This window comes from Ostrinia furnacalis, unplaced genomic scaffold (assembly GCF_004193835.3).
Source record: "Ostrinia furnacalis isolate ACB-3 unplaced genomic scaffold, ASM419383v2 OfSCF1084, whole genome shotgun sequence".
Taxonomy (NCBI): Eukaryota; Metazoa; Arthropoda; class Insecta; order Lepidoptera; family Crambidae; genus Ostrinia; species Ostrinia furnacalis.
Window position 1 is genome coordinate 580,509 of NW_021131323.1, and position 250,038 is coordinate 830,546.

At 38.2% G+C, this 250,038-nt stretch overlaps 10 protein-coding genes across 15 annotated transcripts; 6 read left to right on the forward strand and 4 right to left on the reverse strand.

Moving 5' to 3' along the window:
• Positions 1 to 8,312: 8,312 nt before the first annotated feature.
• Positions 8,313 to 81,381, forward strand: LOC114351106 (MAP7 domain-containing protein 1). 4 transcript variants are annotated; one of them, XM_028302167.1, is made up of 19 exons: positions 8,313 to 8,582; positions 25,396 to 25,580; positions 37,166 to 37,368; positions 38,513 to 38,551; positions 44,311 to 44,405; positions 45,216 to 45,239; positions 47,120 to 47,215; positions 48,496 to 48,567; positions 55,349 to 55,492; positions 56,776 to 56,849; positions 58,082 to 58,183; positions 58,877 to 58,984; positions 59,246 to 59,468; positions 60,803 to 60,917; positions 62,100 to 62,238; positions 62,768 to 62,977; positions 74,007 to 74,120; positions 75,018 to 75,104; positions 76,023 to 81,381. In XM_028302167.1, the coding sequence occupies exons 1-19, from the start codon at positions 8,537 to 8,539 to the stop codon at positions 76,212 to 76,214; spliced, it is 2,268 nt and encodes a 755-aa protein (XP_028157968.1). In that variant the 5' UTR covers positions 8,313 to 8,536; the 3' UTR covers positions 76,215 to 81,381. The 4 variants fall into 4 exon arrangements, with proteins under 4 accessions (XP_028157968.1, XP_028157969.1, XP_028157970.1 ...); XM_028302168.1 differs by lacking the exon at positions 38,513 to 38,551 and having other exon boundaries at positions 8,316 to 8,582; XM_028302169.1 differs by lacking the exons at positions 8,313 to 8,582; positions 25,396 to 25,580 and adding an exon at positions 33,269 to 33,348.
• Positions 81,382 to 85,374: 3,993 nt separating this feature from the next.
• Tk (tachykinin) lies at positions 85,375 to 158,581 on the reverse strand. Its single transcript, XM_028302138.1, has 3 exons — positions 158,464 to 158,581; positions 87,079 to 87,846; positions 85,375 to 86,204 (listed from the first exon to the last, which is right to left on the reverse strand). The coding sequence occupies exons 2-3, from the start codon at positions 87,833 to 87,835 to the stop codon at positions 86,173 to 86,175; spliced, it is 789 nt and encodes a 262-aa protein (XP_028157939.1). The 5' UTR covers positions 87,836 to 87,846; positions 158,464 to 158,581; the 3' UTR covers positions 85,375 to 86,172.
• On the forward strand, positions 149,612 to 203,806 carry COMMD4 (COMM domain containing 4). 2 transcript variants are annotated; one of them, XM_028302139.1, is made up of 7 exons: positions 149,612 to 149,640; positions 159,268 to 159,365; positions 190,299 to 190,320; positions 192,704 to 192,829; positions 201,500 to 201,539; positions 202,068 to 202,271; positions 203,508 to 203,806. In XM_028302139.1, exons 1-7 carry the CDS (start codon positions 149,638 to 149,640, stop codon positions 203,702 to 203,704), a joined length of 690 nt encoding a protein of 229 aa, XP_028157940.1. In that variant the 5' UTR covers positions 149,612 to 149,637; the 3' UTR covers positions 203,705 to 203,806. The 2 variants fall into 2 exon arrangements, with proteins under 2 accessions (XP_028157940.1, XP_028157941.1); XM_028302140.1 differs by lacking the exons at positions 149,612 to 149,640; positions 159,268 to 159,365; positions 190,299 to 190,320 and adding an exon at positions 191,784 to 191,802.
• On the forward strand, positions 167,597 to 171,648 carry LOC114351091 (putative peptidyl-prolyl cis-trans isomerase dodo). Of its 2 annotated transcripts, XM_028302142.1 has the most exons (3): positions 167,597 to 167,739; positions 168,031 to 168,436; positions 170,648 to 171,648. In XM_028302142.1, exons 2-3 carry the CDS (start codon positions 168,032 to 168,034, stop codon positions 170,711 to 170,713), a joined length of 471 nt encoding a protein of 156 aa, XP_028157943.1. In that variant the 5' UTR covers positions 167,597 to 167,739; position 168,031; the 3' UTR covers positions 170,714 to 171,648. The 2 variants fall into 2 exon arrangements, with proteins under 2 accessions (XP_028157943.1, XP_028157942.1); XM_028302141.1 differs by lacking the exon at positions 170,648 to 171,648 and having other exon boundaries at positions 168,031 to 169,511.
• Positions 172,102 to 180,957, reverse strand: Kin (leucokinin). Its single transcript, XM_028302137.1, has 2 exons — positions 180,862 to 180,957; positions 172,102 to 173,417 (listed from the first exon to the last, which is right to left on the reverse strand). The coding sequence occupies exon 2, from the start codon at positions 173,411 to 173,413 to the stop codon at positions 172,373 to 172,375; it is 1,041 nt and encodes a 346-aa protein (XP_028157938.1). The 5' UTR covers positions 173,414 to 173,417; positions 180,862 to 180,957; the 3' UTR covers positions 172,102 to 172,372.
• A 194-nt stretch (positions 203,807 to 204,000) lies between the features above and the next one.
• Positions 204,001 to 209,423, forward strand: LOC114351110 (E3 ubiquitin-protein ligase TRAIP). Its single transcript, XM_028302176.1, has 9 exons — positions 204,001 to 204,184; positions 204,372 to 204,487; positions 204,858 to 205,070; positions 205,503 to 205,661; positions 205,862 to 205,963; positions 206,368 to 206,481; positions 207,106 to 207,280; positions 208,355 to 208,477; positions 208,818 to 209,423. The coding sequence occupies exons 2-9, from the start codon at positions 204,375 to 204,377 to the stop codon at positions 209,154 to 209,156; spliced, it is 1,338 nt and encodes a 445-aa protein (XP_028157977.1). The 5' UTR covers positions 204,001 to 204,184; positions 204,372 to 204,374; the 3' UTR covers positions 209,157 to 209,423.
• Positions 209,424 to 209,853: 430 nt separating this feature from the next.
• On the forward strand, positions 209,854 to 232,253 carry LOC114351096 (uncharacterized). Its single transcript, XM_028302149.1, has 16 exons — positions 209,854 to 210,519; positions 213,650 to 213,806; positions 215,739 to 215,879; positions 216,439 to 216,599; positions 217,584 to 217,695; positions 218,880 to 218,949; positions 221,160 to 224,374; positions 224,962 to 225,108; positions 226,004 to 226,163; positions 227,618 to 227,709; positions 228,571 to 228,694; positions 229,469 to 229,560; positions 230,212 to 230,330; positions 231,137 to 231,262; positions 231,849 to 231,949; positions 232,118 to 232,253. The coding sequence occupies exons 1-16, from the start codon at positions 210,340 to 210,342 to the stop codon at positions 232,251 to 232,253; spliced, it is 5,133 nt and encodes a 1,710-aa protein (XP_028157950.1). The 5' UTR covers positions 209,854 to 210,339.
• A 3,948-nt stretch (positions 232,254 to 236,201) lies between these two features.
• On the forward strand, positions 236,202 to 238,165 carry BI-1 (Bax Inhibitor-1). The gene is made up of 5 exons (XM_028302136.1): positions 236,202 to 236,462; positions 236,946 to 237,172; positions 237,255 to 237,481; positions 237,574 to 237,744; positions 237,988 to 238,165. Exons 1-5 carry the CDS (start codon positions 236,416 to 236,418, stop codon positions 238,018 to 238,020), a joined length of 705 nt encoding a protein of 234 aa, XP_028157937.1. The 5' UTR covers positions 236,202 to 236,415; the 3' UTR covers positions 238,021 to 238,165.
• A 727-nt stretch (positions 238,166 to 238,892) lies between these two features.
• LOC114351086 (probable palmitoyltransferase ZDHHC11B) lies at positions 238,893 to 240,375 on the reverse strand. Its single transcript, XM_028302134.1, has one exon. The coding sequence runs from the start codon at positions 240,213 to 240,215 to the stop codon at positions 239,130 to 239,132; it is 1,086 nt and encodes a 361-aa protein (XP_028157935.1). The 5' UTR covers positions 240,216 to 240,375; the 3' UTR covers positions 238,893 to 239,129.
• A 1,146-nt stretch (positions 240,376 to 241,521) lies between these two features.
• On the reverse strand, positions 241,522 to 244,114 carry Dus1 (Dihydrouridine synthase 1). Its single transcript, XM_028302133.1, has 7 exons — positions 243,744 to 244,114; positions 243,481 to 243,640; positions 243,210 to 243,405; positions 242,811 to 243,059; positions 242,415 to 242,670; positions 242,065 to 242,229; positions 241,522 to 241,786 (listed from the first exon to the last, which is right to left on the reverse strand). Exons 1-7 carry the CDS (start codon positions 243,957 to 243,959, stop codon positions 241,613 to 241,615), a joined length of 1,416 nt encoding a protein of 471 aa, XP_028157934.1. The 5' UTR covers positions 243,960 to 244,114; the 3' UTR covers positions 241,522 to 241,612.
• Positions 244,115 to 250,038: the final 5,924 nt, after the last annotated feature.

Consider the following 250,038-nt stretch of genomic DNA (forward strand, 5'->3'; position numbering starts at 1 on the left):
TCTGTCCGTCTGTCTGTCCATCTGTCTGTCCGTCCGAGGTTTTGCTTGGAAACTAAAAAAAGAAAGAAAAAACTTTTAAGGGTCTATTTTCTACTCATCGACCATAGAGTTTGCATTGCTTCTTCGTGATCTCTATCTACGATAGCGACTAGTTGCTATCAGTCAACTAAAATACCCACAGCGCTTTGGCAGGCTTTGGTAATGATTAACGAAGTTAAGCAACCATTGTATGAATGGTGGATTTTATTAATTTGTTTTGTTTTTAATACTATCTAATGGCTGTAACGGTCGTCATTATGAGTGAGTAATATTGTAGCATGCTAATCCACTTGTTAAGTATTTGATGCTTATTACAATTACATTATTTCACGAACTTGATATTAGGTAATTCATTTTATCGTAACAACAGGTGATTGATTTATTGTTCCCATGAGTATAGTGCCTACACATAATTTAAGCCTGCTATAAAGAACTATTTAACTCTTGCTTTATAGGTACAATACTTACATACTAAAAGTATATTCCAGGTGAAGATCCTGTAGATGTATTGATTAGGTACTCTATCATGCACGTCAAACTTCTAATATCGAAAATGACTAGGTATTGCACATTATTTCAAAACATAGCCTTTCAAACGACAACGTTATAAATGGAGTGCATGATCTGTACAACATAATGAAGCAATTATTACGTACCTAATAAATTAATAAATATCGTAGAGCAAAGATCAAGGAATCATTAATCGACATCACCATTCAATGACATAGGCAGGTACTAATAGAGCTGCTGATTCCCATGTGATTTATAAGTTAGGCAGTCAGCGTCAAAAAAGTACTTAGTTCATGACACCCAAAGTGACCAGCAAAAAATTTATAACACACTAACCTTCTTCCAATGTACCTAACAAAGACGTGTTGCAAACTTTTTGGCTACTTTGGGTGTCATCAACTATAAATTTGATGCTGACTGTACCATCTTCGAAACCTACTTATGTATGATGTCTTATGTATTTACTTACGTGAAAATATTTATAAAATTAATTTTAATATCAAGGATTTAGACAACTAGCTAAATGCTAAATACATAGTACTTGTCTACTTATTTTACTTAGATTAATAAATATGGCTTTCTAATTCATACATAAATCAGCTAGTTATTTATTTGAATGGGCGGAAAATGGCAAGCGAAGAGAAATCTGGACCGGATCGTAGAGCCTTGGCTAGGAACGTCGGTTCTCTTCCCGACAGAGTCTGCATCCGTTCGAATTAAAGACCTACCTACTTAGTATTACCTACGAACGTAATAAAATTAGGTACCTACAAGGTTAGATCAAGGTATTGTTTATGTTTAATAATATTAAGTATTGATTTTAAAAATTCAACGCCCGAAAGTTTGAAACTTTGAATTTTAATCCAGAAAAATAGTAAAAAAGTTACCAAAATTAAGATTGTTATTTTTTTAACAGTTTGATTTGAAACCGTACAGTGGCGGCGTAGCATGGGTTGGCACCCGGGGCGATCACCCCCCCCCGTCACAAGTCCTATGGCACCCCCCCTATGATCTTGGGGTTACCTACCGATTCGAAGATTGAAAGACAGTCGCACCCCCCACCCCCCCGTATCATGACATAGATGACATAGACCGCAGATTTGCCATGCAGATGTGCCAGTGAGTACTAATCTGCGTGACTTGTGTCACCCCCTGATGCTTGGCACCCGGGGCGGACCGCCCCCACCGCCCCCCCCTTACGCCGCTACTGAAACCGTAACGTAAAAGCTTCAAGTAATTAATCCACTAAAAAATTAANTTAATTAACTAATTTATTTGTTGTGTTAACTAATAAAATTAGCTCTAGATAGTTACTAATGTATTATAATCATTAAGTAATTATCTTTTATTCTAAAATAACCTTTCAGTAGAAATACAAGAGAGTTTGATCTAAAAAAGCATTTGAGTGTTGCAAATATTACCTACTTTTTAATTCGTTTAAAATTATCTTTAACTCATTCACTGTTACAATTTACTGGATAGAGACCCTCTTTTACAGGCTTTTTTTCATTGCCATTTATGATAGGGGGCTTGAATAATACCAAATGAGTTTAAGAATTCCAATAAGACCTGTCAATCAAATAATATCCATAACCTGTGACCTTCGTCTGTTATTTATTCTGATGCTTCTATCACTTACCATCAATGTTTCTCAAGACACTTGAGATCGAGGTTGCAATTCTGATTTAGTTGTTAGTGCCGATGTAAATCTGCAGTCCTGATGACCCATTGGATACCAAGCAGTTACTTTCTGTTGTACCGGTATGTAAATTTTTTAAAATTATTTACCTACCAGGCTTATGTATTTTAAGTTTGTTCAGTACCTCTAATATTGGTGGTCATCCATTAATTGCCAATTGATTATTGCTAGCAAACTTCAGCTATTTGATATTTTATACTGTGGCTCTACAAAGTTATTAATTAACACCTTGGTCTAATGACATTGCGTTTATTATGATGCAATAGTCATATCCACTCAATATATCAACGAATAACGTGTGGGCGCCATTGCCGAAGTTTGGATATCTTTGATATTAAAATTCATTATTAATGCTATCACTCCTACACTCTCATTTGAAATGCATCAATGATTTGCTGCTGTATCACCTAGTTTTTCTATTTTTTTACCAAGTTTATCTGCTTGGTATATTTGAATTTTGAAATATGTGGAAAGCTACATTTCAGAGTTTCTTTTACTTTCTTCTTTCTACTTATAAAATGTTCTGACTCAAACTGACGCCTAAAACTGGATCAATTAAGCATTATTGAATAAGTGATTTTAACCAATCACAGGCTTGAACCTATTCTAAAATCATACTATAGTCTGGTCTGCGAGCACGTACAATTTTGTCCAATGACCCCAAGCTACCCATCCTTATCGCTCGCGCGTAATTATGTTGCTTTTGCGCTCGCACACTCACTGTGGGCGCCCATCGCACAGTCGCGACAGCAATATAATTACGCGCGAGCTATAAGGATGGGTAGCTTGGGGTCATTGGACAAAATTCTACGTGCTCACAGACCGGGCTTTAGGTAGTTGTAAATTAGTAAGATAAACATAAGCATAAACGTTTCAAAAGATAAGGCTATTTCAGTCGCCATTCTTGCGGCGGCTTTTATAATAGGAACACGTGTTACTCGTGCGTCCAATTCCAGTTATTGTGAAAGTCAGAAACTTAGTCTCAAACGGACTATCCGATCAATCTGAGCTGATACCTACCCCTATAATAAGGAAGAATTTAAAATAAGTGCATGTGTGCGTAGTTCAATGAATGACCTAAAAAAACTATGAAATCATGATTTTCACTTGAAAAACTTAAATGCTTCACGCACGTGGGACTGAAAAAATCACAAAACCCAGATAAAAATTAAAATCACGTATTTTACCGTACTGATAAAAACCCAAAATTATTAGTATTTAATGTAAATTAACCAATTTACGTCGAAATGCATGTTAATTTCCATGCTGCAGTTTTTAGCGTCTTTGTTATGCATTATTGGGCATGAATTTGATAAAAACACCTAATATTAATGCTTGTTGGGTACCCAAGGAAACTCTTTAATTTACATATAGGGTGAGCAACAATCGGTCAAGGATACTTTGTAGGTACCATTATTATTATTATTGGTTTTTGGGCCTTCATTTGCGCCAGCTAGACCAGGTTTGATCTATTGTGGCAGCCCTTGTCTTTAGAGTTCACTGCTTAGTCCCGTTGAGTCTATAAATTTACAGATTCTTTGGAGCGTGATATCTGCTATCTCATCCGGGTGCATGATGTGTCGCCCGAGATGGATACTTCTTTTGCTTTAAGCGGGAAGCATGAGCAAAGAACATGCATGGCCGTTTCTTCTTCTGTATGGCAGAATCTGCACAGAGTTTCCTCGGTCATGTTCATGTTTGATATGTGTTTAGTTTGCAGTGGCCGGTTAGTATTCTAGTCACTGCACAGGCTTTGTATCTTTTGAACTTTAGCAGTTCCTACTTCCTTAGTTACTTTGTTGCTATATCCCTGAATGAGTGCTTTTGCGTGTTTTTGTCCCGATGTAGACTTCCACCACTCAATAGCCTCTTGTTTGCAGAGGGCGGTTAGTAGCGTGGTGGCTCGTTGTTTGGTGATGCCACAGAACGGTTCTACGCTGATTTGAGCGTTATCGGCTTGTAGGTACCATGTGGTTAGCTATAAAACATTGTATCCTTTTAAAGTTAGTTCTTTTAAATACCTACCAAGATCTCTGATCAAGAATATCGATGGAACAACTCCGAGGTCTTAATCGATTTTCTGTACGATAACGTGTGTGGGCTCATGCGTAATTAAAAGTCGGAAAAAACCAATCCCTTATTAAAATACAAGATAATTCCAAAACAAATTCCACAATGTTTAAAAATATGCGAAAAATTCCAAGACCGGGAACACGAGTCGCTTTTATCATGGTCTGAGAAAAATTCTCACGTAAATTCAAGTGTTCCTCGAAATATCGTTACATTTTTCATCAACAAATATATCGACACATCTGTTGCTATCTGCGATATAAAAGGAAAGCTGCCTTCAAACTCAATCTGACGCCCTTATTCAGTATTCAACACAATATAATAACCCCAAATGACCCCAATCGATCCAATCAGATCAAAGTTTCCTGCTGAATTGGGACCACCTCCGTTGCCACTGTCAGGTAGATATATCTCCTGTAATGCCAAGATATACAGCTTGGCAGATATCTGAAATATCATAATATGCCCTTGACTTGTCCTGAATTCATTATGCTGCACAGCTATGAATTTCTAGACCTTCTCCCATTTTCTGATTGTAAAGAAATGTGCATTTCCAATTTTCATGGTCATAGAATAGTAAAATTGACAGCTGCTGAAGACCCTAAAATTCCGTCACGAACGAAGCACTCGGATGACCGTGACGGCGTCCATTGAAGATGACTATTCAAAGAATTCGACTAATATCAGGTCATTCCCTCTTAGTCTTCTGTCCATTAGCTTTGGGAGACTCATTAAGAAGGGATTAGCAAAAACGATTGTTCTAGTCTCTAGTGTACTATTTTATCACATGTAGAGAAAAAACAGATTAATAATGGATCTGAAAATGAACATCACACATTACCCCAACTACACTCGACGTCAAATAAATCGCACCTCCCGCGACAAGCATTTTCAAACGTATGCATCCCCACTTCCCACCAATATTGGTACCATATAAAAGCCTAGTTCTAACCTTCATTTCATTAAAGGAAAGGTTTTTACCCCAAAAATGTGTCCTTAGAAGAATCCAGAGTCACTTCTTCAAAAAATAGGTAGTTACGCTAGAGCCAACTTTTATGGCTATAAAACTGTTAAGTTGGGTTTAATTGCTATCCATCTGTTAAAGAGGACACGTGAAATCATTATTTGGTTTTATAACCATAAAAATTGGTCTAATTGATCCCATAGGTGGGCCCAAAGTGAGGTATTTTTTCAAGTCACATTTAATTATTAAGAAATTAAATGTGTTTTTCTTTAAGGATATTTATTGGCCTTTTAAATAACACCAATATTGTTGGGGTACCATGATTGTGTTAGAAGAAAATCGTTAAAGTTCGCGTCGCGGAAGGTGCGGTTTATTTGATGTTGAGTATAGGATGAAGTGGGGCACTCATTGGGAAAACCACATCGATCTATCAAAATCATTCTCAGACCACGTGCCATAATGTCAGAGTTCAGGACACCTGCTGCGTACTTAGCTAGGTAATTAATATTCTCGCAGAGAGGAAAACACCGATTTGGAGTTCAATCGCTTATGTTGACAGACGCGCCTACATTCCGATCTTTACCGAATAGTTCAAGAGTGTATTTTTAGCTAGGTTTATGAATGCTATTTGCTCCTAAGCAGAAATAATCTTTGCATCCACTTAAACCCCTTTTTGGAACACGTTACCTTGCTCTCCAAGCTCACAATAAAGATCACTTGTACCTGAAACAATTCTAGAATCAAATTATGTCAAAATATTAAAAGATACTCAAATCAATTATCTCGGGGTAAGAAACTATCGTTCAAAAATTTAATGAATTCCAAAAACGTTGATGAAACATAATTAAGTAGAGCCAAGTCTGCGATCATTTTATTAATGGCATCCTGAGTCATTTTAGCTCCACAAGCAAACATGTCATTTCTTCAAAAGTTAATTCGTAGGTGTCAACTTATGATATCAAAAGCCTCAGCATATGGCTTCATACGGAATTCCGACACCCACTCTTTAACCCTACCCTTATTAATAACATGTTAGAATCTAATATTGCTCATAACTCTGTNAAGAATGATTAAGAATGATTAAATAAGTGTACCTACTTGTCTACTTATTTTAGTTAGATTAATATGGCTTTCTAATTCATACATAAATAAGCTAGTTATTTGAATGGGCGGAAAATGGCAAGCGAAGAGAAATCTGGACCGGATCGTAGAGCCTTGGCTAGGAACGCCGGTTCTCTTCCCGACAGAGTCTGCATCCGTTCGAATTATACTTAGGCTGAGTTGCACCACCTAACTTTAACGGTAACTATGACGATAACCGGTGCTTTTTGTATGGAGTTTGACAGATTTTGCGTTTATTCCCGATGTCCCCCACTATTTGTCCACCACTGGTGGACATCGAGAAAAAAAGTTGCAATGTCCACCAGTGGGGGACAGCGCTACTGAAATCTTCCCGTTGGGCCCTACTGGTAGACACTGAGAAGAAATGAGTTGCTCTGTCCCTCAGTGGTGGACATCGAAACCAAAAAAGTTCCGTTGTCCCCCACTATTTGTTTTGTGTTCATGAATACAAACATTTTAAGTAAATCTTATACTAATAATTATAATACATACATTTTAAAAGTATTTTTATTATAGTTTAAAACAATCCTTAAATTATACTGACGCCCTTAGGAAGTGTGCGTTAATCGGAACGGTTTTGTCGTTTTTAATTTTCCAAGTACCCACAATGTTCATGTTATCAGAAATTATTGTGTCGGTAATGTTACTATTTTGCACTTATTATCTGTAATAATGTCGGAAATTGCAGGATCTAGTTCACGACAAATTGAAAAAGTTTACATAAATAGGAAAGGTGGTTGTTAAAAAACTGAGAATTATATTTGATTCGAATTTAAAAAAAATATTTTTTAGGAATCACGAAAACAAAACAAATAATGGGGGACAACGGAACTTTTTTGGTTTCGATGTCCACCACTGAGGGACAGAGCAATTCTTCTCAGTGTCTACCAGTATGGCCCAACGGGAAGATTTCAGTAGCGCTGTCCCCCACTGGTGGACATTGCAACTTTTTTTCTCGATGTCCACCAGTGGTGGACAAATAGTGGGGGACATCGGGAATAAACGAATTTTTGACGTTTGTCAAAGCTAAAGTAAGATGTGGTAAGATGGTGCAACCCACCCTTAATAGTACATTACCTACGAACGTAATAAAATTAGGTACCTACCTACAAGGTTAGATCATCAAGGTATTATTTAAGTTTATTAATATTTTAAGTATTGCATTTTAAAATACAACGCCCGAAAACTTTGAATGTTAATCCAGAAAAATAATTTATTTTAAAATTAAGTTACCAAAAAATTGAATTTTTTTAAACAGTTTGATTTAAAAACGTAACGTAAAAGCTTCAAGTTATTAATACTAAAAATTTCAATTTCAATTTTCTCAATGTATCTCTCAAACAGTGACATCTATTGATACCTTTGAAACCAAAGTGTAAATAAAGAACCTACTTAGATGGCAGTCTTATCCCTTTTTATAATACTCAGTAGAAGTTATAATAGATGGCGCTGGTAGGCTGAGTTATTCATTACTTTTGTGATTTTTACTCATACAAAGCTGAAACTTATTTTTTCCTAAACAAATACATTTTTTAATCTGAAATTACCTGTATTTTCACATACCGTAACTGAACAAACATTTTGTACAAAAATAAAAAATGTGTGCTGATAATGGCAACTCCAGTTTATAAACTCTGCTACTCAATACTAGATGGCGCTACAAGTCAAAAGTTGCTTTATGACTTTCATTTGTATTGCGTGTTTTCTTTGTACTAAAGTAGTATTATTGGCACAAAGCACTCAATGGATAAGAAAGTTAAGTCAAACTAGCTAATTATTTTTATTTGAACTCGGTGGACGACCCGGTAACAAAGTTATTATGCCTACATTCATTGAAATTTTCCATCTTAACAGGTTTTTGATGCTTTGTTATAAATTTTTTAAAAACTAGCACAAATAATTTCAATTTAAAAATCTAAAACACATTTTTTTGGCTGCTTATTTGGAAGGTGGTTCGCCTACATTTGCCACCGCCATCTCATCGCTCGGCTGCGGTACGTCATTGGCAGTGAACGGAACGAAGTGTTATCGTATAGATCGCTGGCTGGCTGTCTGAAAATAGTGAACCGAGTATGAGTTTTCGAAATATGTTCGAATAAAAAGTGAATAGTGAGTGACTGTCATCCAGCAAGATGGTTGATGACGTGAAAAATATTACCGAAACCGCTGAAAGTAAAGGTATATGTGCAATTACAGTTAAAATGTGTCATTTTGGTGTAAAATGTGATTGAAATTTGTCTAACCCTAAATCGTGTCGTGGCCCCACGTAGTGGTTTTGTTCGGTTCGAGAATGTCCGTGGTGCGATGTGCTCGTCACAATCCAATGTTTTGTTTTTCATCTTTATTTGGACGCCTTTTTCCCGTCGTGGTATGTTCTAAAATTAGCAAAATAGTTGCCAGACAACAGGAATGCGCGGCCGATGATGTTGCGAATGTCATTCTGGTCTCTCTGAATTTGGGTGTTTCGTGCTTAGTTACCGTTATATCTGACTATTTTTTGGCTTTCTACTGCAATTTCACGCTTAATTCTCTCTGAAGAAAGTAGATGAAATCATTAGTTATTCGTATAATGTACGGCTTGAGTCACAAGTTCCGTGATTACCTATGCACTGACGTATTTTATGTACACAACATATTTCTTACATGTAGAATTTGCAGTACACTTTCTAGTCGGCTATCTTATCATGGTTATATCACAATAAATGTAGNCACAATATATGCAGAATTGCACTTTAAAGTCATCAGTCTTGTTGTGGTATGTAGTTAATGAATAGTAATTGTGTAAAAATTGGGATTTACCCTGCCCTAAAACTGTTAAGACACAATATAAAGTAAAAAGATAGGATTAAAAAAGCGTTCAGTAAGTACAGGTCTTAACAGACGATAGGGAGTCCATGGTAGATGTTTTATTGCAGTGTAGACAGTATGAGATACCTAAAAATATTATAAACTTTAGTACCTATTTATCAATAAAAACCATTGGAAATGCATTGCAAGCAATGTCTGCACGGCATGCCAATGCATGGAGTTTATATTCATTTTTAATTGTTAGAAAATAATTTATAACCTATGTAAGCTCCAGTATTATGGATAATATGGGCTACCGATAAGTATTTAATTCCCCATTTGATAAGTTAATTGCATAGAAAGAAACATCATAATCATGATTACAGCAAATACAATCATTATTATACCTACTTGCAGTGTCATAGATTGCTTTTATGACAATACAGATAAAAATTGAAATAAAAATAACAGCAGCATTTTATTTGAATGTGCGTACACTTTCACGAATAATAATTGAATTAATTGGCAATAAGGTTTATATTGCAATTGTATCAACATGCATAGTATTTATTTTTTGTTAATGTTTTCAGCTGTTCTAATGCAATTACTGAAATGCTTGTTTTTCGAGATAAATGTTTCGTAACTGTTTGAGTCACCGTCATCTGATGTCATTTTTAGCTTGGAAAGAGTAAAGTCTGTAATATTGCTACGAGTAATGAAATAGAATACTCTGGTATTCATGAAGTACATATTGCAACGTCAAATTCTTGGATTGCCGAACTGAGGACACTTTAAGAAATCAAAAAGAAATTCAACAAAATTGTTTTTAATTAACCAATTTATTTGTTGTGGTAACTAATAAAATTAGCTCTAGTTACTAATGTATTATAATCATTTAAGTAATTATCTTTTATTCTAAAATAACCTTTCAGTAGAATACAAGAGAGTTTGAAAGATCTAAAAAAGCGTTTTGAGTGTTGCAAATATTACCTACTTTTTAATTCCTTAAAATTATCTTTTACTCATTCACTGTTACAATGTACTGGATAGAGACCCAATTTTACAGGCTTTTTTTCATTGCCATTTATGATAAGGGGGCTTCATATTATTCATGTAATGGTTCAGAATTCCAATAAGACCTGTCAATCAAAATATTCATATTCATATTATTTTTTTGCTCACTAAGTGTAGGTACAGACAACAGCACATCAGGCTATACATTTTCGTTGCAAAGTCGCCCTTATCGCAACTACGTAAGATACCACAGTGTTTACGTTGATGTGCTGTCGACTGTACATAAGGTAACTAATATCCATAACCTGTGACCTTCGTCTGTTATTTATTCTTGATGCTTCTATCACTTACCATCAATGTTTCTCAAGGCACTTGAGATTGAGGTTGCAATTCTGGTTTAGTTGTTAGTGCCTCTGCAATCCTGATGTTCCATTGGATACCAAGCATTTACTTTCTGTTGTACCGGTATGTAAAAAAAATAAAATTATTAACCTACCAGGCTTATGTATTTTAAGTTTTTTCAGTGCCTCCAATATTGGTGGTCATCCATTAATTGCCAATTGTTTATTGCTAGCAAACTTCAGCTATTTGATATTTTATACTGTGGCTCTACAAAGTTATTAATTAACACCTTGGTCTAATGACATTGCGTTTATTATGATGCAATAGTAATATCCACTCAATATATCAACGAATAACGTGTGGGCGCCATTGCCGAAGTTTGGATATCTTTGATATTAAAATTCATTATTAATGCTATCACTCCTACACTCTCATTTGAAATGCATCAATGATTTGCTGCTGTATCAGCTAGTTTTTCTATTTTTTACTAAGTTTATCTACTTGGTATATATTTGAATTTTGAAATATTTTATGTGGAAAGCTACATTTCAGTTTCTTTTACTTTCTTATTTCTAGTGTACAAAATGTTCAAACTATGAAATGACGCCTAAAACTGGATCAATCAAGCATTATTGAATTCTAGAATCATACTAGGTAGGTAGTTGTAAATTTGTAAGATGAGTATAAATATTTAAAAAGATAACGATTTTTAGTCGCCATTTTTGCGGCGGCTTTTATAATAGGAACACGTGTTACTCGTGCGTCCAATCCCAGTTATTGTGAAAGTCAGAAACTTAGTCTAAAAACGGACTATCCGATCAATCTGAGCTGATAACTACCCCTATAATACGGAAGAATTTAAAATAAGTGCGTATGGAGCGTAATTCAATCAATAGCCTTAAAAAACTATGAAATCATGATTTTCACTTGAAAATTTTAAATGCTTCACGCACGTGGGACTGAAAAAATCTCAAAACCCAGATAAAAATTAAAATCACGTATTTTACCGTACTGATAAAACCCAAAATTATTAGTCTTTAATGTAAATTAACCAATTTACGTCGAAATGCATGATTGGTGTTAATTTGCATGCTGCAGTTTTTAGCGTCTTTGTTATGCATTATTGGGTATGAATTTGATAAAAACACCTAATATTAATGCTTGTTGCCCAAGGAAACTCTTTAATTTACATATAGGGTGAGCAACAATCGGTCAAGGATTTTTTGTAGGTACCATGTGGCTAGTTATAAAACATTGTATCTTTTTAAAGTTTTTTATTTTTTTAATATATTTTTTATTAGTTCTGATCACAGGAATATTGATAGAAGAACTTAGAGTTCTGTACAATAATATGCGTAGGCTCATGCTTAATTAAAAGTCCGAAAAAACAATCCCTCAATAAAATAAAATACAATATTATGATTCCAAAACAAATTCCACAATGTTTAAAAATATGCGAAAAATTCTAAGACCGCGAACGCGAATTGTTTTTATCGTGGTCTGAGAAAATTTCTCACGTAAATTCAAGTGTTCCTCGAAAAATCTTTACATTTCTCATCGACAAATATTATCGACACATCTGTTGCTATCTGCGATATAAAAGGAAAGCTACCTTCAAACTCATCTGACGCCCTTATTCAGTATTCAACACAATGTATGTAATAACCCCAATCGATTCAATCGGATCAAAGTCCCCTGCCGGATTGGGACCACCTCCGTTACCACTTTCATGTAAAGCCAAAATATACAGCTTGGCAAATATCTGAAATGCCTATGCCCTTGACTTATCCTGAATTCATTATTCTGCACAGCTATGAATTTCTCGACCTGTCTCCCATTTTCCGGTTGTAAAGAAATGTGCATTTCCATGGTCTTAAATTGCTGAAGACCCTAAAAATTCCGTCACGATCGAAGCACCCAGATAACCGTGACCACGACCATCGAAGATGGCTATTCCAAGAATTAGACTATTATCAAGCCATTCCCTCTTAGTCTTCTGCTTATTAGCATGGGGAGACACTAAGAAGTGGTCAACAGAAATGATGGTCTTATAGCTAATCTACTATAATATCATATCACATGTAGAGTAAAAGCAGATTCATAATGGATGCATCACTCAGTCGAAATCTCAAAATACCCCAACGAGGAAGAAGTTGGGCGATGATTGGGAAAAACACATCGATCTATCAAAATCATTCTCAGACCACGTGCCATAATGTCAGAGTTCTGCTGTCCTGCTGCGTACTTAGCTAGGTAATTAATATTCTCGCAGAGAGGAAAACACCGATTTGGAGTTCAATCGCTTATGTTGACAGACGCGCCTACATTCCGATCTTTACCGAATAGTTCAAGAGTGTATTTTTAGCTAGGTTTATGAATGCTATTTGCTCGTAAGCAGAAATAATCTTTGCATCCACTTAAACCCCTTTTTGGAACACGTTACCTTGCTCTCCAAGCTCACAATAAAGATCACTTGTACCTGATATAATTTCTAGAATCAAATTATGTCGAAATATTAAAAGATACTCAAATCAATTATCTCGGGGTAAGAAACTATCGTTCAAAAATTTAATGAATTCCAAAAACGTTGATGAAACATAATTAAGTAGAGCCAAGTCTGCGATCATTTTATTAATGGCATCCTGAGTCATTTTAGCTCCACAAGCAAACATGTCATTTCTTCAAAAGTTAATTCGTAGGTGTCAACTTATAATATCAAAAGCCTCAGCATATGGCTTCATACGGAATTCCGACACCCACTCTTTAACCCTACCCTTATTAATAACATGTTAGAATCTAATATTGCTCACAACTCTGTTAGATATAACGTCTTTATTGCAAATTGCATTAAGTTCATTTTACACAGACTTGACAAGTTGTACACGGACCGGCAAGGTCGCCTTTCCTAATATACAGTCTTGTTCATATATTATGGTTTTATTGCCAAAGGCATTGTACCGTGAATTGATTTTATTTGATTTAGTCTACCGATTGATATAAAACTTAATCCTAATGCGTTGTTGACATGGCATGTTATGTTGTCATTGATTTTAACGATCTCCATGTAAATTAGTCTTTCTTACATGACTCTTTCACCCTCGCTCTTACCATGCTAGAGTTAGTATCTCCCATTAAAGTTTATCATCATATTACAGAGTCGGATTCATTCAATGTAGCTAAATATACTTTTCGCTTATTAACACTAGCAAGTCATATGTCCGTTTGGAGCATTATCTCGACGTGATTCGTTTTCTATCGTCATCATGAGAGTTTCGAAAAGTTTGAACGATCAAAAGTTGTATAAACTGACGATAGCTCTTGAATTTTCAATAAACATTCCATTTAAAACAATCTAGCTGGAAACGGAATACCAACTTTTGACACATCTGTCTTCGCAGCATAAAAAGAAGTTTTTGCACGTTCCACATTGTCATCCAGCATCTGGCAGATGTCGCTCAACCCTCGCAAGGATGGGTAACCTGTTTCCGAGTCATATTCGTCACGGTACATTGACTATCGAGCTAATAAACAAGACAATGTATTAATAAAACTGTGTCGCTTGGCGACAGAAGGCTTGTTTGTACTTAAGCAGATTTAAAGCTGGATTATTTTCTGGAGCCTCGTTGGAAGACATTAGGTTCATAAATTTTCTTCAGGACTTTTCCAGTTAGTAGTAGTTGATTTATAATAAAGACATTAGCAGATCTTACTACTTCATGGTTAATGGTTTTTATTGTTTTCATTCGAAGTGTTTAATCACCATTAGAAATAATAGTAACGTAAACACATTAACTATTAGATCGTCTACGTAAATAGTTTCTCATAATATCGTCTACGTAAATTGTTACTTTTAATTTAAGTCTGTATGACATTCAACTCGGCAAGATCAGCTTACGTGGAGTTAATGTATCCAACCCACACACTTATTGGAATAGAATTTTGAATCGAGAAAGAAACCCAACCCATGTTCCAAACACTTTCTGTTCAAACTCATTGAATAAACTTCAGTCAGCCTACACTTTGGCAAAGGCTGCTAAGATGGGCGAACTAAGTACTAATTGATTGGTCCTTGTCTTACGCTACAAATATTTACTATACGAGTAGTTCAGTAACTAAATCAGTGAGTAAGTAGGCACAGACGACGGCACGTCAAGCTAATGGCCTCTTATGGACTAAGTAATAGAGGCGATTTTGCAAATAACCCGATGTGCTATCGTCTGTACAGTTGCATTTGCACGTTTACCTGGGTTCGTCATTTGAGTTACGGCTGTAGTTTTAAGAGCGTTTACGCCGTTTGGCGCAAAAACAGTACTTTTTCAACTCGTTACAATCATTAACCAGTAATACTACAAATATGTTATAGGCATAAATAGTTAGGCAATTTCGTCGTCTAAATAGTTAATTGAGAAAATATTGCGATTAGTTTAGCANTGCCGACGTCATTCTATGAATGGAATGTTCCAGCGTTCCGCAAAACAAGCGATTCTATTGTATTTTTGTCATTTGCAGCTGTTGTTTTATCATTTAGGTTATGTTTTTATTGCTTTTGCTTATGTCTGTCAATAGAGGACAAACTTTTGGGGCCTTCATCCATAAAAAGTTTTCAAGATGATAAAAATAACAGTGTTTATAGCTAAACTACTGCTGAGTGATAAGAACTCGTTCACTAGACGTATGTAAACAACGCTGACCCAATAGTAATAGCATTCCATCCATCTCCCTTATCTGATGTATTGGATTGGATTGCGATAGTGTACCTTGGTGTTGATAGTATTTTTTACATCGAATATTCTATTTTATGGGGTAGAACAAACTCTTTGTTTTGTATTGCTTGTCTGGGCCTAGTACAAGTTACATTAAAAGGTCAGGGAAGTAATTAATTCATTCCTAGGTCATTGTATTCCATTCCTACATGACGTAACCTGAATCCGTTACGGGTTTTTCTATTTTATACTGTCCTTTATCATCAGTACCTACGTCACATGTGCATCAGTCCACCGATGTATTAAGTCACTCCTCGTATTTCCCAACAGCTTGTAGCATTTTGTAGGTATATCTTGCTAACCACTCTACGTTTGCCAAGACGCGGTTTTAGTTCAAGTTGTATACAAGTATACAACATGTCGACCCCATCGATTTCGTAGGTTCTACGCCAAATGTGATTAGCTCGTAGCCACTTTAATTTGCTAATACATATTTTTATTTGCAGTTGCAGCCACTTTAGTTCGCTAATCCTTTTATTAGGTCGAGTGCTTTAATATCAATATTTGTATTGTCCAAATTCCAAAAATCGAAGCTATAATATCGCTTTAAGATGCCATCATTATCTCTCAAGTCCTAAACCAATAAATCATAGGTAATATTTCAAAACAACCTGTATTGTGGAAATCATAGTCGGACACACAGGTCGATGCGATAGTGTGTGGGCTTCATCACTGATTGCTATCTATCTAGAGGTATGACAGTCATAGTAATGAGTCAGGTTGGGTAACTCATGACGAGTAGTCGTGTAATGTGTGTACTATGCCATTGCCACCCACATAGAATAAACCAGTCATACGCTATCGATTCAAGAAATTGCCCTTCATATAAAATTGTAGGATAGAGTTACTGTTTTGAAGCGATACACATTTGTTTCTTACAGACAAATATTCCTCCATGACTTTGGTGTCTCAAGTCCTAATGAAGGTCGTTAGCAGTTAACATTATTGTCATCATTGCATCTTATTTAAATGTAAAATTCTTAGAACTTATTACCATACCAGTAGCAGCGGTAATTGCTCGCATTCGATTTGTTAATTTTAATGCCAGTTCTGTTTATGTTTGCTAAATTAGCTGAAAGGATTCATAATATCCAGCAATTCATCGAGATAGACTCGTTAATCATCATGAATAACTGCAGGGTACTAATCATCATTATTGGAAGGTGGGTATACGCGAGACTAACCACAGAAGCGTGGCCAGACCGACACTAGCCGACGATACTTTTTGCTGGCCTGCTATTTTTAGAGAGCCCGCAAAAAGGTATTGTAGGCAGTGCCTATTCAAAGTTAGTGGTGCTAGACAAACTGACTGTAAAGAATATCACATGGGTGTGTACTTAGATCGGATACGAAACTAAGAATGAACAACTTTTATCACGATTCGTTTATTCTTTAGGTGTTAAATTTCTCTTAGATCCTAACAATGTTGCAGGAACAAGTTTTTGTCGAAATTCAACCGATCTCTTTTGCAATTGCTGTGGAACATTTTGCTTCGTCTACCGCCTACCGCATTAGACTTATTGACAGCAGTTTTTGTCTACATTACTATAAAAAGTCCAGTCATTGTAGATCTAGACTTGACTGTAAAAACTCTGCATTATCACCGCTCTCGGGAAAAGTAGATCGAATTGTGGTGAAACTAACCTTGTGCATAGTAGGGGAAGATACAGAAGGTCTTCTTGTATTCATAAATTGCGGCAAAATCATAGTAGTCTGTAGAATTCATACATTTATTATTCGTTCATATTTGGTGGCGTAGCCGAAAATTCACCTTGCAGCATACTGGCTACTGGCTCCAACGTTTTCAGATGTAGATTGCGGGACTTGCTATGCACACTACACTAATTGCTGTATTATTGAGTCCCATTTGAGGAAAGTTAAAGTGTCTGAGTCTGACTAAAGCTAATAGGTTTTTCCTAAATACGTTTGCCAAGTGCATTTAGAAATTTATAGAGGTCTGGCGGCTGTGACATTTCTCCTACCTTGTACTAAACGGGTAAATCATTACTTCTCATGTGTTAAGAATACTGATTCAATCTGTGTTGTGTGTTGTATTTCACATAATTCTGCTTGTTTTAATGCGGGCGCAGATTTGCGTGCCACGCCAGTTTCTGGATCTGATAAAGCTATTGATTTTGTCGATCAGCCACTTGATAATGCGACGGGTTCGTGCGCTTTTTCAGTGGCATTCGATTTCGAGGCATGTTTGTTTGGTTTATGTGTAAATTCGGTCGTTGTAAGACACATGCTGAAAGTCCAGACAACAGATGTGTCAGTAACACATTTTTGCTGGAAAATATCACCTTTTCTAACTTCATAAGATACCATTATTCATAGATAGTCTTTAGCTAGCACAAAAAATTTTTTATTCAATCATAGATTCTAGCCGTGTGGTTGGTGTTGAATATTGAAATTCAACAAATTATATCTTGAGTAATAATTTCAGAATACAAACCTGAATTTGGCATCTTTGGAAGTTTCATTGCAAATAGCTCTGTAACTTTTATACAGATGGTTAAAAATTAGACGCAATAGCATAGTCTATCAATAGAAAATATGATGTATCTACACATGTTGAAGCTATACTTGCCTTATCTTATCATCGAGTGCTGTGTATGATGTTGGATCGATTTTTATAGAGCGCAGCGTCGTGTTTTCGTTTTTTACACTACTAAAGATACAAATGGATTTAAAAATTACGCACTTTCACCTGACGTGTTTCTTTTATCCGATATTAAGATCAAGATACACGTAATCCGAGAATTTGCTGCTAAAGTAGCGACTTTTGTTTATGTTTGCTTCGTTTTTAACGGTAAACATGTTAATGAACCTCATTTCGGAAAAATTTATGATTCTGCACTACATGTGCCACTGTTATAACTTGCATTAAAACAAACTTCCTAAAATATTGCTTCATTTTCTGATAACGTACGTAGACATACTCTGCAGTCAATCATTCATGATCTTTACTTTGTATGATGCATACTTACTATGAAGAGATAAATCTCAGGATAAGTCGGCGTAGACGCATTACGTACTATCTATCTTGAAAACTAAGATGGTTTTAACAATTTTCAGTATCTGTTTCACCTTCAAATATATACGAAAGCTTAGCTAAAAACTTATGAGTGATGATATTATGATGATGAGATACAAAAGACAAGTGACCTTGATTTCACTTGAACGTGCGTTATAAATATCAACGCGCTTTTTCTCATGTACAGACGAGAGCAAGTCATGCTGTACATCTGTGGCATCTTATGCCGATGTAACAAGGGCGATTTTGCAACCAACATGTATCGCCTAATGAGCTGTCGTACATAGACACATAGACAAAGACGCTGCGCATAAGCTGAATGATTTGACACAATCTATGTTTGGATCTAATTATGAACGGACTAGCAATTAGACAACTTTCATAGAACGCATGAACGCAAGCGCAGTGATCAGCTGTCAAAATTACAACTCCATATTAAATGAAAATTGGGAGCTTAACAAAGTTTATGAAGTTCTACTAATTTTGTATTGACCTAACGCGATCACCGAGTACAGAATACAAATCCATCAAGACAATTAGAAAACTTACTTTGTCTTTTGTTTATTCAGGTCAGGTCTTAGAGCCTCAAGTTAGATGGTTACTGTCCATATTTGGGAATTAATTTTACTATTTAAAACCTCCTACACCAGTAGTCTCATTAGTAGTAGTAGTATTTATTATCCTGAACTTTTACGCGGTAGAAACTAATATTATTGTGACCTGCAAGTAAACAAGCTCTTCGAGCCATTAACCAATTCAAAGCTAACCTTCCCAATCGTTGAGGCATTACCAATAAAGGACAAAGACGCTTGCAAAGGAATGGATTTCCTAAGCACCAATCAACTACCACTAGTCGCACTTAACGCCATGTACTTAGTAATAAATCGAACAGGCCATTGGAACTAATCATCGTTTGCCACAGCCATACTACATGCCAATCGATGTTACAAAGGCTTGGCCACGCGTGTCCTATGAGATGTTCCGCATACCTGTGTAACGACAGGGAGCCTAGACAAAGTAAAGCATTTTGTGACGGTTTTAATTTCGAAACCGCTTCACGAAACGAAATAACATGGACGCATAAAAACTCAGGAGCAAAGTGATTTCAAAACTACAGCTGTCACCATTGTTAAGTTTGGACATAGGTATACATACAGAGTGTCCCACGAGTATTGTATCCAGGAGTATGTATCTTCGGACCACATTTCAAATAACTACCCAATTTGTAGTCTACATTTTCTTAGTAGTTTTCGAGGTATCCAATGGATAATATCCATGTTTTGGCTAGAACTTATACAACACATTGATAAAATTTATTATTGTAGTTTTTACGATAGCGTGAAGCATTTGCACACCTCCTGCCATCTGGCTGGTGTCAAAAGTGACGTCTGCTGAACGTCTCCTTCCGCTCTACCTCACATCTAAAAGATGTGTGATGGAAAAAAAGACCGGTGAATGGCAATTAGACATCTCAGAGGCGCAACCTTGTCATTAATCTCCAAACAGCTGCTTAACAATTAACACCATTCTATTGCAAAACAATTTGTCTTCAAGGTTGTCGATCCTATAAAATCCTCCGTCGAGTTACTCGGTTATATTACTATTATGCAACACCTAGTGTAGACCGGACCCACTATGTCGATTGCCGACAAGTGGCCACATTCCTGCGCGATGACGATGACTATTTACTAAACACGCGTCTATTGATCTGAGTCGATTGTGGACATTCATCGATTAATCGATCGGGACCCCTGTCTGTGTTGAACCCACGTGGAGGGTAGGGTTGTCACATCAGCATCAGCTACAAGTTCTGTAGTTTCAGAGACCCAATAGCTTCTTTTGGGGAGACGGTAGTCGCCTTGGGTAAGGACACCGTTATAATTTTTCATTATTAATCTTTGGAAGATATTTTCACTAGAAAGAAGCTAAAATCTCACATTATTATTTATTATCTTTTCTTTCTTTTATCACACTCCACCATTTGTAGCACTAACAGGTCTCGTTTAAATATCCAAACATGAATAGTTAGTTCAACATGAATAGTTAGTTAAACATGAATATTTAAACTTGACAACCCTGCAACGTGTAATGATACGTGTTAAACAATAATTAGGTCAAAGCTTGGCATGTGAAGTAGTTGCGGTGCGCCTTTATTACTGTGTTTATGTTCCGTAATAACCTCATATAAGACTCAATTTCCTGTAAAAGTATTTTGGAAATATCAAAATTTTAAGTACCTGGACGCGCCAAATGGATTAAATTTTAGTGATATTGATCCAACCGACAATATCGATCCTGTCCAAATTTTTATAAATTGAAAAGCTCTGGAATGAATTTTGCCTAACGTTTCTATTTAGATTTTTCTTGAAAATTTTACGTTTAGAATTCCGATTCCATGAAGTCTCATAGAAAAAAGTCATTTTTTTATCTTTTTCGAAAATGAAATAATGCCTAGTGCATTGCAGACACCAAAAATAGCCAAACGATCCGGCTTTCTCAAGTGATGTGCTCGCCAAAAAACAGAGCCTATTTTATATCGTCGTGGAAAATGGTGAACTACCCAACTGATTCAGTGTACAAGCGATTTTTTTTAAGCATAACAAGACAGGTATTTGACCACAATCACACCTGATGTTAAGTGGGATGCAGTCTAGGATTTTACATAATTATCTGCCCTGTAAGTGCCTATTCACTCTCGCCTTGAACAGCCCCGGATTATAGTTTTCGGGAAAGACAGCAGCAGGCAACGAATTCCAGTCCCTAGCTGTTCGCATTATAAAAGAGTCATCGAAACGCTTAGTGCGAGCTGGTGGAATGTGATTAGCCACCATTATCTGGGCCTGAACAATTAAATCTATTTGTCAGAGCTTGGATCGAATCGTAACAACCAAAACTTTCACTCACATGTGTGGCTGCAATGATCCCATGGCTAATGATTCGTCTTTCTGGAAATGGACCGTGGAGAGGCGCTCACGAAACATAAATGTGCAGAGAAAGCTCGTTTCTGAGACACATTTTGGTACCTTTATGGGTGAAGTCACGATATCTGATGTATGACCTCTATCAGCTAGAGGCAGTCGATTTTTTCTTGTTTCAAATCATGTTTGACCTCTCATTGGCAAGATCAATTGGGAAATCAATACTATACTAATACTACATAATTTCATTGTAGCTGTAATGTGTATTTATTGAATACTGAATAATNAGTTAAATTAACCATAAATAGTAAAGATATTAAAATATTTGCAGTGGAACAAAGTGTTGGTGAGAGACATGAGAAAATCATTGGTCTTTGCCAATCATGTACTTTGGGCTTTGTGGCAGGTTGTGGCGAGTTTAAACGCTTTGTTTAAAATATCAATTAAAACTTTTATCTGATTCCGATATTACGATATTGGGTCGCTCAATATCGGAATTGAAATATCGGATCTCGCAGTCCGAGATTCCGATATTACGAGATTCCGAGATTCCGATATTCATGCCCTAATTCATGCCCTAGTTTGGATCTAATTATGAACGTACTAGCAATTAGACAACTTTCATAGAACGCAAGCCCACTGATCAGCTGTCAAAATTACAACTCCGTGTTAAAATAAATACTTTGGAAGCTTAACAAAATTAGTAGGACTTTAAAAATTTCTACTAATTTTGTGACGTCCCTACTCCCTACATGACCACCATGTACTGATCTACATGGTGAGAGATAATTAGAAAACTTACTTGGTCTTTTGCTTATTCTGGTCTAGAGTCCCTAGATGGTTAGTGTCCATATTTGGAAATTGAACGTTACATTTGAAATTAAGACTTCCTAAAGCAATAGTGCGTATTCATTAGCTTGAACTTCTGCGCAATGGAAACATTATTGTGCCCTGCAAGTAAACAAGCTCCCAAGCCATAAAGCAATTCAAAGCTAACCTTCCCAATCCTCGTTGAAGCAATACCGATAAAGGACAAAGACGCTCGCAAAGGAAATGGATTTCCCAAGCACCAATCAACTACCACTAGTCGCACTTAACGCCATGGACTTAGTAATAAATCAAACAGGCCATTGGAACTAATCATCGTTTGCCACAGCCATACTACATGCCAATCGATGTTACAAAGGCTTGGCCACGCGTGTCCTATGAGATGTTCCGCATGCCTGTGTAAAGACAGGGAGCCTAGACAAAGTAAAGCATTTTGTGACGGTTTTAATTTCGAAACCGCTTCACGAAACGAAATAACAAGGACCTAAAACGTATGAGCGAAGAGATTTCGGAATGATCACTGTCACTATTGTTATTTTGTCTAGGGCCTAGGGCTGATATAGGTACAGACGTGGTATCCAAATAGGTAGTATTGAAGTGTGGTCAGGCAGAAGATAGAGCTCCGCTAACTAACAATCGCCGTCAAAAGTTTCTGTAGATAAAATTCTGTTTTGATTGGAACTTAATCGCCACTTTAAACAAAGTTAAGCTTGTATTTTTTAGTTTTTACTAATAGCTGAAGCATTACACACACACCTCTTGCCATCTGGTGTCAAAAGCGACGTCTCCTTTCACTCTATGTACTTCATATGTAAAAGATGTCCAATAGAAAAAAAGAAGCGGTGAATGGCAATTAGACATCTCAGAGGCGCAACCTTGTCATTAATCTCCACACAGCTGCTTAACACTTAACACCATTCTATTGCAAAACAATTTGTTTTCAAGGTTGTCGATCCTATAAAATCCTCCGTCGAGTTTACTCAGTTATATTATTATGCAACACCTAGTGTAGGCCGGACCCACTATGCCGATTGCCGACAAGTGGCCACATTCCTGCGCGATGACGATGACTATTTACTAAACACGCGTCTATTGATCTGAGTCGATTGTGGACATTCATCGATTAATCGATCGGGACCCCTGTCTGTGTTGAACCCACGTGGAGGGTAGGGTTGTCACATCAGCATCAGCTACAAGTTCTGTAGTTTCAGACCCAATAGCTTCTTTTGGGGAGACGTAATCGCCTTGGGTAAAGACATGTAGTTATAATTTTTCCTAATTACCTAATTAATCTTTGGAAAATATTTTCACTAGAAAGAAGTTAAAATCTCACTTTATTACTATCGTTTCTTTCTTTTATCACACTCCACTGTTTGTAGCACTTAACAGGTCTCGTTTAAATATCCAAACATGAATAGTTAGTTCAACATGAATAGTTAGTTAAACATGAATATTTAAACTGACAACCCTGCAACGTGTAATGATACGTGTTAAACAATAATTAGGTCAAAGCTTGGCATGTGAAGTAGTTGCGGTGCGCCTTTATTACTGTGTTTATGTTCCGTAACCTCATATAAGACTCAATTTCCTGTAAAAGTATTTTGGAAATATCAAAATTTAAAGTACCTATAGACGCGCCAAATTGTTTATATTGATCCAACCGAAAATACAGTATCCTTTCAATATTTTAAACTGAGAAGCTCTGTAATGAATTTTCCCCAATCTTTCTAACTTGATTTTTCCTGTCAATTTTACATTAGAATTCCGATTCCATATAGTCCCATAGAAAAAAGACATTTTATCTTTTCCGAATATGAAATAATGCCTAATGCATTGCAAACACCAAAAAATAGCCAAAAGATCCGCCTCTCTCGAGTGATACACTTACAATAATCAGTATTTTAATCATATCGTCGAGGAAAATGATGAACTGCCCAACTGATTCAGTGCACAAGCGATTAGCCACCATTATCTGGGCCTGAACAATTAAATCTATTTGTCAGAGCTTGGATCGAATCGTAACAACCAAAACTTTCACTCACATGTGTGGCTGCAATGATCCCATGGCTAATGATTCGTCTTTCTGGAAATGGACCGTGGAGAGGCGCTCACGAAACACAAATGTGCAGAGAAAGCTCGTTTCTGAGACACATTTTGGTACCTTTATGGATGAAGTCACGATATCTGATGTATGACCTCTATCAACTAGAGGCAGTCGATTTTTTCTTGTTTTAAATCATGTTTGACCTCTCATTGGCAAGATCAATTGGGAAATCAATACTATACTAATACTACATAATTTCATTGTAGCTGTAATGTGTATTTAAATTGAATACTGAATAATAGTTCATTTGTTTCCCTTATAACTAGCTATTTGTCCTGGGAGTTCTCAGTCCTGTTAACATTTTGAAACCACGTTTCTCTAATTAGGATTTACCTACTTGTCAGTTGAGATTTATCAACCGTTGTTGGGTTCAACAAGTTCGGTTTAGGCATTCGTGTTTGTTACTCCGATATTTTCAACGTTCGTTTATTTGTCTTGTTCACGTGTGCAGCCTGTCAATTTAGATATCAATATGGTATATTAATTCATCTTGTACTGAATTTATAGTTCGTTTACTTCAACGCAGAATTTCAAGTGCGTTTCTTCCGTGACGTTGATCATTCATCAGTTGAGCAATGAATAATCGGCAGTATATTGTTTGGTACAAAACATTAAGGCTGAAATACCTAACGCCTGTTATTAGAAGAAAGCTATTGATGTTATGCTGTATACTTTTTTTGACCTTGGAGAGTGCAAACTTGCCTTCTTACATTGGTTGGACCGATCAATGGGTCATAACGTTAGATTTCTGGAACAAATTAGTTTGGGTGCCACGACCGATTATTAAATACACTTTAAATGCTCTTGAAGTTGTCATTTAAAATGTCCTTAGTACATCTGACATTTTTTTTATCAAAACACAAAATCCTGTGATCCTCTTTCATTTTATTTCTCAAAAGAACAGATTAAAGATCTTGCAAATCGCTTAATAATTATCTTATGCCTATTTTCATCATCAATCCCTAATTTTTAATTGACCCCTAGGAAAACAAAATTGCTGTTATTTGTAGGGGTCACTTAAAAATTAGGGATTGATGGTGAAAACGGGCATAGATATTTATGTATGGTCTATCAAACCAATTGTTATTCTGTGGTATGGTAGTGAGAGTGGTACTTTGGAATTTCGTTATTTCTGAAAATGATAATATAATTATGTCATAGTTGCGTGCCTTTTTCCTAACTCTCGCTATCGTTCCAGCGACAGCAGATGCCATAGACCGAGCGAGACTAGCCCGCGAGCGGCGCGAGGCCGAGCAGCGTAAGCGTCTGGACGAACTGCGCGCGCACGCGGCCGCCGCGCAGGCGCAGCGCGAGAAGCGCGACGAGGAGCGCCGCCGCCGCCAGGCCGAGCAGCGCGCTAAGGATGACGATAGGAGAGTCCAGGTAAATGCTACTTTATTGTGGGTCTAGCAGGGTCTATTATTAGTCGCACATTCGCAGGCAGTCTCAGCTGCACTTGCTAAATGATTATCTTGAAGTGCACATAGGGAGTAACTGGAGACATGCCCGCTACTCGACGATCGGACAGTCCAGGTAATGTACCATATTGTGTGCATAAAAGTGTAAAAAATTTGTCGCACATTCGATGTAACAAAGAGATGAAGTAGGCCAATTCTCAGCGTTTACCAAATGTTTGTCTCTAAACGCTGGTAGGAAGTATCAGGAGACTTGCTCGCTGTCACCAGGCGGAGCAGCGAATTTTTTTCTCGAAGCGCTCTGGTAGGTATATGACACTAGCCCGCGAGCGGCGCGAGGCCGAGCAGCGCAAGCGGCTGGACGAGCTGCGCGCGCACGCGGCCGCCGCGCAGGCGCAGCGCGAGAAGCGCGACGAGGAGCGCCGCCGCCGCCAGGCCGAGCAGCGCGCTAAGGATGACGATAGGAGAGTCCAGGTAAATGCTACTTTATTGTGGGTCTAGCAGGGTCTATAATATTAGTCGCACATTCGATGTAACAAAGACATGAAGCAGGAAACTTCTCAGCTTTTGACAAGCTGATAGAGTATTAGGACACTTGTGCGCCGCCGGCGCGCTAAGAATGACGATAGGAGAGTCCAGGTAAATGTAACTTTATTGTGGGTCCAGCAGGGTCTTTAATTAGTTGCACATTCGATGTAACAAAGACATGAAGCAGGAAACTTCTCAGCTTTTGACAAGCTGATAGAGTATTAGGACACTTGTGCGCCGCCGGCGCGCTAAGAATGACGATAGGAGAGTCCAGGTAAATGCAACTTTATTATGATCCTGCAGGTTCTATAATTAGTCGTACATTCGATGTAATAAAGCATCTCAGCTTCAGCTGCACTTGCCAAATGTTTATGTTAAAGTGCAGATAGGGAGTAACAAGAGACATGCGCGATGCTCCACGATAGGACAGTCCAGGTAATGAACTCTATATAGTGTGTGCATGAAAGGGTCAAAAATTAATCGCTCATTCGATGTAACAACGAGATGAAGTAGGCCAATTCTCAGCGTTTACCAAATGTTTGTCTCTAAACGCTGGTAGGAAGTATCAGGAGACTTGCTCGCTGTCACCAGGCGGAGCAGCGAATTTTTGTCTCGAAGCGCTCTGGTAGGTATATGACACTAGCCCGCGAGCGGCGCGAGGCCGAGCAGCGCAAGCGGCTGGACGAGCTGCGCGCGCACGCGGCCGCCGCGCAGGCGCAGCGCGAGAAGCGCGACGAGGAGCGCCGCCGCCGCCAGGCCGAGCAGCGCGCTAAGGATGACGATAGGAGAGTCCAGGTAAATGCAACTGTATTACCATCCAGCAGGGTCTATAATTAGTCGATGTAATAGACATGAAGTAGGAAACTTCTCAGCTTTTGACAATGTTTCTCTCGAAGCGCTGTTAGGGAGTATCTGGACACTTACGCGCTGCCGCTAGTTGAAGCAGCGCGCTAAGGATGACGATAGGAGAGTCCAGGTAAATGCTACTTTATTGTGGGTCTAGCAGGGTCTTTCATTAGTTGCACATTCGATGTAATAAAGCATCTCAGCCTCAGCTCTTGCCAAAATCTTAAGTACTGATAGGGAGTATCAGGAGAATGCGCGCTGCCGCCAGGCTGTGAAGCGCGCTAAGGATGACGATAGGAGAGTCCAGGTAAATGCAACTTTATTATGATCCTGCAGGGTCTATAATTAGTCGTACATTCGATGTAATAGAAGAGATATGATAGCCAGTTCCTCTGTGGTTGAGGATTCTGGGCGAAGCTTGCTTCCACCTTCGGCCTGATCATCACTTACCATTAGGTGAGATACAGGTCAAGAGCTTCCTCGTTGTGGTTAAAAAAAATAGTATCTCAGCATTTCCCATTTGTGTCTCAAAGCGCTGTTAGGGAGTATCTGGACACTTACGCGCTGCCGCTAGTTGAAGCAGCGCGCTAAGGATGACGATAGGAGAGTCCAGGTAATGTACTCTATTGTGTGCAAAACAGGGTCCATAATTAGTCGCACGCCTTTACCAAATGTGTCTCAAAAGTATCGGATGACGATAGGAGAGTCCAGGTAAATGCAACTTTATTGTGGGTCTAGTAGGGTCTTTAATTAGTCGCACATTCGCACACAGCCTCAGCAGCACTTGCCAAATGTTTATCTCAAGATAGGGAGTATCAGGAGACTTGCGCGCTGCCGCCAGGTGGAGCAGCGCGCTAAGGATGACGATAGGAGAGTCCAGGTAAATGAAACTTTATTGTGGGTCTAGCGGGGTCTATAATTAGTTGCACATTCGCTGTAACAAAGCATCTCAGCTTCAGCACTTGCCAAATGTTTGTTCCAAAGCGCTGATAGGGAGTACCAGGAGACTTGCGAGCTGTCTTCAAGCGGAGCAGCGAATTTTCGTCTCGAAGTGCTCTGGTAGGGAGTATAGTACACATGCGCGCTGTCGCCAGGCTGAGCAGCGCGCTAAGGATTACGATAGGAAAGTCCAGGTAAATGCAGCTGTACTGTGTGCCTAACAGGGTCCATAATGTGTAACATCTTAAGTAGAATTCACTAGAGGCAGCCTCGCCTCGGTCTCGCGAAGTGGAGACGCTGCCTCACCTCAACCTTGAGAAGAACCATTTTTTTTAAAAGGCAACACAGCCAGATTTTCGAACCGCAACGTGGCTTCAAGCCGAGCAGCCTCTTCTTGAGGCAGACTGAGGCTGCTAATACGAGGGCTGCACTAAAAGTATCGGGANTAATAGATACCAGACTTTATGTACAGTCGACCGTACTTAAAATAATGCACTGTGCTATCTTATGTAGATGTTATTATGAATGAATGTTTCACTGGATCTCCGTGAATTTAGAAAAAACTAATACCCCGTGATTCATTGCAGTTTGCAATCCTATTCCTGAAGAGAATTACCTTTAATCATAAATAAGTAGTAATTCATATCAAAAGCATACGATTTATGATGGTTTCATTCACCTCACGCTGTCATGAGAAGTCGAATAGACCTGATAATTAGGGACACTTCATTCTTAATCACTCTGTAATTGATTTAGTCATCCAATTTCGCTTCTTTGCTGCAGAGTTATTCAAGAATCTACAAAGGCAAAATGGACCCGCAGGTGACCCAAATAATTTTATTCAACGTACATGTTCTTAAACGTAGAGTTGTTAGTATACTTGTGTAATACGGGCTAATCTTGTAATTTCCCTGTGATGTTATTGTAAGTCACTACTAACTCGATTATAATTGAAGTACGAGTACTAGCTATCTTAGTAGCAACGACACCTAACGCCTAGCTCCATGACTTTCACCTTCCGAGTTAAATAATAGACGTTATGGCGGTGAAAATTAGAAATTACCCAGAGTCCACTGCGAAAACAAATCTACGTGAATGGGAAATAATAACACGTTCCGTTTCGGTATTATGATAAACACCGACTCAAGGTGCTACCTGTTGGGTGTTGGGAGTTGAAGGTTCAATAATAGTTCCGAGTCTGGCAGGTTCGTAATTTTCTATAGGCCAAGCAACAATCGGTGCATTTATTTGTGCAATGAGATAATTCGTAGGAAGCACATAGCTAGCTCTAGTTACTTGACGTAATTGAATATCTTGTGTAACATATTGCTGACTTCCACAATCCTTTGGATGCAATTTAGTGTATTTAGAACAATTAGATTTAAAGATTTGATTTGACTAGAAACGATTTTACAAATATTTGGAGCTAACTGGTTCATTTCGGATAAATACTTAGTCATACTGGAACAGATTGTTCTATTAGAAAAGATATTTTTTACGATCAATCGCGGCAATTAGTAGTAGAAAAATCTTGTTAAAAATATCATTCCCTAAACTCCTTTCTCCGCATCTAGAGGCGTGTTGAAATCGCATGTTGCGCTATCGTCCGAGATTAATTAGAACTTCTCGATTACGCACGTCAATTAGTACGTTATGTGCATCTATCTATAGTAAGTTTTTGCCAGCACTTTAATCTTTGTTTACGTTTTTTACCCCCAATTCAGCAAAATTTCCAAGATTCACCAGATTTGGAATAGCTTGATTTANATTTAATTTTTCTTCCTATTGTTGCTGCAATTTGAATAATTTTAATTGGGAGTCCGTGGTCTGAAGCTGGCAATCACTGACCAATTTGTATCTGGCAATCTGGCTGATTATTCTGACTCAGTCGATATTACAACGATGTTTTAACTTCCACGATAAAGATCTTTTGCTAATTTGTAAAATACTCGAGGTCTTGAAACAATTTGCGTCAACGTTTTTAAGTTCAACAAAATTTTAGCAGCGAACACAGCTAAAACTTTATCGTTTCCAGCAGTCTTAAAGATTCTTGTTTAAAGCGAAAATAAAACTTCGTTTCTCAGTCCAATTGCAAAGTTTCCTTGAAATCTCCAATAGTTTTCCCATACTCAAAAGTATTCGTGATTGCCTCGTAAACGCCATTTCCCTGCGAATTCAATGTGTATGACGTAGGTGACTAGGTGTTACATAACTCGTCCTCGTCGAGATGATGTCACTACCACGCATTGACTATTGTAATGTCGTTTGCTAGCTAGATTACGCCGAAAATTGCTATCGTTAGATATTTTAAATGTTTCTGGAATTCCAAATATCGCACCTTCGGTAGAACAAGGGCACAATTGCACTTTTTGCAATTTTACAGGAGAGCTATTAATTATTAGCTACACATTTTGAAAGTATTTCTGCATACTTAACTCATTTTTGCAATTTTTGACAATTGTGCCCTTGTTCTACCGAAGGTGCGATATATTTACTGTTACAAAGCAATTATAATCATGCATGACTCAAAAAAGTGCCGCAAGTATTTTTAACTTTTGCCCAAATTATTTCCTAGATGCAATTATTTATATTTAGAAAATTAATTTATTTCCTTAAATGTAATCGCTTGGAATCGGTACCTACATTTATAAAAGTACTCATTTACTCAAGTGCATTTCAATGCCGAAAGATAGAGCAGAATTCTTTAGCATACCTACGTAGTCCGAACAACCTTGGCAAGGCCTTTTGCGGTCAACGTCAATACGATTTCAACAAAGAAACAGAGCAATGTATCTGCTGACTTTTCTAAAAGTATCGTTTCAGCCAAATGACGTCCCTGCTGAACAAAGGCCTTCCCCAAGGATTTCCATAATGACCGGTCCTGCGTAACCCGCATCCATACACCTACTTCCCGCGACCTTCACCAGATCATCGGTTTCTAAAAGTAAAGATTATGAATCTGATATTTTATCTAGATCATGAAATTCTTGCCATGAAACAAAATAAGCAGATGTATGATGAATCGTTTACACATAATACCTAACACCATTAGATGCTTGTCGAGCCTCCTTTAAAATTGGTGTTTACTGCTGAGGATTTACGTGATCATTATTGGTTTTAATAGTGCTAAAGTTATTATTGAAATCATTATTCATGTTTCTTATACCAGTTCCGTAGCTTCCAATGTGCGTTTCAACATCACGCGTTCATTCAAGAGTCCAAACCTGTATTTGTATTATTGATTCATTTGCAGGTTTTTATAATGATCTTATTAGTCATCGCTAGAGTGGGCTCGAGGCGTCGTTGGGTCTAGTTTTTTGGAGTAATTGTAATGGGATCGATCTATTGGCTTAGCCACTTACACGTATTGCTAATGAAGCATGTTGTACAGTCATCGTCAAATATTTCGTGACACCCAAAGTAGCCAAAAAGTTGACAACACATTCTTATTACAAAGAGACGTGTTCGGAACTGTTTGATCACTTTGAACGTTACGAACTATTTGACGCTGAATGTATGCGAGTCAAAATCAAGAATGAGAAATAGAGTGCCAGTCTGATTGCTAAAATTGTAATATTGACTGAACACTTGGATGTAGCGTCAACGATCGAGTTTTAAATGTTTACACGTCTCTTTCACGATCTCCGAGTAAAGTTCTAAGTAGTTACTTCCCGATTTCTACTGCGTCAGTTTTGTCAGTGTCATGGTTTCGTTGCTACTCGTCGTGACTAAGCAACGTCTAAAAAGGGACTATTCCCACCTCTCGTTCCCACCACTGCAACTCCTGTGTAGCCAGGATCTACAGCTTGACCGCCACAAAAACCCAACCAATGAAGGTCAAGTTTGTCCCAGGGGAAAGTTAAACTGTCATTGGACCCGCAACGAAATTAATCAGAAGAACATAGGAGGAGTTCGAAATTAAGGTTCGACTTCCCCTCCAACGTTCCTTAAGCAACGTCTGCGCATACTTGACACTTTACTCAGAGCAGAGATGGCCGTAGGAGTATTTAAATAGTTGCGGTAATCCACCATTTGCTGCCCCGGATCCGTATTTATATTCTATTTTTAGGCCAATCAATGTTCAATTTGAACCGAGCGTAGTACACATTGTGCCAGGTGACCCGGTCAGTGTTACATAACGTCTATTGTCAATTATGAGGTCACTCGTTGGAATGAGGAATGTGCGTGCGCAGGATGTTTTTTGTTCTCGTCTAAGTTTATGATTTTCTAAATTGCTGTAATTATTCCAATAACATGTGTTTTTTAATGATTCTTGATTTTTTCTTTCGGCAACGGCCCGGCTTGTGTGCCAATCGTAAATATTTTGACTTCAGTTTTAATTGGATAGTTTTGTTCAATACTGTTTATTATGCAAACATGCATAATCAATACTAATACGAGAACGTTCTCAATTTCCTTAACTAATTTTCCTTCCTTTGATCATGATTTCATATTCATTTTACATTAAAATGTACTCAATTGCTAAAGTATTGCTATTAAAAGTGATCCTATTTACGAAAACTGTAATTAGCGGCAGAACTAATTTTAACTTGCTCTTCTAAAGGCATTTGCCTTAGGTCACTGCTTTTGGTGCCGTCAGTGTATCGCTTATGAGGTTTTTAGGTCAAGGCACTTGTTCCTAACAAAGAGACTGCATTTAGTGCAAGTTAGTCTTTTCAAGATCACCTAAATGTGGCAATACAATACTTCTAAAAGTGCCTACTAAGTCTCGTTTTATAAGTAGGTATATTTGCTCTCATTTTAGTCATAAAATATACTGGTGAAACTGCTATTCCTTATTTTTATTGAAATTTATTTTAACTCTACCTGCTTGATGAGATTTAAATTCACCAGATATACTTTAATATCTCAAACTCTTAACGACTTACAGAGTTTTGCACTTAGTCAATACAAAAGCTTTCACGATCTGAAATTTTTGTTGTGTAAACTTTGGCCACAATCAATACAATAACAAGCTTCGGACTTAAAAGCTTACGATATCACAAGCTTAAATCAAACCCGAAAATTCCGTTCGTGCTCTTTTACCCGCGTCAAAAGATTAAACATCCCGAGCATTTATACGTGCATTGATGACTTAAAGCGCACCACACTCCGTTGTAGTGGATCAAAAATATTTAAAATTAACCCAAGCCGTGCGTTAAGGAGCTGCGACAAAAATAACAGCGACCACTTCCTTCAGGACTATGCATGCCGAACCATGCTGCTTTCCGCTTAACGCTCTGCTGTGCCCCATTGAGTTTGGCTTTGTCTATAGTGAACGGTGGTTTGGTACGGTCTGGCTTAGTGACGGCTGTCGGATTTGTATTTTGTGCATTTGTGAGAACTTGTGCAAGTTTAGTTTGGGTACTGAGTGTTGATAGTCGGGAGATATGAAATTTCGTCCATGTAACGAACAGTCCAATGTAAGTAGTCTTTTTGAACCGCTATTTATAGTTCCAAAACTGACAATTAATCCGGTATAAATTGCTAAAGTCCATTATTATTAATAGAGATCTACCTAGATGAGATAAGATTCAAACAAGATTGTTATTTTCATTCATACTTTAAACCGAGACGCACTGTAATTGTTTTAGAGAACGAAAATGATTATGTCGTATAATTTCTCGTGAAATTAACTTCAAATGCATATTCTACGTGTCTTTCATTTATACTTGAGACCGTTGAGAGATAATTATGACATTGAAAGAAAACAGATGTTAAAATATCATCTAAACATACGCATTAGTTCACGAATTTACTAACGTCCTAAAAGAAGCATTAGCATTATCCAACGTTACAAATATTGTACTCAATGTTACAAACAAGGTGGAAACCGATGTTTAAACCGCTCTTCCTCAATAAAACACAAATATCTAATTGGATGAAACAATTTCTATAAATAGTTGATTTTATCTCCGCTCATTCATCTAAAGTCGAGTATGAATGATGAGTTCAAAAAATACGAGTAATAATGTTGCTTTATGACAGAGAAATTTGCCATTGACACACTTGGCATAGCTCAGCAGTAACGTGTTGGAGTGTCGCGAAAAAGTCCGATTTCCTACGTTTGACATCACCGCGCGATTAATCCGTCTGGCGTGAATCCGACGTCTGCTTCATTTCAAGCGGCTAGTGTTTTTTCCACTATTGTTGTAGTTGTTTCATTTTCTGTCTCATCTTCATGCATTCCGTTTACATTGATGTCATTTCCTCACGCGTTGCTAATACATTGCAAATTATTCATAGAGCAAACACATATTTTCATTTCTAAAATTCTGTCCAAACTTTTGTCGTTGAAATAGTTGAATTTATTGTCAGAGATGAAGTGAGAGATCGTTTGCAAAATATTTTGTATTGTCTTTTAAGATCAAAGTGAGATGGTTATTTTTAGAAATCATACTGTTAAGGAATGTGTCATCGAACATTAATCTACCGCTGGAATGTCTGGACTTGGCCGTATCAAATCTAGACTGACAGTTATCTGTGTACATCTAACCTGAAACATTTAGACAATTTCTAACCTTAGTGTGTTGAATATAAGACGTTTGCTATTTACTCTAGCAATGGTTTGGTTTGGTGGAAAGCATGTTGCAAATGTTTGGCGGAAACCTCTATCGGAATTCGCAGTGAAATCACGTTGGATTTCTAGAGATATTGAAATTGCTTGGATCTGTCAAATGCAGGAATTTTATATTCTTGGCTAATGCGTTTTCCATTGCAGAGGTGCGACTATATAAATTCTCGAAAAAACATGAAAGTGAATCTATTTTAAATTGAGATTTATGTAGAGTCATAAACAATATCGTAAACTGGTATTATGATGAAAAAATATGATTCAATGCCTTCGAGTAATTTTGTTTTAACCAAATCAGATTGACTTAAGATAAAGACAAATTAAAACTTTGTTACGATACTATCAGCACAGCAGTTCACAGCACACGCAGCACAAGGTGACAATTAACTACAAAAAGTAAATCAAATAGTATAACCATGACGTCAGGCCTCCAGCGGTCTAGACGGACGAGGTGAATTACCTCCGATGTAAATGCACTCTCCAATCCAGCATTCGTAAATTACGATCGATACACACATTTCATACGAACAACATCTTTAAAATATTCGTAATTAGCTTATAATTAGTTTATTTACTTACTTAATAATACGTCGTTCGCTTGAAATGCGTCTAGTTTATCGGCATCAACTTTTCCTTTTACATGCATCGCATTCAGTTGTTTTGCAGTCCACACCCTTTCTTGATAATGTCTTTCCTCGCATAGACGTCGCACGACAAGCGGGTCTACGTCAAGTACACGCGACGAGGGCGAGGTCTTATGTGACCGAATACGAGCAATATTCGGCTCGAGGGTGAACATGAATCATCGTCATTTTACTCTTCAATAACTCCGAAACGAGCGGTCACTGTTACTTTCATTAATTAATCGTCTCGATTCACGAATTGCACCAATTTTATTATAGAGCGCTATTATTTCTATCTCCACTTAACCGACAAGGTAACTTAATACTCGGCTCGAAGGATCATTATGTTGAAAGGAGGCGGGAGACAAAAGGCTAATAATGGATATTTCTTTGTGAGCCTAATACTTCTGGCGCCTCCTTATTTCGTGGTAGTCCTTCGTGATGACCTAAGATTTCGCAAACGAAAGAATTAACATTTATTTTTATCATGATGACGATTCTAAGTGCAATTGGTATAGTCAGCTGATAGTTGTGTCGTAGCTCCCATTGCAAAAGTCGACTTTACATTTCAGTAGATACGCAATATTTACTCAGTCTGTTACAATAATTGTAAAGACTATTCGCCTGAAACCACTGGTTAGCTTAACGAATTTTGTGATGTCAAAAAACACATGTTACATTACCTTGAATCATGCATTATTCAGTGTTTCAGCCGCTTTGTTCGATGATAACACGTTAATCATTTCGTGAAATCCCTCAGTTGATACGAAATGGTGATGTGGAGTGATCGTTTTGTTGTTTTTATGTGAATAAAATGAGTAAACATGTTACTTTTGCAGTAAGTGTCTCTTTCTACATCATCTTGGGTTCTTATGTAACTGCTAGTGCTATTGTCTATTCTAATATATTTAGTAAAGAACTGTGTATTGTTGTAACAAGTATGTACGTAGATAAACCTTGTTATCTTCAAGCACGATATCAGGAATTGCTACTAACAGAATAACAATATTTGATAATGTATGCAATTTACGATGTTTGTGTATTCATGTAAGTAATGAAGTATAGTTTCCGTGATAGGTTTCAGTCTGAAAATTCTAGAAATAATTTGTACAGAAACCGGTTGTTTTATCAAAGCGGAAACCTAAATTCTCCATAGTTTTGAAACCAACTTGTAATGAACTGTGCAGCAGTTTTCTTAATGTACTTAGTTTTTCTCTCAAGGAAAAGCGTTTGCTTAAATTTTTCTTATGTTCAAGTAAATAAATTTCGTGCAAATCAGCGACAAAAACGCGCCTGCTACAATCAGATACGTCATATTTTTACTTGGTTTCTAAAAAACATTTTTTTGACGAATTGTATAGAAGTTCAACATAATATGACTTGTGATTTCCCAGGAGTAATTCTAATGTTACAAAAAATATTTTCTTATGATTTCCATCTTCGTATCAGTCTGAATAACTCGTCTTACCCTGAAATAAGTTTTTTAGACCGATCATACGCTATTGTTTTAGCTATCACCTGCCAACATCTGCGAAACAAACAAAATATCTAATTTTTTCAACATATCCAAACCATATTATTATATTTATCTGTATTGGTCAATAACTGAAGTTTCAGCGTCATACGTGCTAACGTTAGCTAGATAATAAAGAGTATGTTTTCAAATACTAGGTGTAATCATAGTCATCTTTAAGAACAGATACATTTTGACCATAGAACTAATCTCAGTAGTTCCATTTACAGTTGATAGTAGTTGTCCCACTGGCAGTAGAAGTTGAAAAGTACGTTAAAGGTCAAAACACACCTATACACCCGGAAAGGGATCAACACCGTATCGCGTTTCGCCGCGCTGTCAACCGCGAGGTGCAGATAAGTGTGCGTTGCAGTACCGAGTTTCATACAAATAATACTGACCTGGATTTGATACGGTTACGATCCGTTTCTGGGTTGATAAGTGTGTTTTGTACTTAAGATGAAAAAATCCAAATTGGGCTAAATACCAAACTGCACAAAATTTTAACCGACATCACCAACTTGTTCCAGGTGGAAGAAAGAAAACGGGCAATATGGGAGGCATCCATATCCAGACGCGAAGCGCTCTTACAGAGAGAGCGCGACCGAACCGAGCGTTTGGAGCGAGCGCGCGCCGCCCGCTCCGCGCCCCGGCCTGCGTTTGCGTTCGGGTCGTCCACCCCCCGCTTGCTCGAGCCGCTAGATTCGGCGGGATTCTTCTGGGCTGCGCGCAGGTGTGTGTCCGCCTTTATCGGTGTTCGGTGGTCATTTCGCGAACGATTCTCTTCCTTTTTTAAATGTGATGCTGAATAGGTGGCTAGATTTGTTTTTTTTTTACAAAGTAGATTTATCTTTTGTTGGCTCGTACAGGTTTTATGATATTTTTTCTAAGCAGATGGTAGAATCATGGAATGTTTTTTGAATCACTTGCTAAACTTTATTCACTTTCGTGCTAGACCACACTGATGAATATTGGAGAGATGCACCATTGAATTTAAGTATCCATCCTTTCAAAAACTATCGCCCTGTGTAAGTACCAAATGTAACCAAAAGATAAATTCAAAAATATACTAATTGAATAATCTCAGTACATATTACTATCGTATTTCAATGACAAGGTAAAGACCAGAGAGCTAATTGATCTCAAGACTTGTTTATCCGTCAATTAAAGTTGTTATCGCGAGTTCAAGGGCATTTGTACTTACTAACGCTACCATATGCTGGGAAGAAAGTTCACAAATACACAGAAATCCTGATTTAAATTAATATTTATCAAGCCCTGCGTGGATATACAATTGATTGACGGTCCAAATAAATAAATAAGGTACTGAATGACATAATGAAGTACCTACATAAACGCTAAAAGGAATTCTCATATTATCTACACTCAAGATGCTGTCTCGTATAGACACATCAAGCTACAATAAGGCACCTTAAGTGACCGTAATAGGATTGATTTTGACATAGAAATATTTATTCTGCTCTGCGGACGATTATACATCTGAGCCAATTCAGTAGGCAAGACCTATTATGATTCATAGAGAGGGCCATTTGACCTAATAATATGTGCCCTATATTGTTGAACTCTAATACCACCAACTCAGGGTTCAATTTGATTTAGCACGCTGAAGAATTGTTGAAAACGAAACTGTTTTAGTCAAAATCAAGGCTATTATGAGATTGACTAAAATGATTTTGTTCTAGCGCTCTTTAAGTAGATGATTTTCCATTTATTTTTAGCTTTGCTTTTATTTTCAGGATTTTTTTGAAGGTGTTGGGTTTTAGTTACACCCCGTTCCCCTTTCCGTAACAGTGTAACTAAGTTATTTTTATTTTCCGATTATTAATTTGTTTTTATTTTGTTTCCCCTTCCACCAGTACCAACCCCATAGATCAGATGAACTTTTTTGAGTCGCTGTAAGCAATTTTTATTTTTTTGGTATCCCAACTAATTTGCATTGAGTTAGTTGTAGCAAGTGAACTAATTATGTAGTTTGACAATTAGCTGAATGTTAATGGTTGTTATCAACGCGCAGAATCTTCAATGTGTGCGTCTATTTTCGGATGTGACGTACCTAGTGTGATGGTAGACTATTGTTTTGCATGCTAATATGATGATGTGCATGGTCTGTGAACTTGTGAACGTCCAAAACTGTGATATTTGTATTTTTATGTTGGCATGCTTATTAAAACCTCTTTTCCAGTATAGGTAAACGAATTGTTGATTTGTTTTGAGTTCGATTTCATAACAACAAAGTGTAAAATATGTCAATTATGTATTTAGAGTTAGTGAAATAAGTAGAGTAATTTAACCAATAAGTTCTCCAATTTTAGTGCCTGTAGACAATGTATAAAATACCGAACCAAACACACCATTCACGTAATTAAAATCACATAACCTTGACACGTAAATTGATTTCACTTCCGAAACACCATAATAATATGTATCACATTGCACATTTTAATTACAAATTAAGCTATGATCTAATAAACCGTCGTTATCCAAATTAATCCACCGCTGCGATAATCGAAAAGTGACTTTCCAACGATTAGATATGATATATCAATGCCATATCGATATAGTATCGCGCCTGATTGTCCGAAAAGAAATATGATTCTGTGCTTTGGTCGGCACGTATGGCTATGTCAGACTTATTAACCTTAGGTGTTTCAAAGGACATGTTATATGTATAGAACTAATGCGTTATTCTCCGAGCATAATATCGCACCCTAGAATAAAAGTGACTCAATTCTAAATTTAGAAAAACCTAGGTTAGTGCAAATATAACTGAAAATACCATATTTTAAACATCCATGAATAAATCTTATAGGCGTTAAAAAAACTTTCAGTATATTTTTTGTGATAAAAAGTACGTTTTATAAAAAATATAAAAGTAACATTGGATATATAAAAAGGTACAATTTTTGTCCGGATATAAGTTTTAAAAACGGTGTATTAGGTCACTTTCGGTTCAGGTTGCGAACATGAATGTGGCATCTTAGTGTTTATTTTTGTACTATCTAGCTCAACTTTGACATTCCGGTAACCAGACTAAAATATTTAGGCCGCTAGCCGCGCGATATGGCTACGTATTATTATGCCGGTAGCGTCAGCATAACAGTTAGTGACGTCACTGACACTACACTGGCCACTAATGAGCTGGCACACATTTTAACGTTAATTAGTCACAAATTATTCATCGGCGATTGATAAGATATTGACTATTAAATGGCTAATTTGAAAACAATTTATAAACAACACACAAACATAAATAAATCAAGTGATTTAGTGCAAGGTATTTCAACCAACGCCTTTGACAATAAGAAAGTTGATTACCAATAATATAATCAACTGTCATACTTATGATCTATGGGTTTTGTCAAAGCTGCACACGTGACATTGGCGAAATCGTTGTGTTCAAAATCAAGTCAATGCCAAAAAAAGTATCGAAATAATTGAAGTCGGTTGGCCAAAATATTGAATGCTTAGCTAAGTTTAGAAAATTAATAAATACCCATAAACGAAGTATAAAGAACTGATGAATGAAGAAAAAGGTTTTCGTGTTAAATTCGTCAGATTTTTTATTAACATCGTAAATTATTCAGTTATGGAATATCACTCCTTGGCATTTAGCTATACTTAGGCCCAGAACACACGGTCAAACGCAACTGCAACGAAACTGCAACTTCTAGTTACTTCTGCCATAGCGTCCGTTGAGTGACCAAACATGACGCGACCAGTTTGAAACCGATTTGAACTGGTCAAACCTGGTCGCGTCATGTGTGGTCTCTCAACGGAATCTATGGCAGAAACTTAGATGCAACTCAAAAGTAACTAGAAGTTTCAGTTTCGTTGCAATTGCGTTTCACCGTGTGTTCTGAGCCTTAGTGGTCAATATTAATGTGACAATATATCACGAGTAGGTAGATATCGCTTAGATATCTGAGCGTAGTTCAATCGGCCGACCTTATCATTCTATAATATGTTGCTCATAGTCATAAACAATATTTCAATAGACAAAACAAACTTATTTTTGGGAGCACGAAATTATCTGAAATATGTATAAAAGCATTTGAATCTGTTGTTAGTTATTGTAAAAAATTTATTTCCGAAAAACGACAAGAGTTTTAGATAAAAAGGAGTTGTACAATTATTTGATTATCACATTTATTCCAATTTGATTCATTCAATCGTTCATTCATCTTATCAATCCTTTTAGTACAGTCAGCTGCATTAAAGCAATATTTGGTATTTATTACTACATTAATGTATTTAAAACTTAAAGCGAAAATTTAAACTAGGGACCTTTACGTAGGTTAGTAACATTTTCACCCAAAAATCGACTTTTCCATTACATTACGTGTCCAATTTCTCTGAAACGCTGTAGCAAAAAAGCATCAAGAGACACATAAATGCTAAATTGCTAATGCATTTAATTTTATGGTGGTATTTTGCAAGACATAAAAAATATGTGGCCGTCATGTGTTTTTTAGTGTCTTTTAATTAATTTATGATCTCTGTTACTTGATTGTTTAATTTATTTATGTCTTTATGTTTTGGAGAGCGATTGCCGATATGTAAATTGTTATAATAACGTTCAGTGATTTATTTACTTTTAAATTGAGGCGCCGAGAAAAATGATGATAAATAGGTACGTCTTACTTACATGACTAAGCAAAAATTTAGTGACATTCTTGATTCGTTCTTAAATCAGACTAAATAATAATACAATTTTTATGGCCGACTGTACACAGAAGAGCCTTGACTTTGCTTGCACGTTGCTTATATTCCGTTATCCGATTTGTATGCGCTGCGCTCATTTTGTCTTCCGTCTTCGGCGGATGACTCATTATCGTTTGTTAATGATGTTATCATCAAACAATCATTAATCAGAACGAAATGTAACTTCAATATTGTATCTTTTAGCAAAATAAGGATTTAAAATAGGCTTTAATCAAATATTTCTACAGGGAAAATACAATGTAAAATCTAAGGAAACTCAAGAAACTAGAGCATTTTTGCGTTATAAAGATCGTTAAATGGAGTGACACGGTAAAGCAGATAGAAAACAAGGTAAACCAACAAAGTCAAGAAATTTCGACGCTACAAAAAGTTATTATCGTTAAATCGAGTAACGTAATAAAGAGCTTACACTGTAGTATGTAGTAGTAGTTTTCTACGCATATTACGTACACAACTTGTTCTCATTTTTCGACGATTGATATCACTGGTGAATGGATGAACGGATTTGAATGAAATAATTTCGAGACATGCGTGTGCGACTGACAATCGGATGTAGACAGGACAGCAGTCTGTAGCTAATTAATGTTTATTATAGGTATTAATTGCTAATTACACGCGTAGATAGTGAGTGATACATACATGACATTATCTAGAAGACATTTAAACATGAAATCGGGTTTATTATTCGTTCCCGAATATTAATTCCAAAATTTCTAGTCGACTGGTCTAGTAAATGTATATTTGAACTCTACATTCGAAGATTTAAAGTTTAAACTTCATCATCATCATCATTTCAGCCATAGGACTTAAACTTGGAAGGCAAAAATTGTCTGCTAATCAAAATTCAAAATCTAATTTGAAAAATCAAAATGATTTTGAATGTAGTCCTATTTTGTACAAAAACCAAGATTTACTTTGCATTACTCCCAATACCACGGTATCAAATTCGCTTAATTTGTTTTATTGGACAGACTCAAACAATGCCAAACTCGACATAAATACCTTGACTAATCCCATCGAGTTTTTATGACGCCATTATCCATAAGCCCCGTACCGACTTCCTCGGTCCAGCGACCGGTGACGTCACCTTCCTTCCTATATGCCGGGCCCATTGTCTCTGAAACAATGGCCTTATTTCAACGGATTTGACGATGGCGAAATTTTTTTTTGACGGTTTTTTTCGGGTTGATAAACTTTTGGCTTGCGTTGCGACATGGAAAGTTGCGAAAAGGACTTGTCACATTGTTGCGTTCTGCGGACAGGTCAAAGTTAATGAAAGAAGGAAGAAAGAAAGAAAAATAGTTTATTTGGTTCAAACAAATAATATACATAATTTATTGAACCAAAATGTTCTACAGAACATGATGCTGGTATTCTGTAGGAACCATCTTGAAAAGATCGTCTCCAGGGACGCAATAATTATTGGAATTTCACACAAACTTATTGTACGCTTACTTTGAGCTGATCGCAGACAGTGTGGTAAATCCTTAATTTTCTAAACGGATTTGGCGTAATTTATATGCAATTTATTAAAATAATTTCAAGCTAAGAGAACCAATTTCCTAATTTCACGTTCGTTTTGACAGATTATTAAAATATGCCATAATAATGGTTTCATGGGGGACTGTTTAATTGAAACAGTTATTGTGACACACAATAAACATCTATTAACTGATTATAGGCATCTAAAAATTAAGATTATTTTTAATTAAATATACTTATTTCATGCATATTTATTCACATTAACAACAACTAAAATATAATTGTGTACTATTGATATAGGTAATTTAGTTTTTAGTGTAGTGTTATTTAGATATCGTGTTTTTTTTAATTAGAATAATTTGTTTTTATCGTCAAGAATGTATGTGCATGTGAAATAATTAACAAACAGCAGAACTTTATTTGCACATAATTGTATTGAACCTTAATTAACAAATGTAACAACATAAACTGCATTTTTTGCGTTATTGTATCTTTTGCTTTCGATTTTAATCTGTTAAACGTAATTACTTGACTACGCACTACACGTGCGCTTAGGCAGCCTTTGGGCTTTAACTTTAACTACTACAAAAAAAATAAGTACAGGTTGTCTGTTGTTTATGCCCAAAGTTTGTCTATGGTCACGTGTAACATCATCGTTAAAATATTATGAAACGTTGTTAAGCAACTGTGATAATTTAATTATGCCAAACGTAACGCTTAGAAAATGGTACTGCAAAATAACTAACTACTACGCTAATTCTACACTACGAGTCTACGAGATGCCAAAAGGACCCAATTCACTTTTTATCAAAATAACTTCAGACTTTTTTTTTACATGTAATAGACACCACAGTCAATTGACGTACTTTTAAAAACTGTAAAAACGAAACTCTCCCATAGATTTTGTATGGCACTACAAGCAAGTGACGTCACTATTTTGTCAACCCAATTAAACTACTTTTTTCAATTCCAATTCGAACAAAAATCGAAATTTACAGGTAATTTAAAATAAATTAGGTTTTTAAGACCAGAATGAAGAGTCTTTTTAAAACAGTTGTGGTTTCGAATTATTGGGGTATGGTATCAAATTGCCTAAGCCTTAGCGCAGACCACCGACTTTTAGTTGGCCGATAGTTGAGTCTGGCTGTTAATCAGTATGGATATGTATAAAAGTGCGCGCACATTGGATCGGCCGATTCTTCATACAAATTAGAATCGGGCCCAACTATCGTCCAATTAAGTCGGTGATCTGCGCCTAGGCTAACTGGTTGACATCTAGAAAGATCATACTATAAATCTAGCAATGATCCAAACGACCAAACTCTTTTCAAGTCTTCCAATGTCTTCCATAGAAGCCTATGACTGTTCCCTTTGGCACTCATCTCGTAGACTAGCTTTAGCCTCACCATAGATGTCATTTTTTTCTAATTTCTCACCTATCTGTTTCCAGGGCGGCATCAACTACAAACGTGATGTTCGCGTCTGCGCCACTAACGAGACGCGCCTCTGCACTTCAACTAGACACGTCAGACACCGACAATAAAGGTAAATATATCATTATTACACTTAAAGTCCGGTCGCCGAGCAGATAGAATTTCGTCCAATGACCCCAAGATACCCATCCTTATCATTCGCACGTAATTATATTGCTGTCGCGACTGTACGACGGGTGGCCGCAGTGAGTGTGCGAACGCGACAGCAATATAATTACACGCGAGCGATAAGGATATTAAGGTAGCTTGGGGTCATTGGACCAAATTCTATCTGCTCGGCGACCGGACTTTAGTAATTATGTCATTCTTTCTCTTAGGCGGACCAGACACTGTCCGGAACATATTGACATCAATATTTCTGTCATTCCTTCCTTCGGCAATGACATTTTAAATCTCACCACATACAAATAACCTTGTCGCACTATAAACGATATTCCTTCATTCAACCAAAATTACATTATTACTGGTAGTGTCTGGTCCGCTTAACACTTGGAAAATGTCTCTTAGAATATAATTTTTCGGTGAGCTAATTCACCCTGTTGTAATTTTTATCGTTCATTTTTAAATGCCCTTTCTCATGGTGTCATATTTTATCATTAACGCAATGATTAACGTATTAATGAATAATGATTTCCTTCATACCATTTCATTTATCTGTGTACCTTTTTATGAATTTAATACTTANAATATTCATATTAATTTAGCATTTTTCAATATCGTCAAGAGTTGTAAAAGATATTTCAAATTCTGTCAAGCATGAATCTGTTCATATTGCATACTTGACTATAAAATAACAATTTTATCATGTACTGTGCTCTTCTATACTAAAACTAACACTATTTCATTTTCAACGCTGCCAAAGGATTCAGAATGTTTGCAAGTTTCTGTAAGTACTCACTCATTTGTATTGCATGACTGTGTGAGATTTGATTTTCTTTTTGTCTTGGCTTTATAAAAAAGTACGATTTATATGACTTACGTAATGTATGAACCTTTAAACGTTATTTTACACAACCTGATACTAAAAACATCTAAATATAAACTACAAAAATGCACTTGCGCGATTTAAAAAACGTACAGCGCCATCTATTGGCAGCAAATGATACTGTGCTGTGCTGTTACTAGCAAATACGGTTATCGTGCTAAATGTTTACACGCGTAGATCATCCGACCTTGTAAGGGATTAGAAAAGATCACATTAATTCGCCTTGTAAGCCATTGCACTGCACATATCCCATACATACCTCATACACTTGATACACTGTTAAGCAAAAATGCATCTAATGCTCGTGGCATAAAGTCTCAATCTGATTATCAAGGTCCATGAAGATGATTAATCTCGCTACAGCGACCTTGCCTTTAATTAAGTTGTTAAACAGAAGATAACTCTTTTGGTTGATTAATTTAAGTGCATTATGTAGTCATCAGTATTTAGCAAAATAATTGTAACATTTTCTATCCAGTAATCATGTTTTACTTGTTAAAAACACTACGTATTTTCTATTCGTTTTGTTTTTTGCTTCTAGAATGTTTCAGAAATCATTCTTTGCAACTGTTTAAATGCATGGTGTGTAAATATCAGAGTTCATACACTCTATGATTTTGTAAACACTGATGGTATGAAATCTATTTTGGGCACAGCCAAACATTGTACATGTGGTGTGACGTCATTACAGAGTTATAAATCAGCTGGGTTGAACGATCTTTTAAAAGCAATTGTTGATGTAAATTGGATAAAAATAGATTTATTAGAGCACCACTTGGTCTCTGCAACAGTAAAAGTCTGTAATTAGTTGCAAATAAAAAAAATGTGGACTCTTTACTTTTCATAATTTCTGATTGCAACAGTTTTATAATGCGAAAAATAAGTGATTATTAAAAAGCATGCTGATCAAACTTTTCTACTCTATTCTATTCATTCGACTATACTTGAAATCTTTACGGGAGGCCTATGTTCAGCAGTGAATGATGAAATGATGATGATAATGAGGGCTATTGATTTAGCGCTCACCAGTTGGCTGTAGAATAAAGTTTTACTGTCTTTCTTTTGCTAGTGGAGAACTGGTGAAGCTAGCGGTAGAAAGACTTGCATTTGCGTCCTTCAGGATGGCGTCACTTCAAAGTAGGGTTATGTCAATCGACAGTGGTGCCAACTGTTAAGTATAAAAACGATAGCTCTCATTTGATCCTTATCATCTTATCATATGGTCGAAAAGCAATGATTTTTTATTACAAGACAATAGTGACTGAGCGCTGCTTCTTCTCAGCAATGGCCTATTGGTAGGTAGGGTTAATATTAGGGACGTGTAAACGTGCTTTTTAAAAGCCTTTTTAAACACAACATGGCAGTTATTTGACCACAATCGCACCTGATGTTAAGTGGGATACAGTTTTAGATTGTACATATCTGCCCTGTGTCTCTCAGTGAAGTGCCTATTCACTCTCGCCTTGAAAAGACCCAGATTATGGTCTTCGGGAAAGACAGCAGCAGGCAGTGAATACCAGTCCCTAGCTGTTCGCATTATAAAAGAGTCTCGAAACGCTTAGTGCGAACTGGTGGAATGTTGACAATATAGGGATAGTACGCTATCCTGCGTCTGGTTCCCCGATGATGGAAGGGGGCAGGTGGAATTAGTTCGTGTAATTCTTTCGCACATTCTCCGAAGTGTAGCCTATAGAAAACCGACAGGGATGCTACCTATTTGCAAAAAAAAAACAAGTTTTTTTTTACAAGCACTAATAATGGGTTAACCATTTAACTTCCAGACGAACCCGACCGCCAACCGGCGCCGGTGATGTGGTCGTCGGTGGCGCGGCGCCGCACCGACCTGGTCCCGACCGCGCCCGCGCCGCGCGTGCCAGGTAGAGCCTACTCCATGACGCGCCTCGACCGCCTGCCGCGAGCGGAGCCCACGCTGCACCTCAGCAGGACCCGTAAGACGACCCTTGAGAAGCTTGGTGCCGCTGGAATGGGAGCTTGGTTTGCGACGGCTTCAAGTGTTCACTCATGCTGCTGGTGTAACAGCCTATTTAAGCCGCCTAGGAGCATTGTTTCGACGCTGTGATCTGTTTATTGATAGTATAAAATGCTCTTATTGAGGACCCGTAAGACGCTCCATTCAGGCTGGGAGTTTGGTTCGCGTTATGCCGCTGGTGTTAACGAGCATCTTTATGGCCTATTTAAGCCGCCTGGGTGCTTCATTGCAAAAGATTCGGTCTGTTAACTGCTGCTAGTTCTGATGCTCCGTTCAAGGCTGGGAGCTTAGCTCCGACGGGTTTTCAATGGTTAAACACATGATGAGTTATTCTGAGCTCGCGCCAAGTAGAGCATACTCCATGACGCACCTCCAAGACTCGTAAGATGACCCATTCAGGCTGGAGCTTGGTGGCGACGGCTTCAAGTGCTTAACATGCTGCTTTGAAGAGCGTCTTAAAGCTTGGTTTGCGACGCTTCGATCTGTTTTCTGGTGCCGCAGGTTTTTGGGCTGTTAACTCACGCCGCTGGTTTTAAAACACTCATTTAAACAGGCTGGAAGCTCGGTGGCGACGGCTTCAAGTGTTCTTATCCTGATCTCTAAAAGCGTCTAGCATTTGAGCCGCCTGGAAGCTTCATTCATTGCGAAAAATTCTGGTTCTGATCTCCTTTTGAGCCTGGCAACTTAGCTGCGACGTATTTTCTACTCATGATGAGTCTCCGCGCCCGCGCCGCGTGTGCCTCAGCAGGACCCGTAAGACGACCCTTGAGAAGCTTGGTGCCGCTGGAATGGGAGCTTGGTTTGCGTTATGCCGCTGGTGTTAACGCGCATCTTTATGGCCTATTTAAGCCGCCTGGGAGCTTTGTTTCGATGCTGCGATCCGTTCACTGATGCCGCTGGTCTTAACGAGTGTCTAATGGTCTTTCTGACCTGTCTGGGAGCGTTTTAATAGCATCTTTACGACCCATTAAGCAGCCTAGAAGTTTGATTGTGACGGCCTCACCTGTTTCCTAACAGCCTAGCATATGTATGCTGTCTGGATACTTTATTGCAAAATATTCGGTCTTGTCAACTGATGTAGCTGGTTCTGATCTCCTTTTGAACCGGCAACGTACCTGCGACGTATTTTCTACTCATGATGAGTCACTCCGCTTGAGCTCGTGCCAGGTAGAGCCTACTCCATGACGCGCCTCGACCGCCTGCCGCGAGCGGAGCCCACGCTGCACCTCAGCAGGACCCGTAAGACGACCCTTGAGAAGCTTGGTGCCGCTGGAATGGGAGCTTGGTTTGCGACGGCTTCAAGTGTTTACTCATGCTGCTGGTGTTAACGATACGAGTCTTTATGGCCTATTTAAGCCACCTAGGAGCATTGTTTCGACGCTGTGATCTGTTTATTGATAGTCTAAAATGCTCCCTTTGAGGACCCGTAAGACCCCATTCTGGGTGGGAGCTTGGTGCCGCTGGAATGGGAGCTTGGTTTGCGACGGCTTCAAGTGTTAACGCGCTTCTTTATGACCTATTTAAGCCGCCTGGGAGCTTTGTTTCGATGCTGCGATCCGTTCACTGATGCCGCTGGTCTTAACGAGTGTCTAATGGTCTTTCTGACCTGTCTGGGAGCGTTTTACTAGCATCTTTACGACCCATTAAGCAGCCTAGAAGCTTGGTTGTGACGGCCTCACCTGTTTCCTAACAGCTCAGCATATTTATGCCGTCTGGATACTTTATTGCAAAATATTCGGTCTGTCAACTGATGCCGCTGGTTTTGATGCTCATTTTGAGCAGCTTGTTTTCCACTTATGACGAGTCACTCACGCCGAGCCCACGCTGTACCTCAGCAGGACCCGTAAGACGCCCCTTGAGCTGGGAGCTTGGTGCCGCTGGAATGGGTGCTTGGTTTGCGACGGCTTCAAGTGTTCACTCATGCTGCTGGTGTTAACGAGTCTTTATGGCCTATTTAAGCCACCTAGGAGCTTTGTTTCGACGCTGTGATCTGTTCACTGATAGTCTAAAATACTCCGTTTGAGGACCCGTAAGATGCCCCATTCAAGCTTTGAGCTTGGTGGCGATGACTTCAAGTGGTTAACTCATGCTGCTTAAGAGCGTCTTAGTGCTGCATTGAACAGCGTGCTTGCCGCAAGTGACCGCATTTGGCGCTTGGTTAAAATTCTCTATTTGAGCCACCTGGCAGCTTGATTCTGAAACTCGCGATTTGTTAACTCACACCGTTTGAGCCATCTGGGGGCTTAATGCTTCGATCTGTTCACTGGTCTTGCGCCTTTTTGGTGTGTTAACTCATGCCGTTTATGTTATAGCATTTTATGCCCCATTTGAGCGTCCTGGGAGCTAGGTTGCGACGACTTCATTTCTTAACTCATGCATCGGTCGAGCATCATAATACTCCATTTTTCTATAAGTAGGTACATAACGTGCGCAATTTTTTTTCACTTGAAAAGATTTTGCCTACGGTTGTCTTTTGTTTCTCTTATCAGTCATAAATTCCCTTTTCCTTTTTTCTCCCGCCTATTTTATGTACTCCTAGATATCTGAATGGCATTTTTTTGAAAAAACATAAGTCCATAAAAGATCCCTTGTAAACCCTTTTCTAAAAAGTACATCACGTACTTCTGACGTCAATGACAGGAGTCTAAGTCTTGTCTAGGTTTATAATGGCGCTTTGCTTTTGGCGATATTTGGTGAAGTTCAGTCAATAACAACAGCACTTATCGAGCCTCTGGTGTTAATACGCACAGTTGTAACTAACCTAATTTTAATTCATATTTATCATCATCAAAATCCATCCCATCTTCTTTGATAAACCTTGGAGGAAAATCTTTGGAATCGATTCCGGTGTAGGGGTTAAAAAGCTTTGCAAGAGCTTTGGCAAGTGTGAGCTTTCAACGAAAAAATATAAATTCATTGGGACAGCTATCCCGGACATTTATGTCTCTAAATTATGTTCGATGCGCTTATATTCTATAAGAAACTGATCATTATAAAAAGGTTCATCGTCATCATCATCATCCATCACCATTTGGACGTGGTTTGAAAAGGTATTGTATTTATAATATGTTTGGGTCTTATTTGGTCTGGTGCTTCCTTGGTTTCTGGTTGCAAGTAAACTACTAATAAAGGTGAGTGTTTTGTGAGTAAAAGATAATATTTTACTATACTTTATATTTTTTGGAAAATTATTATCTTTTACAGTGTGCTTTTTAATTTTTTTGATGCTTTTTCATCCACCATTCACATTAAGTTTTGATACCACGTTTATATCACTTTTTTGTTTTTATTTTGTTTGTAAATAAACATATACCTACTTATTTACTTGTAATTTGATATTTCAATAATTTAAGAAATAACCAATTGTTTTTTCATAATCAATTAATCAATTGAATGGAATCATTTTCTGATCTCTTTTAAAAAGTTATGTAAAATTTTGAGAACGTAACTTTTAATCTTTTATTTTATTACTAAGACACATTTACATCACTTTCTTAATCATTATGTTAATCTTTTAAAACTATGCTGTAATCATATGAGCTTTTCCCTTTACACATTCCTATCCCTCCTTCCTTCCAACCACCGACCCACCGATAACCGACATTTTGGTCGGTGACGTCAGACCGATGGTTCAATGGTTCTTTACCTGGAAAAGGAAAAGCTACTGACAGACCCAATATGCTCAAAGTTGTGTAACATTAATAAACGTTAGTTGTTTTACATTCCATTTGAATGAATTCACGCGATCGTGTTTTGTTGAAATTACTCAAAATTGTGGCAGTGCGATCGACTTTTATTTTTCAATCAGTAAAATGCGGCATTGAAACAAGTGAGCGTCTCCGTGATCGCGAGTGTTTTGTTTTTTCTTCTATCCCATGTCCCAACATCTTTCCTTTGTCGATCTTACTGCCTACGCTGCACATATCGCGTTCCCCACGTAAAATACAAAATTAAAACAAATGAGCGGTCTTTGTTAGCTCTAGCGCGCGCCAGAGCGCGAGTATCTATTGTTTATTCGTCCAAAAAGGCGTTCCATACCCCTTAACCCTTCCTCTATTCATCCTACCGCTTCAAACGCTATACACGCGTCGTAGCTCGGGCACTGTACAGTCCCGTCGGTGTGCAGAGTCCCCTACGCTAAGACACGCTAATGAACGGTATCTCGTTTCCATTCAGGCGATCGTGTTTTGTCAAAATTACTCAGTTGTAGTAGTGCGATCGTCTTTTATCTAACAATCTGTGAAATGCAGCATTTAAACAAGTGAGCGTCGTTTTCGCTTGTTAAGCTACACATCGCGCTCCCCACGCATAATGTGATATTAAAACAAATGAGCGTCTTTGTTATCTCTTGCGCGCGCGAAAGCGCGAGTGTTTTGTTTATTCTTTTCATTACCTTAACCCCTCCTCTGTCGTTCCCATCGCTTGTTACACATACATGTCGCGCCCCACACGCGTCGTAGCTCGGGCACTGTAATAAAGACCCGTCGGTGTGCCGAGTGCAGATTTTTCAATCAGTAAAATGCGGCAATGAAACAAATGAACGTCTCTGTGATCGCGAGTGTTTTGTTTACTCTTCCGTCCCATGCCTCAACATCTTTCCTTTGTCAATCCTATCGCTTGTTACACATACATGTCGCGCCCCCCACGCGTCGTAGCTCGGGCACTGTACAGTCCCGTCGGTGTGCAGAGTGCCGCTCGGGCGAGACGACGCCGGGTTCCCGGCCGGGCAGCGCGCTGTCGGCGGCCGGCGTCATCCGAAACTAAGAGATTTACGAAGAAAAAGATAATAAAAACGTTTTCTAACTTATGACACGCTAATAAACGTTATCTCGTTTCCATTTACGCGATCGTGTTTTGTCAAAGTTACTCAGTCGTAGCTGTGTGATCGTCTTTTATTTTTCAATCGGTGAAATGCTGCATTGAAACAAGTGAGCGTCTCCGCGATCGCGAGTGTTTTGTTTTTTCTTCTATCCTATCTCCCCTCCTCTGCCGTTCCCTTCGCTTGTTACACATACATGTCGCGTCCCCCACGCGTCGTAGCTCGGGCACTGTACAGTCCCGTCGGTGTGCAGAGTGCCGCTCCGGCGAGACGACGCCGGGTTCCCGGCCGGGCAGCGCTCTGTCGGCGGCCGGCGTGCTCCGAAACTAACAGATTTACGAAAGATTTAGAAAAAGAAACGGTTTTTAAGCTAAGAGCCCTCGCCCACGGCGACTTTACTAACTAACGCGCGTTAGTCGCATTTGCAACGCACTACAGAAGTGATGCCAACACGCTACTAACGAGCGACTGCATTTCTACAAAAATTCGCCGTAGGCGAGGGCCCTAAGACACTGTAATGACCGTTATTTTGTGTTACATTCTATTCACGCGATCGTGTTTTGTCGAAATTATTCTTCATCCAGGCGATCGTCTTTTGTTTAATTAGTAAAATGCGGCATTGTAACAAGTGAGCGTCATTTGTTCTCTTGCGTGCGCAAGAACTCGAGTGTCTTTTGTTTATTCGTCCCAAGAAAACGTTCCTTACCTCTTAACCCCTCCTCTATCCATCGCTTCATACGCTACACACGCGTCGTAGCTCGGGCACTGTACAGTCCCGTCGGTGTGCAGAGTGCCGCTCCGGCGAGACGACGCCGGGTTCCCGGCCGGGCAGCGCGCTGTCGGCGGCCGGCGTGGTCCGAAACTAAGAGATTTACGCAGAAAAAGAAAAACAAACGTTTCACACTAATGAACGGTATCTCGTTTCCATTCAGGCGATCGTGTTTTGTCATAATTACTCAGTCGTAGAGTGCGATCGTCTTTTATTTTTAATCAGTAAAATGCGCCCTGGAAACAAATGAGCGTCTTTGTTATCTCTTGCGCGCGCGATAGCGCGAGTCTTTTGTTTATTCGTCCAAAAAGGTGTTCCTTGCCCCTTAACCCGTCCTCTGCCGTTCCTATCGCTTCATACGCTACACACGCGTCGTAGCTCGGGCACTGTACAGTCCCGTCGGTGTGCAGAGTGCCGCTCCGGCGAAACGACGCCGGAAAAGTAGCAAAAACGCAGAAAAAGAAAAGAAAAACGTTGACACGCTAATGAACGGTATCTTGTTTGCGATCGTGTTTTGTCATAATTACTCAGTCGTGGCAGTGCGATCGTCTTTTATTTTACAATCTGTGAAATGCTGCATTGAAACAAGTGAGCGTCTCCGCGATCGCGAGTGTTTTGTTTTTGCTTGTCATCGCGCTCCACACGTAAAATGCGATATTAAAACAAATGAGCGTCTTTGTTAGCTCTTTTGCGCGCGCAAGAGCGCGAGTATCTTTGTTTATTCGTTCAAAAAGGCGTTCCTTACCCTCTACCACCCTCTTTCAATCCTATCGCTTGTTACACATACATGTCGCGTCCCCCACGCGTCGTAGCTCGGGCACTGTACAGTCCCGTCGGTGTGCAGAGTGCCGCTCCGGCGAGACGACGCCGGGTTCCCGGCCGGGCAGCGCGCTGTCGGCGGCCGGCGTGGTCCGGCGGGCCAGCAGCGCGCCGCGAAAGCCACGCCCCGCGTCCATCGCCGGTACCGGGGTTAACACGCCGCGAGGTAAGAACGGGTTAATAGTCCAGTGTACAGATGTGCATTATTATTGTTCGTTTGTGGACGATGAATGTGTTAAGACTTGGATACGAGAAAACTGTACTTTGTGTCCTGCATATTACCACGTGACGCTGTAATTGCCCAGTGTCACGCATAATGCGCGCTTGACGTGGCGTTACCCGTAAACTCGGAGAGCAATCGTAAATGAGACATTTTTTCTCGGATATTCATTGCAGTAGATTTAAAAGTACATGTTGTCCCCTACTGTATCCAAGACTTTCTCTGGTTCCATGTATACAAATATATCTGTATTTGATTATATACTTTCCTTATTTCTTGTTTCAGTTTTTGTAAGATTGTATAAAAAGTAAAAAAAACACTTAGTACAAATCAAGTATTATAGTTCTTTTAATTTTAATCACAAACTTTTTCATGATAGTTTCACTTTATCTTTTAATTAACAAATAACATAACTTTCATTAAACGCAGCTTTCTTTATGTTGCCCTTTTCTGAGCTCTATGTGCAATATTTAAATAACTTAGCTTTGAATATTGTTAACTAATATGTTTAATTGTTTACTAAAATTATATGCTTTTAAATGTTATTATTAAATAACAAATGTTTAAGTTAAGATTCATTATTTAAAATATCAAGATAGAGTTTAATCAAGAAATTATTTTTTGCCATAATTTAATAGCCTATAGTTTCCAAGAGATACTTTGATATGCTTTTGCATATCATTTACATCCACGAGAGATATATTTTCTAATTTTTCTTATTATTTAATATTTTTATGTGATCAAAATACCTACAAAAGTAAAATTGACCATAAGTGCATTTTTCCTATGATGCGGGTTTCGACACGTGTGCGGATTTGGTCCGCGTGCGTATAAAATCACGCTCCTGGTTGCAAGCCAATCTACGGTCCGCGTGCATATAGCCCTCGCAATTAATCATTATTTATATGTCATACATGTTTTATGAGTTTGAATTTGACAAGCAAGCAGTCCGCATGCCCGGATTAAATCCGCACGCGTGAATTCCGCGTTTTTTTCACCCGCGCCCGCTGCGGTTGTGGAATTGCGGTTTTATTTCAAAACTCACGGGAGCGGTTATTTGCGTAGTTATCTTAAGAACTCACGGCGCGATTTTAAATCGCGCTGCGTGCTAAGTCACTGGTACAAAATGGTCGCCCGTCGATCGGGCGGGCGCCGAGCGGGACCCGATTACAACCGAGCCCGCTGCGTAAACCACGTCGTGAGTTTGTGCATTAGTTTTTACATAAGTATCTGCATTCTACAGAAGCTGCGGGCCCGCAAGCGCCGCGGGCGCGACTGAAAATCGCGCCATGAGTTCTTAGACTTACAGGAAAAATGCATCAAATGAGCCATTGTTAGATGAATGAGTCAAAAAATATCATCTGGTCACGGTAAAAACCAGTGATTCGCGCAGGTCCCGCAGGCGACACCTGCGGCGCGAGCGCGGCGACGACGCCGAGCGTGTCGCGCGACGGCAGCGTGGTGAGCGCGCCGCGCCGGCCCGCCTCCACGCCGCGCCGTCCGCGGCCCGCCTCGCTGCACGCGCCCAGCCACGCAGGTCAGAGCTGTGTCCACTGTCCACGCTTGTGACGACAAGCAAAGTCAAAGTCAAAAATTTATTTATTTGTATAAACTACTAACTGTGCCCGCGACTTCGTACGCGTGAAAACCCGTTTTCGCAACATTTTTCATGTTTGCTCTGCACCTATTACTCGTAACGGGATGGTATATGGGATATCTAACACTGAAAGAATTTTTCAAATCGGACCGGTAGTTCCTGAGATTAGCGCGTTAAAATAAACAAACAAACTCTTCAGCTTTATAATATTAGTATAGATTTGTACTTACAACAAGTTTGGCCCATGCGCCCAACCACGCAGGTGATAGCTGAGGCCACGCTTGTCATCCTGCTTACTCTGTTCTTGAGCGAGCAGGACGACAAGTTTAGCTCGCGAGCCCATGCGCCCGGCCACGCAGGTCGGTCGCGGGACACGGGTCTCTGGACTTACATTTATAAAGCCTGGTCTGCGAGCACGTATATTTTGTCCAATGACCCCAAACTCGCACACTCACTCCGGGCGCCCGTCGCACAGTCGCGACAGCAATATAATTACGCGCGAGCGATAAGGATGGATAGCTTGGGGTCATTGGACAAAATTCTACGTGCTCACGGACCAGGCTTTAGAACTTGCAACACTGGCCGCTCCGGCCTACGGCCTCACAAAAATTACACAGGCGGATAACGTTTGTCACTGAAATCTCGTGCTTTTTGATACATTTTTTAATTCTTGATATTAGAGCCATCGCTCGGCCTTCGGCCTCGCCTTTATATTTATCGTTGAGTTTTAGTAATTTTTTGATATATTAAAAATTAATCGACGATGACTTTTAGGATTTTAGTTATCGCTCGGCCTTCGGCCTCGCCTTTTTTACGTTAGCAAAACGTTGACTAGGCCCTCCTGCATACAATTTTGGGGGTACAAGCGAACGTGAGTATTTCTAGTATATGACAGGCGCGAACGAACGTCGCGGTCGCTTAGTAAGCTGTATTCTATTCCAGCACTAGCACCGATTCTAAGTGTTTACATTGAGCCAACTGGCACTACTCGCTTGGTACCTATGCTGTTAAGTCTAGAAACAGTGAACGAAATAGTAAAGGGCCGTTCTCACACGAAATGATCTTATTGTGTAACCAGTATTTAACACCACTTCAACCAATCAAGCCATTTACTTCCATGGTAGTTCTCCCGGCGCAATCAATCACAGTCGCAGTTTAAAAACTGATATTTATTTTCATGCACCTATTTATGTAGTAAATAACAAGTATCTGTTTGCTTACAGCATTATCACTGGCTCCAGGAGAAGGCAAGCCGCCAGTACACAGAAAGCCAAAGCCATCCAAAGAACACGATAAAGTGAGTAATTAATGAATAACTTAAAGTAGATAAAGTAATTTAGATCACACGTTCGTACCTTTTTTCGACTCGACTGCCCTGCTGCCCTGAAAAAGTTGTGTGCCGTGTGGATCCAGCAGAGTAGCATTCCCCTCTTAAATGATGACTAAGGCCCGACATATACACGCACAGCTCGAGCAGTTAGTCAGTGATCAACATACACGGACCACTCTTGTAGTCAAGATTCAACAGCTTGAAGCTGCCAGTGATAACTGCTCAACAAACTGCAAAACAAACAAGCGCGCGCGCCCTGGAATGGAGAAAGTGGGCGGAGGTAACTGCGCGAGAGCTGTCGACAGCTCGAGCAGTCAGTGTATGGCTGGCGACTGCTTGACCGCACGATGAAAATTCACCGTGCTGTCGACCGCCCGAATCAGTTGCAACTGCTCGAGCGGTTCGTGTATGTGCGTCCATAGAACTCTGCAGTTCACTGTGCAGTCGCAGCTTGCAGCTGTCGACCCTGACTGATTCAAGCGGTCCGTGTATTGCCGGCCTAAGGGAAAGATCTCAACTTCGCCAACCCGTCTGGCAAACGTGAGGAGTATTGGCTAAATCATCTCCTGATAATAAGTCAGGGTCGTGTTCCTGCGATGGTGACTAAATATCCTGATGATGATAACGGATGCTTGTGTAAATCAGAGTTCTGTTCCTGCAGTGGAGACTAAAGGCTACGGTTTACTATTAAACTATACGCAGCATACGACGTTCCTATTAACGTCATACGCCGACGTCAACGTTTGAAAACCACAACAGTACATTTCTATATTAATAGTGACTGAGTGTCTTTCGCTGCATCTTTTCAGCACTGTGGTATGGTTAATACTGGGACGTGTAAAAGTGCTTTTTAAAAGCCTATTTGCAAAAGTAAATGAGTTTTATAGTAAGGTTTGTGGCGTCACGCGGCTTACGGCGTTTATAGCTGGCGTTAGGAGACCACAGCCTAAGTGATCTGATGATAATGAGGGCTATCGTTTTAGCGCTCACCAGTTAGCGCCACTGTAGAGTAAGGTCCTGTCACTTGCTAGTAGCGAAGACAGTGGCACCAACTGGTGAGCGCGAAAGTGGTAGGAGGACTATCGCATTTGCACTCATCAAGATGGCGCCACTGTAGAGTAAGGTCCTGTCAATCGCCAGGGGTGCCAACTGTTAAGTATAAAAACGATAGCCCTCATTGTGATGTATGTTTCCGTCAGACGCCGCGCGGCAAGTCTGTGTCGGCGTCGCCGGGGCGGACGCTGTCGCCGTCGCCCGCCGCCTCCAAGGAGCCCAGCGTCGACAAAGAAATCGCCAACAAGGTATCGTATACGTCTATAGTCCGGTCGCCGAGTAGATAGAATTTCGTCCAATGACCCCAAGCTACCCATCCTTATCGCTCGCGCGTAATTATATTGCTGTCGCGACTGTGCGACGGGCGCCCGCAGTGAGTGTGCGAGCGCGACAGCAACATAATAACGCGCGAGCGATAAGGATGGGTAGCTTGGGGTCATTGGACAAAATTCTACGTGCTCACGGACCAGGCTTTATACACATTAGAATTTACCGCTTTTAATTCCTATAGTCTAGATACTCTTCAATGTTGTATCAGAAATCTAATAGCTCTGTTTATGAGGTTGATACAGAAATTGGCGCTGAGATTTCATTGTGATTTTCTCTTCGGCTCCTCCGGTAACTTCTTCTGGGTTGTTTAAAGGAGCATGTATTGTGTTTTCAGTCGTATATGGCAAATCGTTAAGGACGTTTTGGGTTTGTCTAGTACTCAAACGAGGGTTCAGTGACAGAAAAACATCTCTCCGGACGACTATTAAAGATCACTCAAAAAACCTTCAGTACGCGAGTCTCAGATATCTCCTTTTGGCTGAGTGAAAAATGCCGGAGATCTTGCTTGGTGACGTTTAGACGGAGAATTTGATGATGATGATGAGGACTCTACAAGTGACGTGTAAAGGCTCCTTACAGGCAACATTTGAAGTGTTTTTCCTTGTTCATAGAAGGTGGAAGGCTCAGACAAGCCGGTGGACCCGCGGGAGGTGACACAAAAGCTGCAGGCGCTGCAGGTCACCGACGACGCGCCCGCGCCCGCGCCTCTAGCGGATAAGGTACGTGTGACGTCACACCGTGCGCCGGCTGCGCTGTGACGTCACGTTGACAAATCAGGAGTCGCCATTGGAGTCTGTCTTATCTCCATCAGACAGCCAACTTAAGATGCCTTCCTTAGCAATATACTTTCCAAATCGAAAACAAATACGCGAACTTATTTTAAACTATACTTGTATGACGTGTCTGAATTGAGTTCCAATTCCAGAAGAGTTCCTTTTACCACTGAACTAAGCAGAGGTTATAACTGTTTTTTTATCCAGGTAAACGAAAACAAAGAAACCATAGAAGATAAGCAAGAAACGAAGCCCGAACAAATGTTAACAGAAGACAACCCGGCGGAAGCGCCGATCGAAACGCCGAAGCCAGCCGAAGCACAGAAGCAAGCCGAAGCACAGAAGCCCGCGGAAGTGCCGAAGCCCGAGGTGAAGGTGGAAGAGAAAAAAGAAAACGCACAGGAGAAGACTGATGATTCTGAAATGACTGGTGAGTACCAAAAGAGAATATTTCGAATCATTTGACCGGTATTTTATGTACAAAAATTGGTCGTTTTTTAGCGACTCATCATCATCATTTCATCCATAGGACGTCCACTGCTGAACATAGGCCTCCCCCAATGCTTTCCATGTTGATCGATTGGGAGCGGCCTGCATCCAGCGCTTCCCTGCTACCTTTACGATGTCGTCGGTCCACTTTGTAGGTGGACGTCCCACGCTGCGTTTTCCGGTACGCGGGCTCCACTCCAGAACCTTTCTGCCCCATCGGCCGTCACTTCTGCGTACTATGTGCCCTGCCCATTGCCACTTCAGCTTACTAATCCGTCGGGCTATGTCAGTGACTTTGGTTCGTTTTCGGATCTCCTCCTCCGACGGATCTTACGGATCTCCTTTTAGCAACTACTGGAGAAATATTATTATACTCTCCAACCCCCTTGGCTAGCTTCTCCTTTTTCCATTAGTTTAGAAAGGTCCTGCAGTGGAGAATAAGAAGCTTCGCTTTTTGTGTAGTGTACTACAAGCCTCCAGGGAATGTTTTATTTTCACATAATCAACTTGAAATTAACCAATCCCTGCGCAGACCTAGACAATTTTGTGACCGTTGCTTCCACTTTACACCTTACAATGGCTTGGTTTCCTGTGATGGTGTGCCGTATTGGTAAAAAAAAGGGTATACGTTTGTGCAGCCTCTAAACGATCTGTTGATGAAGATGGCACAATGTTCGTTTATTTCGGCCGTTTGGTGTAGAGGTTCTTAAACGGACTACAATGCCGACAGGTCCCGGGTTCGATTCCCGGCCGGGTAGAAATTGAAATGATGAATTTTAATTTCTGACGGGTCTGGTATAATATGTATGTATTTAAAAAGTAAATAATGTAGTATATCCAGGCCTCCGTCNTGCTACTATTATGTATTCTGTGGTATATCCGTTAAGCTAGCACCCATAACACAAGCATATTAATTGCTTACTTTGGGGCTAGAAAGCGCTATATGTGAAATTGACCTAAGATATTTATTTATGTAGTCGGCCGTTTGGTGTAGTGGTTCGAAACGTACTACTATTCCGGAGGTTGCGGGTTCGATTCCCGCACAGTACAAACATTTGTGTGCATGAACATGTTTGTTTGTATTGGACTGGGTGTTTTCTATGTATAATAAGTATGTATTTACAAAAAAAAAGTTTTTAAGTATGTTTATATCCCTTGTCTAGTACCCATAGTACAAGCTTTGCTTAGTTTGGACATTTTACACTGCGCTTCTAGTCCAGAAGCGCAGTGTAAAATGTCCAAGGATATTATTAATTATTTATTTATTTATTTCAGCGTCAATGACCGCGCGACGGATCACGACAGAGGAGGAAGCCAAAGCCGCGCTCGCCGAGCGCCGGCGCCGCGCCAGGGAGGAGCTGGAGCGCCAGGCCGAGCTCGAGAGGCAACGGTATGTCAACTTTATAACTATACAGCATAAGGTTCAAAGTTAATCGTTTAGCGCTGGCGACGTGAGAGGAGTTAAAATGCCAGGCCGAGCTCAAGAGGCAACGGTTTGTGAGGTTTGTGTCTTTCACTTAAGGTTGAAAGTTAATCGTTTAGCGCTGGCGACGTGAGAGGAGTTAAAATGCCAGGCCGAGCTCAAGAGGCAACGGTTTGTGAGGTTTGTGTCTTTAGAATAAGGTTTAAAGTTGAACAACACGTTCTCGCCGAGCGCCAGTGCGGCTTGAGAAGTCGAACTAGAGAGGCAAAGGTATGTGAGCTTACAAGTCAACCTATCGTGACTGAGCGTCAGGCCGAGCTGGAGAGGCAGCGGTATGTGAGCTTTATGTCATTAGCATAAGGTTCACAATTAATTACTACGTTGGCACCTTGCGAGATAGGAGTTGGAACGCCGTACCGAGCTCGAGAGGCAACGGTATGTGAGCTTTATGTCTTTAACATAAGGTGTGAATTTGATCGGGTCAACCTGTTCTGACCACGCCCGAGCGCCGACGCCGCGAAAGATGGGAGTTGGAACGCCAGACCGAACTAGAAAGGCAACGGTATGTGAGAGTTATGGCTTTGGTGCAAGGTTCAAAATTGATCGGATCTTATCTTGACCACGCCGAACGGTCGAACTGGAAAAGCAGTCAACTGTATGTCATTAGTGTAGGGCTAAAAATTGACCGTGTAAACCTATCCTGACCACGCTTTGGCTGCGCGAAAGAAGAACTGGAGTGCCAGGCCGAGCTGGAGAGACAACGGTATGTGAACTTTATGTCTTTGACGTAAAGCTCAAAATTGATCAGCTCAAACTATCCTGACCACACCCTCCAATTAGGGCTATCGTTTTAGCGCTCACTAGTTAGCGCCACTGTAGAGTAAGGTCCTGTCACTTGCTAGTAGCGAAGACAGTGGCACCAACTGGTGAGCGCGAAAGTGGTAGGAGGACTATCGCATTTGCACTCATCAAGATGGCGCCACTGTAGAGTAAGGTCCTGTCAATCGCCAGGGGTCCCAACTGTTAAGTATAAAAACAATAGCCCTCATTATGTAGTTAGAACGTCAGATCGAACTTGAGAGGCAGCAGTCGACAACTTTTAGCATAAGGTTCAAGATTGATTTTTAACTTTCTTCTTCTTCTATCCAGGTTGCAGCGCGAAGCAGAAGAAGAAGCGGAAAGACAGCGGCAAGAGGAAGAAAGACAACGGCGCGAGGAGGAAGAGGCAAGAGAACTCGCCGCGTTGCAGCGCCGCATGGAGGAAGAGAAGCTTAGGAAAGCTATTGAGGTAGGGCCAACACAACATTAAAAAAATATCATAATAGGTACAACGAAACGTTTAAAAAGAAAGATTTTCAAGAATTTCTCATAGTCATAAAACATCTGTAGCTTCTTTTCCTTTCAAAGATATGTTAATGACAGCTTGTTTTTTTTTGCATGTGATGTCACCTTAGATTTAGCCCATTTTTAAGGTCAATTTAGCTAAAAGCCAAGCTTGCGCCTAGGCTTAGCTAAATTGCCTAAAGTCCGGTCGCCGAGCAGATAGAATTTCGTCCAATGACCCCAAGTTACCCATCCTTATCATTCGCGCTTAATTATATTGCTGTCGCGACTATGCGACAGGCAGCCGCAGTGAGTTTGCGAGCGTGAGAGCAATATAATTACACGCGAGCGATAAGGATGCGTAGCTTAGGGTCATTGGACAAAATTCTATCTGCTCGGCGACCGGACTTACCCACATTTTATTTCACACAACTATCGGCCGACTAACAGTCTGCATTCTGCGGGAATTCTAAAACAAATCAATTTATTTACAGGCACAACAGCAACTAGAGCGCGAAGAGTCAGAAAGGCGCGCTAAAGAGGAAGCTGAGAGGAAAGCGCGACTCAAAGAGGACGAAGAGAAGAGAAAAGCGGCGGAAGAAGCCGAAAGACTTCGGCGGGAGGAGGCCGAGCGCGAGGAGAAGGAACGCCTCGCGCGCAAACAGCGCGTTGAAGCCATCATGGCGCGCACCAGGCTCAAGAAGGTAACTATAACAAGTGGGAGAGTGAGATAGCTTCAGAGAGAGAGAGAGAGAGAGACTTCGGCGGGAGGAGGCCGAGCGCGAGGAGAAGGAGCGCCTCGCGCGCAAGCAGCGCGTCGAGGCCATCATGGCGCGCACCAGGCTCAAGAAGGTAACTATAACAAGTTTTTTTTTTTTTATGCTAGCCAAGGCAGGTATTTGACCGCAATCGCACCTGGTGTTAAGTGAGATGCAGTCTAGGATGGTACATATCTGCCCTGTAAGTGCCTATTCACTCTCGCCTTGAAAACGCCCGGATTATAGTGTTCAGGAAATACAGCAGCAGGCAGCGAATTCCAGTCCCTAGCTGTTCGCATTATAAAGGAGTCGTCGAAACGCTTAGTGCGAGCTGGTGGAATGTCGACAATGTAGGGATGGTACGCTAGCCGGCGTCTGGTTCCCCGGTGATGGAAAGGGGCTGGTGGAATTAAGTTATATAATTCCTTCGCACATTCTCCGAAGTGTAGCCTGTAGAAAACCGTTAGAGAAGTGGGAGAGTGAGATAGCTTCAGAGGGAGAAAGGGAAAGAAAACTCAGGTTGAGAAAAAAACCAAAGGCTTACGCGGCCCACAGCAGCCTCAAGAAGGTCAGTAGCACGGCGGACTGGGCAACACAGAAAAGAAGAAGCCATGCCGCTGTGGAGAGGGAAGACTCAGGTACAAAAAAGAACGAAAATTGCTCGTATCAGGTAGAAAATAAGAAAGGCATCATGGCGCGCACCAGGCTCAAGAAGGTAACGGGACTATTCCCACCTCTCGTTCCCACCACTGCAACTCCTGTGTAGCCAGGATCTACAGCTTGCCCGCCACAAAAACCCAACCAATGAAGGTCAAGTTTGTCCCGGGGAAAAGTTAAACTGCCATTGGACCCACAACGAAATTAATCAGAAGAACATAGGAGGAGTTCGAAATTAAGGTTCGACTTCCCTCCATTGCAAAGCGGATGACAGGTGACAAACAAAGGTTTAAAACCTTTAAGGGGGCCTTTCTATGAGCAATTAGCAACTACCTGCCAATAATATTTTTCACAAAATCGGCGGGAGGAGGCAAGCCGAGGAGAAGGAGCATCATGGCGCGCACCAGGCTCAAGAAGGTAACTACACTAAAGCCCGGTCTGTGAGCACGTAGAATTTTGTCCAATGACCCCAAGCTACCCATCCTTGTCGCTCGCGCATAATTATATTGCTGTCGCGCTCGCACACTCACTGCGGGCGCCCGTCGTACAGTCGCGACAGCAATAGAATTACGCGCGAGCGATAAGGATGGGTAGCTTGGGGTCATTGGACGGGATTCTACGTGCTCACGGACCAGGCTTTATACCAACAAGCGGGAGAGTGAGGTAGCTTCAGAGAAAGAGAGAGAGAGACTGCGGCGGGAGGAGGCCGAGCGCGAGGAGAAGGAGCGTCTCGCGCGCAAACAGCGCGTCGAAGCCATCATGGCGCGCACCAGGCTCAAGAAGGTAACGGGACTATTCCCACCTCTCGTTCCCACCACTGCAACTCCTGTGTAGCCAGGATCTACAGCTTGACCGCCACAAAAACCCAACCAATGAAGGTCAAGTTTGTCCCGAGGGAAAGTTAAATTGTCATTGGACCCGCAACGAAATTAATCAGAAGAACATAGGAGGAGTTCGAAATTAAGGTTCGACTTCCCTCCATTGCAAAGCGGATGACAGGTGACAAACAAAGGTTTAAAACCTTTAAGAGGGCCTTTCTATGAGCAATTAGCAACTACCTGCCAATATTTTTCACAATATCGCTTAAAGGCTCAAGAAGGTAACTATAACAAGTGGGAGAGTGAGATAGCTTCAGAGAGAGAGAGAGAGAGACTGCGGCGGGAGGAGGCCGAGCGCGAGGAGAAGGAGCGCCTCGCGCGCAAACAGCGCGTCGAAGCCATCATGGCGCGCACCAGGCTCAAGAAGGTAACTACACTAAAGCCCGGTCTCTGAGCACGCAGAATTTTGTCCAATGACCCCAAGCTACCCATCCTTATTGCCCACACTCACAAACTCACTGCGGCTGCCTGTCGCACAGTCGCGACAGCAATATAATTAAGCGCGAATGATAAGGATGGGTAACTTGGGGTCATTGGACGAAATTCTATCTGCTCGGTGACCATAATTTAGGCAATTTAGCTAAGCCTAGGCGCAAGCTGCAGCGGGAGGAGGAGGCAAGCGTCGAGACCATCATGGCGCGCACCAGGCTCAAGAAGGTAACTACACAACAAGTTAAAGAGTGAGATAGGTTCAGAGGGAGAGATAAAAGGAAAGAAAATTCAGGTTGAGAAAATAACCAAAGGCTTACTCAAAAAGGTACTGGCACAGCGGACTGGGCAGCAAAAAGTGAACAGAAGCCGAGCCGCTGTGAACGGATAAGGCCGAGAGGGAGGACTCAGGTATTAAAAAGGAACGAAAATTGCTCGTAGCAGGCAGAAAATAATAGAGGCTAAAGTCTGGTCGCCGAGCACGTAGAATTTTGTCCAATGACCCCAAGCTACCCATCCTTGTCGCTCGCGCGTAATTATATTGCTGTCGCGCTCGCACACTCACTGCGGGCGCCCGTCGCACAGTCGCGACAGCAATATAATTACGCGCGAGCGATAAGGATGGGTAGCTTGGGGTCATTGGACGGGATTCTTCGTGCTCACGGACCAGGCTTTATACAACAAGCGGGAGAGTGAGATAGCTTCAGAGAGAGAGAGAGAGAGACTTCGGCGGGAGGAGGCCGAGCGCGAGGAGAAGGAGCGCCTCGCGCGCAAGCAGCGCGTCGAGGCCATCATGGCGCGCACCAGGCTCAAGAAGGTAACTATAATATAACAAGTGGGAGAGTGAGATAGCTTCAGAGGGAGAAAGGGAAAGAAAATTCAGGTTGAGAAAATAACCAAAGGCTTACTCAAGACAGCGGACTGGGCAGCAAAAAGTGAACAGAAGCCGAGCCGCTGTGAACAGATAAGGCCGAGAGGGAGGACTCAGGTATTAAAAACTATCAAGTGGGGAGAGTGAGATAGCTTCAAGAGAGAGGCTGCGGCGGGAGAAGACAAGCCGAGGAGAAGCAGCGCGTCGAGGCCATCATGGCGCGCACCAGGCTCAAGAAGGTAACTACACTAAAGCCCGGTCTGTGAGCACGTAGAATTTTGTCCAATGACCCCAAGCTACCCATCCTTGTCACTCGCACGTAATTATGTTGCTTTTGCGCTCGCACACTCACTGCGGGCGCGCGTCGCACAGTCGCGACAGCAATATAATTACGCGCGAGTGATAAGGATGGGTAGCTTGGGGTCATTGGACGGGATTCTACGTGCTCACGGACCAGGCTTTATACAACAAGCGGGAGAGTGAGATAGCTTCAGAGAGAGAGAGAGAGGCTGCGGCGGGAGGAGGCCGAGCGCGAGGAGAAGGAACGCCTCGCGCGCAAACAGCGCGTCGAGGCCATCATGGCGCGCACCAGGCTCAAGAAGGTAACGGGACTATTCCCACCTCTCGTTCCCACCACTGCAACTCCTGTGTAGCCAGGATCTACAGCTTGACCGCCACAAAAACCCAACCAATGAAGGTCAAGTTTGTCCCGGGCGGAAAGTTAAACTGTCATTGGACCCGCAACGAAATTAATCAGAAGAACATAGGAGGAGTTCAAAATTAAGGTTCGACTTCCCTCCATTGCAAAGCGGATGACAGGTGACAAACAAAGGTTTAAAACCTTTAAGGGGGCCTTTCTATGAGCAATTAGCAACTACCTGCCAATAATATTTTTCACAAAATCGCTTAAAAGCACGGAATCGCTTAAAGGCTCAAGAAGGTAACTATACAACAAGTGGGGAGTGAGATAGCTTCAGAGAGAGGCTGCGGCGGGAGGAGGCAAGCCGAACAGAAGGAGCATCATGGCGCGCACCAGGCTCAAGAAGGTAACTATAACAAGTGGGAGAGTGAGATAGCTTCAGAGGGAGAAAGGGAAAGAAAACTCAGGTTGAGAAAAAAACCAAAGGCTTACGCGGCCCACAGCAGCCTCAAGAAGGTCAGTAGCACAGCGGACTGGGCAACACAGAAAAGAAGAAGCCATGCCGCTGTGGAGAGGGAAGACTCAGGTACAAAAAAGAACGGAAATTGCTCGTATCAGGCAGAAAATAAGAAAGGCATCATGGAACGCATCAGGATCAAGAAGGTAACTATAACAAGTGGGAGAGTGAGATAGCTTCAGAGGGAGAGAGAGAGAGAGACTGCGGCGGGAGGAGGCCGAGCGCGAGGAGAAGGAACGCCTCGCGCGCAAACAGCGCGTCGAGGCCATCATGGCGCGCACCAGGCTCAAGAAGGTAACGGGACTATTCCCACCTCTCGTTCCCACCACTGCAACTCCTGTGTAGCCAGGATCTACAGCTTGACCGCCACAAAAACCCAACCAATGAAGGTCAAGTTTGTCCCGGGCGGAAAGTTAAACTGTCATTGGACCCGCAACGAAATTAATCAGAAGAACATAGGAGGAGTTCAAAATTAAGGTTCGACTTCCCTCCATTGCAAAGCGGATGACAGGTGACAAACAAAGGTTTAAAACCTTTAAGGGGGCCTTTCTATGAGCAATTAGCAACTACCTGCCAATAATATTTTTCACAAAATCGCTTAAAAGCACGGAATCGCTTAAAGGCTCAAGAAGGTAACTATACAACAAGTGGGGAGTGAGATAGCTTCAGAGAGAGGCTGCGGCGGGAGGAGGCAAGCCGAACAGAAGGAGCATCATGGCGCGCACCAGGCTCAAGAAGGTAACTATAACAAGTGGGAGAGTGAGATAGCTTCAGAGGGAGAAAGGGAAAGAAAACTCAGGTTGAGAAAAAAACCAAAGGCTTACGCGGCCCACAGCAGCCTCAAGAAGGTCAGTAGCACAGCGGACTGGGCAACACAGAAAAGAAGAAGCCATGCCGCTGTGGAGAGGGAAGACTCAGGTACAAAAAAGAACGGAAATTGCTCGTATCAGGCAGAAAATAAGAAAGGCATCATGGAACGCATCAGGATCAAGAAGGTAACTATAACAAGTGGGAGAGTGAGATAGCTTCAGAGGGAGAGAGAGAGAGAGACTTCGGCGGGAGGAGGCCGAGCGCGAGGAGAAGGAACGCCTCGCGCGCAAGCAGCGCGTCGAGGCCATCATGGCGCGCACCAGGCTCAAGAAGGTAACTATAACAAGTTTTTTTTTTTTTATGCTAGCCAAGGCAGGTATTTGACTGCAATCGCACCTGGTGTTAAGTGAGATGCAGTCTAGGATGGTACATATCTGCCCTGTAAGTGCCTATTCACTCTCGCCTTGAAAACGCCCGGATTATAGTGTTCAGGAAATACAGCAGCAGGCAGCGAATTCCAGTCCCTAGCTGTTCGCATTATAAAGGAGTCGTCGAAACGCTTAGTGCGAGCTGGTGGAATGTCGACAATGTAGGGATGGTACGCTAGCCGGCGTCTGGTTCCCCGGTGATGGAAAGGGGCTGGTGGAATTAAGTTATATAATTCCTTCGCACATTCTCCGAAGTGTAGCCTGTAGAAAACCGTTAGAGAAGTGGGAGAGTGAGATAGCTTCAGAGGGAGAAAGGGAAAGAAAACTCAGGTTGAGAAAGAAACCAAAGGCTTACGCGGCCCACAGCAGCCTCAAGAAGGTCAGTAGCACAGCGGACTGGGCAACACAGAAAAGAAGAAGCCATGCCGCTGTGGAGAGGGAAGACTCAGGTACAAAAAAGAACGGAAATTGCTCGTATCAGGCAGAAAATAAGAAAGGCATCATGGAACGCATCAGGATCAAGAAGGTAACTATAACAAGTGGGAGAGTGAGATAGCTTCAGAGGGAGAGAGAGAGAGAGACTTCGGCGGGAGGAGGCCGAGCGCGAGGAGAAGGAACGCCTCGCGCGCAAGCAGCGCGTCGAGGCCATCATGGCGCGCACCAGGCTCAAGAAGGTAACTATAACAAGTTTTTTTTTTTTTATGCTAGCCAAGGCAGGNTAACTATACAACAAGTGGGGAGTGAGATAGCTTCAGAGAGAGGCTGCGGCGGGAGGAGGCAAGCCGAACAGAAGGAGCATCATGGCGCGCACCAGGCTCAAGAAGGTAACTATAACAAGTGGGAGAGTGAGATAGCTTCAGAGGGAGAAAGGGAAAGAAAACTCAGGTTGAGAAAGAAACCAAAGGCTTACGCGGCCCACAGCAGCCTCAAGAAGGTCAGTAGCACAGCGGACTGGGCAACACAGAAAAGAAGAAGCCATGCCGCTGTGGAGAGGGAAGACTCAGGTACAAAAAAGAACGAAAATTGCTCGTATCAGGCAGAAAATAAGAAAGGCATCATGGCGCGCACCAGGCTCAAGAAGGTAACTACACTAAAGCCCGGTCTGTGAGCACGTAGAATTTCGTCCAATGACCCCAAGCTACCCATCCTTATCGCTCGCGCGTAATTATATTGCTGTCGCGACTGTGCGACGGGCGCCGGCAGTGAGTGTGCGAGCGCGACAGCAATATAAGTAGGCAAGCCGAGCAGAAGGAGCATCATGGCGCGCACCAGGCTCAAGAAGGTAACTATAACAAGTGGGAGAGTGAGATAGCTTCAGAGAGAGAGAGAGAGAGAGACTTCGGCGGGAGGAGGCCGAGCGCGAGGAGAAGGAGCGCCTCGCGCGCAAACAACGCGTCGAGGCCATCATGGCGCGCACCAGGCTCAAGAAGGTAACTACACTAAAGCCCGGTCTGTGAGCACGCAGAATTTCGTCCAATGACCCCAAGCTGCCCAGCCTTGTCGCTCGCGCTTAATTATATTGCTGTCGCGACTGTGCGACGCGTACCCGCAGTGAGTGTGCGATAAGGATAGCTTGGGGTCATTGGACAAAATTCTACGTGCTCGGCGACCAGACATACAACAAGTGGGGAGAGATAGCTTCAGAGAGAGACTGCGGCGGGAGGAGGCAAGCCGAGGAGAAGCCATCATGGCGCTCACCCGCACCAGGCTCAAGAAGGTAACTACACTAAAGCCCGGTCTGTGAGCACGTAGAATTTTGTCCAATGACCCCAACCTACCCATCCTTGTCGCTCGCGCGTAATTATATTCGGGATATAGACGGGATTCTACGTGCTCACGGACCAGGCTTTATACAACAAGCGGGAGAGTGAAATAGCTTCAGAGAGAGAGGGAGAGGCTGCGGCGGGAGGAGGCCGAGCGCGAGGAGAAGGAACGCCTCGCGCGCAAACAGCGCGTCGAGGCCATCATGGCATGCACGAAACTTATTTTGACAATCAAAATTGTCACATTATCGTTTAATTCGAAAGTTTTGTATCGAATTTTGTCGAATACGCAAACGATTCGAAGACGAAAATTGTTCATGCTAGAGGTCCAGGTCCTTGCTGGGCTCTCCGTATCGCATCGCATCTTCTGTCGAGCTTCGTCATAGAGGTTACATTCCCAAAGTGCGTGATCGCGGCTCTCTTCGACTTCCTCGCCGCATGGGCATAGTGCAGACTCGCACAGCGTCATCCTGTGTAGGCGCTGCCTGAAGCAACCGTGCTCAGGTAACATTTGGGAAACCACGTAATCAGATTCAACCCAGCCGAGTGAGAGCCTCACCGCCACGATGGGAAAGAACTGGTACAGCTGACGTCCGTCTCGCTGTGGGATAGTGAGATAGCTTCAGAGGGAGAGGCTGCGGCGGGAGGAGGCCGAGCGCGAGCAGAAGGAGCGCCTCGCGCGCAAACAGCGCGTCGAGGCCATCATGGCGCGCACCAGGCTCAAGAAGGTAACTAAAGCCTGGTCCGTGAGCACGTAGAATCCCGTCCAATGACCCCTAGCTGCCCATCCTTGTCGCTCGCACGTAATTATATTGCTGTCGCGACTGTGCGACGGGCGCCCGCAGTGAATATGCGAGCGCGACAGCAACATAATTATTTTTTTTTTTTTTTTTTTTTTTTTTGTCAGAGCAAGTTTACGTGCCTCTCTCCCGGCATGGTCGGTCACCTGGTATGGAAAGAGCCATTCCTGGTGGTGTGCATTGAAGTCTCCCAAAATGACTAACTGCGCAGAAGGGTATCGGGCTAGTGCCTTATCAGCTGATTGGCTGAGGTAGTCGAACAGCCGGGTTGTCTCAAGGTCTCCGCTGTGCGAACGGTAAACACAGGCATAGAGTAATTTCTCCAGGCCCGTGTCGACTAAAGCCCAAATCACAGAGAATCCGGGAACCTCCAGGCATTTGAGACGTTTAATGCAAATGTCGTCACGAGCATAGACGCAAACTCCCGCCCGGGCTTGAAATTTATGTTCCAATGTGTACCCAGGGTAGAGCAAGTACGCCGCGTCAGCTGGACATTTGATCTGTGTCTCTGTGAGGAACAGCAGCTGCGGTTTTTCAGTCTCAAGGTGGTGGTGGACTGCAGAGAGATTGGAGTGCAGCCCTCGTATGTTGGTGAGGTGCACTTTGAGTGGGAGGACGTGCAACCGCTGTTTAACTTTTTTCCTTGTTCTGTGTACCATTTTATTATTTATTGAGAGTGAATAAGTGGAGGGAGTATGGCAGTTGAGCGAGGCGTTTTCATGTACGCCCGGAGAGGCAGACGGGGTTAACAGACCGTTTAGAGCCTGACCTGGAGACCGCGGGGACGCCCGAACCCCCCCAGAGATGGCCACCTGGTCCTCCCGTCCGGTCGCCAACCGGCAAGGTGGAGCATCCTGGGATTTTTCGCTAGGTGGCGGGGCAGCCTTTCACGTGTGGCTGGCAAGCTACTTGGGCCCCCAACTTCCTGCGGTCAGCCAGCGGTGCACTGTGCTTCGGATCCCGCTAGCCTCCAGAATCAGGCGCCCGATGCGCCTACCATATAATATAATTATGGGGAGAGTGAGATTGCTTCAAGAGAGAGGCTGCGGCGGGAGGAGGCCGAGTGCATAACGCAGTCAATGATTGTATAATTCAAGCATTACTAGAGGTATGGGAACGGCATGGTGAACGTCCATAGAAATTATTTGGTACACCCTATGCGCGTACGCAACGCCCGTAGCCTAGTCAGTCCCAATAACGTCAACCCCGCTCTCTTCCCTCAGTGCCGTGCGTAGTTCTCGCCGGGACACGAAGCGACCGTGCGTCGTCGAGCGCTCGTCAAAACTAGAGGATAATTAAATTCCATCTAAAGTCCGATTTTTAATTCGACGGAATTCTGACAGCTGTCATTTTTTGACAATTCAGATGTAATATGCCTTTTTTGCTTTGAATTATTAATAAATAATATGAAATGAAATTTCATTAAGTACAACTTACAAGAATGAACTATTGTTTGTTTTGTGAATTTAATGTACATTAATTATTATGTACATTTTAGAGATTAAATAGAAAAAAACGTGTTTTTAACACAGTAAAACAACATATTATCATAAATGAAAATATGTATTGATCATCAATCATCATTATCGTCATCATAATCAACTTGGATTATAAAATTGGCATCTCGTTAAATTGGTTATTTTATGAAGCTAAGATTTTATTAACAAATGGATTTTCATAAAAAAGGTTTGTAACCCATGGATTATAGGCCAGGGAGTCCAGTAATAGAAAAATAATTTCCCAATTTTTTTTGTAACTTCAAAAATATGATAATAAAAATTCAAATATCCAATTTGAAATGATCAGTACATTTTTAAGCCTTAGTTTTTCAAGTGAAACCTTAAATTCAAGAAAGGATTATTTTTTAATTTGTGAAAATGCTCTCCATTCTTAGTGGGAACGTTTCAATGTTGGCCACACTTCTGAAATGTCAAAATTCCGTCGAATTAAAAATTAGAGTATAGGTTAAAAGAGTATAAGCAGGCACTTCGTGTTCAAATTTTAAACGCTTCGGGCCCTTTAACTCGGTCTCGAAATCAACGACATCAACTTTCAGAAGTCGGGCGAGACGAATTTGCTCGAAACTGAAGTAAAGTGCGTGTGCACACTATCTTACTTCGAATAAGTTCAGCCAACTTTGCAAGTAGTGTAGGTTAGGTATAAAGATGATACTTAACACTAGAGTACACGCGCGGACTACTATAGTAGACCAGGGTAACATTTTACGCTATAACTTTTTGAAAACTTGCGCCAGAGAGCTGGCATTCCAGGAAAGCCTCGTTTACTAAATTTGTCAGTAAGCCAGTAAAGCTTGGGTCGCTAGAGTCTGCGCACTTTTCTAAAATTGGCCGTCAAAACTGCGGGTCTAGTCAAAAGCTCGAAATCACTCGACAAAAAAATTATGAAAGACTTGTAAGAAATGGATTTACACCGTGTACCAGGCAATAGAAAGTCATGAATACTATGCCAGATAAAAAACTAATCATATTTTTTCAGTCAATTTTTTTTTGTTAACATTGGTCTCAAAGTGCAATTTTGGTCCAAAAAATTTACAACTTTTAAATCTGTTTATAATGTTTAATCCCAAATAGTTATATAAAAAAACTTTAGTTATAAAATAACTATAATAAACACTTTTATCATTTACATAGTAATTCTATTCATAAATTGCTTATAAACTGATTTACAGTGATTTTGAATTGGCTTACCAGAGTAGGCCGCGCGTGTATTCGTGTAAAAAAAGGGGCGCGTGTACTGCAGTGTTAATACATTTTATTTTATTTTATTTTTTTATTTTATTTTATTTTATTAAGGAAAACAAACAGTTGTACAATAAGAATTACAATTAAAACCTTATGTAAACATTTAAGTGATTATACAACCAACACCGTTATCCACAAGAGGACTGTGGGTCTAGAATGCGCGCCGCGAAACGATGTAACCGCGCGATTTTATCGATTTAACGTGATAAGTCCATACATTTACCATCCAAAATAATTGATAAGATTCTATCACGGAGCGCACTATAAACCCACTGTATCTACTAATAAAAGTGAAAAGGCACAGATAGAAAAAACAAAGATATTAAAGCACAAGACGTGCCTGGATCATTTATACTTAATAAATGATCCTACCCTTGCTTTAACTTCCCCATGTGCTAACGATCTTCTTCCGTCTTCCAGCAACAAGAAGAAGAGAAGAAGCAGCAGGAGAGCAAAACCGCGCCCGCGCCCGCGCCGCTCGACAACGGGAACGCGGTCGCCACCGGCGACCTGCTCGGCCTGCCCACTAGTCAGGTGAGATTGATCATCCCTTAAAGATCGTTTCCCGCGCTTTCCTCAACCAAAAAGTGGTGGATGAAACGAACTACATATAGTAGTGGATCCTGTAAGTCTACAAGCCTCTCCCAAATGTACCTAATGCCTTTTAAATTCATAAATAGTGATCACTGAGCTATTTTGGTTCCTTAAACCCTGTTCTGGCAAAAACTTCGAGTTCTGAACAGAATTGAGTATGAAAAAGATTAAGAAATAACAACAATTAACATAACTCGTACACGTGACCGATACTTCAGGGTTCAATCCTTAACTAGCGATACTAGACGTAAAAGGTACGCCAAGTTGCAATCGAATGAACAAATTATATTAGGGACTAGCGGCCGCCCGCGACTTCGTACGCGTGGATCCCGTTTTACCCCCTTAGGGATGGAGTTTCGTAAAATCCTTTCTTAGCGGATGCCTACGTCATAACATCTACCTGCATGCCAAATTTCAGCCCGATCCGTCCAGTGGTTTGGGCTGTGCGTTGATAGATCATTCAGTCAGTCAGTCAGTCACCTTTGAGTTATTGATACAGTCCCACAAGCTATTAATAGTTGGTAAAGCCCGGTCCGTGAGCACGTAGAATTTACGTAGTAGCACGTAAAATTCTACGTGCTCACGGACCAGACTATAGTAAAAGAGCTTTTCATAAGCCTCCTTGCAAAATAAACCAATTTGTAACTGTAACTGGTATAGAACGTGTCCCAAAACTCAAGGATAAGCCGGCGCCGCAGGATGGACATAGTCATGACTACTTTAGGAAAAATAAGAAAAAAATCTGTCTTAATTATTTTTTAAATTAAGGCTTATCATTGAATTTTGGGACACGTTGTATAAACAAGTAAACAAACTGACCACATGTTTTATTCACAGTCCGCGGAGGCTCCGCAGGCGGCGGAGCCGGCGCGCAACAACGGCAACGCGCACGCCGACCCGCTGGGGCTGTCCCGACCACACGACGTGAGTACACAACATACGGCATCATCAGGTCATTCGGTCTCCACTAAGGGGCACGACCCTCCTGTAGTGGCCTACACTATCCACGCTGGCCATGGCTTGGAAAGGCACCACAGTATACTCTCTCTCTCTCTAGTCTCAGAGTCAAAATCAAAAATCAAAATCAAAAACATTTATTCTGTTTAGACCACAAGTGGCACTTATGAACATCAAAATATGTATCGTAAATAATAAAAAAAGAAAAGGTAGCCCTTATAAGTAAATATACTCTCTTTATTCAGTCTCAGACTTGTTTTCTACTAACGTACAAGTAGACAATCTGTGGCCTAATTCACGTACTTTGACAGTCAAGATCTCGCTGACGTTCAGAAGTCGTCCCATTGAAAAACAGTTCTAAATCTGTATTCACAAGGGTCATTTTGATAGAACGATTACTCGATAATAGAATCGCAACTCAGTGTTTTGTTGTCGTTGAAGTTTTGTTACGTGAGTGACTGAATGAAGGCGAGATGTAATTTAAACAACCAATAAATTTTATTTATTTACGCGTCTCCTCACCGCTCAGATAATATGTGCGATGTTTTCTAACAAAACACATGGCATAAAGCGGGACAGAGTAGATGTTAAACGAAACGGAAAAAAAACCTTTAAAAAAAATTCCACAGATCTCCGTTCTACTTCCCTTTTTTGGTAATGTAATAACCTACTCGTTATACCACTTTTGTCCGATTTGGTTGAAAAAATCACCCTCAACCCAACGACTAACAATGACTATGAACTTACTGTGGCCCTGGCAGTTTTGACTGATTCTTAGTAAATGTGACAGATTGATATTCAGTAAATTATTTGGAGAGAAAGTTTCAATTCTCATTAGCATCAAATATTCTTCACACGTCACCAACAACTCGAACTCCATTGCAGACTGAGGACACGAGCCAAGAGGAGTCGGCTAAGCCCGTCCCGGAGGCTAGCAACGGCAACCACCCGGCGCGCGTCTCGGCCGCCTTCATCCAGTCCGAGCTGAGGGGCGAAGCCCTAACCAAGGCCGAGGACTACGCCGCGCACAACGGACACAACGCGGCGCACCCGCTCACGCTTCAGAACGCCATCTAACGGCCAGCGGTGGCACTAGCAAGGATATTGTCGGCCCAAGGCGTAGATATTGGCTGGTTTGTGAAAGGTTAGATTTGCAGCTGGTTTGTTAATGAGGGCCATCGTTTTAGCGGTCACCAGTTTGCGCCACTGTAGAGTAAGGTCCTGTCACTTGCTAGTAGCGAAGACAGTGGCACCAACTGGTGAGCGCTAAAGTGGTAGGACTATCGCATTTGCACTCATCAAGATGGCGCCACTGTAGAGTAAGGTCCTGTCAATCGCCAGGGGTGCCAACTGTTAAGTATAAAAACGATAGCCCTCATAAATAAAGTCTGGCTTGTTCCATTTTTGAGTTGCAGTCAGGTTTTGTTTAGACACTGGCTGGTTTGATATTTTAAAAAATAAAAGTGGCTTGTTCCATTTTTGAGTTGCGGTCAGGTTTTGATCAAAAGCACTGGCTGGTTTGATATCTAATAAAAATAAAAGTCTGGCTTGTTCCATTTTTGAGTTGCGGTCAGGTTTTGTTCAGACACTGGCTGGTTGGATATTTAAAAAAAGTGTGGCTTGTTCCATTTTTGAGTTGCGGTCAGGTTTTGGTCAAAAGCACTGGCTGGTTCGATATTTAAAAATAAAAGTCTGGCTTGTTCCATTTTTGAGTTGCGGTCAGGTTTGTTCAGAAGCACTGGCTGGTTGATTGATGAAGATATTTAAAAACAATAGCGTTAACTTTTTTTTAAATAAGTGACCGAGGCGTAGATGTTGGAAAGACAGAGGTGTTTAAAATTGTCTGATCGTAACCTTTATTTTATTTTCCACGGAGTGAGTTCAAGGCTTAATATTGGACTGGTCAGGTAGCAGCAGTTTTATTTAAAACTTAATTAAATAGTATTCCTATCATATTAAATCACTACTATAGTTGATGATAAATAAATACGTAATAATTTCATATAAGGAATTTACTTGGCATGAACCAGTGAACTTGAATAAACCGAATAATGACTAGCTAACAATTGAGCTAATACTAAATTATGTATGAAATTACACTCGAGTAATTGAAGACTATAATAGGCTTCAAGTTATTCTTGAGTGAATCATGAATCATATTCGAGTGTCGATAATATTGGCCTAAGTTTCTGTCAACGACTGAGCTACCTGACCAGACGAATATCGTAATCTGTGTTCTGATTTTTATCTTATTTTGGTGCTGCACAAGTGTTTTACTTTCAATAAAAAGTGACTTTATAGTTAATGTTAGTTGGGTTAGCGGATTGCCAGTTATAGTTATAGATATTTATACGGTTTGAATAGGATCAAAGAGTAGGTAGTGCGAAAAAAATGGCGACGGTTGCACACGCTCGGATTTAATGGTTTAAAATTAGTACAAAATAATCTGGGGCAATAGTGACTCTTTTTAGAACAAACGTCGCTGTATTGAAATTATTAGAAAAGGATAAAAGAATGTTGGATGAAGAGTTTATGAAGGTGCTAACGAAGTGAAGGAACGATTCAATAAAATATTTAAATCAAAGAAATGATAAAATAAAGAGAAAGGTATGGTATTTTATGCCAGAAGGTTTGAAAACAGCCAATATGTACGCGTTGTTGGTGAATGACGCTCTTATTAAATAGATGAAGCATTGACTGAGCTAAAATGAACGGATTTCATTAAAAAAACTCAGTGGGAAATAATTTCCCACTTGTTACATAAACTGAAGGCTTTTAAAGAAATTCAGTTTTAGCGATGTCAATGCGTATGATATTGAACGGGAAATGTCGGAAGAACTAAATTATAATAATTATTATAATTAATAATGCATTTATATTGCAACTCCTTGATTCAACTAAGATTGAGATGTAGCTTCTTACCTTGCGTATAGGCGAATAACCGAACGTCATCGCTTCCAAGTCATTTACAAATAAATAATATTTTCATACAGTTAACATCGCGTTAGCCGGGAGTGTATCATTAGGATCAGGGGATATAACATTAATGAGTCGTTTCATTAAAAAGTATCATTAATTCGCGTTTGATGTTATCACGATAGGTTGTGTATAATATACCGTGTAGCAGCGGTTTGTATTAAATTCGTGTAAATTATAAGTTTCTATTTATTGTGATGTTTTTTTAATCCATGCCGGTAGAAATCAATTGCTTTCCTCGTCGTACTGTGGGAGGGAGAGGAAGGCGTGTGAGAGCGGGATAGAATATGTAATGAATTGCGTCCGATTTTTCGTGCGTTGGAAAATGCACCTTACGGCTCAGCTTGAATACTGATTCGCTTGGACTATGCTGTAGCAACGAAGACAATTCGAAAGCAAAAGAACGTGTACAATGTATTCTGAAGTTTATAAACGGTTACCAAATCAGTTTGTCGAATTTTAAAGTTTGTTTAATAAGATGTTTCCATCGCAAATGTATTTTCATAACCGTGTATAAACTTGTTTGCGAGATGCCTAATAAATGGGAGCTCTGAATGATTTGTTACATAATGTTGTTTGGAAATAGTCTTTAGATTTACGTCAATTTGAACAGCTTGATCCTGGGTCGGCTGATCTACCTTAAAAAGCAATATTTGCAATATTGATTTACGTTTTCAAAACATATCACTCAGAATGCTTGTTCAAAATATACAGATCAATCTCCCCTCCTACATTTTTTTACAATACCTTAATTTTTTTCTTTACTATAGCTCAATCAACTTGTGAAATATACAGATGCCATGAGCGTAAATAAATATTGTAATGATTACTTGGTCGCTCTCACAAACGCACTACTTGTGATGAAAGTTAATGTATCACCAATATAAAAATATAAGAGCTTTTTGAAACTATCTTCTATTTTATTAAAATCAATAGAACGATTCAAACTTTACAGATGATAATATGAATGTCATATTAGTACAAAAAATCAAACAAACAAATGATGATGATAAACTTCCTAAAAATCTATGAAATAGTTAAAATAACAGATAGTTTGAAAAGGCCAAGTTGTGTTAAGCAAGCCAAGATATCCTAAAATGGAATCCAATAAATAATAATATCAATAAGTTATTTAACAATCACTTTATACGACAATTGTATGATAAGTAGTTAGCGTTACAAAATAATAATTATTAATAACAATTTATTCTTATATTTCCATTAATTCATGCAGTTTTTTGTCATTTAATTTTTGTTTTCCACTAATATTTTTTTGCTAGTTTTAGGTTCTTATTATTATGCGTTGTAATGCTCATTCAATATCGTGGTCAAATAAACTTTTTTGGTAAAATATAATACATAAATAACCTTAATATATTTACTGTTCTGCTGCTTCCAATAAAATACATCACTTAGTTACTCTGCGTTTCAAAAAGTGGTATTACTGAATGATATAATGTGAACAAAAAAGTATATTTGTCCATCAAAGGTCCTCTTATATGTACGACTTTATATTTCAAACTAAAGTTTGCTCTAATACTTATGTAAAATACTATTATTGTGTTTCTGCAATACACAATTTAGAACCTGCTGAATAAAGTCGTTTTCAGTTAAATTTATATTAGAACTTGTTCGGCAACTATAGAACTGAGGCCTTATTCACATATTTTGCCAATAGGAAATAGGTGAATATTTGTAATTGATCTGCGATACGCGTAGGTAGATAAACAATTGTATCAAGCTATTTCATAGCCTTATAAGTCTTTGTTAAATATTTTTACCCGTCGTGGGCTCCGTTTGACTTACCTGAGATATTGTGAGGGCGTGGCCAAAAAAGATAAATTATAAAAAGTACATGAGAAGTCTCTTTTGAAGTGTTTAAATCAATGATGTCTCATGACGTCATAATATTTACAGAATATTTGTCTGTCTGACAGCTCATAGGTTGACTTACTGACCAAATATGACTAACATTCCTATGTGGTATAAATTTGCCTCCTACCCTACACATTTATCTCAGGAATTGTCCCAAACGGCAGTTATTAGCTTTTGCATAATCTGTGGCTGGAACGAGTAATGAATTTATTGTTAATTTTACAAAAACAGACAGTAAAGTGGACAATTTATTTGATATGATATGACTGATCGTTCATTTTTACATGTATAGCTTGTTTTTATTACTTGTTTCAGAATGTACTTGCACAGGCTTAATCTTTTACATTATTAGGTAGAATATCGGAATATTCACTCTCTCTTTGACTAAATGAAAAAGATTAAATTCCTTTTTTTCGCTACAGTTAACGGCGGAAGATATAAAAAATGTTCACCAAAAAATCAAGTTGCAAAGTTTCAGAGATAGTGAAAAATCGATGCCATTATCATTATACATAAATAAACCATATCTTGTACTATGTAGTCCTCAATAAAATAAATCAGCTTTGTTACTTGCACTTTTATGTAAATATTTATTTTAATTTACCTTTTTCGTCATTGGGCATTGCAAATTATTGAGAACAAAATACAGTTCGTAATTTTGTGTATTTCAACTTTCATGTTGAAATTATTCGGAATGCCTAGAAGTAAAGGTGAATGAACAATATAATTTTGTATAGTGTTATAACTGAGATATATTATACCAAGATACTTGGGTCGCTTACTGAGCATTAGTATACTATTTTTCTTTTGCTAAACCATATACTTTCAAACGATATAATCATGTACTTTGATTATTTTTTGCGAATTTTGTATGGTTGATTGTATGAATAATTTGCACGAGTGTGATGGGCCACCTTTATAAACTGTTGTTTTCGTAGAATGACTCCCTATTACATACTATATTAATAAAACTATGATAGCCATAATGTATCAATAAACTGTTAAAATAATCTATTAAAAATATCCATGCTTAATATTTACTCGACAGAGATCATGCTACGAAAATCACAATAATAATTATTATTGGTGTATAATTGTATCGTTAACATAGCTTGTTGCAATATTATTAGCAATTATTATAAAGGCGTTGTAGATACATTTTATAAATTGACACGAATAACGGAACCCCAATATTCAAAATGGCGGCCTGTCACTTCGCGTGTGTGCGTGGGCGCGGACGAAGGTTGTTAGCTGTCACTATAAACATGTATGTAATGTATTTATGTATATCACTTCAAGACATGGCTTCTATGTACGTTCTATCTATTCTATTATTATGTTAGCAATCGATGGATTTATAAGGAAAAAGTTTTAATAAAAAATATGAAATTTACACGACTGGTTTCATTTTTATATATATAAAAGAAAGTCGTGTTAGTTACTTCGCTTATAACTCAAGAACGGCTGAACCGATTTAGCTGAAAATTGTCAGGGAGGTAGTTTAGAGCCAGGAGAAGGACATAGGATACTTTTTATCCCGTTCGAAATTAAAAAAAAAGTTGCTTATTTATTGCCATTAAGGCGGAACAAAGTTCGCCGGGTCAGCTAGTTTGTAATAAAATAGACATTCCAATAGGTCCAGCGCTTAACCACGCTTAACTCAATCAGTGCTTGAGGCATGGGAGCGGCAAGGGGAGTGATTTTGTGACGGTCAAACGTCCGCGTCAGCGAGACGTCAGATTTGTACGACCTGTCACGTCGTAATATGTCAATGTCACCCCTCCCGTGTCACCTCCCATGACCTCAGGCACTGACTGAGAGTTAAGTGCTAGGTAGCTCCTAAATAATATCTGGCCTTTGTAGCACGTTTGTAGTTTACCACATTACTAAGTGCGAAATAAAATTAAACTACAACTTCCGCCAATTTATAATCTGGCTGTATTGAGTACAAATCTGTACAATGCCTTTGCCTCATACATATTCGAATTAAAAAAAACTACAACGTTCTTTTTTCAAAATGTGTTTTTACGTTCCAAATTCAAATGGGAGCCATTTGAACGCATTTGAATTATTATTATCTGTCATCGAGCACGTGGTGTGAAAAAAATAAAAATAAAAGAGGGTAATCTCAAAAGAAATACTGTCATAGATTTCAGTTCGATCTCCGCGATCATGGAATCGTTTTGTGTCTGTGTTTATGTGCAATTAAAATGATTTAAGTGCTGTGTTGAATTATAATATGCGTGTTAAAAGTGTTTTTTGGTGAATTTTGCAATGAAACTAGTGTAACGAACGAACGATCGGTCCTGCGCTGCCCGCATCCAGGTGCTTCCCGAGAAACGAAAGGTATGTAGCAGTTCAATAGTACTTTTAGATAATCGCCGTTCTTTCCTTGTCAAGTCTGTGTTTGTAGACAAAGCAACGTTAATGACTATGTTGTTCTTTTTATTGGTCTCAATAATGCGTATTCGAAGCACACTGGCTTCGCCTTTGTCGAAATTCCACTTGGAACTCGAACCCAGATCTATTCTTGAAAAATTTTATAAAAAAAAATAAAACCGACTCCAAAAAACCTACACTAAAACGTAGAAAAATAATTACTAATTACCTACTTATTTATTAGGACGAATTATTAATATTTATGTAGGTATACCATGATTGATACTTAGCCTGACCAGGAACATAAAAACCCTGGCATAGAGGCGCTTCAATTGCATTTGATAGTGCAACACTGAGTACAGTCGTACCTGTGTTAAATTAATAGGCTAACTTTATGTATCAGGATTCAGGATTACGGGCTAATTTGATATTTTCATAAATTAACGAAAAAATATTATTATAGGTAACCTGATTTAAATAAATTAAATGAAACCATCAATCGAGCTAGTAGATTTATTTTATTATTCATCAATAATCAAATTCAGAACTTGAATATTCAACTGCAATGTCTGCTCATGAACGCTTCAAACTCGGTACTTCTTTCCCAATCCCATAAAATTATACACTTAGAAAGTGACAAAATTTTTAAAATAGGTAGTTGAAACAAACCACAGCTAATTTTCATAGTGGACTGTACTATACGATAAACATGTCAGTCAATTTGACAACCTTTGTCGGAAACATTATTCAATGAAAATATTGTCCGAACCCTTAGTATTTCTCTTCGACAAATACTTTAACACATTGTGAACCACTTTTCTTTCACGACTATAAAAATATTTTAGCAATTTAATTCATAAAACCCATTTAAAATAAAGTTTGTTTACACTTTGACAGCAATAGACTGACATGCAAGGTGACATGTCAATGAAGTTTTCAGTTACTGTTGCCATTAAAAGAAATTAGTACCATTAGTTTTCCGCAACATGGCGAGGGTTTTTATGTTCCTGGTCAGGCTATACCAAGTTTATACTTAGGTAATGGACGAGCACGTTCAAGCTGGAAATCTCACACCCGTATTCACAAACGATGCTTGCTTAAGTGAAGCAGCAAATCGAACGCACAGCGTTGAATAGAGCTCTATGATTGGTTCGTGTGCGACCCTATGCACTGTGAGACCTCGTAGTAATGTTTGTCAATGCGGGCGTCAATTTAGAAAGTTAGTGAGCTTTAGTTATGAAGGTTGCTATAATTTCGTAATACTCACGTACTCGTATGTAAAAGACGTAATGTTATAAAACGCGTTCTATTACGCCAGTTAAAAACAACTCCATCATTGAAGGTATTCCATAGCCGTGGAAGCCGTTCCTTTAATAATGCAAGCAGTTGGTCCCTCGAGCCGCCCTTTCAACTGTAATGACATGCTACTACGAGTACCTACATACTTACGAAACAGGCCTATTACCAAGGTCGACTGTGGAAAAGTTTTGTAGAAAAAATAATGTTTTGATGTCTATGTTACGGCTAAAGATAGGTGTGAACATAAACTTAAGATTAGCCGGCTAAACTTAAGTTCATCTTTGATGAGGTGTTAATGTTAGTTTCTTCTATCTTTAGCCGGCTAAACTTAAGTGTAACCGCAGGCCCTTGGCTAAAAATGTAGAAGGAAATTGAAAAGGAAACAATGTAATAATGTTTACTATTTTGACACGAAAACTTTAATAAAAATAATCACTTTGATTAAACATGCACTTTTATGTACCTATGTAGGTATTCAAAATTACAATTATTACAATAACAAATTATTAATTACTTAAAACAATATCTACCTAATCATTAAAATAAAATAAAAAGGAACCATTTGGTTATTACAGAATCTTCTGTAGGTATTTAAAATTACAAAATAAAAGTGCACGCGCGTTGCCTCCCCACCGCCCCCTCAAGCCCTCCGCCGGCCTGGCACGCCCATCGAACACATTTTTGGCCGTTTCGTTTTGGCTAATGTGCACATTAGCCGGCTAAAGATGGAATATCACGACGCAAACTAACATGTTATCGAACTTTAGCTGCTTCTCGAAGATAAACTTAAGTTTAGCCGGCTAATCTTAAGTTTGTGTTCACAACTATCTTTAGCCGTAACATCTACAATCTATATGCTTTGGTTTCTGGATACCTACTTTTCGAAGAAACGGAGTCTTTCAGTGTCTTGGCCTACTTTTAGCTTAGTCCAAGTCGGATTGGATTAAAAAAATTTTTCTTCCGGCAACCGGGCAAAAAATAAATCTACTCTAGAATGGGCCCAGTTGCCGAAAGAAAAAATATTGAAAAATTCAATCCGGTGACTTGGCCAGTGACCAAGTTAAAAGTTAGCCAAGTCACTGGAAGACTCCGAAAGCGTATACCTACGATGTTCGGAGTTCTTGTCAGGCAAGTTAAAGTTTAGTTAATTGTCACAAGTTCAACCATAATACTAGTTATTCTGTGCCACAATTAATTGTATTTGTTATCACGACGAAATTATCAAAAATGCTAGTCAACATGCTAGTACTACACGACTGTATCAATGACTTTTTTATTTGAAAGACTTCAATTCATGACAAAATTCTGTACTAGCTGTACTAACTTTAAACTTCGTAGAAGCAGTTGATAGTTCGTAGTAAAGCTTCGTAGTAAGCTTCGTTAGCTTCGATGTGTAGTTTCCTTAATACCTTCTGAGTGCGATTAATAAGTTATTACTCATGCAAAAAACCCGAAGACATTTATGTACTTTACTGTAGGTACTAACTAAGCTAAGTATGTGTTACGAGTGGGCTCACCACAATAGTAGAGCGTCGGCGGGGTTCGAACCCGCGTTCCTCGGATGTCGAATCGGTTAGTCCGTCCTCATTCCCGTTCGGCTACCGTGGCTTATGAGAATGGGTAAGTAGTTACTTTTCAAAGTATAATTCGGTGTATTTGTTGACTGCAACATTCTTTAGTAAAACAAGTTAATATTGGCAACTGCGTTTATTATTATTTCCACTTTATGTTACACTGTTACATTTTGCCAGCCTTAACAAAATGCAAAGATTTCCAAGTTAAATACAATAAGATATTATTTATTTATTCTAAAATTAAAAGTAAGACATCGATATTACGTTTAGGTATAGTTAAAGTTTGTTGATTTGCGACTTATTAGATTGATCAAAATTTTAAAAATAAGTTTACTTACAATTGAAAAATTTCGCTCCGAACTATCTACTGATCATTAACATTTACATAATTATATGCTAGCCTTCAACAATGAGAAAAACTTTATTAACACCAATTAGAGATTGTATTTAGAAAAATCTATAAAATATTCTATATTTAAAACAATTTTATATCATTCAATAGAAAATAAATTACTTTACATGGATTAACTATTCGATTATATTTTTAACTAATCGACAATACCACTTAGCGTTTTTCATAACCTCTCATACAATGAACATAAATTACTCGTAACTGAATATTTAAAAATATCTACTTACTTAAGTAATTTTGTAATTTGACTAAAAGCAAAAGATCAAACCGAAAAAAAAAACAAATAAACATAAAGCAACCTTAATTTAAATTAAACATAACATCTACTTAAAAGAAAAGAAAAGCTGAAAAATCTAGAAAAGGTTTGACGAAAAACGCTCCGTGACGTCATCACAACATGGACACTGACTAGAATGTTTCTTCTCCCGAACGCTAGAATAAGCCTTTCTTAGAACGGCGAGGGCTGCTTACATAGGATATGTTATACAATGAAGTCTTGAAGGTGCGTGGCCGAAGACACTTAGTTTGGGATTTCCATTTCGAGACTCGATTCTGAAAAGAGAAATCGATTTAGTACTTGATTCAAAAAAGGTAAACTATGCCTACGAATAGGTAGCCTACTTTTATTCTTTGGAAAACATGTCGATTAATTGCAAAAGGAATAATTTTGTACTATTAACATGATTTTTCCCCGGGACAAACTTGACCTTCACTAGTTGCGTTTTTATTGGCGGTCAAGCTGTAGATACTGGCTACACAGGAGTTGCAGTGGTAGGAAAGAGAGGTGGGAATATCCCTAGGCGTGTAAGTAGGTAATCGTTTACATTAAAACATGCATAAAAATATTTAGTTAGGTACCTAATCAAAAAATAAGTACCTATTAATTAATAACTTCATTAGCCGATCAAACAAAACATCGAAAAAAAACTAGGTCCGGATATTTTTAGCTTTAGTTACAAACTCATGATGTTAAAAAACTGACGTAAAAACGTAAAAAATATGCCCGAATTTCCGATACGAGATACTCAGTGAACCCCAAAGTTTTCAAACGTTACGAAGTTGACTACCCTCCCAAAAAATCCTTTAAAAGATAAAGTTTACTTAAGTAAATGTTTGCACAGGAACGAAAAGTTAATGCGTATAAAAAACACCTGTTTTTGGAGCCGATATCTAATAGATAGTCGAAACAAACTGCTCCCCCAAAAACGACCAAAAAGTTTGTTTTGATTTTGTTACGCAAATTTCGGCGATTCTTTTGCAAAAGTTTGTCAAAGGGTTTACTTTAATGACATCAGTTTGATAAATTATAAAATCAATGTTACAGCTGAAACTATATCTCCTTTTTCTAGAGAATCTGGTTAAGTAATAAACGATATTAACTTAAATATGTCCCTAAAACGTAACGTAATTAAAGCAAATTCCTTACCGTCAGTCCATTTCTTGCCGCGCATGCCGACGAAACCCATTTGGGCCTTTCTCTTCGGCCACGGTCCGTTGGGGCTGAGCAAAAACCTGATCTCCTGGGGGCCACTGTTCTTCAGGTCCTTTTTGCCGCGGACACCGATGAATTTACCCCTGAAGCTCAAATCGTACGGACGCTTATTCTGAATAGACTTCTTTCCACGGACTCCGAAAAACTGGTGAATATTCGCAGCGCGCTTGTCCACTTCGTTTGAAATCCTTTCGTTGGAGAATTCCGCGTTAATGTCCGGGACGTCAGTAGCCGATTCGAGGGAGTTCGAGCGTTCGACTTTCTGTAAATATTCGTTTAAAATCTCGTTCAGAATCGGGAACTCATCTCCACCACTGAAGCTTTTCACGTCCTCGTTCGAAGCGAAGTCGATTTGCCCTATCAGAGAGCCGGCTCCTCTTTTGGGGACATAGTCGTAATTTCCGTAGTACGTTTCGGGGAGGTAGAGTTCTTTCTTGCCTCTCATTCCGACGAAGCCCATGGGTGCTCTCTTCTCTTCTGGTTCTTCAAGGAGGTCGAATATGCTCTTTTTTCCTTTGACTCCGACGAAGAACTGTGGTTTTCGTTTGTAGAACTGTTCTGTGGGCTCGTCATACTTCTTGCCGCGCATGCCCACGAAGCCTTGAGGCACGCGTTTCTCCATCTCTTGGGCGGAGATCACGTAGACCAGCTGGATGGTGATGAACAGGAAACATGTCCTTGGTGTGACCATTTTGATGGGATCTGAAATAGAAGAAAAGTTTTGCTTTAGCAATGGCTCTAATTACAGAAATAGGAAGGGTTAAAAAAACTACTTGTTTTTCTTAACTATGTTCATAAATGAACAATCACCGTTTTAACACTGTGGCTTAACCATCACGAAGTCCGTTATTTCTAATGTTAATTCATAAGTATTTCACTTTAATTTGTCACAATACCATACTACACCTAACTTATAATTAAATTTTGTTCATAACAAGGTCGTAAATAATGTGGAAGGGAATAGAAAACCTAAAATTACCATCGTGCTTATATTTAACAGCTAAATGGAATGCTGACAGATTAATAGCATGTTGTTTATTTAAATGGTCACTAATTATAGACTTACGAGTAAATACGAGTTGACGTTTTATCCTTTTTCTGATTTCCCAATTTTCAAATTTCCTCGGCTGATTTTAATACTTTTTTGACTATGTATAATCTAAATTAGTAAAAGATTCCACCCTAGTCGAATACAATGCTCACACTAGTCGGAAGAACTGAAGATACTAAGCTGTTTGTTTCATCAGACTGTACTAATAATCAATATTTACATCAACACTTATTGTAGTTGTGTCTTGACGATTACCTAATAGCTGGTAACATTTCCTATACGTGACTGCATCATTCATAAGTAAACATTATTTCTCATGAAACGCTTAGAGTGGGAAATGAATCTTCTATTTATTTTGTTCAACTAGCCAGTCCCTGGGTTGTCTAGTAGAGATCGCTTCCTAATGGGCAAGACCGCCTAATATGAGTTGTTTCAATTTTATACTCGTATTTCTTTCATTTGTCAGTTTTGTGTGGTAGTAGAACTCTCCTCAAAAATATACGTACACTTAGGAAAGAGTTAAAAACATCTTGACACTTATTATCTTTCGTCACGGGTGTTGTGTGTGAAGGATGGAAATACTAGCTTATTTTAGGTGAGAAAGAGAAGGCGCATTTGCTAATGAGCTCGTCACAAGAAGTCTGGAGGATGTGGAGGCTTTGCTAATGGCAAGCCTTAGGCATTCAACATGGAAGTTTTGTGTTGCCCTGACAATCGACTGGCGGTTGTGTTAAAATTATGACGCGAGGTTATACCTTTAGAACTTTTTTTTATCGATGTTAAGCAAGATAAGCAACGTGAAAAATTACAATACAGTAGAATCTGTTTAGTACGACGTCGCTTATAATGACCGACCTCTTTTAGCGACGCATATTTTTTTATTTTGTTGGTTGATTTGTTTACTTGAAAATGACTTTTTTAGTACGACGTCATATCATCGGTCCCTTGAGCGTCGTTATAATCGGATTCTACTACAATTACATACAAAATGTAGAGTAGAGCTTGCTGTTTGTACTGTTTTTTTTAGCTTGATTCACAAATATTCCTAAGCAGTAGTAGAGTTAATGCAAAAAGATTTAAGTTACTGAAGCGTGTTCGTTCGTTTGTCCACTGCTGGACAAAGGCCTCCCCCAAGGTTTTCCTGAATCGTGTAAAACTGTTAATTAAATACCATACTTTCGGATTTGAATCCCCCATCGGCTAATTTAGTAACAAGTAAGATAGGCTTCAAAGTAAGTATTGTTTCCCTTAGGAAATAATATCGGGAAGTCTAATAAGACTGTGTGGTTATCGATCTTATTATAACATAATTAGAGAAAAACATTAGTTCCGGAAAACTAGTACGTGCTATTCATCGTAATTCGCATCCAACTTTAATAAGTTTATTATTTTATCCTACAGTATGTTAAGGTCTACGAAGTTCGCAGAAAATATAAATAAGTAGGCTACGTGATTATTAGTTGACCGATAGTTGGGCCCGATTTTAATTTATATGAAGAATTGGCCAAATCAAATCACTGTGCGCACTTCCATACATGCCCATTGCCCATACTGATCAAATGCCTGACTAACATATCGGCCGACGAAAAATCGATAGTCAGGCTTAATCAAAATGTGTAATATCCATCTGTCAAATCCTAATGCTGCCAAGCTGTCAAACAGTCCGCAAACGAGTGGGGTCGCGTTGTAATTACGCGGTTACGGACCGTTTTCGGTGCGACCGCGGGTTTTCAGAATGCATGTAATGGGCCCAAATGAAAGGCTGTCACCTGCTTCATATTCGCCCACGCAGTTACGGCGATTCACGTATTTGCAGTGTGTGCCTCCTACGCATTTAGGAGCTACGAGTATATGTGTGTGCTACACTAGTAGTACATACTAATGTACAAATAAAGACGACAAGGTGGTGGGGTTGACAACACATTAGACTCTACATTCAGAAATTTTCATTCATGAATCTTTATTAATTAAAAGTGAGCTGAATCTAAATGGTAGGAAAATAAATAATAGTCCAATCATTCCAATTTAAGGAAGATGAAATCAGGACTTATATAAAATTTTGAGCCACCACTTATTTACTTTTATACCAATAATCATATTTTGGTTTTAAAACTAAATAGTTTAATTTCGTCGCACACGACTACCCAACGACCCCATAAGTCACGGTAATCCAGCCGAAACTAATCAAACACAGATAAAACTTTTAACAACTGCCGATTGTGGAACACCCTCCGATTGACCGCCGATTAATTATAGTTTCAACTGGTTTTTGCTGACCCCCGCCGGTTATGAGAATCGACATTTCTCAAAATACGATTACCAAAGAGGTAACATACAAATTGAGAAACTTGATGAGGACAAAAAATACCCAATCCTTCAATGCCGAACTCTACTAACGGCTATGTCAAGATTATGAAAATTGTTCTTTATAATATTAATGTGATTAATAAAAAAACCAACTCCAAAAAACCGACTTTGATAATATATGTATGTATCATTATCATTATCAATATCATCGGGTCAGTTAGTTTCTACTGCAGAAGAACGACTCTTTAATTACCTAGAGACCAATGAAGGATTTGGCAACTCTGGTCAGAAGCGTTGAGTAGGCCTGATGTTCAATTAACATTCACATGAGAAGAGTGAGAACGGTCCAGTTTTGTTCTGCTGGAACCACGTGGCCAACTGAAATGCGTTTTAATTTCCCAACCAAGATCTTACCTAGGATAAAGCAATTCTGCTCATCCCGACCACCACGTAATAACCTGTGACAGCAGCACTAATAACCCCCAATTAGGCTGTTATGTCCAGAAGCGGGCGCGAGCGTTTTAGCGGCGTCCATTAGGCGGGCGGCGACTAGGGCGGGCGGCGATATATTGTATTGCGATGCACGTCGGGCATTCGAGTTGTATCGAATTTGCTGTGATAGGTCGTGTATTTTCAGCGAATATGAATTTACGTGTGGTAAAGTTAAAAATCTTCCATTTATCTCTAGATAATTGGACTGGATTTTAAAAATAACTTGATGGTGATGTGTTAAAGTTTAGAACTTTTGAGCGAAAATATCTGAAGTAATTTTATGTTTGTTTTCAGAATATTACCTAAGTAATGTATAGGTAATAGAAGACGATATTATTGTAGTATCAGAAGTTCTAAACACAAACATTTAATTGTAAACAAAACTTTTATTACTTAAAAACAATCTTGTAGAGTTGGAATTTCTCGATTTGTGTCCTTAATGTTGTACTNATTGTACAAATACAAACAATTATTATACATAAAAATATTAAGTATTTAATATTATTTCCACACCACACGATTGATTTACTCACCCACGTAGTGATTCCCCACAATGTTGTTATAAAAGCATTTCTTCACATTGTTATTTTTATCTTTGTGTGATATTTGAACATTCGGAATTATCTTAAGAAACTCTTGAGAGCGATAGCAGTTCTATTATGTTAGACAATGGAATAACATTTGTTGGTTTCTTTACATTCTGGGGGATTCGCTCGTATTTCTTTTCTGAAAATTTTACGCGAAAGTTAAAAAGTGATTTTATAAGGCATTTCATACGTGTTATTTTTTATTTTCTGCGAAAGGTTCTTTTGTATGTAAACAAAAGATATTGTTTTAAAAGTAGGTCAAGCATTAAGACCATGTACCTTAAATGACTATGTACGAATAAATATCTTTGAAGATTTTATACTAGATTGTTTTAACCTCCATTTTTAGAAATGGTCATGCTCCTGTAGTAGAAACTAAATAACCTGATAATAATACAACAACACTTCAAATTAAGCCTTGTACAATTTAATTTTAACTGGGATTAAAACCTTTCATCAACCATGTTAACATTGAACCAAATCTTCTCACTATATCCCTAATGACTGGCATAACAGCTTCATTTGACTAGATACTTACAATAAATATTCACATGTTTTAATCTAATATCAGAGCTCAAGAGCCAAGAGCCTCGACCACCACCCAAAAAACACGTCGACCCGGGACCAAGTTTGTACACGATTCTGTGACTGCCACATAAATTAAACTAACATAGTTATTGTTATTATATTAGGGGACATTCGTACGTTTTTCATTACGAGAGACCGTGTGCTGAATATGTTGTCCCCACAATTGGGGTGTAATCAGTAAACCCACACTAAACGAGTAGCAGACGACGAGAAGAAAATCGGCAAGACTTGGAGCGAGATCAAACTTGAAGCTCAAGACCGAACGCGATGGAGGACTGAGGAGCCCTCTGCCCCATCTAGGGGACATAGGACCTTAAGTCAAGTAAGTCACACTAAACAAATCCATGATCAATGTCAGATCAAAACCATCTATGTGATTACGTTACCAACAATGTACTCCACTATGAATTTGAACCAAGTGCACACCAAGGGTTAGACTATTTCTTAAACTAAAAATAATATGGCATTGTTATCCAGGTTTACGCATGAAAGTCAAATTCTAGCCTATTTGAGCTACCTAACTAGCGGAAACTGACTGAAAATTAAGTTGCAAGATTTGACCAAAAAAATCATAGCACTCCAAGCAAACAAAAGCTTAGAGTAAAATAATAAAACTTAACTGAGAAACTGAAAAATGTCTCTCTCATGCGCACTTTTCTAAACTTTATCGTGCATTCCTCAATAAAGGTTCGGTCAAACCAACGCGATCACATGCGATCAGCCGGCGTGCCGTGCAGCAATGGTCGCTATCGCTGCACGCAGGCTGATCGCGTGTGATCGCGTTGGTTTGGCTGAACCGTAAGTCTTCAAATGAACCTACTACATTTACTTTGAGTGTGTCGACTCTTGGCGAGCACATTTGGTTTATACGAATTCATATGGCGAGGGTTAATTGATAAACTGCCGCAAAAGTTGCCCGTTGGATGGTAACTTATGTCTATACTCGGTAACTCAGTAGATTTGGTGGGTTCATTCCATTTCATATTAACTAACCCTCAGCGAGAAATACCATGTGTGAACTTGTGTGTAACAACTTAAATTAAAATTAAATTACAAGGCAACGCCTCTGGCCTCTTTAAGTACTGTAAGATATTACCGATCCATACACAAATACAATGCACCTTATTAAAAGAGCATTTTTTATGAGTCTTTTAAAACTCGGGTCGACCAACCCTACCTACTGCCCCGGATTATAAATAGCATGCCACCCGAGTTTGTGAAAGAAATCACTGAAAAATATTAAATATAGGTAAGGACTATTTCCTTAAGCTAATGTTACAATATTAAAATAATTTATTAGCTGTATTATGTAATTGTATATGAATGTAATACTGTGAACTCGTTAGTTTTATATATCAGACCCTAGTGGTTTTTAAAGCTATCTAAATGTAACTGTCTTTTTATATGTTTAATAAATTAAAAAAAATATTTGAAGAATTAAAATAATATTAAAGAGAGAATTTACAATATATTAACCGCAAGATACATCTCCAGTAAGTACCTACACTCGTAGGTACCTACCTCTAGAAAATCAAAGGCCTCGGCAAATAACACTGTCATTCTCAGTACTTTTTCTTGTGTAATTTAAAACTCCGATTAAACTGGTCGGGGCAAAATAACGACTTGTATCTTTCCACATGACGATTCCGCGAAAGCAAATAACAATGGATCAATTGTGTAAACAAAATATTTTATAAACCATTCATGTGTCTAACGATATTGACTGATATTGACAGCGTTCGTTATTACGCTTCACACTTCAACATCAAAACAAAGGTACCTAATTTAAAATTTTTCATCTCCAAAAATATCGTTTAAAATGAGGTAATTGGTCCTCAATAGTCCTTTTTATTTATTGAAATTGTTAAAATTGATGAAATTTTCAATGTCTACGAACGAAAACTAAAGTTACCGTCTGTCAAATTATCTGCACGTGGTTCATATTCTTTATCATCAATTGGGATAACAGATTATTTTTACAAAAACATTTAATTTTTTATGTGCTGGATTAGACAATTAAGTTTGGAGTTGGCAGGTATTTAATATGATATATTTAGTAGAGGAAACTGTTAATTCACTTTCACGGAAAAACGGTTTTTCTAATTTTTTTCTACATTGAGTAAACAAAGGCAATAAAAGAACAAAGGGCTACACTAACGAGCATAAAACGCGCGCCCTTCAGGTGTTACGTTGAATGATTACACGATTATTTCTATTGTCTTTTCTTTTTACGACACAAAACATTTATTTTAGGCTAGTACGAATAGCAAGTGACTTACCTGACCACTAACAACTACATTGTAGAACGATTTACAATATAAACATTTTTATATACCTAAACATAATATCGTACCGGAAAACGCAGCGTGAGACGTCCATTCACAAGGTGGACTGACGACTTGATAAAAGTAGCAGGAAGGCGCTGGATGCAGGCTGCTACCAACCGTGGGATGTGGAAGTCATTGGGGGAGGCCTATGTTCAGCAGTGGACGTCCTGTGGCTGAAATGATGATGGTGATGATGAAATATAATATTCATTGAAAAACTGCTTTCTATCATAGCATGGGTGACAGCAGAAGTCACAAATCTACCTAATTGATTTTGATCAATATTTAAATTCATTTTCTGTACACTTGAAAATACTAATTTAGATCTTAAGATTATAGAATACAATTTATTCATTCATCAAGCCAATATTCTTAAAGATTTCCTAAGCATTTTGCTAATTACAAATTAAAAATTATTTTACACTTCGCAGTCTGTAATCTTAATGAAAACTTAATTCCAAATTACCTGGCTCTTTTATTATGTACGGGTCGGCTTATCCCTTCTGTCGTCACGTTTCCGCGCTTTGCCTTGAATTTTAAGTTTAAATTACTAACAACGCTAAAAAAAATTATCACCATCATCAGTTTCAGTACAGTAACACGTATGTCCCTCTCTAATTTACTAGAGTCACCTAGATGTAGGCATCACAGGACCGATCATTGTGGAAATCCTTGGGGGAGGCCTTTGTCCAGCTGTGGATGGCACTAAGTTGAAACGAAATGAAGGATATAGCTATACACATGATATAACGTCTATTTATTTGGTACTATTACGCAATATTTTTAGATATAGATTGGAAACACATTTCGGGAACGGTTTCTATTGTTAAAATGTAGCAATTTTCCCAGTCGGAATAACATTATAGAAGACCCATCTATACATTTACTACAATATTTCTATTAACATTCCTATGCTTCTTTTATTGCCTATTATGCCTATTTTAAGCATAATAGACATATTTTCTGGAAGTATTTATTACGGAATAGGACTTTTTGAGAGAAAATTGATATGATATACTTATTCATTGTGTAAATTCTACACCAGTGCGAAGCCGGAAAGTATAATATATTATTAAGTATGAATACGTAACACAAGAACATCATTTTTGAAATATTTTACCTACACAATGTATTTCGATAATAAACCTAAATAATGTCTACCAGTTACTTGTGAGTCTTGACAATAAACCACAGTTTTTTTGTAACGAAAACTGTATAACGTACCTACTCTCTACAATGTTCATTTCCAATGAAGCACAAATACGTTCCTGTTTGCACGGGCAGCAGCGCTCTCTGAAAAACATCAATCTTTTAAACTGTGATCTCCAACCCGCCTGCCAAGCGTGGGGATTATGGCAAAACCTGGCCAGGAGGCTCATAGTCCAGCAGTGGACTGTAAAGGGCTGTTGATGATAATGATGTTCCTATTTGAGGATCTTAGAAGGCCAGGGTTTACGCACTAGAACCTGACGATGTCTCCTTGAGTCTATTGAGGGAACTACAAGTTAGTTTTCTGTAACGAGACCACGTGCATCCTTGAAACCGTTTACTCTTTTCTGCTCTTAAGTAAGGCCCTTTGCCCACGGCGACTTTTTGTAGCGATGCAGTAGCGATTTTGTCGCACGTTCGCATGGATACAGCAACGCGGTCGCTAGCTGTGTGCCCTCGCCCATATAAACACGATTCAGTCGTGATGCAAACGCGATACTGTCGCACTTCTGTCGCAATAAAAACGCGATTCAGTAACGGTACAAAATACCCGCGATTGCTACAGTTGTCATGCCCCCCTCCCACCGTTCTATCCCCGATGATGTCGTCAGCAAAAACGATCGCGCGTTTGCATCGATTCGCGAGTCGAGTCGCGCTGTACCGCGTTAGAAGCGCGTTGGCATCACTTCTGTAGCGCGTTGTAAATGCGACTAAGGCACGTTATTAGCGGTGCTGAGCGATGATGCGCGTTTCGTAAACGAGCGACAGTATCACTAAAGCCTGGTCCGTGAGCACGTAGAATTTTGTCCAATGACCCCAAGCTACCCATCCTTATCGCTCGCGCGTAATTATGTTGCTGTCGCGCTCACACACTCACTGCGGCCGCCCGTCGCACAGTCGCGACAGCAATATAATTACGCGCGAGCGATAAGGGTGGGTAGCTTGGGGTCATTGGACAAAATTCTACGTGCTCACGGACCAGGATTTACAAAAAGTCACCGTGGGCGAGGGGCCTGAAAGTCTGTTTTATTACTCACAAAACACTCCCAATATTATTGCCGAAGTTCAGTTCATTAATTTTGAACATTGTAAAAACTCGCATCACGCTCTCTTGAGAGGTGCCGAGTATTTGGAGAATTTGTTGGCAAAGTTTCTTTTGTGCATTATCTTGCAAATGGAGCGTGTGGCTACAAGACAGTTAAGACTTGTTAAAATTTTCTTTTTGCCCACGACACGTGTAGTGAAAAGGAGTAGGTAAATGACTTAAGGTCATAATATTAGAAACTCGTTAATTTCATCATGGAACTCGCTGCCTGCTGCTGTCTTTCCTGAACACTATAATCCGGGCCTTTTCAAGGCGAGAGTGAATAGGCACTTACAGTTCAGATATGTACCATCCTAGACTGTATCTCACTTAACATCAGGTGCGAAGGTGCGATTGCGGTCAAATACCTGCCCTGTCTTGCATAAAAAAATCATTATCATCATCATTTCAGCCACAGGACGTCCACTGCTGAACATAGGCCAATGACTTCCACATCGCACGGTTGGTAGCGGCCTGCGTCCAGCGCCTTCCTGCTACCTTTATCAGGTCGTCGGTCCACCTTATGAGTGGACGTCTCACGCTGCGTTTTCTGGTACGTGGCCTCCACTCCAGAACCTTACAGCCCATCGGCTACGTTTCACGTTAGAGCTACTAATTTGTCAAACCCGCGACTTAATGTCCAGGGCACAGGAATAGAAAGGTAAGGTAGATAAGTCTCTATTACCTTATTGTTTTATCATCATCAGTTCATTTAATCACTGCAGGAAACTCAACACCTTGGCTCGCCACGCTTACCAGTCGGCTTACCTTAAAATAATAAAACTATAATACTCGATTTATTTGTGTTTTCCAAACAACAGATAGTCACAGCTAATCTTTAATTATAAAACCAATCCCTATTATACATTTTCATCCAACAAAGTCCCGGATTCCGAAAATATTTCGGCAATGAACCGAGTTTTTACAAAACAAATAGCCGGCCAATCAAACTGGAAAAACAATAAATCTGTGTACAGTAGTACATAAGCCCACATGTATTCTGGCGCTGTTAGCGACACTGAATATTCATTTATTTTTGTGATATGCTAATACTCGACCGATCTATGAATAGCAAATGTAATATTTTTGCAAATGACTAATTTTTTCGGGTAGGTAGCTACTGTGGGTATTACCAATAAGTATGTCCATAAAATTAATCATGTTAAAAATTATCTATAATATAAAATTGAATCGTAAAAAAAAATGTATGTAAGCGCATAACTCAATAACGCCAGGATCAATTTTACCAATTCTTTTTTTAATGTTCATTGAAGTCCAATGATGGTTTATACGGCGAGAAAAGTTCGAATAATTTCCGGGAAACCCCTAAAAAAAACTCGAAACTTCACCCCTAAGGGGGTAAAACGGGGTCCACGCGTACGAAGTCGCGGGCGGCCGCTAGTTATCAATAAAATTCGAAATACGAAATACTTGTAACTGGCCACATTATATGACAAATGCATAACAAAAACTCATAAAACTCATTTATTTTTGCAAATAGGCTTTTAAAAACTTTTACACGTCCCAGTATTAACCCTACCACTGCTTCGGGACAATAAATGGACCAGTGCTGAGAAGAAGCAGCGCAAAGAAACTCAGTCAGCTTAGTCAGTTAAAATAGATCAGATTAACCCATTAANCCTGCCTTGTCTTGCATAAAAAAATCATCATCATTTCAGCCACAGGACGTCCACCAAAAAACAGGACGTCCCCCAATGACTTCAACATCGCACGGTTGGCAGCGGCGTACATCTAGAGCCTTCCTGCTACCTTTATGATGTCGTCAGTCCACCTTGTGGATGGACGTCTCACGCTGCGTTTTCCGGTACGTAGCCTCCACTCCAGAACCTGGCTGCCCTATCGGCCACGTTTCAGGTTAATTTAGAGCCACTAATTTGTCAAAGCTGCGACTTAATGTCCAGGGCACAGGAATAGCAAGGTAAGGTAGATTTATTGTTTCATCATCATCAGTTCATTTAATCACTGCAGAAAACTCAACACCTTGGCTCGCCACGCTTACCAGTCGGCTTACCTTAAAATAATAAAACTATACTACTCGATTTATAAGTGTTTTCCAAAGAACAGATAGTCACAGCTAATCTTTAATTATAAAACCAATCCCTATTATACATTTTCATCCAACAAAGTCCCGGATTCCGAAAATATTTCGGCAATGAACCGAGTTTTTACAAAACAAATAGCCGCCCAATCAAACTGGAAAAACAATAAATCTGTGTACAGTAGTACATAAGCCCACATGTATTCTGCCGTTGTTAGCGACACTGAATATTCATTTATTTTTGTGATATGCTAATACTCAACCGATCTATGAATAGCAAATGTAATATTTTTGCAAATGACTAATTTTGTCGGGTAGGTAGCTACTATCGGTACTATCAATAAGTATGTCCATCAAATCATGTTAAAAATTATCTATAATATAAAAATGAATCGCAAAATGTGTTGGTAAGCGCATAATTTTACCAATTCTTTTTTTTAAATGCTCATTGAAGTTCAATGATGGTTTATACGGCGAGAAAAGTTCGAATAATTTCCGGGAAACCCATAAAAAAACTCGAAACTTCACCCCTAAGGGGCTAAAACGGGGTCCACGCGTACGAAGTCGCGGGCGGCCGCTGGTTATCAATAAAATTCGAAATACAAAATACTTGTAACTGGCCACATTATTGCATGTGGCCATTACAAATGACAAATGGATAAAAAAAAGCTCATAAATTTTAAATACGCTTTTAAAAAGCACTTTTACACGTCCCAGTATAACCCTACCACTGCTTCGGGACAATAAATGGGCCAGTGCTGAGAAGAAGCAGCACAAGAAACTCAGTCAACTTAGTCAGTCAGAATAGCAGATCAAGACAAGTAGCTAATTAAAAGGCGGGAGTGCTACGGTGCTACGATGCTACAGTGCTATGAAGCTACGTGCTACGACGCTACACTGGACCACAAAGAAAAAGATTCGGTTAGAAGTCTTCAATATCTTCTAAAGTACCTGACCTAGCTTTAAGAAATAGAGACTAAATTAATTCAGGCTTTTTATTTTGAATGATTCCATATTTATTTACAGTTATTTACGATTGATTTACAATGAACTAAAAAATTCAAAACTATACAAAAGTAATATTTAAAATTAGTGTCTTTTTATTTAAGTTAATAAACGTTATGGTATTTAATTAGGTACGATTAATGAATTAATTACGTAGTTATTTTTATGTACATTGGTACAAACATGCATCAAGTCCAGGGTTCCCGTGGCAGGCAATACTATTAGTTTTTCTCTCTACTCTGAGCCAATATTTCCTGCGTCAAAGTACCGCTACAGAATGCACATCTGGGTTTATGAAAAATGCTAATTAAAGTCTGCTCCTTCGAGATAATAGCTGTTATTATGCACGTATAAAGTCAATTATGTTTGAATGGACTATCAAACTCTGTTTAAAAGTAGTTTTAAAGACTGATGCTGAGTTGCACCACCTAACTTTGACCGTATCTTTAACCACAGAATAATAATAAGTACTCTTTAACGATAACCGATTTTTTGTATGGAGTTTGACAGATTTTTGACGTTTGTTAAAGCTAAAGTAAGATGGTGCAACCCAGCCTAAGCATGTATTTAATAGAGTTCTTTAACAGTGACTTATCATAGACAAAATAAACGTCTTGCGGAATTCCATTGAAAGTAAACTGTTCTTTGTATGATAGCAAGGCAAAATGTGAAAAAAAATGGTCTGTTAAGAGCCAAAAATGCAACATTTAACTTTTATAAAATATTGACTGACAATATTATTCTAGCTAAAGAAATAAAAAGTAAAAGATGATAAAAGACTCAATGTCTACGAGTATAATATGTAATTTGATTCCTGGACCTTTGTATTCAACAGCCTGCCTGCACTTCGCGACTTCATAAAACATAAAAAAACTTTTAAGTAGGTATTCCTTAATATTGAACTTTAATAAACCCTTCAAACCCTTTCAGCATCACGTGTCATCCAAGCGATGGGCAAATGGCTCCAATCGGCTTACAACAAAACTTGAAAGCTCTCGGCCTGTCTGCCCCCGATAATTTGCCTTGTTTGACTTAATGATTTCGCTTTGTCGACAAATATCTGATTTATTGATAGGTTTTTCATTATAGGCAATAGAAATATTTTTTTCTGTGAAAATAATAGAAGAAATAAAATGTTACGTGTATAGTCCGCCACAATAGAAATGAATATATTATGGAGTGATGGTCAGCTCACATTTTAACAAGCTTTTATTTGGTAGATAGAAGGAATTTTGCAGGGTAGAGCGCATTATAAGAACGACATAAACATATTATTTCCTAAATAAAAGTTAAACTTCCTAATTTATTTATTTATTTATTTATTTATTTTTGGGAAACATACAGTTACAATATAATTTAACTTAGGTGCAGTGAGAAAACACATAAACCAATTAAGTTTCCACAGTTAAATATACACATAAAGTTGGGCAAACCATTAAGACTAAATTTTTGTTGTGAAAAATATAAACTTATATAAAAAAAAGTAAACAAAGTGACAAAAGAAAAATTATCAACTACCTAATTAATAAAGGAGCGAACTGCAAACATCACCCGACGCTCGCAATTTAGTTGCCACAAGACAAATCCAAATAATCAAAAGCTTTTAAGACATGACGATATGTATTACTTAAACCACATTTTTTTTTAAAGTAGAGTTGTTATTTTCTTCTGAACTCATTGATAAAACTGCAAAAATTACACAATAATGGTCTTCATTCATTTCAATAGCACATACGTGGGTAAGTAGGTTATATCTATGTTAAATATCACAAAAATGTCTTGGAAAATTCATCACTGAAGGCTTTAAGTTGTATTGAATGAATGACTGTGAAACATAAGATTTTAAATGTGAATCATTTTGTGTATCACACTAAAGTAAAACCTCACATCAAGATATCTTACATCATTTTGAATTTGGTTTTCATTCTGAATCCATATCTGAATTTCAACTGAAGAAGCTTTCATATTCTGTAACCCACATTCCTGTTAGGCTTTTAGCTGTGACGTCATATACATATTATAAGGTATAATTATGTTTCCAAATTACAGAGCTCTTAATCACAAGCCTGCTATTACTGAGGCGCGGTAATTATTCAATTTCTTGCCACTTCAAAACTTGTTCTAATTTGTATCTTAACATGAAAGAATTCAAGTAAATAATATAAAATATATTAACATCACAAATAACATACAGCGTAAGATACATAACTTGCCTGGTAGGGATGAGATCGTTTCTAGCGATAATATCGACATAAATATTGAGGCAATGGTGTACTTAACTTAGTCTTTCGTAGACCTTCATGAAGTACAGTAGTACCTACAACTAGACGCTTAATTGAGGATACTGACTAGTACTAGCACAAAACTTTGAAAAGTAAAATAAAATTGACGTTATCACTGCAAACTGCAAGTAGCAACTTTATAGCAGCACCTAATTATCGTCACTGAAACTAACTACCTACCTACTAAAAATCTAAAAAATGGTTTAAAAACATTGAGCGCTAATTCTTGAACGAGTGGCCCATAACAAAATAGTTAATTATATTGTCTAGTTTCGCGGTAATCGAGGTTATCTTTGAAATCTCATTCTCAACCCAGTCATTATAAAAGAAGAGAGCGTATCTTCACCTTAAAGGCCAGCAACGCACCTGTAACGCCCCTGAAACTGCGAGTGTCTAGGGGCGACGGTAATCACTTACCATCAGGTGATCTGTCTGCTCGTTTGCCTCCTGTCACATAATGACGAATGCATAAATGGGTCTAGAAAGCTGTACTTATCATTGATCACTTTATTGCTGGTGTCATTATAAAAACAACTAAAATAATACACGAAAATAGCTCAATATTTCTGTGAGTGTCGATACGCGATAAAACTGTTGATTTTAGATAGCAATACATTACGCTGCATTAGCCCGGCCATTGTGAGGATTAACTTTTGGCTGGCCGAATGTAGCTTTCGGATCGTGTTCCATCATCTAAGGGGCACTACACACACACATATTAACTACTAGTTTTTCGACCGCGGCTTCGCCCGCGTGAAATTTTATCTGTCACAGAAAAACGTTATCGCGCGCGTCCCTGTTTCAAAAACCGGGATAAAAACTATCCTATGTCCTTTCCCGGGACTCAAACTATCTCTATGCCAATTTCATCAAAATCAGTTCAGTGGTTTAGGTGTGAAAGCGACACAGACAGACAGAGTTACTTTCGCATTTATAATATTAGTAAGGATTTAAGGATATACGAAACGTAGCCCAAAACTCTTTTCAAACTAAAGCACAGATTGAGGCTTTTAATAAGTTCGATTGCTAGTTTCCTAAAAAAACTGGTCTGTCAATTTTAATATAAAAAAATATTAGACACATTTTTTCAATTGTCAATCAGACAAGTAATAACGAAGTTATGATGCGTTGAAGTTCCGCGTGACGTCACAAAGTGCTACACTTTTAAGCACTCCTTAACGTCACGGGCCTCTTCTTTTGAAGTTTGACGCCCTTCACGGACTAATTCAAACTCTTGATATTTACCCAAGAAACATCCCTATCTATGACTGGGAATCTTTATTATGTTTTCAACATTATAATGTGTAGCTTATGCCCGCGGCTTCACCCGCGTGAAATTTGGTTTGTCACAGATCGTCATAAATTAGCCTATATGTTATTCTGGGCTATAAACAATAATACTGTAAAGTTTCATCAAAATCCGTTCAGTAGTTTATGCGTGAAAGAGTAACAAACATCCAGACATCCACACAAACGTAGTAAGATGGCTATTCCTAAAATCCAGTAGGTACATGCCTATTACCCTCCTGGTCTGTCTCTCATTTATGTTTGATAGAAATATAAATAAGTATCTTACGAGACAATGGCCAATAAATTCAGCCTCCTCCAGCAGTCTGAATGTACTTTAACTTTACTTTTAGTAATCGGTTTAGCAGATCCATTTTTATAATCTACATTATTGTCTGCTATAGCCTCAGATAAGAAGCAAAACCTAACAACGCCATTAATGCATTTACTGCACTCACACAGTATTTCATGACCAAACCTAATTGTGGTCTTTATTTGTTCAGACGTTAAACAGCAAGCGGTAGAGGTGCACTTAGATTTATAGTTGTTTATTGGATTTTATTTTCAGTGTTACTTTATAACGCTTTCATTGATTCTTCAAGGCTGTTTGAATGACCTAACATCGTCAATCGTAGCATACGCATCGTCAATACGTCCAATTGTGTTTTTCATTAGGGAGATTTAGGGAGATTTCATCGAAAAACGCAGCGTGGTACGTCCACCCACAAGGTGGACCGACGGCATCATAAAAGTAGCAGGGAAGCGCTGGACGCAGGCCGCTAACAATCGATCAACATGGAAAACATTGGGGGAGGCCTATGTTTAGCAGTGGACGTCCTATGGCTGAAATGATGATGACGTCCAGTTACCGTTCGTTCGTATCGTTCCAAGTCTCAAATATTTCATAGTCTGAAAACTCGTATCGTTTAAAACTAATCAATGAAGTTTGCGTAACCAAAGATATTATAGGCATCATTAAAATCTTGCAGATTGTAATTCAAACGACTTTAGACTGAAACTCAAGATGGTTCTGAAATACACCACGACTCTCTGGACAGAAGTTTTCAAGGTGCTTCTAAATACGCTGCAGATTAGTGATAAACAAACTTATAACTTTTGAGAAAATTATTGAAGCGATAACAATAATGTAACTTGCAATAAGTAGTAACTAGGTAAGTACCTACTTTGAATCGCAAAAAAATTAAACAAGATACTTTTTCAGTTAAACTATGTAGAGACACAAAATCTGTTATTTTTTAAGTATTATATTTTCCTTATTTAAACTTTAGGCGAAGCTCGTTACATTTTTTAAACATTTCCGTATCATGTAGAGTACCTACTACCAAGGTACAGTAGAGGAACAAAACTAATTAAACTTTTTCATAATACCTTCCCTTAACCATTGAATTTAATATCGTATGACCCCACTTACGAAAAATGGACCTGCATTTATAAACACTACATAACCTTGAGACTCAGGTATTTTGTGCTTTCGTTGAGTGTTGCCAGCAAAGTACAGTCAGTCACCTTAAAAAGCAAACCACACAAATTCTGAATTTAAGGATCAGTTTTTGATGAACTCTTGGCTTACAATTTCAAATGGCGGCCTATAAAGCAAACTGCAGTAGCGACTAGCGAATTTAAATCCCGCAGGGGACCGATTTGTGCAATTTATAGTCTTGTAGGCAAGCTTCTGCCCGATTCGCAATACCGGCACAAATAGTCTATCGCACGACCTGCAAGTAAAAACATTTTATTTCTTATCCATATTTTTTTTCAGAACGGAAAAGCTCATGACCTGTATCTCAACTGAGTGATCCACGCCAAAGGTAGGAAGCTAATATTCATACACAAATAATATGAATTTTATTTCCTAAAAACATGAGCAATGGTTTCCCAACTAGAAACTCATTCCTTCGTCCCTTAATCCATCTTCTTCCAGGTTTTAGCGGTACAGATACCATATAATTTGTAGGATTTGTAGGTACTTTCTAATGTTCTCATGTCAAATCTAATTCTACAAACGTTTAAGAAAATTGGATCATCTGTTTAGACGTGAATCACAAACAACCAGAAGGCCAAATTAGAGTATAGGTAAAATACCATAGTAAGTGGAAGCCGCGTACCGGAAAACGCAGCGTGGGGCGTCCACCCACAAGGTGGACCGACGACATCATAAAGGTAGCAGGAGAGCTCTGGCCGCAGGCCGCCACCAACCGGGTAGCATGGAAAGCATTGGGGGAGGCCTATGTTCAGCAGTGGACGTCCTATGGCTGAGATGATGATGATGAAAATAAATTATTATCTGATTTCTAAAAAACAATAGCCATAAAAAGTGTGCCTGAAATTTGCTGCAGATGTTACCACATAGCAGCCAATAGTCAGTTAAGTGAGAAGTACCAGTGCTCAGAGCAACTGATGTTAACCGGCAAGTTTAACTTAAGTGGCGCTCGGACTTTATTGCACTTAAGACATTAGATCCTTACTTGGGTTTATTTACTAGTCTCGTGTCATCTACACGTGTTTTCTAGTGCAAGTATGTATTTAATTCCATTTTATAAATGCAAAAGTTATTTTACAGTTTTAACCATATGTTAGTAGGTACTTAGGTGGTTATACAGCTCTAGTACTTGAATTTACATATCATATTATCAACTAAATTAAGGGCTCGTAGTATTTTCAAAAGTCATGAATTGAAAACAATATCTTTAAAATTTCGTTAGTAAAAAATACAATGAACACATTTCCAGTATAATTTTCTTTATCGCCAGCGAAGTAAAAATATTGAATAATTTTAAAGAAAGAACAATCAAAATAAGAATCGCAAATTATTCGTCGATTTTCCAAGAAAAACTCATTCACACGTAGAAAAGAATTTGATTTTGATATGTATTTTAACAAAAGATGTAACTCTTGGAGGCTTCTTCAAACTATTATCATCATTATAATTTACGCGTCTGCTTGATTAAACACATTCATAATATTTCAAACGGTTTGCAATTAATTTATAAAAATAGGTTTTCATTTTCACCTCTTTTCAAAATTTATTTTCAATCTGGTATATTCGTATTTTCGTAAAAATTGTTAATAAAAACTAATGGGACATAATTTGCATTGACGAAATCACCTAATTTAGCTTTTCTAAGTAAGAGAATATTAGTAATATCACACAGCAAATTAGTTTCTATCTAGGGGAGCAATAAATATGTTATGTAATTACTTCTGAGAAATCCAGCCAATAATATATGAACTCAAAACCTTTTTCCAAAGGTTGCACGCTTCTCGTGCGCGCTGAATCCTTAAGTTGCATCGCTTCCGGTCCAGCACGCCGCATCGCGTCGGATCGCTGCGCCAATCATATCGCAATCGCATCGCACAACAATTTATGTACTCCTTGTTAACTTCACTTTACAATTTCTTCAAGATGTGGAGGTAGGGTTGTCTACTAACAGTTAAATCGAACATTGTTAAAATTATTATCGGTACCTAAGTATTTGCCTTTAATTCAATTACTAAAGCCGACAAATAAGAATAGGTACATAGTTATTTGTTTTGAACCACAAATAAAAAAAATCCGTTACATTTTTAAATTTTCGGCCAACAGATATTGTATTAAAATTTGACGTAAAAACGCGTTCAATCCGGTCGATAGGGGCATATTGTTGACCCAAATTCAAAAGGAGGTGCCTTCTCTGTGCAGTTTTTTGTGGCAGTACTATAGTGCTCCGACAAAACTCATGTACAGAGAAAACCTACTTCCGTCCGCTGTTGGGTGCCAACAAGGTGACCCTCTCGGCCCCGCCATTTTCAGCCTGGCCATTCATCCCACCATAACTAAATTACAGTCATTACTTAACGTTTGGTACCTAAACGATGGAACTTGGTGACCTCAATACAGTTTTAGAAGATTTGTCTTTTTAATTGATAATTTTCAAGTGTGGTTTGGATGTAAATGCAAAATGTGAACTTTTTATCCAACAAGATTGTGATAAGCATTTAACATATTGAAAACGTGACGTTATTAAAAAATTTAATCTTTTGACACCAAATATCAAAATTGTTAACCAATCTTCACTCCGTCTTCTCGGCTCCCCTTGAAACCTAACCATTGAATCATATTTAAATTTTTTGGCTTTTATTGATATAAAAATTTAAAAATTTAACTCGGTTACTAATAAGTTATTCCAAATTAACAGCCATATTCATCATCCGGTTCTGTCTCTTCGTACCAAAATTTACTTATTTACGCTCATCACCGTTCTGGAATCATCCTATTTTGACTTCAAAATTAGATGCTATCCATCACACAATTTGAAATTCGTACATAACATCTTGTTTGCAATACAAGAGCATTCTTTAATAAATAATAAAATAATACGTAGGTATCTCTATAGACTAAGAGCTAGTGAACGCCAGACCTATTATCCTATATTGGGAGCATACGCTGACAAACTTTCAGCTTTTATAAAATGGCATAGGTCTGGCGTTCACCAGCTCTTTGTCTACTATATTTTCTTAATGAAACTGAGGTTTTGCTGTAAATATGTTTTTTAAATCCAAGATAATAAAATATTTTAAATTGAAATAACTTATTCACCTGAAGAATATGTTTTAATCAAAACTAAAATGTTTCTCGCAGAAATAAGATTCTTTATTCAATCTATTTTTAATGCGGCAACCCTAACAGCTGTTCCAGCTCGGATCAGCAACTCCAGCATTAACTAGTTGGTAGTTTGGAATAAAAATGGAAAATTCCAGAACAGGTTGTGTGCCAAGTGCAGTTAAACTAAGATGGAGCAACGCGAGTTTAAGAGGGCAGTTTGGAATGTTCGTAGGATTTGAGTATGTTAGGTCACACTTTAGGTTTAGAAAGTAGTATTTTAGTATTTTTTTATACATGCTTGCTTGGTGAGGAAAGGCTGGACTTAATACCTACTGGACAATGTCCACTGAAGTTGCAAGTTTAAATCCTGATTTTACATGCGGTTAAGAAAGACCCATATTTTATTAAAGTGAAATGTAAGACTTTCCTGTTCGAAGCGCTGACGACCACATGAAAATAGCACAGCTGGATAAAATAAAAACTGAATCGTAAATTATAATCTTTTTGAGGAAGGCTTACAATCCAGCGGTAACAGTATAGTCTGAAATTGTACATAATTTCAGCGTTAAATAATTTGTGACAAGTCTTTGTTACAATTGAAATAAGATTGTGTTGTCACTTTTGACCACTCTGTGGGTCAAGAGCTATTTGACGCTGCTTGTACTTCTAAGCCCATATTCTGCGTAATATCAAACTGTGAAAAGACACAAAAGTCTAAGAAAGATGAAAGAAATTAATCACACCCACTCAATGAATAAATAACTATTTACTCCCAATAAAAACAACGTAAGGCGCTGGAAAAGTAAGTAATTTTGTATTCTTTTGCAGTTCGTATGATTATTTTTATCTTACTATAACAAGATGGGGTCTGGATCGTATCCATAGTTATTTCTTCTCTAAAACAAAGCCAAAGAATAGTTATTCCAAGCACCGATAAAATACAAAAGCGGGAAAAACTAAAAACTATTGCATCCATTTTCTAAACGAACCAATGTTTTCCGTTTGATTGCACAAAGCGTGGAAAATATGTTTTATAACACAACATAACGCGCGCTCTAAAACCACCCAAATATATTCGAAATAAAACAGGCATGTAATAATTCATTCATATATTCCATTTAGTGAATAAAACATACAATCGACTGGGTTAATGCGAAAGTACAGTCGGATAGGGAAAAATATAACACAAAAGCGAACTGCAGACAACACAATTTTATTCTTTTTCACATTTATATTATTATTTATGTGTTGTGTAAGGAGCAATTATGAAATCGAATGATACATTGTCCTCTCTCCGTCTAAAGTTGTGTGCCTTATTTAGTCAATCGGCCGTTTGGTGTAGTGGTTCAAAACGGACTACTATTCCGGAGGTAGCGGGTTCGATTCCCGCACAGTACAAACATTTGTGTGCATGAACATATTTGTTTGTATTGGACTGGGTGTTTTCTATGTATAATAAGTATGTATTTACAAAAAAAAAGTATTTAAGTATGTTTATATCCGTTGTCTAGTACCCATAGTACAGGCTTTGCTTAGTTTGGGACTAGAAGCGCAGCAGTGTAAAATGTCCAAGGATATTTATTTTATTATTTATTTATTAATTTTAACGAACAATGGCAATAATTTAAAATATGAAGTAGGTAAATTAAACTAAACCAAAGTCAAAAATAGGTTAAATAAAATAAACAATTTCATGTACACCACTGTACTTCGACCATAAACAAAGCTTTTAATTTATGCAAAAATATGACTTAATAGACTTGTAGAGTCATTCTTTCTTTCTTTACACAATTACGAGTAATTACATACTTTTATTATTAGATGAATTGCTGATAAAATCCTTAAATAATAAGAATAATAGTCGGTGTTAAGTTTTTGAAATAATGTAAACACAAAAAAGTGACTTACGAAGTTACGAACTTTCTCTACTCCAGATGCCCAGTTGGGTAGAGCTTAATTCCGTAGAAATCGGAGCCTATTCAATACAAACAAACAATCAAATCTTTTTTCTAATAATATATATTGATGTAAACAAAATTTAGCAAATAGCAATTTTGTTAGGTATTCGAAAACTGGCAAATAAAAGTAAATGAAACCTCCAAATGGACTGCCGGCGATATAGATAATAATTCTAACCGAATATGAATAATAACAAAACAAATTCGTCTGATAACGCGACCTTTGCAAATCAACACCTGTGGGCCCTAATCAATAACGCGGTAAATGGCATTCTCGCTCGCCCGCCATGTGAAAGATCGTATCTGCACTTCCATATTCCATTCAATTTTTAAACTCATTCGTGTAGCCATTTTTCAATGTCGGAATCCGTTGGTACACGTTTATTTAGGCATATCGCAAGTTTAAACGCTGTTGGGAATTGAAATACCTGTGAGGATAGCGCTGGTGGCTAGGCTTTCAGCCTGAAGTGAAGTGAAAATCGGAATCTAGCACTTTAATAGTTAAGCTAGATGCTTGAGTCAGCTTTTGGTCGGTTAAAAGTCTTGGTTGCGTTTACCACATTGGACACATTTTTAGAAAGAGTGACTCCATTTGTACATAGTAGGTACTTACTTACTTCTTTTGATTTTCTTAAGCTTGCTAAATTCTGCTTATTTAAAGCAATAATTTAATGCCACTTGAAAATAATATGTTCTCTACGAGGACTATTCTTTTTAGGAGTTATTCAGGTCTGAAAACACTAATAGAAAGTCTAATAAATGAATGAAATTATAAGTAAGAAACTGGAAGAGTAGGACAAAGTCAATAGAAAACATTACAAAAGTTCCTCCCAATCATTTAGCTCGTCCAAACGACTGCCTTGTGACAGTTGTGATGTCACATTGCTTGTTAATCCCGCGCGCTTTAAAAGCTCCACGCTGAAGCTCAGGGCTGCAAAGCTTACGGGCGGCTGATAGATTTCAAGTTCAGTTTGAACTACATCAACATCTTGCTTTATGTCAGACCACCGTCTAACAAGGATAATGTTTTAACCACAAGATAATACAATACCTACTGTGTTTTAGCTAAAACATTATGGTGTAAAAACACAAGATAATTAACAACTATATTATAATATAGCCTACCTACGTGGTAAGTAATTGCATTACTTATTCTGTGGTAATTGATACGAAATGAAAAAAAATACATTTTACAAACTGTCCTTATTTCCAAGCACCTTTACTGAAATCGTTTCAATTTCTACTTAGATAATTTATTGTGTTTTGTTATTTATATTCCAAGACATTAAAGCCTATAGAAGTTCACACAAAGCTACGTTTGACCAGTCGAAAATTTAAAAGGGCCCCTCTAAATTGAAAGTTGACCAGCCCTGCCTGGGCTAGATGTAAGACCCGCGGCATCCAATCTTGTGCGTAATCAGATTGAGTAGTTGCTTGTGCAGGAGTTATTCGATTGCTTTCTTAACATACGGTATAACGGACAGGCTGGAAAAATCTTAAGCACAAATTAATTTATTTAGGATTTTTGATTTATGACCTTTCATCAAGCTCATGCTCCACTTTAAGGCTTATCGATGTATTAACCTAGTGTTCAAGAAGCGGAAAAACGGTCATAGTTTTATCAGCAGAATTTTTAAAAATTAGTTAAATTATTTTCAGTTTGAATAGAGCAATGAAGATTTAATGCCCATTTTCACCATCAATGCCTTATTTTTAAGTGACCATAGGTAGGTCACTTATAAATTAGAGTCAACCTCTGCCTGAAAAAATATACGATAGTCGAGTTTCGGCGGGCAGACACGAAATGGTTTAAAAAATCTGACCTGGGGTAAAGAAAACCTCATGTTTTGAAGTCCACGAGGTAGAAGAAGATTTTTTTCATTCAACACGATAGGTTTCGTGTTGAATGATTATAAAAAAAACTTTTAGTCCGTCAATTTTTTATCAAAAATACTGGATTTAGGCCAGTAGAATTAAACACAAAAATGATTAAAATCTAATTCTACTGGCCTAATTCGTATATTTTTGTTTGTCAATCAAACAAGTTACGAAGTTATGGCGCGTAGAAGTTCCGTGTGATGTCACAAGGTTCTACACTTAGGCACGCCCTGACGTCACGGGTCTCTTCTTATGAACTTTGGAAACATCCCTATAACGGTTGAAGAAGTCTTTAATATAAGTTTTTTAATTGTTCCTAAACAAAGGTTGTTGGTTTAAATGTGTACTAAAGCACACCTTTTCTTATAAAACGTTTGCTTCTCGCTCGAGTTAATCTTGATACAAACGAGCCGAAAGCTAAAGCAAATATTTGTCTCTGTTTGAAGTGTTTTGTACACGTGTGGGGTGCCTCGACTATTATTATTTGTTCGCCTATTAATGGATTATTTCCGACTAACAAATGAGATAACAAAAAAATTACCTTATTAAAATAATGTGAATTTAGGTAGGTATAATTTATGTCTACTAACTTCCGGACATTTGTTGTTTTAATTTGTTGGTGATTAAAAACAGCTTTTTTTTTCATAACATACATTAAAATGGGTGGGTGGGAATTAATAAACACAACCATAAGTTTTCGTTAATGAGGACTGCGAGTGCAACTGTGAAATAAACGTTATTTCTAAAGAATAACTTTCTATATTATTCTGTATTTACTGTGTAAACTATTGTTACAGCTCTAAAGAATTTCTCACGTCTCTCTTGTTTTCTGAAAGAAATTCTTACAAAATGCGGACAAAGGCTATTCTTGGGGTGATAAAATGAGTCCAGACATTAATTAGCAATGTCAAACGAGTGTTGAGAAAATAAAATGCAATCACAATAGATTCAAGTAATAAAACAAACTAAAGTGTAGACCAAAACATGAGCTTTTGTAGTAATAACAGTGACTGAGTTTCTTGCGCTGCTTCTTCTCAGCACTGGCCCATTTATTGACCCGTAGTAGTGGTAGAGTGAATAATGGGACGTGTAAAAGTGCTTTTTAAAAGCCTACTTGCAAAATTAAAATGAGTTTCAATGAGTTACTTCTTTACAAATGTGTTAAAAATTGTAAGCATGAATAGGTAAGTAAGTCGTAATTGTCCTGAAAAAAGCCTACCTAACTACACACTAAAAAAGAATTTGAATTTGAAATAAAGGATCTGAATCTTCTAGAGATATAACACACTAAATATTATCAAAAAAGAAGTATATTCTGCTTTTCTTTCATAATCTTAGAGTAAATTATCACTTTTCGTTCTATTTAGCTCCTAATATCTCACAAGTCCTTCACATTTAGAGGACACGCGGCCATTATCGAAGAAAGGCAATCTCCACAACGGCCAGTTAAAAACAAAACTCCGATAGCTATTAACTATTAACTAAACCTCATCACTGCAGAGTGTTTTTTACCTTATTCCCGGCTGCAATTTCACTCTAATGATGTTAAGTGTCGCCCGGACCCAGTGCCCGGTTAAGATTCCAAGTTAGAGTAATAAGGTTAAAGTTAAAAGGAGTTAAACGGTGCCTGCTTGTTACTGGATCGTTTATCGACGTGACACGTGAGTAGGTATGGCTTTAGATCTTTTGTAGATAGATAGATACTTGTAACTTCTCATCACATTAAGGTTAACAATTTAATAGATACAAAAGTTGCAGTAGAGAAAGAAGAAGAAAGAAATAGACTTTATTAACACAGTAAGCACAAATTATATACAATAACAACACAAAACGAATATAAAAAATAGTGGGCCACTGTGTCAATAGCCCTCAGCATTTAAACTGTCAGTCAGATTTATCTCTTCCAGTCATTCAAACACTAAAGTTAGAAAAGTGTTTGCAACAGTCATCATTAGCCAAGATTATCCACTTTAGAACTTCTTGAAACCTTGTAAACACTACTTCTATGTTATGTTAACGTATTTATTTACAGCTGACTCCTTTCTCAATTTCATTGTACGAAGTTTTGAAACCTTCCATTCATGAAAACGTGTTTTAAATTCTCCACACAAAAAGGTGTTTTCTGTTTTTCACAACTAATTAACTTTCTGTATTCTTTTGTTTCAACTTTAATTCTTACCCCAAAGTACCCCTCATTTTTACCCCGCATTGAGTGGGCGCTGTTTGAACAAGCAGCATTCATCGAAGTTAAAAAGTAACGCGAATACAAACCCCAAGTTTATTCGTAAACACACAAAAACTTGCCACATTACCCTTTGAGAAGAAACAAAATATTATCCATAAGTTGTTTTCCGTCAATATTTTCATAATTCCAAAAGTTGTGGGCATGAATATCAATTGAAGTATAAATTATTGTGTGCATAAATACCTGTGCGAAGTTTGCTAAGTAAACACGAGTATAATGAGGTTTTTAGCGCAAGCTTACAAAGTTTGTCCGCCATTTTCGTAAGATTTCATCCAATTTTCGGAGGTCCTCGGGCGACAGTCATAGGTAAATTAATTATCAGTGAAGTGAGCGGACTTTATTTTTGGAAATCGATTGTTGGCGACATGTAAGTACCTGTATGGGTNATATGGGAGGATTGGATGGAAGAGCTGGGTTTGTGGCGATTTTAACTTGCACTGGGTTTAATCGAGGCTCATCAAATTTTGCGAATTCTGTGATTTGCGTCTTCGTGATCCCAGAATTGATTAAAATTATTCTAGAGAAGAAAGCTATAACACCTCCTACTTAAAAAAATCTGGTTATACCTCCATTTATAATGAGCTAAAGAATAACTGAATTTACTGCGAATTTAGCCCGAGATTTGAAATAGTTTTGAGAAAAGTTCATTTCGCAAGCACCCTCCGATTCTAATCAGGTAATTAAGGCAGGGATAGACAACCTTAATAGTGAAAGTTGACCAAAAAACCAGCTCGTAGGGAATCTAAATCACAAATTTCGGTGGCAATTAAACACTCAAACAATCGAAGAAGTTATCTAAATGGCTGAAGTTAAGAATAGTTGAGAATTCTAAGAGGATGCTGAGACAGATTAGCGGGGGCCGATAAGCAATAGGGTGGACGTGTTTTTAGTAGTGTGGGCTGCCCATAGATTAAGGTACAGTGTGCTAACTATGAGTTTACTAACGTAAAGGTTAGGTGTGCTCGCTAGAGAGTGCATCAAAAATCGATGAAGATTTTAGTTCTTGAAAGCAGCCGTTAAGGGTACATCTGTCATACATTTAATGTATTTTTTTTATGCAGTCGCCAGCGAGCACTCCTTAAATTCATGGTAAGCACACAGGTAGCATATTGTGAATTACAATGGTGATGTTTTTGTGACAGTTGGATATGGTATCGACTGTACCTAGAATTTTCTTTGTGTTTCATTATAAGTACTAGCTTTTACCTGCGTTTTCACTCTCGATGAACTTTGAACCCCGTTTCATACCCTTTTTAAGTAGACGCCTTATGTTTTTAGCGCAATCCTTTCAGAGGTTTCAGTTATGTATTGACAGATATTACTGGTTGACAATAGTGCCTGAGTTTCTTGCGCTGCTTCTTCTCAGCACTGGCCCATTTATTGTCCCGAAGCAGTGGTAGGGTTAATATTGGGACGTGTAAAGGTGCTTTTTAAAAGCCTAATTGCAAAAATAAAATGAGCTTTATGAGTTTTACATCTAGATCAATCAGTGGCTAAAACGATTGGTGAAAAGGTTTGGAGACTAACGATTCAAGGTTTAAACAAAAACTGGGGGCAAAAGTGTTATTGCGACGTTGCTCATCATACACCCTTTCATGCAAAACAAACGTGGATTGTTATACTTATGCAAATCAGCCCTTTCCCTACGCTCGTGCGTATTTAGGTCTCATTAGATATATCCATCCGGCACTTTGTCGGGAGCTCCGCATTGTGCTCGTTCAACTTGTAAACTACTAGATTTGAATAGAAATGGCGGGAGTTTTAGATGAGATGGATGAGATTTTTGATGACGAAAATTACAAGTTGTAATTTATGTTTTAACTAGGTACTTATGGTGATTTTAACTTTCCGGGCCTTTTCAAGGCGAGAGTGAATAGGCACTTACAGGGCAGATATGTGTCATACTAGGCTGCATCTGATTCTCACATAACATCAGGTGTGATTGCGATCAAATGCCTGCTTTATTCCGAATAAAAAACTATATTTTAAAGCTTCCTGCTATATTTGATTTGACTATTCTGAATTTCTTACCACTGAGCTACGAAAACACTGAAGATTTTTAGTGACTTGGTTACAATAAGCACACAAAAGTCAATGTAAAATTTCAAAAGGTGGTGGAATTTCAGCATGATAATACGTTACTGTAACGAGATTTTCCAACTTTACCCACTCATTGGATACAACAAATAGTAAAAAACAAACAGTAACAAATTAGAACTTTATAGCATTAGTGTTCCATGCACAATCTCTACGCCATCCACTTATCCACGCGGTTGACTTTTTCCTTGTGTAACATAGTATCTTATTTAATTTTATGAATTGTCACGTTCTTTCTGTTTTAAAATTAAAAAGGGCTGGTAGCAGTGGCAATGAAAAAAACTTTATTGATCCCACGCAGAATATGGTTTAAATCGGTTCAATCATACGATGTGTAGGAAGAAATTTACAGAACATGAAACAAATTATACAATTTTAAAGTCAGATACCTCAGACTGATCATATCACGTGAGATACGGGACTATATTGAAATATAAAACAAGGCTGTGCTAGCCAAACTAGCAAAAATACACAACGATATTTTACAATGAATGCGAGAGCATGCAGACGTTCGAAAGACAAAAAAATATTGTGTGCTAGTATTGAATATCATCATCAGGTCAGACTCTACCTACTGCAGAAAACCAACCTCTATAATTTACCAAAGGCAACTAAAGGATTTGGTCTAAGTACACTTCTTCACGCTGGCCAGGTGGGTTGAGGATGAACGTAATTATTTACTACTAGCTTTTGCTCTCACCCGCGTGAAATTTCGTTTGTCACAGATCGTCATAAATTATAGCCTATATGTTATTCTGGGTTATAAACAATAATACTGTAAAGTTTCAGTAGTTTCTGCGTGAAAAAGTAACAGACATCCAGACATCCAAACTTTCACATTTATAAATTAGTAGGATTAGTAGGATAAGAAGAACGACTAAAGAGAAAAGTTGTAAACATAATTACGAGACCACATCCATATGCATTCACTATTATCAACATTTACTCGCATTTAACGCTACATCTTCAGTGAGGGCACAGACCAACAAGAAGGGTGCTCTGAAAACATTAATTAAGCAAAAACAACACATTATGGGACCACCATACAGTCACTAAGTGGCTTCTGAAAGATTGTCAACATTTGGCTAATTCCCTTTGAGAAAAGACCGTCTTTGTACGGCTAGACTGAGCAAACTCGCAAACAGGCGTAAATGACATTCATGTGGTCAACGTCACTTGGATAATACGTGCCCAAGTTTTGAAGAAAGAAATATTTTTTTTATTTAGTTAGGTACCAAGAAAAACAATGCTATGCAACTTATACATAAAAACACATGGCACTAAAATGAAACTGACGGCATCCACTATAGCATATTATAATAATTCCTATAGGAAATAATTTATCAAAATTCAACCCCTTAGGAGATGAAACGGGGTGAAAAGTTTAACGCGATCGAAGCCGCGGGCGAAAGCTAGTCATAAAGAGCTTTTGCTCTACCTATGGTTGGATAAAAAGTCCTACTTCTATGTTTTTTCGCTTACAAACTGAATCTATTTGCGTTTTTGTAAACTCTAAAGGCCTTTTTGCAGCTGCCAGAGTGCGTTGTACTCCGAAATCGGAATAGAATTCGTACAGAAACCGACAGTGTTTGTTTTAGATTTTACCCGCGGTTTTCCTGGATTAGAGCTGGTTCCCGATTTTACAGGTCCATTTTATTGCAAACGTTTTTTGGGGGTGATGGCGTAGTTATGTAGGGAAGTTTACACGACACTGCGTACTTATTGTTATTCGTACCTGCTTCCAATGTTATTCTCGTGGTTCAAGTATTCGGTGTTATAGATTGAGCATTTTAGGAAATAATTAAAAAACTTCATATTGTGGCTTACTCTCATTGCAATTCATGCCAATATTAATTTGAAAGCTTTATAGAAGCATGATGATGTTATAGGTAGTAAAGTCCTTTCCAATCAAAATTATGTTATTTAATTCCCCCAACTTTTTATGAATTCATCATCATCATCATTTCAGTCACAGGACGCAACATAGGCCTTCCCCAATAATTTCCACAATGGTCGGTTGGTACCTTGATACCAACCGACCATTGTCCGAGTACATTGTCATTGTACGAGTCCTGGTTACTTGAATAAAGAATCATTTATTATTATTATCTCTTTATTCAATTTCCTTCTTATTTTTNTTATCATTTCTGCCACAGGGCGTCCACTGCTGAACATAGACCTCCAAATCCCAATGATTTCCAAACTATTCACTATTATTGGATAGTTATTTCCCTACCCTTTTCGAATCATATTATTGTGAACTACAATGGTTCACTTTTTACTTATCAATAACTATAAAAAGTACGTTAATGTATGTATCACACGAGTGCATACTTGAAAACGATATTGAAAAACCACTTCTACCCTCACAGGCGATAGTTGTGTCACCGTACAAAATGGCACAAGTTTCGCTAGTGCTTGTTTAAATTCGTCTCTGGCCTGCTTTTGGTCCAAGGGAAGAAATGTTGGCGGCCAAATGTTTCCCACCATTCATTTTGTATGAAATTTGCTATAACAGGCATATTATTATAGGTTCCTGCAATCTTTATATCTATCCACATTGTAGATATATACGTCTCACACTACGCTTGCAAGTACATGACCTCTGCTGTTGTATTGCGGCCATTTTAGCATGACACACCGGACGCAGGGCGGTAGCAGCGCGTTGAAAGCGGTTTTCGAATATTTACATTTTTGACAACCGCCCGCGTTGCAACTTGCAACTGCTTTGAAACTGCGCTGCTTTCAGTGTGCCTCAGCCGCGCTGCAACTGACCCGCACTGCTTCTGACCCGCGTTTGGTCTGTGGAAGCCTTTAAGGCTTGGTATTTCTGCTAAAGTAGGTATTTCGCGCTGTCAAAATCTGCGCGCGCAATACTTCGCCGAAGACAGCGCGCCAAAGAGCTCTCGCGGCTACACAGTATAGAAATACGCAGTTTAGAAATACACAGTTGGTNGTATGGGTGTGCGAGTATTGGATGGGAGGGCCAGGTTTGTGGCGATTTTAACTTGCAGAATTGTTTTTCTGTGTCTTTAGGCCTAAATCGAGGCATAAGTTTTATACATTTTTCAAATTTTGTGATTTGCATCTTCGAATCCCAGAATTGATTAAAATTATTATAGAGAAGAAAGCTATAACCCCTCCTACTTAAAAAAATCTGGTTATACCTGAGCCTAGTTATACATGAGCTAAAGCTTTAGTTAGCAATGAATTTACTGCGAATTTAGCCCGAGATTTGAAATAGTTTTGAGAGAAATTCATTTCGCAAGCACCCTCCGATTCTAATCAGGTAATTAAGGCAGGGATAGACAACCTTAATAGTGAAAGTTGACCAAAAAACCAGCTCGTAGGGAATCTAAATCACAAATTTCGGTGGCAATTAAACACTCAAACAATCGAAGAAGTTATCTAAATGGCTGAAGTTAAGAATAGTTGAGAATTCCAAGAGGAAGCAGAGACAGATCAGCGGGGGCCGATAAGCAATGGGGTAGACGTGTTTTTGGTAGTGTGGGCTGCCCTTAAATTACGGTACAGTGTGCTAACTATGAGTTTACGTTAGGTTAGGTGTGCTCGCTAGAGAGTGCATCAAAAATCTATGAAGATTTTAGTTCTTGAAAGCAGCCGTTAAGGGTACAATCAGTCATACATTTTTTAATGTAATTTTTTTATGCAGTCGCTAGCGAGCACACCTAAAATTCATGGTAAGCACACAGGCATATAGCATCTTGTGAATTGCAAGGGTGATATTTTAATGACAGTTTGATGCCATCGACTATACTAAAATGTTCTTTTTGTTTTATTTTATGTAGGTACCTACCAACTTTTGCCTGCATTTTCACTCTTGATGAACTTTGGACCCCCGTTCTATACCCTTTGTGATGCCTACGTCACATTAGCTATCTGGGTATGTAAATTTGAACGCAATCCTTTCAGAGGTTTCAGTTATGTGTTGACAGTTAATAGTGGCTGACAATAGTGTAGTGAATGAATTTTTTACGCTGCTTCTTCTCAGTACTGGCCCATTTATTGTCCCGAAGCAGTGGTAGGATTAATACTGGGACGTGTAAAAGTGCTTTTTAAAAGCCTACTTGCAAAAATAAAATGAGCTTTATGAGTTTTACACCTAGGTCAGTCAGTAGCTAAAACGATTGGTGAAAAAGTTTGGACTTTTGGAGACTAAAGATTCAAGGTTTAAACAAAACCTGGGGTGAAACAGAAAAGAGTTATTGCGTCGTTGCTCATCATACACCCTTTCATGCAAAACAAACGTGGATTGTTATACTTATGCAAATCAGCCCTTTCCCTACGCTCGTGCGTATTTAGGTCTCATTAGATATATCCATCCGGCACTTTGTCGGGAGCTCCGCATTGTGCTCGTTCAACTTGTAAACTACTAGATTTGAATAGAAATGGCGGGAGTTTTAGATGAGATGGATGAGATTTTTGATGACGAAAATTACAAGTTGTAATTTTATGTTTTGACTATGGTGATTTTAACTTTCCGGGCCTTTTCAAGGCGAGAGTGAATAGGCACTTACAGTGCAGATATGTGTCATACTAGGCTGCATCTGATTCTCACATAACATCAGGTGTGATTGCGATCAAATGCCTGCTTTATTCTGAATAAAAAACTAGATTTTAAAGCTTCCTGCTATATTTGATTTGACTATTCTGAATTTCTTACCACTGAGCTACGAAAACAGTGAAGATTTTTAGTGACTTGGTTACAATAAGCACACAAAAGTCAATGTAAAATTTCAAAAGGTGGTGGAATCTCAGCATGATAATATGTTACTGTAACGAGATTTTCCAACTTTACCCACTCATTGGATACAACAAATAGTAAAAAACAAACAGTAACAAATTAGAACTTTATAGCATTAGTGTTCCATGCACAATCTCTACGCTATCCACTTATCCACGCGGTTGACTTTTTCCTTGTGTAACATAGTATCTTATTTAATTTTATGAATTGTCACGTTCTTTCTGTTTTAAAATTAAAAAGGGCTGGTAGCAGTGGCAATGAAAAAAACTTTATTGATCCCACGCAGAATATGGTTTAAATCGGTTCAATCATACGATGTGTAGGAAGAAATTTACAGAACATGAAACAAATTATACAATTTTAAAGTCAGATACCTCAGACTGATCATATCACGTGAGATACGGGACTATATTGAAATATAAAACAAGGCTGTGCTAGCCAAACTAGCAAAAATACACAACGATATTAATTTTACAATGAATGCGAGAGCAGACGTTCCAAAGACAAAAAAATATTGTGTGCTAGTATTGAATATCATCATCAGGTCAGACTCTACCTACTGCAGAAAACCACCCTCTATAATTTACCAAAGACAACTAAAGGATTTGTTCTAAGTACACTCTTTCACGTTGGCCAGGTGGGTTGAGGAAGAACGTAATTATTGACTATAAGAAGAAAGGCTAACGTTATACACATAATAATTACGAGAACACATTCATCTGCATTCCTGTTATCAACGTTTACTCGCATTTAACGTAGTCATCTTCAGATGGCACAGACCAACAAGAAGGGTGCTCCGAAAACATTAATTAAGCAAAAACATCACATTACGGGACCACCATATATTCACCAAGTGGTTGCTGAAAGATTGTCAACATTTGGCTAATTCCCTTTGAGAAAAGACCGTCTTTGTACGGCTAGACTGAGCAAACTCGTTAACAGTCGTAATGTTAAGCGGTCAACATCACTTGGATACATGTCGTCCACCCTTTGGAGAAATATTTTTATTTATTTAGTAGGTTACCAAGAAAAACAATACAACGCAACTTACCTATATTTAAAAAAAACATGGCACCAAAATGAAACTAACGTGGGTATCCGCTGTAGGAAATAATTTTACAAAATTCACCCCCTAAGGAGATGAAACGGGGGTGAAAAGTTTAACACGATCGAAACCAAGGGCGAAAGCTAGTCATAAATAAGAGCTTTTGCTCTACCGATGGTTGTATAAAAAGTCCTACTATGTTTTTACAAACTGAATCTATTTGCGTTTTTGTAAACTCTAAAGGCCTTTTTGCAGCTGCCAGAGCGCGTTGTACTCCGAAAACGGAATAGAATTCGTACAGAAACCGACAGTGTTTGTTTTAGATTTTACCCGCGGTTCTCCTGGATTAGAGCTGGTTCCCGATTTTACAGGTCCATTTTATTGCAAACATTTTTAGCGGTGATGGCGTAGTTATGTAGGGAAGTTTACACGACACTGCGTGCTTATACTTACTACTCGTCGCTTCCAAAGCTTTTATCATGGGTCAAGTAGGTTTTCGGTGTTATAAATTCAGCGATATGGGAAATATTAATAGGCTAGCGGCCGCCCGCGACTTCGTACGCGTAGATCCCATTTTACCCCCTTAGGGGTGGAGTTTCGTAAAATCCTTTCTTAGTAGCAGATGTCTACGTCATAATATCTACCTGCATGCCAAATTTCAGCCCGATCCGTGCAGTGGTTTGGGCTGTACGTTGATAGATCACTATGTCAGTCAGTCAGTCAGTCACCTTTGAGTTATAATTGTGTATTTAGATATTGTGGCTTACTCTCATTGCAATTCATGCTAATATTAATTTGAAAGCTTTATAGAAGCATGATGATGTTATACATGGTAAAGTCCTTTCCAATCAAAATTAAGTTATTTAAGTCCCCCAACTTTTTATGAATATTCATCATCATCATCATTTCAGCCACAGGACGCAACATAGGCCTCCCCCAATGATTTCCACAATGGTCGGTTGGTACCTTGGTGGCTGCATCCAGCGCCTTCCTGCCACCTTTATGAGGTCGTCAGTCGCTCCAATTAATTTTCTTTAATTTCTTTCCCATGTTAACCTAGTACCTACACTAGGATAAAATAATAAAAAATGACGAGATTTTTTATTTTGCCTTACATTAGGATTACACTTTAAATATGTGGTCATAATCGCATCTACATATTTCAAGCTTTGCTTATAATGATCGTTTTTTCGTGTCGTAGGTAGACGAAATGCATTAGGTATACGCTATCTTTCAGGCTTAGCGTATTTGAATGACAATACGACCCCCGTCATGTCACAGGGTCTATATTAACTACAGGGTAGTGTGGCGTATACGACAACATGTAGACGCATGGTAGCCGTCTGGCCAGCTTAATTGGAATGACATTTAAAGCACAAAATCGTACATACTTCTTTAATAAGACCTTTTGGTAGTAAAATTGTACAGCACAGAATATTTGATGTGCGTGCTGATTATTTTTATTAATTAACAAATTAATGAAATCTAGAAAAAAAGAATACATGATTAAAAGATCCTTTTCAAAAATAAAGTTGCCCTTAGGTATTTAGACAATAATGATCAATTGTCATTTTGTGATGAAAAGAAAACGTTCGTACGTTTCAGTCAAATAACGTCCACAGCTGGACAAAGAATTCCCCCAAGGATTTGTCACAACAACCGGTCCTGCCCCGCCCGCATCCCGGCACCTCCCGCGTGCAAAAGAAAACGTAAGGCCGGGTTCCCACTATGCCGGACCGGCATTTCTGCCGGAAACCGGACACCGGACAAGGGTGTTCACATTACACCGGATCACCGGATCCGAAATCCGAGCCGAATGAAGTGCGGGGAGCACGGGCGGGGCGGGGCGGGAAGCACGGGCGCGGGGGGTGGGCCGCAACTCGTTCACATTACTCCGGTCCGGTGATTTTGCCGGCATTTTGTAGCGACAAAACGCTCGGTAAAAATGCCGGGCTCGGCGAAAAAGCCGGATCCGGGATAATGTGAACAGCTTCATACAATTTGTACCGCGCTAGGCCTTCCGGCGATTTTACCGGACCGGGAGATCTGCCGGTCCGGCATAGTGGGAACCCGGCCTAACGTAACGCTACCTTTTTAGCTTTGTGGAACTAGCGCAATACAACTTTTTACCTTCTTCAAAATCGCGAAATGAGGTATGGTTGACAGCACACGAGAGTTCATTTAGTTGCAAAATAGCATCTATCAGAACTACGTTAAAATGTTTACCTAGATGAGCTGTCCTCTGTACTAAGGTCAGTCTAGCCCAGCTTTTCTTACCTGAAACAACAAAATAGGTCATAAGTCTCGATGAAAAGCTTCGGCCTTTGCCCTCAAAAAGCTTCTGTTTCTGTTATGAAAAGCTGTTGTTTAAGTTTTAGCTGAAATAGCCTTTGTGAGAGTTAAACTTTGTAGACGCACTCTAAACTTTACTTTCATCAGTATGATTGATCCTATGATTGACAATGATTCGTTTTAATTCACATTTAGTTAAATAAATAATCAACGGTCTTAAGCTAAACATTGTTGAAGAAGTATTGTTCAAATTATTATGACTACGAAAATATTCGGAGTTAAGTTTGACTGTGTATTTTTTCTAACATAATTTAATTTGTATAAAACAATATGATTTGTCCGAAACATAAACGTCTACAATTCTACATTTCAAAAACCTACAACCTACATGCTTGCCTATATTTAAAAAAAAATCAAAGGGTTTTTAAACAATGAGATGACGAAAACTCATGTCCACTTTGATCACGTTCAAATTGTTTAAAAGTGATATACAATTTTGAAATTACCAATTTTTTATAACATCAAAGTTCACCCAACGTTGGGGACGTTGGGTGAAGCTCAACAATCAACGGAAAACGAAAGGTCTTGGGTTCAATTTTCACCTGAGACAGTTGACGACGTATTCATGAAAAATAGTAAGTACCTACGTAGTTTAAAAGGCATCTCTAAAATGAAAAATCTTAAATGAAAAAAAGTTTCACTCATGTCGAACATAAGTTTAAGATGACATTTCCATACTCAAAATAGTGTTCAACGCGTGTTTAATAAAAGTAAGGGGTTTATACGTACCTACCTATTATTTACAATGTTGTATGATTATTGTTTAGCATTTTACCTGCACAAATTAATTGAGGCTCAACCAACGTTGCAGCACTTTGATTTACTTCTTTGCCTTGCAGCCTCAAAGGAGATTAACGTTTTGTGCATCAGGCAATATTACGATGTATTTAATATAATATTTTAAATTGGGGAAGAAAAACTGTCGGATTTTAGGGGTTTAATATTTTATGAGTTTAACTTTTCATGATGTAGGTATCTGTCTCTGTATGGAAATACCTAGTTACTTAACCGAGCTTAACAATAGTGCCTAATATACATTAAAATATATCGTTTACACCTTTTATAGAGTTTTATGAATAACTAGCTGACCCGGCGAACTTTGTTCCGCCTTAATGGCAATAAATAAGCAGACTTTTTTTTTAATTTCGAACGGGATAAAAAGTATCCTATGTCCTTCTCCTGGCTCTAAACTACCTCCCTGACAATTTTCAGCTAAATCGGTTCAGCCGTTCTTGAGTTATAAGCGAAGTAACTAACACGACTTTCTTTTATATATATAGATGGAAAATCCTCCATTTGACTCTGGTAAATTAGAGGGGGTTATGCCCGTTTTCACCTTCAATCCCTAATTTTTAAGTGACCCCTATGGTAACAAATAACAGGAATTTTGTTTACATAGTGGTCACTTAAAAATTAGGGATTGATGGTGAAAACGGGCATTATTCTCCTATAATGGAGACTAAATGATGATGATGATGAATAACTTTTATGTGACATGAAAAAAGAGCAAACTTACTTGGAAGTAGCCTGTTTTCATGATAAATCATGCTCAACAATGATTTAATCAGGAAAATTGTATTCTAAAGTTCGAAGTACCTACTAAAGTATGAGACGTAATATAATAAAATTCCGTTTTATTTTACAAGTCTGAGTGTACTGCCGGCCATTTGCATCAAAACAAATAACTTTATCCATGACGAGGCCTCGGCGAATAACAATGCCCTTTAAGCGTTATAAAATCAAATAAGAATCACCGACACACCTTTGGTTGGCCTCAAGCGAGAGGAGACAGCGGCAAGCTATGTGTTCTATTCATAAATTTTATAAATAAATATGTACAACTGGCAGTTCTTCAACCTATTAACCTAGGTATACCTAACTAAACTATCACTGTGGCATAATGGTAGATGTAAGATTTTCTTCTTGTCGAGTCCACAACAAACCTACACAGTTTCAGCCCAAAACTCCGCTACAAGAGTGGTTGTAAGATTTTAAGTTGTATATTGTATATGTCAAATAAGTCTATATGTTTCTGTAATAAAGATAATGTCTGATGTGCTGTCAACTTTAACCATACAGGGTTATCTCATGGTCATCATCTCAGCCATAGGACGTCCACTGCTGAACATTACGGTTCTCTACCAAAATCAATTGGTATTCGTCTGGGCATTTTTAGCTTAGCTTTAGGGTAGTCTGAAATGCCATTTAAAACTCCAAATTATATTTTTACTGTAACACATAATTTAAGATTCTAAATGCATAAAGTGGTGGAAAATATACTTCATCTCATCAGAATATTTTAATTGTCTTCCTTACAAGTATTCTAGTCTAAATAAATCTAGACACTTCAAAGTAATTTAAACGTAACTCTAACCTAACGCTTACTCTAGTTACGTAACGCTTGTATCTTACCGCTTGTGCCACCCAATAGCGGCGATAAAACAAAATAGGTACAGCTGGTAAGTGCGCGCGAGTTTATGGTGGCCTTTACGATATTCCTCCGCGAACTCGACAAATATCAGATTTACGACCACCCTGTATAACACCGCCGAATGTTTTATTGGCTGTAATTGTTCACCTTTACTTGTATTACTAGCAATTCTAGCTCAATTTAAAAATATCTGGTAAGAAATGTTCAGTCTGAGACAATAGAAGTAAGCAATCTTGTAGAAGCTAAAGTTTGAAGCCTTTTTCGACCATTTAACTCGGAGAATTAGAATGTTACGTCTCAATTAAATTTACGAGGCGCACCAACCACCCTGTATAACAGCGCTATCACACCATTTGATTGGTAGCATTACCTTGTAGATACTTGTAGGATATAATTTCGGTACTTTTGTGTTTTAGAACAAAGTGTAGAAAATTCTGAAACTTTTACTGAAATAAAACGGAACTTTTCTTCTTCTATCATGTTATTGTATGTAAGTTACAAATCTGTTGTCGTTGTCTGCTACCCATAGCTTCTGTTAGCTAGTCCTAAGTACTTTTTTACTTTAGCTCAGTATAATTATAACACACGTCAAAAATCTGTCAAACTCTATACCAAAAACACCCGTTATCGTTATAGGTAGGGTTAAAGTTAGGTAGTGCACTCAGCCTTAATATCACAAGGATTATTTCACTTCTAGCAGTGTTCAAACAATCTTTATAGAACCATTATTGTGTCATTATACTTATTCTTTCAGCTACCGTTCATTTCAATTTTTAGGGTTCCGTACCTCAAAAGGAAAAAACGGAACCCTTATAGGATCACTTTGTTGTCCGTCCGTCCGTCTGTCAAGACCCTTTATCTCAAGAACGCGTGAACGTATCAAGCTGAAATTCACATGAAATACTCAGGTCTATTGTCCCTTTAAGCTGTGAAAATATCAAACTTCTAAGCCAAGCCAATCAAAAGATACAGCCGATTATGTCGATATTTTCAACAAATTTTCGACACTCGCAAAGGAATCAAAACCTACAGGATACTTCCCGTAAACTCAGAATCTTGAAATTTGGCATAAAGCATTGTCATATAATGCAAATATAGGAAAAATTGCGAAAATTAGTTATATAAAATTTAAAATATTATTTTTGCTTACATGACATAAAATATTTTTTTAATAATTATAAACTTACTACCTACCCTTTTTCACATGAACGCGTAGAGATATTAAAGTTGAAATTCATATCAAACACTTCTTAAATCTAATTGCCTCTAAACTGTGAGAAATTCTAAATCAACGCAAAAATTCAAAACGCTGAGGTAGGTACCTACCTATAATGCAAATATAGGAAAAATAAATAAATAAAAAATAATCATACCGCATATTTTGAAATTCGCCACTACTCGCAACGGAATCAAGTAAGTAATTTGATTTAATACGTCATAAATTGTAAACCGCTACGTTTGTACGGCGGAACCCTCGGTGTGCGAGCCCGACTCGCACTTGGCCGGTTTTTAATTTATATGTAACTTTTGTTGACGTCATTGGGGACGTCATGAAAATACCCGCGATATTTTTAAATGTACATTTCGAAATATAATTCTTACGTTTTCAAAAAACCCGGGAAACCCCTCTAATTAATTTACGCAATAAACTTTGCTCTTAGCTTTAAGTGGGGCTCATTAACATCGTGCCAGAAGAGATCTTAAAATTATCAATTCACTTTGTTTGAAATTTATGTTATTTCAATTGAAGACGTATTTTGATTATTATTATTATTTATTATTTATTTATTAAGATTACTACCACTATCAGCGGGTTTTATATGCAGAACAAGGCAGCTATTTGACTGATGATGTTATGTGAGATGCAGTCTAGGATGGGACATGCCTGCCCTGTAAGTGGCCCGGATTATAGTGCTCGAAAAAGACAAACTCCCGTATTCACAAACGATGCTTGCTTAAGTGAAGCAGAAAATCGAACGTACAGCGTTGAATAAAGCTCTGTGATTGATTCGTGTGTCACCCTGTGCGTCCACGCGCACTGTGAGACCTCATAGTAATGTTTGTGAATCCCAGTAAATGAATTCCAGTCTCTATTTGTTCGCAATATAAAAGAGTAGCTAAACACAGTTGAATCTCTGTTCGCCTCCATTTCTGTTATAGGTAGGTACCTACTTACAAAATTGCTAGTTTCTACTGTCAGACTCTAGGTATGTCGTCGACTAGTATCACAAATCACAAGAACAAAAATGAAGTCCCAAAACTGACAAGAACTTTAACTTTACTAGACCGGCGAAAAACTCCAGAACTCACAAATCAGGGTAATTTGCTTAAAGTGCCTTTAAGTTGAGCTTTACAACTTTCCTACGAGTTACATGTTCACGGGTCATGACCAAGGGACAGAGGCCTGTGGCGTAGTGGCGATAATGTCTCTAAAAGCAACGGGTGCCAAGTTCTTGTCCTAGTCTAGTCAGTTTAGATGCGTTGTATTACTAGCTGTGCCCGCGTCTTTGTATGCGTGGACATAGTTTGCATAGGTAATAATTCCCGTTTTTGCAACATTTTTTTTACTGCTTCACCCCTATTGGTTGTATGGTCATGCTATGTAGTCAAAAGCCTTCCTCGATAAATGAACTATACAAAAAAAAGTACAGTTCCTGAAATTAGCAAAATGCAAAGAAACAGACTTATAATATTAGCAATTCTTCAGCTTTATAATATTAGCAATTTATCTCAAAATATAGATATTTTTCCATTCCACAGTCATGACGCACGGAATTGAACCAATAACCAGAAACACATTGACGAAAGGGTCATAATTATGTAAATCCTGGTATAATTAATTCAAACGAATTCGTATATTGACCTGTCCAGATGTTCAAAAAGTCATTAGGACTTTGAGTGATTACAAATCTATAAATGAAACATTTTCATCCCAAAATAACGATTGTGAAATTGGTCTTCAGGAAATATTTATTTAATTGTTAGCTTGAAAATGGATTATATGCTATACTAGCGGCCGCTCGCGGCTTCGTACGCGTGGACCCCTTTAAGGGTGGAGTAAAATCCGTTCTTAGTGAGCACCTACGTTCTAAAAGAAACCCTCATGCAAAATTTGAGACTCCTAGCAGTGATTTTTCGCTTTTACAGATATAGATTTACGCCTAAGTTTTGGAACAGATTATCAGCAAACGAAAACAGTCACAGAGTTTTAATATACACCACTAGCTGATGTCCATTTATCGTTTTTCACGAGCAATTTTCACAAAAGATTTCACCTCAAAATCATAAGTAGCGCTGATTGAAAAGAAATCGCAAAATGTCCAATAATGGTCAAGAGAATGCATGCTGATTATGAAGTATTCAATCCATTACATTCATATAAAGCACTACGTCATCAATAATGTACAGCTCGCCAGTCAACCTTAAAGCACTGTTGATATTTCGACTCTACCCAACTCTTTTACGCAAGCCGGAGTTACGTGTTGAGTGAGAGAGTCAGAAAGAGCTTTTTTGTCTTTTTACAGAGTCGAAAGAAAACGCAATCGGTCGGCCATTGCGATGAAATGATTCAAAATGTTTCAAGATATTTCAAGAATAATCTATAACCAAGATAAATACTGCAATTACTTTTATTTAATATGATAGAGCGTCATTTTCATTTCATATGTGCGACGAAGGACAAATAATGCAGTAAAAAGTTTCTACTAAAAGCTTGCTTTTCTAACACGCTAAGTCAAGGCGCTGGATGCCGGCCACTACCAACCGGGCAACATGGAAAGCATTGGGGGAGGCCTATGTTCAGCAGTGCACGTCCTATGGCTGAGATGATGATGATGATGAAGTCTAAACAAATTACTGATGTCTATAGGACTCGTATATTTAAAGTGACATCGTTAATGCGCAATGGTAGAGACCTCGGTTACTACAACAAAGGCGACAGTTCATTCTCTGAAATAGTTAAATGGGAACAACTTTCGAGTGCAATAGTCTCTTAAAACGAATACGAGAAGCCTACGTGCCGTTGAAAAAATAATAAGCTCGTGGACTACAAATAAAAGGACAATAATGCGACGAGTCTCTAATTCGGGCGGGTTCGTGACCCCAGCGTCCAATTACCCTCAATCTAAATTCAATCTACCCACATTCCAAGCCGTGCGATGTATCAACACGTTTTTTGGATTTATTGTATCTGTTACGTCATCAAATATTACCCACGTGAACATTATATTATGCTCCCTTTTTCACATTGTCCGTTTGGGGGTTAAAATTGTTAAAGGAAAAGTTCTACCCCATATTGACAAATTATTTCATACAAAAGAGGTTCTAAGGATTCCACCTCAAACGGAGAAAGGAACCCCTATAGGATCATTTCATTGTCCCTCTGTCTGTCAAGCAAAACCCTCTTTTTTAGAACGCGTGAAGGTGTCAGTCAATAAATCAATTCTTAGTATTAAGGCGATTAGAGTCCTCAATGACCTTGAGCGTTTGACCTTCACGCTTCGCACAACACCCGCGCACCCCGCACGAAAACTCCGATTTGACACCGATCAAAAATACACGGGCATAGGTAGGTACAGAATAGAAGCTCTTTCTTCATACATTACTGCCTATTATTTTAAACTTGAATTGATGAACCTTGATTTCGATGTCATTCAACCCAGGCGCAAGTGATCGCCCGAAATGTTTTAAACTAGCGCACCATATAGTAAGGTATTTATATTTAACAAAAATTACAAATCCATGAACATTTTGTATGGGATAATATTTTTTATTTTATTTTATTTAGCTTACAATGTATGTTGTGTGTAAAGTATGTTTGTTCGGGTGGAATTTTGCAAGCTGAATTACCCCTCAACAGCAAAACGTTCGGAATTTATCAAAAGTAAAATTTATGAATGAAAGTAATGTTCGATTGAAAAACGCAACGAGTCATTTAAAGATTAAAGAATTCTTAATCTATTCACGCAAAAATCTTTAAAATTAACATAGCCGTTTGGGAGGAGTAGGGAATTGAAGTAAAAAATCGATGTCCCGTATTTATTTTTTTAATCCACAACAAAGAGACGTAGGAAAAATTCAAACGTGTCAAATGTAGTCCTTGAACTGTTGTATAACATATATTTTTTTCAACTATTTCTGTCCAGCAGTAAAAGAGGAGTAGGCTTTACAAAATGACCATTTTACGCGGATTGAGGACACTAATCGCCTTAACCTGGAATCTTAACTTTGGACAGAAATAAGGAAAAATTTTGAAATTCTAGCTATGTTATGATATCACACCTGTTAGCGAGTATTAAGAAATGTCAACTGCAAAATTAAGTTTCCCTAAGCATTTTAAGTCAATTATGGAGCAATGCTTCCATCCAACATGTGCCAATAATTAATCTTGTTATGTCGTACAAAATACTTTTTAAAAACAATCCTCTATGGCATTGTAAATCACGTGTCCCACAAACTGAAAAGTCAATGGCCCAGTCCTGGAAAGCAATCATCAACAAAATTGTAAAACTGAATTTCAATGCATAATTTCTAGTTCTCAACTTATACAATCAGTAGATGCAGGACAAAGCCCCGGCATGTCCATTGCAAACTAGGTAATGTAGTACTACTACATTAACTAGGTACCAATTTTTTATTTTATTTAGTAGACTTGACTTACTTGACTCCCTTGACTCCCCTAGATGGGGCAGAGGGCGTCCACAACAGTCCTCCATCGCGTTCGGTCTTGAGCTTCGCCAGGTCCAGGTCCAGGTCTTGCCGATTATTTAGTAGGTTATGTAAATCTACATTAGGCACCTAGTTCAAGGCCTCGTATACCTACCTATATTTTTGTCATAGACACCTCAATAATCCAATTCAATCCTAAGAGAGAAAGAATATAATGAATCCGATTTCCACATGGGACAATACAAATCATTTTGTCTGTTTGTGTCTTTAAAGAGGAGTTTACAAACTTGAATAAACTGGGTCTAGACAAAGTGCACATTATGATCGCAAACCAGTCGAAAAGTGGTCGAAAGGCCTTTTTTTGCATGGAGTTTTGAGGTATTCGATTTTCGTTTAGATCAAAAAGTGCCTTTTGTCTAAGGGGGCTGATTTTTCGGAAGGGAAAAGATTTCAAGTTTCAGTGGACACGTTAAGTCCGTCAGTTCATTTTGACACCAGGGTTCCAGATCTTAATTGTTGTAACCCACACGATAGAAGAAGCATCCATTTATTAACCCGTACTTATTTTAATCTCCCGATTACTAGCCTACGGGTCTACTTGCTATAATCTCACCTTGAGGGGTGATTTGCCGCAAACCAAATTGTTCCCTGCTGAGAACGTGATAGAGCGCCAAGTAACTGACGCTATACTATACATACCTACTACTAATATTATGAATGCGAAAGTTTGTGTGGATGTCTGGATGTTTGTTAGGCCCAGTTTTTTGATTCGTAGTTAAAATAACCAATAGTCAAATTTGACAGATGTCAAATGACAAGTGGTTAAATTTTAGAAAAAAATGTTTTTCAAACAATGGTTAGCTTGACTTTTAGTACATTTTTTAGCTATTAGTTCAGCTTTTGTTAATATTTAACCATTAGTAGCAAAATTTAACAATTACCTACCTACTTATTTTAACTATGAATCAAAAACTGGGCCTTACTCTTTCACGCAAAAACTACTAAACGGATTTTGATGAAACTTTACAGTATTATTCTTTATAACCCAGAATAACATATAGGCTATAATTTATGACGATCTGTGACAAAACTAAATTTCACGCGGGTGAGACCGCGGGCAAAAGCTAGTATAATTATGTATGTTCACGGGAAGACTTTGTGATTGGAATTGATAAGGTAAATATTATAATTTGACAGTCGTCAATATCCTTGTGTATAACGCCATTTCGCATCAAGCTAGCACTTCTTCTTGTCGTGTCGACAATAAACCTATACAGTGTCAGCCCGAAGCTAACACTGTGACTTACGCCCGTATTCACAAACATTACTATGAAGTCTCACAGTGCGCGTGGACGCACAGGGTGACATATGAACCAATCGTATAGCTCTATTCAACGCTGTGCGTTCGATTTGCTGCTTCAATTAAGTAAGCATCGTTTGTGAATAATAACATTTGTAGTGAGTGATTTAAAAAAAAACTCAACAAATGAAGAGATGATAGTTAACTATAACAGTGCACATAAACTTACATATTTTGTTATTCATTCATTTGCAATCCCCATGAATGGAAAATTCCATATAGGTACTGAACGAATTACTCAAAGATTATAATATGTGGTAGAGTTTAGTTTTCTTTCAAACACTTTTACAAACATTACTATGAGGTCTCACAGTGCGCGTGGATGCACAGGGCGACATACGAACCAATCACAAGGCTCTATTTAAAGCTGTGCGTTCGATTTGCTGCTTCACTTAAGCAAGCATCGTTTGTGAATACGGGCGTATGAGTCGTAGAGTACCGTTTTGTTTTAATCACTTCTGCCTAAATGACAATGTTATGTAGAGACGTACCTTCTACATCTTTTTTATTGACTTCTCCCACAGCTTTACTATTTCTTTCTTACAGATTAACTTTCCGCCGGAACAAACTTGACCTTCACTAGTTGGGTTTTATTGGCGGTCAAGCTGTAGATCCTGGATACACAGGAGTTGCAGTGGTGGGAAAGAGAGGTGGGAATAGTCTCATATTTCCTTCAGTGTCTCTTACAAAAATAAATCATTCCTGAAAAACTTCGGCTACAACATTACTAGATAATTTGCGGGTGTCACGTCTCCAGCACATTTGTCTCAACTTGGAACTTAACTTCAGGTGATTAAGATATTCCAATTGTCAGCCGTGAGTTATGAAGCGGTGCGAGTCAACTAAGTTACGATAGAGACAATTATGACGTCACAATTGGAAGTGTAACGATAGACGAATTTTCTTTTCTTGCAAGGTTTATTACAGCTTGTCCAGTGTTGGTACGGGTCTATACAAAACTGACCTATAAACGGAATACCAGCGTAAAGTTCTTCTACCCTTAGAACATGACACTTGCTGAGTGGTTGCCATTTTGGTTCTAACCACATTATTCGTATGATGTTTTGTTTTACTAAAATGTGCAATTTTGTGAACCTTTAACGATTTTTCTTTCTTACTTACTTTAGAAGTTTTGATAGAGATTTATTTGTACATAGCCTCAATAACATAGCTATAACTGGTTTAGTGTACCTACTAACAGTAAAGCTAGCATGCTAAAGCTGAGTTGCACCACCTTATTTTAACTTTTGTATGGAGTTTGACAGATTTTTGACGTTCGTCAAAGTTAAAGTGAGGTACAGTGACTGGTACTGGTTGAGGTACAGTGGTACAGCAACCAGAATAGACAGTAAATACAAGGCTACGAGCGTTAGTATTTTAAGAATTTACTGCCCACAATTAAAATGAGAAAAAGAAATCCCTGAGGAGCTTAACTAAATACTTTTATGATGTTTCCAAAACGCCTTCACATTGGTTAAAACAAAAAAATGCAATCTCCATAAAACATCATTTTTCAAGAATACCAGGTAACTGTATAAGGTCGTTCGCCTCAATAGCGCCCCCTTTTGCAAACTGAATTAAATAGGTAAGATTGGCAGTTATGCGATTCAATGGAATATTTTTTGTTTCTAAGAATGTGGTTAAAAATTGAAGAGGTTCTTGAGAGAAAATCCACGCAATGCTTTCGTGAAGTTCATTCATTCTTCCTTTGAAGAACTTAGATAAATCTATAGGCTTAAACTAGTTTAGAACTGGTTTCCTTTTTAGTTTAGCGAAAGGCAGTTTTAATTAATTACTGATATTTTATGTTTATAATTTGTGGCTGCTTTTAATAAGTATGCCTGTAAGCATTTGCTTAGAGATGTGTCCCAACAACTAAAATAAAATTATTGTGTTCATTTCGCTTGGGGCCTAATTAGTCCAAAAGAGACAAGGCATCTGTTACTCCAATGACATCAATGAAACGTCTCAGCCACTTCCTATGAATATGCTAACGGTCAGAATCGCATACGCAGGCAGACAGTTCACACGTCGATTGTAAAACAACATTTGTTGCTAAGCAATAAGGTTCATAAAAGGTAGCCATTTGAATCCTCGCTTCTGGAAAAGTGGCAAATTCATTGTGCATTCTTGTACATTATCAGTAATTATTCATGTAATATAACTACCTAGTTTAATTTTACTTACATGCTTGAATAGCAACCTATGTCTTCGAAAGTCAAACATGTTGGAGAAGATAGTAATATGTAATTAGATTTAAACACATTTATCTTTCCCCTATGAGTTCACTTTACGATCTGTTTTCTTCCTCACAATTTGGCTCAAAAATCGACTCTCTAAATAATTTATTGACCTTAGATTTCGAAAGTACAACCACAGCTGCAAGTTGCATTTGGGACAACCCTGACGGGTTACGTATCTTCAGTAATACCATCCTCAAAATATTCTACTTTATTTTATTATGCTGAAACCCAGTCGCTATCACTTGCTGTCGATTTCAGTTTCAGTCAAGCGGAGCAAAATCGTTTCCAATCGGCGCTAGTTCGCGCCAAATGCATGGCTCACCAACTGTTGGTACAGGTAAAACGCTTTCAGGGGCGGGAAACATTGGGTCGCTGAAGTATTCTGTCAACACTCGCTGCGGCCAAGTCGTGGATTAGCTTTCTTCAGTCAATCGATACCGCGCCAGGTGCGCTCAACATTTTTCATCTATTTAAACTAGTTCTTTATTTAGGACTCGCTATCCTATGCACACAAGATTGGAGTACACTAGATTTGTTTCTGATTGATTACTGTTTTAATGAGGTGGGTGTATGTTATACAATGAGATTTTAGGCGATAATTTATTATACCTCACTCATTTTCCTCTTGAACTTTTGCTTAGGTTTTTTTTTAAGTGAGGCTGAAGATTTTGTAATCATATGGTAGAGTTACAGAGTTTTAATCTAGACTCTTTTTCAGGTTTCTTTGCTTTTTCATGCTGCAACACGATGAAAAAAATCATAAAAGTTTCACCTTAAAAGATCACCTTAAATTGTGTCTCAGAAAACATCTATTTACATATGAAACGCATCATCAAGTCATTAAAATTCATTTTTCGTAACTCCAAATTATTCATGAGTAAAATTACTCGTAAGTTGCCACCGACATGTAGCAAGTTAATATTAAATATTTTGTTAGTTGTAGAAACTTGTGAAACTTCTAATTAGCCGAAAACGTTTCAATAGTAACTTTTACTCACACTGAAACCCAATTTTAACTCGTAAACGAAGCAGTCTGAGCACAGGTTTCAAACTATTAAAACCCTAACTTGCTAACATTTTGCATAATTTCTTAATGACATTTAATAATTCTGGTACAATTACCCTATTCACCCTGTGCGAAGTGTTGTAACTTAATTTTGTCCTATTTATAGGCGGTGGGTGAAAATTGTCGCAAAAATTACGAATCTTGCGTGAATTGGACGTCCGCCATTACCGGACTCATTTGTGGAGAAAGGGCTGCGCCATTAGAGTTAAGCGTACTACAGCTGTTCCGTCCTTTTGGAAGGACGTTCTTGTCTTTGACAGTTTCTTAAATAAACTTATTATTGTCTGACGATATTATTGCAGTGCCGAATTTTATAATGAAATATATAATATAGTATTTATCTATTTAAAAAAATGGTAATATTAAGGTAGAATAACTTTTTGCATCAATCTCACTGTCTCGGAACAAAAATGTGAGCCATTTTACCAATACAAATAACCAATGTCACTCTTGCATACTTATTTGAAATCCAAACTCAAACCAGAAGGTAGAGCTTAAAAAGCTTTTGCTTTTAATTAGGTACAAATAATACAAAAATGATTTTGTCCGTTATAATGTATTTGGAAGCTTTCAAAAGATGCGCCGCCATTTTCTTGGTTGGGATAACAGGAAATTGGGAATCGTTTTTTAAATGTTACATGAATTATTCAGGGCCTTTTACGGGATAAAACATATTGGAACTTTTAAAACAGAGGTTTATCGGTTTATTTCATTATGCCTCTTTATATCTAACGGGGCTTAAAAAAGCTCCCACTTTGTGTCACTCATTTGTTTTTATCATCATTAATTTCATTAGTAGATAATAATAGTAATCCCGTGGATTGGCGTCACTGTAAGTTTTACATATCATTAATTTAAACAAGAAGTGTCGACGTAAACAATAATTTTTGATGCGAAACGATTCCATTAAAAATATTTTATATCGTCATAAAACTTTATATTCCTCACTTTTCCAGCCGGTGTGAAGTTGGCGCATTCGCATAAAACTTAATGTTATTTTATACTACCGATTATTTAACTATTGACCTATAATAACTTCTACCAGTTTTTAAACTTAATGTAACTGAAACGTTTTGTCGTCTAGGAGTCGCTGTATAAATCTTTTTTTGGTAAGTTTATAAACTAACGTCCAATAACTAGCTAAAGAATTATCTGAATGGGAACTCCCAGTTGTGTTTCATAAACTTCGTATTATATAAAAGCAAAAACTGAAGTAGCGTGGGCAGGCCTCCTACTAGGTGGACCGACGATCTGGTAAAGGTCGCGGGAAGAGCCTGGATGCGGGCAGCGCAGAACCGTTCATTATGGAAAACCTTGGGTGAGGCCTTTGTCCAGCAGTAGACGTCGTATATATGTAGTAAAACATAGTGTTGGTATTTATTTATTTGTTTTTACTAGCCGCTATATTTATTTAGCATTAGTATAAAGGCACATGTAATACATCAGGTTAGTATGTATAGGCTGTACAAGCGAGCTTGTCAACTGTTAACCACTAATGCACGGATATGACCGCGTCGCAGCATCTATTAACAAGCTCTCGGGGGAACGTACCGAGCATGGCATTCAATATTTACTGCAGTATTGATGGCCTTGGCAGAATGTATGTATAATATACGTAGGTACTCTTCGTGTATTAAACAAGCGCGTCCGCAGCTTTAAGCGTTGTAATTCTGGATCATCATCGTCATCATCATCGTTTCAGCCATAGGACGTCCACTGCTGAACATAAGCCTCCCTCAATGACTTCCACTTCGCCCGGTTGGTAGCGGCCTGTATATAGCGCCTTCCTGCTACCTAATTCTGGGTAGTTATATACTACCGAAAGTACCTACGGGTTTAACCAGCGAGAATCGTGTAACGAATGTCTTCAAACGAATGCAAGCAATTCGCAATTCTATTCGCAAAGTTAAGTTCGCGAACGAACATAAACTTTTACCTGCAGTCGCAGAAAGCACCCGTATGCGGGCAGCAAAGACCGGTCATTATGGAATCCTTGGGCGAGATCATTGTTGGAATGATACATTTTTACTCCATCCAATAATAAAATTGAACACTGGATTAAAATGGCATTTCGTAATAAATGACAATTTAAACCAGAGTTCAACAAGGGTGTAACTTTTATTAATGGGGTATGAATTTTAATTACTCTTTGGACTTGTGGATTTTCCATGAAATTAACATTAATGATAATGAAGGCTCAATAATATTAATGTTGTGTAAAAATATAAATTATTTCATTGTATGTTTGTGTACATAACTATTTAATAAAACTAGCTAACAATATACAAACTAGCGGCCACCCGCGACTTCGTACGCGTGGATCCCGTTTTAGCCCCCACGGGTGGAGTTTTGTAAAATCCATTTTTAGTGAGCACCTACGTTCTAAAAGGAACCCCCATGCAAGGGACTCCTAGCACTTGTAGTTTCTGAGATTTCGTGATGAGTGAGTAAGTCAGTCAGTGACCTTTCGCTTTTATATAGATAAAAAGTAAGTAGGCAAGTGATGTCACAAAAAAATATTTATTTTTGTCAAAGAAAACTTCAAACTGGCATTATAAATATCATGGCAATAGCAATATGAGGGCTCTCGTTTGCAATCCAGGCACTTAAGGCTTGAGGATTGTCGGCTTATCGCCACTCAGCCACCGCAGAGGATCGGTTCTTGTGACGAGAGACGCCGCGGGCTTGAGTTGTATTCGGATACAAAATGTTGATTTTTTAAAGGAGCTTCTTTGGGTGTGACTCACACCGTGTGAGTAACTTTACGCATGTGACAAGGAAATGGTTGAAATTGACGGAAATTAAACAGGGAAAATCCATATCTATACTAATATTATAAAGTTAAAGAGTTTTTTTTGTTGTTTGTTTGTCTACTTGAACGCGCTAATCTCCGGGACTACTGGTCCGATTTGAAAAATTCTTTCAGTGTTAGATAGCCCATTTATTGAGGAAGGCTATAACATCACGCTACGATCAATAGGAGCAGAGCAACAATGAAAAATGTTGCTAAAACGGGTTTTCACGCGTACGAAGTCGCGGGCACAGCTAGTATTAATATAACCCTCAGACTTTTAGTTTGTCTAACTATAGTATTAATTGACAGGATCAAGTAAAACCTATGCCATACGCAGTCTTCCTTGGGTGGAAAGTTGAGGTCAAGTCTAAAAGTTTGGTAAATTAGAGAGAACTGTTCTCCTTTAGTAAAGGATAAACAAACTAATACTTAATGATGATAATGATGTATGCTATGCAGTAGGTATGTAGATATACTCGTAGCATCGTTCAAAACGCGCACTTGTTAAAGGGAATCTATTTATTTTAAGTCTGGAAAACTCCAATTAGATTGGGAACAAACACACTAATTGATTAAACTATTCATGTCCCACCTTTGAATCGAATCTAGGACTCTTAAGTCCAAATATCCAACCACTGGACCAAGTATCCTGTGACCAAGGTATCACAAATTACACTAATCATTTCTATCCCTACCCTACATAAACTAGTTTTAGCTAATTGGACTACCCCGCTAGACGTAGGCTTATTGATCTTGATTCTTGATTCCCAAATGGATTAGTACACGTTAGTCTGAACGCTATATCAGCTGTTAATTGTATTACAAGATGCTCTATTAAGTATATTACATGGATAGGTACTATCCATGTAATATACTTACTAATATGTAATTTTCTTTACATAAATGTGATTGGCAGAGCCTGCCTAGCAAAATTTTGGTGGATAAAAATCTTATTTCGATTTAATACTTACTCATCTATTACTTCAAAGCAAATAAAAAGTACTCCATCAATTTTAGTTCGAACTCCTACAATGTATTTTGTATTTTGTTTAGTTTTACCAAAGGACTTACGTATTTTTTATTTATTAAATCCTTTTAAAAAAAATGACGAGAATAATAAATACCCATTTTGGGTAATCATTTTATCTAACTCTACCACTAGAGTTCATTACTTAGGTTTCATGTAGCCATTGTATAAAAAAGACATCTAAATTACGCGTAGTTATTATCAAAACTTAAATTTCAAATACAAAATAAATATTTTCATTGTGACCGAAATTGCACAAAGTTGTCACACCATTCCAGCGGTTCCCACACAAGTGCATTCAACTAGTTGCACCAATGTACCTATCACAATGGGTCGCAGTTTGAAGTTTTTAAACGGATGCAACTATACTATACTAGTTACTAGAACTAGTAGTTTGTTGGGCGCCATACTTTTTCGTTTTTGTGTAACAACGCGTGGTGAAAACTTTTACTTTTATTATCTCTTATCGTTGAATGAATACAAAGCTATGCTATGGTAGCTCTTTCTTTAGGTATTCTAATCTGTTCTATTCTATTCTAATAGAGAGAGAGAGAGAAAGAGAGAGATAAAAGTTCATGTGTGATGGCGCATCCATTACGAAATCGTGAGTAGGTAGGTAAAGCACATTTTTCATTGTCAATAACAAAATGAAAGCTCAATGAATGTGGAAGCTGCATAAACTAGAAAAAGTTCTATTGACCGATTTCAGTCCAGAGTTTTGTTAAGTGGTAGGTATTTTTGATTTTGTTTTTAAGTCATTGAACGCCGAGACGCTAGACACAATGAAAATTGTATTGTTCGAGGCTCACCGGTGAGCCGCGTGGCGTCCAACGTGTTAAAGAACTCAGTCTGTATTTGACATGGTAAATGCCGTATCGGGACACTTGCGCGAAAAACACTAGCGCGAAAGACATTGGCGCGAAGACACTAGCGCGAAAAGCCAGTGTCTTTCGCGCTCATGTCTTTTCGCGCTAACGTCCATTCGCGCTAGTGCGCAAATGGCTTTTTGCGCTAGTGTCTACGTGCTAATGTCTTTCGCGCAAGTGTACCAGAACCGGTAAATGCTAATGAGACTTAACTATATGAGGTGGGTAATAAACAAATTGATGAGTGAATTCTGAGTGTGTGGTTTTGCGTGTAATCTTTGCACATTGCGAATACTCTCTATAATTATATCATCCGAATTTTAGTATAATGTAATTAATACCTACCTAACACAAGACTTGAGTACTGATACATTTCTCGAAAACATTGCGGATCTTAATCAATTTCCTGGAAAGACGAGTGAGATAAGTAAAAGTTATTAACGTAAGAGTATATTCCCATGTTATTTGAATCGAATAAGGAAGATCTGAAAGCTCAATCCAGCACTTATGTCAGTCTTTGAGGCAGCGTTGAGTAGGTGGCTTGTTATACAGGGTGTAATGCAATTAACGCCAAGCCTCTTAGGGTTGTATTACACTGGCGATTTACGATCTTAAAGCGAGTGCGACACGATAGAGTAGTCATCAGATTCTTATTTTCTTAACAAAACCCTTTTAAAATCAGTAACCTTCAGAACTGTCGACTCCATACATAAATGATTTTACGGCTCTCCCATACCATAATATCCATTTGAACAAACTTACTGTTTAATTATCTGAAAAACTTACCATCAGGTGAGATATAGGCCATGAGCTTCCTCGTTGTGGATAAAAAATAAACATGCAACAAACGAGATACAAATATCCTATATAAAATTGTGTCTAGCCTTGACGTTTGTAGGCTTGCTGCTCATATTTGCTCGTAGCAAGTTATAAATGCACTCTTGCTACGAAAACTGTAGCAGGCTCTCGTAGTCGCTCGAAAAGTACTAGTGTGATAGGTATAGTCTTTAGATGTTGTAGATACAAGAAAAAAAAACCAAAAAAGAAGAGAAAAACAATCAAACAGTTTATTTAGTTCATTATAAAAAAAGTTAACTTTAAAATTTTACTGTAGTTGAAGTTTTCTAAGATGTAATTTTTTTGACGCCATATCTCTAGTCTTTCAGATTTTACTCCATTAAGGAATTTGAAATGTACTCCTATCGCCCTCTTTCTCTCTCTCTCTCCTATAAGGGAAATGCTGGTTTACAAGGTATTTGAACCAATTGCCTTAATTTTAGACCGCAATGAAGGCAGCACCACTGTGCAGACAAAATTGCAAGCAAGGCTAATATAGTTCCTAACTCGAACGCGGCGCGTGACTTAATCTAAAACTAGCCTTACATCTAAGACTTGACTGCACATTGAGACACATTGCAATGGTCTAAGTCCAAAGTAGGTACGGCCACAATTACAAAACATTAAACTAAGAATGTAAAAGGTTTTAATCTCTCAAATCTAAACGTGTTTACCTACATATTATGTCACCAAACTAGTGATGTATTAGATAGTTAATAAAGAGATTTTTATGCACAAAAGGCATGTATTTCACCGCAATTTATTTTAATNGCTATGGACCGGGCGGAACACCTGCTACTGCGCTACGCACAGAATGAATCCTTTGGTGCGGAACTTGATGCAATAAACGAAGGTAAAAGTATACCACGGAATAGTAAATTACTTACCTTGACTCCAGTGTTGGATGAAACAGGCCTACTTCGCGTTGGAGGCCGTATTGATGCTGCATTAGATGTAGCCCTGGAAGCAAAAAAGCCTATTATCCTAGACGGGCGTAATCCAGTTGCTCAGCTCATCGCACGACACTACCATGTTAAGGCCGCACATGGGAGTCAAGAGACAGTTGTTAACGAACTGAAACAAAGATATTGGTTGATACGATTGAGACCCACTGTAAAAGCGATCGTGTCTAAATGTATGTTTTGTCGCATAAAGAAATGTAAGACCCAGATTCCACGTATGGGAGATTTGCCTCAAGCGCGATTAGNAATTTCCTGGAAAGACGAGTGAGATAAGTAAAAGTTATTAACGTAAGAGTATATTCCCATGTTATTTGAATCGAATAAGGAAGATCTGAAAGCTCAATCCGGCACTTATGTCAGTCTTTGAGGCGGCGTTGAGTAGGTGGCTTGTTATACAGGGTGTAATGCAATTAACGCCAAGCCTCTTAGGGTTGTATCACACTGGCGATTTGCGAGTTCGAAGCGAGTGCGATACGGGCAGTCGGTTCCAAAATTGCCTCATCCGCTGACATAGCTGTTAGATTAGTTACTTTGAACGTAAGTAAAAGTAGATAGGATAGGAGGATAGGGGTCGGGATTTGTCTAATATTTGGGGAATGCACTTTGTACCGTATCATGAGTAGAGTCTTATTTTAAAAGGATGCCAGCGATTTCAAAGTCACCCTGTATGATATATTTTTTTGGCTTTCCCATACTAAAAGATCCATTACTGTTAAATTACCTAAAAAAACATCAACTACCGTTCTTTGCAAACGAGATACAAATATCCTAAATATTTTTTTTTTCTATTGCGAACGTCATGTCTTGCTGCATGAGCAGTATGAACTTGCTCGTAGTAAGTTAGCTACGAAAACCGTAACAGGCTCTCGTAGTCACTCGATAAGTGCTAGTGTGATACAGTCTTAGGATGTTGTAGGTACAATAAAAAATATATTAAAAAGAAGAGAAAAACAAACATACATTTTAATTTGTTCATAATAAAAAACTATAAAATTTTATTGTAGTTGAAGATTATTTTCTAAGATGTAATTTAAAAAGACTTCTGATATGTAATTTTTGTCGCCATTTTAATTTAATAATTGAGACTTTACTAAGTTTGAAATGTTCTCCTATCCACCCTCTTTCTCTCTTTCTCTCTCAATGCTAGTTTATATAAGGTACTTGAACCAATTGCCTTAATTTTAGACCGCAATGAAGGCAGCACCACTGTGCAGACAAAATTGCAAGCAAGGCTAATATAGTTCCTAACTCGAGCCGCGGCGCGTGACTTAATCTAAAACTAGCCTTACATCTAAGACTTGACTGCACATTGAGACACATTGCAATGGTCTAACTCCAAAGTAGGTACGGCCACAATTACAAATCATTAAACTAAGAATGTAAAAGGTTTTAATCTCTCAAAACTAAACGTGTTTACCTACATATTATGTCACCAAACTAGTGATGTATTAGATAGTTAATAAAGAGATTTTTATGCAAAAAAGGCATGTATTTCACCGCAATTAATTTTAATTAATATTTTTGAGTTGATGATAATTGAAACAATATACATTACTTACAACACTTTACGGGACACGTTATGAAACAAGGCTTAAACCACGGTAATACTATCTATACAGTATTCCAACTCGGCCATATTTTTGAAATAAATGTCAACAGTCGCGCGGTACGTCACAGTATGATAACATGCGATAGGGCTGCCCACCTACAGTACCCAGTTTAATTACATCTGCCCACTTAGAATTTCTATCTAGTTTTGTGATTGTATTTTTTTAATTAGTTAGACAAACAAAATACTTTGTGAATGGAATAGGTTAAAAATGTGTGTTGTTTTGTGATTAGTAGATTTAATTTATTTAAAACTACATAAATAATTTTGAAACTTTAATAATCATAATGATCTGTTTCGTTAATTTCGGGCGAGTGAAGTCGTGGGCAAAAGCTGGTTTAATACAATATAATTTTCATTTCAAATCAAACTGACTGAAAATGACAATTTGACTAGTTTTTGACCAATTTGACCGTAAATGACGGTCAGTCAAATTCAATCAGTTTTATCATTTTTAACACTTGGCCAGCGACGCGACGTCCATTCGGCCATTCGCGACACCCCCGACTTTTGCATACCGAGCGCATACCGAGATTTGAATTTCGAAAGAAAGTTCTTGTTTCGTCTGTTTATATGAAGTTACAATACTGTATGATATTATTACCGTGCTTAAACCTAAATAAATAAATAGACATTTTATTTTTTCCGTTAAAATTATCTTTTAAACTACTTATTGATTTATTTTAGTCCCAAAATATTTGTACTGACGAAATAAATAAGAAGTTTTAAATGGTAAGAAATCGTCCCAGCAAATACATTTACCGAACAAAAGGAAAATAAAAATATCATTCCGACCTCTATTGGGAAAAAGTGTTTCCCTATATTCGAGAAGGGATCTATCGAACTATCCGATCCGCAAAGGACTGTCGGCCATTATGTAGTGCCCTTCTGATTTGAGACTGTTTTACAAAAAATAAATAAAAAACGAGAGGCATTTTTTGTCTGGAAAAGTTGGCGGAGGCGACCCAGTGGGCTGTGTATTTTTGTGACAATTGCTGAGGCCGTTTATTCGCACAACTACGTTTTAGGCTGTACGATTTTGATGCAAAATCGTACGAAGTAAAAGGCATAAGATTCCACAGTAAACTTGATGTGATCAATGGTCGTTCGTTCGTTCGTTTCAGCCAAATGACATCCACTGCTGGACAAAGGCCTCCTCCAAGATTTTCCACAATGCACGGTCCTGCGCTGCCCGCATCCAGGCTCTTCCGTGGGACCTTTACGAGATCGTCGGTCCACCTAGTAGGAGGCCTGCCCACGCTACGTCTTCCAGCCCGTGGTCGCCACTCGAGAACTTTTCTGCCAACAGCCATCGTCTCTACGAGCTATATGCCGATGTGTGGTCAAAACTTAAGAGTTAACAAAACTAGTTCTGCGAACAATCTCTTAGGTCAGTAAGGAGATTCTATTCCCAGTTTTTGTAGTTAGTTCATCATCATTTCAGCCATTAGGTCGTCCACTACTGAACATGGCCTCCCCCAATTCCATAATGACCGGTTGATAGCGGCCTGCATCCAGCGCCTCCTTGCTTCCTTTATGAGGACCTTGGTCCACTTCGTGGGTGGACGTCATACGCTGCTCTTATAAGGTTAATTACATAATGTATTGTATAGGTAGAATTAAATCTAGGTTTACTCATCGATAACACTTTCAAACAGAAATCTAATTGATATTCACAAACACAAAAAAAAATACAGTCAGTTATTCATGTTTGGTAATAAATATGTATGTCTCGCAAATGCAAACATAAACGGACATGGTACAAAACAAATTGAAAACTATCGTTTTAAATGGAAATGTATCCATTTGCTTTCAGGAAATGTGTAATATTGAACATGATGCAGCAAGGTTGCATTTTCTAAAAATTGCATAGTAACAGTTCCATACATTTAAGCCTTATAAATTTCTTTTTGTTTAGTCGGTTATTGTCTGTACCTTTGTAGAAATATTCTTTATCATATTAAGAAAAGCTGTGATTTTGAAAAATAAAAACATAATAACTCGACGCAAAGACTTGTGTAATTTTTGAAACAGAGATGCACACACGCTAATATTTTATTAATTAATACGTATTACAAACAACGCTATGCCTGCCTCTGTGTGATGTCACATATAACCAGTGTGAGTGTGAGAGAAAACGTGATATGCACTGTTTTATTCTTTGCGCCTATAAGTAAAGGAACAATTTCATTTCAATCCGTTTGCGTTTGCCTATCTTCTTCGACTGTGTGAGGCGTGACTTCAAATCGCATCCCTACTGCCAGATTTCATAAGCCACTATAGCCATCTGATATGGCTCAATCAGACCAAGATCGAGGTGTCCCTCGCCTTCCTTTCCGTACAATCAGATGGCTCCAATACCTAGAATCTTAGAAAGTTCTTCATTTTCCCACCGGGGAATACAATAGGTCTAGTCCGGAATAGACCTAGGTCGAGAAGGTCCAACTCTAACCACTCGGAAAAGGATCTTAGGCTATANAGGCTAAGAACTCATGGCGCGATTCTCACTGGCGCCCGCGGCGGTTGCAGGCCCGCAGCTTCTGTAGAATGCAGATACTTATGTAAAAACTAATGCACAACTCACGATGCGGTTTTCACCCGCAGCGGGCGCGGTTGTAATCGGGTCCCGCTTGGCGGTTTTCGCCCGTGCGAAAACCGCGCAAAAACCGCTCGATCGGCGGGCGGCCATTTTGTACCAGTGATTTAGCACGCGGCGCGATTTAAAATCCCGTCGTGAGTTCTTAGAATAACCGCGCAAATAACCGCTCCCGTGAGTTTTGAAATAAAACCGCAATTCCACAACCGCCGCAGGCGCGGGTGAAAATCGCGCCGTAAGTTCTTAGCCTTATGCTTCTAAAATGTTTAGTAACACCACGAACAATTTATGATCTACTCTAGGACGCAGATGTATTTTAATTTTATTCAGAACAACAAACAATGTAGGTATATCGATAAAAGCGGAAGCTCACTGATTGACTGACTGATTGACTACAAGTGCTAAAAGTCTCAAATTTTGCATGGAGGTTCCTTTTAGAACGTAGGTGCTCACTAAGACGGGATTTTGCAAAATTCAACTCCTAAGGGGGTAAAACGGGATCAACGCGAACGAAGTCGCGGGCGGCGGCTAGTTACTTAATATAGATTATACCAGTATTATTAACCATAATTAATATTACTAATTATGTAACCAGTTCGGTTCGTTCAGATTCTAGGTAAACAGGCTAATCAATATCGTCTTCCTAACTCAATATAATCTTTGTGCTTTGGGGAAAATAACTTTACCATTCATTAGTACACCTTCCTAAATAACCTAGATTTATTTAGTAATAATTTTCGTAATGAAGACGAAGAAAGTTAGGTCCCTTTTCACCACTTGCTGGTAGAGTCTCTGACAGTCTATTTGAAACTTATCTGTCAGATTAATAAGTGAATTGACTTGGTATCACATGTGCCTCTGATATGTTTTTTTTTTTGTTTTTTATGTGACAGGAGGTAAACGAGCAGATGGATCACCTGATGGTGATGATCCATCCGACCGATTTCGGNACCTGATGGTAAGTGATTACCGTCGCCCATGTGGTAGATAGTCACTGGTAAATGTCACAATAATATTTATCTAAAAGTTCATCAGAACCTATTGAGTCTTACGCCCGTATTCACAAACATTACTATGAGGTGTCACAGTGCACGTGGACACACAGGGTGACACACGAACCAATCACAGAGCTCTATTAACGCTGTGCGTTCGATTTGCCGCTTCACTTAAGTAAGCATGGTTTGTAGATACGGGCGTTAGTTACTTTTCTATTTTCTTTAAAAGTGTATCAGGAGCAAACTTCGTTCTTTCTTTTCTAATGTTCATACGTGACGTCACAATATAATGTAGATTTATAACGAGTCTGTGACGTCATCGTTGGTTAGTTCTTCCTTCGAGCTGGGAAAATATTTACTTGTTAAGTGTATGACTTTTAATAGATTTATAGCTACTTTGTATCGCGAGAATATTCTGCACTTTAGGGTTCATATTTTCTCATTGTTATGTTACCTAATAAGTAATAAAAAAGTCATGAAATCCATAGGCATATAAAAAAGACAAGATGAAAATACATACATACATATAAAGTACATATTTTATAAGTAACATGAATTTACACAGGCACTAGTAAGTATTTCATGATAAACAAAATTGTTTTTTGATGTGAGTAATAAAATAAATGTTTCGTATATTTAAAAGACATAAATATTTCATGGACTCATCCGAACAGTAAAATGGTATTTCATTTATAAAAGTTAGTATTATTAAAAGTTTCTGTAAATTAAAAATGCTCTACGTGTTTTGCTCGAATGAATAACTTAATAAACTTTTTTTTTTTTATTTGACAGGAGGCAAACGAGCAGACGGATCACCCGATGGTAAGTGATTACCGTCGTCCATAGACACCCGCAGACCCAGGGGCGTTACAGGTGCGTTGCCGGCCTTTAAGGTGAAGATACACTCTCTTCTTGAAAGCTTGCAGGTTGTATCTGTCCGGAAACACCGCAGACGACAGTCCGTTCCACAGTTTGGTTGTACGGGGCAGGAAGTTTCTGTAGAAACGTACTGTTGTAGATTGCCGTAAACTACGTTATTCATCAACTTTCAACGTGTCAAACTTACTAAAGTGTAACACTATAATCCGGGCCTTTCCGGCACTTACAGGGCAGATGTGTACCATCCTAGACTGAATCTCACATAACATCAACGATTGCGGTCAGATACCTGCCTTGTCTTGCAAAAAAAAACCGACTTTGTAGTAATACAATCAATGCATTTGGGAGCAAACACCCAAATTACATAAGAAACTACATGTTTTAAAGATACTATAGGTACTTTAGTGCAGGTATCATTATCTCAGAAATAAACTAGGATGCTTTAGTATTGTTGAAAGTTAACACTACCGCCCCTGGAGACCAAACTGAGTACGCTTCGACAAGTGTTGTGATAAGAACATAGTTGTATTGTTAACTGAATGGACAATTTTATCTAGAACATTGTTTCCCAAACTTATTTGAGACGCGCCCCCTTTCGACCATACAAAAAATTCCGCGCCCCCTCCTCCAGTCAAGATTATTTATTGGTCGAATCGAGCAGTCTGGAATGCATTCTCTCAGCGATCGCAGGTTTCTTACAAATGGTCCGCGGCTTTGCGCCCTTATATTGTGACGTGACAGGGCTTACAAATATGAAGTCTCGCTGAAGTTTGACCGTCACAAAATCACCCTCCCATGTCGCTCGAATATCTCAGGCATTCACTGAATAAGGCGCTAGACCCATAAAACTAACACTCTTATAGGTTAAAAGAACGGATAATACCTATACAGGGTGATTTTTGTATCAGTATCCAAATTTTCAGGATCGACTTTTTTCTCCATATTTATTTATTTTCATCCGCTATGCGCAGTTTCCAAATTGACTCACGTGGAAAATTTGCTTCGTTCATGGAAAAATACGTACACACAGTTAACTGCAAAGCTTAATAGACATAATGGTGAGCGAAAATAAGCAATAACCTTTAAAACTTAAGATATAGGGCATAGGCACCCGCGGATTACACTTTCAATATTTATTTTTGCGTAAAATACTACAATTAAAAATAATTACGATAAAGTTGTATTATCAAATTGTTCTAATGAGCTTATTAAAAAATTTGGATACTGATAACAAAGTCACCCTGTATAATTCATTTATTTATATCATAAAAAGTTTTTTTTTTTTCAAATTGTGGTACAATTTTTATTGTAAACAACTTTTCCAGTCGACTTTACTGAAAAGTATTTGGTTACAACTTAAAATTTTAACGATGGGGTAACACCATGGCAACAAACAATCTACAAGTTAGTTCTACTGTGGTTCTACTTTCTATGGGGACCAAAGTTAAAAGTTTTTATGAAAGTCTTGTACGCGATGGTACAAGATATGTGTTGTAGTTGTCTTGACAGAAGGAAACTCTTGAAACTCTTGATTATTTATTTAAAATAATTACAATATAAATCTTGACAATTGTGTGCACGCTAATTAATAGGTTGAGAACTTGTGTAAGTAGAACTGATCGGCGAATGCTTCAAGTTAATAAAATTAAATATTGCAGCATTTGCATGACCTACATAATTACTCGTGACTTATTGTACTTTGTACAAGTCTTGAGGCTCGAGAAAGCTGGACAATTTCGAACACTCATATTATGCTGTACCTTTTCATATAATGCTGTTCGTTCGTTCGTTCGTTTCAGCCAAAACACGTCCACTGCTGGACAAAGGCCTCCCCCAAGGTTACTGCTATAATGCTGTACCTACTCATATTTGAAAACAAAACATACGAGTCTGTTAGTTAGTTAGCACGCTAGTTAGTAACCACGTTCTAAAGACACTTTAGTCTGGTATTATCTCGGAAATACTAGGATGCGCACGTATTGTTAAACTTAACACACTACCGCCCCCTGGAGAGCGAGAACACGTTTCGACAACTTAGTATTGTCACGGAATAGATTAGTTCCTTGTAAGAACCAGCATTTAACAAATTGCTCTAGTTCCATGGTAATAAAGTGCAGATTAGCTGAGTACCAGTTATGTATTGCAACTTTGCAACTAGCGTCTTTTTAAGAGTAGGCGCACACCGTTGATTTTAAGTTGGCCGATAGTTGTGCCCGATTTTAAATTGTATGAAGAATCGGCCAAATCGAATCGGCGTAGTGTGTGCACTCCCATACATGCCCATACTGATCAACTGCCCGACTAAACTATCGGCCGACGAAAAATCAACGGTGTGCGCCTACGTTAAACCATTAGGTAAACCAATCATAGTTATCACAAATCATAATATCGTCGACGTCGTCAAACAACGTCGCATGTCTTCATCCGTATAATCTATTTTTGGGCATTAAACTACTCTAAAGTAGCTCCATTATATGACTTTACTATTATTTTTCAAAATTCATAAACATATCAAAGCTACAGAATCAAACACCGACGGATGTGATAATTCTAACGCAGTTTCCAGACGTGTTCTTTTTTATCAACCGATTTTCGATTCGTCGTTGTTCGATGACGACGACGATATTTGCACCGCTTTCACATAGTCGCATATGAGAATAATGGTCCTTGCGATGACCAAACTTCTCAAACGTGGAAGCATGTTCCCGATTTGTAATACAACGACAAAATAACGAAATTACTTCCTCCATGCTCAATGTAGAACCACAATCTAACAGATTTAATTGAAAGAGAAGAGACTGTCAAAAGCTTTCAAAAATTCATCACCTAATATTGTAAATCAACCAAAGGAATTTAACAAATAATAGAACGTAATCCAACTCATCCCAAAAAATAGCACACCGTCTGTCAACCGGAGTAATCCAATAGCACCTTTTGCAAGGCATAACAAAAGCTCATATTAAAAAAAGACATGAAAAACCTTAAAAATAGATTTCTAATGTATCAAAAATAGATTTCATAATAATGGTGACGATTTACGATTGAAAATATACTAGTCATCACGCATGAAAAAGACTGGGACAAAAAAGTGTTGTGGTAGAGCCCGTTCGTTCATATTTTTCAACGTATGTACGTACTTACTTGGATGCAAAAATTGATCATAGTGTCCTTACGAAATATTGAGAGAGCACCGAATTCTTTTGTGCGAATAAGGAAAGTGTATCAAACTTAAATAAAGTTTTACCATAGCTGATGTTTTTGGTCATAGTACCTACAAAGGGATATAGAACTAACTTCTGGAATTAACAGAGCTAAAATCATTCATTTATAAGAAAAATATTGCCTCTACAAAATATCCATATCATTTGAAATTTAAATGTTAACTAATAATTATGACTTAACAAACAATTCCTCGTGTGTAATGTATCCCCAGCTCGATATCCATTGAATCAGGTTACCCACAGGCCTGCAACGGCATTCCTAACCTTGTGGGTAGTCGGAATCGGCAGCGACCACTTAACTAGGTCAGGAGTGCATCGCATTGCACGAGGCGTAAGTCCAGTTGTGGGCTCAATTATTAATTATTTTATTATGTTTTATGTATTACTAGCTGTGCCCGCGACTTCGTACGCGTGAAACCCCGTTTTCGTAACATTTTTCATTGTTGTTCTGCTCCTATTGATCGTAGCGTGATGTTGTATAGTATAGCCTTCCTCGATAAATAGGCTATCTAACACTGAAAGAATTTTTCAAATCGGACCAGTAGTTCCGGATATTAGCGCGTTCAAGTAAACAAACAAACTCTTCAGCTTTATAATATTAGTATAAATAGTATAAATTTTCAGTCGAGTCTTAAATAAATCTGAGCTATTCCAGTAGACCAAACGCTTTTCTTAATTGATTACTAGCAATTTGTGAATATCTCAGAAGTAAAAAGGGGCATACCTTAAAAAAATCGTGACTTAATACATCGTAGTACCTACTCTATCATCGTATACTCTACATTCATGCAAAGGGGCTGGTATGAGAAGTACTGGATCCAGTCGGTTTATTTAAAAATAGTTAATCTTATTCCAGTTTACTTTGTAGGTATAAATATCTAATTACTCATACGAATTACTACGTTTATTGCGAAACCAGACATCTGTTTCAGCCAAAAGACGTCCACTGCTAGACAAAGGCCTTCCCCAAGCTTTGCATCCAGGACTTCCCGCGACCTTCACAAGATCGTCGGTCCACCTATGATGTTACCCACTGAATAAAATACCACTCAGTGTAACTGATGTGCGTAGTCCGTAATACAGTTTATTTTAGATTTAATTCGTACTTTTTGTTTTTGCCGCAACGTCGTAGCTGTCACTCTTAATCCACATGTCTGAGGGAACTCCGTTTGCAATGAAAAGTGCTTACGACAGCACGTGAAGCTTACCACTGTTGGTTCTTATGTAGCTGGAATACAGGCGAATTTGCAATGACAATGTGTAATCTGATGTGCTTGTATTACGCTAAGTACTTCTTCATTATCGTTTGTTATGACGTCAAATCAATCCATCCATTTGTTACATTATTTTATTCTGTCTGTGATGACGGTTTGCTTTTTGTGACAGGGATTTTTACCTGTCTGTCACAATTTTAGGCAATAAATGCGAAAATAAACTGTTTTCAATTAATCTTTAATGTAATCTTAGTTAGTAAATCTATAAAAGCGAAAGGTCACTGATTGACTGACTCACTCACTCATCACTAAATACTAACTACAAGGGTCTTTTTTGCATGGGGGTTCCTTTTAGAACGTAGGTGCACACTATGACGGGATTTTCTAAAAGGGTAAAACGGGATCCACGCGTACTAAGTCGCGGGCGGCCGTTAGTTTATAATAATAATACCTAAAGTCTTTTATTAGTTTACTATTTGTACCGTTGCTTAGAAGGTAGGTGAGATAATTTTAACAAGATTATGTTTTATATCCTTCGGTGTCAACTACCTAATTTTAACATTACACGGCAAATGAGTGTAAGCGGTGCAGAAGTGAGCAACCTTTTTCCAAAATATTTATCTTTTAAAAACATCTTTGTTAACTGTCACTGAAAACTGTTGACTCTATCAAATCGTCACAGTTGTCCTCCGAATTTCTTCCATGTTTTTCGGAAAATCACGTTTATTCAAATCAAATACAATATCAAAACCAAACTGGAAACATATTCATAAAGTGATTTTACTCAGGTATTGTACCGATCCCATGGGAATCGATCCCGGCATCTTTGAGAGTCAAGATTGCACTGCTCTATACCGTGGTGGTGCGTTTTGTAGATCTACGCTTAAAAGTAGATTCAAATCAGGCTTAGTTTGAAGCTTTAAGTATTTAGCTTTAACTCCGGTTTTGAGTTGTTCCATAAGTATACGTCTCCTATGTAAGTGTTAACTTCAAAATTATAATCAAAAGTAAACATTTTAAGCAGTTGGGAACTTTATGATTTCTACAGAACTTTGTATTAATGTCACCGGAACAAAAGACTATTATTTTTAGATGAAAGGACCTGTCATTCAGCCCTTTCTGAAAGTTATAGCAAAGCTGTGGTTTTGTTTATATTGGAGACGACCGCTTAGTTCATTTTTGATACTTTTTTCTAGGAATTTTAAGTAAGAAAACTGATAGTTTACGATTTCAGTATCTACCTAAGATGCAATTATGTAAATGAATGAAATTGACTGTAGTGTGAGAATGGAATGAATAATAAACTTTTAGATCGAAAATATCAACTGTATTCCAAGCAAGTTCATCATAATAACAAAGCAAAGTAACTAATGTCAGAATGTATCCATCCACAAAGAGCTTCGTGTGAAAGACAGACTATCGTCAAATGTGCAACTACGAATACTGAAGTTCTTTGGTCACGTCTCTAGAAATGAGAACTCGATGGAGAGACTGGTGGTTCAGGGTCAGGTGGAAGGCAAGAGAGCACGCTAACCCGCTGGATAAACGCCATCACAAAGTCTACTGAGTCCACCATGGTCCAGTGTAACCGTCAGAAATGGAGGCACATCGCCAGGAGAGCTACCCTCGGAGATGTATGGATGATGATCGAACACCCCACCGTGTACCTCGTCAGCGCAACCACGACCACTCTGACAAGAGTGCCCGACTAAGATGAAGAAGAAGCAATTTGGTATTTTGCTCATTAGTAAGTAGTTACTTAAAGAAATACAAACTCGTTGCATTTTGTCTGCACTTACGTGCTTTTCGCTACAAAATAACTTATGCGAACCGTTTTTATGTTAAACTAGCTTTTGGCCGCGGCTTCACCCGCATGAAATTTAGTGTTACAGATCGGCATAAATTATAGCCTATATGTTAATCTGAGTTACAAACAATAATACTGTAAAGTTTCAACAAAATCAGTTCAGTACTTTTTGCAGACATCCAAACTTTTGCATTTATAGGTAATATTATATTTATTGGATGTAAAAAAAAAACAAAATAACAGCCCTTGTGACACTTCCTGCAATGGATAGATGGATGGCATTTACTTATAACATTCCTGAATAGTCATGTCAGCCAACAATCCACAATATCAATATCGTTGTAATGTGAACATTGAACGAATAACCGAGCTTTTTGCATATTGATTGACATGAATAAGGAAGGGAATAGTTGTTATTGGATTATTTCCGAGAAACTTTGAGACTTAGCGAGAAAGTTATTTGCTACTAACTTTCCGCCCGCGGTTTCGCCCGCGTGAAATTTTGTCTGTCACGGAAAAACTTTATAGCGCGCGTCCCTGTTTCATAAACCGGGATAAAAACTATCATATGTTCTTTCCCGGGATTCAAACTATCTCTTTTCAGCCAAATTTCATCAAAATCGGTTCAGTGGTTTAGGCGTGAAAGCAATACAGACAGAGTTACTTTCGCATTAATAATATTAGTATCTTAGATGGTGTGAGAACAGTTAAATATTGTGTTATCTAACAATACAAATAAAAATAACTAACACTCAGAATCATTGTGTCCCTCAAATCACAATTAGGTAATAATAAGTTTTTCCTTGATTTTTTTTTATTTTGACCAAGATTCTTTGTACGTTTTTCTTAAAAGGCGTCTTATTCCAAGATTTTAATTTTATTGTCCTCATTGTCTGGAAGATATTGCTTTATTGGCTTTTTTTCCTGGTTTTGTGTAGTAATAAGGTGTTTTGTTATAAATGTAAAATTCTGAGCTTTTTGGAAAATATGGGGTAAACACACGTGAGCGTTGTGCCCCATATGGTTTTTTGGGCTTCAGCTGAGGGCCCCGTGGATTCAAGGGCCCTCAGTTAGGTAAGTCAAATATTTTACTATCCCATTTTTTTCTATACCTTAGGTGGGCCTCTAAGCAGTATTAGCCCAGGGCCCCCTAAAGCCCCCTATAACCCCGGCCTGGGTTGTGCTTACAATTACAGTAATCTTCTGGTTCACAGCTAGTCGAGAAGACGATGTTAGGTATTTATGTCTTAAACAATATTTGGAAGTATTAAAAAATAAATCCTGACTTTTCAAATTTTTCAAAATATATCAAGAAAAAGGTTGTCGACTCCTAGTCCAAGCCTAAATACTACGAGAGATTACGAAACCCTAACAATGAATAGTTAATAACGCGCTTAAAAATTGGACATGGGCAAGCAACCGCGGGGATGCCAGTAACATTTTGATAATTTACATGTATAACTGAAATTTACTTTTGCAAGTTTTACTGCCGTGCCGTAACTACTGGTAGAGATTTTTAACACGCGTTTTTTAATTAAGTAACCAGCTTAAAAATCTTAAGTTATTAAAGAGAAACACGGGTCTCGTCTCAACGCGATATTTTTTATATGCTCACGGCTTGAGACCCGTGTTTCTCTATATTAGTTGAAATGTAACACGAAAGTTTAAAATCTTTAATGTTAATATTAGTTTCACCTAAAAATTGTATTATAGTTCTGTCACATGTTATAAAAATTGGTGATTATAATTACCGCGTGTTCAGGAGCCAGTTTATTCATATTGAAAATTGAAAGTCTAGTTTTCCTTTTGATTTAATTTATTTGTATACCAATGAGTGTAATATGAGAATGTATTTTTCAGTGTAACTATTGTACACCCCGTAGTCTATTAGTAGGAAAAAAAGACTCGAAAAAATTGAAAACCTAAAATTGTACTTTCTATTAAAATCGAATTTGGGCCATTTTCTTTTGGTTATCCTTATGAGTATATTTGCTATTTGCATAAACATTTTTAGATCGAGAATCGAAGAGGCACCATGATTGCAGGATTACAATTAGATTGCCAGCAGTCGCATGCGATATTTCCTTACAAAGCGCCATTAGACAATTTCCCCCGGAAAAAATTAGATAAAACACTCCCGTATGAATATCGATTATCAATATCTTATTCATATTCGCGGCAAATTGAATGAATATCGATACCATTTTTATGTAATGTGACGTAGAATAAAATTGAGTGCTACTGATTTTACACACTGAAATATTTAAGAGAAATTATATTATTGGTGTTAATTTGATGATAAATCAAAGTATCAAAACTTATTACGTGTCCTAGAAAACTTTAGTTTTCATGTTTTATAATTTTAATTGAAAATAGGTAGCTGCATTATGTTGTCATCTGAAATTATTGCTAAATACTCGAACTGTTTCAAATGTTCGAATTTATCTTTTTTTTCAGGATACCTTAATTTTAATTTAGTACGTATGCATTTCAAAATTATATCAAATAAATAAAATTCACTTACCTTAAAACTGGTCGGGGATAAAATACGCAGCTACTAACAACTCCGCATAACTTTCCGCAACTTTTACCGTGTACTGCTCGCTACGTATTCGCAGCGCGGGAAATTTTGCCAAACTGCTGGAAAGCGCGCCAAAACTCGCGTACTTACGCACCGCGCCGGCCAATCACAGCGCTCGCACGCCTCCGCTCACATAACCCAGCCAATCACCGCAAAGGCGAAACACTCAAAAACTTTAATAGGTTTTTCATGTTGCGGTAATCGTTTTAATTATCGAATGCTCTTACAACTGATAATAGTGGATAGCCCGTGGCCATTACACGGCAATGAGGCGATAATTTCATCCTAATTCAACCGATATGAAAAAGACCGCACTTTGCGCAGTTTTTGTTTATCAGTATCACTAAAGCTGCACTTTACTATGGTACTTAAAAAGATTAGTGTTTGAAACACCTACTCGACCATTCCTACAGCCTAAAGTTTTTACGATTTGGGTGAAATCCGGCTGAATCATCTGGTACTTACTTACAATTTGCTGAATAGTTTTCTGTAGTGTTTCCTGCTTTGTAGAATTTAAACCTCCATCTATGTTTTGTGATTTAGGCCCGATTTGACCAAACTTTTATTAAAAAAAAAAATATCAAAATCAAAAATATTTATTTCTTATTCAAGAATAACTCCTGGTATAACTGGCACATTGACAGTTTCAGATCCACCCTTAAACAATACGATACGTTGAATAAAAAAATAGTTTAGAAATACGATGGGTATTTCTTTTCACTGCTAACCTCCTCCTATGATTTCCAGATTGGCCAGTTGAAAGCGGCCCACATCCAGCGCCTGCTTGCAATCATAAAAGGTCATCCGTCTACCTTGTGGGTGGACGTCCTACGCAGCGCTTGCCGGTAGGTACGTACACCTCCGTTCCAGAACCTACCTTGTTACCCCATTGGCCGTCAGACATACCCTACCCATACCCACTGCCAGCTAATCAAGACCACCAATAATAAAAAAACAAGTAAAGTTTTATAATTTTTAACCAAAACAAGACTTATGCTATTGAAGAGAGGTTGATTTGCATTTTTCTCCATTGGCATCCTGTATTTTATTTTTTTGATGGTTTATAAATTATTTTTACAAAAATCCAATGCAAGACTTAAACCGTCGCGTGATTCGGCTGTCAATCATTCCACTGCTTTGTACTTTGGGCATACTTAGTACACTCGTTCGTTTCAGCCGAAAGACGTCCACTGCTGGACAAAGGCCTCCCCCAAGGTTTTCCACAAAGACCGGTCCTGCGCCACCCGCATCCAGGCACTTCCCGCAACCTTCACCAGATCGTCGGTCCACCTAGTAGAAGGCCTTCGGACTCGTACACTCATGGGATCGTGTAGTTCGACAGATCTTCTCAATTTTTCGAAGTAAATCGCAACCAACCAACTAAGAGCAATCGAAATGCGGACGCTTTTAAATTAGTTTCGGTCAATTGGTTATTCCGAGAAGGTATCCTTACAAAAAATTTGTTACTCTTGAATAGGTTGTAGCTCAGCTACTCTGGAATAAAATAAACAAGTATTAATAGAGCGAAAAGACCTTTTACAGTAATTAGCGTAATAATTTGCCAGAGTTGTATCCAGATAACTTGTGCTCATTGTAGTGTTTGTGATGTGAAAATAAAGACTGTTTTATTATTATCTATACTTATAATAAATCTGTAGAGAGGTCAATTCTGTACATGAAATATATTTTCAAAATAACTATCAGGGGGTGATTAGTGATCGATACTGATGCCAAAAATGCAATCAGTAAAATTTTTGTCTGTCTGTCTGTCCGTCTGTATGTTCCTTATAGAAACAAAAACTACTCTACGGATTTTAACGAAACTTGGTACAATTATTCTTCATACTCCTGGGCAGGTTATAGTATACTTAGGAATTCCCACGGGAACAGGAATTAGCGGGAAAATCCTTTTGTATGAAAAATCTAAACCGCTTAAGTTAGACGCTTGAAATTTGGTATGCTTATGCTATGCTTGAAACATGTCACCTTAGTAAACTTAAAGCTTAGTTACAACAAGGAATTCCCGAAATTCCCACGGGAACGGGAATTCGCGGGAAAATCTTTTTGTATGAAAAATCTAAACCGCTTAAGTTAGACGCTTGAAATTTGGCATGCAGGTACATTAGTAAACATAAAGCTTAGTTACAACAGGATATTGCAAAATTCCCACGGGAACGGGAGTTAGCGGGTAAAAACATTTGTATGAAAAAATCTAAACCGCGTAAGATAGATGAAGGGGGTAAAACGGGATCCACGCGTACGAGGTCGCGGGTGACCGCTAGTCTGATAATAAAAATAAATTGCTGTTCGTTAGTCTCGCTAAAACTAGAGAATGACTGGACCGATTTGGCTGATTTTGGTTTTTAAATAATTATTGTTGTAAGTAGTCCAGTAGGCCTAAGATGCGCGCCGCGATTAGCGGTTATCACGCCATTTTATCGATTTTGCCCATACATTGTGACGTCGATAAAAGATATCAGGTTTAAAAGGTGAGAAAACATGAGAAAAATTACGATTTGATTTCCACGCGTACTAAGTCGCGGGCGTAGCTAGTAATAAATAAAAGGTTAAGTACTTATGAGCGTTACTTAAAATTCTATTCGACTCACAGTGTTTTCATTCGTCGAATCCACCCACAGTGTCTCAATTAATATGTGTCTGAATTTAGTAGATATGCATGCACGGAATACAGCGGTACTGATTGATTGAAGCGGTAAACCAATGTTTGACTACTGGTGGGAAATTACGTGTCTTATCATAATGCAAGGAAGAATCAGTAACTCTAGGACAATAAACATGACAATCATATTATTATAAAAGAACCTAATATTTTGTTGTTTTGACGTATTGACGACTGGATGCAAGTGGCCAGACACATAAGTCGGTGGAGGGTTGAAGAGAAGACCTATGTTCGAAGGCGAATCCACTAAAGGCTGATATAGATAGATTTTGTGCCAGATGAGTAGAGCCTACTAAAACCTGACGATGTCCACTAAAGTCTTTGGGATGGATCTGCGAGTATTGACCGGGCTAGATGGCCTAGTACCTAGACCATTTATTCCCAAAGTGGGGGCCATCTGTAAAAACCTTCGACCGCTGAGAGAATGCATTCCAGACTGCTCGATACGATCGACCAATAAATAATCTTGACTGGAGGAGGGGAATTTTTTGTATGGTCGAAAGGGGGCGCGTCTCAAATAAGTTTGGGAACCAATGGCCTAGACATATTTTCGTGGCTCAGCTCCTTCCCATTGGCTCGCTCAGTCAGAGCAAACTACCTCCAGCTTCAGGGGATTAGTCCTTAAACGATACGTAGGTTGTCTCTTCGGTCGAAGACAAAGCAACACATCTTTAAATGTGGTTTTCCCAACTTCTTAAATTTCCGCCAATTATAAAGACATGCTGAAAACGATTTCCGGTCTGTCTGAGAAATTTCAAGAATCGATTATTAACTTTATTCATCAAAACAAAGTTTAAAATCGTTTGGGGAATTTTTTAACGGTGAGGTAGATATTCTGTGAGCTGTATTAGAGCGTTCAAAGACTCATTATTTCCTGCCTGCCAGTAAAAACCAGACCAGTGTAAGCTAAATCCTCTATTCGCCTTAGGTTAGGTAATTAAAGAGGATCGTTTTCGTTGATCGTGTTATCGTTGCAGTAGGTAGAGACTAACAACGCCCGTATTCACAAACATAACTATGAGGTCTCACAGTGCGCGTGGACGCACAGGGTGACACACGAACCAATCACAGAGCTCTATTCAACGCTGTGCGTTCGTTTGTCGAAATAATGTCATGTGATTTCAGAAAACCGTACCCAACGCATAGCGTTGAATAGAGCTCTGTGATTGGTTCGTGTGTCACCCTGAGCGTGCACGCGCGCTGTGTGGCCTCATAGAAATGTTTGAATGAATGAATACGGGCGTAAATAAATGATTGGCGATGATGACAAAAAAATTGTTTGTCGAAATAATTTCAGCTTCCTGAAAACAGTACCAGTTTCATGCTTTATTTAGGTAGCTGAAAGCAAGCTTACTCAGGTTAAGTCTAGTATCCCAGCCCCCAGCTAGATACCGTGCATCTTGATAACTGGAAGCGATATTAACTGTAACAAGATGTTGCTCTAAGATTTAGAACTTCAACACTATTAATCAATATTGACTCCGGATCACATTTCCTTTGGTCTACATGTAAGAACTTAAAGCTTAATAATCGTAATATTTATGTACCTGTATAAAATTAGTAGTAATTAGTTACTGATATGAAGTAAAATGTAATATGTAACAAAATTTCTGTAGACTAGTAGGTTTGTTACGAGCATTTAGCAAGCAATTTGTTACCAATTCAACTATTTTTCAGCAATACTTATTTCGAGACATAATTTATAAGTGCCAAAAGATAACTGATTTCTTCACTCCACTGTTTGATTCATTATTTTTCACCCTAACTTTCCCCTTTCTTGTTCATATTTAACTTAAAAAAAGCATTATTTTCTCTAGCTCAGAATTTATTCATGTAGTAACTAAAACGTGTGTTAAGCATTAAGTAACTTAAGTCAAAGTCAAAATTTCTTTATTTGTTTAGACTAATAAATAGTTCTTAAAAATCGTCATTTTGCTCTTAAGTAATAACTAGTCTGCCAAAGTAGTTAAAATTGCAAATATTTTTAGCGCCATCTATAATACCACATACTGTAGCAGCACCGCCTACAACTGTAATCGACGTGCAAACATCTAAGCTAAGCTCTAGAATTGATTAGTATTACAAAATCAATTTGAACAACTTAGTGTACCTACACCGTTCGCAACTCACTCAATCAAGCAAACGATGTAGTGTAAACTGGATTGAACTGGCCTGAACCAGAACAAACTCAATCTGGAGAGTAAATCGGCAAATAAGGGCAACATAATGCAATGCAACTAGGCAGCGAACGCAAAAGTACCTACAATAGGCATACTGATACCTCTGGAAAATCCAGTCGATTACCTAATACTTATCCTACACTTTTTAAAATAATTTGAAAGAATCGAACCCACGACCTTTTGATTCCCGTCTTAGGCAATTCGATTTTTTTAAGTTATGAGAAGCAACTTTTAAAACAAGACATTTTATTTAATTATTTAGGTACAGTTTTGCACATATTACAATGAGTGGCATTCTGTGCCATTTTAATTACCTCTCTTTTTGTTTACTTTATTTTATAGACAACTAGCTTTCCGCCCGCGGCTTCGCCCGGGGTTGTCCCAGAAATTATTCGAACTTTTCTCGCCGTAAAAACCATCCTTGGACTTCAACGAACATTAAAAAAAAAGAATTGGTAAAATTGGTCCAGGCGTTGCTGAGTTATGCGCTTACCAACACATTTAGCGATTCATTTTTATATTATAGATTTAAAACACAAAAGAAAAGCATTCTTTTGGGTTCCCGTTCTGCGTTTTAATGAATCTTGTGTTGTGTCCCATGGAGTGTTAGACCTGAGACAGACAGTGAAAATCACGTACTTATATCTAGTGTAGTTACCTACATTTACATCAAACCGTAACCGCAAATTTACCGCCTCAAACGAGAGAACTCTGAAAAAATCCCTGAAATTTTCCATGGTCTCTGAAAACTTCCAGGGTTTATTTGTAATACTTACCTTAATAAATAAAGAAAACCGCTCCTGAATAAGTAAAGCCATTTGATCTCACTAGATGGCGCTTCCTAATTTCAGCTGTTTCAGGTTTCATAACAGCGCCACCTATGTAACACGATTGTCATCATTTTCTACCCTTGCAAACCTTTGCTAGCGAAAGTATTCAAGTACCTAACGAACTCGATAACGAGAGCGTACACAGATGGTGTCTTTCACAATTTTCCCACTTTTTGACCGAATCGAGTTCTCCGACCCGAGCTATGTGTGTGGAACTGGTGAACCCATTGATGATAATACAAGCATAATTATTTTATGCCACGAGGGTTAACGAGACAAGGATTCTTTAACAAAAAAGGATCTAGAAAACCTTCATAGTCTTTCCCTTTTTACTAATTTATAATATCGATTAGAAGCTTATCGATTATTCAATTGACATGTGCGGTAAAATCATAACAAAGTTAAGTAAGCGGCAGGACCAGTGTTNTCCATATGTCAACACTGGCAACACACACTGCTCGAAGACTTTCGTCTTGTCACATTTTGTAAAAAAGACTATTGTTTCTTACGCTTGCGAGTTGATGATATTTTTTTGATTAGTTGAGAACATTTTTTTTTTTGAAACATGAAAAAAATGATTTGATTTCCACGCGTAAGAAGTCGCGGGCACAACTAGTAATAAATAAAAGGTTACTTATNGTAGGTGACGTAATCGGTAAAATTTTATCTTGTATTTAAGTAGATACCTATTTATATTATGTTATTGCTATTTATCTATGAAAATATGTTTTATAAATACTTAAGAGTCATTTACGGTAGTAAAGTTTGAAAAAATTATGGCTGTGAAGTACAGAATCACTTTCGTGGCATCAAAAAATTCAAAACGTTAAAGCTTCCAAACGAAACTCACAATTTGACTGATTTATTGAGAATACAATCTTCACATCAAGCGCTACAAGTTTTGTTTACAAAAAGTTGAAATAAGTTAGAAATAAAATTCGCCACGAAGGTGACGATGAGAACCGTGGCGATGAGAAATACCCATTTATTGCCATGGACATCACAAAAGACAAAATAGGTATATAAAAAAAAGCAAACAAGACAGAGGTAACACATAAAACATACAATTGAAGAAAAAGTAAACTGAACAGTGCCACCCTGTCGCACAGTGATGCCCATCGCAATGGGAGCACTCAGCATATGCCGTGGCCCCTGGTGAGGAAGGCCACGACCCTGGTTTTCAGTGTGCCCCATATAGCGTTGAATAGGGCTCTGTGATTGGTTCGTGTGTCACCCTGAGCGTGCACGCGCACTGTGAGACCTCATAGTAATGTTTGTGAATACGGGCGTAAATAAATGATTGGCGATGATGACAAAAAAGTTTGTCGAAATAATTTGATATGATTTCAGATTCCTGAAAACAGTACCAGTTTCATGCCTTATTTAGGTAGCTGAAAGCAAGCTTACTCAGGTTTAGTCTAGTATTCCAGCCCCCAGCTAGATACCCGTGCATCTTGATAACTGGAAGCGATATTAACTGTAACAAGATGTTGCTCTAAGATTTAGAACTTCAACACTATTAATCAATATTGACTCCGGATCACATTTCCTTTGGTCTACGTGTAAGAACTTAAAGCTTAATAATCGTAATATTATGTACCTGTATAAAATAATTAGTACCTAATTACTTATGATTCGCTTAATCATTTTCTTCTCTTCTAATGAAATCATCATCATCATCTCAGCCATAGGACGTCCACTGCTGAACATAGGCCTAATTAATGAAATAAATTCAAGTGTAGGTAAATATGTAACAAAATTTCCGTAGTAGCGCAATTTGTTACCCATTCAATTATTGCAATACTTATTTCGAGACATTATTTATTATACTTAATTAGTGCCAAAAGATAACTAATTTATTTCTATCTTTTCTTAGCTCCACTGTTTGATTCATTATTTTTCACCCTAACTTTCCCCTTTCTTATTCATATTTAAATTAAAAAAGCATTATTTTCTCTAGCTCAGAATTTATTCATGTAGTAACTATAAACGTCTGTTAGATAAGCATAAACTAGTCTGCCAAAGTAGTTAAAATTGCAAATATTTTTAGCGCCATCTATAATACCACATACTGTAGCAGCACCGCCTACAACTGTAATCGACGTGCAAACACCCAGCTCTAGAATTGATTAGTATTACAAAATCAATTTGAACAACTTAGTGTACCTACACCGTTCGCAACTCACTCAATCAAGCAAACGATGTAGTGTAAACTGGATTGAACTGGCCTGAACCAGAACAAACTCAATCTGGAGGTAAATCGGCAAATAAGGGCAACATAATGCAATGCAACTAGGCAGCGAACACAATTAATGTACCTACAATAGGTGATACCTCTGGAAAATCCAGCCGATTACCTTATATTACACTTTTTTAAATAACTTGAAAGAATCGAACCCACAACCTTCGATTCCCGTCTTAGGCAATTCGATTTTTTCATGTTATGAGAAGCTATTCTTTAAACAAGATTTTTGATTTTTTCAAGAAGACATTTTATTTAATTATTAAGGTACACTTTTGCACATATTAATACAGATGTACATTGGCGGACTTAATGCCGAGTGGCATTCTCTGCCATTTTAATTGCTACACTTTTTATTTACTTTATTTTATAGAGAATTTAAAACCAAAAGAAAAGCATTCTTTTGTGTTCTCGTTCTGCGTTTTAATGAATCTTGTGTTGTGCCCCATAAGGAGTTTTAGACCTGACACAGAAGCGATAATCACGTAGTTCTTGTACCTCCATTTACATCAAACCGTAACCGCAAAATATACCGCCTCAATTGAGAGAACTCTGAAAAAATCCCTGAAATTTTCCATAGTCTCTGAAATTTTCCAGGGTTTGTAATTTGTATTACTTACCTAAATAAATAAAACCGCTCCTGAATAAGTAAAGCCACTTGATCTCACTAGATGGCGCTTCCTAATTTCAGCTGTTTCAGGTTTCATAACAGCGCCACCTATGTAACGCGATTGTTATTAATCATTTCCTACCCTTGCAAATCTTTGCTAGTTAAAGTACCTATCACGTATCTAACAACTCGATAGCAAAAGGCGTAAACAGATGGTGTCTTTCACAATTTCTTACCTTTTATGCATACCTACTCCGACCCGAAGATCGTGGGTTCGAAGGTTCGAACCTTGATATTACCGCTGGAGTTCTGTGTGTGGTACACTGGTGGTGAACCCATTGGTGATAACACAAACATAATTATTTTGTGCCACGAGGGGTTAACGAGATAAGGATTCTTTAACAAAAAAAAGGGTGTACATAAAACCTTCGTAGTCTTTCCCTTTTTACTAATTTATAATATCGATTAGAAGCGTATGATTATTCAATTGATATGTGCGGTAAAATCATAACAAAGTTAGGTAAGCGGCAGCACATCACTATCTGTCAAACAAAGCGTCGATTGAAAAGGGGCCGAGAAAGTTTTTACATTTTGTAGTGAAAATAAGTGATAATATTCAGTGAAAACTGATTGGAGTTGTATTCTTTGCGTATTAAAGAACGCTGCTTTGAAACCAGGTACGTTTGGTGATTCTATCTTTACAAAATTAACTAGCAAAGTTTATAGGTTAAGTTTAGACAGTATTTAGTAAATAAAATGTATTTTCGCGCACATTTCTCACTATTTTGGTGAACAAAGATATCAAATAAACATTAACCACTGTAATAATATACCTTAGTGAAGCCTAATGCGTAAAATCCAGATTATTTGGCTTTTAATCTAATGTTCTTACTCAGCATATCTTGAAACTTGCTATATGTCGTATTGTGCCCAATTTGTGATTCCACAATATTCACCGAATATTCCAGAATGTCTCAAGACAAAGAGGGACCATTGCCCGAAGGATGGGAGATGAGAACGAGCCGCTCCACTGGTATGACTTATTTCCTCAATACTTACACTAAAAAGTCGCAATGGGAACGTCCGGAGGCGCCAGCAGACCCCGGAGAGATCAGATGCAGCCACATCTTAGTGAAACACGCAGAGAGCCGTCGCCCTTCGTCATGGCGCGAGGAAAAAATCACAAGAACCAAAAACGAGGCTATGGATTTGGTTAAAACCTACCGCAAACAAATAGTCAGCAACGACACAGCGTTCGTTGACATAGCATCTAAGTATTCGGACTGCTCTTCAGCTAAACGTGGTGGTGATCTTGGTCTGTTCGGTCGAGGACAGATGCAACCTGCGTTTGAAGATGAAGCGTTCAAATTAAAGGTGGNGAAGGTGGGGCAGCTTAGCAAACCTGTAGAAACTGATTCTGGAGTTCATATCATCCTTAGAACAGCCTAATGTTTTTAGTGATTATAAGATAAGTATTTCTCTATATTGTGAAATTAGGAAATTGTATACCAAATTTTTCGAAGTCTGTATTTTAATATCTGTCTTAAATCTGCCTACTTACGGCACATCAGGCTTATACATTTATGTATTAAACTGGCACGTACTACTTCTACATAAGATGCCACATCGAAAAACTTGATGTGCTGTTATCTATTCATAATTCAATGTATCCATCTACCATAAATAAGTCTTTAATTTGTCAGTGAAATGTAAAATGATAATATTCTTATTTTGCAATATTGTTGATTAATAGTTTAAGTATTTCCTTGAGAAGTATGAATTCTAATTCTAGTGTCCAATATTTGATTGAAATTTAACTACTGTGCAAAATCAACCGAATCTCATAACTAAATATCTACCTCTCTATTCACTCATCAGGCTATGGGACTGTATTTCTATCACCAATTTATATTTTGTGGTGCATGTGGTTGAACATTCCATATCTGATGTAGATGTCATACAATGTCAAATAGCTTTTTGAGTATATTTTCTGTCTTTAGTTCTATCTAGTATGATTCTGGTAAGCTAATTAAATCTTCTTTCATGGAAAAACGCAATTTTGAATGTATGTGTCTCAATTCTATTCGACAGCTATTGTTTTGTAATATATATAGGTTTAAAGATGTCTAAATTATAGTATAACTACCATTGGCGAGGGGGTGCATAACATAATATACTTTCCTACCTCGAAATAAATGAATGCCTGTTGCTGCCAATAATTTTTAAAAAACAATTTTATAATTAAGACCTCCAAATTTTATAATTAGTATTTTTTGCACCAATGTTTAAAAATATCAGTATTGAATATAAAGCAGGATAAATCCCAAGCTAAAGAATGTGCTATTAGAAACTTCTAGGATGGATAGTCTTGAAAGACGTAAAAATATTTTGGTAACCCAAAAAAGAGAATTGTAAATTTTTAAATACCTAAGTCGTGTGGGGTATCAAATTAACGATAGAGCTCAAAAAGGTTGCAAAAGTATTTTTTTCGTAAATCTTTAAATTGTAATAATAAGTCTGCTTTTGACTACATTCTCAAACTATCGTAAGTTAATAAATATTCTTATATAAGGTGTGGTTAATTCCATATTTTTATACTATACAGGGTTCGAAAATATCCGATATTTATTATAAATATCAAAATATCGGATATTTATGATATATATCCGATATATATCAACTTTGATATACAGTGTGAGTCACGTTAAAGTGTACATATGAAAATAGATGAAACTAGACCTATTTTTATCGACAAAAAAGAGGTCAAAATTTTTTTGAGATTTTTTTTTAATTTTTTATAGATTTTTTTTTCTTCCGATTACTTATTGTAAAGAAAACGTAATAACTTTTAAACTAGGCGGTATGTCCTGATAAAATAAAAACAGTAATAATGCTAAATAACAGGCGATACTAAAAAAATACATAAAATACACAAAAAATAATAAAAAATGATACTTTTTGAAAAAAATCTGCTTAAAAATTCGTGTTTTTTTGGTTATTTGATAAATTTCTCCAAAAAATGCCCATATAATAGGTGGTTTTTATTACTTTGTATTATTTTCTATCGTATTATCTTTGTAAAACCAAAAATCGCATGTCTCTATCCCTATCACAACATTTGCTGTGATCGTTTGAACAAAGGCCGGCCACAACATTATTGTCCGCTACAGGTAGAGACAATTTTAATTTTAACTAAAATGCTTATTTTACTTCGAAACCTTTTGTTTTTATTTGAAATCTAACTTGTCTTTATCAAAATTACAAATCTAGAGCCATTTTCAGTTTCGTTCTTAACGAAGCGTTGAATGGCGCGCCCGGAGAGGCTTAGTTCAAACGATCATTGCAAACGTTGTGATAGGGATAGAGACATGCGATTTTTGGTTTACGAAGGTAATACAATAGAAAATAATACAAAGTAATAAAAACCACCTGTTATAGGGGCATTTTTTGGAGAAATTTATCAAATAACCAAAAAAACACGAATTTTTAAGCAGATTTTTTTCAAAAAGTGTCATTTTTTATTATTTGTTGGCATTTTTTGTGTATTTTATGTATTTTTTTAGTATCGCCTATTATTTAGNAAAGGTGGGGCAGCTCAGCAAACCTGTAGAAACTGATTCTGGAGTTCATATCATCCTTAGAACAGCCTAATTTTTCATGTGATTATAAGATAAGTATTTCTCTATGTTGTGAAATTAGGAAATTATGTACCAAATTTTTCGAAGTCTGTATTTTCATATGTCTTAAATCTGCCTACTTACGGCACATCAGGTTTATAGGTATTTATGTATTAAACTGGCACCTACTACTTCTACAGCCACAGTGTTAAGCTTGGTGTGCCGTTATCTATTCATAATTCTACTACTACTACTTTACTAGGCCACCTAAAAATTCCTTGGGGCCTGCATTCACATTTCACATCAATAGAACTACTGTGCCAGGGTGAATCTCATGACTAAATATCTACCTCTCTATTCACTCATCAGGCTATGGGACTGTATTTCAATCACCAATTTATATTTTGTGGTGCATGTGGTTGAACATTCCACACTCAATGTATATGACTGTTATACAATGTCAAGTAGCCTGTGTATGCATTTAACACTATTTTGAGTATGATATTATCTGTGTTTAAGTTCCGGTATGGGTCTGGCTTATTAAATCTTCTTTCATGGAAAAACGCAATTTTGAATGTATGTGTCTCAATTCTATTCGACAGCTATTGTGTTTTGTAATATAAGATAGGTTTAAAGATGTCTAAATTATAGTATAACTCCCATTGGCGAGGGGGTGCATAACATAATACTTGTATACTTTCCTACCTCGAAATAAATGAATGCCTGTTGCTGCCAATAATTTTTAAAAAACAATTTTATAATTAAGACCTCCAAATTTTATAATTAGGATTTTTTGCACCAATGTTTAAAAATATCAGTATTGAATATAAAGCAGGATAAATCCCAAGCTAAAGAATGTGCTATTAGAAACTTCTAGGATGGATAGTCTTGAAAGACGTAAAAATATTTTGGTAACCCAAAAAAGAGAATTGTAAATTTTTAAATACCTAAGTCGTGTGGGGTATCAAATTAACGATAGAGCTCAAAAAGGTTGCAAAAGTATTTTTTTCGTAAATCTTTAAATTGTAATAATAAGTCTGCTTTTGACTACATTCTCAAACTATCGTAAGTTAATAAATATTCTTATATAAGGTGTGGTTAATTCCATATTTTTATACTATACACCCTATTTCTATACCTACTTTAAATAATGTGATTAGACTAGACTAAATGTGATTAGAACTTATGATTGGTGTCTATTATTATTGCATTTAACATATATGTATAAAGATTTCAATGATTGTCAAATCCTATGAATCTGTCTCAATTAGTTTTATTTGATGTTTTTTCTGGATTGTGTATTACTAGGTACTATTAAAGAATAACATTTATTTTTAAAATACCATTTTTGTATTATTTCCAAGCCATCTTTGTTCACCAAAAAAAACTCGAGATCAGTTGTAACTGAATACTGTTTATTTTATTATCTTGCTAAGATAGCACAATAAATAAGAGTAGGTAACAAATATCATAAATAACAACAATATTTATTCATCAGTTCGACAGTGTCTCGGACGAACCCAGCCAATTTCGCCAGAGACAGTGTGCTGTAACTCCCGAACTTGGTTTTAGTCTCATTATGGCACCAATATCAAGCTTATTCTTTATCTAACAGTAACCGTTGTACAGCCAAACGTCAGTCAAGTTCGGGAGTCACTTAAAACTAAAAGCAATTTGTCGGGATGCTTCCACATTACAATGCCTTCGCCGGTTCGTCGTCTTGGTTGTTCCGTATCAACAGTATCGTGTTCAGAGTCGACTCCTTGATGTCCTGCGGCGCGGGAGTCCAGATAGGCCCGATGATGGGCGGCGACCGCTTCCCGCCCCAAGCGCTGAACTTGACTTTCCTCTTCCCATCCTTCTTTAAATTCACGTCCGAGTAAGGATGGCCCGGCTTGAAAATCTTCGGCAAAGACTCCAGGAACGTCTTAAATGGCAACGCCTCTCGTAAGGTCTTATCGTCCACCTGCGTACTCAACGCTAGCACTTTGATCGGGTGCCGCTTGTCCAAAGAGGGTATGAACTGGAAACCGGCTAAATCGAACCGCTCTCCTGTCGGCGAGAAGTTGGAGACTATCCGTGTGAGTTCGGGTACAGACGTTGAGAATATAATCTTGGATCCTTTGGCACCAGGTTTGAAGACCATCTGGCCTGATCTTTTTCCTCCCCACGGGCTGAAGCGGACACGCTTAGGCATGCTCGGTTCTCTGATACCAGAAGATCTTTTCCAGGACCACATGTGTTCCACGCTCGCCTTGCTACGCTTGCCGCCCCATGGACTAAAATTCTTTTTATCTCTCATGTCTATGCTGTTCAGCAGATCCGTTGCGTTCTCATCGACTGTCCCGGAGAATCCGACTATAAAAGGGCTCCCAGGCATTTTCTCGTCGTTCCGAAAGTACATGGTTTTGTCTGTGTCCACCAGGTTAGGTAGCCATCGCCTGGTGCGGATGTCCTCCTGATCTTCAGCCTTGCGGCGCTTGCGTTGCAAATCTGGTTGCTCTCTGTCGTTGGGTTGGTAGAACTGGTTGTAGTGTTGCGACTCGCCTTGGTAGGGTTCGAACTCGTTCCGTGAGGGTTGGAGGTTGAAATAATGGACATAGGGTAGGGGGTAGTGGAGGGTGGAGTCTAGGGGGTCGAGAACGGTGTCAGCGCCAGGGCCGCCGGTGTTGATGTACTGCAGGCTTGCTGTGCCGAACCACGAGAAGGTGAAGATGATCCATTTGTGCGACATTGTTCTGGAAAGAAATTGTCGTTGTTAGATACGTCTGTACAGGAGTTGTTACAAATGTGGTAGAGATAGAGCTGGTTGATAGCATGGCTTCATTTACACCATTTGTGTATAGGGAGGTCTCAAAGGCCCAAACCACTGGACAGATCGGGCTGAAATTTGGCATGCAGGTAGATGTTATGACGTAGGCATCCGCTAAGAAAGGATTTTACGAAATTTCACAACGGGATCCACGCATACGAAGTCGCGGGCGGCCGCTAGTTTCTTCTATTTATTGGGCTTTGTGCATTACCGTGCATAAGGCACAGCAATGTAAATCCCAAAATAATTAAGGTTCCTTGGCATTACTATCTATCTTGGCTATCAATAGCTACAGACACGCGAGTTTTAACAAAAACCCTAAGTTATTATTAAGATCACCAATCACAATATTATTTGACGAGCTGTAATTTATTGTTATCCGAACTCTAGATACTCGTGGAGATAGTATATGAATTATATATCAATTAAAAATTTAACTTCAATTTTAACATCTACCCTTCTACCTCTACCTTTGCACTCACAGCTTTCTGCATAACCCAGGGGTCGCCTGGCTGAGAATGCTTAAATAGCATTAAGTCCACCTTTTGTACGATTCTATTGTGCAATAAAGTTTTATAATAATAATTATTATTAATATTTTAGTTTCTCTACTAAGTATGCGATACAATCAGCCTTATTCCCAAAACAAGAGTTTAGAAAATATGTATAATTTACATTTGTTGTTTGTAACACCAATTGTCTTCACAAAGAAAATAGACAAGTGATTATCAATATCTCCTTTCACATCTTCATCAATTTATCATATAAAGTAGGTTCAGAGTCCATAGTTATTAATGCAAAAGCACTCAGGGCAAGATCCCGTGTCTCAGAGCATATCAAGTTACTGAATTCTATTGAAATTAGTTGAAATATTCCAGACCCTCTTGACTTAATTTACAAAACAAGTAAGTAGGTAGGTACCTAATGAAATTATTTTAATTCAGTTTTTAAGAGGTATTATTTCGGTGTCGGTGTTTATGTAAATAAATAAAAGTAGGTAGTTCTAACATTTAAAAAAGTGTAATATTTAGATTGAAGGTGTACATACAAAAAGTACACAACAATGACAACACTATAATTTACTTAATTAACAATATATTTCGTGACACAAAACCAAAAATAATCTCCGGGAAGTTTCAATTTATGTTCACTGTTAGACGTTTTGTAATAAATTCATTTGCATCAATTATAAATAATCGATGTCATTTAAAGTTAAGCTAGTCCTTATCATTATAATTATGTCGAAGATAATAATTAAGAGTCGAATTAATATGAAAATATAATATAATCAGTCTTTCAACGACCTGAAGCCTGAAAAAACCTATGTTTCTTTGAACTAACTAAAGAAGGAAATGAACCCTGAACCTATGGTGTGACTCACTCGAGCCACCAATCACAATTTTCTGACTAAATAGGGAATCAAACCTGGAACCTCTTTCCAAAGCAACCCACCACGCCATAGAGCCACTAACTTACAACTTCCAAACACTGATTATCATCCTTTGATGCGTAGTTACTCACAGAGAACTTAATAAAACCTTTGTTGTAGCCCTCTTTTGCCTTCGCGCCTGTTAAATTGCTTGTATTACTGAACGATGTATTATTCAACACATGTTTTGTGTGTAACTAGGGGAAATATTGAGAGTTACTTTGTACACTGATCCCCGAAAATGGAAGGAAATTTTAGAATGGGGGTGTGGTGAACGTAGGTGTATAAATTGAGGACCAGAGGTGCAGAGGATATATTATTAAGGACAATTTTAGCATTTCATTTAAGTTACCATCTTACTAATTTGTTGCCCTTCTTAGATACGTACCTACCTATTTGTGTTCTAAGAATTCTCTTGAAATGGTGACGGCTTCAAATAGGTCTTATTCCCAATCCTAGATCATTTAAAATACCGCAAAAATCGCCTGTCTATATTTTAAACTTTACTGGCATTAAGTTATCTACCTACTTATAATGGCAGTGTTGCATTAGCGTAATAAGTTGTATTACTGCTGCAATTCAGCGGAGTTCTGTTTTTCTAAAGGGCTCACTGAGAGGTATTTTAACTAAACTATTTAACTAAGTAACTATGATTGGCCAATAGCTTACCTACTGATATTCGGGAGCCAAACGTCATTATACAGGGTNTTGACCATGCACCAAATTTAAAATAGCTCTACATCTAATAAAATTATTGAGATACAAACATAAATAGATACGCAACATTTTTAGTTGCGAAACTAGCTCCCACATTTCACAAAAAGCATAAGTTTTCAATGCTGACTGTAGCTTCCTCTGCATAAACTTTTAACAAATATTTCGGAACCGTTTAGTTTACTTCAGATTTGCTCGGTGCCTTTAACAAGTTGCTATACTTCTTTCTGATATCGTAAACTGAAAATATTTTTGTAGAAGTTATCTCTAAAACTTCTACAAATAAGTCTTTGGAAGGACTACTATCTCTAGGCTTTGAGAAAGGGAAACTCTTGAAGGTGTTTTCGTAAAAATATAAGCAGGTAGTTACTAAGCGTTGACAATTTATTAATCTGGCTCTTAATTAAATGTAAGTAAAACTAAATAATCTGCGTATTTGTTAATTGCTTGTTATCTTTTCACGCCTAATTAAACCGCTGAACTTTGATGAATCTAGGACCTATGAAAAATCTAATAGTGAAAGGTATTTTTCATTACTTTTGAACCCAATTCATTTCATGATTGGAGTTTAACCTAAAATTACAGGCTGTTTGATTGTATATGAATGTTTTTATTAAGTAGTCAAGGAAATAGATATTTCTATTTATGCACATTGCACACAGCCTCTCTAATCATTGATATTGAATATCAAAATAGATAGTGCAATACCATTACTACTACCGTTGCATGTTTAATATTATGTTATTAATAGTACTAAACACATTATGTCTGCCTAATAGGAATGCAAATCATTATATGATTGGCTTGTGATGTACTACATTTAGTCCACCGCCTACGCTGTGTTCTATTGGTAGGATATAAATAGTAGAGCTACCTATTGGGTGAGCATTTTGCCGCGTGGGCAGTAACAAGCTGTAAGAGTGTGGGAATACATGAATATAATGAGTACATAGAATATAATAAGTAAGTACATAATTTACAAAGATAAAAGCACATCGCTAAACAATGTAAGGACTTTCCAAGGAAATTCTGGGTACTGTAGTGAAATACTCTCCTTCCTTGAATCGAATGCGACTCATAAGTTTTTAAAGGGTCTCATACCTTTATTAATTTACCTTCAACAAATTACTAATATCCTTTTTACCCCTCCAATTCACCTAAATAAAAACTTGTGTTAAAAGGATAGGACCACAATAGTCCAGGGTGGCTAGCACGACAAACCTTGGTCTTCGAATCGTTTGCGTATTCGAAAAAATGCGATACCCAGCCTTCGATTTCAACAATAATATGACGATCTCGACTGTCAAAATTAGTTTCGTTCTACCATTTCTCATACTGAGTTCACTTTAGGTCAAGTTCACAGGGGCGCTGTTTAAGTTTTCATACTAAATTTTTTGATGGCGATTCCAATACGCAAACGATTTGAAGTCGAAGGTTTTTCGTGCTAGAGGTACAGAGCGGTCGATTGGGATTAGGATCAAAGTTACAACCCTTCCACCTCGATGTTATTTTAACTGCCTTATTGATTGATGGAGCCATTTAATCTATCAATAACTGTATCTTCAATGTTGGCTGGCATAAAATTCAAGTTTATTAAAACACCATTGTTCCCTATGTTATTTTCCTACTCTATGATGAAGGTTTGTCATCAATCAAACCCAGTTTCAATTCTATTCTAATCACAAAACCTTTGATTTACAAACGCAACAGCAAAGCCTTCTTCCATCATTTGGCTTGTTACAACGAGGCTGCAACGCTAGTGACAGCCTTAATGAGCCCGTCTAGTGTGGCTCAATCAGACCGACGCATTCCAAAACAGAGACAGAGGCATCCTTTTAGGAAAAGCCTTTTATTAAAGCATGCAAGCCTCCTACCTATCCATTAGTTTAGTACTCACATGTAGGTACTAAGTAACTGGAAATCAAACTCAGATCATAGGATTGATGAAGTCTTACCGGTTTCTGAATTAAGATTTGAAGCTAAAGCCCGGTCTGTGAGCACGTAGAATTTTGTCCAATGACCCCAAGCTACCCATCCTTATCGCTCGCGCGTAATTAATAGTAATTATATTGCTGTCGCTACTGTGCGACGGGCGCCCACAATGAGTGTGCGAGCGCGACAGCAACATAATATTACGTGCGAGCGATAAGGATGAGTAGCTTGGGGTCATTGGACAAAATTCTACGTGCTCGCAGACCAGACTTATAGAGAAAATGCTCATACTTTTCGTGTTTTCTTTTCTGAATTATCCTAAATTGATTTCAGGTTACTCAAAACGAATTCTCCAAGTTGATTTACTCACAATTTAGATACGAAAATAGGCTTGGGTTCATTCTTAAGTTAAGAATCTCGATTCAGAAACCGCTATAACCATAGGAGAACGGATAGTTATTCAAAGGTCAAAAGTCAACTTTTTTCCCTAAACTTGGGAAGAAGCACTCAATATCTAGGTGGCCAAATTGGCTTAACCCCCGCTATTTTTGTAACACAAGTAGTTACTTCACGTGAAGAGTATAATCACGTTCGAAATACTTAGAATCTGTCACAAATGTTTTTCCTTGTATAGGACTGATTTACGCAAAGTTTTCGATATGAATGTTACTTCAAGGTTTTCTCGGAACCATGTCAAATGCAAGTAGGTGACACTATAGGGGGTGTTAAGTATGGATCGAACAAAAAGGATTGATTCTACTGCTCAAATGTAACAATAATCCTACAGAAATAATATCCAAATTGATCCAAATTCTCAAAAATAAAATTGACGTCCCTTTAATCATTGGCTGATTACTGATGTATTTTTTTTTGTAAGATTTGAACATTATTTTCTTGGGGAAAGTTCAAATGCAACATTTGAGCCGTAGAACGAATCCTTTTGGTTTGATCCATACTTAAAGCTACAATCTGTATAGCCCACATGATAGGAGAAGATCAATAAGAAATTCCGTTTGCTAACAAACGCTCGTCTCAAGATTCCATTAAATTTTTCATTATGCGTTTTCTCTTACGCAATGCAACGCTGATTCTGAGCGTCTTTTGTTCGAGTGTTTAATGGGCCATGATTGCTTTTATTTTAACCGACTGCAGAATGGAGTATGTATTATAGTTTGCGTGTTAGCAATATCATAACGGCGCAAGACGTAGGTACTACCACGGTAATTAAGTATTACCGTGGTACTACCTATCTATACCAATCCAAATGTACGCTACCCATCGAAATAATCATAAAATGTGTGAAGAGCACATTTACACGTCCCAATTCTACTTCAGGACAATAATATGGGCTAGTGCTGAGAAGAAGCACAAGAAATTACCGAGTTTCTTGCGAGTGACTGCACTATTGTCAGTATCTTTACCAACATTTTAGAAGATTATGTTATCCATTTAATTTTAAAATCTATACCAATATTTATAAATGCGAAAGTAACTCTGTTTGTCTGTCTTGCTTTCACGCCTAAACCACTGAACCGATTTTGATGAAATTTGGCATTGAGATATTTTGAGTCCCGGGAAAGAACATGGGATAGTTTTTATCCCGGTTTTTTGAAATAGGGACTCGCGCGATTATGTTTTTTTGTGACAGACAAAATTCTATAAGCTAGTAACAAAATATCTTCATTTTAATAGGGCAATTGGCTGTTTATCTATCTCCTGGAAAAAAACTATTAATTCGGTTCAGAAAATTATTTCATGAAATTCTACTCCTACAATTTTCGTAGCGTTGTCTTTTTGCAAAGATAAATAAAACATGTAGAGGCCTTTATTTCATTCCTTTATCATCTTTTTGACGCCCATAAATGGCAGAGTTTGTTAAAAATTTTATCAAGCTATCATGCTGAACTGTAATCAACTCGCGACAAATTAAATACAAATATAGCCGTTTCAAATTTAAATTCAACAAGCTGCCTAGTAGAATTGCTGGGGAAACCTCCCGAGACTTCCGCGTATTGTCTACTAAGATGCCCTCCGAATTGCTGACATTTCCAATTGATTGTTGTTAAAACAATACAGAATAAACGATGATAGGTTTTAAAATATAATAAACATAATACCCTAACTTCTAGACCATTCATGGGCCTGAAAATAACATTCTGGGAGTGGGTAGTCAATGCGAAAAAACGCTCAACGGTTGGAATGTGCAGGTGTCGAAAGCGACTTTGATTTTCAATAAATATTATTTCAAAATAAAATAATACTACTTAGGTAATAAATTTAAATGATTTCGTACGTCTAATGTCTTTTTTTATTGTTATTTTTAATTTCATTAAATTGAAAGAAAGCACAGCGCTATGGATTTATACGCGATGATCAAGTCTAAATGATTTTTTATTTGTTGAAAGATTTTAGGCTATTTCTTACAGCTTACAATCTTTCAGTATTTAAACTAATAAAGGATGGTTATTTTTTTCATTGATTCGTATGAATTGTCTGGTAGAACAACACACCAAGTTCATAGGCTTAGGTATATTTAATTAATTTTGTATTTATTCACGTGTATAATTTAATAACTTATAAATTTTTCAAGCTTGTGTGTGTCTTGTCACTGTAATATTATTATACCTACTAAGTTAGCTCTACTTAACTAAATTCAGGATTAGTTACCTATCTTTTACGATCCATATGGGACAGTAGACGATGACCCTTTTGATATGTAGATAAATTTTAAATAGCCATTGTCGGAGAGGTATTTGTATATATTAAAGGTTGACTGGAAGACAAACCGCGCTTAGCTTTATTGCTTTAAGTTCGCCCTTCAAATAGAGGTACTATTTGTATTCTGTGCAAATTATTTAATAAAACACATAAATAATAAATTATTACTTATTATTTATGTGGCAGACTTTATTAATAAATTATTTTTTATTAATTATTTTAAAGATTATATTATGCTATGTTGAACTTTTTTGATAATTTTTTGATACTCGATAGTAGGTATGGCCTACTATGTAAGAGTCACTGTTTAGTTACTATGTGTTTAATAATTTGATATTATGATTTATGTATTTAAATTACGCGAATTTAACGGCTCAATGCACTTTTTGTCAAGTGCCTATTTAATTTTTTTATTTTCATTTTATTAAAAAATATTTTTCTTGTTTATTTGTATTTAAATCAATAATTTAAATGAATTTTGGCCTCTACTACCAAATTTGCAAAAAAAATCCACCAAATATTCTCCCTAAAAACTAAAATTATCCCATCTTAAGCCAAAAGAAAGTCCAAAACTTACCTTAAAAACAATTAATACAGCATAACCGAAAAACTAAGGGGTGGCACTTGCTTCAATTGGTAGAACATGGACACCGACTGAGTGAGGATTCCGCGCGCGCGGGCCTTTTATAGCGCGTGCATTGGACGGCGCAGTACTGGTAGCAAAAAACGGTGATTTTTATTAATAACTTTTCTTTTTAAAGAAGAAAATTAATAGTAAAATGTAGATTCTTTAAAGATTTCCGCCCGCGGCTTTGCCCAAGTGGAATTTTGTCTGTCACAGAAAAACTTTATCGCGCGCGTTGGTTTTATAAACCGGGATAAAAATTATTCTATGTCCTTTCCCGGGACTCAAACTATGTCAAATTTAATCAAAATTGGGTTAGTGGTTTAGGCGTGAAAGCGACTCAGACAGAAGTGGGAATAGTGGTCCATATAATAAACTTGCTCTATAGTTTATTTGGGAAGTATTTTCGGACAGATACGACTTACAATCTTTCAAGAAGTCTTCTATCTTTATTTAATAATAGATTTTTAGTGTTGGTGTCATAATCATTTCGAATATTTGTCCTAATTGTTATCGTAACTTAACGCTTCCCCCAAAATAATTACGAGTAGACCTAAGAAAGCTGAAATTGACATTGAAACTCTTTGAAAATGGGTAAAATTTAAATCTTTATGACATTCTAGATAGTCTTCGGGGTTTATCTGTGTTGATATCAAATTAAGTATAACCAGCTTGCATAATTTGACTGAATAATTCCATTTAGGTAAAAACTCTTTAACTATCTGAGTCAAACTTCGCCTAGTTTGGCCGACATTTATTTGCAACTTTCGTTATAGGTGACCCAAAACATTTTAATGCTTAATCATCATACTCTGACAATATAAACGTTATAATTTTAAAATTGTAATTAGTTATCATTTTTCTGCCATCGCTACTTTCGCGGCGACCAACTGTTGAATTGCAAGAGGGCATTTGCGCCGCACTGTAGGACGAAACGTCTCTGTCGTCCAATTATTTTATATTCATTACTTTCCCGTAAGATTCCCTTGAAACCACACGTGCACCTACACACCCAAATATCAACCTTATACCCCCAACAATAAAGACGTAGTATCAGACTTAAAATCAAATCGAAACCCGCTTTTTCCTGTAAAGGGTTCGACGTTACAAAGTCAAGAAGCGAGGAACGTATTGACATTAAATTAGTCCTATTAGTATAGCAATTTGTTAGAAAGGATATCTTTAAAAATGCTGCTCAATGTTTATTTAAATCTAACAGAGTGGTTTCTTTTTAAACTCAGTCAGTGAAATGTTGAATGTTGTACTTTGCTTCCAATTAAGTATTAGAATTATTCCGTTACTTTAGCGTAATCATTTTGATCCAATTACAGAGAAAGGATTGCTATGGTCTAGATAACTCAAATCTCTAAATTGAGCGTTTTCAATAAATTAATAGAATAAGGAAAATTTTCAATTCGGTATTTTTTTAAATTAATTTGAACAGGTTTTAACGCGGATAGGTAACCTGTACCTATTTGCCCAACGTTTAAAATTAATTAACTGTTATGATACTTTCATTGGTAGATTTTAACTCTAAATAGTGCCTACCTACATACTTAAGTGTGAATGCAAAACAATTGCTACTTTTAATAATAATTGTAAATTAATTCCTACTTCTGAAGGAATGTACATTTTTATGAAACTTATTGTGTACCATTCCCAAGGGACACAAAATGTGCTTCCTGGATTGTTGGCTTCAATCTATCTGGCTGGAAATGAAACTTCTTTTCCGTATTTTAATCAAGTTATAGTCTCCTTTGTATCGATAAATCTAGTATTTTCTTACGATAACACTTTTTTGTATCGATAAACCTAGTGTTTTATAGCCAGGTGGAAAGTTACAAAGCAACGTGTGACTTATTTTAATAACCAAGTAGGTATCTCCATATTTATACTCGATATCAGGTGCGATTGCGATCAAATACCTGCCTTGTTCTGCATAAAAAAAAATGTACCTATTGTAGGGATGGCGCTAGAGATGTGGTATGATATACAGGGTGACTTTGCGAATTGTTGCCATATGGTGGATATGATTTATCTTTATTTAAAGGTACGGTTAGAAAATTAAACCCATCAAACCCCAAGCGGTTGCATAAGACCGCGTAACAATTGATTTCTATTGTTTCGATTGGCGGGGCTTGAAGAGTTAAGAGTCCTTCCAAATCGTCAAAAATGTGTTCAAATTATTGGGTTATCTTAAAACTTAATGAATAAAGGGCTGATGTTGATGATTATAAAAGATAAAAATATTTGGAATGTTCAACTGCATAGCTTGCATCAATATTTATAACTGTAATATTGTAAATACTTTGTAAACCCTTGAGAAAGAGGCTGACAATAGTAACTGAGTTTCTTGCGCTGCTTCTTTTCAGCACTGGCCCATTTATTGTCCTGAAGCAGTGGTAGGGTTAATACTGAGACGCGTAAAAGTGCTTTTTAAAAGCCTACTTGCAAACATAAAATTATTTTTATGCATTTTTATGAATCTTCTTCAAGGTGGACGACCTCATAAAGGTCAGGAAGGCGCTGGACGCAGGCCGCTACCAAGTTACCAACCGGGCGATGTGGGAATCATTGGGAGAGGCCCATGTTCAGCAGTGGACGTCTGATGGTGATGATGATGATGAATCTTCTATCATAAGCCCTTCGCCATCGTCGTCTCACTCGCCAGCCGACACGTCGCTGCTTATAAACACGGTTTGTTTGTCAACCGCGGTTCGCAGAAGCGCACAATCGCCGGTGGCTGCGCACGCGACGAAGGAAATTGCGGGCATTGCGCACACATCCGATAGTCGGTTGTTTGTTGTTGTTTTTTATTTGGGTGGGCTCTTTTTCTTTTTGATACCTTAGATTCTTGACTTAGATGCAGTATTTGAAAGAATGTCGGCCGTTTGGTGTAGTGGTTTCGATAGGTACGGACTACTATGCCGAGAGGTCCCGGGTTCGATTTCCCACAGGGCAGAAATTGAAATGATGAATTTCAATTTCTGTGATGGGCCTGGGTGTTACTATGTATAATTTGTATGTATTTACAAAAAAAGTATTTAAGTATGTTTATATCTGTTGTCTACATAGCTGGGCACCGTTAATCAAATAGTTAACTTCGTTAATCGTTAAACCGTTAATAAAAAAATTAACTTCGTTAAACGTTAAAACGTTACATTTCACAAGATTTAACGCAAGTTAACGTTAATCGTTAATCCGTTAACACATGATAATAAAACGAAAAAAATCATTGTATGCAAGGTTCAAATAATTTCGAAAGCTTGTATCGCGCATGGAATTTATTCCTCTTTTTTAGGGTTCCGTAGCCAAATGGCAAAAAACGGGACCCTTATAGATTCGTCATGTCTGTCTGTCCGTTCGTATGTCACAGCCATTTTTTTCCGAAACTATAAGAGCTATACTGTTGAAACTTGGTAGGTAGATGTATTCTGTGAACCGCATTAAGATTTTGATGCAAAAATAACAAATAGAAAAAAATTTGGGGTCTCCCCATACTTAAAACTGAAACTCAAAAATTTTTTTTTCATCAAACATACGTGTGCTATGGATAGGTCTTCAAAAATGATATCGAGGTTTCTAAAATATTTTTTTTTCAAAATCGAATAGTTTGCATGACAGACGCTTCCAAAGTGGAAAAAAGTTGGTTTCCCCCCCTCTCTAACTTCTGAAATAAGAAAATGAAAAATCTAAAAAAAACATGATGTACATTACTATAAAAACTACCAACGAAAATTGTTTTGAACGAGATCTAGTAAGTAGTTTTTTTTTTAATACCTTGTAAATCGTAAACCGCTTATTACCGCGTAATCTTTCATACAAATAACTTAAATTTAAAAAAAATAATTTCCGACACGCACTTGGCCGTTACAAAAACTGTTGTTTTGGGTTCTGGAAGTTCTGGAAGCCCGAACGTACTTGTCAGAACGCGTTTTTCAGCGTGCTTTTGGTAAATAGTAGGTACTGGATTAACGGATTAACGGACTTAGGATAATTTAACGGAAGTTAACGAGTCCGTTAACATTTTTTATAGTTAACTTAAAAGTTAATCCGTTAATAGAAATGTTAACTTCGTTAATTAACGATTAACGGATTAACGAGTTAATGCCCAGCTATGGTTGTCTAGTACCCATAGTACAAGCTTTGCTTAGTTCGGGACTAGAAGCGTAGTGTAAAATGTCCAAAGATATTTAATTACATCCGATAGTTTGTTGTTTTGTGTGACGTTTTTATTTGGATGGGTCTTTTTGATGAACCTTGATGGTTTAAAAAGAGCTAGGTACATTCGATAGTCGGTTGTTTGTTGTGGCGTTTTTTATTTGGGTGTGCCTTTTCTCTTTGATACCATACATTGTTGACTTACGCCTGTATTCACAAACATTACTATGAGGTCTCACAGTGGGCGTGGACGCACAGGGTGACACACGAACCAATCACAGAACTCTATTCAACGCTGTGCGTTCGATTTGCTGCTTCACTTAAGCAAGCATCGTTTGTGAATACGGGCGTATGATGCAGTCTGAAAGAATTATATTCTGATAGTCTGTTGTTTTTTGTGACGTTTTTATTTGGGTGGGCTTCTTTTTCTTTTTGATGCCATAGATTGTTGACTATTGACGTGATTTAGTCAATGGTTTAGCGCAGTGGTTCCTAAAGTTGTCTGGGCTACGACTCATCTAATACAAGTTCCCAAACTCGGGACCCACCTATAGGAAATTTCGCCCGCTGCCCAGCGGTTAGATCGGTAGGGTGGTGTGTCGTTCTACAGGCAGGGCCCACTCAATGTTCGCTCGCGACCCATAGTTTGGGAAACACTGGGTTAGCGGTCTTTGAAAGAACTACATCCGACAGTCAGTTGTTTTTTGTGACGTTATTTAGGTGGACATTTTTGATCACTCAATCGGTTTAGATTTGCGAAATTCAGGTGCTGCTTAAGAAAGAGCAAGCATTTGTTGCTTTTTTTTGTGGCTGCAGGTATGTTATGTTTCTGCTGTTACTGTCAAAATCGTTCATACTTCCTAACTATCTGTGCCAAAGAACCCCCTAAATTAAAATTTACATATTTACACAACACTTCCTAATATCTGCTCACTATAACTCTATTCAAGTTTCTCACAAGAACAATTTGCATGATAAGTATTGAGGGTTCCCATAATTCACTCAGAAAACTTAAAACCATCCAGGGTTCTTTTAATATTACTAGTTACCTTATTTGCTCATGCTTCCCGCTTATGAGCAAAAGAAGTATCCATCTCGGGCGACACATCATGCACCCGGATGAGATAGCAGATATCACGCTCCAAAGAATCTGGAAATTTATAGACTCAACGGGACTAAGCAGTGAACTTTAAAGACAAGGGCTGCCACAATAGATCAAACCTGGTCGAGTTGGCGCAAATAAAGGCCCAAAAACCAATAATAATAAAAATACCTTAAAAACAGTTTGTACTTACGTAAAGTGTATATTTAGATGACGAACACCTGCTCTCGATCAGCAAATTGAACGAAAACACACTTACACCGAGTGGACGATCCGACCCTCGAAACTATTCCTTAAAAGGGCCTCCATAATTAAGTAAAAATATCTTGTCCTTTAGGACTTTATTAGAACTGCTGTCTGAAGTTTAAATACTGACTAAAATAGCCTTCTTCAGTTTATATCTCATTCTTTATTTAACGCTAAACAACTGTATAGCATGATAAATAAAATACTATAAAAAGATTTTTATTTATTTTTATTATTATTATAAAAAAATACCATATAAGCCTAAGATACCAGTTTCATTCCAATGTAATACAAAGCATAATTTTATACAGGGTGTTAGGTAAATGGGTATATGAGCCGACACTAGCCCATGTTCACATGGGCATATAAATGGTATGGTGAAGTCAAAAAATTGATATCTTCATTTTAATTATTTTAATTTTCATACAAAATAAATTTTATAAAATACGATTTGTATGAAAATTAAAATGAAGTGTAGTAGTCTAGTGTCGGCTCATATATCCATTTACCTAACACCCTGTATTGTTATTAACCACTAAAATCTGATTCAATAATAAGTATACATACTGTTGATACTATAAAAGTAATATTTATTTTGGTAACTAAATGATTATTACATTACGAGTAATATTAAATCTACACTTTACAAATTGAGATCATCTGGAATTTTCAAAACAAACCGTTTAAAAATATTTAAAGTGTTTTGTGGGTCTTTTAATTTGCTTGCTGAGCTTGTAACTACGTTTGTGAGGAAACTTGGTAGTGGAGCGTTTAAAGTAATGAATAAACATTGACAGTTAGGACTTAAATGTAGTAAATAGTCACTAACTTTATATAATAATTAGTCTTTTTCCACCGAACTGTTACAACTGTGCTCCAGTATTTATTTATTTAAAACTTCTATGCAGAGAATAAAGTAGGCGGTACAAAATGAAATAAATAAAAATACGGCAGTAAATATACCAAAATTAAAAATCCTAAAAGTACCCTATGAATCAATTGGTAAATACACAAGGAATATTAAAATGATTGGACATTATTTCATTCTTAGAAAATGTAATTAGTAGTTCGGAATCACAAGTTTCGTAGCACCATTTCCGTAGCAACAATCTGTAACCCGTAGCACCGTAGCCACTGTCCGTAGTAGGTCGTAGCGCTCCTCACTCTCGTGGTCTCGTAACGTTGTAGCAAGCAAAGTAAACTAATATATTAGTTTAATCTAAAAAATAATTAAATATCATTTGATTGTTTTTAGGGTTCCGTAGTCCTGACAAGGAACCCTTATAGTTTCGATTATGTCTGTCTGTCTGTCCGAGGTTTTGCTTGGAAACTATTGGTACTAGAGAGCTGTAATTTTGTGGAGGTAGGTATGTATATTAATCACGCCGACAAAACGGTAGAATAAAATTTTGAATTTTTTTTTACGTGGTGAAAATTCCTTAGAAGAAAATATGAAAAGTGATGTAGATGAAGTAATTGCTTGCTTCTGAAATATACTGTGGTAACGACGGACCACTACGGAACCCTACACTGCGCGTGGCATGACACGCACTTGGCCAATTTTTTGTTATTCCTTGTGGTTATTTTGTTGGCGTGTGGTTATAAATTGATATTTAGCTGGCGTTTCATCATATCAAAGAGAAAAAAATACGAGTTATTAGGTATTTACCGGGTTTGACAGTCCAGTTTATTGTTTAAAAATAACAAGTATGTTTTGCGTTTCCAATAAATAAAATAGTAGTTTCAGATGAAAGACCGTGCCTCGTGGCTCGGAAATATTATCGTAGCGGCTACTTATCTCGGAAGGTCTACAGATTATCCATTGTAACTGCTATATTAAACCGCCATGCTGCCAATCTGTGTGTTTTATGAGAATCTCTACATCATGTCGAATATTTGTAAAGTTTGCTATGACTTCATACTTATTTTTACATGCTTTTAAAGTTTCAATATTACTGACGGGATTGCTACCATCTCACCCGCAAGTTTTCCTCAGTTACTTCGTGACCATGGCGCTTAAAACAGTGCCGAAATATCGGAAACTCAAAATTAAGGTACAGTCGCGGAATGAAAAGGTTCGCCACCTTAGTGTCGGTTTTCGCTTGCACTAGGTACTGTAAGAATCAAACCTGCCAAGATAACAGTGCACGAAACAGTGCTGCTAACATTTAAATAAATAAATGACGTTTGCTAACGAATATGGTTTTGCTTGTTTATTTTTCTATCCCGTCAGTGCAATGCAATGATGACATTGACCAATTGACAATAGTTTTTTTTTATTTAATAGAAATAATAATGCAGGTTGAACCAACAAGAAGATTTTAGTTTATCAATCAAGACAAGATAAATCGTCAAACAACTTTGATCTGAATAATTTTGAACTTTACTGACGAACAGTTAAAGATTATTTTCTCTAACTCGAGATTATTCTGTAACATAGTTTCAAAAGGTAATATAATGTGCTCGCGATTCGTTGAAGGAATCAATTTGAAAACTGACGAACCTTTTCATTCCGTGACTGTACGTACATGGTAGCAATCCCGTCAGTAATAATAAAAACTTGCATTGCCTTGTCGTGGAAGGGTTGCCTGAAGGAGTTTTCTCCAATTTATATTTAAAGTGTTTTTTTTAATTTTTATATCATTTTGAACAAACACAGTACATGATTTTATATCGATATTGGATAGCCTTTAAAAATTACTAAGATTTATTCTTAGGACTATCGTGAGTTTACTTCATTACATTCTTATCTTTTACTAGCGGCCGCCCGCGACTTCGTACGCGTGGAACCCGTTTTACCCCCTTAGGGGTTGAATTTGGCAAAATCTCGTCTTAGTGAGCACCTACGTTCTAAAAAGAACCCCCATGCTTTGAGACTCCTAGCAGTTGTAGTTTCTGAGATTTCGTGATGGGTGAGTCAGTGACCTTTCGCTTTTATACATATAAATAGATAGAAGATTAATTTTTAATTTTTGCGTTAAAGGAATTTATTACAAATCGCTTTCTCCGACTAAAATACAATACGAGTTTACAAATGAATCGTTTAAAATTGTCCCGACATATTTTGTCAGGTATCGGAACGCAAGAAATTTTAATGAAATCGCTGACAGTTCAATAGTTTATTGGTATTTCTAAGAGAAAATCTTGATTTCTTGAGATAGTTCATTTTAGGTGCGTGATTGAATTAAATTACTAATGTCTCTATTCATTCCGTTGATCTGTGACGTCTATTTCTACCGCTAAACCATTTTTTGGTGTTTTAATAGAATAAACGATGATTTAGAGTAGGCGCACACCGTTGATTTTTCGTCGGCCGATAGTTTAGTCGGGCAGTTGATCAGTATGGGCATTGGGCATGTATGGGAGTGTGCACACTACGCCGATTCGATTTGGCCGATTCTTCATACAAATTAAAATCGGGCACAAATATCGGCCAACTAAAACTCAACGGTGTGCGGCTACTCTTAGGTATGTAGGTACCTATTGATTGAACATGGAAAAATGTGTCTTTAGTTATACTAACTGAAACTACGTATGTTATGAATTGTTTACAAAAGATATTGGTTTTTCCAAATGTTTAGAAATGCCTTCTGAAAATTATGTGTATTACCTACAGTACCTATTTGTTGTCCCAAATTGGGCCAATAATACGTTTAATCTCATAAACAAATAATCGCAGCTTGCTATTATTTTTTGGAAATTACTTAAATGATACTCTGACCACGATGTATAGGTACGTTATACAGATACACCAGCCATATTGCTGTGGTACAATACCACGATTAAAACTTATGGCCTGTGTGTAACTGATACTGATATAACATACTCGATGTATGTCGCCGCTGCGATTCTGATGCTAATTTTATATGTTTTGTTACAGTTCGACCCTGGTCATCAGCATGGTAAGTGTTCTTTAAGTTATTGCCAGTCGTATTTAGGTGGTATAGCAAATACGTGGGTGGGCACAGAACTATAGTGTTAGCTGTACGTCAAGTCGAGGTGATCTGAACGTCATTATTAATAAAAAAATCTACCTTAGTTGCTCCACAGTTGCTACGAAAAAGTACCTACTTAGATTGCAAGTTCTTTTATTTCATTTATATGAATCATCAAATGTATCTTTAACTTTAACTTTATTTAACTTTAACTTTATTTATTTCTCTCTTTATAAAATACATAAAGTCATAATGTAACGGGTAATTATAACAACAAGTAACAGAAATAAGTATTTCGTAGAGACTGGTGTCCGTACTAGGATACCCTGTGCTACAGCACATCTATTTATGGATATGTCGGTGTTCTAATCGCAATTTTAGCTCAATTATAGCTTAGTTACTCGTACATAGAGCCTGGGCTGCACCATTTTACTTTGACTTTAACAAACGTCAAATATTTGTCAAACACCATCCTCCACTCCAAAAACACCGGTTATCGTTATAGTTACTGTCAAAGTTAGGTGGTGAAACCACAGCCTTAGAGCTTTGTATAGCTTTGTATTGTATGTAATAAGAATAAGTATGATATTATTTGTTTTNTAGCTTGATCTTGAATTAAATACTCCGTCTATTTTTTGTGACGTATATAGGTACTTACCTATCGCTAAACCAATTTTTGATGCTTTGATAATACGAAAAAACAATACAGTAGAACGCCGATTATCCGAATTAATTGGGACCGGGGTCGATTCGGATAATCGAAAATTCGGATAATCGGACATAGACTGGTAATAAAGAAAAAGCGCGTTTAAAACGAACCGTCACACATAGAATAAACTTTAAATATGTTTACAGTTCTACAATAACGCTCAGTTGAAATAATCTAGACTCCTGAGAGTTCCTACTTGTTACAACAAAACAAAATAAAAATTACTTGGTTTTAATTTTATTTATTACGCTTAGGACCGATTCGGATAATTGGCGATTCGGTTAATCGGCGTTCGGATAATCGGCGTTCTACTGTAGTTAGTACAGATTGGAAGAACATGGAAAAATGTGTCTTTACTTATAACTAAAGCTACGTATACTATACATAATATATGAATGTTAATTGTTTGCAAAAGATACTGGTTTTCCAAATGTTTAGAAATGCCTTCTGAAAATTATGTCTATTACAGTACCTATTTGTTGTCCCAATAATACTTTTAATTTCATAAATAAATAATCGCAGCTCGCTATTATTTTTTGGAAATTACTTAAATGATACTCTGACCACGACGTATAGGTACGTTATACAGATAACAGCCATATTGCTGTGATACAATACCACGATTAAAACTTATGGCCTGTGTGTAACTGTAGTGACATAACATACGATGTATGTCGCCGCCGCGATTCTGATGCTAATTTTATATGTTTTGTTACAGTTCGACCCTGGTCATCAGCATGGTAAGTGTTCTTTAAGTTATTGCCAGTCATATTTAGGTGGTATAGCAAATACGTGGGTGGGCACAGAACTATAGTGTTAGCTGAACGTCAAGTCGAGGTGATCAGAACGTCAGAAATTTAACTAAGTAGGTAAATATAAACATTTCCACCTCAATTGCTACGAACTAGAAAAATACCTACTTAGATTGCAAGTAATTGATTAATTCTTTTATTTCATTTATATTAATCATTTAATGTTAATAAAATTCATGTGTATGTCTGTGTTCTAATCGCAATTTTAGCTCAATTAGAGCTTAGTTACTCGTACATAAAGGTTGGGTTGCACCATCTTACTTTGACTTTAACAAACGTCAAATATTTGCCAAACACCATCCTCCACTCCAAAAACACATGTTATTGTAACCGGTGCTTTTTGTATGGAATTTGACAGATTTTTGACTTTTTTCAAAGTTAGAGTACGATGGTGCAACCCAGCCTTAGAGCTTTATAGCTTTGTATTGTGTCAAATACTATGATATTTTTGTCGTGAAACATACACGACTTCACATCGCAAATGAAAATGCTTTATTATTTATCTCTAAAGTATTTTTTTAGAAATTCAAGTTCTGCTCCGACGGCGATTGCCCGCTCTGGGCTCTGGCAGGGTTGCACGCTTTGAGCAGCCTCATGGTCAAAGTTTGACCGTAACTATGACGATAACCGGTGCTTTTTGTATGGAATTTGACAGATTTTAGACTTTTTTCAAAGTTAGAGTACGATGGTGCAACCCAGCCTTAGAGCTTTATAGCTTTGTATTGTGTCAAATACTATGATATTTTTGTTTTAAATTATGTTTCACGACTTCGCATCGTGTCGCAAATAAAAATGCATTTAATTTTTTTATCTCTAATGAATTTTTTAGAAATTCAAGTTCTGCTCCGACGGCGATTGCCCTCTCTGGGCTCTGGCAGGGCTGCACGCTTTGAGCAGCCTCCCCGCCCCACTCTTCAGGACCTTGGTGCAGCAAGTCATGGAGGAGGACCAGCCTGTGAGTCTTGTAACAGAGTAAGCTAAACACTGTGCAACACACAATGTGGACCTCATAAAGGTAGCGCGAAGGCGCTGGATGCAGGCCGCCAGCAACTGGCCAATTTAGAAATCATTGGAGGAGGCCTATTTTCAGCAGTGAGCGTGCTAAGGCTGAAAATGATGTTGATGATGATGATGAAACACTGTGCAACATATGTAATTATAAATAATTAATAGGGGGGATTTTGCAGTAGCCTTATGTGCTGCCGATTGTATTTGTTGTAAAGTCGCACTTGTAGGTACTTCATTAATTGTTACAGTGTGTAACTGTCGACTCTACTTATCTACGTGGAACCCGTTTTACCCTCTTAGGGGTTGAATTTTGGAAAATCTTAGTGAGCAGCTACGTTCTAAAAGGAAACCCCATGCAAAATTTTAGACTCCTAGCGCATGTAGTTTATTTCCTTTCGCCTTTCGCTTTTATATTTTATAGATTATAGAGAAAATAGATAGATAGTACTTTGGAAAAAGTCTTCAGTATCTTTAGATAGTCTTTCACATCTATGTGGCATTCAAGTTCGTGTGAGTAGGTATAGTAATAGTGCCTACTCGTACATTTAATGCAAGTTTTAACATATTTTACAGGGTAATGTTAGGAAAGAAAAATAAAATCTGTAAACGGAGTCACAGCAAAAAAAGAGGAAATATTAGCACAAGGAAAACTAATTTATCTACTAGCAATAATCTTTAGCTAATAACATTAATTTCACCTTTTTATTGATTAATTAATATCGCATGACAGAAATGTCTTTCAGTAGTAAGTATCTACCTCCGCAATTGTTCAAGTGTAGCGATTCTATTATATTATTATATTACTAATATTCGAGAGGAATATTGCTTAATTCACTTCATTAGTGTTGCGATGAATTAGAGCGTGTAGTATGGCGTCTAAATCAATAGGTATATTATTACATTTTATTACAATTGAAGTATTTATGAAATGAAAGATTCACTGCTTATATTACAACTAGAGAATACAATCCCGAGCATGTTTTTCAATCCCGGGATTACGGGATTTTTGATGGGTGATCCCGGGATCCCGGGACTATCCCGGGATCAGCCCTATGTGGGAATTGGGTTCTAATAAAAAAGAAACTTAAGTATAATTTCTCAAAAGATGTTTTTAATATTGTTAGTTGCAATAATACTAAAATAAAAAATAAAAAATACATCAAAAGCACTATTTTCAATTTCGGAAATAGAATCTTAGAAATATAAAAGGATCCAATGTTTGACTTCCTAGCCTGCTTCGTAATATATTTTCAACAAAATCAGCAGCTGAAAACGCTCGCTCGGGTTCTACACTCGTTGGAGGTATAGATAAAGTAGATAATTAAATGCTAATTCTAAGTGATATCCACGAACTCCGCCATTTTCAAATAGGCTCATTTCACGTCTGATAGTATTTGTCAAGCCCGATTCACTTTGTAGTTGTACTTCAGGATCTGGGCATTTCATACTCTTATCTATTTCCAGCTGCAACTTTTCCTTTAGTGTCAATTGGGGTTGGGAGGTTTGTGGCGTTAGCTCAAGCTGTGGTCCTGTCTAAGGTCTACGAAAAAGATATTATTAGGGCCGTACCTGTATAGTCCGTATCCGTATCGTACCTTAGGTTTATTTTTTATCGTTATATAATTTTATGCTAAGGTAGAATCTAGGCAAGGTCAAAGTCAAGGCGCAACNTTATTAGTCCAAACAAATAAAGAAATTTTGACTTTGACTTTGACTTTGACTTTGACTTTGGGTGTCACGAACTACATAGGTATTTGACACAAAGGTACCTGTACCTGTACCTCTAGCATGAACAACTTTCGTCTTCGAATCATTTGCGTATTCGACAAAAGTCGATACTCAATCCTCGAATTAAACGATAACGTGACAATTTTGATTCTCAAAATAAGTTTCGTGAAACCATTTCTCATACTAAGTTCACTTTAGGACACGTTCACAAGGGCGTTGTTGTAGTTTTCGTACTAAATCTTTTGATGGCGATTCGAATACGCAAACGATTCGAACTCGAAAGTTTTTCGTGCTAGCCGTACTGGATATTATGACGTTCGAAAGGAAAGGCAAACTATCGCAAAATTGTCACGTCGAACGAGACGAGTGTCAACTCGATTTATCTCCATTAACATAACTGCGTAAGGTTTTTATTTTTCTAGATATTCATGAATTGAAAGAACACTACTTGGCTTGAGTACTAAGTTGCCTGATTATAAAGCCTTGAAGCCTTATCTTGAAATAGAAAAGACTTTACTGAAGCAGTACCTAGGTACTTTGTAACATTTATAATAACAATTTTTACAAAAACAATGGTAGGTACATAATAAGGAGCCAATAGACTCAAATGCTCGANATCAATCCCGAAAATACCGGGATTAGCCAAGAACAGTCCCGGGATTTTTGGGATCAGAAAAGGATCGGGATCCCGGGATCCCGGGAATCGGGATCCCGCGATTGTATTCTCTAGTTATGTGGGACTCTCCCCGCCTGCTCACTAAAGGCGGGGCCTACCCACTAAAATCCGACAGTGTCCACAGGAGCCCAAAGAAACGGAGCCGCGAATTGTTGTCTTAGCTCAGACATTTTTCCGCAGCTCTGCCTCAGGCTAGAGCGAGCCTCTCTGGCTTCGAGGGAACCCCCAATCCCACTAAATAAACGAAAAAAATAATTAAACCAAGAACCTAAAGAGAATTCAGCTCTCAACTGCTAGAGCTAGATACGTGCGATTTATTGGGCCGATATTTTTAAACACGACATTGAACGTTTCGTTCATAAATCAATTCTCCCCAGAAGATATATTACGCATCATGTTTTATTTCCACATTGCTGTAGGTACAGTCAGCGTCAAACAGTTCGTGACACTCAAAGCAGCCAATAAGTTCACAACACGTCTTTGTTACAATTGGAATAAGGTTTTGTTGTCAACTTTTTGGCCACTTTTCTTAATATGTAAGTCTAGATATTAGCACGTCACTACCTTGTTTAATATACCACGCAATCTTGTATACCCATTCTTATAAGATACACCATACAAGAATGCATGGTAAATTCAGTGAACTGCTCCTGAATCGAATGTACCTACTACTACTATTTCTATTTATTTATATTAACCGGCAGACAGTGGTGACTGAGTTTGTTGCGGCGCTTCTNCAACTGTCTACAGCATTTTTGCGCACGGGTGATGCTTAGCTTATTTTTATTGCTTTGTAACCTAGAAATAATAATAACAACATAAAAATGTTCTGAATTTGCTTTTATGTGTAAAAAATAGAAAAATTCATATCAATGAATGTATGAAACATGAACATAGAGATGATTCAATTTGTTGCCAAATATATTTTTTTCTTTCTTTCTTTGATTCTTTCTATTTATTAAAACATACCAAACATCCATTTAAGATTCATTCTCACAAGAGAAAATTCAAAATAGAGTCCAAATATTTTTTAAAAATGAAAAGTTTTAATTTCCTGTCATGTTCCATAGAAGATTTTTCTCATAAAAATCTAACCCTATCATGCTTTCAGTATACTGGCCTTGGTAACGCCGTTTCTCAAATACCACTATATTTTGATGAAAGCGTGCCCCTTGTTCTTGCGAATAAGCCCCCATAATTATCTATAAATATATCCCAATGAGAATGGGACGTGCATCTTTAGAGACATTCTACTATGAAGATGGAAAATTCAAATCGCTATAACTTCTTAAAAAGCAAATATTTTCGATTTGTAATTGCACTTTTTTATATAAATTTGCTTATATAATCAGAATATAATAAGTAAAATCCATGCGCAAAAAAAAAATTTTTTTTTGTCGACCGGTGTTATTATCCTCTTTCTATAAGGGTACAATGTTACTTTAGGAGCCTCTATCGGCATTTAACATAATCAAACCAACCGCTTGACTTTCTTGAACCTAAATCATATTCCTTTTCGGATAATATGTTGGTTAGTGCCTTTTTTTAAGTCGGGATATGGTTTGCGCATACCTACTGGTCGATGGGAACGGCCAGTGGGTTATGTGGGACTCTGTCCGCCTGCTCATTAGAGGCGGGGCCTACCCACTAAAACCCGATAGTGTCCACCGAAGCCCAAAGAAACGGAGCCGCGAGTTGTTGTCTTAGCTCAGACATTTTTCCGCAGCTCCGCCTCAGGCTAGAGGCTCGCTCCCGAACGAGCCTCTCTGGCTTCGAGGGTTGTCCAATTAAACGAAAAAAAAAAACATTTAAACTAAGAACCCAAACAGAATTCAGCTCTCAACTGCTAGAGCTAGATATACGTGCGATTTATTGGGCCGATATTTTTAAACACGACATGGGTTACAACCATTGAATGTTTCGTTCATAAATCAATTCTCCCCAGAAGATATATTACGCATCATGTTTTATTTCCACACTGCTGTAGGTACAGTCAGCGTCAAACAGTTCGTGACACTCAAAGCAGCCAATAAGTTCACAACACGTCTTTGTTACAACTGGAATAAGGTGGTTTTGTCAACTTTCTGGCCACTTGTCACGAACTACACTCAACATCAAATAAACCGCACCTTCCGCGACGCGAACTTTAAAGATTTTCTTCTGACACAATTATGCTACCCCAACAATATTGGTGTTATTTGAAAGCCCAATAAATATTCTTAAAGAAAAATACATTTCATTTCTAAATAAATGATTAACATATACCATAAATGTGACTTGAAAATAGACCTCACTTTGGGCTCACCTCTGGGATCAATTAGACCAATTTTTATGGTTATAAAACCAAATAAAGATCTCATGTGTCCTCTTTAACAGATGGATAGCGATTAATCCCAACTTAACAGTTTTATAGTAAAATAAAAGTTGGCTCAAGCGTAACTAAAAACACATTTTTGGTGTAAACCTTTCCTTTAATGAAATGAAGTTTAGAACTACTAGGCTTTCAAATGGTACCCAATGTTGGTGGGAAGTGGGGATCCATCCGTTTGAGAAGTGCTTGTTGCGGGAGGTGCGATTTATTTGATGCCGAGTGTATTTGACACTGAATATACATGGATACTATGACGTTCGAAAGGTAACTATCGCAAAATTGTCACGTCGAACGAGACGAGTGTCAAACTCGATTTATCTCCTTAACATAACTACGTAAGGTTTTTATTTTTCTAGATATTCATGAATTGAAAGAATACTACTTGGCTTGAGTACTAAGTTGCCTGAATATAAAGCCTTGAAGCCTTATCTTGAAATAGAAAAGACTTTACTGAAGCAGTACCTACTTTGTAACATTTATAATAACAATTTTTACAAAAACAATGGTAGGTACATAATAAGGAGCCAATAGACTCACATGCTCGAAATGGCATATCGAGAAGCTGGTTGCCCGTATTTACTTACAAACGATACTTGCTTAAGTGAAGCAGCAAATCGAACGCACAGAGTTTAATAGAGCACTGTGATTGGTTCGTGTGTCACCCTGTGCGGCCACGCGCACTATGAGACCTCATAGTAATGTTTGTAAATACGGGCGATTTTAATTGTAATATGTTAATTATTTTTTTACGATGAATGAAAAGCATGTTATCTTATTAATTTAATACCATATTGTGGTCTTATTTTCCATAGAACACCAAGATTTTCACCACGGTACAAATTGTGGAAGAACTTCGAACGTAACTTTTCAGTGGTTTTGCAGGGTTTGGCGTTTGCGTAAGTCTACATCACTGATTAATGAGTGAATACGTAATTTGTTGCCTTTTGCGACCGAAAGTATAAACTTTAATAAGGGTATACTTTGCATAAAGTTTTAAGAAAATCGTAATATAACTGATGATTGGATGGTCTGTCGTTTTTTTTTGTTTATTTCCTACTAGCAGCCGCCCGCGACTTCGTACGCGTGGATCCCGTTTTACCCCCTTAGGGGTGTAGTTTCGTAAAATCCGTTCTTAGTAAGCACCTACATTCCAAAAGGCATTCCATGCAAAATTTGAGACTCCTAGCACTTGTAGGTAGTTTCTGTGATGAGTGAGTGAGTCAGTCAAATGACTCTACTGTGACTAAGTACAAGTCTACAACCTGCTCTTGAATTAGGTATAAATTTTGTCCTGAATGAAACTCTTCTGAATTCTATCAATATCACAGTATTTAAACCATATAAACACAATCTGAACAGATGAATCCGACAGCACTTCCACCCCCATCACTTACTTTAGATGGTTGGCAGTCCACAACAGTACGTTTCTCTAGAAACTTCCTGCCCCGTACAACCAAACTGTGGAATGGACTGTCGTCTGCGGTGTTTCCGGACGGATACGACCTGCAAGCTTTCAAGAGGAGAGCGTATCTTTACCTTAAAGGCCGGCAACGCACCTGTAACGCCTCTGGGTCTGCGGGTGTCTATGGGCGACGGTAATCACTTACCATCAGGTGATCCGTCTGCTCGTTTGCCTCCTGTCACATAAAAAAAAATCTAAAGGAAATCCATGTCATTATAGATACGTCATTTTCATAAACTAGGTAGTATTTTTCCTTCTTAGAGCTTATCTTAACATAGAATTACTGCTCTCTCGGTACTAATTTGATCGCACTACTTAGGTATAGGTCACACGGCTGAACGCAAAAAACATAAAAATAAATCTCTAGCATGTACTTTACCATACCTAATACAACATTCTCTTCCAGAGAAAATGTAGTGTTTGATAAAGTTGCTTATTCAGAAGTTCTTTAAGTATAATTTAGAGACTTACTTTTGAACATCGCAATCCGCAAATGAATGGGCTAAATTGGATAGCTGTCTATTGCTACTAAAACCGCGATGTACCTAAATTCGTTAAAAAGAAGCAACATTTTTTCAAGATTTTGTAAATGTGCTTCTATACTTTATTCGTTTGTCCAATTGCTATGATAGAATGCACGTAACACCTCATAATCCGTTAAAGCCCACATCCTTTGTCAATTTGCACCACTTAGATGTTGTCTTAGAGCAATGTTATTTTTCTTGGGAGCCTTTGAAGCCACTAATAGAATAGTGGCGTTACTTTGATCATTAGAGCCCCTGAATATCAATAGAAAGGTCGCGTTCGCAGTAACGGATCTTGTTTTGTTATATTTACACGTGGAATTAGATTGGAATCAGTGGTATACAGTGTGAGTNGAGTTTCGTAAAATCCGTTCTTAGTGAGCACCTACATTCCAAAAGGAACCCCCATACAAAATTTGAGACTCCTAGCACTTGTAGGTAGTTTCTGAAATTTCGTGATGAGTGAGTGAGTCAGTCAAATGACTCTACGGTGACTAAGTACAAGTCTACAACCTGCCCAAGGGCGTAGCTACTAAGGGGCAAGGCGGGGCAGTGCCCCGGGGCCCCTAAGCTCAGGGGGTCCCGCATCCTTACCAGAAAATCTCATTTTCAAAATAAATAGGGAGAAATTCGAAAGTTATATCAGGAGTAAGTAAGCTTTATGTCATTGCTTTGTCATTTGGCTGAAACGATGTCATTAAACTTGATAAAACCTAACCAGTTTAGATTGCAGTGGAGCCCCATTTTTTTATTTGCCCCAGGGCCCTTTATTACCTAGCTACGTCACTGAACCTGCCCTTGAATTAGGTATAAATTTTGTCCTGAATGAAACTCTTCTGAATTCTATCAATATCACAGTATTTAAACCATATTTAAACACAAACCAAAGGAAATCCATGTCATTATACATAGATACGTCATTTTCATAAACTATTAGTATTTTTCCTTCTTAAAGCTTATCTTAACACTAGCGGCCGCCCGCGACTTCGTACGCGTGGATCCCGTTTTACCCCCTTCATCTATCTTACGCGGTTTAGATTTTTTCATACAAATGTTTTTTCCCGCTAACTCCCGTTCCCGTGGGAATTCCTTTCTTAGTGCACCTCTGCGGTACTTAAGCTACGTCCCTTCCTTTAAAGTGCCTACGTTTAGCCGTTTAGGCTGTGCGTTGATATGTCAGTCAGTCAGTCAGTTTCTCCTTTTATATATTTAAGAAGATAGAATTACTGCTCTCTCGGTACTAATTTGATCGCACTACTTAGTATAGGTCACACGGGTGAAGGCAAAAAACATAGAAAGTAAATCTCTAGTGTGTACCCACTCTACCTGCTACAACAATCCTCTTCCAGAGAAAATGTAGTGTTTGATAAAGTTGCTTATTCAGAAGTTCTTTAAGTGTAATTTAGGCTAAATTTTGAACATCGCAATCCGCAAATGAATGCGCTAAATTGGATTTAGCGCAATTTTTTCAAGATTTTGTAAATGTGCTTTTATACTTTATTCGTTTGCCCAATTGCTATGATAAAATGCACGTAACACCTAATAATCCGTTAAAGCCCACATCCTTTGTCAATTTGCACCACTTAGATGTTGTCTTAGAGCAATGTTATTTTTCTTGGGAGCCTTTGAAGCCACTAATAGAATAGTGGCGTTACTTTGATCATTAGGGCAGGGGAATATCAATAGAAAGGTCGCGTTCGCAGTAACGGACCTTGTTTTGTTATATTTACACATGGAATTAGATTGGAATCTGTGGTTTATGTATGGTGAACTTAATGGAATGCATGATATCCTAGGTCCTACCTAGTTATAATAATTTATGGAAATTATTTTTACAAGAATTTGTTTCTTCGCAGGATGACAGCATCATGGAAATCTTGAAAGATACCAGTTTATGTAAGTCAATTTTATAAAATAAATACACAATTTATGCTAACTAAATCGCAATGAGGGCATTTTTTGTGTACGTAAAAGGCTTAAAGTGTTCCGTCAAGTGACCGCGGTTCCAAATGCCTAATTATTTCTTCTTCCGGCAACTGGACCCACTATTAACAATGTTTAAAAGTTGTTGTAGATTTGAATTGATTTTCGACCATTTATGGGTGCCCGAAGAGAAAAAATAAAACTCATAAATTGTAAGACCAACTCATAAGTATTGCTCTGTAATAATGTTTTTACACATGTTTCTGTAAATAATTATAACGTCAATCGGGCAATTGGAACTGCAGTTTCAGTTAAAAGCGGGACTTTATTTGACTATCACTGTGTAAAAGCTGCGCACGTGACATTGGCGGAACAGTGGCGAAAAAGCACAAGTTCATCGCCATCAATAAAAGAAGAAGAAGAAGAACCCAAAGACTCCTAAAACATACCTATCCTAAGTTATTACTCTATTGTGGTACAAACTTTCATTATTCCATACAGCATCCCGCGAAGAGTGCGCGCGCGCGTGCGCGTGCATCCGCTGGGTGACGCGCCAAGCTTGGTCGTGCGCGTGCCCCGGCGCAGCTCTGACGCGGGACTTACTAGTGTTGGGGGTCCCGCGCGCACACGCCGCCGCCCTGGCTGACGCGCTCGACGCGCACAGAGCTGCTTATGAGGACAGCGTGAAGGCTGGCGGCTTCGTCAGTAAGTAACTAAAGCCTGGTCCGTGAGCACGTAGAATTTTGTCCAATGACCCCAAGCTACCCATCCTTATCGCTCGCGCGTAATTATATTGCTGTCGCGACTGTGCGACGGGCGCCCACAGTGAGTGTGCGAGCGCGATAGCAACATAATTACGCGCGAGCGATAAGGATGGGTAGCTTGGGGTCATTGGACAAAATTCTACGTGCTCACGGACCAGGCTAACAGCTGGAAGTTTTAGTATTTATCGTTAAGTGACACAACCCTTAAAACGCACCGAACTGCTTATGAGAATAGCGGCATGAGGTCTTACCAGATGAAAGTGTTTTGACCTATCTAGAGCTGAATGAAGCAACGTTCAAAACGCACAGAGCTGCTTATGAGGATAGCGTCAGGACTAGCAGCTTCGTGAGTAACCTAATTTGCCAGTCTTACACAATAGTTAAGGCATCGCTTGGTGACTGGTGGCTTCGTGAACAAGCACTATCCAGGGGCTAGAAGCGTTCTCATCTATATTCTAGCGCTGCAGCGCGAAGCGAAAGAAATGCGTGAGGACTTGCGACTTCGTATGTGAGTACCTGGCTGGATGCCGCTTCTGTTTTGTGAGCACCTAGTTGGCAGACTCTCCTTGGTCTAGTGATAAGACCACATGTCTCTGAGCACATGTCCCCCGCTGGGTGACGCGCCAAGCGTGGTCGTGCGCGTGCCCCGGCGCAGCTCTGACGCGGGACCTACTAGTGCTGGGGGTCCCGCGCGCGCACGCCGCCGCGCTGGCTGACGCGCTCGACGCGCACAGAGCTGCTTATGAGGACAGCGTGAGGGCTGGCGGCTTCGTCAGTAAGTAACTAAAAGCTGGAAGTCTTTGTATCTATCAAATGACACAACCCTTAAAACACACCGAACTGCTTATGAAGACAGCGTGAAGGCTGACGGCTTCGTCAGTGAGTATATGCTGCTGCTTTTCTATATGCTATAGCTGGGATCATCCAGCCTGTTCATCAGAACAGTCGCATATCTAAAGATTCCGGGTTTGATTCTCAATGGGGGGAAAATATTCCGTGTGCTTTATCTTCGGCAAGCTGACCAGTGGACTTTGCCATCTTTAATTGTAATTTGTGATGAACACGAATGAAACTCAGTCCGTAAATCATTAAGTATTGGATGAAACTGGCCTATAGTCCAACTATAAATACAATGCACGGGAAAAAGCCAGTAGTAAAAATTCAAATTTTGTTTCAGTAAACAAAGTGACCGACGTATCAGTAGCACCTGGGCCCTCCGATTCTGCGGACACCCTCACGATGTCCCTGTTTACCACCGAAATCACCGGCGCACAGAAGAAGAGTGAAGTCCTCATAGAAAAGGAAAAAGCTATCCAGCTGCTGAAGGAACTGAAAACTGCTTATAGCAAAATGGAAGAGTTGAATGCTGAATAAAGTTCAATTTTTGTACATTCCTATTTATCATACTTATTCATTACTGTTTATTTAATCTCTAGGGTAATTTATAATATTAATAAATATAGCGTATTTAATATTCTGGACGTTTTACTAATTATGTTCAGTCACATTTTACTTTAAAATATTAAATCACTTAAATTATCCTAAATCGATTAATATATTTCAATTTGTATGTGCGTGCGTAGTATAAGTCGCATCACTAGTCTATGCACAGATTAAAAAAAAATTGATTGATGTTATTAAAAAGTAAAAAGTCAATAACACCGAACACGATTTTTGAGATTTTTATTTTATTTGTGAATTTAATCTTTTGTAGGTAGATTAAAATTAATGGAAATCCTGTTGAGTTCGTGATCATCAATGACGCTTAATTTCAGTGTATTACATTATAACTATGAATTTAATTTTTTTCGTACGACGTAAATAGGATTCAATTCGTACTCAAATCAATTGGCGGTAAGTATTAAAAATCCTGTTTCAATGGGTTTGTTTAACTTCATTCTGTAATAAACAATTTGAAAAAGTAAATTTGTTATTGTTGTCTTTATTTTATTGAATTTATTTGAGTAAACAAACAAACATAACCTCAAAATGTAAACAACATCGCTCTACCTGTGGCTCTAGTGTTACCTTTTATTTTTAGGAGATGCATATCTTATGCACAATCTGTAGTGACCTCGTCAATCAAGCTGAGAACATCTTCGCAACAAAATGTGGGCACATTTTTCATTATCATTGTCTGGCACAGTGGATCGAAAGGTAAAACTTGCTAATTCTTGCTAACAAACTTTAATTACCTAAATTTGAAACCATATCATAATATGATCATAATCTTTATTCTTTTTGGACAGTTAAAAGTGGTCCCTAAATAGACATAAAATCTATCAATGATTAGACTTTTTTGACTACAGTGAGTCAGTATTAAATGCTCTTAAGATTGTAATTTTAAGTATAATCTTCATGGTATTATTTTCTTATATGAAATCTGAGGTGGAATTGTGTTAAGATATCGTAATCATTTGGTAGTTCATAAGGTACGATAAAGTCAGTTAAACAAAGCGTTTGACAGAATAATCGTACGCTATGAACTGTCAAATGATAACGATTACTTTACACAATTCCACCTCAGATCAAAATCCTGCCCACAATGCCGCCACAAAGTCACAGACAAGTGTATGTTCCGTATCTACCCGACCATATCCAACGAGAGCTCCGGCGAAGACGTGACCACGCTGCAGTCCCGTCTTGACGATGCCCAACTTCAACTGCGGCAACAGAAAGCTTCGGCTAAGGATAAGGAAGACAAGCTGGCTGCAATCACTACGGAGTTGAAGAAGAATGAGTTTGTATTTGCTGAATTAATTGAGTTTTAAAATTTTTTGTTTAGACCTTCATGTTACTTCAGACATAAATTTTCAAACTAATAATGATAAGAATCATAGACACAGAATTATTATTATGTGGTCTGAGTAATTTGAATTCAAATTCAAATTCAAATTATTTATTTGCAGAATGTGGTACATTAGATGTTACATAATGAAAACTTATCTTTGATTGTAAAATGAAATTATGTTGAGATTACACCATTTAGCAGAAACTTACTAATTTCCTGCTAATTTTTATAATATCTTTGCAATATTATGCACATTGCCAAAGCTTTGGTTAAAAACTTTTCATGATTGTATTAGCGAGAATATTTTTTACAGACATTATCTTTCATAAATAATTAGGATTCAGTACTTACTTTTATTTCATAATCAAATTATGTTTACAGGGAACTGTTAAAAAACTTAGAAAAGAAATTAGTGACCAGAGAATCTGCAATATCAGCCCTCAAAGAGCAGCTTGACTATGTCAAAATACAAAATAAGGAGACAAATAGACTGAAAGAAGAAAACGAAAGGCTCAATAAGAATATGCAGACTTTAAATGGGTAAGAAATAAACCATAATTTGTCCTATTTTAGTAAGGCTGTTGCACCACCTAACTTTAACAACATATTTTTTGTATGGAGTTTGACAGATTTTTGACGTTTGTTATTTAGTTATCAGCAGTAGTAGTACGCTAGAATGTCATTTAAGCATTATTTTAGATCTTGTCTTTGTTACATGCCTAAAATTATTACTTTTTCAGTTTACAGAAAGTCTTAAATGCGACCAGCGATGAAGTAGAACAGATGTTACAGGGATACACAGATGTTAGGACTGTTGCCACGTTTGCCACGGCATTGAAAAGGTATGGTATACTTTATGGACATTGAAAAATAACTATAACTGATTGACCTGACAATAAGCGACAGCGTACATTGCGACAAATCGCGAGACAGACGCGGCCACAAAACTTGTGCGCGCGTCATTTCACATTATTAGCGATACTATGAAATGACGCGCCCAGTGTGCGTTGTCGCTTATGATGATGATGTTCCACTTAAGAAAGAAATAATATCTTGTCTAAAGTCTGGTCCGTGAGCACGTAGAATTTTGTCCAATGAGCCCAAGCTCGCACACTCACTGCGGGTGCCCGTCGCACAGTCGCGCGAGCGATAAGGATGGGTAGCTTGGGGTCATTGGACAAAATTCTACATGCTCACGGACCGGGCTTTATAAAGATTAATATTGTATTGCAATGTACATTTTCAGAGCCCTATGTGAATCGGAATCAAAGAAGAATGAGACAAGGGACAGGTTACAGGCAGCAAAACAGCAAATTGGTGTAGAGAAAAACAATGTTGCTGACCTGCAAGCAAAATTACTGTAAGTAACCTTTAATAATACATTTCTTATCACCTTTAGGCTACACACATCACAATAACCTGAAGATTCGCGTTATCACGGTGTGTGTAGCCAAGTATTCGCATACAGTCGGTTAGCTAGGGGAGAATGCCACATGGCATTAAGTCCGCCTTTTTGAATCGCTTTTTTTTGTGTGCGCACTAAAGGTTTTAAATAAATATACTTCAGTACTTTTTTGCAAACTCGCAAGGCCTTCGCTCCGCTATCACCTGAATGTTAACGTCGTCGTAGTCGGCCGTTTGGTGTAGTGGTTCAGAACGGACTACTATGCGAGGTCCCGGGTTCGATTCCCGGCCGGGCAGAAATTGAAATGATGAATTTTAATTTCTGTGATGGGTCTGGGTGTTTTCTATGTATGTATAATATGTATGTATTTACAAAAAAAAAGTATTTAAGTATGTTTATATCCGTTGTCTAGTACCCATAGTACAGGCTTAGCTTAGTTTGGGGCTAGCGGCGCAGTGTAAAATGTCCAAGGATATTTATTTATTATTGTTATGTGTGTGGCCCAGGCTTTACAATAGGCAGACTTATGGCAAAAATAATTGAGCATCACCCAAGGAACAATCATTTCTGTACCCACAGGCAGTTAGAAGAAAAACTAACGCATGCGAACCGAAAGAACGAGTTGCTATTGAACAAGCGGAAAATTAGCGACGTGGCCAATAGTGAACGGGACGCCACACCCAGCCCCAAACAGCATAAGGCCAGCCCGCGGCTTAACGAAGCCATTATTATACACGACAACAATGTCAGCTTTGTGAGTAGAAACAATTTAATCCTGTTGAAACATAATTGTATTACTAATCAAACGAAAGATCAGCGATGTGGCCAACATTGAAAGGGAAGCCACCCCGCGATTGAATGAAGCCATTATTATAAACGACACCAATGTCAGCTTTGTGAGTAGAAACTAGCCACCTTACTAATTAAAAGTTACATGTATTTAATAGTTTAGTTTATTAGTACATTTCTATACTATAAGCCTAAGGGTAGACCACCGATTTTTGTCGGCCGATAGTTAATCAGTATGGGCTGTGGTATGGGCATGTATGGAAGTGCGCACATTACACCGATTCGGTATCGGCCGATTCTTCATACAAATTAAAATCGGGGCCGAACTATCGACCAAAAGTCGGTGGTCTGCGCCTAAGCTAAACGTCACTTTCTATCATATTATTTTATGATTGATTAACTTTATTGAGCTACTGACTATATTTGAGTGGGAGCTGAAGTTTTTGAGATCATCTATACAGGGTGTTAGGTAAATGGGTATATGAGCCGACACTAGCCCATGTTAACATGGTCATATAAATGGTATGGTGAAGTCAGAAATTTGATATCATAATTTAATTTTTTTTAATTTTCATACAAAATAAATTGTATAAAATCCGATTTGTATGAAAATTAAAATAATTAAAATGAAGATATCAATTTTCTGACTTTACCATACCATTTATATGACCATGTTAACATGGGCTAGTGTCGGCTCATATACCCATTTACCTAACACCCTGTATANTTAATTTTCCGCAACATGGCGAGGGTTTTTATGTTCCTGGTCAGGCTATACTCCACTTATAACTCAAGAACGGCTGAACCGATTTAGCTGAAAATTGTCAGGGAGGTAGTTTAGAGCCAGGAGAAGGACATAGGATACTTTTTATCCCGTTCGACAGCATTCCCGTGTGACTTGACATGAAACGTCAGTCACTATAAAACGTGGTATAACAAAAAAGAATCAGACTTGGAATAACAAACCACGCGGGCGAAGCCGCGGGTGGAAAGCTAGTTTTCCTTAAAATTTTATTTAAATACCTTTTTTTTTGCCCAGGATACAATGGTGAACAGGATAGAGCAAGCCGACTCCCCGTATCTGAGCCTAAAGCAGAGCAGCCTGGCGCTCTCTGCGCTACAGACGCGGCCTTCGCAAATGCCGCCTGCTACAAAACTCAAGGTAATATACAGGGTGTTGTTACATCATGTTTCAGCAAGAGCACCATGTTTCAGAAGAGTTGTTTAATATATTGACACAGTTCGATCACGGACCTCGAAGAAAGCGTTTCGGAATAAACCTAAAGCGTACACTTGGGTTTATATGGTTTTTTACCTATTGTCCTTTGGTACCCATTGGGTTAAAGAGTGCTGCATATGAGTTTCAGCGATTTGCTGATTTCTGTTTGATGTATCTCGATGATATTTTGACCTTTTGAAAGCGTCAGGAGCTTCGATGATTTCTTAACATCATATCACTGCGCTAAACTGCTGATTTTGTAACGAAAAATTTCTCTTTTCAGCCCTCAGAGATGGCGCTCCTAAACGCAGCCAGAAACATAACCAAAAGGGGCGCAGAGAACCAGCCTTCAAACAGCCAGCGGCTGAGCATCTTCCACAAGAAGGAGCCAGCCAAAATAGACTTCTCCGACGAACCTGATATGAACCAAGCTCAGCTAGATATCTCGTACGACGGCCTAGGCGGCCACTCCAAGTTAGACACGTTCCCTGTGCCAAACATCAGGCCTCCAATCAAGGGTTGCGTCCCTAAACTAACCGCGAAACATAAACTGAAGCGACCCAACCCCCCGGCGGGTAGTCAAGACATAAGTAAACTGTTGGAGAAAATCAGAGATAAGTAAGATGTAATTTATTGTAAGCAAAAAATAAGTAATANAAATAATATGTTATTTTTGTAAAAAAAAAAGGAATAGCGAGTATTGTTCTTAAAAGCAAACAAGATAACATGAAAAAGTTGTGACTTTATAATATTTTATTATTTCCCGCCTTATCATGAACTTATAATATGTAATTGTAAATAGAATTAAGAAATATTGGTACCTAAATACGTGAGATTGTTATGATTTGTTCATTTGTATGAAGTTATTAAAATGCAAGTTCAACAAAAATTGATTTATTTAGCCTTATATTCTGATTTTTTGTAAAGAGTGAGGATAGTGTGTAGTTGTAGTAGCCTAAAATACCCTCTACCGATATCTACATTTGGTTATTTGTATTTCATATCGAAAACTGGTGTTTTCGTGTCGGGAAGGTTTCTCTAAAAGCCAAGTTTCCAGCGCAGCACGTGTTTTGCCCTACACGATCAACAGAAACATGTCAACACTAAACATTTTTTGTAGGTAATTTTGTTGACTTTGGTCATGTTTTTGCTGGGTCAAAACGCGCTAGAGACCCGACTTAAAACGATGTCATATTTATTTTATACTGAACGTCGCAATTTCCGACAAAAAAAAAATAAATGAACGCATCTGAACACAGATCTGAAATTGACATTTCAGTTGACATGCCTTTTGACATTTTCTATCTGTCATCTGTGATTGTCGCACGGCGCCGCGGCGATAGCCGAATTTTATTTTTAAAATCATTCGTTGTCTATTAATAAACCCTACTCATTAGTTTTAGAACATCATTTGGATACATCTGAGGCGTCTGAGGCGCTTAAAGACGCAGTGTTTATACCGTAAACCGCGTATCAAATGCGTCACAAAAACAAGATGTTCCGTACCAAAATAAAGTATTTTCTCATAAAATAGTGATTAAAACTCAGGGTTCTTCCTAGATTTTAGTGTTTGAATATATTACGTGTCGTGTGTGTTATCACCAAATCACAGCGGAGTCGAATTTCGATGTGCGGACAGTTCTATTGATAAGATTATCAAGTAGTGTTTTCGTGCTGATTATGAGTTCGGAAAGTGTTAAACTGGTTACAAAAGAGTGATAATAGAGTCGAATAAGTTGTGTTGACTGATTGGTTAGATGGTTATTGTGGTGGTGTGGTGTGAAGTTGTGTGTCAATAGTTCAAAATGCCTGGGAAAATAAAGGTGAAAGTGTTGGCGGGGAGGAATCTCCCTGTGATGGACCGCGCTGGGGACACCACGGATGCCTTCGTGGAGATCAAGTTCGGAGGCGTCACGCACAAGACCGACGTGTGCAGGAAGTCTCTGAACCCACAGTGGAATAGCACAGAGTGGTACAGATTTGAGGTAAGAGCTCATACCTTATGTTAAAATACACACATGCAAGTCATTATTTGCTCATTGTATCATGTCCTATTTATTTTGAATAAAGTTTAAATAAAATTCTACAACTACCCTCTAAAATATTTGTCAATTGAATAGTTTCACTCTAATTGGAATCCCATTATCATGTTTTGATTTTATATGTACAATATTGAATAATGATAACAAGATTAAGTGGTCTTATTAAAATTGTACTTGTCAAATTCTAAAGATTTTGTGCATTTTATAAACACTAAATGTTTCAAAAGTTCGTAGTATTCCAAACTCCAGACTAATCAAGGCCAGAATTTGTAAAATGACAAATGGTTGTCCCAAAAGTTGGCGCGCGTACAATTCTACTCCGATGTGGTATTCAAGTATTTTTAAATATGCGTCTGGCGTCTGTCTGCCATATTGTTTGTTTATATTAAACATATGTGATCGTCTCTCTATTGGAATGTGGAGTTTTTAACTATAAAGACAATGTGAAATTGTTTACATCAGAAATAACACATTTTACAGTGTTTTGCTCAGATTTTATTTTAGCATGAAACAGCTGTCTGCAAAACACCTGTTGGTTCAAGACAAACAAGCACAATTTTTGAAGAATTATTATGAACTAGCTTTCTGCCCGCGGCTTTGCCCGCGTGGAATTTTGCCTGTCACAGAAAAACTTTATCGCGCGCGTCCCTGTTTCAAAAAAACATATATAAATAAGATAAGATAAATTTATTGAATAAGAACTTAGCCTAAATACAAGAAACTTAAATGGGACTATGAAATTATTATTACATATTTTAGGACTGTACAAATCAATTTAATAGTAGTCAGTCAAATTGATTAATTATCACAAAAACTTTGTGTGCTATGTCATAAAATTAAATTGAAATAATAAGCACATACAATATCTACTACAGGTGCAAAAATAGCTTTAATATCTCTTTATCTTTTGGCATTCAGTCTGTACGGCATAGTTCCTGTCTCATTCATATTTAGGTACATACTTCGATCACAGATTACGTATTCAGTATTTTGGCAAATGTAGCTGATCCATCACCTGTGCTATCATCCCTCCCTTATTCCACTGTCCACCGTGTCTCTCTAAACACTCGACATTGGCAAAACCAGTGTGCTGTAAATTCGCACCATTGAAGCCATTAGACAGAATAATAATAATAATAGTTTTATTTCTATTCACACAAAATTGAATGCCACATGGCATTAAGTTGTCTTTTGTACCGTTTTTTTGTGTGTGCAATAAATAAAATAAAAATAAACAAAATTACTACATAGATATAGTGAATGAATTAATTACATTATTATAGTACCCATAGTACAGCTTTGCTTAGTTTGGGACTAGAAGCGCAGTGTAAAATGTCTAAGGATATTTATTTATTATTTATTTATTTATTATTATTTTACTATTAATTTTTTTTGGCTGAAACGAATAACTTTTAACTAACATCTGGTAACTCACTCTTTTATTGCAAGAGATGTAGATTGAAGGCTGTGTGATTTTTCACTGTTTGTTTGTATGTAATCGAATTAAGAACTTCCATTCTAACTGCCAAACCATACAATGGAGTCATGTATGGTCATATTAACCAACTCAAAGTTACATATTATTATCTAATACTGAGTTTGTTGCGGCGCTTCTTCTCAGCACTTGCCAAATGTTGGTCTCGAAGCGCTGGTAGGGTAAAAAGGTTATGAGACATGTAGAGGCTCCTTAAGAGCAAAATGACGATTTGTAAGAACTATTTATTAGTCTAATGATTAGACAAAATTTCTTTATTTGTTTAGATTAGACTCTAATCTAAACAAATAAAGAAATTTTGACTTTGACTATCATTCCAGGTAGACGAATCAGAGCTGCAAGATGAGCCTCTACAACTCAGGCTTATGGACCACGACACCTATTCGGCCAACGATGCTATTGGCAAAGTCGTCATCAGTCTTGCACCACTGCTGGCCAGGGAAGCCAACAACGCGAAGGCCGCTGCTCCTCATGGTGGTATGAGCCTTAAAGGTTCGGCCAAACCAACGCGATCACACGCGATCAGCCGACGTGCAGCGATGGCGATCAATGCATTTAAGTCTCGCCATCGCTGCACGCCGGCTGATCGCGTTGGTTTGGCCGAACCTTAAGAGTGCTATTTAATGTCAGAATTAATGCTTTAGAATTTAGATTACATTTAAAAACTCTTCAATGAAATNACTGTATGTCATAAAATTAAATTGAAATAATAAGCACATACAATATTTACTACAGGTGCAAAAATAGCTTTAATATCTCTTTATCTTTTGGCATTCAGTCTGTATGGCATATTTCTTGTCTCTCATTGCATATTTAGGTACATACTTCGATCACAGATTATGTATTCAGTATTTTGGCAAATGTAGCTGAACCATCGCCTGTGCTATCATCCCTCCCTTAATACTTTTATTTCTATTCACACAAAATTACCACAAGTAGTTCTTTATAATTTACGTGATTTAATTAAACACATATTTTACGATTAATAACTATTAACTAACAAAAACTTTAAATTAATTTGATAACTCTTTTATTGCAAGAACTGTAGATTGAAGGCTGTGTGATGTTTGTTTGTATGTAATCGAATTCAGAACTACCATTCTAACTGCCAAACCACACAATGGAGTCATGTATCCATACATACATACATGTGTATGTACCAACTCAAAGTTACATATTATTATCTAATACTGAGTTTGTTGCGGCGCTTCTTCTCAGCACTTGCCAAATGTTGGTCTCGAAGCACTGGTAGGGTAAAAAGGTTATGAGACTTGTAGAGGCTCCTAAGGCCTCAGCCTCGAACTTAGCGGGCAGCGGGGCAGAAGGAGTGCGCTGCCCGCTCGTTGCCCGCTGCCCGCTCGTTGCCCGCTCGATGCCCGCTCCCGCGCCGCTGTTTTCGAGAACCGGTCTATTTGATTTTACGCATAAGATCCTGCCGCGCTCCCGCGCCGCCGCCGCTCCCGCCCCGCTGCCCGCTAAACTCGAGGCTGAGGCCAGAGCAAAATGACGATTTGTAAGAACTATTTATTAGTCTAATCTAAACAAATAAAGAAATTTTGACTTTGACTAACATTCCAGGTAGACGAATCAGAGCTGCAGGATGAGCCTCTACAGCTCAGGCTCATGGACCACGACACCTACTCGGCCAACGATGCTATTGGCAAAGTCGTCATCAGTCTTGCACCACTGCTGGCCAGGGAAGCCAACAACGCGAAGGCCGCTGCTCCTCATGGTGGTATGAGCCTTAAAGGTTCGGCCAAACCAACGCGATCACACGCGATCAGCCGGCGTGCAGCGATGGCGATCAATGCATTTAAGTCTGGTCGCCATCGCTGCACGCCGGCTGATCGCGTTGGTTTGGCCGAACCTTAAGAGTGCTATTTAATGTCAGAATTAATGCTTTAGAATATAGATTACATTTAAAAACTCTTAAATGAAATAAATAATAATGAATGAATTTTATACAGTAAGTAAATAAGCAAACCACTTTCCCAAATGTAATATTTTTAGGCGTAAAAATTAAAAATATGGCTACACTACACTGTCTTCTTCAAGTATCATAAATACCTACTTATTCAGTTTGCTAAGAGATAATACTATGGGTTTTTGTGTGTTCTAATTGTGATTTCTGTTTCACACGTTCATCACACTCAAGAAAAAAAAGGGATTCTCGATGGAGAAAAACGGTGCGACTTACAAAGTTCGTAACTGATTTCTTATGTAGATATTAGCAGGTATTGCAAAATGTACATTGCGCTGTTGCTTCTAGCCCTTTCATTACCTATGTATATCTTCATTTGATCACTAGTCTCTTAAGCTTAGGTAAGGGTACGATAACAACTGTCAAACCATTACATACATTTGTGACCCTTGCAAGATTGTCTCATTGGGTAGAATAAAAAATGACAAAAGTGGTTTCGTCGCCTTGAAAAAGCGTGTCCCTAAACGTTAATGTCGTCCACTGCTGGAGAAAGGGCCTCCCCTAAGCTAAGGATTTCAACAACGATCAGAGCCCCGATTACGGTAACTTTTAACGCTTCCAATCCAGATACGCTTCTCTCTTCTGCGATACGATTGGTCGTTCAACAGCGTACGTCAGCTGTTTTGACCAATCGTATCGCAGAATCGATGAAGCGCGTCTGGATTGTAGACGTTAAAAGTTACCGTAATCGGGGCTCTGTCCTACACTGCAGCGCTGCCCGCATCCAAGCGCTTCCCGCAACCTTCTCTAGATCGTCGGTCCACCTAATGGAAGGCTCCTTCTCCGTTCCGAATCTCCGATCTCTATATCCGTTCTGTGCCGTACTATAGCAATCGACACGAGTATTGATTAGAAAGACAAACAGGTTCATCGATAGGTTTTGGTAACGTTTTCCTTTTATGAACATCTAAAAATATGATCATAACAGAAACTATGTTCAGACTTCAGATACCGATTTCAAAGAAGCAAATGAGCTAAAATATTGACAGTTGCAACCGCACCCTCGTTTCCTAGTTTGGTGTGTTGCGTTGCATACGGGCTGTATGCGGGCTGTAGACCAAAAGCTAAGATAGTCTTCCTTAGCTCGCATAGCTAACACAGTTTTCCATAGTTGTGTGTAAAACTGCGTACTTTGCGCCACTGTCCATGATGGCGTAGCTTACTAAAACTATCCACGCACGCGTATTTGTACGTTTCCATACTATGTCGCGTGGGCGACGCTGCCGCTCCGTCGACAGAGTTACTTTGTTTTGTATGTAAGCTGCAAGCAGGCGTACACCATGAGTACAATGAAGCGTACGTGTCTAAAGCCCGGTTTGTGAGCACGTAGAATTTTATCAAATGACCTCAAGCTACCCATCCTTATCGCTCGCGCGTAATTATATTGCTGTCGCGACTGTGCGACTGGCGCCCGCAGTGAGTGTGCAAGCGCGACAGCAAGTTACGCGCGAGTGATAAGGATGGGTAGCTTGGGGTCATTGGACAAAATTCTACGTGCTCACAGACCAGACTATAGTACTGTTCGAGNACTACGCCGCCGTGGACGTACTTAGTCGTGTAACTCCATAGTTACCATAAACACTATGGGAAAGTCGTCAGCTATGCGTGGAAAGCTAAACTAACTTAGCTTAGCTCTGGTCTGCAACCCGCAACTATCTCCTCCTTTATTGTCCGTTGTTTGTCCAGGCGCGGTGATGTCAGGCTGGATACCGGTGTTCGACACGATGCACGGCATCCGAGGCGAACTGAACGTCATCGTGAAGGTCGAACTGTTCTCCGACTTCAACAAGTACAAGACTTCCAGTTGTGGAGTCCAGTTCTTTCACTGTAAGTTGTGGTTTGATGTTTTGTAAAATAGACTAAGAGCTAGTGAACGCCAGACCTACGTCATTTTAAAAAACTGAAAGTTTGTCAGCGTATGCTCCCAATATATGATAGAATGTTGGTGAATCATGAAGTTTGGGTCATCGTGGCTTTGGCAGCTATCCTAAAAAAACTGTCTGGCAAGGAGTTGGAACTGTCAAAACTGTCTGGCTGATGAGGAAACTACTTCTTATTATTGCCCTAATATTTTATATTAAAATCAGCTTTTATGATATAACGTCAGGTCAAGTCAGGATCTGATGATGGGATCCTAGGGAAATCGAGGGCAACCCTTAAATTTTGTAGGCACATATATCGTTTTTCATATTTATTCTAAAGTTATTTATACCTACTTTACTTACACCCGTATTTACAAACGATACTTGCTTAAGTGAAGCAGCAAATCGAACGCACAGCGTTGAATAGAGCTCTGTGATTGGTTCATGTGTGACCCTGTGCGTCCACGCGCACTGTGAGACCTCATAGTAATGTTTGTGAATACATGCGTTAATCATCTTCGCAGGCCCTATGATCCCGCCCGGCTACAGGGCAACTTCCATCCACGGCTTCGTCGAGGAGTTGGTGGTGAACGATGACCCAGAGTACCAGTGGATCGACAAGATACGCACGCCGCGGGCGTCCAACGAGGCTAGGCAGGTCGCGTTTATTAAGCTCAGCAACCAGGTTTGTGGTCATTATGTATGAATACAGAGTAAATACAAATGAGTAGGTCATCTTCATAGAAACGCACGGGCGCGGTTTGTATGTGAGCGAGCCAACACGTATGCGGCGCGCACGCACACACTGACAAAATTTCGTCGTGGTTGCGCCGGCGATGAATAGCAACTTTTTCAAATAATGGTACCGATTTGAAAATGTAGGTATAAAATAAGTATTTTTTCTTGCTGTCGCCATCGATGGAATCGATAAAATTATCATGAGTAAAAATTATTGTCAAAATAAACTGTTTTAATTGTAACACTGTATCAAAATCGCCAATAATAAATAACTCGCGGCTCCGTTTCTTTGGGCTCTGGTGGAAACCGTCGGGTTTTAGTGGGTAGGCGGGGAAAGTCATAGTTGATATTATTTTGATTTAAAATCAACTACGGCTAGGATTTAAAAAAATGATGCCATAACATGTGTCATGTCATTTTTGCGTCTTGAGTACTTCTATTTTTGTTTCGTCGCTCCTCAAATAATATATTAGGTAACTAGCTTTCCGCCCGAGGCCGCGTGGAATTTCGTTTGTTAAATTTTCCTGAATTTTCTTTGCTATAAACCTCACGGAGCCCGAGACCTTTCCAACGAATGCAAAACCGTGGAAATCTGTTCGTGCGTTCTAGAGTTATAGCGTCAGGAAGGAAAACCCGACTTATTTTTATATAAAGCCTGGTCCGTGAGCACGTAGAATTTTGTCCAATGACCCCAAGCTACCCATCCTTATCGCTCGCGCGTAATTATATTGCTGTCGCAACTGTGCGACGGGCGCCCGCAGTGAGTGTGCGATAAGGATGGGTAGCTTGGGGTCATTGGACAAAATTCTACGTGCTCACGGACCAGGCTTTAGTAGATTTAGCTTTTTTTGGACTGAGTGTTTTCTACGTATATTATTCTGGCCAGCTGTCTTTTAAGTAGGTATCTCATGTATTGAATATTTATTGACAGGTGCAACGCCTAGTGGGCTTGAAGGCAGCCGAGCTGGGCGCGAATGCTGTGGTGGGCTACCAACAAGACTTCGACTTGGAGGGCGAGGCAGGAGTCGTGGCCAGAGCCATTGGTATGTATCATCCTATTCCCTTATCTATACTTATAATAAATCTTTAGAATATATTTTCAAAGTAACTATCAGGGGGTGATTAGTGATCGATACTGATGCCAAAAATGCAATCAGTAAAATTTTTGTCTGTCTGTCTGTCTGTCTGTATGTTCCTTATAGAAACAAAAACTACTCTACGGATTTTGACGAAACTTGGTACAATATTCTACATACTCCTGGGCAGGTTATAGTATACTTAGAAATTCCCACGGGAACGGGAATTAGCGGGAAAATCCTTTTGTATGAAAAATCTAAACCGCTTAAGTTAGACGCTTGAAATTTAATATGCAGGTACCTTAGTAAACTTAAAGCTTAGTTACAACAGGATATTGCAAAATTCCCAAGGGAACGGGAGTTAGCGGGAAAAATCATTTGTATGAAAAAATCTAAACCGCGTAAGATAGATGAAGGGGGTAAAACGGGATCCACGCGTACGAAGTCGCGGGCGGCCGCTAGTTGTTATTAATATTTTAAACTAGCGGCCGCCCGTGACTTCGTACGCGTGGATCCCATTTTACCCCCTTAGGGGTGGAGTTTCGTAAAATCCTTTCTTAGCGGATGCCTACGTCATAACACCTACCTGCATGATATGATAGATCACTATGTCAGTCAGTCAGTATGTATGTAAGTCAGTCAGTCAGTCATACACCTTTGAGTTATATATATTTTTAGATAAAAAGGTTGTGAGGATGGATAGAAGAATGTTTACTCTTTCACGCAAAAATCACTTCATGGATTTTCATGAAACTTTACAGTACTGTACATCAAAATAACATAAAGGCTATAATTTATTGACCACAATACGACGATAAATGTAAAGTGTCAAGTGGGTATTTCTTCGAAAGTCTGATTTTCACACTAGCGAATTATAAAAATCTTGAATCTTATTTTAGAGTAGGCGCACACCGTTGATTTTTCGTCGGCCGATAGTTTAGTCGAGCAGTTGATCAGTATGGGCATGTATGGGAGTGCGCACACTACGCCGATTCGATTTGGCCGATTCTTCATACAATTTAAAATCGGGCACAACTATCGGCCAACTAAAAATCAACGGTGTGCGCCGCCTACTCTTAGTTGCAATAAGTGTCATTGTCTTCTAAAAGCTTTTTTTTGTGCTGTCAACTGAATATTATTGTATCCCACAGGAACCGCAGTCAGTATCACGCCAGTCCCGAGCGCGAGCCAGGCAACGAGTGGGCCTCCTTGCACACAGCAGTGAGTGTTATACATGATACACAATATGGCACGAGACGTATTTACTAGAACAGATCCACACACTAGTTATTTTACAGTACTAAGCGGCACCTATTCCAATTTTTTAAATACTTGATCCACCTAATATTTTATAAATTACACGATTTCCGACCCTACCATCAAAGTAATAGAGGTTATTGTTGCGTAATCCGTACCTAGTCGTGTATTACGCGCACCGAGTATTTCTAGCTTATGTGCGAACGTAGAGATTCACTCCGTCTCTGTCTGACCAAACAAATTTGAGCGCGACGAAACAAACGCACACAAACGTAGTCAAACCATATTCATGTAAATTCATGTAAAAAAGAATAAAATATGTGAATATTTTTATGAAATTGATATCTTTTAAATACGCCGACTTTTAAGTTGACAGTCCTAAGCCTATTTTGAAAATTATAAATAACTTGAAAAAATTTCAAGTTATTTATAATTTTCAAATTAGTTTGAGATGCGACTCTTAACGCTACAAATTAAATAACAGTCCTAAGCCTGTTGAAGTATGAATTATTATTCAATTTCAAATTGCAATATTCATACTGCGGTTGTATCTTTTCTAAGAAAATTGTATTTTATAGTCATATTACGTGGATAAGACCGCACTAGTCGCGCCAATATGCTAAATTACTACGTACTAGGTGGAATAGGTATTTGGATCGAGTATTAATAAATACTAGGAATAGGTGCACCTAGTATAACCCATCTCTATATGGCACCTCCTCTAGCAGGGTACTCATCTAGCCGTGTAGCATGTAATGTATCAGATAGTCAGATACTGTATCATTGCGAGCACAAAGGCGGCTTGCAGTAGGATCCAGGAGCTCGCAGCTAAAGTAGGGCCAACAAGAAGCGATACCAAATGTAAACAAACCCAATGTCATTTAAATTTGGAATAGCAAGGGTGCATAACTATTTAATGGTTAGATTAAATATTTTTGTAGACGATACAGTTTTGAAAAATATCTGTCAAATCATAAAAATAGATGTTTTTGTTATAATTTGAATTATTGTCTAATGTAGATTTAAATTAAATAACAAGAATAATAATAGCATTTCTGCCTCACAATGTGCCCTGTGTATGGCAACAGGCCTACCCCTTTTTCTTAAATAAAGACTTAAATATATCGGAATAATAAAATAAGAACCGACAAGTAACAGATTCGCCCTCGTGAATTGCAACAACTATGTATACAAAAATGGATGTCCGAATGTTGACAAACCCGTCTAACTTTGACATATTTTGGCGGGAGAACGAGATATTACGACAAATACACAAGATGGGAAGAGACAGAATAGATTGTCAATTCGACAGTCAAATCGACCTTTTGTATCTCTGCTAAAGCCTGGTCCGTGAGCACGTAGAATTTTGTCCAATGACCCCAAGCTACCCATCCTTATCGCTCGCGCGTAATTATATTGCTGTCGCGACTGTGCGACGGGCGCCCGCAGTGAGTGTGCGAGCGTTGGCCGCGCTTTAGATACGCGATGACCGTGGACGAGCCGTACTCACTTGAAGGTTGGTTACGTTACATGCTACGTTACGTGCTACATGGCAGGTGAGTACCCTGCCTATTATTACCATGCTCCTAATCCTCTAACTTCCTAATACTTTCCTCTTCCTATTTTTGTATCACTGTCTGCAACTCCTTTCAGAATAATCATTATCTATTTTGGAATAATTTGATTTATCTCTACTCATATGGTTTAGATTTAGAATGTGTATGTTACCTATGATTTTAGATTGATAAGTGTCTCAGTAGTTTTTACTATTGGTATTACTAAGTATGTACAAATCACGCATAATACTAAATCTAATGAAGGTTCCCCAATTTTATAGAGAGAAAATTATGTTTAAACTTAAAATATACCTTTTCCTTTTGATGGGGACTATACAATCTGTACAATGTAGCACTTTGAAAACCCCGTGTAGCAAAATTTTTAACGGTAACAAGTTCAGCTCTAACTCTTCGCCTATAAAAAAATTTAGAAAATGTAAATATTTAAACTACTTAACAGTCAAAGTTTCTCAGTTCCTTAAGGTCAGCTTTCATTGTTGTTTTCAATGTTCTTACTTATAATTAAATAAACAAGTGTATTTGAACATAAAATACTAATTGAAAACTTTTGCATGGTTTGTCGTGTGTCCGCTTGTATTTGTACATAAACGTAAATAGACAGCTAAGAAAGTGTTTGGACATTTTGGCGACCAACGACGAAAGTATCACAGACCTCAATCAGTACTATCAAAGTCACCAAGATGAATTGCAGAAGCTACTCACTATACTGAACCCTAAAGGATCCTCCCTTCTAGATGAAACGGACAACGTAGAAGATGACGATAAAAGCATCCTCACGAGGCAATCCAGCATCAAAAGCTATGCTGGCTCCGTCTCCATATATCAAGACGATTACGTATCCCAAAAAAGTCTAATGCACATCGCAGAAGATCAATCCGAATTAAATAGACTACTGAATCGCGTCGAAGATGACTCAGACTCGCCAGGACCGCTGAAGAAAATAAAAAAGTTCAAAACCAGCTTCTTCCTCAAAAGACTCAATAGCATGCGCTCATCGAGAAAATCAGAAAAACAAGATGACGCGATTTCAATAAAGTCAAACTCGTCTGATACGTCTCGTATATCCCTAGTTGATATAAAGAATGAAATAAAAAAGTTCAAAAGAATCAAAAAGCCCAAGTTTCGAAAGACTTTTGCTAATCCTGAAGATCAAGGCGTAGGAATGGCATCGATTCTCGCCAGATCAGTCATGCACGCACACACAAGCCTTGCATGCATTGCTGAAACTCAAGATTCTGAACATTCACCAAACTCGACTTTACGCCGAACTAGTGAATCAGAACCAACTATTAACGTCGATGAAGTAAAACCCAAAGTTATTGTAGCAACATCTTCAGATGCAAGTGTAGATGAAACATGTTCTAAGGATGTCCCAGAAATTCATTTTTCTTCTCTAAAAAATATAAGTTCCGAAGAAATTGTTATACCGGAGCGTCACAGAAAACTGTCAGAGTCTTGTCCCAACACTCCAGTGGCTGGCAGAAGTGACAATCTTCTGAAACTCCCTGGTGAAGCGGGTTATTTTGGCTCGGTATCTTCTGCCCTATCTGGCGATAGTTCAGAAATATACACCAGCTCTGACGAAGACTACGAAAGCTCTGATCAGAGAACTGATACAGAGAAATCATTTGAAACGACGAGTTCTGTGGTTCGCTACGTGATGAATCATATAGTCGACCCAACGCTCGTTGCTCACGTGGATAAAAAATTGAGCGTCCTCGAAGTATCAAGCGTCGATAATTTGAATAAACAAATTGAACAGACTGATCTTAAAGAAGTTACTGAAGTTACGCCACCGCCACCGCCAACTATAAATGTACCAGCTAAAGAAGTTGACATTGACAATAATAAGAATGAGAAAATAGAAGAAGGCATTAGCAAACACCAGGCGTATGCATCCACGTCCAGTGAAACGGATCACAGCACGTTTGTAGTCCCAAAATCAAATAACCACCAGTTTAAGTTCCACAACCCCTTTGCACACCATAAAAAGTCCAACAGTATTAGCGCACCATGTTCGCCGGTAGAAAACAAAAGCTTTGTATATCGCTCCTCCAAGCGCATCAAACGACAGCTTTCGAAGCTCTCCAAAAACAGCATGATAAAAAGCCTTTCGCATTACTCCTTAATCCCTAAGAAAAAAGTTGAAACCAAAACCCCTATGAGCCAGCCTGGGTCGTCTTCTGACGTTACTTCTAAAGCTCCCAGTGAGACCGTTTTAGGCTCTCCCTTTCTTTCATACGCAGATTTGCTTAGCTTAGACAAGGAGTATACAGAAAAGAATAAATTGCACAAAAGCAATGATGAATTCGAACGCGCTAAAGTTTCAATGTACATAGGCTCAGAGCCTGTATCGAGAGCGTCATTAAGTGGTACATTATTCCCGGAGCATGCTAGGGACTCATCCCTCTCAAGGCGTCATAGTGAATTCTTGCACAGGAAAGACAAATCTGCTATCAAACCCACTGGTCTAGTTCACACTGCAATGGAAACCATACTCATTGATAAAGTGCAATCATTGCTTCTACCGACGTCTCCTGAACCCTCTGATGTTAACAGGCAATTCTTTGATGACGTCAATGAAAAGTTGGAGAAAGTCGAAGAAGCAAGAAATAGTACTACAGAAACAACGGGATTGGTCCATACTGCTATGGAAACTATACTAATGGATAAAGTCAAGTCCTTGCTGACGCCTACTACACCCGAGTGTAGTCCAACCAATAAAAACTTTGATGATGCCATTAAGAGAAGCCACATTTTGAACACCCCAGATGAATCGAGTAATGATGATCAAAAATCATACACTAGTGAGACGACATCTCACAAGGAAAAGAAGAAAGAGAAAGAATCTTCTGGTTTAGTGCATACTGCAATGGAAACTATCCTGATGGATAAAGTTCAGTCGTTATTTACTTCTCCAATACCTTTTAATGCTCCTGCAGAACATTCAACTGAGAGTAAAGATAAAAGATACGAACCAGAAAAAGCTAAAAAAGAGCCTGAATCTGGTGGTCTCATAAACACTGCTGTCAAAACTATACTTATGGAGAAAGTGCAATCATTGATAGACCCCACGGTTGTAGACATTGACAGTTCTAAACTAGCAGTATTAGAGGACGCCCCTAAACCTGAATCCACTAGCTTAACTTCTTCAGCTATGGAATCAATCCTTGTAGATAAAGTCCAGTCCATGTTTCACCCTTCGAAAAAAGATGATCATGATCGTAAGTCGGACCATCCAACAGGCTTAATCCATACTGCAATGGAGACAATGCTCATCGACAAAGTTCAGTCGCTTCTTCCTGATACTGAAGCCACAGATGATAATGCTAAGCCAAAGCTAGAATCATCAGGTTCCAAGGACAAACGTTTAGTCAGGCAAGACAGCGTTGATTCAGATGCCGAGTCGTTCAAAATGTCCAACGAAGACCCCAAACGAAAACAGCCGGTCCTTCAACACTTCCATCCTATACTTAGCGGTGCACCATTAGAGACCATACCGTCACTGCCTGAGAGTTTCGACCGTACCGAGAGCTTAGACGTAGACGGCGTAGAGAGAGATAAGTGTGACACTAACAGCGCTAGTGTGTGTGGTAACTCGCATGCAGCGTGCGGTGTCGGCAGGTGCGAGCGAGAGCGGGATAGGAGCGAGCGAGACAAGGGATCGCCGCGTCACGCGCGCCACGAGTCGTACGGCGGCCGTGAGCCGGCGCCGCCCACTCACACGCAAAACGCGTCGCTGAATTCGTCGTCGACGCCGCTCGGGATACATCGGAGGTCGTCGGATTCTGATCTCAGTGTTACGCCAAAAGGTATGTCTTCAAAGCTTCAAACAAAAATAATTTCAGTTTCTTTCAGTTTCTATTTTTTCCTCAAAACATGCACTTTTATTTCCATTTATTATGTGTATTAATTAAATTTACCTTTCGTTTAAGAACATATACCTACTTACACATGTTAAGTTCCAGAAAATTGATTGTAAGGCCTAGTTTCCACCGATGCGAAGCAGAGAAGTGTTTTCAGTAACGAATCAGAATTTCTGATTTCCTGAATAATGAAATCCGGTTATTCAACAAAACACTTGGTGGAAATTGGGCCTAACTTTCTGACGAAGAAAACAGTCCTGATTAATGCTCACTGCCTAACTCGTTCGATGTCAATATCACTCACACTGCTATAGTCGTAGAATTTTGTCCATTGACCCCAAGCTACCCATCCTTATCGCTCGCGCGTAATTATATTGCTGTCGCGACTGTGCGACTGGCACCCGCAGTGGGTGTGCGAGCGCGATAGCAACATAATTACGCGCGAGCGATAAGGATGGGTAGCTTGGGTTCATTGGACAAAATTCTACGTGCTCACAGACCAGATTATAGTTTATTATCACTTTTACTTTTAGGAAGCTCTCTAAACACGTCGGCGGTGAACACGGGTAGCGGCGGTGGCGCCATCTTGCGGCCGTCCATGAACAGCAACAATCTGGAGATGCTTGAATACCCCTTCCTCACCATGAGCGAGTACCCGCCTGGATTTATAGTTCACATCGGTGAGTTCTTGTCTTGCAGTACAAGGTCATTGACTAGTTCTCATCTTTTAAGACAAGGTCATTAGCTAGTTCTCGTCTTTTAAGACAAGGTCATTGGCTGGTACTTGTCTTGTAGAATAAGGTCATCGGCTAGATTTGTCTTGTAGGACAAGGTCATATTTTTTTTATCTTGTAAGACAAGATCATCAGTTAGTTCTTAGCTGTAATATGGTAGGACATAAACATTTTTTTATACTTAGATTAGTATACATTTTCTCGACAGTTCAGGCTGATTCACACGTATTAAAACTTAATTTGAAGTGATTAATTGCATGTAAAACACAGAATTTAGTAGCAAGTTGCGATTTAATTGTTAACTAAACTTGGAATTTGTGTTAAGGGGTTAAAGATCCTACTAATATTATAAAGGCGAAAGTTTGGATGTCATGATGTCTGGATGTTTGTTACTCTTTCACGCAAAAACTACTGAACGGATTTTGTTGAAACTTTACAGATTAACATATAGGCTATAATTTATGACGATATGTGAAAAATAAATTTCAATAAATAAATAGGACGTGTCTAAGGACCGGTTTTTTGATTCGTAGTTAAAATAACCAATAGTCAAATTTGACAGATGTCAAATGACAAGTGGTTAATTATCAGAAAAAAATGTTTTTCAAACAATGGTTACCTTGACTTTTAGTACATTTTTTAACTATTAGTTGACATTTTGTTAATATTTAACCATTAGTAACAAAATTTAACAATTTGTTATTTTAACTATGAATCAAAAAACTGGGCCTAAAAAGCGCCATCTATCGTCATTTTTTAATCAAACGGCCTCTAGTTTAAATATAAGTTATCGTCGCAGGTCGCGGGCGGCCGCTAGTTTAAATATAAGTTATCGTCGCAGGTGGCACGGTATGCGCCCGCTCCGTCAAACTTGTGGACGGCGGCGGGGAGAGCGCGGCCCGAGCGGCGTGGTGGGCCGAACTACGCACTGAGTTGCGAGCGCACGCCCGAGCGCTACGCTGCAACGCAGTCATCGCCTACGCCGACACCGCCGCCATCTGGTCAGTGCCTGTAGTAACTGGTCAGTGCCTGTAGTAACTGGTCAGTGCCTGTAGTAACTGGTCAGTGCCTGTAGTAACTGGTCAGTGCCTGTAGTAACTGGTAGTGCCTGTAGTAACCGGTCAGTGCCTGTTGTTACTGGTCAGTGCCTTTAGCAACTTGTCAGTGCCTGTAGCACACCGTCATCGCCTATGCCGACACCGCCGCCATCTGGTCAGTGCCTGTAGTAACTGGTCAGAGCCTTTAGTAATAGGTCAGTGCCTGTTGTAACTGGTCAGTGCCTGTTGTAACTGGTCAGTGCCTGTAGTCTGATGAGTGCCTGTAGTAACGAGAGCCGACATTGCCGACACCCCCGTCATGTAGTCAGTTTGACACGCCCGTGGAACTAGTCGACGGCAGCGGCGAGAGCCCACGTCAAGCGCTACGCTGCAACGCCGTCATCGCCTACGCCGACACCGCCGCCATCTGGTCAGTGCCTGTACCTCTAGCATGAACAACTTTCGTCTTCGAATCGTTTGCGTATTCGACAAAATTCGATACTCAACCTTCGAATTAAACGATAACGTGACAATAATTTTGATTCTCAAAATAAGTTTCGTTCAACCATTTCTCATACCAATTTCACCTTACGCCACGTTCACAAGGGCGCTGTTGTAGTTTTCGTACTAAATCTTTTGATGGCGATTCGAGCACGTAAACGATTTGAACTCGAAAGTTTTTCGTGCTAGCCGCCCTGTAGTAACTGGTCAGTGCCTTTAGTAACTGGTTAGTGCCTGTAGTCTGCAACCGGGCGGCTGGTAGGCCAAGCTACATACGGGTAGTAAGTGGGTTGTAAGATGCTTCCTTGTCAGAAAGACTGGGCCTACCCAGTAAAACCGACCAGACGACCTCATAAATGTAGCAGGAAGGCGCTGGAGGCGCCAACCGGGCAATATGAAAATCGTTGAGGGAGGCCTAAGTTCAACAGTGGACCTCCTGTGGCTGAAATAGTGGAGATGATGATGACCAACTAAACAGCATAAAATAAAAACAAGACCGAGACCTCGCTATCAGAGACTGTATCGCATTCCCTGTTCGGTATTTGTCCTGCTCAGTGCGGAGTGAACCTCACCCAATAAAAGTTTTAGTCTCCTAGTAGACACAACCGTATCTGATGATTGAGGCTTACGTCTACTATACTATACTAAAGCCCGGTCTGTGAGCACGTAGAATTTCGTCCAATGACCCCAAGCTACCCATCCTTATCGCTAGCGCGTAATTATATTGCTGTCGCGACTGCGCGACGGGTGCCCGCAGTGAGTGTGCAAGCGCGAAAGCAACATAATTACGCGCGAGCGATAAGGATGGGTAGCTTGGGGTCATTGGACAAAATTCTACGTGCTCACAGACCAGACTATAGCTAACTCGACAGACATATTTTTTACGATTTAATATTTGTTTTTTTTTTCGATTCCAGTGAAGACGTGTGCGTGCTATCAGCATCGGGCACGGCAGCTGTGATTAATCTTGATTGCGACATGAACGCAGAGTTGGACGCTGCTATGTCAGGTAATTTGTCTTTTTCTTTTGCTGTGCTTTTTTGGTCGGCTTTCCTTGTTCTAAGGCGACAAGACAATCAAAAAAATCAAAATCAAAAATATTTATTTAGTTTAGACCACAAGTGGCACTTATGAACGTCAAAATATAGAAAATAATTAAAAAGAAAAGGTAGCCCTTATAGGGCACTTTACATGTCTCCTTATCTTTTGGGCCCTACCAGCGCTTCGAGACAAACATATGGCAAGTGCTGAGAAGAAACGCCGGAACCAACTCAGTCACCGCTAATTGCCAGGAATTATCTAACGGTAAGAAGAATAACCAAATTCAAGTACATCAAATATGTGCAGACTGAACTGACCACGCATCCTTGTCATTAATATAGTCTCGAACCTTGTAGTAACCTTTGGACTGTCTTGGGTTGTCTAGTCACTGATCTGAATTCATTCTAAATCTCATGAAATTGTTGTGTACCATGTTATCTCCTGGACCGATGTCATATACAGGACCTTATAAAGATGGCAGGAGTACACTGAATGTTCACAACTATAGTCTGGTCTGCCTGCGAGTACGTAGAATTTTGTCCAATGACCCCAGGCTACCCATTAGTACCCATCTTTATCGCTCGCGCGTAATTATGTTGCTGTCGCACTCGCACACTCACTGCGGGCGCCCGTCGCACAGTCGCGACAGCAATATAATTACGCGCCAGCGATAAGGATGGGTAGCTTGGAGTCATTGGACAAAATTCTACGTGCTCACGGACCGGGCTTTAACCGGTCTAACTGGTAAATCATTGGGGGAGGCCTATGTTCAGCAGTGGACGTCATGTGGCTGATATGATGATGATATTAAAAGGTTATGTCTTTCCAGTGGCCAACGGTACATCCAAAGCAACAATAGAAGAAGTAGAGAGCGAGTGCTCCGCAGCGCACGTGCCCTACTCGCCGGGCGCCGGGCCCTACCGCGCGGAGTTATCCACATGCGGCGGCTGCAGGTACGTACAACACCAGGCCTACTGCAGAAAACTCATAAAGTTGATTTATGAGTGTTCTGCAGTAGGCTTCTCTTCAGTAGTAGGCAGAAGGACCACACCGCACACATTTAAAGAAATTGCGAGTAATTGCTGTACTCACTACAGCCATAGAAAAAACAAATAAGAAGGCCAACTCGAGCCCCGAGCAAGCGATAATGGCCTAAACACGTAGGGGTGTCGCTCTCGCTATAATTTATTCAATCGTCAAAACTGCATTACTCAATTTAAATACAAAATAATGATTTAACTTACTCAAAATTAAAATATTTTGGAAATTATCTTAATTAATCTTTTAAAAGTTAAGAGAAGGCATTTTTTTCTGTAGCAAATGAGATGTATACCACACCCCGTTCACGTAAATAAAAATTAATTTTAACATAAAAATTAAAATCGACTCCAAAAAACCTGCACTAAAAAGTAGAAAATAATTGCATTATTTATTTATTAGGACAAATGTATGCCATGATTGATATTCTCGGAGTCGGTGCCAGCCTGCTCAGTACTAAGACCAAGCCAAATATTCAAAATTTACTGCACTCGCGCTCGCACACTCGATGCGGCCGCAGCAATTTAATTACGCGCGAGCGATAAGGATGGGGTCATTGGCCAAAATTCTAAGTGCTCGGCGACCGGACTATTTGTATATGTGGTTAAAAAAAGGCAATGGTCATAATTATGTTGAGATGGGTAAGATTATCCAATAAAACACACAATAATAAGAGTTTACATTCACAGACGAGCGCGAGTGCCCGCGGTGCTGCTAGCGACTTGCTCTAAACCCAGCAGACTTGCCTCCTACTCTAAAGCGGTTACTTTGACTGCCGTCGGTAAGTATAGCTACAGTTAATTCATTTGTGTTAGTTAGTAATTACATAAGATAAACGATTGCTTACTGATAAATCCATAATCTAGAAACGATCACATAGTTATACATTGCTACGAGACGCGCGTGGGACTTTATATTTATTGAAGAACTAGCGGCCGCCCGCGACTTCGTACGCGTGGATCCCGTTTTACCCCCTTAGGGATGGAATTTCGTAAAATCCTTTCTTAGCGGATGCCTACGTCATAACATCTGTCTGCAAGCCAAATATCAGCCCGATCCTTCCAGTGGTTTGGGCTGTGCATTGATAGATCACTATGTCAGTCATTTAGTCACCTTTGAGTTATATTTATTTAGATAATAAGAATAAGCTAAAGCCCGGTCCGTGAGCACGTAGAATTTTGTCCAATGACCCCAAGCTACCCATCCTTATCTCTCGCGTGTAAAATTGCATATTGCTGTCGCGACTGTGCGACGGGCGCCCGCAGTGAGTGTGCGAGCGCGATAGCAACATAATTACGCGCGAGCGATAAGGATGGGTAGCTAGGGGTCATTGGACAAAATTCTACGTGCTCACGTACCAGACTATAATAATCTTTAAAAAAAACTTATGGACGTGTATTTCTGTGAAATAAATGAATTTGAATTTGAATAGCCGCGCGCACGCGCCGCGCGCCGCCGGCCGGCGAGCCGGGCGCAAGAGACATATCTGACCAGCTGCCGTTCTTGGAGTACGAGCTGCATAAGCTGCTGCTGGCTAAGCTGAGGATGCAGGTAATTCATCATCATCATCATTTCAGCCATAGGACGTCCACTGCTGAACATAGGCCTCCCCCAATGCTTTCCACGTTGATCGATTGGCAGCGGCCTGCGTCCAGCGCTTCCCTGCTACCTTTACGATGTCATCGGTCCACCTTGTAGGTGGACGTCCCACGCTGCGTTTTCCGGTACGTAAACGTATGCAGGTAATTAATATTAGAAAATAGAATAGAGCCATCAACATTATCAGGTCATTAGTCTCCACTGCAGGAGAGGAGCATAACCCTCTCTAATAAAAAAAACAGGACTTAAAAAATAACGTCTAGCTTACCCTCTCTAATAAAAAAAAAACAGTATTAAAAAATAACGTCTAGCTTTGGTATTTCACAAGCTACTACTTGCTTAGCTCAGGATACATTCAGGTACTTTGATCATAAATGATATACAGGGTGGAATTTTGTAATGCCACCTGGAAGGAAAGTACTCTTATCTTAATACTGTAGGTAGAAAATTTTACTTAAAGGAAACATTCCTTAATTTAGGAAAAGAAATAGAACTGCATTCAAAGATTTCTAAAGTCTGGTCGCGAAGCACGTAGAATTTTGTCCAATAACCCCAAGCTACCTATCCTTATCGCTCGCGCGTAATTATATTTCTGTCGCGACTGTGCGACGGGCGCCCGCAGTGAGTGTGCGAGCGCAACAGCAACATAATTACGCGCGAGCGATAAGGATGGGTAGCTTGGGGTCATTGGACAAAATTCTACGTGCTCACAGACCGGGCTTTAGACTAAAAGCTGTAACTAAAATTGATTGTTCCAGGGTGCGAACGCGCTATTCAACCTCCAAACACAGATCGCGATCGGCGAGCGCTGCGTCATGGCTCTCGCTAGTGGCACCGCCGTCCGACTTACGGCGCTGCCGCCACCAGCGCCGCCTAGGATCAAGGTAAACTAACTGCAAAAAGATCTTTGAAATCCCACAAGGGTATAGTTCCAAAATACTGGACTGTCCTGTCGATGACATTGACAGGGGGGCGCCACCGTCAATGCCGGATCGCTGGTTCCGATTTTTGCCATGTTGGAAGCCATGTAGTTGAACGATGGTAGCGCCCCCCTGTCATTGAGTTTGGTGGAACAGTTCAGCGTGGGTCATCATCATCATCATCTCTTTNCAGTGTCTGTAGCAACTGGTCAGTGCCTGTAGTAACTGGTCATTGCCTGTAGCCAGTGGTCCGCACTTGTAACAACTTGTCAGTGCCTGTGGCACACCGTCACCGCCTACGCCGACACCGCCGCCATCTGGTCAGTGCCTGTAGCAACTGGTCAGTGCCTTTAGTAACTGGTCAGTGCCTGTAGTCTGATCAGTGCCTGTAGCAACTGGTCAGTGCCTTTAGTAACTGGTCAGTGCCTGTAGTCTGATCAGTGCCTGTAGCAACTGGTCAGTGCCTTTAGTAACTGGTCAGTGCCTGTAGTCTGATCAGTGCCTGTAGTAACAAGAGCCGACATCGCCGACACCCCCGCCATGTAGTCAGTTCGACACGCCCGTGGAACTAGTCGACGGCAGTGGCGAGAGCCCACGTCGAGCGCTACGCTGCAACGCCGTCATCGCCTACGCCGACACCGCCGCCATCTGGTCAGTGCCTGTAGTAACCTGTTAGTGCCTGTAGCAACTGGTCAGTGCCTGTGGCATACCTTCTTCGCCTACGCCGACACCGCCGCCATCTGGTTGGTGCCTGTAGTAACTGGTCAGTGCCTGTAGTAACGACAGCCAACATCGCTGACAACCCCGTCATGTAGTTAGTTCGACACGCCACGTGGAACTAGTCGACGGCAGCGGCGAGAGCCCACGTCGAGCGCTACGCTGCAACGCCGTCATCGACTACGCCGACACCGCCGCCATCTGGTCAGTGTCTGTAGTAACTGGTCAGTATTTGTAGCAAATTGTCAGTGCCTGTGGCACACGTCTTCGCCTACGCCGACACCGCCGCCATCTGGTCAGTGCCTGTAGGAACTGGTCAGTGCCTGTAGGAACTGGTCAGTGCCTGTAGTCTGCAACCGGGCGGCTGGTAGGCTAAGCTACATACCCAACAGCCATAAGGGTAGTGAGCGGGTTGTAAGATGCTTCCTTGTCAGAAAGACTGGGCCTACCCACTAAAACCGACCAAACGACCTCATAAATGTAGCAGGAAGGCGCTGGGGGCACCAACCGGGCAATATGAAAATCGTTGAGGGAGGCCTAAGTTCATCAGTGGACGTCCTGTGGCTGAAATAGTGAAGATGATGATGACCAACTAAACAACAACTAAAAAAAAAAACGAAACCGAGAACGCGGGACCTCGCTATCAGAGACTGTATCGCATTCCCTGTTCGGTATTTGGCCTGCTCAATGCGGAGTGAACCTCACCCAATAAAAGTTTTACGGCCGAATACTGAAACACTACTCAAATCTGTCACTCAGCTGACGGGCTCCTAAATTTAAGTATCCTTCAATTTTAAATGGTATTCTCAAACGCTACTCAACGGATTTGAAGCCGTGATCAGCTAAGCAGCTCTCAAATGTTTACATAATGGCAACATTTACCAAAAAAAGTATGTTTTCATTTACACAAATGATAACTTTACATCTTTTATCCATTACACGCAGCATCGTTTGGTTATGTATTGCCTTTTATGGAAATATACTCAATCAACTTAACATAGAACAGTTTATTTTTAGTTTCTATTATATATAAATCTCGTTTTATCATATAAAAATAATAATGCTTGCATTTTTATTAAATTAAAAAAATAATTTTAAACATGATACTTTTTATTGTTGAAATCTATTAAGTGGCGATCGTGGACCGAAACGTAACCACAATTTATAGACTTAAAAATGTTGTCATTTTTACGGATTCCATGAGCGCACTTCAAGCTTTAAATCAATTTCCTTTTAAATCCAGAAACCAGTACCCTGTAATATATGACATTAGAAAGTTATTTTATGAATGTATTTCACTTGGCCTGAATGTTTGTTTCGCCTGGATTCCTAGTCACTGTGGGATAAGAGGTAACGAAATTGCAGATCGTCTTGCCAATGAGGCGGTCTCCTGTGGAGATTTGTTTCCCTATCAGAGTTATTGTCATGATCTCCTAGCATTGCCCAAACTTTCTTTAAACTCTTCCTGGCAATCGGATTGGGAAATTAGTTGCAAATCAAAAGGCTTTCTTTTTTCACTTCTTCAGCCACAAATACCTACAAAGCCTTGGTTTTTCAAGTTGAAATTTGATAAGAGAGTTTCTTCATCTATCATACGCATGAGGTTGGGTCACACGTGTACACCCTCTCACCTCGCAAGACTCCATATCATTAATGATGATTCTTGTGAGTGTGGCACCGATTCAGGCACTATCAACCATATTTTCTTCTCCTGTCCTAGTTTTGACCGCTCTGCTTTCCTTCGGGAACTCTCTTCCTTACACATTCCTTTCCCGTCTTCTATAATGTCTCTCCTTTTCCATAAAGATCCTGTTGTATATAATTGTATAGCCAAGTTTATTACTGTAAATAATATAAAGCTTTGATTTGTGTATAAACGTATGTATNGATTATAATGGTTTTCATCACATATATACAGACGCATCTAAACATTCTTGCACAGAAATTACTGGAGTCGGGGTTTTCCACTCGCAGTATAAAATTGTCCAAAAAGTCAAATTACCTCCAGAATCCTCCGTCTTTACGGGGGAATGCTTTGGCCTTTTCAGAGCAATAGAATATGCAAAATTATATAGACTTAAAAATGTTGTCATTTTTACGGATTCCATGAGCGCACTTCAAGCTTTAAATCAATTTCCTTTTAAATNATCCTGAATCCTGATACATAAATTTAGCCTATTAATTTAACACATGTACGACTGTACTCAGTGTTGCACTATCAAATGCAATTGAAGCGCCTCTGTGCCAGGGTTTTTATGTTCCTGGTCAGGCTATAATTTGTGGTATTTTCTGGCGTTACCTGTGGCGTTACTTAATGTACAAGGATAGTATAATACTATAGTCTCGATCAGCAATATAAAAAGTTAAACGTGCATTGAAAGCTTGTTTAATATAGCCTATAGGAATGTCATTTTAAACCAGAGCCCCGATTACGGTAATTTTTAACGTCTCCAATCCAGACACGCTTCTCGATTCTGCGATACGATTGGTCGTTCAACAGCGTACGTCAGCTGTTTTGACCAATCGTATCGCGGAATCGATGAAACGCATCTGGATTGGAAACGTTAAAAGTTACCGTAATCGGGGCTCTGACACGCTTCATCGATTCTGCGATACGATTGATCAAAACAGCTGACGTACGCTGTTGAACGACCAATCGTATCGCAGAATCGAGAAGCGTGTCTGGATTGGAGACGTTAAAAATTACCGTAATCGGGGCTCTGGTTTAAAATGACATTCCTATAGGCTATATTAAACAAGCTTTCAATGCACGTTTAACTTTTTATATTGCTGATCGAGACTATAGTATTATACTATCCTTGTACATTAAGTAACGCCACAGGTAACGCCAGAAAATACCACAAATTATAGCCTGACCAGGAACATAAAAACCCTGGCACAGAGGCGCTTCAATTGCATTTGATAGTGCAACACTGAGTACAGTCGTACATGTGTTAAATTAATAGGCTAAATTTATGTATCAGGATTCAGGATTACGAGCTAATTTGATATTTTCATAAATTAACGAAAAATATTATTAAAGAGAACCTGGTTTAAATAAATTAAATGAAACCATCAATCGAGCTAGTAGGATTTATTTTATTGTTCATCAATAATCAAATTCAGAACATGAATATTCAACTGCAATGTCTGCTCATGGACGCTTCAAACTCGGTACTTCTTTCCCAATTCCATAAAATTCAAAACTTAGAAAGTGACAAAAAACTTTAAAATAGGTAGTTGAAACAGACTACAGCTAATTTTCATAGTGGACTGTACCATACGATAAACGTGTCAGTCAATTTGACAACCTTTGTCGGAAACATTGTTCAATGAAAATATTGTCCGAACCCTTAGTATTTTTCTTCGACAAATACATTAACACATCGTGAACCACTTTTCTTTCACGACTATAAAATATTTTAGCAATTTAATTCACGAAATCAATTGCACACATTTAAAATAAAGTTTGTTTACACTTTGACAACAATAGACTGACATGCATGGTGACATGTGAATGAAGTTTTCAGTTACTGTTGCCATTAAAAGAAATTAGTACCATTAGTTTTCCGCAACATGGCGAGGGTTTTTATGTTCCTGGTCAGGCTATATATTATAATATGCGTTACAATCATAGAACACGTAAGTATTGTAGTCTTATTTTTATAGTACGTGGTGCCCAAAAAATTATTAAAATAAATTATCACAAGTTCGGAACACAATTATCTCCTTGCGCCGAGCTGATTTCGGAACTCACCGTGTTGGTTTGCTATTGGCTAATGAATTTTACGTCACAAATGTCAATAGCACCAACCATAGTGATGTAGCAATGGAATTAAATAAGAATATATCGATATTTTATTTTTATATTACATTATTATTTCAATAATCGCTCACGGAATCATTTCCGTACTTCAGAGATTGTATCGGTGCGATTATCTATGTGTGATGATAAAATAATAACCCATCATCATAGAGCAAATAATAAATATTGAATTTTAAAAGATAAATTAATTATACATATACATAAATGTTAAACCCTCACGGAAACAATTTTATTTAGGTCTATTTGACTTTATCTTCATCAAGAATGATTATACTAAAAATAAAGAAAAAAACTATTTATAAAGATTGAACAATCGATAAAATAATTATTATCATTGACGTACATCACTAGACGCAAGTACAAAATATCCCAGCTGTCACATTTTCCATAGAATTATCAATTTAGCTGCTTGCTCTGCGTAATTACGAAGTAAACGTTATTTAGTGACCAAGCCTCTTTTACGTGGTTCTGTACTAAATCCCAGTTATTAAGTTAGTTTATCATTCTTCTGCGATTGTTTTTCAACTGGATTGCTCAATAACTTGATTGTTTTACTTGAAAGCTAGAATTCAATATGACACCCAACATCCAGACTTTTATCAATAGCTTCCAAAATAGACTGTGAGTATTAATTATCTAAGCTTCTTAGAAAAAAATGCTAACCAGAATAAATTAATTTAAATTTGTAATTCAAATCTGGGGGATGGATACGTCCTACGTGACTTCTATGTAGGTCATTGTGTATTTTCTCGTTCATTCTAGACGTATCCACAAACGCATAATTGTGTTAATATCATGAGCAAATGAACAACGAAGAGTTTGCATTTAACTTTACTGAGTAAAGTCAGCTGCTTTTTAATGAAAATGAATTGGAGGAGGAGGAGGTTTATGATATACCATATCCACATTAAAATGTGTACCTACTAGCATTTTGTTAACATATACCTACCCTATAATGTTTAATCAGCTGTGCGCATCTTCAATTACCTCTATCTTTAAATCTGTTTTATTCAGAAGTGTATTTTAGTCATTTATATTATTGACCTTGAGCACTAATACAGTGAATGATGAAATACTGACAAAGTTTTTGTGTATTGCTTACAGTGAACCTCCAGTTCGTCAACATCTCAAAAATGTTTACGGAACACTGATGATGACTTGTGCTTCGGCATCTGCTGGTGTCTATGTGGACATGTTCACAAGATTCCAAGCTGGATTCCTCTCAGCAATCATTGGAGCTGGCCTGATGCTCATGCTTATTGCTACTCCAGACAATGGCAAAAACACAAATCAAAGACTTGCATATCTCTTAGGATTTGGTTTAACTTCAGGTATGTAAGAAACAAGTAACTCATTTGTGCTCTTTCACATATTTCATTCATTATTTTATCATGTGCTTATTTTATTCTACAGGTATGAGCATGGGACCCTTGATGGAGTATGTCAGTGTTGTGGATCCATCAATAATAGTGACAGCGCTCTTGGGTACCACACTAGTGTTTGTGTGCTTCTCAGTGGCAGCAATGCTGGCTGAGCGTGGTAGCTGGCTGTTCCTTGGTGGTACTCTTATGACACTACTTACTTCTATGTCCCTGATGACTATTTTCAACCTGTTCATGCAATCACATTTCCTTTACCAAGTAAGTTATGGAACAAAATATTATAATATACTGTATTTATATTTTATATTGTTTGTTAATGATGTAATTAACATGCTTCTTATTCTTTTTAGGCCCACCTTTACCTTGGCCTAATGTTGATGTGTGGATTTGTACTATTCGACACACAACTTATCATCGAGAAACGCCGAATGGGAAGCAAGGACTTTGTTCAACATGCCCTCGAATTGTTCATTGACTTTATTGGCATGTTCAGAAGACTGGTCATCATTTTAACACAAAAGGTAAGAAATATATGTATTTATTTGGATTGAAATATAATATTTTATGTTCAATCATAAAAAAATATCATATTAAACATTAAAAGGCATTTTACTATTGAAATTATATTCAACCATAGTTTATGTTTTTAGTTAAAACTATTGACATCTTAGGTAATTTAAATTTCATCATTTTGTTCATGCTTTGAATCATGCATGCATGACTTTGCCTTTTGTCTAATGAACAACAATGTTTACTTGTTTCAGGAGGAGCAAAATCGTCGCCGCAAACGTGATTAAACCCTGGTTTGACTGTAACTTATTTTGAGGAAATTTATATTCCAAAAATATTTGTTTATTACATATTATAATACTGTTTTAAAATGTTTGATTAATTATTGAAGGTGTAAATTAAAACTGGTTGGAATAAAAATATTTTACTGATTTTAATTCTTTCACCTGACATTTTTTTTGACCCTGCTGGATATTAACTTTCACATAGAGAGGGAAATGTTTCCACATTATATTTTTTATGCTAAGTCACTTGTTTATCTTATCATGTAACAAAAATATTGTAAAGCCAGACATCTCAATTTTTAGCAGAATTACTTGGATTCCTGCATATAAAATGCTAATATCTGCCATAGGTATTTAAAACTTACAAAATGCTTAGCAAGAAAAAACATTTTAGTTCTAAGTTTATTTATGATTTCCTTGAATATGAGTTCTAGAAAACTGTCTTTATTCATCATACTGTATTAGATTACGTCATCACAGCGACAAAGGCCATTAGTGATGATGCAAAGAGATTTCGTAAGCGGAAAAATATACGTAAGTAGATATTTATTAAAAATGTCACTCATCACTGGGTGCGATTGCATAGGAAATCTCTAGGCTAGGCCATTCGTATTATAAATGTAGACCAAGGTGTAATGGTCAAAACCGGATTCTGTGGGGAGATGCCCAACTACATATTATTATTATTATGAACTCCATATAGAATTACACCATTTACACCTAATCGAAGAAATTGTTCTCATAGAATCAATCATAAAGCACCATTCATCTTATAAGCCGGTACCATAGGTACCATTAATTGGCCGACAAGCACGTTTCAATATGTAACGTATTAAAATGCGTTTAAATGTAAGTACCTACCTACGTAGCTGCCGTTACACGAATGGGTACGAAATTAGAACTATTTTTGTAGTACATAACGTTTTATTGTAATTATTATCAATAATATACTTATCGAAGTGTTATATTTTTATAAAAATACATGTTATTACAATAGGTTCTTGAAAAGGCACTAATTGGACGATTGTAGGAGTTGATCAAAAAGTATCAATGCTACGATATCAACAACTTTTCGCCATTTAAAATGCCATGCAATGTCCACGTTCATGCCGTTAACTATGTTCTTCTTGGGGATGTATTTTGTTTTTGTCATACATAAAAATCTTTCTGGCCTTTTCCAACTCATTATTAACTAATATACTAATTAAATTTGCTACGTTTGTATCACTGGTTGCTGGGGAAGTGTTTAACTTATCCATTCTCGTGCTCGATGTCGGATCTGACGGTTCCCTCTCAGAATTTCTTGATTTAAGATTCTTAGCTTTGGATTTGCTTAACATGTACGATTTCTTAGACAATTTTGCTCTACTACATGGGCACTTTCTCATACACTGCGGAATCACAGAAGGCGGAGTGCCACTTCGTAAAATATACTCATACGTCGAAACACCTAAGGCTGATATGTAAATATGAAAACATAACAAATGTAACAACGCACATCCGATTGCTAAAGCACTTACACCAAATATAACTAAAAATAATAAAAACATAATCGAATTCTTACAATACTTTCCCTCCAAGTCCACATTTGTTCGGTTTGTAGTGTTACAATTAATAATATCTTGAGTTTCTGGACTTAGCTGTTGGGGATACGTAAGAAATATCACTATATCAACTAAACACAAAGACGAGGTGAAAAGTGCCAGTGTCAAGGCTGTCGTGACGCTCGCGATGAAGGCTCCGTAGTTCCTGCGCCCCACACAGCTGTTGAGCCACTTGCAGTGGTGGTCGAAGTGGTCCACGCACTTATTGCACAAACTGCAATGTTTGGTTTTCTTGCTGCTTGTAAATATGTTGCACAGATGGCACCTACCATTTTCAATAACGTGGGCGTGGATATTACGGTCGAATTCTGGAACTGTATTAATTTCGAGCTTTCGAAGTTCTTCCTCACTGGGGTCCAGTAGAGATGCAGTTAGGTGTGACACCGTATGTGATACATACAATGCGATGTATATTATTTGAGATGCTATTTTTAGCTTATCAAACTGTATCCGTACAAGAACCACAAAGTTTATAACGCCAGTAGTAACAAAAACTATCCATCCAATGATCTGCTGATAGTTGAGAGGTAGTTGCAAACCATTTATCCTCCTTTGAGCTCTGTGTTCTTGATCCGGGGAACAACATTTGGGCATTTGTATGCCTACCAATTACTAAAAGACTGTCTTTGTTTTAAATATCGAAATCGAAATGACATCATGCTACACCTCCAGTACCGATAACAGAGTGCGCGCGCAACCACAATTAATATTGGGGAAAAGTTGACCATGAGCTTTATTGTCTCAACTCCTACAAATTAACCTAATAGCTATTCAGCTTAGTGGGTATAAATACAATGCGCAGCATTGTAGACACTAGACGTAATTATAATTCAAAGGCAAACAGTTTAATTAAGTACTTATTCCATTAGTAAGCCAATGTTATTCTTTATTGGTTACCATGGCGACTATAGCATTTGGGCTGTAATAAGTATTACCAAAGGTGGTGAAAGTATCACATTTATATTAGGTGTAAACTTCGATAATGGAGGAGAGAGTATCCATGTCGTCGATTTGTGAGATACGAAATCCTGCTAATATTATAAATGCGAAAGTTTGTATGGATGTCTGGATGTGAACATGTTTGTTACTCTTTCACGCAAAAACCACTGAACGGATTTTAATGAAACCGATTTTCAACCGACTTCAAAAAAAGGAGGAGGTTCTCAATTCGACCCGTATGTTTTTTTTTCTATGTTTGTTACGCGATAACTCCGCCAATTATGAACCGATTTGAACAAATCTTTTTTCGACGTATAGGTAATACCTCAAGGGTGGTCCCATTTAAATTTAATAATAAAAAAAAAGAAAATTGGGGATGAACTTTTTTATACGCAATATCTCCGCCGATTTATGAACCAATTTGAACGATTATTTTTTTGTTGAATAGGTATTATTTGTGTTCACGCATTTGAAGTCGGTTTTTTTTTAAGTTATTAATAAAATAAAACGTTACATAATACAATTTCTTAACGTTAAGAGTCGCGTCTCAAACTAAATTATAAATAACTGACTTTAAAAAACTTAAACCTTAGACAGTTTGATTTTTTTTATATTATTTAAAAAACTACACTCTGTATTACACCAGGTACAAGAATAAATTAACTGGTACCTGATGCTAAACCACTCGTTTGTAAAAAAAGTTAAAAAAAAGTCGTTTCGTAGTGGTAGGGTGAGGTGCGTAATCTCTAAAAGGGGAGGAGGTCCCCTTCCGAAATAGTTTGAAGAAGAATGCTACACTTTAGTACTTGGTAGTGTATTATAAATAAGCCACACACAGCAGTTATTGCTCAAAGGTGTTTTCATTATCTTCTTTCAAATAGTAAACAAAGGCATATAATGTTCTTATCTAGTGCAGCTGAATCATATTATGTATTTAGGTAGATAAATAATAAGATACTGATAAAAAGTAATGTCAAATGTATATTATCTACATAGATCTAAATATGTACAGAGCATTCGAATAATATCCTTGCATACTTTAAAGCTTATACCTATGTTTCGGCTGCGTGACAGACTTGCTCATCCACAGTATTTAGCTGAGCGAAGTTTTTAGCCATTTCACGACGAGTGTGGACAAGTATTCTGTGACCTTTGCAATCCAAATCTTCTTCAAAGCATTTGTTTCTGCAACACTTTTTGCAGAGCTGATAAACACACTTGCCACCCTAAAACATGAATAGAATTCGAATAATTAAGTTATCAAAATAAAAACTAAATAACTTTAGAGAAAATTAAGAAAGAAAGCAAGAAAAAATGTTTATTCAGTATCATCTACAATACAATCATAAAATTAAATGTTGAACTCTCAGTACAAGTTTGGGCATTGTTAATTAGGTAGGATTTTAATAGCTGTTTAAATAACTATGGAGATGATGTTGTTTACTTAAACCCTGATAAATGCTTTAGAGTAAGAATATTGTTTTGTCCTAGAAACTATACTTACAAGTGGATTAGGACAAGTGAGATTGACACATATTTCACCACTTCTCCCAGTTTGCTTGTCATCTTTTGCTGGTCTTCTCATGATTTTTCTCAGTTTTTTCATCTTTTTCCTAGATATGCAATTCCCATCTATGTCTTCATAGTCTCTCTTATTGTTATTTTCAATCTAGAAATAAATCCAAAAATTTAGTTTGGTATTTAAGTTAATTTAATAATAAAGTTAATTTGGAATATACTAATTATATTATGTGGATCATTAACAGTATTGTAAACCTAAATAACACTTGAAAAATAAACTTGAAAATAACTAGTTCTTGCAATAAACTCTAAATATTTAATACCTGGATGTACCTGGACTTTACTTAGTGTTTCCATTTTCTGGGTATGGGCTTCAGGGGACATTCTGACATATGGTTGACATATCCATGGAGGAAGTATTAAATTATATCCTTGTCGAGTTATGTTTTCACAATCTTCAAGGGTTAATGTACCTTCATGGTAATCCTTGTACTTATCTCTGATTGTTACACACACTTGTCTAAAGTCATTTATATTTTGTCCTGTAGCTAATAGTTGTCGAGCATCATTGTTATGTTCAAATGTAAATCTGCAAAATAAAATTGTGATTAACTCTTTAAAGAGTAATAATTTAGTTAACTAAATATTTTATAGAATTTTCTGGCTCATGTGAATTAAAAACTATAACATAAATTGAAGTTATATAACTACATAACATTGTAGTCTTACATTTTGTGAAATATTTTAAATAGATGTCCTCTCATGTATGATGTGGGACATGGATACTGTTCAACTAAATCCAAATATTCCCCTGCCATCTCCCAAGAAACCGGGTTGATTCCTTCAAATAGAGCTGGATTTGTGAGTGTTCCTTCAGCACTCATCACACCATCAACTTTAGTGGTCTCTAAACATCTATACACATCTTCTAAACATTGTATATTTCCATTAGCAAACATAGGAATTGATACAGCCTCTCTGAAAACAGAAATAAAGAAAATTTGTAAAAAAAAATTAAACTAATTAACCATGGACTAGTGTATTTTGGCAGTAAATTGTATTTTTATGATTATTTTAGATATAATTTATGGAGTAAAAATTTATTTATTTATTTCAAGTGTAACATACCTTACAGCCTTGATGTGTTTCCAACTGGCAATGCCAGTAAGTGGCCCCTTCTGTTCCCTTGTTCTGCCATGGACAGTGAGCAACTTGCATCCTGCTTCTTGCAGCATCAGTGCATACTGCACAGACTTCTCAATATCCTCAAATATTCTAACTTTGCATGTAATTGGTATTGACACAGCTTTTGACATGGCTCTAACTGCAACAGTAAGTAGTAAGATATCAAAACTTTTACAGATTAAGTTGATAATTAAAGTGTTGAAAACATACATACCTATATCTTGCAACAGTTTCCATTCATCTTGAAGGAATGACCCATATCTGCCTCGCTTTGCTATTGATTGTGGGCAGCCAAGATTGATATCAATAGCATCACATTGATCTTCAACCATCTTTGCTGCAGCAGCCATAATTTCTGGATTATTTCCACAAAACTGCAATTGGAAAAGGTGAATATTAAAGGATAATGTTATAATTTATTACATTATAAACATGTGCATTATAACAAAATTAAGGAAAGTTTATGGCTGTACCTACCTGTACTATCAGAGGTCTGTCCTCAGCACAAGTAACCATACTATCTTTTCTATACTTAGGATCTTTGGTAAACACATTACTATGAAACATTGGCGTGTAACATAGGTGGGCGCCATGTCTCCGGCAAAGAAGCCGCCACGCCAGCTCACTGGCATCGACCATTGGAGCCACCACAAAGGAAGGCTTGCCAATAGACTCGAACCAATCCCACGACATCGCAGTTTGTTGCTGCTCAGTAGATATAGTAATATAGGAAGAAGCAGCTGCGGACAAATTTAAGATAAAATATAATATTATCAGTAATACAATCTATCTAGACTTTGTAAAAATTAAACGAGATAAACAACAATCCAATGCAAATCATAGAGAAAAGTAATATACATGATGCAAATTGCAAACCCTGTCACTGTCATGTCATCCAAAACCAAATCCAACACGTGTTTTTGACAGCATCCGTCACCTGCATAGATATAATAATCTAATAGATTTGTAGTAGCTAGCTATGTTAATTTAACTGGATCAAGATTGGTGAGTGAGAATGGATTTACACGCAGATATGGATTTACACGAAGATTTACAGTAGACGTTTTTGGTTGCGTTTGTCCCACCAACCCCTAGAAACCTAACAACACCGTCAGAATGTCCGCACCAAATTGTTGATAATAATTAATAACATATAAGTTGACCAATAACCCTGCAAATAGCTCACTGGTTGATGTTAAATCTCTGGTGTGACTTTTTGGCGGGAAGTTGAAAAGGGCGGTCTATCTGTTTTTATTTAATTCGTATTTTATTGTTAGTTTGTGTATATTTTGTAAAAAAATTGTTGTAAATTAGTAATTTAGTGTGATTAGTGTATATATTATATAGGGGTAAGTCCATTTGCATATTTATAAACTATGGAGACGGAACCAGCTCCTGACCCTGATCCTCCCCCAGCCACTCCACAATCTCAGTCCAATCCTTTATTGACCTTAATAGAGGCTGATAATTTCATATCTAACCAACATGTAAAAGAATTTGAGTCATTTAAACTAGTAACAAATAGAAAAACTGAGAAAAAAATTAACAAACATTTATTAAAGACCAAATCCTCTCCTAAAATGCACATTACCACTGCTTTTCAAGAAATTTTAACGCAAGCTCCTCCAGCCCCGGTGATCCAACATTCTCAACAGAATAACCATATAATAGGCAGAAACAATTACCAGGATCAGGATGCAGGTCCTTTTCTGGTACATGTCCAACAAAAAGAAACTCCCAACTCTGGCTCCACTCTTCACCCCATCAAATTTGGGAATTTTCTATTCAGAAATAATTTAAAAAATATTTTGGATGATGGCATTAAACGAATAGGGCGAAATCGATTGGCAGTGACATTCAAAACACCTGGTGCGGCAAACTCATTTTTGTGTAATCCAATTATATTACATGATTATGTTTTATCTATCCCAACATACAATATCACCAAAATGGGCATTGTCAAAGGCATTCCCTGCGAATGGTCGCATGAAGAGATTGTAGGAAATTTAAGAGTTCCTGAAGGCTTTGGTCCAATCATTCGGTCTCGCCGGCTTAGCCGCAAAGTTACATCACTTGAAGGCCCTAAATGGTTGCCTACTCAGACGGTAGTCCTTACATTCGATGGTCAAGCTCTTCCTCCCCGAATTTATTCCTTTTTTTCCTCACTGCCTGTTGACCAGTACATATTCCCAACAATTCAGTGTTTTAACTGTTGTCGTTTTGGACATACCAGGGTTCAATGCAGAAGCAAACCCAGGTGCTTTAAATGCACCGGGGACCACTCAGGCTCTAATTGCGACGAGACAGATGTTTCCTGCATTAATTGTGCAGGGAAACATCAAGCAAATGAACAAACCTGTCCCGAATTTATACGACAAAAAAACATAAAGCATTATATGTCAGTTAACACAGTATCATATCTAGAAGCCTCTAAACAGTTTCCATTCACTAAGTCATACTCAGATGTCACAGCTAGTTCTCCCAAATCACCTTCACCTTCAAAACCTGTAACAGAACAAAATTCATACAAAAAGACAGTTTTTATAAATAGGAAAAGAATTACTCAGCTCCCACCAGGCTATGACAAGAAAGCACACGAGTCTTTAATTGATCATATTCCATCTCCACAAAATGGTTGTGGTTTCTTGTCTGAGCCCTCATCTGCAGGGGACTCTCACTCTGTCTCCTCTCAGGATCTAAATAATCTGCTGTCTTCATTGATTAATATTATAGTTAACTCTGCATTACCGTACTCCGTTGCCATTTCTTTAATTAACAACTTGTCAGTCTCTATTTATAACATTATCAAAAATGGATCAAATCCTCCAGTGGAATTGTAGAAGCATTTCGTCTAAAACAATTGAACTCATTACATTAATTAACCAACACCAGCCATTTGCCATAGCTGTCTCTGAAACCTGGCTGAAGCCAGGCTATAACTTTAGAGTTCGTGGCTATTCAGTCTTGAGAGATGACAGAGATGATGGGTGGGGTGGTGCCGCTCTACTGATTAAAAAACATTACTTATTTACATCACTAGCACTTCCTTCCTACAATAATAATCACTTGAATGCAGTAGCTGCAAAAATTGGGGATATTTCAGTACTGTCTGTATACATTTCTTGCAAAGATTCATCTGTTATTCCGATTTTAAGAAATTTAATCCTATCTCTTCCTGCGCCTGTGTTAATTTTAGGTGATTTTAATGCACACCATTCTCTTTGGGGTGCACCAGTCAATGATTCATTTGGTAGTGATCTTGTGGAGCTTATAGACGAGTTAAATCTGTGCGTTTTAAACGATGGTTCAGCAACAAGGAGACCCTGTCCCGGCCAATCTTTAAGTTTTGTCGATATCTCACTTTGTTCACCTACGCTATCTTTGAGTCTGAGTTGGAGATGTTTATCATCCACTTATGGTAATGACCATGTTCCGATTGTCATTACGTTACCAAAGAACAACCGTTCTGTAGATCCACTTCCTCCCTTGCGTAAATATGTGATTGGTATTCATTTAGCATATCTGTTGAGCAGAAAGTCAAGTTATTGCCGAGTTTGTAAAGATAACCTCAATAACTCATTTGACAGCTTAGTGTCAGCCATTCAATCATCAGCTGATGCAGTTTTTAAACGTAAAAATGTTGCCAACAATAAAGCGGTGCGGCTCAGGCGAGCAGTGATCGCGTCCGCTTCTGCCTCCGCAGCAGTAGCGTCCTGCTGCAATGCACGTTCCTTTTCCTTGAGCGTCTGTGCGGCCGCTCGTCTCGCCGCCACCTCCTTATTACCCTCACCGCCTTGGTGGGATCCAGAATGCACGGCGGCTATTAAAAAAAGAAAAGATGCCGAAAAAGCATGTCGCGATTCACTAAGTATGGAAAACTATTTAAAGTTAAAAAATGTTACTGCTGCAACCAAGCGGTTGTTGAGGAAAAAAAAGAAAGCTGGCTGGCAAAAGTTCTGTTCTTCTTTGTCGCCAGACACTCCACTCACTATTGTTTGGAACAATATTAAACGTTTTCGATCTTCTTTATCAATCGCAAATCGTAACTCTTTTAGTTTAGACTGGGTAAATGCTTTTACAAACAAATTAGCTCCTAACTACGTTCCTAACGCTACTCAAATGCCTTACACATATTCACTTTCTAATAATAACTGTTCTAACGACTATTTTAGCTCGCCATTTTCTATGAGAGAACTAAAATTAGTTTTAGAGCATGTATCAGATTCCTGCCCTGGCCAAGACAGCATTCCATACTCGTTTTTATCACATCTTACTGCGCCTTCTCTTTGTTATTTGTTAGATATTATTAATATTGTAATTGAATCCGGCTTAATTCCCTCTGCTTGGAAAATTCATATTATTATTCCTATTCTTAAACCTTTCAAAAATCCTGCAGAACCATCCTCTTATAGGCCAATAGCATTAGCATCCGTATTTTCTAAAATTGCCGAACACTTAATTAAAAATAGATTAGAATGGTTCTTAGAGCGAAATAATTTGTTGGGTAAAACTCAGTTTGGTTTTAGAAAAGGTAAAAGTACAGCGGATAGTTTGAGTATATTTTCTACAGACCTTCTTCTAGCGTTCTCAGAAAATAAATCAGTAACAGCAGCATTTTTAGATATAGAGTCCGCTTATGACAATGTTAATTTATTAATCTTAAAACAAAAATTAGAATCGCTACAAATCCCTTTTAATTTTACAAATTTCATTTTCAATCTTTTTACTGAACGAATGGTTACTGTGAGAGTTCCTGGTACTGATAACATCAAGCGATTTTTGTGGAAAGGTGTCCCTCAAGGATCCGTCCTAAGCCCTCTATTGTACGATGTGTATACTAGTGAACTCGAACGCGTTATTGCCCCTTCCTGTTCAATTCTACAATATGCTGATGATGTCTTAGTATACTCAGTTGATAATTGTATTGCTACGGCTTCTTCGACACTAGAAGAATCTCTAAACAACCTATCCCTGTGGTTATCAAAGCATGATTTATCCCTATCCGTCTCAAAAAGTACTATAGTGGTATTCTCTAGGAAAAGGTTGATTCCGGATATAATTATTAAAGTCAATGGCAATCAGCTTCCCATCGCTAATGAAATTTCTTTCTTGGGAAGGAAGTTTGATAGTAAATGTAATGGCCAATCTCATATCAACTACACCGTGGACAAATGTGAGAAAGGTTTAAATGTCATGAGAGCTCTTTCAGGGGTGTGGTGGGGTGCTCATCCTACGACTCTTAAGCTTGTTTACAACGCATTAGTACGAAGTCTTTTAGATTACGGCTCCTTCACGAACAGCTTGGCCTGTAACACTGCCCTTAGGAAATTTGACTTGGTACAATCCCGTAGCCTCAGAATTATACTTGGTGCTATGAGAAGTACACCAGTCAACGCCTTGCAGGTAGAGGGTGCAGATCCTCCATTGAACATGCGTCGACAATACCTTTCAGACAGGTTCATCTTTAAAACTGCCCAATTCACAGACCATCCTCTCTTCGGCAAACTTCAAACTCTAAACGAATTCATCAACTGCAACTAGAGATGGGTTTCCACCCGGGTAAAAACCCACATGAGGGTAAAAACCCAATAAAAACCCGTTTCATTCCACCCGTGGGTGTTTACACCGGGTGAAAACAAATAATTTTATAATTATTTCAATTGGTATCTTTTCTTTATTTTTATTGAATTTTTCTCATTTAAGTTTATTGATTAATAAGTAATAAGTCAAATTTAACACTAATATGCATTTATATCGTGGCCAAATCGTAAAATTGATCACGTTATGATGATGTGACCAATTATTTTATAAAATGGTGTTATTTCAAGAATATTTGAACCGATTTAGAAGAAATTTAGTAAGAACACAATAATTTGTGATCATGGCAAGGACATGGAGGGGGGGGGGGGGTGATGCCAAAGATGCCAAACTCTCTCTTTGATGACATTACGGTATAAAGTTACAAATAACAACACCAACTACAAAGTACTTCTGCTTAAAAACTTGCTCTCTCCGCCACTGTAACGCATTGTAACGTTTTTCAAGACCTCCTCTCCCCCCAGATTGCATTACGTAACACTAGAACGCCCCCTTAGCAACAAATACCACTTCTCACTTTAAAAAAACGCTATTTTTGTTTTCACCCACCAGAATGGGTGATAATGGGTAAAAACCGGGTTTTTACCCAAATCACCCAGTTTTAACCCAATCGGGTGAAATGGGTTTTTACCCACTACCCATCTCTACTTGCAGGTAGAGGGTGCAGATCCTCCATTGAACATGCGTCGGCAATACCTTTCAGACAGGTTCATCTTTAAAACTGCCCAATTCACAGACCATCCTCTCTTCGGCAAACTTCAAACTCTAAACGAATTCATCAACGGTAACTAGAGATGGGTTTCCACCCGGGTAAAAACCCACATGAGGGTAAAAACCCAATAAAAACCCGTTTCATTCCACCCGTGGGTGTTTACACCGGGTGAAAACAAATAATTTTATAATTATTTCAATTGGTATCTTTTCTTTATTTTTATTGAATTTTTCTCATNTTGAACTCTGATAACTTTGTCGGATCTGCCTTTTTAAGACAGTCTACAGGTTATTTTAAACTTTTTAAGTATCCAAGTTTGGCTTCCAATTATAGCGGCGAAGGTTTGGCCATCTTGGAATGTATTAAGTACATTTTAGAGCAGAAAATAAGTAATTCTCTGATATTATCAGACTCTCTGAGTTTTCTACAATCTCTTCTGGCGAACCCTTTCAATAAAAATTT

Coding starts and splice junctions, on each gene's coding strand:
- LOC114351106 (XM_028302167.1), top strand. CDS start 8,537: ATGGTTGATGACGTGAAAAATATTACCGAAACCGCTGAAAGTAAAG. Junction 8,583..25,395: donor CGAAACCGCTGAAAGTAAAG/GTATATGTGCAA, acceptor CTATCGTTCCAG/CGACAGCAGATGCCATAGAC. Junction 37,369..38,512: donor TTCTTCTGGGCTGCGCGCAG/GTGTGTGTCCGC, acceptor CCCTTCCACCAG/TACCAACCCCATAGATCAGA.
- Tk (XM_028302138.1), bottom strand. CDS start 87,835: ATGGTCACACCAAGGACATGTTTCCTGTTCATCACCATCCAGCTGGTC. Junction 86,205..87,078: donor CGGCAAGAAATGGACTGACG/GTAAGGAATTTG, acceptor TTCTCTTTTCAG/AATCGAGTCTCGAAATGGAA.
- COMMD4 (XM_028302139.1), top strand. Junction 159,366..190,298: donor GTCCTACGCAGCGCTTGCCG/GTAGGTACGTAC, acceptor GTTTTGTTACAG/TTCGACCCTGGTCATCAGCA. Junction 190,321..192,703: donor CGACCCTGGTCATCAGCATG/GTAAGTGTTCTT, acceptor TGAATTTTTTAG/AAATTCAAGTTCTGCTCCGA.
- Kin (XM_028302137.1), bottom strand. CDS start 173,413: ATGTCGCACAAATGGATCATCTTCACCTTCTCGTGGTTCGGCACAGCA.
- LOC114351110 (XM_028302176.1), top strand. CDS start 204,375: ATGCATATCTTATGCACAATCTGTAGTGACCTCGTCAATCAAGCTGAG. Junction 204,488..204,857: donor CTGGCACAGTGGATCGAAAG/GTAAAACTTGCT, acceptor ATTCCACCTCAG/ATCAAAATCCTGCCCACAAT. Junction 205,964..206,367: donor TTTGCCACGGCATTGAAAAG/GTATGGTATACT, acceptor GTACATTTTCAG/AGCCCTATGTGAATCGGAAT.
- LOC114351096 (XM_028302149.1), top strand. CDS start 210,340: ATGCCTGGGAAAATAAAGGTGAAAGTGTTGGCGGGGAGGAATCTCCCT. Junction 215,880..216,438: donor TGGAGTCCAGTTCTTTCACT/GTAAGTTGTGGT, acceptor TCATCTTCGCAG/GCCCTATGATCCCGCCCGGC. Junction 230,331..231,136: donor TGGCTAAGCTGAGGATGCAG/GTAATTCATCAT, acceptor TGATTGTTCCAG/GGTGCGAACGCGCTATTCAA.
- BI-1 (XM_028302136.1), top strand. CDS start 236,416: ATGACACCCAACATCCAGACTTTTATCAATAGCTTCCAAAATAGACT. Junction 237,482..237,573: donor AATCACATTTCCTTTACCAA/GTAAGTTATGGA, acceptor TATTCTTTTTAG/GCCCACCTTTACCTTGGCCT. Junction 237,745..237,987: donor TCATCATTTTAACACAAAAG/GTAAGAAATATA, acceptor TACTTGTTTCAG/GAGGAGCAAAATCGTCGCCG.
- LOC114351086 (XM_028302134.1), bottom strand. CDS start 240,215: ATGCCCAAATGTTGTTCCCCGGATCAAGAACACAGAGCTCAAAGGAGG.
- Dus1 (XM_028302133.1), bottom strand. CDS start 243,959: ATGTCGTGGGATTGGTTCGAGTCTATTGGCAAGCCTTCCTTTGTGGTG. Junction 243,641..243,743: donor ACAGACCTCTGATAGTACAG/GTAGGTACAGCC, acceptor TTCCAATTGCAG/TTTTGTGGAAATAATCCAGA. Junction 241,787..242,064: donor TCACTTGTCCTAATCCACTT/GTAAGTATAGTT, acceptor TTCATGTTTTAG/GGTGGCAAGTGTGTTTATCA.